General features: G+C 35.7%; 1 protein-coding gene across 2 annotated transcripts; it reads right to left on the bottom strand.

Moving 5' to 3' along the window:
• Positions 1-57,188: 57,188 nt before the first annotated feature.
• Positions 57,189-209,244, bottom strand: LOC149551400 (pyrimidine d). Of its 2 annotated transcripts, none has more exons than XM_089786916.1 (11): positions 208,751-209,244; positions 208,570-208,652; positions 182,974-183,297; positions 164,503-164,761; positions 151,227-151,307; positions 150,976-151,083; positions 150,842-150,871; positions 116,101-116,238; positions 115,782-115,819; positions 115,572-115,671; positions 57,189-57,815 (listed from the first exon to the last, which is right to left on the bottom strand). In XM_089786916.1, exons 1-11 carry the CDS (start codon positions 208,865-208,867, stop codon positions 57,741-57,743), a joined length of 1,353 nt encoding a protein of 450 aa, XP_089643042.1. In that variant the 5' UTR covers positions 208,868-209,244; the 3' UTR covers positions 57,189-57,740. The 2 variants fall into 2 exon arrangements, with proteins under 2 accessions (XP_089643042.1, XP_089643041.1); XM_089786915.1 differs by having other exon boundaries at positions 151,227-151,319; positions 208,751-209,014.
• Positions 209,245-288,358: the final 79,114 nt, after the last annotated feature.

Here is a 288,358-nt window from a genome sequence, read left to right as displayed (position 1 = left end):
GGGTACTAATGAAGATCCTAGAATGGTAAGGATTAGAAAGGAATACAATGCACAAGAAAGGGAAGATATGCTCAAATTACTTGCAAAATATAAGGATGTCATTGCGTGGAGCTATGAAGAGCTAAAAACATATGATCCTGAGATTATTACGAATGACATTCTATTGAAACTTGATGCAAAGCCTTTCTCACAAAGACAAAGGCCTATTAATCCTATCAATAAACCATTGATAATGAAGGAAGTTAAGAAGTTGCTTGATGCCAAGATCATCTTCCCCATTCACCATTCTACATGGGTGGCTAACTTGGTTCCTGTATGAAAAAAGATTATAGAGATTCATCTTTGCATAGATTTTCGTAATTTAAACCTTGCATCTCAAAAGGAAAATTACCCTTTGCCCTCACTAGATGAAGTTCTACAAATTGTTAATGTTTTAAAGATGATGTCTTGCTTGGATGGATATTTAGGATATAATCAAATAATGATTGATGAAGAGGATATGCTAAAGAAAACCTTCACGACTAAATGGGGAACTTTTTCTTATAGAAGAATGCCTTTTGGGTTGATTAATGCAAGGGCTACATTTTAATGAGCCATGGATGAAGATTTTAAAGGATTGATAAACAAGTGTATATTCATCTACATGGATGATTTATTTGTCTTTTCAAAGGATCAAAGCACTCACATTGCTAATCTAAGACAAGAATTCAATAGATGCCATAAATATGACATATCCCTCAATCCCAAGAAATGTTCATTTGGGGTTACTAAAGGGAAGCTCCTAGGTCATATCATCTTTGAAGCTAGAATCTCCATTGATCCTAATAGAGTTGAAGCCATTCTACAATTATCGCCTCCTTACAATCAAAAAGAATTGAAGTCTTTCTTTGGGAAGATAAATTTTGTGTAAAAATTCATAAGCAGGTTCGTAGAGATAGTTTGTCCTCTTAATGATTTTCTCAAAAAGGGAGCTAAAACATAATGCGTTCTAGAGGTCAAGAAATCATTTGAGGATATCAAAGTGGCCATTTCCATGGCCCTAGTACTGGTGAGTCTAGACTATGGACTATCTTTCAAAATATACTCTTTTGCTTTACATCATTCATGTGCTAGGATTCTTATGCAAAAGAAAGAAAAAGAAGATGAAAGACCCATTGCCTTTATGAGCTACCCTCTAAAAAATGCCAAGTTAAACTATTCTAACCTCAAAAAATAGTTTTTTTCTTTAATCAAAGTGATAAAGAAGTTTCATCATTACATACTGAGGAGCAAGGTATATGTGATTGTGCCTAATCCAGTAGTCAAGAAATTGTTGATGCAAAATGAACTTGGTGAAAGACGAGGGAAATGAATGGAAATCCTTCAAGAATTTGATTTAGAGATTCAACCCATAAAGTTAGTAAGAGGCCAATGATTATAAAAAATGATTATAGATAACCAAATAGAAGATGAAACCAAATTTTGATTTGATGGAAAAATAGACGTGGAAGATCAGAAAAAGATTATAGTATCTCAAGTTGATATTGATGAGGGTGTAATAATAGATGTTTGGTACTAGGATATTGTTTACTATCTTTTACAAAATTAGTATCCCAATTGGATGAATAGTTCATAGCATAGGGGACTCAAAATGAAGTGTGGATCGTACATGTTGTATGATAGAAAGTTATATAAAAGGAACTATGAAGGGATTTACCTAAAATGCTTGGGATGTGAGGAAGTAAAAGAAGTTTTGGAATAATTTCATGATAAATATGGTACAGGGCATAGTTCGACAAAAGCAACTGCTCATATGATTTTAAGATTAGGTTATTTTTGGCCCACCATATTCAAAGATACTTTTGAACATGTGCATACTTTTCATATTTGTTAGACTAGTGCTAAAAGAGAAAGGCATCCTGTAATGCCATTACAACCAGTGTTCGAGATATGTCCCTTCACAAAGTGGAGGCTAGATTTTATTGGTCTAGTGAACCCACCATCATCAACTGGACACACTTTTATTCTCACAGCTACTGATTACTATACATGCTAGATAGAAGTAGAGCTGTTTAGAAATTGTATGACTAAGATGATTATGTATTTCTTGGAAGAACACATTGTTACTAGATTTGGGATGCCATTCTCCCTAGTGTGCGATAACGGATTATCTTTTGCATCAATATTCCTAACTCAATGGGCTTTGAAGAATAAGGTTATTATCAAGTTCTCTTCAAATTATTATCCACAAGGAAATGGTGTAGCTAAATCTATGAATAAGAACCTGATCATGGTAATAAGATGTTTGTTGAAGGAGAATCCTAAAGATTGGCATACACAACTCAAATATGCTCTATGGACAGACCAAGTTAGGGTCAAGAATTCTTTGGAGACATATCCATACCTACTTTTCTATGGACAAAAGACAATATTATAACATAACCTTAGGATTCCTATTTTGAAATTCATGAGTGGTTATGCTAAAGATGCTGATAGAGTACAAATCAAGTTGATGAATCTTTTAGAGATGGATGAAAAAGGGACAACTACTTTGGAGCATATAACAAAACATCAAGTTATTGTCAAGAGGTGGTTTGGAAAGAGGGTCACAATAAAGTCTTTCATAATATCCAACCTTGTTCTACTCTAGGACAAGGCAAAAGAAAATTTGGGCAACCACACTAAGTTTCAATTCTTATGGATTGGTCCTTATCAAATCGTGAAAATTCTAGGAGAAAACACTTTTAGGATGAGTTCCTTAAAGGGGGAATTGGTTGCATTGCTAGTCAATGGAAATTTTTTGAAGCATTACTTTGAAGCCTAAGAGATAGATGCAAAAAAAAAGAGTTTTATTTTTGCAAGTGTGTTTCTTTTTGGTTGTGTGTTTTCTTTTAGTTGTATATTTGTTTTCAAAGTTGCATCAATTTAGGGGGTAGTTGCACTCAATATTTTATCTTGACATATCTTATTAACCATTCTTTTGGTTCCAATTTTTTGGAAGAGGCATTTCTTTGTCAAAACATTTTTTATGATTTTGTTTCTTATACCAACTGAGGAATGGATGTTGCTTGCCGTAATAGGGGACTTTTAGTCTTGAATTTAGTATTGCAAATCAACAAGTTCTCAACACTTTGTAAATTTAAAGATTGATTATCTTAGGTTTTTTTGAACCAAGGTTGAAGATAACAAGGGATAGTCTAAATCTCACTGGTTTGAAGAGAAGGATCTTCTCGAAGGAATTTCTAAGATCATTGTTTGGTGTGAGAGTTTCTAAAAGTTTTTAAAAGAGGAACACAAGGGATATTCACAAAAGATCAAACCTGAGAAATGAAACCAATGTCTTGGCCACACAGTCTAAGCATGGTCAGGATATAGAAAGAAAATAAAAAAGAAAGGAAAGTGTTAAGAATGAAGAATTCTACAAAGTTATAGAATGGTAATCCAATTATAGAGATATGCACTCTAAAAAGCTATCCAATATTAAAACCATTACTTCATTGAAGAATAAAATGGTGAAATTATGATCTATGTGAAGCAAGTATTCAAAAGGTTACCTAGGGCTTCAAAGAAAAATGTGATAACCTGCCAAGAGCCCTTAGAACTGATTCTCTCATCTGGTCAGACAAAGGATTGATAAAAAACTTTCATGAAGATTCCTGACAAATGGATCAGATGGGGTGGAATATTATTTTCAAGTTGTTGGAAATTTTTGATAGACTACATTCTGAGATGTCAAAGGGAATGAATACATTAAACACACACTAAACTTGGAGATTCAAGATTTTGAGATTTTGATTGTAAAGTGACTTGAAATATGCTTGGAGTATTCAAGATTTAGTTGGTTTTTGACACATGTCAAAGGAATGTTTGCTAATGAAGAAATGCCTTTGTCATTTCTTCCTTTCTGTTGGGGCTATTAATTGTGGTTTCACAATGCACACACCCCATTTTTCCTAGAAATGGGGACCCCCCTAGCTTTATTTTTGGTTTTTTGGGTCCCTAGTCCAGGGTTCAAGTCCTTTTTAGGGTTTTATCTAGTATTTTTGAGCAAGACTAGGTCCCAACTTGAAAACCCAAACTTTGAAAATTAGAATTTTGGAATGAGAAGTTATTTATCACAAAGAAAAAAGGTGCACTAGTGCACCTCCCTAGGTGCACTATTGTTTCAAATCACTTAGAAAGCGCTCTCTCTATAGGTAAGTGCACAATAGTGTAGCTATGCACCTCCTATAGTTGTGCTAGGTCCTAGGTCTATATAACTCGAGGACCCACCTCCCCTCCATACTTTGTTTTACTCTCCTCCAGCTCTTTGTATCATAGCATTGCACCTCTCGAGGTGCACAACTCTGCCTCCCACCTACATACAAACATACAAAACAAATTTAAAAATGGATAGTTGCACAACTGTGCACCTTTTTTTTTGCTTTGCAAAACTAAAAAACCTATAACACTTTAAAAACAAAAGAAAAACTCTAAATTAAGTTGTGCAGTTCCACATCTAATTAGGTGTGCTACTGTGCACCCTTAAAGATAAAACTCCTTTTTTGTGCTAAGTGTGTCATAGGGTGTCCATCAGTGCACCCCATGTGGTGCATTTCTATGCACCCTATGTTTGAAAATTTAACAAAGTAAAAGCTGCACTAGGCACACCTACCAAGTGCACTAGGTGTGCGCTTTTTTGCAAAAAAGGAGGTAAAATTAGGGTTTCAAGGTGTTTTCAAGAAATTAGGGTTTTTGTCATTTTTTCATGTCTATATTAGGGTTGGATTTAATTGATTTTTCTTCAACTCAGGACTAAAAGATGTTGTTTTTGTGTAGATTCAATGACTTCTTCATCATCCTCCCTTGTAGAAAAGATGGTCCCAAAGCCCATAATATTCAAGTTTCAAGGTTTTCCAACCAAGTCACACTTTCAAGATGACTATTCAAAGATCTAGTACACTGAGCTTGGTCACACAGACTTGGGTACATTCTTGGCATTGTGCAATAAACCAACATAAAGGTCTCTAATGATATCTGCTTTGATCCAATCAGGACTCATCAGTGCAATGTCACACCTAGTATTAGTGAAATCCTCAAAGCTGATTATGACACTCGTAGAAAACTATGTTCTTGAAGAAAGGGTAGTCAAGAGCATAACTAGAGAGATCGTCCTAGATCTTTGACCTAATAACATAGAGAAGGTGTTCCATCTTTGAGGGTAGATCAATTCATCAAATTAACCTAAAACCAAGTAGAAGGATGGTATAGGTAACATGTAGAGGAAGCATATGAGATCATCCAATCCTCATACCTCATTGAGAAGACTCTTTTAGGGCATAAAGTGAGCAAAGTGGACATGACAAGAGGATACATGAAAGAAGATATTGGATATTCTATCATACTCTTGAGTAGAGTCATGGGTTTGCGAGCATCAGGACACCTAAACATTTGGATGGCACATTTTATTAAGATGATCAAAATAGTAGAGGTGCCACTTGATTGGGCTTCCATTCTTAGTGAGAACTTGGGTGAGTAGCTGGTGGCAGTTAAGAATAACTAAAAGTTTTACATGACATCATATTTAGTGTACTTATTAGCTACAAGGGCTACAAATTATCTAGGGCTCTACAAAAGGGGTAGCATGTAGGATGCAAACACATGGCCATACATAGTATATCCTCAACTAGTTAAGAAAATACTTCAAGAGCATAGTAGGGAATACATGATCCTAAATGATGCTTTTATATTCACAATAATCTGATTCATCAAGGGAGATTATGTGAAGAGGCCTATCACATACACTACTAAACATTCACGTATCTGAGGGTAGTAGGTACAATGATCAATCCAAAGAAACTCCCTAGATACCCAAGTGATTGACTAATACTTTTCAAGATTTCTCAACAACTCTTGTCTACATACGATAGCGTATGAAGGTAGGACAAAGTAACATGGCTATGGCCTATTACTATAGGACCATTCAGTGTAGATCAAAGATAGGATATTCCATCTTTTGAGTCTAACTGGGATCAATACCCTTTGGATGAATATAATTCTCCTTGGCCTTTTTTTGATAATATTGGAAGAGTATAGAACTTGGTTGGTAAGACATTTCAACATGAGGATGCAATTTAGGACCATTAGATAAATATGGTGGATGACTATGATATCAAAATAAGGGATTATTCTAGGATGACTCTTTATCTAGCAACCAATGCTTTGAAGATAAAGGTTCCTTTGAAGATACTACAACATGATACTAAGGATGTCCTTGATCCATTATTCAATAGGGACAAGATTGGTGAATGACCTATCATGAATGCTGAGGTTGACAAGGAAGAAAACATAGATATTAATTATAGGGCAAGACATGTCATCAAATTGGCAAAGGATTGGATCAAAAGACCTTTCAAACTCAATCCAATTCCTCAAGTAGTAGTATTTCACACTCAAGCATGCCCAAAAAAAGGTCAAGGAGCTAAGGTCATAGTACCTACATTCACAAATCAGTCCCCCGTGAGGCTAGAAATAGTACACCAACTTGACAAACAAGTTGGGTATTATAGGGCTCATAAAGGTAAAGGTGAGATAAGAGGAAGATAACTTCTTCTCAATGAGCTGAGCTAGAAAAGGGAGCAACTCAAGCACCTCTATAGATAGGAGGATAAAAGTACAAGGGTTAGAGAATGTGGAAGCCACACAAGCCCAAGACAATCTCCAAGTGCCACTAGCTGAACAAGGCCAAGGAGAAGTAGATACAAAAGTACAAGAGGTGTCTTCACCTCAACAAGAAGTACAAGCCTCCCCATCTACTCCTAAGAGATGAAAGATTAAGACTCCAGTCAAGAGGAGAAAAAAGGTCATTAAGAGAGTTATTCCCTTCCCATCAGTTCTAGAAGTTATCCCAGAAGGAGAGGAAGAACAAGATGATGAGGATGAAGAGGATAACCTTCCTTTGAATTGGAGGACTCACCCCATGAGAGCCATGAAATTGGAATAGAGAAGAAGCTCTACAATCACATCACCATCCATTATTGAGCAATCTATTTAGTCAACAACCTTTGAGGATGAAATGCAACAATGGATAGATGAGTAGGATGTTGAGGGGACTGATGTCTTTAAGATGTTAGATTTTGATTTTATGCCAATTGGCACTAAATTAAAATCAGTGATACTCCAACTAACCAACCTCAACATGAGGATTGGAGTCAATTACCACCAGAGCCATAAGGACCCAAGGTAGCTCCACCATATCCCATGCAAGTTACATTTTGTGTAGATAAAAGATCGGCCACTCCTCTCCCTCCATATAATGAAGAAGGAAAAATCCAAGTATAATAGGAGGAAGAGTCACAACAAGTACACCAATGAAGTGTCAAAAGAAGGACAAATAAGTAAGTATTTTAAAAAAATTTCCCAAGACACAGAGGTGGGAACTGTGGACTCCATAGATATAGAGACTCCTGGTATGGATCTCTCACAAAAGGAGAAGACTCTAGAGAGAAGTGATAAGGGGAAGAGTATAGTCGAGAAAACTCCATCATCCTCAAAAGGTAAATCCCTGATAAAGCATATGCCAAGATGGCTAAGAAAAGAGATGATAAGAAATAATAAATAATAATTCATCACTAAGGAAGAGGATAGGATGGAACTAATTGAAGTTCTAAGGAAACTTGAGTCACCACCAAAGGATGCACAAGCATTAGCCTTCATCATGAGTGATTAGAAAAAGGACTTATTTGCTCATGTGGGTATCCCTTCTCCACATATAGGTGCTGAAGAATTAACTCCAAGGGATTGTCAAATCAAGGAGGTCATGCTTGGGAAACCTACATTGGATGCAACTAAGTTGATGGTCATAACTAGAATCAAAGAACTATTCAGGAGCTTAGAACAGGATGGGGCAGAATTGATAACACTTCAGAGATAGAATGAGATCCTAGAGGGATATTTAAGCAAAGTTGTTGGTCCCTTAAATCTAGGAAATCCTAAGGAAACCTTAAACACAACACTGGAGAGAAGGGATAAGGGTGCAATATAGTTAAATCCCTTTTTTGAGAGCTTTTTAGTAGTGGACAGAGAATTTTGAGGAAAAAGGTGTATAGATTATACAAGGAAACTTGAAGTTGTTACACATTATGCAGGATAATGTGAATAGGTTAGTCATCATTTTGAATCAAGATTTTGGTCTAATGGATGAAGCGCATACTTGGGGAAAAGATTTGCAAGCACTTCAGTCAATTAAAGGGCAAAGGTATCATATGTTGATGGATGTGTATATAGCTAAGGAGTTAGATAAAATTGATGATTAGATAGAGAAAATTGTGGATGGCAATAAAGTAATGGAAACATTACATGTGAAGATTCACGAGCTCAAGGATCAAACCCAAAAGCACATTTTGGAGGCTGAGAGACATTATAGTGATGTGTGTTTAGACATTTTTGAGGATTATGCAAGAGATAAATTAATAAAGGTAGAGGTAGTAGTTGATAAATTTTAGAAAAATTTTGAGGAAGCTGCTAATGATGATGAAATCAAGCAAGCATTTAGAATGGAAGAATCCCTATTAGAGTTGAATGTAAAACTTAGAGATTTTATAGAGACTCATATCGAGGTGGGTAACAACAGTCACAAAGTGAAAGAAAAATATGAAGCCTTATATTTTCCAGATGTAGCTCAAGTCACTGAGATCATCAAGAAATTCAAGGGCAAATACCTAGACATAGCTTTGGTATAAAGGTGAACAAAACCTAGAAGCCATAATTTCAATTTTGACACTTAGTAAAATTTTGCATTTTTTGGAACTTGCTTCAGAGGTACACAAGTTCATAGGTGTGTTAGATGTGCAGTGCACTTTTTTAGAGGTTTTCTAGAAGTTTTGAAAATTTAGAGGTGTGCCAACAATTAACTACTAGCTCTAAAATTAGAGCTTTCCATGCATCAAAAACACATTCTAATAGTAGTTTAACTCCCACAAACACTTAGTAAAGATGGATTTTCTATTTTTAGCACTTCCAGACACTCCTACGTCAACTAATGGATTTCTCTTTCTTATTTTCTCATACTTTCTTTATTTTAAGACATGTAAAGGCTCATGCATCCAATTAATGATATAAATATGGATGGAGTCCTACTAAGAACTAGTTGGAGAGTCAGTTTGTACATAAATAGATTTATTTTATTAGTTTAGAAGCATATGATTGCATAAAGATATCTTTCGCTCTCAACACAAATTGAGGAGAAGATTTCTTATAAATTTGGGAATGTAACATGTATTCAAGGCTGCCATTATTTTGTTAGAGTTTTAAGTTACTCTACAACACCCCCAGGATCAAATGAAAGACCAAGATAACTTCCACAGGAGAATGGCAAGACAATTGCATGAAGATGAAAGAATGCTATTATTGATAATGGACATGATTGACATCCAATGGATTGATTTTAAATGTACATCATAGGTGTCCTTATATAGAAGAGGCGATAAGAAACAATGATAAGGAGAAGATAAGCTATCACCCACACAAGGTGGAATCACATGTCCATGAAAGGTGGATCAGCCTCCATTATGTAATAAAGTATGTGTGATGATGAGAATGATAATGTGATAAGTGCACTAAAGGTGAAATGAGATAACAACTATGACCACCTAGAGTGAAATTCTCCTACACCATGTGTTTAATTGAGGTGCAAACTCCTAAGTGTCTCAATCAAAATTACTATGTAATGCATTATCCTAAGTAAGCTTAATTATGTGTAATTAGTGAATATTTAATTACAACAACACTCCCCCTTAAGTGAAACTTAGGGTAATGAACTTAAACTCACAATGCAAGATGGGTCCTAACTACTAAGCCATTTTAGGTATGTACAATATACAATGCAATACATGAAATGAAATCTCTCATAAAGTGGAGAAAGAGAGAAAAAATCATGGGAAAAATCCTCCCAAAAAAAGGGAGATGAAAAAAAGATGCATGGATGGACGAAGTACTCAAGAGCTCCAAAAAATTGCATACATCATGTATATCCAAAGAATGACCTCCCCATAGGAAGGAAATAAGGAGACACAATATCCCCCCCACAATGAAGAAGCTCCAATGTAGATGAAGAGTACCTGAAAGAAAAATATAATCCAATGCCTATAAGAAACATGTCTCCCCTTAGGAAGAGATAAATACATCAAAAGATGAAGAAGCCACTCCATGTAAAAAGTGAGAAAGGAGGAATAAGTCTCCATGTATGCATCTTTGAAGACTGAATAGATGTCTCCAAGCTTGAAGATTCTGTCACACCATCAAGCTAACCTATGAGATGTCAACAATCAAGAGAACATGAAGAGTTGGGAAATTCAATCTCTAATGAAGGTGAAGAAGTATCTCAAAGAGAAACCTCCTCAGATGTATTAACCAAATCTGCATTATGAGACTCATCTGAAAGAGCATCCAGGAATTAATCCCACACTACAAGATCTGAAGCACAAACATCATCCTGCTAAATAGTAGAACTCATATATGAAGAAGCAGGAGGTGGAGGAGTAGGAAGTTCAACACTTGTCTCAAGAAAAAAATGATTCAAGTGTCCAATGTTCTATTCACATGAACTATTCACCCTTGATAAAGGGTTAGGCACATCATGAATATCATCATCATTATCAACAAAATGTGCAAAAGAATACAAGCATGATGTATGATCAAGAACTCCCATAGCTATGACATCTCTAATCTCTATGTCCCTAATATAGACATAATTCTGAGTGAACTCAATAATTTTACCTTGTGCCCCATGAGTAATTTGGTAAATGAAAAGGAGATTAGTGGTCAAGGATGGTACACAAAGAACATCATTAAATGTACCCTTTCCCATAGGAATAAAACATTTCCCACAAACCTTCATGTATGTATTATTATCAATCAATATAGATGGAGAAGTACAAGGCTCAATAAAAGAAAACATATCCATAGAAGATGCCATATGATGTGATGCACATAAATCAAGAAGCCATTTACCTTGGTTAGGATGTGTGGAAGCAATGAGTGCTTGTCCTTTTCCTTTGGATGATGTAGATGTAGTAGCTACGTAATATTAAGAAGAAGGAGAAGACACTAATGAGGGCAACTAGATATTTTTCTTTTGAATAATGTGAGTAAGCTCATCAATCTTCTTATGGAAATATTTATGCTCAGCATGTCTTAGCTTTTTACAATAAGCTCATTTATCTCTCTTTCTTCTAGATGTTTCCTCTCTTGAAGAGACTTAGATTCAATATTGTGTTGTGAAGGAGAGTCATCACCTTTGTCATGTTGCTTAGGATCCTTGCATTGTTTTTTTTCCTTTCCTTCGGGAGCCTTTGGAGAGGAGTCATTTGCAACCAATGCTTTATGCTTTGAAGGCTTCAATTGACCCATGTGTGCTAACTTTTCTTGTTCCCTTGTGAGTTGAGCAACAGATTCATTAAGAGAAGGCATTTTGTATGCACTAACAAGAGCATCCATAGTAGCATAGAATGTGGAAACAAAGATTGAATATTTAAGACCTAGCTTGGAAAGAATAGATGATATCAACTACTCATCATCTTTAGTAATGCCACAATTAGAAAGCTCCAATCTAATGGAATTTAACTTAGAGAAAAACTCATGAATATAGTCAAAATCACAAAAAATTAGACCTATAAGCTCATTCTCTTATTTGAATTTTCTTATTCTATAAGGTTTACCAAAGATTCCTTCCAATGTAGTCCAAGCATCATAAGGATGTGTGTAGGATGCAATATGATATAAAAAATCATCGGAGATGGTAGATCTAAGAGAGCCAAGTGCTTTATCCCTTCTATCAAACCATTTCCTTCTTTTTGCAACACCTATAGCTGGTTCTAGATCATGTCCAAGAATCATTCTAAGTAATCCAATACTCATCAACTGATTAGAAACTGCTTGTTTCCATTCATGATAGTTATATGGAGTGAGTAATGGAACTTTTGAAAAATCCATAATGAAATCAAATGATGACTGAAATCAATTGATAACTCCTTCAAATTACTGACTCAATTAAGAAAATTGAAATCCAAGTATCTACTAAGTGCAAATATAGCCAAAAAAGACCTATTTCTAAAAGTGATATGCCCACTCCAAATCACTAAAATCTGATTACAAATCTAGAAAGTAGAGGAAAATTCATCCACTTTAAAAAAAATTGCACTTGAAAATATTACCGAATGTGCCCAAATAGAGGCTTGAAAGTTACAAAAAATGGGATTTGCAATTTTTAGAAAAATTGAGAGATAGAGATCCAAAATCACCTACACCACTATGTAGATTGTGAAATTCTACCCAAAACAAAAAAAAATTGTTCAAAAAAAGGAGTCTATATGAGGGAAATATCGATGTTTGAAAATCGCCTCTAAAATTATTTTTTCTGAATCGCCGTCATTGCACCTTCAAAAATCAAATGGCTCTAGATTTGGCCTCAGATGTCCAATTTGGATGAAACAAAATTTGATTTAAGGGTTTTTGGACCTCCTCTATATGATGCTAACCTCTAATTTGCACTAGCAAGCTCCAATTTTCACCTATAATAGAAGGTCACAAAATACAACTCCTGAAATCTCCTCCAAATTGCCAATGTTGCACCAATAATAATTCAAGCCAAGATTGCACTTCTTGAGAATAAGTCTTCATACCATGAGAGCTTTGATACCATGTTAGAGTTTAGGTGACTCTACAACACCCCTATGATCAAATGAAAGACCAATATAACTTCCACAAGAGATTGGAAAGACAATTGCATGAAGATGCAAGAATTCTATTATTGATAATGGACTTGATTTACATCCAATGGATTGATTTTAAATGCACATCATAGGCCTCCTTATATAGGAGAGATGATAATAGACAATGATAAGGAGAAGATAAGCTATCACCCACACAAGGTGGAATCACATGTCCATGAAAGATGGATCATCCTCCATTATGCAATGAAGTATGTGTGATGATGAGGATGATAATGTGATAAGTGCACTAAAGGTGGAATGAGATAACAACTATGACCACCTAGAATGGAATTCTCCTACACCATGTGTTTAATTGAGGTGCAAACTCCTAAGTGTATCAATCACAAATTACTATGTAATGCATTATCCTAAGTAAGCCTAAGTAAGTGTAATTAGTGAATATTTAATTACACCAACAATTTTGATTCAATAATATATGCTATTGGTGTTTGCATTTGGAGTGTATTGATTCTTGCCTAAGTGTGTTATATTTTGTGAATGTATGTTCATGGAATGTAATTGAGCCAATAGTTTTATTGCATTGTTCTAGTTGTGTGATCTTTTAATTTTGGTGTTTGCTATGGGTCTACAAATTTTGTTGATGTACTTAGTTTGAGAAGAGATCATCATATTTTTCCTCCATAGCTTTTTCTCTCACATGAGTGTACTTTCTTTGGCCTTGCAATTTGATGAAAAATGAAACATCTTATAGTTATTGAATTCCCATTGACAATTGCATCACTAGAATTAAGGAAGTGTTGATCCTATTTTCATTAGTTACCTACCAATCTTTTCGAAAGCTTAACTCACAAACACATTGTTTCCGTAGTTTATGCTTGTTATGATTTAATTTTCATGTTATTTGCTTAAATTTCTTGTTTCTCTATCTTCGTTATTTGCTTTAGTAACCCCTTGGTTAAATTAGGAACTCATATAGTTGCATTGTTAGAGTGCATCCATCATAAAAACAAAAAAATACAAAAATATATTTCTTTTTGTGTGTTTATTCTTTTGAAATAGAAATTAGATTCTACATCTTATCTGAATATTTTTTACAACTATCAAATGCCTCTTCATGAACATTCACATTTATCTTTAACTGAGTAGATTCTAGTAGGTCACAAGATCACCCAAAACCTTGGAGTTGATCCCAGATTAGCTTTTCAAGAGAGGAGTTCAAAAGGATTCCTGTTGTTAAGCATTGTGCAAAATGAAAACTCAACACTCACTAAGTGGTCCTCTTTGAGTGAGTGAATCCATAATAAATCATAATATATTGATCTTCAAAACCCCATCATCTAATTCATTAAGTAGAATAGATTTGATTACACTCATAGGTAATATAAAATAATTTATTTCTATTACATAAAACACACTCTCTTCTACCTTCCTTCCATAGGGAAGTAACTAATTATTTATAAGAGAATCTCAACTAATAACTAATCACACCAAAAAAATATGTGGATTTATATTATTGCATCATAGGAAGACAGAGCATAAGCATCCATAAAGTAAGGAACAAGAATCACTTGAAGAACAAATTTAGCATCCAATATACTTCCTAGATTTTCTCATAATTAAGAACATCCCTCATGACTTGATTTTCTTGGCTATCGTTGTCTTTATCAATGGACTTCTTCCATGACCACTTATTTAGCCACATGACTGATTCTTCACATTTAACCACTTGGATTCCCACCTAGTGATTTTTCCTTAAAGATATGATCTACATCATAATTATCAACAAGAACAACACATGTCCAATATTTATCATATACCTATTTACCACAAGATTAAATATTCATCAGAACATGATCATAAATTACCACATATAAGTATCTTGCACAATATTATATAAGTATTAAGTTCAACCATGAAAGTTTTAAGTCTTTTTAGGGGCATGGGGGTGGGGGTGTGGGGTGTGGGGGGGCAGTGAATTGAAATTCCCTAAAACTTAATATACTTATCATTCGTGAGAAAATAAAAAATTGAAACATAATCCTCATCAGCACAAGTGTACATCAGACTCTTATCATGGAATCCCAAATGGGAAAACCACAAAGAGGGTTAACTTGTAAAATTGTGTATACTCACTACATGACTCATTATTGGATGGCTCACTATTCAATACATAAAGGCTTATTTTTGAAAGGATTACTACTCAAAGAATGAAAAGTGAAAATATCAACAAGTACAATTGCATTTTATGTATGTACAAAAAATTTCTTTGAAGTTAAAAATACCATCTAAACAAACTTCAATTGTTTTATTGGAACTCACATCTATTTCTACTACATATCATTGTATGTCCTTTACACAATCTCTTTTCTATATTCACATATCATCTATTCTCCTTTTATATTACAAGAATTCTTATAGAATACACATATATGAGGATCAGTTATATATTATGTCATCTAGTCACACTACACTAAGTATTCAACTAAGGATATATATCACACATTTCACCTAGAAAACACCACATGTTTTAGTTCTACAATTCAACCTAAACATAAATCATTAAAATACCTCCCTGAGATTACACATTTCATTTTTTCCTTAACCATATTCCAAAATCATAGAACCAAAACTATTCACAAGAAGAGATGCAACCTATAGATGATATATTTTATTCTAGAGAAACAGAGCAATTATCAAATTGTGTCACCAAACCAAACAATCAATCCAATCCAAGCACCATAATTCACAAAATTTTGAATATAGAATCATTATATATAAAACAAATACCCTTCAAAATATTATTGTTTGATTAGTTCATGTGAAGATATGCAAAAGAATTAATGTTAACTTTAGTATTGAATATCCAAGAATCGTAGCTAAATAGGCCATCAAAAGTCTATTTCCATTAATGACAACTAGTATGACATAGTAAAAATATTCTCCTTCATTAATGAAAACTTTCCAACAACAACATGCATAATATCTAGTCTAATAGAAATCATGTACAATAATCCCCCGTCATTGATCGATATTCTCTCTCACCTGCATTAGGAGATTCAATATCTTTATTCAACTTACAACCATAACCTATAGGAGTATATAATAGTTTAAAATTATCAATTGCAACCTGTTTAAACATTTATTTAACACAATCTAAGTGTGAAATAAAGATACCTTCACTTTTTAGTTAGACTTCCAAACCAAGAAAAAAATAATTTCCATGATCATACACATTTCAAACTTTTCTTGACTCCTGCTATAAAAATTCTTGCAAATATTAACATTTACTCCAAATGTTATATAATCCATATAAATTAAACTAATATATATTTGTTTCAACCTTAAAATAGATATTACTATTAGAAGTACCTTTTTGAAATCCTTTCTTCAACAAATACCTACCAAACCTTGCATACCAAGCTTTAGTAGCCTTCTTCAATGCATACAACGACTTCTTTAACTTATACCATATTTATTTCACTTGATAGCTTCAATCCTTTCAACCACTTTATTAATACTTCTTTTAGCTCTCATTTTAGGAATGTAAATTTCACATCAATTTGATAAACCTTAAACTTCTTGTATGTTGGAAAGGCTAGAAACTCCCTGAATATCTTCATTTTTACCATAGTACCATTTGTTTCTTTAGAATAAATTCCATACACCTAGGTATAACCTTTACATAAAAGTCTTGTCTTATTCCTTACTATGTGTCTGTATTCATTTAATTTGTTTTGGAATAGCCATTTAGTTCCAATTAAATTATTATCAACTAGTCTAGAGACCAACTCCAACGTCTGATTCTTCTCAATTTTATCTAGTTCTTCTTCCATATCTTTCATAAAAATTTAATCAATGAAAGATTATCTCACAATAATTGGTCTTGTTTTATAAGATTTAGTATAATTAACCTATTATTTAGCAACTTCTCGTGATGACATCTCTATTATTATCTCCAACAATCTTTTTGTCATAGGATTTTTATGCACATACCTAGGAGTTTTATTATCATTTGTCAAAAACAATTCTATATCATTATACAATTCATTTTCTTTGGTCTTATTTTCTTCTTCTTTTCTAGATGACTTATCTATTTCATATCTAGCCTATACCTTTATAATCCTTAGAATATATTCATCAAACTTCACATTTCTTATTTCAAAAAGCCTTCTCATTCTCTTTTTGTAACTCTACAAGATTTGATTCTAGTAAAGTAGCCTAAGAATATGCCTTTATCTGGTCAAACTTTCTAATATTTTCACTATCTCTTCTGATATAGCACTTGATCCAACTACTCTAAGGCCTTGTTTGGTTGCAAGAGTTGTCAAATGCAACATTCATCTATGCTGGAATAAGATCTCTTCTAGTATTTGTGCATTCTTAAAATAAGTTTTGGAATATCATTTGGACATATTTGGTATTGGTCTTAGAATGGTCTTGACATTCGGGTGTTAACACACTTAACCAATTCCACCATATATGCTGAGTAAATTATGTATGCCGAGTCAAATCCTTAACAGGTGTCGAGTGATTTAGGAATATTCATGTGCCAGATAACAAAAAGTGTAATAGGTTCCAAGAAATCTAGAAATGTAACATATGCCGAGCAATACAGGAACATTTATGTGCTAAGCATCAGTACTATAGTATGTGCCAAGTAACACAGAATCAACATATGAGTTTGTACTCTCACAAAATTAGATGTAAACTAATTTTGGAGCCAACATAGAGAGATTTTGAAAAGAAAAAAAGATAAGGATGAATCATTTATATTCCCTATGTGATTTGCATGTAGCCAATCAGAAAAATGGAGAAGGCATGCAACCAATAAGGAAAAATGCAAGGAATGAGCAAGAATTTGAGATTCAATATGGATCATAGATCCATACCTAACCCTAACTCTTCACATTATTTAAAAGGAGGTCAAAAACCCATTGCATATGTGGATAAGAATAGTATATGGGGAGATTATAGAAAAAATTTAGTGTGAAGGAGAAAAGACTTAGTGAAAGGAGTAGCAATTACATATCTAGTTGATCAAAACAGAACAAGGGACACATATAGAGATTAGATCAAGCAAGGATCAGAATTGAAAGAGAAGATCTAGTGCCTAAACCCAACAATTGAAGATTGCACTCTATCTGGTCAAATGTTCTAATACTCTCTTACCATTGTATTGGGTAATGAAAATCCTATGTTGGTAGGTTAGCTTAATAGCTAGGTGGGAAAACCTTTGGAGAAGGTGATGAAAATCCTATGTATTAGGTGGGTTTAACAACCTATTGTAAATCCTTTAACAGGGTGACACTTCATGTAAAGTGTTTATAAATCCTCTAACCAAGTCACTATTGATACAATGTAAAGCCTTTAATAGGGCAGGCCTTTCATGGGGCAGATCATCAGAAGTGGTTGAACATATTGCTGCAATAATTCTTTTGTGGGTGTCATCCCCACCCCAGTTTTACTTTCTTATTCTTGGAGGGTTTCTTGGTTACCAAATCTCTTGTGTCATGTGTTGATGCATGTTTTCATTTCATGTTTTCTTATATGTTCACATGCATGTACTTTACTTTTAGTTATTTGTTAATCATGGTTTAAAAGGATAAAAACTAGGTACTTCTAATTCACTCCCCCCTCTTAGAAGTACTCTTCCCATTTGAACATTCCAACAATTGGTATTAGAGCTTTGATTCTCACAAGGAAAAGCATAACATCTTGGAGAAAAAGGTCAAAAGATGGAAGTCTTGAAACTTGGGAAGATTATTGACAATCAAGTGATTGATGTGCATCTCGCTCTACACAAGGTAGAGGAAGCCAGAGAGGAACTAAGAAAATCCCTGAAAAGAAGAAAGGAGATAGCCATAGCTGAGAATGACATACACTAAAAGGAGGTTGACACCACACAAGTGTTTGCCAATAGAGATTCTAAGGAATTTGATGCAACAATAGCAGAATTGATGGAGAAAAATAGAGCTCAAGCAGAAGAGATAAGATCTCTTAAAATGGAACAAGAATCACAAGCCATAATGCTATGTGAAATAACTGAACAAAAGAAGAGATCAATTGAGGATAGAGCCATGCTTGAGGATGATGAAAGAAACCTTGCAAATAGACTAGAGGACAAGACAATTGAATTTGAAAAGATCTCAAACATGTAGCTAGATGCCTTAAGCCAAATGATGAATGTTCATCATGAGCTAAACATGAAGGACATTGAGATCTCCACCTTGAAGATGCAGAATTAATTGAAGAGAGAAAAGGATATAGTAGAAAGCTACAACAAACCCAATGAGGTTATCAAGTACTTTTAACAATTACTAAAATCACCAAGGGCTAGCAATGATACTTCAGGACTTGGTTACACCAGCACTGAACAAGGAGAATCATCCAAGACTGTAGCAGAAAGGACCAACAAAGGTAAGAACACTAAACCCACTTATGAATTCTGTAATAAAAAGGGGCACACTGCTAATGTTTGTAGGAGTAAAAAGACCAATCAGCATGACACATCCAAAAACAAAGGTTATTGCCACAAGTGTAACATGCAAGGACACTCAACACAAGGTTACAGAACCAAAACCATGAGGACACCAAGATTTGAAGGTCATTGCTACAATTGCAAAAAATATGGACATAGAGATTTTGAGTGCAGATCAAAGCCTATGTGGATACCCAATTACCCTACAAGGAGAAACAACTATGCACACCACTACAATTGGGATTATAATACCAGGCAAAGTTGTCACTACTGTTAGGAATATGGTCATGTTCCTCAGAACTACATAAGAACACACTTCAAGGGAAATTACAATAGGTGTTAAGCCAAACCACATGTTTTAGTTGCTTGAAGATAGGACATGTCAGTAGGAATTGCCCAACAAAGGCCAAGGCACCCAAGTCAGAAGTCAACAAGGGTAAAGAAAAATTTGAAGTAGAACACATCAGGATAGAAATGAAAAAGACATGGCAAAGAAGAGATGGATCAAGTACATCCAATGGAGAGATCACTTCACCCAAGAGATCAAGTGATCACACTTCTTCCAACTAAGTAAAGAAAAATGTATGGGACTGATATACTAAGTCAAATCATACAATAGTTCCAAAAGAACAATGAAGTGTTGTCAAGAAGAAATCTGCATGAGAAAATATGTCAAGTTAAAAATTGGAAATTTTGTAGAAGATGCCGAGCTACCCTTGGATGTCGAGTCAAACTCCAGTATATGCTAAGCTGGAAAGTCTAGTTAATGTCGAATGAGATATGTTAGTGGAAGCCGAGTAAATGAATTACAATGGGAGCCGAGTTATACTAAAATCTTTAAGTGCCAAGTGTACAACTATACTCACTATGCAATAAATGCTAGATTTTGAGCCTAATAAAGTTGAAAATAACTCATTTTCAAGCCATTCGAACACAAAGCAAAACAAAAAGAGTGAAGAGATGATCAAACATCGATTTAGCAATGATTTACACTAATCTTAATAGCAATTCAACACAAACTCTTTGATTTAAAGGTATTTCATCAAGTTTCGAGTTACGTAGTATTTGAAAGTTTATTTAGTATTAAACCCTAGTTTGGTCAAGATGGCATCTGGGTCTAAAACCACAAAGGGAAAGGATGATCATGAGATTCAACTTGTTAGCAATGAAGTTAAACAACCCAAATTTAGGCCAATACCCAAAGTTGCCTATAAAAATGACCCAATTGGTGCTTTGTCAATCATTCCAGACAAAGTAGTAATGGTCCAAGATGTCAGAAAATGTTATAATTATAAGATTGGAGCTATAGGTGACCTAGAAATTTTCAATGCCTTTGATAAGTTGTGTGACAAGGCTATATTGAAGCATGAGTTTCAAATTGTCGAGAAGAAGGGTTTAACTAAAGCCCTAGTTTTCCCCATTGTATTTAAGACTGAATGGATTCGTATAGTGTTGAGCCAAATTCATGATGGATCATTTTGGTTAGAAACAGGGCCAGTAAAGATTACAAAGAAAATAGTTCATAGGGTTACTGGATTCCCAACCCTAGATCGGACTAAGACCCTAAGAAGTGAAAAAAAGGAGGCCATAGAGAAAAACACTGGTGCCAAATGGAACAACAGGGGAATGACCATTGATACCATCACTGAACCCCTACTTGATTTTTCTGTCAGAGTTATATCTCATAAATTCTATCAATCAAGTAGATTGAACAAGATGCCATGTATAGCAGTAAATGTTGCATACAAACTTGTGAAGAAGGACCACACATATGATCTAGCAGAGCTCATGCTACAACAAATCAATGAAAATTTGGGAGCCATAAGGAAATCTAAAGGAGCTCAATGTAAATTTGGATCAGTGTTGGTTTGTATATTTTTCTATGCCATGAAAGAATTTCCTTCAGTTGGAAAGGTAAGATGGGATCCTAACAAGACAATTGTCACACAAGTCAATGAGTTTATTGAGCAAATGGGAGACAATTTTGATGCTCAGATGACAAGCTACTTTGAGGACTTCAAGAAGTCCATGAAACAAAGGATGAGGATACTAGTATCACTAGTTGAGCAACATGTAAATAACATTTGTTTCTTGGTTGACATAGATTACACCTACATCCAAGCCATGATACCTAGAGTAAGATGGCTTAGGCCACTTGGATATAAGCTTGATGTAGACCAATTTTTAGCTGCAATCACTGCTTTACTTGTAGAAGAGACTGACAAGGATGCTCCTCATTTTGGCACTTATGATATTGTCAAATCCAGGGTGGTAACCGATTTGAAGACAACCTCTATAGTGAAGAAAAAAGATAAAATGGTAAGAAAAATAAAGAAGACATTTGGGGCAAGCATTAAAGGTAAAGCAGATGAAGAAGAAGTAGAAGGTGACTAGTGAGGAAGAAGGTGAGCAAGGGCAAGAGCCAGAAAAGTTGACATAGGGCCTAGGAGAGGACAATCAAGAAGGTGTTGAGGAAGAAGAAGCTGAAGAAGCACCCACTAAAGCCAAAGCCCCCAAAAGAAAAGCCAGAACTCAACTTGCATCCTAGCCCAAGGAAAAAAAAGGGACAAAGCCCATTGAAGTCAAAGCAAAGAAGCCTACTACAAGGGCTACCACCAGGGCTGCAACTCTAAAGGCAAAAGATGAAGCCAAAGAGAAGAAGAAAGCCACAAAGTAGACTGGTGAAGAACCAAGGAAGAGAAGGAAATATGTTGCCCAGCCAAACTTAGAAAAAGAAAGAACAAAGTCAGATGATATCAGCTAGTTTAAAGTGGTAAGTCATCCCACTAAGTTTGCCATTGACAAGTTATGTGTAAATATTAGAAAAGCAAACTTGAATGGTTTAAAGACTATAGACTTTAATAAGATCAATAAAGAAGAGCAAAATAAAATAGAGGAATCAATGTATGCAATGATGGCCAAATACAAACACACATCTCTAGAGTTAGATAGTACAACGCCCAAGGAGCTCTACAAGATAGTTGCAGATAAGTGGCATTTTTGTTTGCAAATGGAAAAGGAGATAAGAGAATCAACCCTAGCTAGAATACTGCCAAACCTGACTAAAGGTCAAATAGCTAAGGAAAATAAAAGGCATAATAGAAAATTTTCTCCTAAGTATAGAGCATTTTGCATCCTTCAAAATAAGATACAGGATGTTATAAATAAATCCACAAAATTGTGGAAGTCAATATACAAGTCAATTGATGATGTATTTGATGAGGAATATAAGGTAGAGGCTAGCTCAAAGAGAAAAGAAGCAAAAGAGACAATAGAGAAAGTGGAGGAGAAGAAAAGTGAAGAGGAGAAGAAAGATGAAGAGGAGAAGAAAGGTGAGGAAGGAAGAGTAGAAGAGGAAGTAAATAAGAAGGAAGAAGAAGATAATACAACTAAAGGAGAGGAAAAGGCATTAGATGAATAGGAAGAAAAAAGTGTGCAAGACACACAAATGCTACCTCCTAGCCCTCCTCATGCCACTATCACACCTACAGAGATCATAAAAATAAAGGATATTATTGACACTTCATGTCAAAACATCAATCCTTTAACTGTAGAGGATCTCTCAAAGATCCTTCACCAATCCACTCTACAGGCATAGTTGTGCACAAGCCCTGTATTGGTGAGTGTAGATGAATTAAAAAGAGTAGTAGTAGTACCTCAAAGAGAAAAGGTGAAGCCAAAGGAAAAACCTTTTACATACACTGCTTCTAAACTCCTACTACTTCCACCACCATCTCCATCAAAAGAAGTAAGTGATACACTTCAGATGTCGAGTGCAACAATAGGGGAAGATACAAGAAAACAAGAGAAGTCAATAGGTTCACCTCCAACAATTGTTAGTGATAAAGGGAAATCAAAAGAAAAGAAGGAGGAAACAAGAGATGAGGAGCAAGCTGTAATACAAACATTGGTTGAATTACCAAAAATTGGTACTCCCACTCAGACTCTTCAGAAGCTGAGCACTGATATGATATCAGTACAAGTTCAAACACCAGGCTCGAGCTCTAGAAAGGTAGCTAGGATACTTCACTATGGAGATCCTGAACTTGATGAAGAGATCATCATTCCTTCCTATGAATCCAGTACCCTCACCATAGAAAAGATAAATGAAATACAAGGTGCATTGGATAGGAGAAAGAGACAAGAAGTATTGAGAAGATAATACAAGTATAGGCAAGCATTGAATGAGATAAAGGACATCTTCATGGATGCCTTCAGCTTGTAGTCACTAGATGAAACAAGGCCTATAATAGAACAACTATTAGATATAGTTGATCAGGTGACTAATGAAGACCATGATACAAATGTAAAATTAATGGAATTGTCAGAAAGAAAATTCTAGGGCAAAGCATCAAATATCAAATGATATAGCATTAGCACAAGTTGAATTGGCTAAGAAACTAGAAAGAGTGAAAATTGTACTTGGGAACACTTTCTCATTGTACACCAAACTGTGTGATTTTTCCAACTTCACACAAGAGACTAGCCAAAGAATAATGAGCTTGGAAAGAAATCTCAAGATTTCTAGCATGCAACTTCCAACAAATCCAGCTCAAAGTGAGAAGCATTTTGCACAAATGCTTCACACACAAAGGGAATTAGTTGTATTAATAGTAGAGGAGGAAAACATAAAGGCAAAATTGATGCAAATCTAGTCCTCCATAACCCCACACTTAGAGGTCCTCCACAAGGAGCAAGCATATGCAGAAACAGTCCTAAAGAAAGATCCAAATCTTTCTACCCTAGATGGACTTGTACACCTTGCTGTAGAGTCTTCCATCCAACACAAGTCACTGGACATTGCATTGGAAAATTGGGATGTAGCTCTGAAGATACTCCTAGAGGTAAATAGTACATTTTTGGCTAAGTATGGTATTACTCCTTAGAACCTTTTGACATCAGTGTCAAAAAGGGGAAGATATATACATTCAGGAGAGATATGTATATATGGGGAGATATATGAAGATACATGGAGAATACCAAATTTTGATAATTTTGATTACATTATTTCATTCATTTTGAGAATAAAGTGGAAAGTCTGTAGGTAGCCAAAAAGGGACAAGAAATAAGATAAAGTGAGGGGGAGATGCAAAATTTTGACAAGCATGTGGAAAATAGATCTGAAATAGGGAATTCATATAGATCAAATATAGTATACAGGCATAGGGAATAGGAACATGACAAAGAATAGAGAGAATCAGGCACATCAGCATAGAATTTCAAGTTTCAAGAATAGACTACACATAATGAACTTAGAGGGAGTCATAAGGTATATTGTTGCTCACAAAATTTTGAACAATTTTTTGAAATTTTGCATGTATGTTGAGCAAGAGTAAAGATTGTACTCAATCAGATTAGTTCATTAATGCATAGTTAAGTGTTTTTGACACTCATGTCAAAGGGGGAGATTATTGGTCTTAGAATGGTCTTGACATTCGAGTGTCAACACACTTAACCAATTCCACCATATATGCCGAGTACACTATGTATGTTGAGTGAGTTATAGTAGCTATTGAGTTAGAATCTGAACAGGTGCTGAGTGATTTAGAAATATTCATGTTTCGAAAAACACAGAGTGTAATAGGTGTCGAGCAATCCAAAAATGTAACATGTGCCAAGCAATATAGGAACATTTATGTGCCGAGTAACATAGAATCAACATATGAGTTTGTACTCTCACAAACTCATATGTAAACCATTTTTGGAGCTGATATAGAGAGATTTCAAAAAGGAAAAAGGATAAGGATGGATCATTTATATTCCCTATGTGATATGCATGCAGCCAATCAGAAAAATGGAGAAGGCATGCAACCAATAAGGAAAAATGCAAGGAATGAGCAGGAATTTGAGATTCAATATGGATCATAAATCCATACCTAACCCTAAGTCTTCACATTCTTTAAAAGGAGGTCAAAAACCCATTGCATATGTGGATGAGAACAATGTATGGGGAGATTATAGCAAAATTTTAGTGTGAAGAAGAAAAGACTTAGTGAAAGGAGTAGCAATTACATATCTAGTTGGTCAGAACATAACAGGGGACATATACAGAGATCAAATCAAGCAAGGATTAGAACTGAAAGAGCAGATCTAGTGCATGAACTCAACAATTGAAGATTGCACTCTATTAGGTCAAATTTTCTAATACTCTCTTACCATTGAATTGGGTAATGAAAATCCTATGTTGGTAGGTTAGCTTAACAACTAGGTGGAAAAACCTTTGGAGAAGGTCATGAAAATCCTATGTATTAGGTGGGTTTTAACAACCTATTGTAAATCCTTTAACAGGATGACACTTCATGTAAAGTGTTTATAAATCCTCTAACCAAGTCATTATTGATATAATGTAAATCCTTTAATAGGGCAGGCCTTTCACAGGGCAGACTGTCAGAAGTGGTTGAACATATTGCTGCAGTAATTCTTTTGTGGGTGTCATCCCCACCCCAGTTTTACCTTCTTATTCTAGGAGGGTTTGTTGGTTACTAAATGTCTTGTGTCATGTGTTGATGCATGCTTTCATTTCATGTTTTCTTATATGTTTACATGCATGTACTTTACTTTTAGTTATGTGTTAATCATGGTTTAAAAGGAGAAAAACTAGGTACTTCTGATTCACCCCCCCCCCCCCCCATCAAAAGTACTCTTCCAATTTGAACATTCCAACATTTGGTTGACTTTGAAGAGGAGTTGAAATATGCATATTCTATGTTTGGTTACAACAATTGAAATAGGAATTGGAATAAGTTTTGTTTTAAAATTTTAATAATTAAATATATATTTTAGTTTGGTAATATTTTAAATAAACAAGATTTTTAATTTATAAAAATATTTTTTTATTAATTTTTAAAAAAAGATATTATTATTAATTAGCCTATATTTTGTTTTTTAAATTTACTTTATAAGCGAGATATACCACAACCTTATCGAAATTCAAAGGACATATTATATTATATGTTATAAATTTAATTCTAAATTAAATCAAATTATTTTAATGAGTATAAGATCAAAATTAAAATCATTTTATTTTTAAATATATTAAAGAAATTAAAAAATACAACTAAGTCGAGATCATTTTTTCGATATTTAAATGATCTTTCAACATAGTTTTAATTATAAGACTAAACACAAGATTTATTTGTAAAGATAATTTTATGAAAGTTTATAAAAGATATCAAATATGATATTAGTCTTTTTTGTCATTAAAAAAAAAACATATTAAATGTTAAATAATGTTTACCTAGTTTATATCTTATGATGAATGGAGAAAATAGTCCAAAAATGCATTTGAGTGGCAAAATACAATCAAATGGAAAAGTCACGGACTCGACAACCCATCAAATTAGGTTTATTAAAAACTAGAATAAGAATAAGTTATTCTTATTCCATCTTTTTAAAGGAAATCTAATATGCTCATTTTGGGGTCAAATTAGGATAGGTGAATTCTAATTCTAATTTTGTGTTTTTCAAACAAACGTCAAATTGGTGAATGCAAGTATTTAGGTTTTCCTATTCCCACCCAATTCTTGCAACCAAATGGATACTTCACAAAAATGATCCTTCCATACCACAACTCATAGGATTTTTTAATGAAGTTTCTTTTGATTTGAACTCTATTAAGTATGTATATTATTTTACGTAATACTTTCTATTAGATTTCTAGTAGATTTTCTTCTTTTATTATTGTTCTATTAGCTTCTTGAATTCTTATGTTCTTCCTTTCAACAACAACATTCAACTATGATGTTCTAGGAGAAAATAAGTGCCCCCATATTCTACGATTCTCACTAAAAGTGATAAGTTATTTAGATGTAAATTATCCTCCTCTTTTAAATCTTAAGCATTCAATTCTTCTCTTTATCTCATTCTCAACCATAGCCTTTAATATCTTAAACTTTCCTAGATCTTAGATATCTTCTTTAAGAAATTAATACAAGTCACTCTAAAATAATCATCAATTAAAAGAATAAACTACCTATAACTTTTTTAAATTCTTGTTCTCGTTGGACCACAAAGATTAGTGTGCACCAAATTTAATACACTAGTAGAAAACTATTTCTTGACTATAAAATTCCTTTTTTTTTTTCCAACTTGAGATTCTTTGAAAATATTATTAAAGGATTTATAAGCTTTGAAAGATTTCTAAAAAATTGAATTGAATCTATCCTCACCATATTATCAAAAATTAATGTGAAACATTCTTTGGTTACATAGCCAACTCTCATTGATATGATATATCAAACAATATTTACTAGAAGTCTTCAACTAATAAACAATTTCATCTATCTTCTTTTCTATTGAAATCATAGTTTCAACTATTTTCTTGATCTCATAGCCATCACCTTGACAAATAATTATATCAATAAGTAGGCAGTGTTTTCCACAAGTTAAATTGTGATATTGCTATCAGGATTTAACTATGTAGTTTTTGAGTCAAACTCATTGACCCATGTATCATGAGTAGTAATTCAAATATGAATCCATCTCTTATGAGAATAAATGGAACACTTAACACTCATTGGATTTAGGCAATGCTCATAAAGGTGAAGCACCGAGACTTCTTAGGAGGTGACCCATCCTAGTACTACTCTAGCTCTATTTTCCTTTCAAAAATATTGAGTGTCACATTCTCTTGTATATCAAGAGTGTTGATGGCATGATTTCAATATCAAATAATATTCTCCTTGGATTCATTCAAATATTCTTTTACATATTCTACTCTTAAAACTTTTGATTCTCTCTTGAACACTTTCAAATGTTCAAATGCAAGCTCATCAATAAGATAGAACCAAACTAAAACCACGAGATGTTTAAAAGTGAAAACATTAACATTAACCATTTACAAACCTCCTACTCTTGAGGCTACATGTTCTTTACAAGAATCCTATAATTTTATTCTCTCATCATTTATTTTGCTTCAATTATGAGTAGTTTTCTCCATAAAGTAAAGTATTTAGCTTCAATATCCTTGCTAGTCTCTATAGCATAGAACTCAAAACATACCCTTCTTTTTCTCAAGGATAAAACTAGATTTTGATGTATCTAGGTACAGAAAAATTTAATTGTTACTTTGATACCAAACTCATCAAGTATTTCAACCTATAAATTTGAATATGTATTCTTTGTAATTAATCAATCATTACTACTTTGGGCCCGAATTATGATGATGGGCCGTCGCAATTATGAAAATAACCCATCACCTAACTGACATCAGTCAAAATGACTCTTTTCAGACGGGCGTCAAAACTTTTCTGTTGCAAGTTGCGACAACAATGGTAACTATCACAATTGTGACACCTACAAGTGTTGTAAATTGGGCTAACATTCCGTTAGACTATTCATTTTCACCGTAAGCATTGCAATAGAAATTTGTCGAAGAAACCATCACAATTGTGATGTATGTGTAACATAAGTGATATGGGTCCCACAACAATTTGTTAGAAACCTTCATCATAATTGGGAAGGGCATGTGGTAGGAATGTTGTGTGATCAACAACCATCCATCACAATTGTGACATCATCTGTATTAATAAAAAAAATGGTAGCAAACATTGAATAGCCATGATGCAATCATAGGTTGATATTGAGCTTCACTTGGTTTGAAGAATAGTTTAATATTCTCTACTAATCAGGGCTAGCCATGTGAAGGTGGAAGCTCATTTGACCATACCCACACAACCACCCCCCCCCCCCCCCCCCCCTCCTGCAACATCTAAATTCCCCCGTTAACATCTAAAATCTTTAAGAAATGATCAATGTTTCAAGTACAAAAAAAGGTTCCCAACTTGCAAAAGTGACCTTACTTTGCCATCTTCTGGTGCATGCCATTTTTTTGTCACATCCAATTCTACCATTCTGAATCGAGAATGTACGTGCAACTGCATTCTTTATGCATGGACAATAGGTGGAGCTGAAAAAATACAACACGATTACATTTATTTAGTAGGTCTATTAAGTTTTCAAAATTATAGACCAACATCATGAATAATGTTCATTATGGTCTATAACTTAAAATACCTAATTAAAGACCTCTAACGAAAATGCAAACATGTTACATTTTTCAGCTCTACTTGATGTCATATGCATATAAATTAACAATGTATATTGAACTATGGTGTCCTTTTGCATTTCTTGAAACCAAAAGATTCACACAATTAGTTGTCATACAATCATAGGTTATTGTTGAGCTTCACTTGGTTTCAAGAATAGTTTAATATTATCTACTAATTAGGACCAACCACATGAAGGTGGAAGCTCATTCCCCCCTCACCCCCAACCCCCCTTCCCCCTACCCCCCCACCCCCACATCTAAATTCCCTATTAACATCTAACATCTTTAAGAAATGATCAATCTTTAAAGTGCCTAGAATGTCCTCATCGCCTCTTGCTACTCTCAGGGGAAGTCCATCTTCATTTATCATAGGAAATTCATCACACATGTACATCCAAGAAAGTCCTCATCACCTCATGCATAGAATGAATCCAATATTAGAAAATGCCCCCTAAGAAATAATCCACAATCCACAAGATCTCTATAGTGATGCCTAAATTAACTTCAATACCTAACTAATCAACAAGTAGACCAATTTAACTAGGTTATGGCTCAGGCATGTGCTATTCCCATTTATCATATGGTTGCAATGTTGGAGGAAACATTTTTTCAAAAGTGACAACAATTTTTGTATCATTGGCCTGATTTTAATGAAGTAACAAAGTGTTTTTTAGGGTGGAAAGGACTATTTTTCCTGAACTTCTAGCTAATGAGAGGATAAGAAGTTAGCTAAATGTACCTGTTGAAATGATAAATCAAGCTATAGAGGGTATGAATATGGAACAACACAAGGCTAGAGAGAATGTAAGCTATCTTAGGGTGACAGAGAAACACAAATTTGAGGCACTTCAAAAACAAAAAGTAGTAGCAACATCTGCTCAACAACAAGCCTTGACTTTCATGGGTAGTGGGATTCACCTGAATAATTCCATGGATGCACCTCAGTTGAGTTTAAAGGAAGTGATTGTAATATATGCACAAGAACATGACATCCAATTTTTCCCTATAGTGGGATGCACACATGATGATCTTCAGGTTTATGGCTTTGGAACTATCAGTTTCTATCTAGATTCTATGAACCAACAAGTGCTTGCATAATCTAGAGATAGATGGGTGATTTCATCATTGGAGCAACTACTTGAGATGACTATAATCAAACTAGAGGAAATCATTGATAAATCAAACATATAATGAAGAGGTAACTTGAAAACTCGAATGCTGAAATGAAAGCTATCAAGGATCAAACACCTATGCCAAAGTTACAACACGATGTGAAGTTGATTTTAGATATAAAAAGGAAAAAAGAAAACACGACATAAATCATTCCTAATTTTATGTTCACAACTCAAATTATCTTCCATGGCCTAAGCTAAAACCCTCATTTCTGCATCAAAAATTAAGCAATAAAATACAATTATGTCCCCAATGCACTACAACATTTGGGTTCAAATGTGATGCCAATTTGTGATGACAGTGTAATTTGTGGTGATTTTTTTTTTTTTGCAGTTGTCCTTGATAACATTGCAATACTGACATTGGCATTGTAATTGTGACACCCTCGCAAGGATTAAAAAAAGAAACACAATAATCATTTTCCATTTGTTTTGATTTTGGAGAGAACTACACGCAAGGTAGAGAGCTATGAAAATTGTCATGGCGCCCTTCTGATCAGTGCATTTGGTTGTTGTGCCCTCATGATCTTTGCATTTCATTTTCATGCCCTTGCTCTACGATTTCATTGTCATGTCAAGCCCTTACTTTTTGATTTTATTGTTGTGTCACGCCCTAGCTTTGTGATTTTATTCAAGGGTGAGACGGGATACATATGTAGAAAAAAATATTTTTCTTGTAAAAATGTATGTCTTTATATTTCCTTCTACACATGTATCTCTTTATATATTCAGAGAGATCTTTTTCAAGGTGTTTATTACATATATGATCCAGCTACATAAATATTCTAGAATCCAAATAATAAAACAATAAAACTCACTCAACTCATCCTAAGTGACTTACCTCAAGATCTTGCACAAAAATAATGCAGACCATGAAAAATAGGCCGAGTTCGCAAGAAATTTTACAAAAACATATCATAGCAGATATTTTTAGAAAGAAACAAGCCATAACTAGTTAAATGGGTCTACTTGCTGATTATTTGGGTTGATATGTATGTATATTTAACTGGGTTATGGCATCTGCAAGGGAATGAGCCTCGTGATTATGCATATGTGTTTGGTGCATTTTTTTCCTATGATATATATCTTTGAATTTCATTGTTGTTCCCTTGCTCTATAGTTTGGTTCCCATGCCCTTGTGATCTTTGTGTTTCATTTTTGTGCCCTTGCTCTGTAATTTTGGTGTTGTGCCTTGCTCTGTGATTTTTCTGCCATGCCATGCCCTTGCTCTATGATTTTGTTATCGTGTTGTGCCCTTGCTCTCCAATTTTTTTGCCATGCCCTAGCTCTGCAATTTTCTTCAAGGGTATGTAAATGTTTGTTTCTTTTCCTTCTAAATAGGTATCTCTTTATATCTCCCTTTGAACATGTATATCTAGAGATCTTTTTTAAGGTGCTTATTAGATACAAAATAGAAAAATTGATCCAACTGCATCCATATTCTAGAATCCAAATAATAAAATAATAAAACTTACTCAACCCATGCTAAGTGACTTACCTCAAGATACTCCACAAAAATAATGTAGACTAGGAAAAATGGGCAGAGTTCACAAGAAATTTTACAAAAACATATCATAGCAGATATTTTTAGAAAGAAACTAGCTATAACCAGTTAAATGGATCTAGTTACTAATTTTTTGGGTTGATTACAAATTCATGTAGAGCTATCATCAGATTAGGTGCAATAAAATGAACAATTAGTTGTTCCCAACTAGCAGGATCAAATACAGTTTTCCAAGGTGCTAAAATTGCATATGCAAGGAATTGAAGAATAACTTTAGCAAAGAGTTGAGTGTAAGGAGTTGAAAAAGCAAGTTTTGCTTTTGTACAACTTCCATAATCACAAGGCTCATTCCCTTGTAGAAGCCTCTAGCACAATGACATTACCTCTAACCCATGCAAAGGATGTTGAAGTGGTTCCCAACCTTGAAACACTCTTATAAGCATTTGATATTTGGATTGTAAATTCTCAAAGACACTTGCAAGTGATTCCAATGTCGTAGTACCTACCGCAACACTTTCTTGGATTCTATCTAGTGGCTCCCATAATATCCTCTATGTTGTCTACTTATTGTTTTTGTCATGCAGTCTCTTTCTAAAGCCACTCCTTCTCCTTCTCTTTCCAAAACGGCTCCTTCTCCTTTGCTCTCGTGCCTTAAATTTTGTTTATCAAACTTCTAAACATATGCCTCTACCTTATCTAAAATCAACTTCACATTGTGTTGTAACTCTAGCATAGGTGTTTGATCATCAATAGCTTTCATTTCAGCATTCAAGTTTTCAAGATTGGTCAACACCCTCACTTGCAGACCTCTCATGTCAAGAACTTTCTGTATTGTTTCAACAACACGTTCTTGCTTATGAGATAATAGTTCTTCAAGTGCATTCCCTTGCAAAACATTAATTTTGTTGAACAATTGTAAACTTTTAGAAAGTGCATTGTTGTTTTCATGTATGATGTATATATAATAATGAATAATAATAATATTTTTGTCTATGTCAAAATAATAACTAACATTACCATTGGATCATATAATAATGAAGTAATCAACCCAATTAATTAGTAACTACACCAATTTAATTGTTGTTTCCATTGTCATAGTATCTTCAAATGTATTTTCTTGTAGAATGTTACTTTTGTTGAACAATTGTAAACTCTTAGAAAGTGCATTGGTACTTTCATGTATGTATGTATGTATATATGTATGTATATAGAGAGGTCTTGTGGATTGTGGATTGTGGATTATAAACAAAAAAAGAAAAGCAAACATGACATTAATCATTCCCCAATTGTTTTGATTGATTGTGGAGAGCTACGCGCGAAAGAGGGTGGAAAGCTCCAAACAAGGGTGGAGAACTCAAAACGTTGGTGAATATTAGTGGAGATCTAGGATTTTGTTGCAGTTCCCTTGTGATCTCTATGCCCTTTCTCTACAATTTTCTTCGAGGGGAGAAAAGGTACCTATGCAAATGTTATTTTCTTTTCCTTCTAAACATGTATCTCTTGTTCATATATAATAGCTTTGGTCAGATTCAAGGATAAATGATTATGATGATTGCATGCATATGTGCATGTATTTATGTAAATCAGTTCAAAATGTGAATTGCTTTACATGCATACATACACTTGCATAGTACTTGTGCTAAATTAAATTAATCATTCATGTCTTCAATTCACACAAGAATTTATCCTTGCATTCAATCAAATTTATTCATACCAAATTAAGTATGCAAAAATTTGTACTGATAGATTATATTATCTCTTGGTGATTGAGTAAAGATCTCGTGCATAATATCGTCTAGGTAATGATCGGATGCATTCACATTAAGTCATAATAGGATCAAATAGATTTTCTATTTATGTTACTTCATACTTGTTTTATTGAATGTTTTCTTTAACATACTCAGTAATACTAAAAATATACAGTTACAACTAGTACTCTTGTTTATTTTATTTAAACATGTACATTTAAGACTATTATTTTTATTAAAATTAGATTGTATATTTGTTATCATTAAAACATAAATATAGATCTTTGATAGTTATCTTTTTAATTTCAAGTTCTTCATATTTAACATGAAGAGTTTCCACTAATGGACAGTGGAATAGCCACAATGAGGAGACACATAGCTCATGGCTTTTTCCACCAAATTATATTTTTATTCTCTTTTTGTCCATGAAAAATATTATAGGTGAATGTTCTTCTGATTTTCCATATATTTAATAATTTATCGCTTGTCGTTTGAGGTAATTTTCTATTATGAGATAGAGACATCAATCATAAGGATGGGCATGCCAATTTTGATCACCCCACTTTCAAAGCTGATTCCCTTATCAGATTAATGAAACTACTTGTAATTGACACCCTGATTTTCTGCAACTTGCACGATCAACCATTCACACAACCATCTTCCTCCTACCCCACCATCTAATCTTTTGTAAGTATCTCTCCTCTAAAGACCCAATACATGGAGCCATTATCATCATGAGTAGACTCACTCTCCTCAGACAAATTCAATCAAAACTATTCATACCAAACTAAGTATACAAAAATATATACATACAAATTATATTATCTCTTGGTGATTGAATAAAGATCAAATACAGTTTTCCAAGGTGATAAAATTGCATATGCAAATGTATGTATGTATGTACCCAATACATGGAGCCATTATCATGAGTAGACTCACTCTCCTCAGACAAATTCAATTGAAACTATTCATACCAAACTAAGTATGCAAAAATATGTACATACAAATTATATTATCTCTTGGTGATTGAATAAAGATCAAATATAGTTTTACAAGGTGATAAAATTGCATATGCAGATGTATGTATATATGTATCTCTACATCTCATTTTCATGCCTTTTTTATCATTTTTTGGATAAAATATAAAGGGATACATGTTTAGAAGGAAAAAAAAATAAAATTTACATAGGTACCTCTTCTCCCCTTGAAGAAAATCGCAGAGCAAGCACAACTAAATTTGGGCTCGAACACCACAAATTACACCACCATCACAAATTGCCATCATAATTTGACCCCAAATGTTGTAGTGAGCTAAAAAGGGCACAAAGATCACAAGGGAACAACATGACATTGAAATCTTAGAGCAAGGGAAAGGATATTACAAGGACACGACAATAAAATTTAGAGATCACAAGGGCACGAATATGAAATTCTAGATCTCCAATGATATCCACCAAGGGCATGACAACAAAATGTAGAGATAGCAAGGGCATGACAAAAAAATGCAACTACACAAGGGCACGACTATGAATTCTCCACCAATGTTCAGAGCTCTCCACCCTCTTTCACACACAACTCTCCACAATCAAAACAAATGGTGAATGATTTATGTCACATTTTTTTTTTTTAAATATCTAAAATCAACTTTATATTGTTATTATAACTCTGCCATAGGTGTCTAATCCTTGATAGCTTTCATTTCAACATTTCAGCATTCAAGTTTTCAAGTTTCCTCTTCATTATATAGTACTTTCCACCCTAAAAACTACTTTGTTACTTCATTAAAATCGGGACTTGAACAAAGCCAATGATAAAAAAAAGCACATATTCCAAAATCTAAATAATAAAACAATAAAACTCACTCAAACTATGCTAAGTGACGTGCCTCAAGATCCTGCACAAGAATAATGCAGACTAGGAAAAATGGGCAGAGTTCACAAGAAATTTTAGAAAAACATATCATAGCAAATACTTTTAGAAAGAAACAAGTCATAACCTAGTTAAATTGGTCTAGTTGCTAATTAGCTAGGTTGATTACAAATTCCTATAGAATTGTCATCAGATTAGGTACAATAAAATGAACAATCACTTATTCCCAGCTAGCAAGTTCAAATATAATTTTCCAAGGTGATAAAATTGCATATGTAGATGTATGTATGTATGTATATATGTATTTGTATATGTATGTATGTATGTATATATGTATGTGTATATGTATGTATGTATGTATATGTATGTATATGTATATATGTATGTATATATAGAGAGAGAGATCTTGTGGATTGTGGAGATTAGTGGAGATCTGGGATTGTGGGAGGTCGAAAGAGTTGTGGATTATGGAAAATTCAGAGTTTTATGAAGACGAGAGGAGTTGTGGGAGGTTTGGAGAGTTGATATGTTTGATTGAGAAGTTTCACATAACTACATTTGACCCAGTTAACTAGTTATGGGGAAGACTGGCTCCCATCCCTACCCACTTTGAATTCTACACATTCTCCAAGTATGTTTGTGTGAAAATGATATTGGTAGAGACTTTATCTTGAATCACCTTCGATATTTTGGCAACTTCTAGCTCTAGCATATTTTTTGAGAGGGTCACAGGGCTACTGACTTCCTAGCAAATGTAGGGATTGATTGAAATGATGAGTGGAGATTGCATTCCACAGAGTTTGCTAGATATTTTTTTAGAAGATACATTAGCATTTGTCAATAAAGGCATTGGTTAAATTCTAAAAAATCCCCCTTGTATATGGTCAATGGTGTTCTCGTGATTTTTTGGTATTGTTGTTATCGTCCTTAGATTTGAATAATCTTTCTCTCAGATCTTCTACAGTATTCTGTTACTGCTCGAACTAACAAGAGATTGTCACAGTTTTTCTATTTATTTGGGCCTCTATTTTTTTAAATCTCAAATTAAATGGCATTCTTGGGAATTTAGTGTAGGTGCACGTAGGTTGCAATGGTGGAGGAGGTGCCAGAAGCTCAAGTGGCCAAGATCTTCAAGCAAGCCAATGAGAAGGAGAAGAATATGATCATTATGCTGCTAGGAGTAGATTAGTGGTTTGATGGTCATGTTCATGATGATAGGGTGGTCTTTGACTTATTCCAGCCTGTAATACACATTTTGGGCCATCCTATTTTTGCATATGGTGTGGCTAGGAGGATGATTCTTGAAAATCTCTATTTGGAGGTGATGAATTCTCTGGATCTAACAGATACAAACTTGGTTGGAGGGGGTATTCTAAGTGTTTTCTTTCTTGAAGTTGAGGGAAAGAAGAAAAAGATGAAGAAAGCTTGGTCACTTTCCAAATCTAGGGTTGCAAAAGAATATGATTTGAGTAAGCTTGAAACATTTTTCCAAGAAAATGGTGTTCTTTTCCTTGCTGAAGTCTCTGCTAGGTTGAATTCAGTTGGCAATGGGATTGGATACATAGTTCATTAATTCAGCAGGTTTGGTCTATTGGGATGATATGTAATGGAGTGTTAGCTCTTTAATATTATGTATTTTTTTTCTTAAGTAATTAAATGCTTTCTTTCTTATGATATTACTGTACAAGTGATTAATGTGGAAAGAAATGGTGGCATTCGGATTTAAAAACTATGGCTTCAAACTAGATTCTACAAGTTCACATACATTCTTAAGTAGACATTTGTGAGCACTAGGTGTGTGAAGGATCCATGCAAAACTATGTAGAAGCAAAAAAGGTCATAATGAACATTTTTGATGACATGTATGCCAAGAGAACATACAAGTTTCTCAAGGTGACTTGGCATTACTAAATTTTCATCTTTGCCAACACCACTGCTCTTCCTCCATATCCTGCACAAATAAAAAATGTTGCCTCCAACATTGCAACATGCCTGAGCCATAACCTAGTTAAATTGGTCTAGTTGCTGATTAGTTGGGTTGATAACAAATCCATGTAGAACTATAATTAGACTAGGTATAGTAAAATGAACTATTAGTTGTTCCTAGCTAGTAGGATCAAATACAGTTTTCCAAGCTGATAAAATTGCATACGCAGATGCATCACTTGAATGTCAAGCATGAAGTGCATTCCCCAATTTATAATGAATGGTTGGATATAAAGGCTCTATACACTATCCCAACAATGGAAGCCAAGGATGTAACCATGCATGTATTGGCAGAGTTAATGTCATTGTTAATGGGCATTATATTTCCCCTACATCAACACATTATATATACATATTGCCCATCAACTTTGCATTATTTTTGTGCAAGATCTTGAGCTAAGTCACTTAGCACAGGTTGAGTGAGTTTTATTGTTTAATTATTTGGATTTTGGAATATGTATGCAGTTGGATCAATTTTTTTGTTGTGCTAAGATATAATAAGCACCTTTAAAAAGATTTCTTTGTATACATATGTATGTATGTATGTATGTATATCATGTGGAGATCTGGGATTTCATTGTTATGCTCTTGTGATCGCTGCATTTCATTGTTGTGCCCTTCTGATCTCTACATCTCATTCATTTTATTGTACCTAATATGATGACAATTCTATAGGAATTTGTTGTCATGCCCTTGTGATCTCTGCATCCCAAGTATTTGCTATTGTTCTTAATTTGGCATCACTATATGATCTAGAATATTATGAAGTACTGAAGTTGGTAGTAACTTCTCCCATGTCTCCAGAAAGTGTAGCATAGGCTCAAGGTCCCTTGGCTCCCAAGAATTCATAACAGCTATTCTCACTACTAGAATGGCTTGTTTCTTTCTAAAAATATCTACTATGACATGTTTTTGTAAAATTTCTTGTGAACTCTACCCAATTTTCCTGGTGTACATTATTTTTGTGGAGCATCTTGAGGTAAGTCATCACTTAGCATCTTTAAAAAAATCTCTCTATATATACATGCATACATGTATGTATGTATATATGTATGTATGCATGCATGTATATGTATGTATGTATGTATTTATGTATGTACAATGTGGAGATCTAGAATTTTTTTGTCCTGCCCTCATTATTGTTGCATTTAGTTGTTGTGCCCTTGTGATATTTGTATATGTATGTATGTATGTATGTTGCATGTACACACACACACACACACACACACACACACACACACACACACACACATACATATGTACATATATATATGTATGTATGTATGTATGTATGTATGTATGTATATGTGTGTGTGTGTGTGTGTGTGTGTGTGTGTGTGTGTGTGTGTGTGTGTGTAAACAGAGAGATCTCAGCACAACAAGAAAATAATAAAAATTGCTTAACAGGTAGCATGGCCACATATGTGATGGCAACGCCTATTAGTAAGTAGATTCCTCTTTTTCTCTCTCTCATTTTTCATGTGTTTATTTCACTTGAACTATTATTTCTTAGGGGGCATTTTCTAATATTGGATTCATTTTATGCAGGAGGCAATGAGGACATTCCTGGATGCACCCATGTGATGAATTACTTGTAAGCAATGAAGATGTTCAAATACATGGACACTAGGTGGAGCAATGAAGATGTTCAAATGCATGCATTTTTGTTTGAGGTCTTTAATTAGGTATTAAATAAATGTAATTGTGGTGTGTTTTATTAATTTTTTTTGTTGTCCATGCATTCTTGATTCAGAGTGGCAGAATCTTATTTTGGATGCGATGGAAAAATGACATGCACCAAAAGATTAGAAAATGATGTCACTTTTGCAAGTGTGAAACCTTTTTTTGTACTTTAAACATTGATCCTTTCTTAAAGATTTTAGATGTTAACAAGGAATGTTGCGAGGTGGGGCCAAATGAGCTTCCACCTTCATGTGGTTGGGCCTGATTAGTAGAGAATATTAAACTATTCTTGAAACCAAGTGAAGCTCAATATTAACCTATTTTACAATCGTAATAGAAAAAAATTGGAATGTGTGACATTGGAGAGTGTGCTTTCCTAAAAAATCTATTTCTAAAATTCAACTTTGGTTATGAATATTACTAGGACACTACAATTCTCTTACCCCTATAATTGGTTTTCCTCTATCCCATCTCTCTCAAAAGATAAAAATAACAAGAAAACCAGTTATAGGGGTAAGAGCATTGCAGTGTCTTGATAATGTTCATAACCAAAGTTGAATTTTAGAAATAGATTTGTTAGGAAAGTGCACTCTCCAATATCACAAACTGATGATTTATTTCCCCCTATGGATTCAATTTACGATAGCTTGGGGCATTGTAATTGAGATGGGAGACTTTGTCGTCACAACTTCTGACGACAAAAGTCCACCGCCTATCCGACAGGAGCCAATTTATGTCGGAGTCACTTGGGTGATAGGTTCCCATCACCATTGCAACATCCTAACATCGCAAATTGGATCCAAATGCGGTAGTGATAGTGAATTGAAATGCAATTTATTTGGATTTCACTTAGCACTATGTTGATAAATTCAAGAAATTCTATGACCATGCAAATTACCTTACATTGATTGCAAAGCTTAGGCCCCAACAACAATCAAAAGGTAAATTATTGTCAAAGAATGTCCTAAAAAAAGGCAAGAGTACATATTTAGAATGAACATAGATATTGGAAACAATGAAGAAACATATAATCCTCTTATACATAATTAGAATTATGTCAGAGATGAACTCAAAAAATTGTGCAATATAAGAGGTGCTCAACCAGATTTTCTAGCCATCTTGGGTGATTTGGCGAGAGGCTTCTACAAGGGAACAAGCCTTGTAAGTTAACATTTAATATCTTAAAATAGTTAAGTGCTACCTAACTATGTCCAAGGTGTCTACACACTAGAGACATACTCCACCTACCAAGCTGCCTACATACCCGTATCCACGGGATCAAGACCCTTGAACTACTCACTCTAACGAATATGTAATCCTAGTTTATAATTGAATTGATGTATTTGTATTCCTATAACCACTAGTGAGCTTTACTCACCTAATACAACTCTTCGCCATCATACACCCTCTTGGGTGAATTAGGTAGTTTTCTATAATTACAATATTAAAATACCTTGGTGCAACCTTTGTGTTGTAGTTTATAGTTAATGTAAGGTTAACCTATATACATCCTAACTCACTCCTTATATAGTTCAAGTGAAATAAACACATGAAAAATGAGAGAGAAAAAGAGGAATCTACGTACCACTAGGTGTTTCCATTGCATTTGTGGCCATGCTATCTATTGAGTGCATTTTATTGCTTTTTTGTTATGCCAAGATCTCTCTATTTATATATGTAAATACATACATACATACATACATACATACATACATACATACATACATACATACGTACATACATACATATATATATATATATATATATATATATATATATATATATATATACACACACACATATCATATGTATATATATGTATATACATACATACATATACATAGATCACAAGGGCACAACAATGAGATGTAGAGATCACAAGGGCACGACAACAAAATGCGGCAATCACAAGGGGACATACATACATTCATATATATACATACATAAAATACATATATACCTCAAGATAAATATAAGTTGATAAGTGACTTACCTCAAGATCCTCCACAAAATAATGCAGACCAAGAAAAATGGGCAGAGTTTGCAAGAAATTTTACAAAAACATATCGTAGTAGATGTTTTTAGAAAGAAACAAGCCATAACCCAATTAAATGGGTCTATTTGTTGATTATCTGGGTTGATAAATAGGCATATTTAACTGGGTTATGGCTTCTACAAGGGAATGAGCCTTGTGATTATGGCATTTACATAGAACCAGAAATTTGCTTCTTCAACTCCATACACTCAACTCTTCACTAAAGTTATTCTTCTAACAGTGAGAATAGCTGCTACAAATTCTTGGGAGCCAAGGGACCTTGAACCTATGCTACATTTTCTGGAGACATGGGAGAAGTTACTATTGGCTTTAGTACTTCATAACATTTTGGATCATAGTGGTGCCCAAATTAAGAGCAACAGTAAATACTTGGGATGCAGAGATCACAAGGGAACGACAAAAAAATCCTAGATCTCCACATGATACATGCATACATGCATACATACATACATACATATATACATACACAACCATACATACATACATATACATACATACATGCATACATACATATACATACATACATACATACATACATATACATGTATGTATGTATGTATGTATGTATGTATGTATGTATACAAAGAGATCTTTTTTAAGGTGCTTATTACATATTAGCTACACAACAAAAAAATTGATCCAACTACATACATATTCCAAATCCAAATAATTAAACAATAAAACTCACTCAACCAGTCATAAGTGACTAATCTTGATGCAGGAGCATCCAGAGGTATAAGGGCAATCCTGTGTCACCCAAAAAAATGTACTTAGACTTAGTTTCTGTTTCATGTGTTTTCATTTTTGGACACCCATTTGGGTCAAATAAAGGTTCCAACTCTCACAGTTCAACTATCAGTGTGCTAGAAAATCTCAAAAAAATAGGAGCATGCAATTGGGCCATCATTTTGGTAACCTAGAAGGTGTGAATTGGCTAGATGAATGTAATTGTGATTTAGAGCATTCCAGAAAAAGAATCAGGTCAAAAGGCCCCACGGTTTGAAAGTTATTGCAGTTTTTTGAGTTTTGGAGACCTCCTAAGAATGCTTCAAAGTCAGGTTAGGGGTATTAAATGACCTTGAAAAGGGCTGAAAAATGGGGGACGAGAAAAGCTTGTCCATAGGGCTATAGAGAGCTTCGAGAGCTTTTCAAAAATGTAAATGATTCGTCAATCGGAGCTACGGTTCAAAAGTTATGCCTCCCGAAAGTTCGGTTACCGTTTCTGGATTGTTCTAGATTTGTGTCGACTTCTAACGCAGCTTCTGGAACCTTCTATTTGGTCGGTGGATGCCTACTAGCACTTTCTAGAATGTACTCCTAGTCCTTAACCCTTCGGGGTCTATTTAAGGAGATTTTTGACATTGTAAAAGACAGTTCGGAGTGGAGTTTGAGAGGAGGTACTGAAAGGAGAAATTATCTCCAGATTTATGCTATTGTAAGCCCTTAGGGCATGTTTTGAAGTTTATTTTCTCTGTACTATTTGTACTAGCTTATTTTCTCAGTTAATATAATTTCCCCTTTTCTGTTGTGTCCATTCTGTTCTGGGGTTGTGTCCCCATCAAATCTCAAGATCCTTCACAAAAATAATGTTGATTGTTCCTTTTATTGTACCTAATATAATGAAAATTCTATAGGAATTTGTAATCAACCCAGGTAATCAATGACTAGACCCATTTAACTGGGTTATGGCTTGTATATATACATATATTTAACTAGGTTATGGCTTCTACAAGGCAATGAGCCTCATGATTATGGCATTAACACAGAAGAAAAACTTGCTTCTTCAACTCCCTACACTCAACTCTTAACTAAAGCTATTCTTCTAGCAATGAGAATAGCTACTACAAATTCTTGGGAGCCAAGGGACCTTGAACCTATGCTATGTTTTTTGGAGACATGGGAGAAGTTACTACCGGCTCTAGTACTTCATAACATTTTGGATCATATAGTGATGCCCAAATTAACAATCACAGTAGATACTTGGGATGCAAAGATCACAAGGGCATGAAAATAAATTCCTATAGAACTATCATCATGTTAGGTACAATAAAATGAATGAGATGCAGAGATCAGAAGGGCATGACAACGAAATGTAGTGATCACAAAGGCACGTCAATGAAATCCTAGATCTCCACATGATAGATACATACATACATAAATACATTCATAAATACATACATACATACATACATAGATATATACATACATAGATACATACATACATACTACTGGCTTCACTACTTCATTACATTCTAGATCATATAGTGATGCCCAAATTAACTATGACATTAGATATTTGGGATCCTTGTAGGGAGAGTGTGCGAATACATGCGTGGTTACATCCTTGGCTTCCATTTTTTGGCTAGCATATGGAGCCTTTATATCCAACCATTTATTATAAATTGGGGAATGTGCTCCATGCCTAGCATTCAAGTGATGCATCTGCATATGTAATTTTATCACCTTAGAAAATTGTATTTGATCTTGCTAGCTAGGAACAATTGATTGTTTGTTTTATTGTACCTAATCTAATGACAATTCTATAGGAATTTGTAATCAACCCAACTAATCAACAACTAGACCAAATTAATAGAAGCAATAGATACTTGGGATCCTCATAGGGAGATCATACCAATACAATTCAAAAATTGCAGAATTTAAATCATGTTATGTATCTGCAATTATTTTAAATCTTTAATAAGATAGGCATAAAATGCTAAGCCTGCTAGATCCAGACATTCCAATTGAATTTACTGGCAAACATAGAACAGCTAATAACATAGTCCACTAAGTTTCCCAACATGTTCCTACATTGTTAATACCTTGTCTTAGCTAATTTTCTTGAATCTAATTGAAGTCAAATTGGAATTTCAAAAAGTTGTATTTCTTGAGCACATAGAAAACATAGTTATGATTGAGAAGCGCAAACAAGTAAACATATTTCAAACCCCATTGGAAAAGAAAGAAATCATTAAATACAGATACTCTTTAAAAAGATGAACAAATTTTCCCTTAACAAAATTAGGTATATTCTAGGATTTCTATATAATATTTCAGCCAGATTTTCTTGTTAGAAATCATGGCATTTGGAAAAAAAAAATAGTTTTGAAAAAAAAAATTGTATTAGCCAAAACCAAATAAAAATTAACTCAATTAGATATATTCTAGGATTTTTATAAAAAAGAAACATGTCTTATCACCTACCTGATTAGTTTGGAATTTTGTTCTCACCAAAACTCATAAAATGTAAGAACAATTGTGCCAAAAAGAATGTAAAAAGATGATTATCGTGCACAATTATTATTTTTAGCTCTTTTGGCTCAATCTCCAACTAGTTAGTATGTGTTTTGAAAAATTATTGTTGGATTGTGAGTCAGGAAAAAGAGAAATATCAAACTTGAAAAAGATGTACATAAATGCAATTAATTTTTAAACTTCAATTTTATAAACTTACACAGAGAACCATAGAATTATAAAAAACTATTGTGGTTTGTACTATTTTAAAATTATAGTTATAAGTGATAAAGTTATATACATTTGATTCAGAGAGAGCAAATAATGAAAATGAAGTATTTCTAAAGGTGTAAGCTCAATTGCCCCCCCCCCCAACAACATGTGGATGACACTATTAAGTAGAGAATAGTTACATACATACATGGCTAAGTGCTACCTAACTGTGTCCAAGGTGTCTACACACTGGAGGCATACTCTGCCTACCAGCCTGCCTACATACCTATATCCACGAGATCAAGACCCTTGAACTACTAACTCTAATGAATATGTAGTTTTGGTTTCTAATTTTTTTGATGCAGTTGTATTCCTATAACCACTGGTGAGCTTTACTCACCTAATACAACTCTTCACAATCATACACCCACTCGAGCAAATCAAATGGTTTTCTATAATTAAAATACTATAATACCTTGATTCAACCTTGTTTTTGTAGTTTACAATTAATGTAAGTTTAACCTATATACATCCTAAATCACTCCTTATATAGTTATGTTTAAAAGCTTGTGACAATACCCGTAGCCATGCTACCTGTTGAGTGAGTTTTATTGTTTTTTCATTGTGCCAAGATCTCTCTGTTTATATACATACATACATATACATATATGTATATGTGTATATATGTCTATACATACCTACATACATACATATATAGAAATCACAAGGGCACAACAACAAAATGCAACGATCACAAGGGCACGACAATGAAATCCTAGATCTCCATTGATCCCCACAATCCACAAGATCTCCCTCTATATATACATACATAAATACATACATACATACATTTGCATATGCAATTATCACCTTGGAAAACTGTATTTGATCCTGCTAGCCAACTGATTGTTCGTTTTATTGTACCTAATCTGATGATAGTTCTATAAGAATCTGTAATCAACCCAACTAATCAACAAATAGACCAATTTTTTAAACTAGTTTATGGCTTGTTTCTTTCTTAAAATATTTGCTATGATATGTTTTTCTAAAATTTCTTGCCCATTTTTCCTAGTCTGTATTATTTTTGTGTAGGATCTTCAGCTAAGTCATTTAGCACGCATTGAGTGAGTTTTATTATTTTATTATTTGGACTCTAGAATATGGGCTTTTTTTTATAATTGGCTTTTTTCAAGTCCTGATTGTAATGAAGTAAAAAAGTGGTTTTCAAGGTGGAAAGGGCTATATAATGAAGAGAAAACTTGAATGTTGAAATGCCGAAATGAAAGCTATCAAGGATCAAACACCTATGGCAGAGTTGCAACACAATGTGAAGTTGATTTTAGATATAAACAAAAAGTTGACATAAATCATTCCCCATTTGTTTTGATTATGGAGAGTTGTGTGTGAAAGAGGGTGAAGAGCTCCGAACATGGTGGAGATTTCATTGTCATGCCCTTGCATCATTACATTTCGTTGCCGTGCCCTTATGATCTCTACATTTCATTGGCGTGCCCTTGGTGGAGATCGTTGGAGATCTAGGATTTCTCTTCCATGCCCTTGTGATCTTTGCATTTTTTTGTTGTTCCCTTGTAATCTTTGTGCCCTTGCGATCTATGTGCCCTTTGCAGCACCAACATTTGTGGTCAAATTGCAACAACAATGTAATTTGTGTTGTTCGAGACCAAATGTAGTAGTGCTTGCTCTACAATTTTCTTCAAGGAGAGAACATGAACCTATTTGAATATTCTTTTCTTTTCCTTCTAAACATGTATCTCTTTATATTTCCCTTAGCAGGTGATTAGAGAAGCTTCTCTTTATGTATATGTATGTATATATACACATATATAAACATATACATATGTATATATATCTATATACATACATACAAACATGCATATACATAGATCACAAAGGCATGACAATGAGATGCAGAGATACATACATACATACATTTGCACATGCAATTTTATCACCTTGGAAAATTGTATTTGATCTTTACTCAATCACCAAGAGATAATATAATTTGTAAGTACAGATTTTTGCATACACAGTTTGGTATGAATAGTTTTGATTGAATTCATTTGAGGAGAGTAAATCTACTCATGGTGATAATGGCCCCATGTATTGGGTCTTTAGAGGAGAGAGACTTACAAAAGATTAAATAATGTTTATGGATATGGGATGATTCATTTGTGTGAATGGCTGATCAAGCAAGTTGCAAAAAGTCAAGGTGTCAGTTGCAAGTAGTTTCATTGATTAGATAAGGGAATTAGCTTTGAAAGCAGGATGATCAAAATTGGCATGTCCATCCTTATGATAGATATCTCTATCTCATAATAGAAAATTGCCTCAAACAACAATTAAAAATTATTAATTATATGGGAAATCAGAAGAACATTCACATGTAATATTTTTGAAGGACAAAAATATAATAAAAATATATTTTGGTGGAAAAAGCCATCAGCTATGTGGCTCCACATTGTGGCCATTCCACTATCCAGTTGTGGAAACTCTTCATGTTAAATATGAAGATCTTGAAATTTAAAAAGATAAGTATCAGGGATCTATATTTGTGTTTTAGTGATAGCAAATATACAGTCTAATTTTAAGAAAAATAATAGTCTTAAATGTAGATGATTAAATAAAATAAACAAGAGTACAAGCTGTAGCTGTATTACTGATTATGTTGAACAAAATGTTCAATAAAACAAGTATGAAGTAACATAAATGGATCATCTGCTTGATCCTATTATGACTTAATGTGAATGCATCTAATCATTACCTAGACGACATTATGCACGAGATCTATACTCGATTACCAAGAGATAATATATTTTGTAAGTACAAATTTTTGCATACTTAGTTTGGTATGAATAAATTTGATTAAATGCAAGGATAATTGCTTGTGTGAATCCAAGACATGAATGATAAATTTAATTTTGCACAAGTACTATGGAATTGTTTATGTATGCATGTAAAAAAGTTCACATAGTGAACTAATTTACATAAATACATGCACATATGCATACAATCATCATAATCAATTATCCTTGAATCTGACCAAAGCTATTATATGAACAAGAGATACATGTTTAGAAAGAAAATAAAATAACAGTTGTACATAGGTACCTCTACTCCCCTTGAAGAAAATCGTAGAGCAAGGACACAAAGATCACAAGTGAACGACAACAAAATCCTAGATCTCCATTGATCTTCACCAATGTTCGAAGCTCTCCATCATCGCTTAGAGCTTTCCACCCTCTTTTGCGCGTAGCTCTCCACAATCAATTAAAACAAATGGGGAATGATTAATGTCATGTTTTCTTTTCATTTTTGTTTATAATCCATAATCCAAAATCCACAAGATCTCTCTACATACATACATATATACATGAAAAGAATAATGTACTTTCTAAGAGTTTAGAATTGTTCAACAAAACTAATGTTTTACAAGAAAATGCATCTGAAGAAATGTTAGCTCAGAAGCAAGAAAATGGTGCTGAAATAGTACAAAAAGTGCTTGACATGAGAGGTCTGCAAGTGAGGGTGTTGACCAATCTTGAAAACTTGAATGCTGAAATGAAAGCTATCAATGATCAAACACCTATGGCAGAGCTACAACACATTGTGAAGTTGATTTTAGATAAGGTAGAGGAAGATAGTCAGAAGTTTGATAATCAAAATTTAAGGTAGGAGAGCAAAGGAGAAGGAGCGGCTTAAGAAAGAACTTGCACGATAGAAACAATAGCTAGACAACATAGAGGATATTATGGGAGCTATTGGATAGAATCCAGGAAAGTGTTGTGGTAGGTACTATGACATTGGAATCACTTGCAAGTGTCTTTGAGAATTTACGGTCCAAATACCAAATGCTTATAAGAGTGTTTCAAGTATTGGCACAGTCTCCCTGCGATGATCCCAAGTATCAAATTCTTATAAGAGTGTTTCAAGGTTGGGAACCACTTAAACACCCTTTGCAAGGTTTAGCGAAAATGTCATTGTGGCAGAGGCTTTTGCAAGGGAATGAGCCTCGTGATTATGGCTAGTTCCTTTCTAAAAATATCTGTTATGATATGTTTTTGTAAAATTTCTTGTGAACTCTGCCCATTTTTCTTGGTCTGTATTATTTTTGTGGAGGATCTTGAGGCAAGTCACTTAGCATGGGTTGAGTGAGTTTTTTTTTTTTTTTTGGATTCTTGAATATGTATGCAGCTAGATCAATTTTTATGTTGTGTAGCTAATATGTAATAAGCACCTTCAAAAAGATCTCTAGATATACATTTTCAAAAGGAGATATAATGAGATACCTATTCAGAAGGAAAAGAGACCAACATTTAGATACCCTTGAAGAAAATCACAAAGCTAGGGCATGGAAACAAAATCACAAAGCAAGAGTAAAACATGACAACAAAATCGCAGAGAAAGGGCACAACATGGCAACAAAATCACAGAGCAAGGGAACGACACTGAAATCCCAGATCAAGGGCATGACAACGGAACATAGAGATCACAAGGGCATGGCAACCAAATCATAGAGCAAGGGCACAACTATGAAATGTAGAGATATATCATAGGAAAGAAATGTACCAAACACATATGCATAATCATGAGGCTCGTTCCCTTGCAGATGCCATAACCCAGTTAAATATATGTATATATCAACCCAACTAATCAACAACTAGACCCATTTAACTGGTTATGGCTTGTTTGTTTCTGAACATATCTTCAATGATATGTTTTTGTAAAATTTCTTGTGAACTTGGCCCATTTTTTGTAGTATGCATTATTTTTGTGCAGGATCGCGAGGTAAGTCACTTAGCACGGGTTGAGTGAGTTTTATTGTTTTATTGTTTGGATTCTAGGATATGTATGTAGCTAGATCATATATGTAATAAGCACGTTGAAAATGATCTCTTTGGATATATATAGAAATACATGTTTAGAAGGAAATATAAAGACATACATGTTTACAAGGAAAAGAAAAAAACATTTATATACGTACCCCTTCTCACCCTTAAAGAAAATTATAGAGCTAGGGCACGTAGATCGCAAGGGCATAGCATAGTAATGAAATCGCAAAGGAAGGGCATGACATGAAAATTAAATTGCAAAGCAAGGGCACAAAATGACAATGAAATCCCAGAGCAAGGGCATGACAATGAAATGTAGAGATCATGAAGGCACAACAACCAAATGCAATGATCACAAGGGCACCATGACAACGTTCATAGCTCTCCTCCTCTTTTGCGTGTAGCTCTCTCCAAAATCAAATCAAATGGAAAATGATTGTCATGTTTCTTTTTTCTTTTTCTTTTTATGCTCACGAGGGCATCACAATTACGATGCCAATGTCGATATTGCGACTGCGTTAGGATAATTGCAAAAAAAACATGAAAATGACCACAAATTACACCGTCGTTGCAAATTGCTATCGCAATTTGACCCCAAATGTTGTAGTGAATAAAATAACTAGGGCCCCATACCATCATGGATGAATCAAAAAGATGTATCACTTTTTCATAGATTATCACCTAGATCCCATTTACACGAATACAATGAAGAAAGATCCACCCCTTTCATATGCTTTTTGAAATGATAGAAGATAAGTAACAAATGTAAAATATAATAATGCTTTGGTTTCAAACAGGGAGCTCATCTTCATTTTCAAAAGGAGATTTCTCAAATACTCCATTTTTGTGATAAAAAATCCATCAATTGGTACTAATCAAAATTTCGCTCTTAAAAGAAGGCCTCTCCATAATGCTACTTTGTAATTGCATCGATGGATAATCATGTGCCAAGATAATTTTCCTTTTACCGAGCTATTAATTTTGAATAAGTTACCCTATTCAATCAACTTTAATGTTAGACACATTCTCTTCGTGCACAAAGTTTCCTCTTCATTACTTTCAAAGGGTATCCCAGTGAGAATATACAAGTTTTCTTGAATGATCTTCATAGTCAATATACAATGTTTATTTTGTATTAATCTCATCTAAATAATCACATCCTTGTTTTGAAATCTCATTGATTGAAATACCTTTATCCTCTAGTTCTATGCTCTTCAATATTGGCTCCTTCTCTTTAGTGTCCTCTTTTAGGATACCCTATGACTCCACCTTTAACTCTTTTTTATTATTAATTTCTTTATCCTTACAGATTTTTTTTTTCTATTTTTACCATTCTCGTATATTTCTTGGAATTTCACAAATAAAATAGTTAATTTTTAAGATTTATAATTTCTTAGTGCATTCTTCATACCATTTTGCAGCTAAAGATGAAGCAATGGGAACATTGTATTTCTCTTTATGTGCACCCTCAACATCATGATTTAGTTTTGTGAAGTCTTGTGAATCAAACTTCACTTCCATTTGTTCTTCATTTTTTTGGGGGGTGCTATTAGCCTTGTCAACATTAAATCCTTCACTTCTTCCCATGAGCTTACCTTTAATATCTTTATAAATGCATCCACATGATTTGCAAATTTGGACCCTATAGGTTGGCAAGATCTTAGCTCTTATACCACTGTGATAGCCCCTTCTACAAATTGAAATTAGATTTGAATATTTTTTGTAATTTGAACTTTAGATTTCCTTAACAAGAATAATAGTGAAATTAGGTACATCAAAAAGTTCACTATAACAATCACATTTTAGAAAGTTGGGGGAGTCATGCCTTCAATCCCCTAAACCAAACATCTCAAAAAATACCTTCTTTTTTTTGTTGCTAAATACGCCAAATAATAGTCATAAAGTCTTTTGTAAATTAAATCCAAAGAACTTTTAAATAAAGTTCAAACACTAAGGAATTCAACTGTAAACTCCAAAGTAATGTTTGTAATAGAAATACATAAGAAATATCATTCCTTCAATAGGATAAGAACAACATAATACGTTGCTAATAAAAAACACACAAATTTGAAACCAAATCTTCAACCATGCACTCCAAACTCCCACAAACACTTACTAAAAAAATACAACTATAGAGCTTTAATGCAAATAGCTTCCATGGATGAGATTTCTTTTGGAGACCCTCTTGAACACTTCCTTTGAGCCTCAAATTTCTATGGTTTATTCATCCCAAAGATTTGACATCACTGGTTTACCAATCTTGAAGGCAATGACATTAGCTTGTTCGTGATAATGAGATAGAATGAATCTAATGCAAGCCAAAAATCCAAATATATGACAACATATTGAAACACCAATTTAAGTGACCAAAAGATGCTTTCATGGAAATTTTATAACTTCTTTCATCATTCGTTCACCACCTTCTAACATTCTTGTTCCAAATTGCTACTCGTCCAACTTTGTCTTCTACCTACAACAACCAAAAATCATGTTCACCAAACCCACACCAACTATTGGCATCTATATTATTTCAAACAATATATTTTTTTCGTTAATTCTTACTCGATTTGAATAACAAATTTTCTAGTCTATATATAGGTCATTACTTACTATTTCTAGAAAGTTGGATTTACAAAAAATAACAATTGCTATTTTTGGAAAAGAGACATAGCATTCCCATATATTCGATATTCACAATTATTAAATCAAATAAATCTACAAGGTTTTTATTGTTAAAATCCTTAATGACCCTTCTCTTCCACATGGTCTATAGTCTCTAAGGTCATAATATTGTCTTTTGAACTTGTACTATAGATTGTAGCAAGAACACTCTTAAGTACCTAAAAAGTATGATAATCAATTTTTTTTAAAAAACTAAAAACTTGATTTTAACAAATCTATTATTGCACTCAACCATGCATATATCAAGTAGAAATAATGTACTAAGTATAACACCTCAAGCAATCATCATAACACCTCTAGCTATTTTGCATCCTATAGAAAACTTGTACACCTTTCATCGGTCAATTACAAACAAGTTTTGTGCTAGCACATGGTTATATAAAAAATCACTAATTACGTAAGCTCCCATGAAAAAATTAATACTTACCCTACCACAACTACTAGTTTTTAGATGAGAATCAAAACTCAAGTACACCTTACCTCCATAAACTTTTTCATATTGTGAAAACCAATTTTATTAGAAGACATGTAAAAACTGATTTGATCAATTAACCATGCATTGCCACTTGCGCAAATTGCCAAAGCTACAAAGAATGCATCACTATCTTTCCTTTCAAATTCAAAATCACAACGAACCCTTTTCTTTCTCTTCTCTACACTTCTCATAAGTAACCAAATTTGTCATGATTCCAACATATTCCTTTAGACTTTCAAGGGACTTAGATATTTCCTCGGACTTTATATTTTGACTTGTTGCTTTTTAATTTTCTTGCATGTATCTTTATACATACCATGAACATTTAAAACCCTCTTAGTATCAATGGAAAATTTTCTTCTCAAATTGGGTGACAAAGTTTGATATCTCCTTTCCTAATCCATTTTTGTACACACTAAATTTAATTGTACCACCAACCTATCTAGATGTATTCAATTGGTGTACAACAACTTTTGTAGAAACAACTTGTTCAAACATTTAGCTTGATAAATTTCACCTAATTTTTACCATAATTCATTTACTATAGTTTCTTTGTAGAAGTTAATTAAAACAAAATCTACGAGACACAATATCATTAAACCTTTTCTTTTTGGTCCACAATGTCACATTGAGCAATTTTGGTTGCATTTAAAAGTATTTGAACTTTTCATTAATGCCATTCCATAGTAGATCATCCATTTTCATTTTCATTTTCATAACGGAAAGTTTGAACCTCAAATTCCCTAATATGCACGCCATCTATATTTTCTCCAATAAGATCACAAAGTACTCTTCTACAGGAGCTTCATTTGAAATTTTATTGGCTAAAAAAAAACCACCCATCCAACAATCAAAATAAAGATGATCAATTTTTTAAATTTGTAACAAAGAAAAGGTAGTAAAATCAATTTCCTACATTGATCTTGAGGTAAAAAAAAACACTTTAAAATTTAATGTAAAACATTGTAAAAGAATATTGAAAACACAAAAATACAAATATTAAAACATAGAATGCCACTATTACATGGGGAAAGCCCTTTTGAGAGGAATCGCAAGACCAAAACATACATTCAATGTAATTCAAATTTCTAGATGGATTACAACACTTGTAGAACAAGCTTTTATCAAGATATCACCAATATTATGATATTGCAATAATTTCAACATTTTTTGTTTTCTAATAGGAAAATAGGTTTTCAAGGTCCCCTGAAACCTCGTACATAAAGATTTAAAGATAAAACATTAAGCCCAAAAGGTAAAATAGAGCAAAAAAGAAAAGAGCCAAAGACCAAACAAAAGCCATCTACAAAGGACAACACATCGCCCACTAACCACTAACCACAAACATACAACATATTGACAAAAACCAGAGATGTAAGGACAACATTCAACATTTTTGTTACTTACAAACTCATAAAATATACTTAACACTTAATTTATAAGCAATAAGCAATCTAGAAATCATCAATAATTTTACAAATTAAATGTTAATCCACCTAATAGTATGATAGTCAACTAAGAGCCCAATTGCAAAAACAAGTTAAGAAAATTCATGTTCCAGCTAAAAATAGTACAAATATATTTTCTAACAATTTTCATAATCTATCATAATATTTCATTCAACTTGATACCCACTTAGTAACTCCCACTAATTAAAAATAGCATAATATGACAAACAATAATCTTTATCATAATGTTGGTCAAGATTCCAAAGTAACTCCTCTCATATGAAGTGGCCATAGATTGTTACATGTTATAAGCACATTGTCAACAATAAAATAAAATATTATTTTATTTTACATTTTTTTGTTAAAAACTAAGCCAAAATAGGAATTTTGTATGGTTGAGACACCTTAATTCACACAAAGGGCTAATGTAGAAGCTAATGCTTGGGAATATTCCAACCAAAATTTCTTAAGAAATATTTGTGCCCCAAAATATATCCATTACATAGAGAATATTCTCTGCAATGTGTCTAAAATGGAAAAAATTATAATGGCTTTAGACAAAGTGCTTCAATTTTAATCAAAGAATAGTTTCTTGTGATGGAGTTGAATTTGACAAAGAATGATCTAAAGAATCAAGTACCTCATAAGTTGGCATATACATCTCAAATGCAAACATTTATAAATGTAGCCTTCAAAGTTTGATTCATACATTAAGAAAGATGATTAGTAAGTTTTCAAATTTGCTCCATTTGGTCAAAGAGATATGCAATAGAAAGCCACAAACGAATCCCTCAAAATTAATCTTCTCTCTTAACTCATTTGATTATGTAGAGTATATTCAATATGAAAAGGAAACAAGCCTATAGAAACCTTCCCAATTTAATACCACATAAGGTTTGGCTACAAAAGCCACCCAAAACCAAGAGACTAAAGGCGAACATAAATAAATCAAAAGATCAATGAACACAATATACTTACTCAATGCATGTACAAATGAAAAACATTATGCAAATTAATGTATGTAAAAATGAGAATAGATTATAGTAAGGAAACTCAATGCATGTACACATTACAACATTAGGTGGTTATATATACAACACGCCACCAAGAGACCTCAGTGTACAATCAATCTAGGATAATGGAGATGCAGCAACATGTGTGTACATCTGCCCCAAATAGGAAGTGCAAGTCAATGTAAAACCTATGCAAGTAAATACCTACCTAAACAAGCTTATTATATACTAACTTGAAATATGCAATGAGACATAAATTAAATGAGAAACAAAGGGGAAAAAATGCACAACAAAGTAAAGAAGAAGAATGTAGAAAGATAAATACGAGCAACATCTTAATCACAAGAGAAGAAAATGTAAAATTGAAGTTCGAGAATTGGTCGTAGCCTAACAAGTTACAAAGGAAACATATTAAATCTTGTAAGTTCTTGAAGACGTTTACAGCTAACACTTACAAGATAGGGTTCTTGAAAGGAGCAGATATTCACTCATCTTTAATATTATTGATATGTATCCTTATATGAGAAATAGTATATGTTCATATTCATTCATGGAGAATTGGATAAAACGGTTGATTATAATGTAATAAATGAGATGATAGTCATAGACTTGCAAGTAATCAAGAGAACCAAATAGAAGGATTACAGTGTATTTGTTGAAATGGAAGGAGAATCTAGTGCTGCTAAGCTTGAAATGTTTGCCCAAGATTCTACCGAGTGGTCATGAACAAAAACCCACGGTTCATTTCACTCAGTGTGTTGATCCACATACATTTGGGTCAACAAGCAATCCTACATCATTAAAAATATAAAATAAAATGTGGCTGATAAGATTTTGGATGTTGAAAGCATGAGTCACAAAATCTTTATTTACCTATTTTCATGTACTTGTGAAATATGGCTTGATAAAGATTGACTCGTAATTGTGCAACTGAATCCAAACAAAACATCATATACGAACTACATTGCAAAAACACCACACAAATTAGTCACGAAAGTCAGAAGATCTTGATATCTTTCATAGCCCAAAAAACACCTAGTTACAAATGCAATCAACTACTCACAAAATATGGGTTGATAAAGATTGACTCATAACTAATGCTACTGAATTCCAATAAAACATCATATAACATGATACAGGCAAAGATACAACCTAAATAAACCACTAAAGTTAAATGTTTGTTTTAAGACTAAGTTTGATAGCAACAAAGATCACCTAGTCACAAATCTAATCAACATTTGGCAAAATTATAGGTCAGACAATAGCCTTGAAGAATACTTGTAGACTTGTATAGCATGCATGTAACGGCCTATTGAATCAAACAAATAACACAGAATGACACCTAGCAATATCTTTTATGTAATAATATCTCTTAATTTAAGCTTTTTGTGTGTCATTATGGACGACATATTTTCTTCGTTGTGTCATATGCTTATTGGCATATCAAACACTTGGCATGGATAGAAGCTACAGCAATATTGATTGAGTTCAGAATGCACGTCTATCCTGTTTCAACAACCCATTAAGAAGCCCAAAATATTCACCAGATGATAATCAGAGTTGATGATTCAAAACTCTAGTCCAATCATCCACGTGGCATTTAGGCTATCAAGGTGAAGTCAAATATCTGCAAGGGCAAAGCTCATGTGCAGAAACATGAGCATGCCATTTTTGAAGGAAATTTATACCCTGAAAGAGTCAAATTTGAAAGATTCAAGCAAGAAAGCAAGATAACAAGGGACAAGTGCGAGGGCAAAAAATGAAGACCATCTTAAGACAGAGAGACAGCCAAAGAACGAGATCAACCAAAAATATCCTCCACCTAGGGCCACAACTAGTTCGACTCTAGCACATTGTAAGCCTTATCCAGGCAGATTTTGCGATCAAATGCAAGTAATGCTGTTTTCCATCCAGCATGACACTTGTTGGTGAGTGTCAAGTTGCTAGATTTAGGAAGTAGTTTAGTTCATCATCTATTCCATCAATCTGCTAAGAAATTTTTATTTTTTCCAACAGAATTCAAGGACATTATATTACAAATTTTTAAAAATAAATTATATTTAATGAGTCAGCTCATTAAATCAAAAAAAAGTGTTACCACTTTATGTATTGTAAGTCCCTGAGAATATCAAGGTGCCGGTATGAACAAGACTTACATGCATCCTGTCTGCAGGCACCTTTCAGCGTATACAATTCCCAAGTTTGGCTTATCAAACTCTGTCAAAGATCTCAAAAGAAGTAATGACAGAAAACCTAATACTTGCACATGGCAAAATTTGATTGCTTCAATAATAAAGCTGTTGCTTCAGCAACATATGAACAATATCCTCAACAAGATTTCCTGTTTTCCCATACATTTACAACTGATAGAAGAATATTAATTTCTTAGAAATCACCTCAACCAGCTCCTTACAATCGCTGAAACTCAGTTGTGTAAGTAACATCAATATTAAATGTTGTAGTCCATAATTCGATGTGGTTGTAATAAACAACTGCATGCTGCCATTAGAACATCAACAAACAATATGCAGATGAAACATGTCATGCAGATAATTTTTGCTAGCATGCCTCAATGTTTACAACTTTACATGGCTATCTGAAATCAGCACCAACAGCTTCTTGAACAGATTTGAACCCATCCCTTTCTAGGCATGCTGCCAACTCACTCTGTCCAAAATAGCAATAAAGATGTCAGACTCCATCCATTCGAAGAATGCTTATAACAATAAGATTATTTAACTCTTAACCACTCTGGAAAAAAATGTTTGAGGGTAATTTTCAATAAGCAAGAAATGGAGTTGAATAATAAGACTAGTCCTATTTCTAAAAATGTCAAAGATATTCCAGATGACAGATATAAAACTTAACACTTCGATTTAAGATTGCCTTCACAAATGTAATTTTAGCTCAAAACTGAAAATCTTCAATTTAGGTTGATGTCACAGAAGAACTGGAAAATGCATGAGTGGATACCTAAACTCTAAGTGTAATTTGACTGAACCAGAACAAAAGTATAATATATCAGAGTTGTGCATTGCCTGAATGGATAGAAGGATTGATGATGCCTCTACAACCTAAAATATCTAGATTTTAAAATGGACATATAAGAGGCTACAAGCACTTATGTATGACATTAACCACTAAATTTTATCTTTCATAGAAATCCATGATTTGGATTAAAATTATATTCGTGCAATTAAAGTCATCATAAGCTCACAATCTTAAAAAACATTTACACCTCACCTTGAAAGCGTAATGCCTTATATATATTTTATAGAGAGCCTCGATATTTGATCTAATGGACTCCTAGCTAGTGTCCTAGAAAAAATATTCTAACATAGCAAGCTTGAGAATTAGAAATAAAATATATTTAGCTTGATTTTTGAGTCATTTTTATTCATTACAAAGTATTTCTATTTGGAGTAAATTTGAGAAACATATAGACTGAGACTACTGGTGGTCTTGGAAGAAGTAGTATTATCCAGTTGTCACAGGGCAACAAGATGGTTTGTAACACTGGCCTGAGCATCTACTGGACACATCCCCAGCAGTTTATAATTATCTTACTAATTGAAACATTCTGTAAAATATATATCTACCAAATACAATTACTAAATTGTAACTGCAGCAGGAAATATTAAGGGCAACAAAATAAAAGTTTGCAGGGGTGAAGGTGGAAGGGAGGATTATTGATCCTGGTGGGCAGTTTTTGACAGGGGTTGCTGCTGCATTTTGAGCATGGGGAAACTGACCTCTGACTATTGCAGATCCTGAATTGTGGGGCATCAAGGAGGAGAAACTGAAAGGTGGAGTTTTACAAGATACTGATAACAATTTAGTGTTAAAAGCTCTCAAAGACCTGAGAACCTGCAGACACTCCCTTCATGTGGCCTGCTTCTATCACCTTTATCCTCCTCTTCAATTCTGAGGGAAGCAGACTCTGTGACAGTCGTGGTCATAATCACTCTCTCGTTTTGAAAGTCCCCTCGCTCTTAAATAGCAATCCTGCAGTCCTATGTTGAAGCTGTGCATAAGAAAGCAAAAGAGTTACCAGCATGTGAGCGAATATTGCTGTTGGGTTGACTTTTGGTGGCTCAAAATGTAATCCTGTGCTGCCAGAACAGAGATATTTGCATGAAAGAGACGGTGGAGATACTCAGTGCTCACAAACACAAGGGTATTGTTTTGTCAAAAAACAGATAAGGCACTTTCAGCAGATGGAACACCATGCTGCTGTGTCTCACTGATTGGCTGAGTCTGAATCTTATCAGAACACAGGACAAGAGAATTGGTACGAATGTGAGTGCTGTTGAATTCTGGAGGATTGCTGGGTTAGGGCACCTACCTTTGGATTTTGCAGTCATCATGGCAACAGGAGGTTTACCCACCAATAGGGATAGTAGATTTTCCAGGTATGAAGGTCAATCCATATGACAACCCATGATTACCTGCAAAGAACATTTCTGTCATCAAGGGTAGATTCATTATGTTCTACGGCTTGTGATAGCCTGTCTTGAACACTTTCTGGTAATCAGAATTTGTATTTTGTGGATTATGAAAATAGATTTTTGTAGTATTTCCCTACATTTCTTCAAGGCAGTTTGTCAAACAATTCATGTGCCGTATGCATGCTTCTACATGTATATTTTTCTACCTCGGTTGTAGTAACTACCACACCTGATGAAACTCATCTATGTGAGTCATGCCATTATGGCTGAGTTAACATTTTACACAGCATATTGATATATACAGGTTTAACCTATTACTGATAGGCTAAAAGTTGGATTTAAACTACCCTTGCACTTGAATACTGTCATTCTGAGGCATCGTAGCATAAGAGTTGCTTCAATTGTTTTCCATAGGATGATATCATAATACACATAGAGCTCTGAAGGATCTAATTTTTATGCAATATTTATAATGGTTACATCTGTGTAATATTAAGAGGGAGCTGGTTGCTTGGTGGGAAACATAATATTGCTTTCAAGTTTTGATAAAGTTTCTATCAGAGATCATCTCGTCTACCTCAAGGCCATGGGTTAACAACATTTGTAGAGTTGATGAAAACATTATAACAAAATATTTATTGTGCTATAGGGGTGAACTACTGACATTTTCTAAGGTGGTATCAAGGTGGATATGATGCATATAATTTGTCCTTGGGGCAATGGCTGTCTCTGGAGTCCTAAATTGTTAATTAACTATAGTTCAACCTTTTATAAAATGATGACAGTACAATGTGATTATGGTATGTAGAACCATTGAACCATGCTGTCATATTACATCACCTATTCCAACATGGTTTGGTGGTCATATCTATAGAGGTGTTGTTACCATATGGATAGCTGTACACAACTGCAAACTGGGCAGACTCTGATATACAGCAGTCATCAAATAAATAAGTATGGTTGTACTACGGATAATAACTGTTCGCTTGGTTTATGCATCTAATTGGTGGTACCCATGTCTGGTGAAGAACTATTATTATTGTAGAGGATGAACATAATTATGCCTCTATTTATCATGTTACCACTTAAGTATAGGACTTATTTGCATAATTGTTGATTCCAATACGGGACTTTTGGTGAGGATAAGTGAGATCATTAAATGGCTATCGTAATTGTGCTTGGCAATGATGTTAGGGATCGTTGGGAGGAATGAACTATGAATACAGTCAAGATTTCAATTATGATGGTTAAAGAATTTTAGTGTGATACCATGGACAATATATTTGACTATTTTAAGACCATTCAGTTGGATAGGGATATGCTAGATTATTGAATCACAGCTAAATGACTGAAAAGATTCCTGTTGGGGTAGTATTTCAGTAAACCTATCCTTGTCCATTATGTCTTGACTAAGAGGGAACTGTAGTATATATCAATAACTATTAGTTAAGGTGTTGATTATATGAAGTGTTAAGAATGCAAGCTGCATAATTTTGCTGTATGACAGATTCAATCGCCAAAGATAATAGTGATTTAGTCCCCATCAAATGCTCTACAAGGCTATGATGCGATACAAACATTTATTGCCTTTGATGTAGTGAATATTCAAATCATATGCTATCCTATATTTACCTGAGATATGACAAGGACATAAGTAAATGTCAGTACCTTGAGCATAAATATGTATGCTACTTGGTAGATAATGCCAACTTACAAATTGTAATATTCTATGGAATTATCTTTTGTAAATGACTTTGATTTATGATTGATGGTGCTATGAGTGAGGAGTGAATGGATTGTATTGTTTTGATGAAAGGGAAAACGCATAAGAAAATTTTGAGGGCAACTGATTTAAATTAGGAGATGTGGATTTGGACATGGATTCGGACATTAGAATAGTAACTGATTTGTTACTGAAGGAGCCCTAAAAACTTATGTGTACATTGACTCAGCAGCAATATCTGATTTCCAGGATCGCTACCTTAACCTTGAGGATCTCTAAATGGTTATGGACATTTCTGTTGGGGTGTACATAACTGATGAATATAAAGGTTTGTTAAAACTTATTAGGCAGGATAATTCTGATCAAATGAACACGAGAATTTGGATGTGTCCTTAATATTATTATATTGTTGATCATTACTCTATGTTAGAAAATAGACAAAGGTAATTGATACTTGATACTTCACTGAGTTTGGGGAACCTTTCCAGATTTTGAGAAAATCTAATTAAGAGACTGTTTTTTGAGAACTACATGTGACTTTGATTTTGTTTGGAAGCTGATTTTATGAAGGATACTCATGCGACCCATTCTGTATAGGGTTTTTTAAAGAATAGCTCAATGTTTGTAGTTGCTCCTAAACCTTATCAATCATCCCTCTTCTGTAAGCATCAAGCTTATCTAATCTTAAGGTATGTTGTGCTTGGATTTCCAAAATCTGCTCCAATTTTGGATAAAGTTTTAGACATTGGCACTATAGTCTATCTCTGATGTGAGTGTCCAAAAATGTAGGGTTTGTAACAACCCACAATCTATTCAAAGATGGCTTAAACTCATGGTTGCCAGAAGATTGGTACTGGTACCAATATGTCTAAATTTGAAAAATAGGAGATGAAGGTACTTGGAGACACCATTGTTTTAATATAATTTAATAATTTATAAATTACATTAACACCAGATGTATAAACTACATTAAAACTAAAAACTATCTAGACATTGAACTTTCAAAACAGGAGCACTGGTAATGTTTAATGTTAACTTAAATCATACAAATGTCAAAGAGTTCATACTACATAATTCATATTAAATATTGAAATTTAGAAATGTTGATTCATTTTTTCTTGTCCTATGGAAACTTATCAAAATTTAAGTTTTTTAATGAAAAGTTCAGGAAAAGTTGAAGAGACATATCCAACAAGTTTCTCGTTATGGAAAAATGCAACCCAGGGTGTTAAAGACGTGTCATCATGTTACCTAGCTTAAAACTGCAGTCTTACTAGGCATTTCCATAAAGAACCTTGATAGCCACAATAGCAGAGCTCTGCCTTCCTTTCTTGAGTTACTTTGCTCTGGAATTCTAAGCAAGTGATTAAAGTTGGTCTTGCTGTATGAGTTTTTAAGTCTTTATGTATATCTGACCAGATAGAAGCCAGTTCATGTGGGTTCAATGTGTTATTTTGGTAAGCGCAGAAATTGCAGGGTCCTAAGAACTCCAAAAAAAGACACATTAGCAGAAAACATAATTTGTGGTGTGGGGGTGGGGATGGAATTAAAATCCTAGGCTGGTTTTCTTCTTTTGAAATATGCCAAAACAAATCTCCAAAAAAATCACTGTCAATGCCAAAGTTCTGACCGTAGAAAAAAATTGCTGCTCTCACCCCACCATTGGACATACAATTTTGAACCCCAAAAAAGAAATTCTCCTCTGATTTACAGTAAAACCCTAGGTAAGTTTCTTGGTCAGATTGCAAATATATGATGAAAAATAAATTTCCATTTTTCACTGCAGAGAAATTCACTCAGAAACCCTAACCGCTCTGATGCCATGAAATTGTTAAGCACTTAATGAACGGAGAAAAGAGAATAAATATTCCATTAACAATTAACTCTTTAATAGAGTTTACAAATGTTAATAATAGCCTGAACAGAAAAGCAAAGTTGTCTAAATAATTACATCTAAATAAAGACCTAAATTAGAAATCTAAATTAGGAAGCCCAAATGACCATTAACTAGAACTAGATACATATAAAAAAATATTAAAAACATGAAAATATTCTATTATGCAAATCCTTTGTATGTTGCCCCAAGGTGGCAAGTCAAATCAGGAGCAGTGAGCTTCATTGGCCATGATCATAAAACTATTGTTGTAATATCGTTATTCATATAGTGTGAATTGGATCTCACCGTAGTTTTCCCCTCCTTGGGTTTTGCATGTAAAAATTTGGTGTCCATGTTTATAATATGCATTGCTTTATCTTTCTTTGTTTCTAATCTGTTCAAGGCTAATTAACGTGGAATTCTGATTGAAAAAGTATTGAAGTATATGTACACGACTAATTCACCCCCCAGTCTTGGAGTGTGTTCAACAATTGGTATCAGCACAAAGTTCCTCTAGGAGAAGCTTACCTGCTTGAGGATGGTCTGGGATGGTGCAAGGAGGTTACAAGGTACCTAAGTTTGATTACACAAACTATAACTTTTGGAAGATGTGGATGGAATCATATTTGAACTCTCTAACATATAGAATATGGGACTCTATTGTGAAAGGATACACTGTTGTTTATAGTCTTAACTCTTAAGAGAGGTGGAGGATTTACATCAAATGAGTTTGAAAGATTTTGTGAAGAACATGGTATTAGGAGATATCTATCTGCTCCTAGGAGTCGGCAACAAAAGACAATTGCTAAAAGAAAGAATAAAACTATTCAGGGGATGACTAGGACAATGTTGAAAGAAGCTAAACTGCCTGATATATATTGAGAAGGAGTTGTGCATATTACTGTTTATATTCTTAACATGGTATAAGTGAGGGTTAATCATTCTAAGACGCCTTATGAGCTATGGTATGGAAGACCTGCAACTGTAAAATATTCAGAATTGTACAAAGAAAATACTACATCAAGAGAATGAAGATCTTGGAAAACCTGAATCAAGATTTGATGAAATTTTTCTTGAATATTCTACAAGAAGCAAAGCACGCATATGTTAGAACAAGAGACCCAAAATGATTGTGGAAAGTACAAGTGTCAAAGTGAATGAAGAATGGAATTAAGTTTCCTCAAAGCCTAAGGTTTGTAATATACGAGATGCCCACTACATTATAGAAAAGAAGGAAGATATTTACAAGGAAGAATCAAATGCAAGCAGAAAGGAATTAGGAAAAGCACCTAAGACACCAACAAAGTATGTTCAGAAAAGCCATTTAGAAGACAGATCACTGAAGATCAGGATCCAGAAATTCAGCCTGGAGAGGATTTATCAAGGCAAGTGATTAGGCAAATATGTCTTTTATCTAAGGTGGTACCAAACACCTTTGCAGAAGCTACCAAAGATGTTGGATGGCTCAAAACTATGGAAGAAGAACTCAATCAGATCGAAGAGAATCCAGCCTGAAAATTAGTGCTTGGCTCAGTAGACAAGAATATTATGGGAACAAAATTAGTGCTTCGGAAAATGGAGAAGTAACAAGAAACAAAGCTAGATTCATTTGTGTAATATATTTTTGGATTCAATTGTGTATGTTTATTTAGCATCAACACTTCAGATCACATTCTGTGATCCATCATCATAATTTTATTCTTGTATTCTCTCCTCTTGATGATGGATCATGGAGTGTGATCCAAAATGTTGATGCTTAAAAAACTTACAAAATCGAATCCAGAAATCTATTACACATTTCAAATGGATTGTGGAAATCTGATAATGTTGCTACGTTGATTTGTAAAGGCTAATCACAAGTTGAAAGTATAGATTTTGAGAAAACCATTGCTCCGGTAGCTAGGACGGAAGCTATTAGGACGTTTCTTGCATTTGATGCTTATATAGAATGGATGTCAAGTCACCCTTTTTGAATGAAGATCTAAAGAGAAGTTTACATTGAGCAAATGGATCGTTTTCAACTAACTTGCTGGTTCGGATTTGGGTTCCAGATTTGGGTTTGGAATTCATTCAATTTTTTGGGGGGTTGGGTTTGTTAATTCTGGACTAGAAACAAAAAAGCAAACATCTCCATGTATCCTGGGAAAAACCCTCTGCAATGAGGGAAACAACCCAGGCCCAAAAATGAATCCTTTGTTAATTTGAAAATTTCCTTACAAAAGTCAGAGCTACAGCTCCATAAATTCATGAACAAAACACTCCTTTGTAACACCTCTGATCAAGACCTGAAAAGTCAAAGATGCAGAATACATAAGAGAATACAGTATGAAAACTTCCTGGTGATTGAACACAACAGTGATAAGAGAACTGCTTGCTAAGAGCATATATTCAACAGATATATGAACCCGTGTATAAAGGGGGAAGAAATATTATTGTGCCGTTTTTTTACAAAAAGGCTCACAAAAGAACAGATAATGACAACCATCAATCCATAGCCGTGAGATAATACAAAAGGAGAAAGTAACTGCTACCAATCTCGTCATAACCAGAAGAAAAAATGGTAACGAGATGCAAGCATTGATGGGAGAGTAAAGGCACACGTTGATAACCGTTTCTATCGAATTTCCTTTATGCAATGACTCCCTTTACAATATGAAACGAAAGGAGAAGGTAATAGTTGCCGGCAGCTATGCGGGACCCAGGATAAAATATTATATAAAATATGAGACACCTGTAACTCCGAAAATGTGTTAAAACAAATTTTCATTTATAAATCGTAATTTCCAGAATTTCAGATAAAGCTAAAATATTTAACACTCCCTCTTAGCTGATATGAAATTTAGAAACTAGATGAGTATGCATTCTCATGCTTAACACAATAAAATAAAATAAAATAAAAAATATTCATAACTAATAATCATGGAATTGTTCAACATGAAAAATTTGTAAGACTCACAATTAAGCCTTTACTCACGGACTCTCTCAACATGATATTCACTATTGCATAGTGAAAGAGTTGTCATAGCTGATCTTACAATATTTATTAGTTCACACATCAAAAATGGTAATAGATAAATTTTACAAAACTAGACTTTGTTTCATTTAAGTCTCAAGATTTACCATACCTACCTTATCTCTAAAATAATGAAATTCACCTTAGAAAGAGGCTTGGTGAGAATATCAGCAGTCTGATCATCAGTGTTGATATACTTCAGCTCCACAACCTTTCGAAGTACCATGTCTCTTAAATAATGATACTTGATTTCTATATGCTTTGACTTGTCATGTATGATTGGATTTGTATAAATCTTTATGCAGCTTTGGTTATCACAGAAAATTGTAGTAGATTCAAAGGATTTTCCAAATAATCCACTTAGAAGTTTTCGAAGCCAAACAACTTCTCGCGCTGTTGAGCAGGCTGCCAGATATTCAGCTTCAATAGTACTTTGAGCTACACATTTTTGCTTCGTACTACACCAAGCAATCATGGTTGAACCAAGGCTGAAACAAAAACCTGAGGTACTTTTTCTATCCACAATACAACCAGCCCAATCAGAATCTGCGAAACCATGAAGTTGTAAATCATTAGAACAAGAGAAGCTCAATCCATATTGTAATGTCCCTTTGACATATCTCAAAATGTGTTTAGCTGCAATGAAATGATATTTTCTTGGCTCACTCATAAACTGACTCAAAGTATTAACAGCAGAGCAAATATAAGGCCTTGTATTGACGAGATACATGAGAGAACCAATAAATTGCCTATAAGGGGTACAATTAATTAATTCTGAGTCAGCTGAAACTACTTGAAGTTTCTTCAAATTAGATTCCATAGGAGTCACATTTGGCTTGCAATCAAGCATACCAAATCTCTTAAGGATGTCTAGAGCATATTTATCTTGACTGATAATGATCTCATGTCATGTCCCCTTCTCAATTTTAGTTTTGGGTGACAGAATTAATCTATCTCCACATCCGGATAAATTAATATTGACTTCAAGCAGGATGCTATCCAGTCACAAAAAAAAAAGGGAATTTAAATTAATATATTTTAGGACTTTATTAAATGTGCAGAGTTAAGTCACTTTAATGTTTTAAAGTTATTTACTTTATAAATGGCTTTAAGTGACTACAGGACGAAAAGGACTTTTAATCCCACATTCTTCGCACGTGGTACTTTTCCCTCATTCCGAGGTTATAAATGCAGGAGTTTGCATTGGAATTGACACACAAGAAGATTGACATTAAATACTTTGTTAAAACTGTTGGTTGCTTGAATGTGATTGGACTAGGACTTAGAGGATGAAAACCCTCTAGTTTGGAAATTTCAAAGAGTTGGACGATACCCCAAGCTCTTTCAGATCTGTAGATGGGTGAAATTGGGCTTCAATCAACAAAATAAGTGAGTTGTAGTATTATGAACGATATAGTTAAGGAGTAGAATCCATTCGCAGGTATAAGGAAAAGGAAAAAAAGAAAAGGCAGAATACATAGTCGGCTCCAAAGGCTGCTAGATTCTCCAGTACAGGAAATTAGCGGGTCGATTTCAGACAGGTATTATACTTCCCAGGCATTGCAGTTACAACACACAGTAGGCATTCGCGTGAAGAAAGTTGGAGTTTAGGGCGTCGAGCAAAAAGGTAGTGCTTCCGTTTGGGGTTGAACATTTTTTCTGCACTTTGTATTTTTTTTTCCGTAGCAAGGAGGTCATTCTTATTGTGGGTTTGAGAAGAGGCTCCCGCGAGCAAAACCAAGGCACGATTGCATAATACATGTGTTCGTCAACAACGACAGTAGTATCCTTGGGTTTGCCGGACTGGGGTTTCTATTTACGCATCTGTTGTATAAGAGAGTCGAGTTGGTTTTGGATCGACTCTGCTTAAAGTTATTTTAACGCCAGTATCTGAAGTCAAACACGCAGCTCTTTGGATGAGTTGCCACAGTTGAAAACGTGAAAGAGACCATTGTGGGTGGGTCATGATTCTGTAGAAGATAGGAAGGTGAATAACAGAGTTTTTACGTCATCAATGGCATTTTGATTCGGTCAGCTCCATACAGCAAAATTACTACTCGCAGCCCAAATGATGAGAGGTCTGTAATGCCCTATTCCTTATGTCTATTCAATGCATTGTTTATAAACGGGATTAATATTTCTCTATTCATTTCTATTCATCAAAAATATATTTGGATCCACAATCATATTGCATAGCTTGAGAAGTACTATTGTAATCTTGTGGAAAATCTTGGAAGGCTCTGATATTAAATTTAATAGTGCAGAACTGAAACTTCACTAGTTGCTCATTCTATGGATTGTACCTTCTAACTATCTTCATATTGAGATTGTATTGCATTGATGATAATCATCTCATATCAGCGCCAATTTTAACAGTAACAAAATTTTAAACTCCTATCCTTCCATGGGAAGAGCAATGGATAAAGATTGGACAACTGTTTGACAAAATGCTTACCTCTGTTATCTCATAACTGGAATGGAATTTTAAATACATTAAAAGTAGTAAACATCGGGAATTGCTACAGGAATTGGTGAACTGTTTGATTGTATTTCATCACAAAATTTTACACAGCATTTGCCAGATTTCAGGGTCGGAACATCTCGGAACTCATCTGAATTGCTGTAGGTAATAGCTCAGAATATTACATCTCATTAGATCATTGCCAAATTTCTAGACCAAGGAGGTAGTGCATTAAACCCAGATCTTTAATCTCAAATTCAGAAGTTAAATCATTTTTGCATTTGACAATCATTTCATCATCTCCTGTAATAAAGAGATCTCGACATAAAGAACAAGGATCAACATAAGAGCTTTATACCTTTTGAGATAAATGTTTGGATCAGCTTCATTTTTTGTGAAACACAAACTCAAGAGATAGTCATCAATGTGCTCATACCAGGCTCGAGGTGTTTTCTTAAGGCCATACAATGCCTTATTTAATTTGCATACATGAGATTCTTTGTTACGAATAGTGAAACCATCAGGCTGCTCTACATAAACCTCTTGATTAATAACACCATTATTTAGTTTGCATACATGAGATTCTTTGTTACGAATAGTGAAACCATCAGGCTGCTCTACATAAACCTCTTCATTAATAACACCATTGAGAAAGGTTGTTTTGACATCCATATGATGAAGCTTCCACTTTTTACTTCCAGCAATAGCAATAATGGTTCTAATGGAGGTGTACCTTGCTATGGGAGCAAAAATTTCATCATAATCTATACCTTCTTTTTGACTAAAACCTCTGGCTACAAATCTAGATTCGAATTTGCCCACACTCCCATCAACAGCATGATTTGTCTTGAATAACCACCTAGAGGAGATGACAGATTTATCTTTAGGACGAGGAACAATCTCCCCATACTTTATTTTTTAGAATAGACTCATATTCTTCTAGCATGGCATCCTTCCAAACCAGCTGACTTATTGCTGATTCAAAACAAGAAGGTTCAGCGTCAATGAGATTACATATTAAAGCAGAATAATTATCAAATGTTTGAGGTCTTTTACTTTCCCGAAAAGTTCCCTTAGGAGCTGAAAATTTTTCAGCTTCTTGCATAATGCTTCTTTCCCACAAAGGTCTCTTCTTCTCATTCATGTGAACACTAGGACCAGTTTTAGATATGTCTTGAATCTTAGGAGAAGGGGGAGAAACCTCCCTCTCAGAGGTGGTGGAAGAAGGAGCAGCAAGAGGTGGATTTTGAGTAATCAAAGGAACATCCAAATCAACATCAAGAGAGGAAACAATAGATTTGCAACAATCAAAATTTTCTTCAAAAGAAACATCTCTACTTAGCGCAATTGATTTTTGCCCCATAATGTATATTCTATAAGCTTTTGAAGATTTGCTATAACCAACAAAGATTCCCTTCTTACTTTAAGGATCTAATTTAGATCTTTTATCTTTGGGAATATGAACATAAACTGAAGAACCAAAAGCTTTCAAATGACTTACGTCAAGTTTTGAGCCGGAGAATCCTTCTTCCGAAGTCATATTATTAAGAACATGATGCGGACTTCTATTTTGAACATAGACTGTTGTCCTACAGACCTTTGCCCGAAGAAAAATCTACAAATTTTGATCATGAATCATAGCTTTAGCAGCCTCAACGATAGTCCTATTTTTTCTTTCAGCAACCCCATTCTGCTGAGGATTGTAAGGGACACAAAACTCCCTCTTGATTCCTACTTCAACACAAAAGGATTGAAAAGAGCCTAAAATAAATTCACCTCCATTATCTAAGTGTCTTAATTTTCTTTTCTAAAAGATTTTCGGCTAAGGCTTTAAATTCCTTAAATTTGGATAGGACTTCAGCAGACTATTTGGATTTAAGGAAGTAAATCCATGTCTTGCGAGAACAATCATCAATAAAGGTGACATAGTACCAAAAACCACTTAAGGAAGCTGATGACATTGGTCCACATAGATCTGAATGAATCAGCTCTAACACATGCTTAGTCCTACTTTCACTTGAATGAAAAGGACTTTTTGAAAATTTTCCCAAGGAGCATCCTTTGCAAACACCATCATGAGAGGGGCTGAGAAGAGGAAGACCTACAACAAACTTCCCTAAAGATGAAAGTGATTTAAAGTTGAGAGTACCAAATCTCTTATGTCATAACAAATTATTATTAGAAACAACATGATTGCTGAGGGCTTATAGAGACTTCCATGACGTTCTCCAATAATATGAGCAGAATTGAAATCAGAATCTTTCTTCCACGCAACCACACTTCCATTAGAAAAAACAATATTGAAACCTTTATCTTCTAAGGCTGAAATGGAAATTAAATTCCTCTTGACACCAGGAACAAATAAAACATCACTAAGAGGAAGAGGAATACTAGATTTTAATTTTAAGGTGTTGCCTACCCCTTTAATAGAGTAAGATGCATCATCACCAGTGATCACTTGAAGAAGAGAATCTGATTCAATCAGATTCGAAATATGTTTGCTTGAACCCAGAGATGTGACGAGAAGTACCACTATCTATCAACCAAGTATTGCGATCAGCTTGTGACTAGACAAAGCTGATATAAGTACAAGACCTTCTGAAAGATCACAAGAATCCTTTAAAGGAGAAGAGTCTTTTGAATTAGACACAGCCACATTGTGAAGATTTAGTTTCACAATGCAATGCTCAACAAAATGACCGAGTTTTTCACACCTAAAGCATTTAATCTTGGAGAAGTCTTTTTTTCTTTTAAGATCACAAGATGAGGAAAGATTTTTATCTTCAAACCTTTTGAAAAACTTCTTTCTTCCTCTTTTCCTTTAAGTGTGAGAAGTAAGTACTTGATCTTCCACGTTGTGAGGTTTATGAGAACTCCCTCTAGCCTCCAGCCAAAATTCCTCTTGAATACAATCAGTCCTCAACTTTTCAAAGGTTGGAAAAATCACTTCTGCTGTTGATGCCTTGGATGAATGATTCCCAAGAATAAGGAAGACCATTCACAGCAAGCATAACCAATTCTTTGTTGTTGACAATCTCTCCAATGGTATTTAACTGATCATTTAACTTAGAAATCTTCAAGAAGAAAGAGACAATGGAGTCACTTGTACACATCTTAATGTGAAGAAGCTGCATATGAAGTGCCAGAGTTCTGCTAGTATTATTTATCTCATACACATTATGCAAGGACTCAAACATCTCCTTGGCAGATTTTAGCTTGGAGATGGTAGGCACTAAATGATCCTTCATGGAGTCAATGATTATCCTCTTGGCTAGAATTTTATTCTTCTTCCAAGATGCTTTTTTGGTAGGATCAGAAGGTTCTTGAACTTCAGATTCAACGAATGAAAGGAGATCGTTTTCTTCAAGTACTAATAAGATTCTGGATTTCCAAGAAATGAAATTGGATGCTCCTTCCAGTCGATCTTCAACCTTCAAACTAGGCACCATGATGGAAATAAAAAGCAAGATAAAAACCTAGTCCAGCCTTAAGTATAATAAACCAAGCTCTGATACCATGTTAATTCTAGACTAGAAACAAAAAGGCAAACATCTCCATGTATCCTGGGAAAAACCCTCTGCAATGAGGGAAACAACCCAGCCCCAAAAATGAATCCTTTATTAATTTGAAAATTTCCTTACAAAAGTTAGAGCTACAGCTCCATAAATTCATGAAGAAAACACTCCTTTGTAACACCTCTGGTCAAGACTTGGAAAGTTGAAGATGTAGAATACATAAGAGAATACAGTATCAAAACTTCCTGGTGATTGAACACAACAGTGATAAGAGAACCGCTTGCTGAGAACATATATTCAACAGATATATGAACCCGTGTATAAAGGGGGAAGAAATAATATTGTGCCATTCTTTTACAAGAAGGCTCACAAAAGAACAGATAATGACAACGATCAATCCATAGCCGTGAGATAATACAAAAGGAGAAAGTAACCGGTACCAATCCTGTCATAACCAAAAAAAAGAATGGTAACGAGATACAAGCATTGATGGGAGAGTAAAGGCACACGTTGATAACCATTTCTATTGAATTTCCTTTATGCAATGACTCCCTATACAATATGAAACAGAACGAGAAGGTAATAGTTGCTGGCAGCTGTGCAGGACCCAGGATAAAATATGAGAACCTGTAACTCCAAAAATGCATCAAAACAAATTTTCATTTATAAATCATAATTTCCAGAATTTCAGATAAAGCTAAAATATTTAACAGGGTTCAAATTTGTTTTGGGTTCATCTGTACAAGAATATATATATACACACACAAGCATGCACACATATAATATATATGCATATGAATATGCATATATATATATATATATATATATATATATATATATACACACACACACACACACACAAATATGCAGCAGCAAATAAATTCATACACCACTATGCTAATTTTAAAGCAACATAGCAAAATACACCACCATATCAATGTTTCAGCTCGAAAACAATAATGTCAAGATTAATAATCAGCCATCACGATCAAATATCATCAAAAGTCATCAAGTGAATCATCATCATTCAGCTGTTGCAAATTAGAATCACAATAAGTAATGCTATAGGTTTGTTTAAGGCCAATGTTGTGATTGTGCCATATTGTAAGCTTCACACATTAGTTCTCATACTTGATGATACAAAGACAACAGCTTTGGATCAGACTAGATGAAGCAAGCACGGTTTGGATCCAAATTTAACCACAATAAAGATCTCTCTAAATTTTGTTCAATCCATAGTTTTCTATTCATGTTAGCCTATATGCACAACATACATTCCATAATAGATGTGTGACACTTTCATACATCCTGATTCTTCTCAAGTACCATTTAATTCAAATTAAATATGATTAGTAATTTGAGTCCAACCATATGCTTGAGTCTACTTTTGGCATTACAAATTTTAAAAAGTAAATAAAAAGGTGTTCTCTAACCAAATTCTCTGAAATTTTGTCCGGCTTTCCATGTTTGAATACAAAGTCACTCAAAAGTCATCTAAAACCTGCCAGGATCCCTTGAGAGAAATCCCAACAAAATTCAATCTCTGTGGCAGACTTTTGACAGAATCTGACAAGGACCAGATGTTGTCAGGAAAATGGGTAGCTAGACAATTGGTCTACCTGAGGGAGTTACACAAATGCAACGGTTCACCTTGCACCCCCTCGGACACTATATCTATGCATTCTTCCTTATGATGAGGACATGGTTGTACAGAATACATGTGTATGGTAACCAATCAATGAATATAATACTATTGTGTTCTCTTTACATTCTATGTCAAATACTTTACTTCCTGTATGCAACTAATCTTTGTTACCCCATGAGGGTAAACACTTGGCGTCGTTGCCTATTTTGAATCTAGGAAGAGTGCTGCAAACAATGGCATACAAAGAATAGAATAAATTTGAATACCTATCTTGGAGATGGTGAGAATGAACGACAACGGAGTGACCGAGCTGTATGAAGGGGAGCATGAACTAACAACAAATTTTCACATTTTGTTCCCGGCAAATGTTGAAAATTTTGTACAAAGAGAAGCCGTAAGTGAGCAGGTTCCCGAGGACACCGTTTGGGATGTGCTGAACATGAATCCCGCTGCAAACTAATTGTTGCATCAGTTCCCTTGACTATTGGTACAAACATTCTTGTCGCAGGTGAGGCAAAGCGAGGAAGCGGAGAGAGAGCAGCACAAGCAACAAACTCTCAGGAACTTTCTGGAACATAACCGTCAAGAATCGGAGGATTGCAATGAAACCCGACAGAGGTCTAACCCATGAGCCCTAGGTCGTGGGAATGTAAATGGAGTGTGAGTGAAAAGAGCATTGAAACTTTGTAAGGTCGCATAGACGACCCATGAAGATGTACGGAGACTATATATAAATAAAAGTGTTCTTGTTATTTATAATGTGTTTTTAAGAATTGATGCCAAATCAATTGAACAAGAATAGAAATAGAAGAGAACAAAATAATGATGATGGCCATGTTGCCCATCAAGCTTTGATCCTCGGACAAGTCGAGTGAAGGCAAAGGCTCAAGCAACTCGTTGGTGGGTACCATAATGGGTGACCACAGTGCCATAGGAGGTGCATTGAACGAAGAGCACGGTTTGCCTAACCATCTGTGACAAAGATGTACGGAGGATTTACTAGAGGAGACACAACAAAGGTTGAATCTGATTAAGCAAATGGGGGAAGAATTTCTAAATTGGCGTACACCACGGGTAAGAATCCAAACAAAAAATAAGGACCCAGCACGGCTCAAGGTGTCGAACAAGCACAAGCGTAGGGTGACCACTTTGTCCCTCACACACCATGTGAACGAGTACAGTTTGATAATTGAACAACCCTCTTTTTAGAACCTATTGCACAGCACTGTAATGCGCCAACGCAATCAGCAGCACCACCGATAGTGCAATCGGTGGCACAATCAGCAATCATGGCTGGGAACAAACAAAAATTGCCCAAGTTTACGGGCAAAGCAAAACAAGATCTGGTACAGCACTACTGTACTAGTGAAACAATTTAGACCGCTAATGGCGTCACTGATCAAGACGAGTGGATCAAATAGTTTCCTGCCACATTAAGGTAAGGGGACGATGTAGATAAAACTGGTTTGATAACATGGGCAGCACTGAAAAAAGAGTTCCAAACGGAATTCAAACTACTAAGAGATGACAATGAGATCCTTGCCGAGATCTACAACACAAAACAAGAGAAGAAATAAGTCTGTCAGAGCTACGGGCGACAAATAAAGGAATTACTGGGGAAAATGGAATCTACCCAACCTGATCAACTAAAGAAGAGGTGATTTGTTGAAGGACTAAAAACTTCCTTCTAGAAGAAGATGAAGATCATACCACTGACATCGTACGATAATGTATATAACCATGCAATGGACCTAGAAAGCGAATGTAAGACTTCCAAGAAAATTAAGTCCTCAAACGATGAGTCCTCGAAGGAAAGTAATGAGGAATCAAGTAAGAAAGTACATGCCTTACAAAAAGACCTCCAAAGGATGATGAAGGAACTTGAGGGAACGAAAGGAGGATCAAACAAAACTAAGGACAATGAGGTGTGTTGTACGGACTACAAGGAAGCCAGACACACGAAAGGGCCTTGTCTAAAGAAATCCTTTTGTGACATAGGACCAACCTTCCACATCTAGAGTAGGTAGTCAACAAAATAATAAAAATATTGCATCATCTGGCAGCTATTGAAATAACCGACAGGGAGGTAGAGGAAATAACAATAACAACAAGCATAACAACAACAAGCACCCTCAAGTCCAGTATGATGCAAACGAAAGGCCAATGATACAGTGTAGAAATTGCAACCAGTGGGGACACTTTTCCGGGGTTTACTAGGAGGAAAATGCACAGAAATTGTGTAAATGGTGCGGACTAGGGGACCACGAGGAGGTCAATTGCCCTAAGCCTAGTTGCAACCATATTGATGTGGAAACAAGAGACATAGAGGAAGACATCTTGGCAATTACATGAGCCCAAGCAAAGAAGGCCACGTATCCTAACCCTCATATGGAGATACAAAGGGTGCTCGAGGTGAAGGCAGAGATTGAGAAGGAAGTACAGGCCCAAAGGGACCTAGAGGATTCCTTTGGTTCTTCTACTTGAGCCACAACAAAACAAAATATCCTAAGGAAGATGATGCAATTGGAGATACCAGTGAAAGTCCAAGACCTATTGGAAACAATGCCACATTTAAAGGCAGCCTTGTTCAACAACCCAACTATCCGAACAAGTACATTGGGGCGGACGGAGGTCCCTGGCGGTTCCACAACGGATCCAATGATACTTATCGTCAATAGTAGACAAAACCCGGCAGTAGTGGAGATGGGCATCTTGGGCACCATATTGACGAACACAATTGTTGACGGTGGGTTAGGGGTAAATGTCCTATCCAAAGAGACTTGCAAGACTTTGGGCAAGCCGACACTCTGGCCGCCAATCTTTAACTTATTGGGGGCTGACCAACATGCCATCAAACCCCTCGGAATGTTAATGGTGCAGCAAGTAACAATCGGGGACACAACCCTTAACATTGGACTTCGTTGTAATCCCTCTCAAGTGGAAGGGATATGATGCCATCCTCAGGAGAGGGTGGTTGGTGATGACTAAGGCAAAACATAACAGGAAGAAAAATATCTTTTCATTCGAGAGGGGGGGGAAGAAAGCTTGTGATGGATCTCAAAATGCGATTAGTTGGAGAGGAAATGTCATCTTCCTTAGATTCAAAATTTGACAACGAAGGAGACAAAGGGAAAAGGAGTATGGAGCCCAATGACGAAGGAGTATTAAAGTTGGGGGATGATACATATTCTATGGATGGCCTATTCCATTGGCAAATGAGTGATTACGAACTATTCCCTCTGTCATGTAATGTGCTCGAGATTGAGGAAGATCCGAACGAGTTCCCTTGGGAATTCAATGAATACGAGTAAGGTGAGGCACGAGTTGAGAGTCATGCCCATAAGTTCTACAAGGATGAACTGATACGATACAAAGAGGCGAAGCTAAAGGAGATAAATCTTAGGGACAAGGAGAACCTGAAAATCATCCTAATGGGGGATGACTAGAATCCGATATTAAAGATGGCGGCATTCAAAAAAATTAGGGAGTACTTCACTTGGACTTACATGGATTTGAAGGGTGTACCTCCAGAGTTATGCGTACACCAAATTCCTCCTGTTCCCGAAGCCCAACCTGTGTGGAAAAGGCCATACAAGATGAACAAGAATTATGTTGCAAGGGTAGAAGCCAAAATTGAATGGATGTTGGAGGTGGCTATTATCTTTCAGGTGGAGACTAATGAGCGGGTGTCACCGATTTTGATCTCCTTAATAAAGTGAACCAGATTCACATTTGTGTGGATTTTTTATGTCTTAATGCAATAACTATTAAGGACCTGTTCCCCATTTCGTTCACTAACAATTTCCTAGAGGAAGTAGCAGGCCATGAGATTTATTTGTTTATGGACGGATTTTTTAGATATAACCAAATATCCATTACGGAGGAAGACAAATTGAAAACGAACTTCATAGTGGAGGATGGTGTATATGAATACAATAGGATGCCCTTTGGCCTCTATAATGCGCCAGCTACCTTTCAGCACATCATTCTACACATCTTCGACAAGATGTCCATGGGAAACTTTTAAGCATTCTTGGACAACTAGTCCATATTTAGTGGGGAGGATAAGCATATCGCTGCTTTAGGAGAATGCATGGAACGTTATCAAGGAGCTTGTTTGGCACTTAAACCGAAGAAGTGTCAGTTTATTGTACCACAAGGGAAGTTGCTTAGGCACATAGTATGCTAGGCAGCACTAAAAACAGATCCCAGTAAAGTGCGGGTGATAGTAGAGATGGATGTGACTGGCATCAACTCTTTCCTCGGCCACATCGGATACTATTGCTGATTCATCAAAAACTTCGCACAAATTTCATTTTTGTTGGATAGGCTCACAAGGAAGGCGGAGCCATATGTTTGGGAGAAGGAACAAGGGGAGGCCTTCAAGGAATTGAAATCAAGGTTGTTGGGTACTCCTATTCTAGCATTCCCTCATTGGGAAAGAATTTAATGTGCACATGTACACCTCAAATTATGCCATCGGGACCACCTTGGCTTGGGAAGAAGCGCACGGACTGGATCACCCAATATATTTCGCAAGTAGGTTGTTGTCAACTGTTGAGAAGAATTAGAACACCACAGAATGGGAGGCCCTTGGAATGGTTTATTTTGTCCAAAAATTCAGGCATTACTTATTGGCAACACCATTCACTTTTTATGTGGACCATCAAGCCCTCATGTACCTAGTCAATAAACCCATTATTTAGGGAAGAGTGAGTTGATGTCTTCTCTTACTCCAAGAGTTCACATTCAAAATCATCGTACAACCAAGACATAGTCATGTGATAGCCGACTAACTATCATGTATTAAGTCTAGCGAGCCACCTGTTGGAGTAAATGACGACTTCCCAAACGCACATCTGTTTCATATTGTCATTATCCCAAAGCAATATACAAGTATAGGGGAGCATCTATCCACAACCCAGTTTCCCTAGGACATGCCTCCAAGGGAATGAAGTTGGTCCTCAAAAGTAGGAATTTTCAACTAATAAATGGACTACTATATAAAATGGGTCTAGACCAAGTACTTAGGCGATGCATGATGGAAGTGGACGTGCCAAGTGTGCTTAGGGAAGCCCACAAAGGACTAGTAGGACATAGAGGTCTTGATACGACAACAAGGAAAGTTCTATTACCAAGCTTATGGTGGCCAACTTTGTACAATGATGCGAGAGAATGGGTCATCGAATACAATACTTGCCAACGAGCAAGAAAACCTCTTAAGCAGGACTTTATGCCACTCAATCCTTCCCATGCCCAAGAGCTATTTGAAAGATGGAGGTTGGATTTGTCGAACCTCTGTAGGCTAGTCGTGCCCAACAATGTAGGTATATCGTAGTGGCCACTGAGTACTTAACAAAATGGGTTGAAGCATGCGCACTACCAGATAACTCACCACTAAGCACCGCAAAATTCATTTACGAACAAATGACAAGAAGGTATGGCATCCCCATTCAGTTGACGAGCAATAAAGGTGGTCATTTTGTCAATCATATCGTTAAACTCCTAATGACAAAATTCAAAATCTTCCATACGCTGTCGAGTCTATACTATCATCCAGCGAATGGCCAGGAGGCAACTAATAAAATTTTGGTGGGAGTTATTTATAAGTCTTGTGGAGTTGCAGGTGAAGAGTGGGAAGAGAAATTGCCTTCGGTGTTGTGGGCCAGCTGCACCTCCTATAAGGTGACCACAATGCAGACGCCTTTCTAGCTCATGTACTTACAAGAAGCAGTGGTATCTGCAAAATTCATGGTTCCTAGCCTACAGAGCTATTGGTAACAAATTTGGCGACATGGAGAGTCTATGGGAGAGACTTTGTGCCCTAAACAAGTTGGATGAGAAAAGGGCAATGGCACAGTGGGCAACGGATGTAGCGCAACAAGGGAGGAAACTTTGGCACAACAAACACCTCCAATAGATGAAGTTTACACTGAGTCAGTTGGTAACTTGGTATTGAATTTTAATGGGGGTGAAATTAAGCCTGGCAAATTTAAAATGAAATGGCTAGAACGCTATAAAGTTCGAGAAGTTGCGGCTAATGGGGCCGTAAAGTTATGGACACTCAATGGGAGAGATATCCCTGACGTAGATAATGGCTCAAAGTTGAAAGTCTACCATCAAAGGAAAGGAAGCCAGGATCGCTCAAAAATGCATGGGTAATTTAGTTTTATGATATATATTCAAATATATATATAATTAAAAAAAATGGAAAACATGAAACTAAAAAGTCCGCGAGCATGTGGCCCGCGGGAATAAGCTTCTGCAGACATATGTTCCCACGGACATCAAAGGAAAGCCACTGCAGAAAAGATATTTGCTACGGAAAAAACAACCCAACAGATCAAATGATGTACGCGAACGACAATTACTCTTCCAAGGACAACACCAAGCCAAATCGCGGTCACCACCTTTGTCGAAAATCAAAACCCCATAGAAAAATAAAGCCCGCGAGCCTTTCCACGGACAAGGACGTTGACCACGTGAGGAAAAACATGTTCCACAAAAGAGATTAAAACCCACAGAACACACATCCTACCATGGCAACGACGAAGGAAAAGACATAGTTTCCGTAGACAAAACCTAGAGATCCTTACAAAATACAAGTGCAAGGAGAACATTGGCATTTGGCGCAAGAAAATATCACATTCTCTAGCGAACAAGAACACCAAGAGACATAAGGTTGGTTCCTTGTGGCAAGTTGTGAAACTGCAAACCTAATAACGCGGTGGGCATGAGTCCAAATTTGGCCGAGAGGAAGCATAGAAAAGTCGCTGAGGGTAGCTCTCGTAGAGACAATGTTTGCACCCTACAGAAAAAAGCTCCGCAAACAAGTATCAGGTGCCCACAGAAAGGAACTAGGGCCACGGAATACAACAGTAAGACCATGCATGATAAAGAAAAGTTGCGGAAAAGACAAAGGTCCGATGGCAGAAAAGACAAAGGTTCGATGGAAGGACAATAACTTCCTTTGGAAAGAGAACACAGAAATGAAAACTAAAGAGTTTTGCGCGGCCATGACACAAAGTCATAATTAAAAGAACACCGACCTTCACGAAGAAGGGAAGAGTATAGACCCAAAGGCATCCAAGCAATGAAAGAGAGAAGGCATTGCATCCACATGTGTCCAGGAACTTTGGCATAAACAATCCAGCCCTCACTATTTTCCCCATAAAGACATAACAAGAAACGACTAAGTATGCATTCAATAGGCAAGAGGAGGTGCTAGAAAGATCAACTAGAAGCTGACAATTTGAGCATGGACAAGAACGTGACAATTTTATCTTCAGGAGTTCGAGTTGCAAGCCGAATGCAAGAGGCAACCTCCAACAGCGAGAAGAAAGCAACCTCCTCAAAAAGAAGACATTATGCATCTCATAGTACAATTTGAGGTACTTAATGAGCTTGAATGTCGGCGATGGTGGCAAGAGACACCTAATACAGACATGGTGAAGAAGATATTGCAACGAGCACATGTGCTTTTGGCAATTCAGATGTCAATGTTCTTTATTCATCTTTTTGAAAATATTCTTAGAGTGATGATTGAAGCATACGACAACCATACCAAGAGCAACTCATTTCAATATAGGAAGCATCCTATCACTATCTCTTTCAAAGCCACAGATTTCATGAGGGTTTTTGGTAGCCTAGGATGAGGACACAAAGTAGAAATTAAAAAACATAAGCTCTCACAAGAACATAAAGCGCATTATCAAACCGGTTGCTCGAGAACTCACCCCCACCCAGTTTATCGGATGCAAGTTTATCAAAGAAGGGTCGTGGTACTGTATCCTCAATGTACTGAAGAGTCGACTGACGAGAGCAAGTCAGGCTTTAGACATTGCTCTGCCGCAAATAGTTTTTATGAATGGTATCATGAATGAATTTATTTATGACTGGGCATCCCTATTGGAGGGTAGAACATACAAGTTTATGGCATTGCAACATCGTACTTTCTATATGCCACACCACATCATCAGGTTGTTCTTGGAAGCTGCACTTCACCAGATTTTTGCCGACGTGTTGGAGGTACCGCCAAGGGCAATGTTGGCACCAAGGGTGCCTCCGATATTTTACTAAACATTTGGATACCAACGGAATGATGATTGGTCAAAAGAGGGTGAGACAAGAGTTAGATACCCATGGCGACACAGACAGCAAATGGGAGGATACCAAGAAGAGTAGTGAGAGTACTTCACAAGGGGACAACACTCTGGTGGAGGAGGAGGACGATGAAACGGAGGCAGTGTCAGTGCCTTGACCATTTTTCATAGCTCCGATGTTACCTGCTTCAGCACACTTAGTGCCTACCACTACTTCGCTTTCCATTTTACCATTTGGCTAGACGAGAGCACCAATGGATATGACGCCACCATCAGTGACGACTACAAGGGTTTCCTTAGTTCTCGAGATTGAAGTAGTGGTGACGACACAAATAGTTCCTACAAAGATAGGAGAGATAGAGATGGGGATGAAAATTACAAAAGTGACATCCTTGGTGGAAGTCCTTGAGAAGAAGTCACTTGTTACCTCAGGAAGGTGTTACGAAAGGAGCAAACATATATGCATCCGGAGGGTGAGGCTATGGACATTCCAGAGATAGAAGGGAGTACATCACTGGAATCCTAGGCCAGGTTGGAGGTGATTCGTATGGAGGTCGTGGCAACAATTGATTCCACTAAACCGGTGCGTATGGCACAGCCAGAGGCAGTGGACGTCCGGGTGATGCACCGTGCCAGCATGTTTTTATGGCAATAGTTCCGACTTAACCCTGTAGAAGTGCGGCCTTCTATTCAGTCCCCAAGAAAGGAAGATCTCTTAGCTAAGACGCCAGCGATTGCAACACCACAGGATGTGGGGATTCCATAGTCCGAAGATGCGACAGGTGATGAAGAGGTTGCACCAAATGTGGACATAGAGGTGATAGGAGGAATGGAGGTAGATATTGAGCAAGCAGAGAAAGACAAGCTAGGCTACAGTTTGAATACTGAGTGAATGATGACATACATTAAGACTCTAGAGGATGTGTTGGAGAAGGGTCAGGTAATTGGTCTGAATGCAATGACCGGAATGATGTAGTTACAGCTTGTCCTAGCCTAGAAGCGGACGAGATGCTCCAAACACTTCTGATTTTGTTTCGAGGCACAAGGGTGGCCGGCAATTAAGACATCGAAAATGATGACAAACTGGGCCACGAAACTAGAGTTGGGACCAGGAAGCAGCACAATGAGAGGCTTGCCTGCTAGATAGTAGAGATGTATAAAGGTGCCTACTATGCTCAGCAATGCACCAAGGCCGATAGAGTGGCGGCTAAGAGGTCCAGGGAGGTAGAGGCAAAGTCTTGAGAGGAGTTAGCCATCAGTTTGGTAAGCAATAGGCAGATTGGGCAGAAAAACGAGCAATGCTCTTACAAGATAAGGAAAGGGCGGAAAAGGAGTTAGAGGAGGCCAATGCCAAAGCCGAAGTGATGGTGAGTAGGCGGCCTACGCATAGAAGGAAGCACAAGCTATGGAGGCGACACTTTTGCTGAAGGAAGTTGTCGATATCAATTGGAGGGCACTAAAAAATTCACGCATTCGCACCCAAGTCTATGAGCTGCGGAGGATACTAGACACTTCACGGACGCACCCTCCTCCCTCTTAGTCTATGTTTTCTTTTTGGTGTGCTTTGTAGTCTCCAATTCTGTAAGTCGTTAGGAGACAACCTTTTCTTTTGGGGAGATGATGTTGACGGAAAAATGGGTAGTTCGACAGTTGGTCTTCTCGAGAGATTTACACAAATGTGACGGTTCGCCTTGCACCCCCTCGAACACTATATGTATGTATTCTTCCTTTTGATTGGGACATGGTTGTATGGAATACATTTGTGTATGGTAACCAATCAATGAGTATAATGCTATTGTGTTCTCTTGACATTTTGTGTTAAATACTTTACTTCATGTAAGCAACTAATCTTTGCTACCCCATGAGGGTAAACATTTGGCGTCATTGCCTATTCTGAATCTGGGAAGAGTGCCGCAAACAATGGCATACAAAGAATGGAATAAATAGGAATACCTATCTTGGAATGACATTTTCCATTTTTCTAATTAATACATGCTTATCTTGCTATTTTGATGCATGATTTAACTTTATGTTACACACGTGTTTATATAGATAACATGAAAAGTGCATTTTTTCTTTAAAAAAGATGAAAATTCTCATTTTCTTACTTTTGGTTTTTTCCAAATTCCGAATTTGAATTTGCATTTTGAAGTAACTTGCTTGTTGACATGTTTGAGTCTAACACGAAAGGTACATGTTTCTTTTGTGCTTGTTTTCGTTGTTTGTTTGTTTGCTTTCTTGTTTTTCCTCATTTGGAAGAAATTACAAGTTCTTTCCCAAAAACATGATCATGTTTCGCTTGACTCCACCTTTCACTATTTCATGCAAGTGCAACATTTTATTCCAAATCTGCTATTACATACCAAAGCACATTGCATTCATTCCTTTCATATGCAATTACTTTCCAAGAGCAATTACATGTAATCTCACCCTCCATCCACATTTACATGCAATCTCATCCTTCATTCCCATTTACATGCATTTCCATCTTCTGAACCTAAATGCATGTTCATTTTACATGTAATTCACTTTACGTGTAATGAGATCTTGAGAGCCCATTTTTGTCTAAAGGTCACACTTGTAAAGTCAAAAGTTATCATTTGCATGCATTCCCATGTACCTAGCCTTCATTCCTCAAGGCATCTTTATAAGAATTCATCCTTTTCCCATACATATTTACATGCCATCCATCTTCCTATGTCCCATTTTAGCCCTCCACATGTACTTTCCATATCACATTTAATTCATTGCATATGTTCCATGAGTATCTAATCAATACTCCAAATATACTATTTCTCAAAGATCCATTTTGCCAATATTCTCATGGACTCAGAATCCATATCTTCCAATGATGGATTCAATACCATCGAAACTTTCATGTTGCAGCAAGTCAAGATATCTCAGAATTTCTATAAAGAATGAAGACATCCAATTTAGAAGGCGTGCTTCGAATCAAAGAAGTGGTAATTCATTTGGTCTCCATTTTCCTAATGGTTGTTTGAGAACCTGAGTTTGTGTGGGAATGTGCCAAACACTTTGCTTCAAAAAAAAAAAAAAGTTAAAGATGTTGATGGAAAGTTATTTCGAGTTTACATCCGGACATCGTCAAGAAGGTTTTCAAAGTGTCAGAGATTCTCAAACGTGCCAATCTACAAAGGAGAATTCACGACAACTTGAGCAAAAAAAGCTTGATCTCATCAAGTTTTCAAATGACAACGGGCAATTCATCAAAGAGAATCAAAGGCTATCAAAAGACACAACACCATGGTTGTCAAGGCGAATGCAGTGGCACAAAATACAAGAATCCCCGATCCCATGATCATCATCAAGCACAAGGCCTTTGTCAACAATCCATAGGATTGATTCATTTAGAATCAATAGCCTCAACTCTTTCTTCTTCTTCTTCTTTCATGTTTGTAGTTGGAGAGGATGTATTGCAAGAAATAGTGTAATTACATGTGATACGATTTACATGTGTAATGACATGTAATCCACTAATTTCTCTAGTTAGTTAGACCGGGTCAAAGTTGGTTGAGTTGCTCCCACTTTTTCCTTCATTTTTTTCTCAACTCATTTGCTTGTATAAAGGAGTGGCCCCTCATTGTAAAAATCATCTTTGTTGTATGCAAGAAAGCCCTACCACACTTGTGCAAGCATAATTTTGATTGTGTAATACAAATTTGGAAGAAAAGTGAATAAAAGAAGCAATTGAATTCAAAGCTTTGACTGAAAGCAATTGTGATAGAGCAAATTAGAAGCTTTGATTGTAATTTGTGCCTATTGTCTTTGATTCATGTTAGTATTGTGTATTCAATAATAGAGCATAGTGAGTTAAGAAGCAATCGGAGCCGAAGCTTTGACTGGAAGAGATAGTGGTGATATATAGACTAGAAGCTTTGACTGTAACTTGTATTATCATCTCAAATTCACGAAAAATAGTTGGAATTCCCTACTTCTAGAAGTCTCTACGCCCCAACGGTAGAGGTTATTCTTATAGAATAGATTAAAATAGGACTCAGACCCAAACTGGTCTGCTTTCAATCAGCCTTTGAATTGGTGTGAGTTTATCGGTAGCATCGTTTCTAGCTATTAGATAGAAGTGTAATTAGAGATTTCATCTTGCCCATTACTCGCTTTGCGCAAAGTGGATTCCTCCCTGAAAGCTAAGAGGAAAGAATATTGGTAACACCCCTCATAAATCTCTCAACTTCTTACTTATCTTGAGTTGATCCAAGGAACGGCGAGAAGGGAGAGCCTTCCCTTTAACATAGGAGAGACTTTGTCTCACACGTTGTGGCTGGTCTACCTATTTTGCGACTAAATTTTCACAAAACTATTGGTTGCAAAATATCCACCCAACAAAAGGTATAAGAAAGATGACAATTTCAATTTGAGGGATTACATTGATGTTGATTGGGCTGAATGCATGGATGACAAAAGAAGTACCAGTGGTGAAGCATTTTTCTTAGGAGACAGAGGTCTCTTAGTTAAACAAAAAACAAGATAAAGTATCTTTATCAACAACAGAGGCAGGACACGTTGCAGTAGGATCTTGTTGCACTTGGGTGTTGTGGATGAAGCAAACTCTAAGAGATATCAAGGTGGTGTATGATGAGCCCATTCCTATTATGTGTGATAATACAACAGCAATTAACATTTCAAAGAATCCAGTACTACATTTGAGAACCAAACACATTTTTATTTGGTATCATGTATTACGAGAGAAGGTTGCAGAGAAAGAGGTTAGATTAAAGTACATGCCCACAAAGGATCAGATTGCAGACATTTTTACAAGGCAATGCCAGAGGATACTTTAAATTATCTCAAGTAAAAGTTAGGGCCTATTTCCCCTCTAAATTAGATGCATAAAATGGTACTTTTTTCTAAACGGAGAAATTCAAAGATTATCTTTTGTCTCCTAGATTGTTGTTGTGACTACTCTGAGGGGGAGCAAGAAGTTTGTTGGTTGCAGGAAAGCAATGCAACAATTTGAAAAGGGGGAGAGAAAGTTCAGAAATTGTTTTGTGCCCTTTGTCCTTGATGTCAAAGGGGGAGAGAATACACATGAGGAGAAGTATACATGGGAGAGATATACCCTAAGGGGGAGAAGTAGTACATGAGAGAATTGTGTCTAAGGGGTAAATTCACACTTAGAGTGTTGATCATAGTTATGGTGTTGTCATCAATGACAAAGGAGAGATCGTTGGAACTAAGAGTTAGTGCTGTTATTGATGTCAACTTGATGTGAGGAGATTGATGGAATCATGCATCAGATGTTCTGATGTCCTCTGGTGTTGCTCTTGAGTGCGTGGTTGCTGTCTCTGAAATGTTACAGTATCAAGAGACGGAATATGCAGAAAAGAGTATTTGATGTCTGTATGGGAGAATGTTCTCCATTCCTCCGCATTTGGTAATGAGAGCTTGCGGTTCTAGATATAATGTTTATGTTTTGTCCAGAGTGAGTCCTCAACTTGTAGTTGATGCGGTTGTTAGTTGTTTGCTGAGAGTCCAGTTGTCTACTAGGATTGGTCTAGAAAATGCCTTGCAGTGATGTTTCTAGTTTTGCAGTTTGAAAGATGTTATCAAAATGCTTGTGCGGTGTCTCAATTCAATTTTTAGTTGGCAGTTTGCTTTGCAAGAAGAGTTACGATGTTTTGTTTTTCATTGTGTGGTTTTCTGTTGGTCTCTAGCTGACTCGGCTTTCCTAATTGGATCATACTCTTTTTGGTCCTGACTTGCATTGAAAGTTGAGTTCAGATGTTGTTTTAGGTCTTACTGTGGTGCATGAAGATCCACATAGAATTACACTCAGTTGAATTATGTTGTTGAGTTGAATGGTTATGCACTACATTGTTTTTCTACATGTTACGTTTGATGTTGACTTTGAAGGATATGTTGTTGCATGTGAAGTTGAACCATTTGGAGCTACTTAGAAAGATTGTTATGATGTATTTCCGTCTTCTTTATCTCCTGGAGTGGACCAAATTCACCACAACTGTATTTGGTGGCTGACTAATGGAATTATGTTTGTTCTGTTTTGGGCAACCTAATTAAGGTTTTTGTTGATGAAGATAAATATTGAAGACCATTTTGGCATGTTGATCTGATCGATTGTGTAGATCAACTGTGGAAGACATATGGAATGAGTTGTGCGAATATGTGTTGAAGAGAAGTGCAAAGATCAATTCAAATGATGAGCTTTCATGATTGTATCATTCAATATATCAGTATTGACGTAGAGCGGATGTGTATGTGGTGTTTTCCATGAAGTTGGTTACTTAAGACAATGACTCAAGGACAGCTTCTTGCTTGGAGACTTATTGGAGGCAGTGCACTAAAGGCGCATTCATCTTGACCCACAATATTCATGGATCTTGTCAGAAGACAGTAACTCCTTGACAGATTTGTATCTTGCATTGAGGCGGTGCATCTTAAACTGCAAGTACCTTGTATCTTGTGGTAAGTTTGTGCCCCTCAGCCTGCAAGTCAAGTCATGAGCAGTGAGCTTCCTTGGCCATGAGCATAAAACTATAATTGTAAAATTGTTTTTCATTTAGTGCAAGTTGGATCTCATCATGGTTTTCCCTCCTTGGGTTTTACACATAAAAATCAAGTGTTCATGTATATGATGTTCATTGCTTTATCTTTATTTGTTGTTAATCTGGTTAAAGTTAAATAATGTGGAATTGTAATTGAATTTTTTTTTAAGTATATGTCCATGACTGATTCTCCCCCTCCCCCAACCTTGGGGTGTGTTCAACAGCACAACATAGCCAAGACTTTCTTTCCTTATAAACTCTTGCAAAGTTTCCCTCTCAAGCATGCATCTTTTCATTCTTTAGCTTATCTTTTATTTCCTGCTATATATTATAATCTTATGTTTTATAACTGTAAATGCCGTCTGCAACATTGCAAAGTCAATGGATTGCAAGTTGTTCTTCAGTTGAGCAAAATTGGAAAACATACTCCTCCATTCACTTGATTAAGGACAAACAATCTGGTGAACGAAAAACTAAGATTTGATCTTTGTGCACTCCAACTTGTGTATCTTGTGATATAAAACACCTGATTACAATGGGGGGGTGACAAAGACCTCGACGCTATAGATGCACAGCTTAGCAATGATAAGGCAGCTTATGCACATGACATGGCTAGTAGCAATGGCACCACATTTGATTGTATTTTAAATGAAATTGAACCAGACATTGATTTCAATGTTTTTGATGAAGAATAATATGAAGATTATTAGATATTGATTGTAATTTCATTGTGTATTGACATTTGACAAATTGTTTAATGCTGAATTTATACATATTTTCATTTTTACAAATTATGTGGTATTTAAATATTTTGTTTATTGGCAATCATGAGTATCACTGTTTTCATATTTTATGATTTTAAAAGTATTAGTATATTTATTAATTTACATGCACATGCACACACAGTTGAATCTGTACCCATACCCAAGAAAAAAATTGTTCTACTGCTGCACCCAGACTGCATACTGTCTCCATACCAGGACCAACAACTTTAGTTTATTATAATGCTTCACTGCACAAATAAGAATCTATGTTTCTACATCACATACATGATACACATTGCACACAAAGTAATCTTAGTAATAATTCCTCTCTTCTCTCCCCTTCAGTTTGATATCTATTGTAGGTAGCAGTTAGCACTAAATAATACAAGTTATTTGTAATTTAATGGTCATCTAACAATCAAAAGGTATAAGATTTATTTGGAAGACATTTTATCTGTTGGGAATTCTATTAACATAACCATCCATCAAAATGACTACTGCATTCATCTAAATATATGGAACTCAGTTTCAGTTGAAAACACACACCTAAGGGTACTACGTTTACAACCCCCTGAAAATAAAACAATGGAGTCTCAAGCTTGGAAAACATGGACATGCCACTGAAATCTGTGTTAATTTTACATTTGAAAGCAAATTACAATGTAAAATCTATTTCGAAACTTTTTGTCTCGTAGCATTTGTGAACGCAGAGTAACGAGACTCGCCACAAGGGTGAGTCTCCTGAGTCAGTGAGTCAGGCATGGCTTGCCGGGTCAAAATGACTCATGACTTGGGCTCAGCAGGTCAGGGAGGGTGATTCATGTGACTCGCGGGTCACCACTGGCTTGACCCGGCCATGGCAGTCAAAATCCAAGTAAGTCAAAACAAAAAAAATGCTTGTTGTTTTAATATTTTATTTGGTTCTTTTTTATCCTTAAGACCCTAAAAGGGCTTTCATAACACTATTGTGAGAGAGAGTGTGTGTGTGTGTGTGTGTGAGACAGAGAGAGAGAGAGCCATTGTTTTGCAACCAGCTGAAAGGAAGAGGAGAAAAGCTTGCATTTGTGACATTGGAGCAACTATATGCTTGCATTTAGATCATCAAGGAGTTTATAGGAGCTCTTTTCAACACTTCTCAACTCATTTCGAAGATGTAGGAGATAAATTTTTGGATATTGATGATTTTTTTCTCTATGCTTATGGATTTTTTGGATGAATTTTTTTTGTATGTATATGGGTTTTGTTTTACTTTAGATCTTCATAAAATACAATGCTTAAATGGTAATATTTGGTCTAAAATGTTTTATTGCAGCAACCTTGACATATTTCCTTATAATGGCTCCTCTAGCTAAAAAACCCAAGCTCTCTAAAGGTAATAAAAAAGATGAGTGCTAGAAGTACACCATAGACTTTCCGGGTAGAGGTAGAACTCAAAAAAAATGCCTATTTTGGGCATTTTGTAAGGTCATTAATAGTGCGGGGATAAATAGATTGAAATACCATATCATTGGCATACGTGGTCATGATGTTGAGCCTTGTAAAGTTGCAATTCCTGAGGCTCACTATTTAGGAATTAAGACAAAAATAACTAGCAGAGCTAGCTCAGATTGGTTCCACTTCCCTTCCACGCTCATCTGGAACTGCTTTTGTATCTAGTTTTACACCCCTAGGTTCAATAGGTTGTGTTGGAGAAGGTTCTTCCCTTCCCACCTATCGTCCTAGTGCTTCTACTAGTGGTACTTTTTCTACATCTATTCCTTGCATTGCTAATGGTGCCACCCCTGCTAGTAGTATTGGTATTACCTTTCGTCCTAGAGTCAGAAAATCTAGGTTGGACAATTTTTTTGTACCACGTTCCACTCTTGGTTAACGACCCTCACTTGAGAGCTTGGTGCGGAATAGGGAGATCCATGAAGCTAGAAGAAGAGCAATTTGCAAGTTTTGGTATTTCTGCAACATTCCATTTACAGCAACCAGGTACTTCAACTTCATTTATATTTGATTGTTTTACATTTTAAGTTTTAAATTCAATTTTTAAAATAAAATTTTAACTTGATGTTGAAATATGCTAATTAAAATGATTTTATAAATGTAACAGGACTCCTTATTGGCAAGGGATGATTGATGCGGTTTCCATTTGTGATGCGGGGTTTAAAGCCCCCACGTAAAGATGAGTTGAGTGGTCCCCTCTTACTAGAAATGGTTGAGGAAATGAAACCTGAGTTCGAGGACCATAGAAAGATGTAAAGCCAAAGGGGGTGTACCATTATGATGGATGGATGAACAGATAAGAGAAATAAGACTCTCTTAAATTTTCTTGTTTCTAGTGGAGGTAATTCATCATCCTCTACTTCTCGATGTCTAAAATTTAATGTATTATTGAATAACTAAAATTTTGTTTTATTGACTATTCAATGATAATTATTCTGTTTTATTTTCACTTTCAACATCCACCATGTTTTTGAAGTCTATAGATGCTTCCTCACATGTTAAAAAATGCAAAATTCTTATGTGAGACTATTGAGGAGGTTATAAGGAAGGTGGGGAAAGAGAATGTTGTCCAGGTGGTGACTAATAATGCAGCTAATTATATTGCTGCAAGTAAAATTTTAACTTTCAAGTTTCTAAATTTTTTATTTTAGTTTTTGATTAAATTTTAAAAATTAAAAGTTTTTTAACACGTCTAAATTTTTAATTGTTTACTAACTCATTTAAAATTGCTGGAGGAAACCTTTTGATGGAGAGACACCCAAGAATAATTTGGACTCCATGTGTGGCTCATTGCCTCGACTTCATGTTAGAGGACACTGGCAAGATTCAATGGGTGAAATCATGTGTTGTTGAGGCCAAAAATCTTTGCAAGTTCATCTATAATCATGCATTGGTCCTCAACATTATGAGGGAATACACGGAGGGAAAGGAGTTGGCTCGTCCCGGTATCACAAGATTTGCCTCTAATTTTATCACACTAAAATCCTTGCTAAATTCAAGGTTACCTTTGAGGTGCATGTTTGTTGGTCCACAATGGACTTCCTCCTCCCTTGCCACCACCGCTGTAGGGAGAGATGCAACAAAATGCATTTATGATGAAGAGGGTTTTTGGGATCCATGTAAGCAGATTGTGGAGGTAATTTAAATTTTAAAAGCTTAAGTCTTAAAATCTTATAAATTGATTTATCTCATACATATTTTTGTTTTATTTTCATTGTGCAACTTTGCAAAGTTTCATCATTCACTAAATTGTTTCTTTGTTTAATTGTTTTGTAGATCACTGAGCCCCTTGTATCCCTCCTACGAGTTGCTGATGGAGAGAAGCCCGCTATGAGCTACATATATGAGGGCATGGATAGGGCCAAGGAGGCTATTAGAGCCAAATATGTAAGAGTTGAGGACAAGTATGGCCATATTTGGGACATAATTCATAGGAGATAACATAATCAGCTTCATAGACCCATCCACACAGCAGTCTATTACATCAATCTAGCATACCGTTTCCGTGAAGATTTCAAAGTAGATAAGGAGGTTCTTAGTGGCCTATACACTATGATATCAAAGATGGCCACTAATGCCACAGATATATTGCTTGAGATGGATGCCTATAATAATGCAACAGGGCCCATTTTTCAAGTCAAATTTGCAAAGGTCGTACAAAATTGTAGACAGGTAAAAATTGCAACTTAAGCCTTATACAATCTAGTTTCTAAATTTCTAGCTTTAAAGTTAAATTTAGAAATGAGACTAATATTTTTCTCTTTTCGTTTTTTCAAAATTCAAAAAGATGGTGGCAAATGTTTGGGCCTTCAACCAAAAACCTTTAGCAAATTGCCATCCGCATAATGAGCCAGCCAAGTAGCGCTTCTGGATGTGAGCGCAACTGGAGCGTTTTCAAGCACATCCACTCAAAGAGGTGTAACAGGTTGTCTGTGGAGAAAATGAATAAGCTAGTCTTTCTGCATTACAACCTGCGCATTAGGACCAGAGAGATTTCGGATAGTGACACCTCTCTGATTACTCTAGAGGAGGTTGATCTAGAGTCTGAGTGGATCACTAAGGCTACTGATCATGTCTTTGATGATGACAACCTAGAGTGGGTTGACGAGGCGGACAGAGACGTTGAGGTAGTAGCTATGGCAGCAAAGGACCAGAGAGCTACAGTTGTTCCTAGTGGCACCTCATGCACTGCCAAAGACTACAGTTGATCCTAGAGGCACCTCACAAGCTAATGCTATGGCTAATCAGTCATCCAGGACCTACCTTAGATGCCTTACTAAGATGCATTTTATAGATTATACTGAGGATGAGGTTGAGGTTGGGGATGAGGATGAGGATAAGGACTAAGAGCCATAGTTATAGTCTTGTTTTAACTTTTTGTTTAACTTTACATATGATTGGAAAATTTAATGATGACTCTTGATGTGTTGGATTTCATGGATTTGATATACATTTTGATGGGTTCCATGGATTTATCATTTTATATAGCTATGTTTTCTATTTCCTTCAGCTAGTATTTAGTATTTAGCAATTTACCTTTGTACTTATGTAATCGATGTATGTTTAACTTTTAAGTATGTGCATTGTGATCAAATTACCTTCTATTTCATGATGTTATTGTGTCTTTAAGCTTTATTCAATAATTGTGCATGGAATGTTCTTTAAATCCTATAAAATCTCAAAATTGAGGGTTTTTTCACTTTGTCGAGTCACTGTTAAGTCCGAGCCGGTTCACGAGTCAAGTTACCCTTGCCGAGTCCAAGCCAGGTCTGAGTCTCGTTTCTTTGTGTGAAAGCAGTTATCTACTAATGTCAAATGTTCATCCTGTAAGCACCTGAAACTTCTCATTTTGCTTCATCCCCAGTTGAGTATGCCAAGGACTTACCAATCTCTATTATATTAGCATGTTTTAATAGTCACGTCAAGAACATTTTAGTCATTTTCTCTGTAGTCCTCACCTTTACACCATCGTTATCAACATCAATGAATTCTTTTTGGCTTCTTTGGGTGCATCTAGTATCTAGCCATCATCAGTCTTATTTCATTTTGTCATGTCCCTTTTACTTTTCCTTTTCATTTTCTTTTGGAGATAGGTAAAAGTAACATTTTGCTAGACAGAACCATTTGTGACACAACCATTTCAAGGTTTTATTCCATGTTTTCTTCATAAGCTTTGAGGACAAAGCTTTTGTTGGTGGATATTTTGTCACCAGAATTTCAAATGCGCGTTTGACTCCATAAACCCAAAAGGAGATGCGACATAACACCCACAACAAATAGATGGGGCAAAATACTCTAGCTCGTCTCTAAATTTTAGAGATATAGCTCCCTCATGCAAGATATGCAAGGAATGAGAACCCAAATGCTTTTAGCCAGAAATGAAGGTGCGCGATCCCACATGTAAAATAAATAAACTAAACTACTAATAGAGTGAAAGATTGATATAAACAAAGTTACGAGACTCGGACCCAGCTCTGACTCGGCAAGGGCAATTCAACTCGTGACCTAGCTCAGACTTGGTCAGGACTCGGCAGTGACTCGGCAAGTTAGGGTATATTAATAGAAATACCTTAGAGAACTATCAAATATTTGATGACTTGGTGGGTCAAGGTCACGGGTCATTTTGACCTGACAGGGGTAACTCGACTCACCAAACCTGGTGACTCATGTGACTTGCGGCGAGTCTCGTTACTATAGCTATAAATGAAGCACGGTTCATTTATATAGAATGGAACCAACACATGAACAGGGGAGAATAATCTTGTAGCACGCATAACTGTTATTCGAAGATAACACATTACAGAGAATTGAACAATATCTGTAAGTAATCCATAAAATACATAGAAACAGAGGCCGGAGAGTGACAACACAAAATTACTATTATATTTTCATATGCAAAACCAAAAGATCACAGTGTTTCCAATGCAAATATCAAAATAAAAAAGTGTCTTTCTTTACAGGATTTCTTAGTTTCTATCTTCCCACCCTCTTTCATTTACAAAATTCACACACACATATATATAACACCATGTGGCGGTTACAAAAAGAAAATGTAGGCATTCCATTGCTAAGAAAGGTAATGATCAGATCCCATCTGGAGCTGCTTCCACGTCTTCTTTGTTTCCTACTTCCTTGCCTTCTAGGTTTACATGGACCAAATTGAGGAGGTCCATCATGAAGTCCAAGGTTCTATCATCATCTACATCTTCCAAAATGAAACAAAACTTTGCATGATCTCTTTCTCGTTCCAGCTCATAAATGTCACTCTTAACAACAGGCGGTAGTGGTCTTTACTATGGTAAAATAATGAATGTGTTACTAAACAAAGATTATGAATGATCTATATATACAAGATTTAAGAGAATGTTTCTACAACGAACAGGAGAGAGGAAATAAAAACATTCTTGTAGAGTGAAAAGGAAAGTTTCCATAACGAATAGGAGTTTATGGAAACATTACAAAAAAAGTGACCATTAGAAAAAGATGGAAGAGGTAGTAAATAGAAACTATCTAATATCATAATACCCTCCCTTAATGGTCAACCTATCTTCAAAAAACAGAAATTTGCATGTCCTAAAAAAGCGTAAAAGGCAACCTCGGGTTGATTAGAGAGGTTTGCATGTTCTGCAATCTTCGTCTGTGGTAGGATGAGTCTCGGTACCCAGAACAAATGCCTCAAGGCGACGATACTCGAAGAACGTCATCATTCTCTGCTTTCAAGTGTTGAAGTTCTATCCATTGAATTCATGACTGCCTTACAAGAGAAGTTTGGTGAGAGATGCCATGGCACTCTTTTGATGCAAAACATGTGAATATCTTAAAAGGCACGAACTTCAAGGTAGATTGATAGAAGACCTAGAAAAAATGGAAGGATAACCAAAAGAGAGCTCGAAAAACCCCACAAAGAATCTATAATTAGATTTGAATCCGTTGGCTAAAAAATTGAGGCACAAAAAAACGATGCACCAAGGAAGAACAGAGACCAACCCTAGTCATTTTTTAAAAAACCAAAAAATGGCAGATTTGACTATAAAAAATGGTGGAAAACAAACTTGCTGGACAAAAGTCAAAGACAAAGGATTTAAAACACCCTAGATAGCACCCTTTGCAAAAGATGTATAGGAAAAGACAGCTCAAAAATGCCCAAAACGAAGGCCACAAAATTGCAGAAAAAAATTGGACACTGAATCCTAGTTGGGTTTGGAGGAAAAAGAAAAGATGCAATTTTTGAACACACTTGAGCAAATATTTCAAAAATTTTGAACTAATAATTTCAAAAAAGAAATTACAATTTTTTGAAAAGGCTAGGAATTTGCTCTAATGCCATATTATGGTAAAATAATGAATGTGTTATTAAACAAAGATCGTGAATGATCTATATATACAAGATACAAGAGAATGTTTCTATAACGAATAGGAGATAGGAAATAGAAACATTCTTGTAGAGTGAAAAAGAAAGTTTCCATGACGAATAGGAGTTTATAAAAACATTACAAAAAGAGTGACCATTAGAAAAAGAAGGAAGAGAGAGTAAATAGAAACTATCTAATATCATAATAGTCCTCAAGTCCCAAGCAACGCTATATAGGCTGGAAAGAATATCATATTGCTCCTCTATCTCGGTCTCCCAAAAATCTGCTTGAAGCATAGGCTGAGGGTCATCGCGATTTTAGTCTTTTGGCAATGGAATTCTCATCTTGGCACGAGAGAGCTTCTGAATTAATAGAATTTGCAAGAAGATTGTTGAAGAATAAGGTGGTCAAAGATTACATTTATAACAAACCCAATTAACTCACTAATGCAGTTAACGCACGAAAAATTAAGTTATCATACTACGCCACCTTATGAAGAGACTTAATTTTACTCTTTTTGAAAAATACACTTGCTTTAAAAGATTGCCTCAATTAATGCAAAGCAAAGACATAATGTCCTTTCCTTGGGGAGCTTGTTGACAACATGCGCTTACTTGCCAAGGTTTCAAACTATGGATTGAAGGTTACAGACTTAGGTTAATGAGCAACTCAGCGACATTGTTGCTGGGTCATGGAGATGCAGAAGACTTAAAGCGAGGTCGCGACTGGTAAAGTTATTGCAAGTACCAACCAAGCGACTCGTAGGTTAGAGAAAGGAGTAGTCGAGCGATTCTAATGGGCGAGAAAGAAAGTTTTGAAATTAAGGGGTGTGAGAAACACAACCAACACTACCTCTAAATGGGGATGAGGATTGAAAGGACGAAGAGAACCCAAGAAGGGAGTAAACTAATGCCTTATCCATTGGGAAAAGAGTCAAAGTGGAGAAAGGCGGTTGAAGGAGAGAGGTAACGATGCACACAAAAATAGACGTAAGGAAAACCAAGCAAACACAATTAAACAATATTTACAAAGAAGAGGAAAGGAGCGACCTTCAAATGAACCTGTTCACTGGTTGTGAGAAGAATGACCCTTTCCTCCATAGGGCCCTGTGGACATGCAAATTTTTCTCACTAGGAGCTAGCTTGACGTCTTCTGCTTCGACCCACTTAAACCAATCCTTACGAAGCGCTCTTGAATGATGACCCCCATCTTCCTAAATAAGGAGACAACTTATAGGCACGTTGAACTAGATAACCTCTAAAAGGGCGACAATTTCCTCGACTAGGGTCAGAGATTGAACTACGACAAGTACGATCGAAATATCCAGGCAAATTGCAAGAGGTCTACTTCCTTGTACCTCAATCGACCTTTATACGCTAGAGGTGTGTGCTGTTTTCATCAATCATGGGATCAAATCACTCATGTGGGTGCTTATCAACTTTATCATTCTCCAAATAAGGGTACTCCTAGAAGAGACTCCAATCATAGTCATCTTGAAGTCGTTTTCGCGAGTCTTACTTTGGAACAAGGCATGCAAGAAAGGGGAAAGGACAGGCAACAAGACTTCTTTTATACACACATGAGACTTCATCCGGGGGCTTGGATTTTTGAGATTCAATAGAAAAGCCTTAGTCTTAAACATTCTAGAAGTGATATGGATTGGGAATCTTTGGAAGGTTGCAATTTGAGTTTCTTGGCTTCAATTATGCTTTCCCTCGGAGCATTCTAGCAAGGCTAAAGCACCTTATCATGAGTACAACTAACTTCTTCAAGGATTTGGGAGGCATCTTGGTAGAAACTCATTTAGGGTTGAATAGGGATTTTTCTGAAAAGGATCACCAATCGAAGAACAAAAATGTGGGGCAAATGGGCATCATACAAGACTGAAAGAAACTTCAGTAATGTAATCCCCAGCAAAGTCACCAAAAAATCTGTTGGTGGATATTTTGTTGCTAGAATTTCAAATGTGTGTTTGACTCTATAAACCCAAAAAGAGATGCAACATAATTCCCACAATAGACAGATAGGGCAGAATACTCTAGCCCATCTCTAAATTTTAGAGGTTCAACTCCCTCACACAAGATATACAAGGAATAAGAATCCAAATGCTTTTGAGAAGAAAGCAAAGGTGCATCATCACATGTAAAAAAACTAAACTAAACTACTAATAGAGTGAAAGATTGATATAAATGAAGCACAGTTCGTTTATATAAAACGGAACTAATGCATGAATGTTAGTACCCAAGGTGGTCTCAGTTTTAAAACTTCCAGTTTCAGAGGTTGAACCTCTTTGAACCACTTCGAACTGAAGTTTGAAGTAGTTCAAAGTAGTTTGACGGTTCAAAGCAGTTCAAAATAGTTCGATAGTCCAAATTGTTTATTCCACAGGTTCAGTTCGACAAGTTCAGAATCTTGTCATTTAAGCTCAGGTTCTGCCAATTCAACAGTTTCGAGGAAGCGCCAAAGTACAGGTCAAGATGGAGATCAGTTCAGTGGTTCAAAAATGCAAAGTGGTTCAGAAATTTTAATATGTAGTTGTGGAAACAAGTTTCAGGTTCAATGTCTTCTAGTTCAATGATCCAATGAATTGACGGAGGAAGTTCAGCTCAAATACCATCTGCTCCCTGTGATGAAGCAGGCTTTAAGACACCATATGGATGTACCAATATTGCAAATTCTATATGTGAAGGTTGAACTGTGGAGATTATAGGACCAATTGCAACAATAGTTGAGAATGTGATGTTGGTATATGCTGCAATATTGGGATTGTTGGCGGTTGATTTGGCTTACCTAAGACCGATGCCTCCTTGCTCTTCTATGTTGGGAACAATTAACCATTTGAATCTTTTGGAATCACTCAAACATTGGAAAAACACACGGCGCCAACAGAGATCTGCATGTCATCAATAGTGGCAGAATGGTAGAACAGAAGCTCGGCGGCAGCGAGGGATGTGTTCATCAATTGAAGGATATCCAAACCCCGACCCAGAGCATTCCAAGGAATTTTGGTAGGATTGGTTACAAGAACATTACGATGTAGTGCTTTATAGCAATAAACTTTCTACATGTGTGATGAAGGTATAACCTCAAGCTCACTTTATGGATTCATGGCACAATGGCAAGATTTTGTTGGGGCACATAATCTAAGAGTCAGAGGCATCTATTTTAATAATTCACGATGTGAAGGGTGTTCATTTTAGGGAAACTCTATTGTATATGTGATTGTGGCAAGTTGTAACCGCTATGTATGTTTTCGGGTCTGTCATGTTTTAACTCTCAAAGACGTGAAATGGAATCCAAGCTTCAAATCTAGCATAAGAATTCATGCAGAAGCCGTGTACAGGGGGCAGTAAACTAAACACTTAGCAAATATTCTGAATAGAATCCATACCATTTTCCATTCAGAATGTATGGATTCAATCTAGCTTGCGACATCCAAACTGAAAGACAGCATATTATGTTTGCCATCATCACACACCATCAAGCATGCACAAAGGTATTAGAAGCCGCAGGTGTCCCCCCCCTTCACAGCATAAGATCATTTTCGATGGAGGTTAATACAGGTTATGTGGCTCGGGTTTTCATCAAATTTGGTGAAGTGTAACCTTGGTGTTACTTTCAATTTGTAATACTTTTTTTCTTCTCCACAAACGTATGTGCGGACATGAAAGACATGTTTGGAACAAATGATAAGTGCTTGAAGAGGTATTAGAATGAGACAATGCCGAGAACTAGTAAGCATTTCAGGATGGAAGCCCGCGTGTCCCGTGGCAGTGTGAAAGAGTCATCAAAATGAAGGTCAGTATATTATGTTCACCATAATCATATGCCCGAAAATATCCTTCAAATCAATATGAAGTTTGGTGCCCTCATATCTAAACAGTCTTTTCTCCTCATGGAAATATATTCAAAAGGAGCAAGGGATTGACTGCAAAGAAGTTGATTAAAATATCATGATGACAGTGATTCGTCGCACCAAATCTGAACCTGTCCATAAGGGGAGCTAACCTAAAAGGTCATGTTGCAAATTTTATAGAAACTGAAGAGCTGCAAAGGAATTAGACAAGAGCAAATTTCTCATTGGTATGCTTTTTACTGCAGAGTGGGTACATGATAAAGGTCACTACATTAAATCTCAAGTTACAGCAGCGTCAGGGGCTGTTCCATTAATACAAATGCAAGAAGGATTGAAACGGAAGTTGGAAAGTAGGATCACAGTCTGAAGTCATTATAAGAAACCGGTGAAAGGGAGTATAGACATATGGCAACAAACGGTGGATATATTATCAATTCAAATAAGCCAAATGTCACTTTATTTCGAAAAAAGGACCAGTTAACCCAAAGAGCAAATAATCTAGAGGGAATAATTTGATAAGTCACCAACTATATGTGCCACCTGTCAAGAATCATTTGTGTCCTTGGTATACCTTAATTCTAATATTTCTGAAGGAAATGATTCGAGTGATAAGAAGAAAGGGGATTTTCAAGAATCAGTTATCATAACTGAGCAGTCACCGACAAGGGGAAAAGATAAAAATGTCTCAGCAAATGTGTCCAGGGTTCCACTTCTTTCGGTGCTGGAGACTTTGATGCTGCAGAACAGAAGAGTTGAGCCAGGGGGTTACACTTCTTCCAGTGCTAGAGACCTTGATGCTGCAGAATAGAAGAGTTGAGCCGAGGGGTTACATAGATTTTTCTCTCTAAGACTGTAGACTTTGTGCTACAGCCAAGAGGAAAATCTTCCAGATTGTTTCTAGCATTAGTCCATTTTCTTGAGCAGGTCATGAGAAGCAGAGACAGGGTTTTCTTTCTTTTCTTTCTAAACTGTGTGTCAAGAGAGTTGTATTTTGCTTAAAATGCAAAGAAAACCTCAAGATTTTATTAATGGTGATTGTAATAGTGATGCATTTTATGCTTTCAGAGGAGGGAGACTTGAGAGTTAATTGTTTGTCAAAACTTTGAGTTTGAGCAATCTACTTTCCACTAATTGTGATCTTTGTGTCACTTTGGTTTTCTCTGAAATATGCTGTTATATCTCCATATCTTCATTTCTGCACTTTCTCAAGAAAATGGATAATGTGTTTCTTGATTTCGTCTTTTGTAGCATGTCAAGGTGAATGGACTTTGTGTCATTTACCATTTAATTTATTGTAGTTGTTTAGTTTTTCTCGCATCTACGCTGTACTTACGAGTAGATATTTAGTATCCTTTTATGCTTTCTGGTTAAAAGCATTCACAAACAATTCATTGAATATTTCATATGGGGAGCTGTAACGGATAAAATTCAGAGGAAGGTTATCAATCCCAGTGATAACCTATCCAACTGTTGGTGCTAGTTTGTCCTTTCATTTGGGCATTCGAGGTCAAAATTGCATACATTTTCTCGAAGGACAATCTGTTCACTAACAATGAACAAGGAAAAGTAATCTTGTAGCACGCATAACTGTTATTCAAAGATAACACGTCGCATAGAATTGAACAATATCTGCAAGTAATCCATAGAATACATAGAAATAGAGGCCCAAAGAGTAACAATGCAAAATCACTATTATATCCATATGCGAAACAAAAAGATCACAATCTTTCCATTGTAGATATCAAATAAAAAAGTGTCTATCTTTACAAAATTTCTTTTTTTCTATCTTCTCCTCTTTCATTTACAAAATTCCCATATATATAGCATCAGGCGACAATTAAAAGAAGAAATTGTAAGCATTTTGTTGCCAAGAAAGGTAATAACCAAATTCAATCTAGAGTTGCTTCCATGTCTTCTTTGTTTCTTGATTCCCTAACTTCTTCTGGGTTTACATGGAGCAAATTGAGGAGGTCCATCATGAAGTCCAAGGCTCTATCATCCTCTACATCTTCCAAAATAAAACCAAACTCTGCATGATCTCTTTCTCATTCCAGCTCATAAATGTTACTCTAGTAACAGGCAATGGTGGTCCTCAAGTCCCAAGCAATGTTGTATAGGCTAGAAAGAATATCATATTGCTCCTCTATCTAGGTTTCCCAAAGATTTGGCTGAAGCATAGCTAGGGGTCATCATGATTATAGTCCTCTAGCAGTGGAATTCTCATCTTAGCACAAGAGAGCTTCTAAATTAATGGAGTTTGCAAGGTAATTGTTCAAGAATAAGATGGTCCAAGATTACATGTATGACAAACTCAATTAACTCATTAATGCACAAGAAATTTAGTTTTTGTACTACGCCATCTAATGAAAAGACTTAATTTTCTATTTTCGAAAAACATGCTTTCTTTAAAAGATTGCCTTCTGATCGCCTCATTTAATGTAAAGAAAAGCCATAATGTCCTTTCCTTGGGGAGCTTGCCTACAGTAGGCGCTTACTTGTTGAGGCTTCAAAGCATGGATCTAAGGTTACCAACTTAAAATAATGAGCGACTGGGCGACATAGTTGTTGGGTCGCAAAGATGCAAAAGACTCAAAGCAAGGTTGCGGCTTGTAAAGTTACCGCAAGTGTCAACCAGACAACGTTGCAAGCTAGACAAAGAAGCGGTCAGTCGACTTTGACAAGCAAGAAGGGAAGTTTTGAATTTTAGAGGTGTGAGAAACACGACTAACACTTTTATGACAAAAGACAACATGTAGTAATGAAGAATCATATATAGGGACACATTTATGTTACATCTCCCTTGTTTGTATACCATATCATCTCTCTTCTCCCTACACACATCTACTATATTATCGAGCATTACAAGTAAAGTATGGCTCCTAAAATTGGTATTGTTTGCATGCAACTTGGGTGCTTGGGTTCTTTATGGGTTCTTTGTGGGTCCTTTTGTGAATGTCCCATAGCAAACCCAAGCATCCAGGAAGTACTTGATGGTCGAGCCCAAGAAAAATATGTACATGCATATGAAATATAATATGCATTACTCACAAATTCTCATCAAATGTTTATGAATATACCAAGTGAACCTCTACCTAAGTAACTCTGTTCATACCTAAAGACCCCGAATCGAATTTTGGTAAGCACCAGGTGTGGGTTCATTTGTGGGTACTTCTTGTGTACTACGGATACTTTATATGCCTTTTCAAATATATTTCAACTATCAATTGGCATTTAATATTTATCTTTGGCAATTGGCATTGATCAATGATCAAGTATCATAGTCTGAAATTATTTAGTTCTACAATTTTGTATATTTCTCTAATTTTTGTGTATACACCAAAGTAACGAGAATCGGAATCAGATCGGAATTGGCAAGGCTAAATCGAATCTCGAATTGACCATGAATCGGAATCGAATCAGCCACGAATCGACAAATTTTAAAAACCCTTGAAATTTTGTAACTTATTTCATAAACCCTTTATCGCTGATTCAATTCACCGATTCACAAAAAAATCGTTTGGCTTGAATAGAATTGCCAAATCGCTTGAATCACATGAATTGCCGCGATTCTCGTTACTATGGTACACACACACACACAAAAACACACGTACCCAAACCCCTAAAAAAGTTCTCATGTACCCACGTATCGGGTTCACAAACCCGCACCCATCCCTGAATGCGAACTAGTAACTTAGATATGTGCATTAATCCTTTCAATTATTAGGAGCAAAATATGAAGTACCCAAGACTATGTATGATGCTTATGATGAAGGAAATATGAACGTTAAATTTCAATTGTAATTGTAATTTTTATTGTATACTGACATTTTGAGATGAGTATTTTGTTTTTGCAAGTTATAAATTGATATACAAGGTATTTTATTGGCAATTATGGATTTGAGTATTACTCCTCTTTTTGTATTTATAAATTTGATGTTTGAATATGTACATATAAATTTATAATAATGTGTCTCTGTAAATATGTGTGTGTGTCTCTATATATATATGGACGAACCCATTTGCATGCCCAAGGAATTTCTTTTACCAAAAGTCATTTGTTTGGGGATGTCATTATTGCCAATGCTAGAACTTCAACAGCAGCAGCAATTGCTATGATGGCACTGGTTGGGCCATTATAACAAAGAAAAGGACTCCTACAATAAATGAGGTATGACACTACATAGATACAAAAAAAAGCAGTGAGTTGAGGAAATTGAAACCTTAGCAAAGCATAAAACCATAAGTAGATAAATTCTTTTAAAAAAATTGATTGGTAAAGGCTGAAGCCAAGATTAACTATTATTAAGTGTTGTGATAAATTATTATTATTTATTAAGTTTGAGTAGACTCAAACCCATGAACTCCCAAATAAGAGGCTCACAATTTACCGTTGTGATGTAGGCTCTTGCCTCAAAGTAGATAATTTTCAAAATATCCTATTAATTTCTTTAATGAAAGTTGGTAAATGCTACATGTTATTTATAAAATATCTAGAATTATTTATAGAGCTTGTATAATGGTTTTCCTCTATAATATAAACCTATAATTCTATTTCTCTTCTTTAAAGTGGAGAAACTATAAACAATGCAAGGTACAAACTTGCAACTGGGCCTTAAACAACTCCCTTTTTTAAGTTACCACATGGCCCAATGAATAATTTAAATACCCATTTGCTCTGCACAATGTCAACTTTGTAATCAAGCACTTATTGTGAATGAAATGTACTCATATGCCCATATCTAGTACCGTTGTAGTTAGTTAAAAAGTGTTGAGATAAGAAAAGTTTAATAATGTCCAACAAGAGACCACAAAGAGGGTCTACGGGACAGCCAAGTACAACAAAAGAAAATAGCTAGCAGAAGCACCAAACAGTGTCTAGGGAAAAGCCAAATAAAAAAGAACAGAAGGTGAGACCAGTAGCTAGCCACCCGCTAGCTGTTCCCCACCGCAGAGGAAAAATCCAAAACCAAAGGATAAGCCCCAGGATTAGTGGAAGCCTTGTGTCGTCTCTAAGAACCACTCGAAGTGGAGAGCTATTGACGCATGTAGCTTTTGTGACATCTCACAGACGTAGTGTGACTAGAGAAGGGGGCAGACTATGTCCTTTCTTGGTACCCCAAGCCGGAGAGGTCAGCAAAAAGCAAGTGATGAGCTGATCCGTGGCATGTCTCGTAGGAGACTGAATCTATAAAGTGTGGTCCTGAAAATTATGGTCTCGTGTAGATAAAGGGAAAGACACATCTGATTGGTGCACTCAAAGAACGATGAAAGAGACTAGCATCCTCTAAAAAGACAATAAAACCCAAAGATCCTAGAATCACCGCGATTCTATCGATTTCACGAGTCGAGTCACATTGAGCAATTTTTGCTAACTCAGAAATTGAATTGTCAATTTCTAGGCATAAATTGCCATGAAACACCAATTTAGGCAATTTCATCAAAAACCACCAAAAATCGCTAGGAATCATTCAAAAAATCGGCCGCATGACAGCCATATTGGTCAACTCAAAAACATTAAAAAAAAAGAGTTTTTTTAATGATTTTTTTTCACCTTTTTTTTCTTATAACCCTAAAAGGCTTTCTAACTGTTTAGTATGAGAAGAAGAGAGAAAAAGTGAGAGAGAGGAAGAGAAAAGAGAAACAACAGGTTTGCAACCAGCGAGAAAGAAGAGCATCAAGGAGAGCACAAATCAATTTGGGGAGGCCATTAGTTTGCATTGGGAGCATTAAGGAGTCAATAGCAACACTCCTCAACTCATTTGCAAAAAGTACGTGTTGATTTTGTTTTTGTATGTTAGTGTATCCTTCATTTTTTTTTTTTTTAAATTTAATTCTCATTTGTAAATCTTGAATGTTCTTAACTAAATTGCAAAGTGCAATATTGCAAACCTTACAATGTTTTTATAACAAATGTGCAAACATGTATTTACAATTTTCTCAAAAACAATGTAGGATTTGCTATTTTTTTATTATTTTAAGTTTTAAATTGAATTTTCTTATTGCAGCAGCCTTAACTTTCATTTTCCACAATGTCTAAAAAAGATGAGGCTTATAAACATACCGAAGATTTTCCTAGGAGAAGAAAACATCAAACAACATGAATGTTTTATAAAGACATAAATTCTGGTGGCATCTATAGATTCAAATAGCATATTGCAGTCATACCTGGATACAGTGTTACTGTGTGCACTAAACAAATTGTAAAGGCAAAATGTTTTTGTTATGTGGCATTAGAGGTATATGAACAAGAGAAGTTAAATAAGAAAAGGCAACTTGAACAGTTAAGTGCTATTGGCTCTCATGCTCCGGCATCTGCAGATTGTGTTGGAGAGGGTTCTTACAGGCGTCCCTTTCATCCTAGTGTCAGTGCTAGTGCTAATCGTTCTTATACTGAGACTGAGCCTATTACATTTGGACCTAGAGTGCGGAAGTCCGGATTGGATAGTTAGTGTCGAATACTACTCCTGGCTCACAACCTTTGCTTGAGAGCATAGGTTTGAACAAGGAGATTCATGATACTGCCAGAAACCAATTTTGCAAATTTTGGTACTTGTGTAACATTCCATTTATTGCAGCTAGGTAATTAATTCTTCTTTACTTGTTTTCTTTAAGTTTAAAGTTAAATTTTAATTATCTCTAATTGTGTAATCATAGATTCATATTACATAATGATTTGTCATCTAAATTTCTAATCATAATCCATTTGTGACAAGTCTCCTTATTGGCAACACATGATAGATGCCATAACTATTTGTGGTTTAGAGTATTAAGCCCCTACTAAGGCTGAGCTGAGTGGCTACCTTTGAGATGAAATAGTAGAGGATATGACACTTGATCTAGAGGACCTCCGAAAGGAATGGTCCATAAAGGGTTGCATCATCATGACTAATGGTTGGACGGATAGAGGAATAGAACACTCCTCAATTTTCTTGTTTCTTTTGGAGGTGATTGATCATTCTACTTTCATACATGCATTGTTGTAATGGGCACCTTGGAAATGCCCAAAAACTGAATCAACTGCTGAAATAGATTTTTTATGCGAACTAAAGATTGAACCAATGCTGAAATTATATTAATCCTCAAAATGATGAAATCAAGTACAAAGCAATGTATTCCAAAGGCCAAACCCCAAGGGAATGACGTCTAGAATGTTATAAGAGAGGATGAACGTCCTCTATTGCCAAAAAAGATATGTGATTCACACATCCAAGCTTTTATCAAATGTCGTTCACAAAAATCGCATGTTCAACAATGAGACTCTCACCCCTATTTATCCTTTTCCTTCACCCTTCTAGAAGGAACTAAAACATTAATTAATTGCAAGTGCTAGAAGCTTCCCCTTCCAATAATTAATGCACTCTCTAGAAACTCCTCCCTTGCAATACAATAATTAATTGTGCTTCTAGAAAATTAAATTACTAGAGGCTTCCACCTTTCCAATAATTAATACACATTCTAGAAGCTTCTCCCTTGTAATACAATAATTAATTTAATTAATTAAATATAGTCACCTTTTAATTTTTATTTTTAATTTATTTAATGACTTTATAAGAAATTAATTTAATTTCCTCTTATGCTCCACTTAGACTTTGGAGAACGTGAAGGCTAAAAGATGGGGTTATTACAGTCTGCCCTCCTTGAAATTACTTGTCCTCAAGCAATCTCAATCCTGTTTGTTGTAGCACCTACTCACTCTCCCAAGTACCATCTTCCTCTAGCAAATATCTCCACTTAAATAAATATTCTTTAATCAACCTGCTTCGTAGAGTCCTTTCCCTAATATCCAGAATAGCCTTAGGAATTAATACGAGCTTCCCCTTCTCATCTAATGGTGGTAACTCTGCTGAAGGCACAACTCTCTGTCCAATGGCTTTCTTAAGCCTTGACACGTGAAACACATTATGCACCCGACTACCCTCTAGAAGCTCAATCTCGTAAGCAACCTCGCCCACCTTGTGAATCACTCTATAGGGGCCATAACCTAGGCTTCAACTTCTCTGCTCTGCTTTTCTTGAGTGATGACTGTCTGTATGGTTGTAGCCTCAGGTAAACCATATCCCCAACCTCAAAATTGTGCTCTATCCGGTGCTGGTCAGCATACAATTTCTGCTGATTTTGGCCTTGTATATTCTCGAGCACCCTCAAAATATCCTATCCTGCAAAAAGTGTTTTTCTTTGGGCACTCTACTATCCTTCAAAACCAGATCCATGAAACTAGGTGTTTCGTAACCGTACAATGCCATGAATGGAGTCATCTTGATGGATATATGATAAGTGGTGTTATAACAGTACTCTCTCGTATGTAGCCATTTAACCCAAGCCCTCTATTGTGTAGTCACATAGTTCCTCAAATATCCTTCCACCCATTTATTCACAATCTCTGTCTGCCCATCTATCTGTGGATGATAACTAGTGCTAGGTGTAAGATCTGTACCACACAACCTAAACAATTCTTGCCAAAAAGTACTCATGAATTTACTGTCCCAATCACTGACAATGAAACTAGGTAGCCCATGTAACTTGAATATCTCTCTAAAGAAAAAAGCGGCCACCTGTGCTACTGTGTAAGTGGACGGAATAGAAAAGAAGTGAGCAAACTTCATCAGTCGGTCAACTATCACATAGATGCAATCTTTCCCTTGTACTCGTGGTAACTCGGTGATGAAATCCATAGAAATACTTTCTCATTTCCTATCCAGAATGGGCAAAGGTTGTAACAACCCTGCAGGATATGTGTGTTCTCCCTTATTCTGCTGACAAATTACACACTCCCTGACATGTATCTGAACATCATCCTTGAGCCCTTTGCATGTGAATCGCTCATGGATCTGCCTGTAGGTCTTAAAAACCCCTGGATGTCCACTTGTAGGTGCATTGTGAAATGCCTTTAGTATTACTTCCCTAAACTGTAATGAAGGAATCAAATATATCCTACCCTGGAACTTAATCAATATGTCCATCACCACGTTACGACCATCATGTATGGTGCCTACAATTACTCCAAAAGCCCAAGTGTCCCTCGCATACTCTTCTGTGATCCTATTTCTCCAATCTCCTGTAATCTTAGCTAGATCACAAATATGAGGTCTCCTAGATAAAGCATTTGCCACCACATTCTTCTTACCTTTGACAAACTCAATGTCAAAGTCATAGGCCTATAACTTCATAATCCACTTCTGTTGTGTATCATTCAGATCACGCTGGCACATGAAGTATTTGATACTATTGTGATCAGTTTTGATAACAAACTTTCCCCCAACTAGGTAGGGCCGAAACTTAGCCAATGCATGCATAATAGCCAGCATATCTCGATCATAAATGGAATAGCTCCTCTCAACTCCACGAAGCTTCCTACTCTCAAAAACAATGGGATGCTTCTCCTGCATCAAGACTGCCCCAATCCCATCTCCTGACACATCACAATAAAGCTCAAATGGCTTTGTGAAATCTAGTAGAGCTAGTACTGAACATGATGACATCACCTTCTTGAAATGATTGAAGCTTCTCTGAGCTGCCTCTACCCATGTGAAGGCCCCTATCCTGGTAAGGTCTGTCAAGGGTGCAGCGATCTGTGAAAATCTTTTAACAAATCTCCTGTAAAATCCACAAAGACCAAGGAATCCCTTAAGCTGTGTAAGATTTGTAGGAGTAGGTCAATCAACAATAGCCCTAATCTTTTTAGGATCTACCCGAACTCCATCTACGCTGATGATATGCCCAAGGTATAGTAGCTCAGTCATCCCAAACTCGCACTTAGATTCCTTGGCATACAGTGACTCTTTCTCCAAAGTGGACAGCACCATCTCAAGATGTTGTAAATGCTCCTCCCAAGTCTTACTAAAGACTAAAATGTCATAAAAAAAAATCAAGACAAATCTCCTAAGCTAGTCCCTGAATACCTGATTCATGCAACTCTGGAATGTAGTAGGGGCATTGGTTAGCCCAAATGGCATAACCAAAAACTCGAAGTGGCCATAGTGACACCGAAAAGTTGTCTTCTCAATGTCCTCCTCCCACATCCTGATCTGATGATACCATGACCATAGATCAATCTTTGTAAAAAAGCATGCACCATGTAACTCATCAATCAGCTCATCTATTCATGGGATGGGATATCTGTTCTTAATGGTCTTCTTGTTTAATGCCCTGTAATCGATGCACATGCACATCGTCTCATCCTTCTTCTTTACCAACACTACTGCTGAAGCAATGGGGTTCTTACTAGGCCTGATATGCCCTATTTCCAACAACTCCTTAATTTCCTTCTCTATCTCATCCTTATGTTTCTTAGGATGACGATAGGGAGTAATCATGACTGGTTTGGCTCCCTCCTCGAGCTCAATAACATGCTCTATCCCCCTGTCAAGAGGAACCCCATGTGGAATCTCGCCAGATACCTTAGTGTGCCTATCAAGTATCTCCTGGATATCTAGTGGATGACTCTTCACCTATGGCACTTGTGAAGTTGGCATAGTAAAACATTTTGCTGCCCACTCTATGTTATTATGCCAAAAAAGTCTGCATTCTCCTAAGGGAAACTACCCTGCAACTCCCATCTGAAAGTCCTCTAAGTACAACAATTCTTCCCTCATGTTGAAACTTCATCTCCAATTTTGCTAGGTTAAGTGTGAACTCTACTAGCGAGGCCATCCATACCATGCCGAGGATGACATCATAGTCTCCCATGTCTACCACATAGAACTCATCTTCCAACTCATAGCCATCTTCAAACCTGATGTGAAGATTAGATATCTTCCGAGCGCATAATAGTTTGTCACCATTAGCTACCATAACTCTAAATCCAGCGTGCTCCTCAGTTTGTAGACCTCTCTTGGCTACCAATTGTGCATCTATAAAATTATGTGTAGCCCCAGTGTCAATGAGTGAGATCACTTTCTGCCCTTGGATAGTACCTCTAACCTTAAATGTGATTGCCTTCTGATACGACATTGGTAAGATTAAGTGGGTCAAATCATTCGTTCTAATTAATTTAAAATTGTTGCAGGTAAACTTTTGATGGAGAGGCACCCCACAATATTTTGATCTCCTTGTTGACCTCATATTAGAGGACATTGGTAAGCTTGAGTGGATCAAATCATGCGTAGAGAGGGCCAAAAATATATGCAAGTTTATCTACAATCATGCATTCATCCTCAGCACAATGAGGGAATATACGGGAGAGGAGTTAGCTCATCCTAGCAACACAAGGTTTGCCTCAAATTTCTGATGAAATATTGTCATAAAGTATTTCACAAGCATAGACAAGATTGTTAGCATATCCATCATCAATATCAAATATATTTCTTAGGAGTTAAGACAACATTAAAATATATCGTGCTACATAGAAACAATCAATATGTACACCAATGTTGAAGGCCCATATATGTTTCACAGTTGAATAAAAGATAAGTATGCAAGTAGTTCATAAGGAAGTAAAGAAAGATATTTGTGTAGAGAAATGTAAAGGATTTAGAGCATATTTTGTAAAACATTTATTGAAGACACAATTACATATATGCATATACATTTATAAAAGAGGCAATGATTATGTGATCAAAGTGAAACCTAAAGACAGTGTTCCTTCATATACCCAAGTCAAAGATTAACAATATTAACTTGCTAAGGGCCCAGTAATTTGAAAAGAATATATCTATATGATGATATTAAGAACGTTGAGAAAGTTACCAACAAAGAAGATGATATTAAATATCAGTGACATTAACTAATAAGTGGTAAGACATTGACCATCCCTGTATGGGCAGCAAGAATAGTAAGACTTGATGAAGAAAATCTGTCAGGAAATAAACACGATAATCATATCTACACTCAAAATAAAGGTTGAGTATATCAGACATGAAAGACTGAAACTTCACATGGTCATTCAACGTGACTAGTATACAGCCCCATACATTCAAGAAAAGCTGTCATTTTCTGAAGTCAAAAAAAGGGGTGAATATTTTATTCATAGATATCCAAATCGGTATACATAGACGCTGATATAAATAAATGGCAACAACGGAATAGGCAATGGAAAAAGTGACATCCGGAGTTTTTGAAGAATGATTCCATAAGGCGGCGAACTCTAACTTTAGCGGAGACTTCAATGGAATAGTAAGAAGCGATACCAAATCAGAGATGGTGACTATCACCAGCGATATTGACCTTCATAAAAGTCAGGGTTGGAACATGATATGTCTGAAAGAAATCATCGTGAGTAAAGGAGCCCACGATAATGTCTATCAATGATTAATATTAAGCCCAAGCGATACATATATGCTCAACGACTATCACAGGTAAATGTGACTACAGAAGGCATGAGTAATCACATAGATATTAAGCAGTGACTGATAACATGACGATGATATCCAGACTGAAGAGAAATAGTGTGTAGCGCACGGAGGCCCAATTGATTAAAGGTAGTTCAAGACAACTCCATATTGATAACATGGAAAGCACAGCAATTACGAATTAGAAGCCATGGTATGCAGACGGCAAAATGACTTAACAGTCCAGTTTAAGATGACATTACAGTCAAGGTCAATGATGATTGTTTCTGGACACATATTCGTACATGTCAGCATGTATAACATGAGTCAGCAAAAACAGATGGATAAGAGTATTGGACGCCAAAAATTTTGAAGGCCCGATGATATAATCCACATCCAATATCATGATTATCAGAGACAGATTAAGAATGAAATGAAGATAGCCAATATTAAAACAAACGAGTGGAGGCCACGATGGATTATCATATAGGTTGAGAAGCATTTGTATATCTTTGAAATAATTTGAGAAAACTGTGATTGGTTGAAATATAATTGGATGCTATCAAAGAAAATTCATACTTCGAAGACTTAACAAAGATGCCAAGATAATCGATTTGGTTATAAATTCCTTTTCTGAAGTAAGAAGATTATAGAACACCGAAAGACTATAGTCAGTGATTTATTAAAAGGTTTAAAGTTAAGAAATGTTTTGATACCTCTTCCTAAGAGATGTGAATTTTGAAGGGCCTTGCCTTATGAGAAGGTATACGCAACACATAAATAGATAATTAGAAAATGAAGTTTAATGCAGTGATGTGAAGATTAGAGAAGTCAGTGCTGAGAAAGTTAGAAGAGTGTATATGAAGAAAGGGGCCGAACAGTGAAGAAAACAGATAGTTGTGAATGGAAGTTTAAAAAGAAGAATAATTATTTATGGAAGAGTAAGCAGCAGATAAGAATAAGAGTGAAATGGAATGCAGAGGAAAAGATAAGTGTGAAGTATGTGAAGTCTGTGATTAGAGTAAAAGAATATCTAAAGTAAGTAAAAGGAGAAAGACAAGAAGTATAAAAGAAATTCATTTGTGGCAAAATTGGAATAAGATTTACTTATGACAGAATTAGAAAAAGAGAATTGAGAAGAAGAAGCAAGATATAGAAGTGCTTAAATAGAGTGTCCTAGAAAAGAAAGACGTGTGATATATATCAGAACTTTTATTGTGGAGAGCAAGTGATTCGAGACTCAATAAATAGCAGATTGAGAAAGGAGAGGCATTCAGATTTGAAGTGAAAAATAAGGTCCATCATGACTTGAGTAAGCAACAGTGCAAGGTGGAAAAAGAGTGTGTTGGTGATCACGAAGACAACCGACAGAGTTGGAGCTTCCTATAGGTCGGAGCTTGCGAAGTCTGGGAGTTGGAGCTTCCAATGAGTCAATGCTCATAAACATTGAGGTCGTAGCCTCTAGTAGGTTTTAGCCTACAAATCAATTGTAATAGAACACTTTATATAAGAAAGCAATTATTTTCTGTGGTTTTTTCCCGCATTGGGTTTTTACGTAAATCTTGTGTTATAGTGTTCATGTGCAAAATTGTTCATTTCAGCATTTGAAGTAAATTGTTTGGATAAAAGTTTAAATTGTTTTTTCATTTTGTTTACAAATAGACATATGTGTCATGGATCTTCATCTTACAATACTTTATGATTTGATGTCATTGGTTTTATGGATCTTCATCTTACATACATTTATGATTTGACAACATTTATAATTCTATATATTCACGACTCATTATGATCCTATGATTTCTATTTACTTCAGCTACAATTTACATTTTATGTATGTAATGGATTCATCGTTTATGTTCCTTGTTTATGTATGTTAGCTTCTATTTGATGATGTTATAGTGTGTTTCAGTTATATTTAATAAAGGGTGCATGAAAAAAGTTTAAAGTCATTAAAATCTCTAAATTTCAAGAGGTTTTTCACTTTGCTGATTTGTAGCCAATTCATGAATCAAGTCGGCCTTGCCGTTTCCGAGTTTTGGTTCTTTGGTAAAAGAACCCTCAAATCTCATAATAAATGGGGAAACAAAAAAATGAAGTGTGTCTCAGTCTCATCCTCCCCCACATGACAAAGTCGGCAGACCCGGTCCTCATTGCCAATCAGGTGATCCACTTGGATACGGATCTGATGAGAACCCACTCTGAAGGAGCCTAAGGCAATGCAGAGTGCATAATTTCAACACCAAGAAAGATTATGAAGTATAAACCCAGTTCAGATCAATATAGGTAGAAGTTAACACCACAGAGATTATCAATTTCAGCAAAAAGTCAGTCAGGTTATCAAAGACAATTTACATTGACAAGTTGCACATGATTTCAAATTCTGGCACCTAGTTATAATGGGCAGTCACACCCATAACAACAGATTATGCCCAAAACATGTTGGCACTTCTGGCCCAAGATATATTGGCACTTCTGAACTGCTTGCTAACAAGCACTGCCGACAGAATAAACACTCCATCTTCCAATGGTGAATCTTCTCCCTTCTATCATCGAGAAGTGTCAATATATGAATAGCCTAATGCCGTGAAGATCCAAGAGAAAAAGATTCCCATCCCTTTTCAGTGACTCGTTTGAATATCTTTTATATGAATTAAATATGTTGATCATATATTGTTCTGTTCATGTGTGAATATTGTTGTTATTTGTGTTCTATGTTATCTTTTTAATTCCATTCCAATCATATTATGTTAGGCTCCAATTACTTATCCCTCAAACAAAACTTTAAAATTTTGTTAAAATTAATCTGATAATGACATAAATAACTGAAGCTATTTAAATACATTTTGTTTAGGTACTTTTATGGTTTTACCTTTATCTGTGGAATGAGAGCTGGCCCTTCGTAAGCAAAAGCTGTGTAAAGCTGCACAAGAGTTGCCCCTGCTCGAATCTTCCTATATGCATCTTCACCACTGTACAAGAAAGGACATATCTCCATATTAGCCTGCTACTGCCTAGCACTAAATGATGTGAGTAGAAAGGAAGATGTTTCTAGGACAGCAAAAAATAAAACATTTTATACCTGCTAATACCTCCACAGCCAATAAGAGTGATTCTTCCCTGAATTTTAGAACGATAGTGGTGTTAAAAAGCAGAACTCTAAAGTATTAAAATAGTAAGAACAAATAAAAAAACAAACAAAAAACCAAATATATAGAGGCCAACAATTATAATTACGTAAACCCATTAAAACTCATGGGAGGACAGGAAATAAAATATTTTTGTACATTCGGTAAATCCTTTAAAGCATAAGGATGCATGAAACTAAGAATACGCACATGATGTTCACTTAGTTATTTTTTGAAATACCACAATTTTGGAGCTCAATTTAAAATGCTTACTCGTGTAAGTTGATACATTTCTTTCAGGACTTCAGTAGACAACTTGAAAAGAGGTTTTCCGCTCAACCCACCCATTTCATCAGCATGTGGTAACCCTATGATAGAATCTGGCCTTGAAATAGTTGTGTTAGATATAATCTGCAAGATGTCATTCAATATACAATGGTAAGCTGTCATAAACGGAGAAATTGCAACACAATCTTGACACTTACAATATGAGTGGAAGTGTTTCAATTGAAAAATGTACACAATGCGAGTAAAATAACTTCTTCAAAACCTCTGCATACGCACATTAACATTAACTAGAACACTATTTCCATGCCTCATAGTTTCCAAGCAAACAATTCAGTTAAAATGCAAAGCAAAAATTCAACAATTTCAATTTGTTTTCAAAAAGGGTAAAATGTCATTCATGTCTCTTGATATACAAAGAACTCAACTAGTTTGAGTCCCTGAGAATGAGAAAGTAAATAGAAAAACCATACACCCATAATGGTACATGTGGGCTTGCTGAAGGAAACTTGACAGTAATTATTATGATAATAGTTAAATGAGTTTTAATTAGAATGGACTCCGCTTCCTATTAAGTACAACGGCAAAGTAGATAAAGAAGCCATACATCCATAAGGGTGCTAGAAGTCTTGGAGAAGGACTATGATAGTAATCGGTGTTTACCGCCTACACTAGATAAGTTTAATGCATGCTACGATATGAAAGTTATAACAAAGATAGTAAATGCAAGACAATATCAGAGAACCACCATGTATTCCATCAATATCAATCACAATTTAGATCAACAAGTTCGTCAGCCAGAATGATAGATGATAATAATATTGATGCCCTCTTCCATCTGAGGGAGTAGATATAATCTCCGAGGGGCTGCGACGTGAATCATCACAACCACAACTTCCTACCCCTCAGTCACACTAACAACCAACAACGTGATTAACATTAACAACATTTAGACAACACATTATTTTGCCGACAACATCATCCCCCAAAAAAGAAAGTTGTCTCCTAATGACATACGAGCACACAGGAATGACATGAACACCCACAACCCACACTACATTGTACAAAAGAGAAATAAAAATCAACATGGGGGAGGCTAAGAGTGTGTCCCTGATATCATAGCGGTGGATGAAGGTGGTGAAGTGGGTGATAAGCGAGTCTGCAACGCACGCACTTGTTGTGTTCTGAGTTGTAAGCTCCAGTTTGTAGCCATCTTCCTCTCCATTGTCCTCTTCACCATCATCATTGCCTCTAACAACTTCTTCTCCTTTGCGTCAAGCTCAACCATACAACATGCCACACATGACTCCAACATCCCCTTATCTATCCTGGTCTCCTCCAAATGAGCCGACAAAGTCTCCCTCTCAACCTACATGGCTACCCTCTCCGATTGCATAGCCACCCTCTCTATGGCCCATGCCTCTCTTTCTAGAGCTCGGTCTCCCTTCAATGTCCCACACTCCGTGGCTAACGCCATCCTTGTTGTCTTCCATGTAGCCGAGACATGCTTTGAACGTCGCAAAGAGAAATAGCCTTCACTAAAGGTCTGCTCCATCTCCCTGAGCAATTCACCCATCCGAGTCTCTCCTAGCTTCTTCTTAAGCACCATATCCTCCAACATGTCAAGTGACTCTATCACAAGCCACCCCCTAGACTCATAACACATTCTGAACTCAAAGCATTCTACCCTCACTAACGCCAAGAGCCTCTCCAACTCATGTATTACTTCCTCCTAGGTTTGTGACTAAGTTGAGGCTCTCATCCTCGCTCCTGCAACCAACTACTGCAAGTACTATTCAAAGCCGCTCTCTCTAGACCCTCTCCTACTAGACTCTTGTACAAGACCCTACTCCACCCTCTTTGCCACAGGCATCTCCTAAGTGGGCTCTATGGTTGTGGTTAACTTCAATAGTGTGTCGAGCTCGCGAGGGGGCTCAAAGTCGATTTGTTCTAACTCCATGGGCATAGGTGACATAGATCTCATTGGTGAGCTCTCATCATCAAGATCAACTGTCTCCTGTTGACCTGGTGGGTGGTGACTACCCTTCATTGGACTCATCAATGCCATATTATATTGACTTAACCAGGAGTTTGTGTGTGCTTCCTCTAGCATCTTACCACGCCCTACGGTCTCCACCTCACTACATGACTCTCTCCTTCAGCTTCGCCTATTTCTGCTCAACACCGGGTAACTCTATCTACTGTCACTAACCTCAAGCGACGATGTAGGTACCAGCAACTCTACTAAAGGTGGTGATGCCAATGAAACGCACTTGACAAGGGGTGCAAACACTAACTCCATGGAAGGTGTTGAAACTTGAAACTACTTATGTCACTAAGGGCATTGTTGGTATGAGTAGCATGCTCATTACGGTGTGGATCTGGCCAAAGGCCAGAATTGCTATAGAATTTGCCAATCCTACTAACATCGTTGGAGTCAAGTGTGCATATGATAAGAAGGGTCCTATGAATAGGACCTATGCAAGTATTGAAGCGACCACGACAATTGTTGGTTCAACGGGATTGTCGTCCACCACTTGGCTATCTCCCTTGTTTGAGGTACCAAAACTCTCAAACAACTCATGGCATCCACTATCCACATTCTCTGACTCCAGCCTGGAGACAACTTGCCTACACCTCTTCTGCCCTACAATGACTTCTTATCCCATTGGTGTGTCTAAATGCCTACAAGACATGATTAGCAGCACACCAGGTACCAAAAGGCTAGATCCCACCTCCAGTCTATTGGCCGAAATTTGTTTGCGCATGGCATCCAAAAATAGACCAATGGTGCAGTGTGGCACATTGAATGTCTTATATAGTAGGGTCATAAACTCATAAATTCACAATGCTAGCAATGTAGCCCAATCAAATATTGTACTATTCATCAAGCCATTAATCAACACTATTTGAGGAAGAGTGATATCTGAAGCACGACTTGACCCTGCCAGTCTTCTCTTTAATATATCCATAATACAATGCCATGGATCTTCTCGGATGAACTTCTTCATTCCTCTACCCTTTGACACCTTTGCCATGGAATCCATCTCTGGAGCTGTGAGGTCTCTACATGCATACCAGCTTAATCCAAAATTCTTTTGCCTCATGCGTCATCTTCCTCGCCTTCACATCAATTTTCTTATCCTTATGCCCTAGTATGCCAAACACACAGGTAAACTTTGATGCAATGAATTTAACTTTCAAATCCCACCCGAGGTATGGTACTATGCTTGTTCTGTAATGTCTATTAAAAATCTCGATCATGGCTCTAAGTGTGCCTTTGTAGTCCTTAATATACAACATAGGCATGTGTATTGCTTAATGCACCTGCAAAACCCTTAAGCTTTTCTTTTTCAAATCATTGTCGAGTGTGTCTTGTCACCACTTCCTACATACCAACCTATTCAAACCCTTGAATGCCACAAGTTGTGGTGTAACTAAGTCCTTCATAGGAGTTGACACCATTGTTACCTGAGACCTTATCTCTTGCTTTGGAAGTTGCATCTATTCTCCATTCAACTTTGACTCCTAATGGTAGTACTTGTGCATTTTTATCCATGCTACTACTAGAACCACTAGTCTGTGTCTGCAACTTCGCCTTGCATTTTCTCTTGCTTATTGAATACATTATAACCGTCTCTGCTTTGTTGTTTTGCGCAAATGAAAAAAATAGGTTAGGGCTTGTAGTTGTATGCCCCACTTGGCAGCATATGGTTGATGTATTATTTTCCTCTTCTCTAAGCTAACCAAGTTTGCTAACACTCTTGGGTGAATGTCGTGTGGTCTAGTTGGTTTCTTTTTATGGCAGCCGATGGCCTTTTACTTTATGCCTATTTTTCTCTTCTCATCTATACCTCCAGATGGATGCAGCTAAAAGCTTGTTTTGTTGTTGTCAATCACAATCTCTCGTGTGGGGTGACTTTTGCCTTTCTCTATGCCCTTCCCACCATTATGTTTCACTATCAAGTTTTTTGGTTGTCGTTGAGCCCTGTTGTTTGTTCCCTTCCGCATGTTATGGACACCATCTTGACCTTTTATGATATTTGTTAGCGTTTTCAACTCCATTATCGAGCTTACAACGTCTGATGTCCAATCTTTTCTCTTGCCCACGCCACCTTGTTTCTTTCCTCATTGTGTTTAGTGGTCTATCTTGACATTATCCTTCCATGATGACTAGCACTTTACTCTGTTTAGACCCATCTGGTATTGCTTTCTTTATCTTTGGCAACTTTTCTCTTCATAAGATATACCTAGATGACCCTACCATACGGCTTCATTGGCTTCTCTCAATTTGCCCAACAGCATTTAAATTCCCTATGCAATGTTTTTCTATTGTGTAAACTGTACGATGTATTCTTGTTTGACTGACGATGGACTCTCTATTTACTATATGATGCTCAACTCTCTTATTGCCCTTGTCGTACAATGTTTAGTTTTTCATTGCCTTGAAGGTCCCATTGGCAAGTCCGTATGGTAGCCCAGTTGTACAGAGGGAATCCCATATGGTATGGAAATCTCTTCTTTTTTTGTTTTTGTTTAAATTTCCTAGTGGACTCCTTCCGTCTCGGATCGCCCTACATGCTCATTTCGCTTTTCATGGTAGGCCTTTAACTTCAACATGTTTACGGCTTTTGTTGCACCTTTTGTCATCTCCCGTTTGTTCAGTGTCAATGATTTGATCCCCTCATTGTCACCAACTTCCCTAACTTGGTATGGACCTAGCCACTTTACCTTAAACAATAAACTTTCTCGACTCGGTCTCATTTTGGCCATTGTATTTCAATACTAGTTGTCCTGGGGTGAACTGAACTCGTTTAAGGTGTTTCTCAAGCCATGCCTTGCATCTTTGTTATGCTACCTCTGTAGCCCATTGTGTCATAAATCTTCATTCATCCAACTTATTCAAGCGGTGCAATCTCTCTTGTGGGCTTTCCATATCCCCTAATCTCATTTCAATGGCTATTTGTAGGCTAGGAACCATGAACTTTGCTAGGACAACAGCTTCCTATCTGAATATCAACTGAAATCGAGTTTGTCTCATTGTTACTTTGTATGTCGTGTGGTATGCCCAGAGTGCTAATGATAACTTCTCCCAGTCGGCTTGCTCTACCCCACACAATTTGTATATTACTAATACCAAAATCTTGTTTGTAGCCTCAGCATGATCATTGGCTTAGGGGTAATATGGACTTGACAGTAAATGGAGGATCTTGAATTCTGCCGTGAGTAGACAAATGACATGGCTTACGAAATGACCTCCTTTGTTACTGGTCAATTGGATGGGAATGCCATACGAACTGATGAGCTACTCATAGATAAACTTTGCCATACTCACAATCGAGTTCTCTAGCAAAGCCAGTGCTTCCACCCACTTCATTAGTGTTACATCCCGATTTTTCACCCAATTTAAAATGTTCATATAGCCGTTGAGGTTCACATGAAGTCAGTTGACAGTTAAAATTTGTTATAATCCTCTGAAATGGTAAGATGGTTAGTCATTATAATTTCATATGAAGATAACATGCTAGTTAACTGTTGTGATGATATTTTAAAGCTATTTCAGATAGTTGATTACTTATCATGAATTTAAGGAATTGAAAAGGCGGTTAGCCGTTATGATCATTTATGATTAATAACTTGTTATGGTAATATGATTTAACTGTGGAGAAATTCCTTGTAGAGAGCACGTCGAAGGGGTGGAAACATTGTCAAAAAAGAATTGGGCGTAGGGGCATCACCATCACTAGGCAAACGGGTACGAATCTTGAATCACCATGGTTGAGGACCTACCAACTGCATAATAGGATACACACATTAAACATGCATGAGCTATTGGATAATCTTTAAAAAAAATTAACTTAATCAAAATATGTACCTTCAATGATTTATATTGTGGCATTCTCATCACTTCAATTAATACGTATATATGTATGTACGCATAGGTATAAAAGTATGATGCCATCATAGTATTAATTTATACAAGCTCATATCTATTAAAATATGTATACCTAAATATGTGTTTACCTTGAGAAGATATGAAGATAAAATAATCTTCCAAGTAATACACATATTTGGATATGCATACCTTAGTAGGTATGACCTTGAACAAATGATAATAATATAATGTTACCACTCGAAATAATACATACATACATACATACATACATACATACATATATATATATATATATATATATATATGCGCAAATATATATAAAGGTATAATTTAATAATTATCCTTTTTGAGTTAGTAACCTTCGAATTCTTCCTCATAATTATTTATCTTTATAAGAGGTGAAAATGTACCCTTGGCAAGTTTATCAGTGATTCAAGAAGATGATTCTTCTTCTCTTATAACCAATCATAGAGTCACGGCTTCTTGGAAGCCTTTATGATTTTGAATGCCTCTTTTATTTATGCAAAATCAGAACCAAAGACATATATTTGCTGCACGTTTTACCCTAAGCTCTGCGTTTTGGATTGCTCACATGAAGAGGAGTCGGTTGCATAGAGTCTAGCCAAGCTCACATTTTCGAGACCACGTTATGTGGTCAGCCTTTCCAATCATAAATTGTTATATGTAATTGCATTCAAATTTACAGCAGTAAGAAATGTGTCCATGAATTCCACACATAAATATAGCATTACAATATCAATTAGATATTCGATGAATCCATTCTTCCCATATCGAGTCAAGATCAAATGTACATGACATGTTCAAACGTCTTTGCTTATTGATGCATTTCAAAACCAAACTATATTCCTTGCAAGTCCATTAAGATTAGTTATCGGATCAAAAAGACTATGTTATGACATACTGAAATTATATAATATTTTTTACACCAGCTAAGGTTCAGCAAAAGAGTTGGATTACTCTAGGATTTGAATACCTAGGACTCTTCCAGTTGTATGGCCAAGAAAGAGGGTGAAGAGGTGAGAGAAAATCTGTAAGAACATGAAACCAAAATCAGAAAAGATTCAATGAATTTATAACTATTAAAAGAATCATTAAATAGCTCATGCATGTCCACTTAATTTATCTTGTTGTCAAAGTCGAGTGGTGGGATTAAGTACCAAGATACTCAGTGGCTAACAAGGTCTTCCATGTCTATTCCGGGTAGGGAGGGCCTTTCTAGTTAAAGAAAGTGTGGGGATAAATTTAAGGTTTGTGGTTGGGTGGTTAAGCCCCTAACAATGTTTCCCCTCTCCACAAGATATCGGGACGTGCATCAGACAAAGATAAGTTAAGCATTCAAACATTTATTGATAGCAGGTATTTTACTTTTATGATGTTTATTCAGGTAGAAAATAAGATGGATTAAGTTATATCATCGTTTCCAGTTATTCCTTTAAATGAAAACAACTCTTATCGTCAATGTAGTTGGCAACTAGTTACATTGGTTGATCTTCCAACTAGAAATGGAATATAACTATATGCAGGAGATAGGTTTATCTAATGGATTGATATTTCAATCTTCTATTTATTTCAATAATGAATATGAGCGTATTTTCCTAACTGAATGTTATTGCCCTATTTGATAAGTGGTATGTGATGCCCTAAATGATCCAATGCTAATTGATGCCCTAATTGATACAGTGGTATGTGATGCCCTAAATTATCCAATGGTAATTGATGCCCTAATTGATACAGTGGTATGTGATGCTCTAAATTATCCAATGGTAATTGATGCCCTAATTGATACAATGGTGTTTGATGCCCTAGATGATATATTGGTATTTGTCATTACGATAAAGTAGTATAGTTATTTGTTTCTTAATAGGTATTTTATGGACTAACCTAGTTTTGCAGAAGCATCCCTAGTTGCCCTAAATGATCCAATGCTAATTGATGCCCTAATTGATACAGTGGTATGTGATGCCCTAAATGATCCAATGCTAATTGATGCCCTAATTGATACAATGGTATGCGATGCCCTAAATTATCCAATGGTAATTGATGCCCTAATTGATACAGTGGTGTTTGATGCCCTAGATGATATATTGGTATTTGTCATTACGATAAAGTAGTATAGTTATTTGTTTCTTAAGAGGTACTTTATGGACTAACCTAGTTTTGCAGAAGCATCCCTAGACGATTTTTGGTTTTGAATTCTACGATATGTAGATTTTAAATTCCTTGGTAAATTCATTGATGGTATCTTCTTGTTAGTTATGAGATTTCTACTAAGTGATTGTAACCATTAATCTCATTCACATGAACATAACTGATATAATTGTCTTCCTATGAATATGAAGTAATTACTGTATTTCTTTGACATGTTAATTTTTAGTTAAGACCCGGGAAAAGCAGTTGTTACAATTAGGTACTCTGTTGCTCAATTAAAATTTCTACTCAATACCAAATTTTGTCACTCAACCGACGACATCTCCCTTCGAAACTTTGAGGTTGACAAATATTCTTCAATGCTCTTATACCACTCTAACAATATGACAATGTGAAATAGATGTGCGTCTAGCTAGTCATCATTAACTCCTTTCGGCGGCTCTCTTGACTTGATCAGAGAAAGTTGATCTGTGATGACATGGCTCTTCCTAGGACGCGTGATGATAATGAAAGTGAACTCTTGTAGTAGCAGCAACCATCAGCTCACCCTCCCCTATATGATTGGTTTATTTACCAGATACATTAGTGCCTGGTAGTCCACATAGAACATGAAAGACGTCGCCAACAAGTAATCCTTGAACTTTTGTACGACATAAACCATTTCGAGGGCCTCCCGCCCCATTGTACTCTAGTTTTTTTTTGCCCTCGACGATAGTCTGCTAGCAAAGTAAATGGGGTGATGCAAGCTATGATCACCCACCTGTGCTGGAGTTGCACAACTTGCAAAGTTTGAGAAGTCTTCATACACATGGGAACTCTATTCTAGTTAGGATATGCCAAGATAGGTGTCGTGACCAAACTTGTCTTTAATTCTGCAAATGACGTAGCATGGTTCATCCCTCACACATAGGGTTCCCCTTTCCACATCAACTTGTCCAAACGGTATGATGCTTGGGCAAAGTTCTTTATGAATCACCTATAGTAGCCGATGTGCCCAAAAAATAACTTCACCCCCATGACATCTGTGGGGGCCTCCATCTTGACAATTACCCGAACCTTGTTTTAGTCAATCTTTAGTCTTGTTTTACAAACAATATAGCCTAAGAGCTTTCCCTGTGGAACCATAAACCGTCACTTTTTAGGGTTGAGTACTAATCTTGCTCGTCAATACCTCTCCATGTACTCCCAAACTACTACCAAGTTCGTGTCCTGCCCGTTTAAAATAGACCAATCATCAAGGAAAGCTTGCAAGTTCCCCACCGACATCTTGTCAAAGATGTAGAGGATTATTCTTTGAAACGTTGTCGGTGCATTGCATAGACCGAAAGGCATTCAATTGCGTGTATACACTGTTCTCCACCACAGAAGTCATTTTCAAATTATCCTCCTCTGCGATAGATATCTAGTTGTAACAAAAAAATTCATACATGAATGAGTAAATCTCATGACCCACAATCTCCTCGAGGATCATATCGATGAACAGGATGGGGAAGGGACCCTATATGGTGACGACATTTAGGCATTGAAAGTCTCGATGCAAATTCTGATTCGGTTGGCATCTTTCTTTAGTGATATCACTATAGGTGATACCCACTCACTTGTTTGCACCTTAAAGATAATTCCTACCTCAAGCATCCATTGGATTTCCTCGTTCACCTTCTTTGCATAGCTTTTGTTCATTTCGTACAGTCTTCTCCGTACAGGTACGAATCTAGGTACCAAGAGGATGTGGTGCACACACAACTCTAGTAGCACACCATTGAGGTCTTTGTAGGTCCATGCGAGATGTCCTTGTATTCCATAAAGATTTTAAATCTCGCAGCTTTTAGCACAGGATCCAAATCATCCCCTACTAGTATATTGCGTGGATTTTCCTCATCCCTGAAGTTGGTAATATGCAACGTTACCCAGGTGCACGCACCCGGGGTAAAACCTTGGCTCATTGGGTGCGCATACGTCTCGGGTGCGGGTATGTCGTATACCCGCACACCAACACCGCCGCTGGAGCGACGCCACACTGTTCAGCGCACTCGTGGGTGCGGGGGTATGCGCATGAGAGCGTGATGGGTGCTTGCAAGGGACGCACAAGGTGCGTCAAGGACCCATGTTGACAAGTCACATTTTTGTAAAAAAAAATATATTATCTTAGCCATAAAGGAGTCTAGTAGTTCTAGTAACAAGGACTTCAATTTAGGGGATGATTAGATAGCTCCCACCCTTACATTCTCATCATTGACATTTTGTAGATTGTACTCATTTGATATGGTCCTGATGCATTATTTCATTGTACTATGTATGATTTATATTTTTAATTTATCGTTATCATTATGTTTGAAACTTTGATGTTATTAATGTTACAACTTACTATGAGTATGTTACCAAGTTCGATGGTCATTAGTTATGAAGTTTCAAGTTTCAAGTTTGAACTTATGGTTTGTGAATTGCATTTCAATTTTCTAAATTCATTGTTCAACTATATTTGGTATGTTATATTGAAGTATCATTTCATAATTAGCATTTAAAGTCATAAATGTATACTATGTAACTTCCCCCCCTTCCCACACCCCCATCACCACACCCCCACCATGCCCCCGCCGTCCCCAAATTGAGGCCCTTTTTTTCCCACACCTGAAACTCGTCCCGACATCCCCCCACACCGATATAACACTGGTAATATGTAATGATGGTTCTTTCTACTTGATCGTTTTTCCTACATTAAATTGGTGCATTGGACTATCATTTATGCAGGCCTCCCCTCTCTTGTATTCCCTATACTTCGGTAGGAACACATCTTTTTCTGACACTTATTCCATTACCTCCACCCCCAACATGTAGCTATGACAAAGTTCATAGTCTTCCATCTACCAATGGAAGTCCATTCATCGAGCTTGTGTCATCCTTTGAACATTCCCCCAATTCTAGAAGGCCTTTATCATTAGGCTCCATGTGATTTCTTCCTTCATCCAATCGACCATGTTCTCTGTTAGACTCTGACTCTAAAGAGGATGCGATCTCTTCACTTAACATCTAGAAACAGATTCTAATAGCAAACTTTTGTGCGTCGCTTTCCATGAAGAGTATATTTTTCTTGCAATTATAATTAGTGTTCACCATCACTAACCATCCCCTACCCAAAATGGCATCATACCCTTTCTTCTTTAGCAAAATCACGACAAAGTCCAACTTGAATAGTTGCGTTCCCATTGTAACCTGTTGGGCCATCAATGTTACGAGAGGTCTAATTCCTTGCTGGTCAGCACCCAATACGTTGAAGGTGGGGGGCCACATTGTGGGTTTTCGGAGATTCTTCCATGTTTTCTCCGGAAGGACATTCACCCCAGACCCACCATCCACAATGGTGTCCGTCAGAATGGTTCCAAGGATACCCATTTCTACGACCGCAAGGTGTCATCCATTATTCACTTACAATAACATAGGGTCTAATTTCCAACCCGCTAGGAACATGCATCTGTTGTATGGTGTTGGTTTGTGAAACAATGCTAGGTTGTAGGGAGCACGTATTAGTGTTGACCTTAACTAAGGCATGGTCTTAAGGACTTCTTGAATTTTGACAAGTACCTCTGTTTCTAACATCTTCCGTAATATATTATTTTTCACTTATGTTCATCCAGAAGTGCTAGCCTTATGTGTATCTTTCCAAACTTTCATTGCTTTCTCGATCTCCTCTCTAGCCTCTTGTACCCTCTACTTCTTTGTACAAGGATTAGGGTATGTCATTTGTTTAGCTTGGTTCCAAGTGATGGTAAGCAATCTTTCTTCCTTGATGTTAAGAAGATTTACGTCAGGTTTCAGACAATTAGCATCCTCATGATCTCTAGGGCTGCACCATCGACACAAATTTTGTGATGTCACCCTTTTGGCAATCTTGGGCAAGGTGGCCCCATTGGATGCAACTTATGGATCCATTCATCTTATTCTATGACTCCATTTGCCATCAAATGGTTTCACAAATAAGACAGTGCCTTGTGGGATCTTTCTTCCCGTCAACATTAAACTTTGGTAGTTTATGCTTTTGCGACATGTTTTTGTTTTGTTGCCTCAAATGGGTTGTACTCCCAAGTTGGTTGGTTTGGATCCTGGCAAGTTGTTTTGACCACTGTGCGGTGTCCCTTCAACACTCCTCATTGCCCTAGTGTCCTCGACTTCCCTCATTTCTTTCACCTTCCTCAGGTTTCCCTTGCCTCACTTTGTGGTGTAAAAGTAAAACTCCCTAATTGGCTCCTTGTCTCCTCTATTAAGTCATCGTTGCCAACCTAGCGCTAACTATTGTATTGCAGGGGGTAGTCTTCCATGTTGTACAGTTCTCCTTTGGCTTCTTGACCTTCGGTGGTACCACCTTGGTTTCCCACTGTCAACCCTTCAGCAAGTGTCTTTGTAGACGTGTTTTCATAATAAAGTAATTAAGTAGCAGTTAGGAAAGGTTTGTACCAAAGGTCGTGTTGGTATTAGTAACCAATCCGAGCACTATATGTAGTACGCAGATAGAATAGACTGGCATAGTAACTCTGGACACCATTAGTATTGGGAATGTAAACACTTTGGTAAAATTAATAAAGATATATTTTGTCATTTGTGTGTATTGTTCCATGAATTGGCATGAATATTGTGATAATATTGTAAACTAGAATTGGTACATAAGTTTTGTACTTGGTAGTAATCTCTGCCATATTGACAATAACATTTCTATCGTCATTGCCTAGATCGAACCTATGTTCTAGAATCTAGATAGACGTGGTAGGAAAATGGAAGCATAAGGGGCCGAACTCTTGACCAATAAGTAGTGATAAAGAGGCAGTAATAGTGGCAAGGACCAGGGAGGATTGTTAAAGACAAGATCTCGTTCAGGGTTGGGACGTAGTGGTAATACGTATAGTGGGAAATGGAGCAGAGGGTTTTCTCTACTGGTATGGTATGAACCGAACTCACAGTGAACGAAGTAGTGCACAATCTCCTAGGATCCTTCAAGGTTACTGACAGGAAGACAACAAATAATAAGGGAGGAACTAGGAATCGCCAATAACAAGACTATTGAGTACATGATGAATACATCAGATAAACAAAAACTTTCAAGGTTCAATGATGACAAGTCAGAAGAACCGACATGCCACTGTCGGACATGCGTGACAATATGGGAAGCTAGTGGTCAAAATGATGAGCATTACTGGCTAAAGGCATTCCCTACCACCTTGAGGGGTATGGCAATTGACTAGTATGCAAAGCTTGTTGGGGCTGAAAAAACGTCATTAAAAAGACTGAAGAATGCCTTTGACAAGAAGTTTAGACTGCTACGAGATGATGAGGTAGTGGCAGAAATTTATCACACAGGACAAAGAAAAAATGAGACAATACGGACATAACATTGTAGGTTGAGGGAATCGATGAGTAAACTAGAAAACCAACCAGCCGATGGGCTAATGAAAAGATGGTTTATAGAGGGATTGTCTTCCTCTATTAGAAAAAAAAACTAAGGGCAGTACCGCCTTTCTCTTATCAGGCATATAAAAGAGGAATGGATATTGAAAGCCAAAAGAAGACAGCATGTGACAAAAGGATGTTAAGTGATACAAGTGGCAGCAATATTGATAGAGAGTACCCAACCATCCAGATGCTCCATAAGGATATATTGTGAATGGTGAGGCAAACTGAAACCAAAACAGCCAATGAATCATGGTGTACAAATTGTTAAAGGGAAAGACACAAAGAAAGTAAGTGTTCTGAAAATTCATTTTGTAAGATCTGTTAGGTGAAGGGGCACCCTCTCAACGAGTATCTGTATAATTTGAAGGGAAGGAATATGCAAATACTCCTGACAGCAGAATAAGCCGCCACGCCCACTACATCAACTACAAATACAATTTCCAATGCATCTCCAAGGGGTTATCCGAATAACAGAAGGGGAGGCGGAAATGACAACAACAATACACCATGAAGATGCATCCAATACAATGTGACAAGACGACCAATAATATAATGCCGAAAGTGTAACAAATGGGGGCATTTTCCTCACAAATGCCAGAACCAAAACCACCAAGGTAGTGGACATAGGTTATGCCGATGGTGTGGACTTGGAGACCGTGAGGAGGACAACCGTCCTAAAGGAAACTCTGTGAACATGTTGGAGGTAAATACTATTGCTAGACTACACGAGGAAAAAGCTCTCTACATGGATCTCCGAAGGGAGAAAGAAACGTTAAAGGAATGACAGAGAAGAACACATTACAAGAAGCTTCCTTGTACGATCCCAACCAAAAGCCAATATAATAAAACAAATGTTGCAAGCCACTATACCAGTAAGGGCAGCCAACTTGTTGGATGCATTACCTCAATTTAAGGTAGCAATTTCTAGGATGGAAGAAAGCAGTCATAGCAAAGGAGAAGACGAGCATGGAAATGAAGACGACAAAAGGAATAATATACCAAAAAAATCATTATACATAAATCCAATGTTGTTTTCTATGGGAATAGGGAGAACTCTTGCGATGGTAGAGACGGAAATTATGGGTCACAAACTAACTAATACCATCGTAGACAGCGGATTAGGAGTCAATGTACTTCTTGAAGAGACATGGAAGGCATTGGGGAAACCCACCTTATGGCCACCTACCTTCCATCTAGTAGGAAAAGACCAACATAGTATAAAGCCACTTTGGAATGCTCATGGCTCAAAAGGTAATCGTGGGAACGCAACACTTTTCTTGGATTTTGTAGAAATTTCCCTAGAAAAGAGAGGATATGACACATTACTAGGTAGGGAATAGTTGATAACAACGAAGGTCAACCATAACTAGAAAAAGAGCACCTTGTATACCATCGATCTACGGATTCAAATAGTGAGCAAGGAACTCGCATCTGACTCGGAATCTGAAGCAAAGTACCACGAAGATGGAGGGATAGAGCCAAACAAGGAAGGAATCTTGAGACTTGGAAATTGTTCAAGAGATAAAACAAGTTTGTTGGTGGATTATTTCATTAGCAAATAAGGGAGTACGAGATGTTCCAACCAAGCTGCCATATGTTAGAAGTGGCAAAACAAACTACAAGAATGACAAGGACAAACAAAAAACATACTCACCAAATAAAGAAAAAAATGGGGGAAGAAAAACAAAATAAACCAAAAACCAAGGAGGGACAAAAGGTACGGCATTTTAAAAGATCAAATAAAGTAAATACCTTAGTACGAGAGACAAAAGCAAGGGAAGGTTATTAGAAGCAGGCCAACCATTCAGACATGGAGAAAGAAGAGAGTATGAGGGAAACAACTCGAAGGCGGATAAGTAAAAAAAGTGCAAAAGGTTTCGTACAACCAACGACTAGATGGCACGAAATTACCGCACGATGTACATAGGCAAGAGATAAAGCGCACGTATGGCAAACCGTACAACGTACGAAAATAGGAAGGGGAAAAGTCATACAAAACAAAGAACAAATGTATGGCGAGGCACCATATGACCATACAAAAACAGGTTGGAGGAGAGGTGTTGTATGACGTACAGACACAATGCAAAGCATGGAGGAAACCATACGGCGTACAGAAATATAGGAGATCGTACGATGTATGCACGTACAAGAGGTCGTACAACATACGAATGGCAAGGAAGTCTGTACAAGTGGAAGAGAAGGTCGTATGGGTGGCAGGGCAAGGCGTACAGATGGCAAGGTAGGTCATATAGATGGTAGAGCAAACCATATAGATGGCATAAAAGGTCGTATAGATGGCAGAGCAAACCATATAGATGGCATAAAAGGTCGTACAGATGGCAGAGAATATCATACGGATGAAAAAGGCCATACACATGCTAGTAGAGAAGGTCGTACAAACACCAATAAGGGGCATACAAGTGGCAGAGGTGGTCAGGCACTAACAAGAAAGGTCGTATCAGAGTGGAGGATGACAATTCGAAGCAAAGAATACCTGCAGTACTCTAGGCTTATAGAACATATAAGGAAACCACAGGATGCACACCTTTTCAAATGATGTACAGACAAGAAGCAGTGGTACCTACTAAATTCATGATACCAAGCCTTAAAGTGGCAGTAGAAAACAGATGTGGTGAGGAAAAGTTTGAAGGAATGAATCAACAACCTCATCAAACAAGAAGAAACATGAATGGCAGCACAATGGGCTATTGAGGTGGTACAACATCGAAGGAAATTTTGGCACAACAAACATCTTCCAAAAATGAATTTTCAACCAAGGCAATTGGATCTGGAGTATAACAGTCGTAATGAAATCAAACCAAGGAAGTTCAAAGTGTTGTGGCTGGGACCATATCAAATCAAAGGCATCAATAGCAATAGGGCAATGAAGTTGAAAAAACTAGATGGCAAATCAATTAAAGAGCCAGTAAAAGGTTCGAAGTTGAAAATTTAGGCAAAAAGAAGAAATCAATATGTTTGAATACACTGACAAGATACCCTAGCAAGATGAAAAAATTGAAGAAGATCGAGGCATCACAGAAGAACGAATGATCAAGGAAAAGGCAGAAGGGCTGATAAGTGGAAGAGAACTCAACAAAGCATAAGTACGCACTAACCTAGAGTTGCATACCAAGGGAGAAGATCACATACTGAGGCAAAGAACATAGACGCATAGAGAACAGGGGCACATAGCAAACAGACAAAACAAAGAAGACAAGCGCGTGCAAAGGACTACCAAGAAAACAGATCAAGATTGTATAGACAAGGGTCGTATGTGTCAAGAAGCTCAAACCTCAGAGCCAAAGTATGTAGCACAAGGAAATTAAAGATCATACCAAGTGGACTCGTACAAAGTGGAGGTCATTTGTACACCATGAGGCTGTGTGGAAGGACCTTATATGAGGAAAGCCCATATGGAACCTTGTACGGAGGGTCAGGCAAAAGGAGGTTGTACAAATGAAGGTCGTACGACAAGACTTACAAACAAACCGATGGAAGGCTATACGCAGCCACGTAGCACCAACCAGGACAGTCACATGTTGGAAACAAGTACAATTCTTCCTTATTGAGTAGCAACAAGGAAAACCACACTCCAACCAGTGGGAGTTGCAATTAAGACACAAACACAAGCACACCACTAGGAGAAGCAAGTAGCGTGTTTCACCGCCTCAGCCTCTCCAATTTCAGCTCTAGGGACGTCCTCTCATCCATCTTCTTGAGTTGGATAAGTTGTGTGGAAAAGACTTCTTTTTTATTTTTTATTTCTGAGGGGGGATAATTTAGAGGGTATTTTCGTAATAGAGCAATTAAGTAGTCATTAGAAGAAGTTTGTACCAAAGGTCGCATCAATTGGTATTAGAAACCAACCCGAGCACTATATGTAGTATGTGGATGGAATAGACTAGCATGGTAATTCTGGACACCGTTGATATTGGTCATGTAAACTCTTTGGTACACTTATAAAGATATATATTGCCATTTGTGTGTATTGTTCCATGTATTGGTATGAATACTGTGATAATATTGTAAACTAGAATTGGTACATAAGTTTCGTACTTGGCAATAAACTCTACCATATTGACATCAACAATCTGGAACCTTCTCTTTCATTCCACTTGTTGTAGTGATAAAGCCCTCTGGATAGCATCACTCTTATCGATACACTCTTTTCTACTTCTATCTTTATTTAATAAGTTTGGCATGTATACTACTCATTCATGGAATTGAAACAACACATAACTTAAACAAGAACACTTTTATTCATTTATTGTTTGTATATAATATGTGTCACTATAAAGACATCATCATAACATTGTGTTCTCCTTTATTCATATTTCCCTCTTCAAGGTTCACTTCATATTTCCCTTACGACGAGATTTCTCTCTCTTCTTCCTCCTTCCGACACTCCTTAGGTAGTAGTACTCTTGAAGAACTTGTTCGTTGTCAATTCTCCAGAATTTCCTCCCGTCGGTTTTGAAGTGCCAGAAATGTCTACGCCGACAATTGTGGGAGACAGCACATTAAACGATCTACGGCCAAACTTACCTTGAGGGCACTCCACACGACACCTTATGGTATTCCTTCTCGTGCGGCTTCCCTTTGCACACATATCTCAATGGATGCTCCACCTCCCTATAGTGAAACCTGTAATAGCTTCGCCTCCCAACAAAGAATTTAGGTTTCCATCCAATTCTCTAGTTTTTGTGGGTATTCGTCCTCAGAAACTTCACTCCCCCAAGGAGGAATTGAATCCAATATCAATTTTCATAAACACCTGAACATATCCAAATGAATTGCAAAACTCTACATCTATAATCATTTGGTGAAGCTTCTATAATTTTCATCATGGTTACTTCTGCAATAAGTTGGATGGCTTTTTATTAAATAAAGTGACTTATAATAACATTTTGTTATTAGTCCCTGCCTATATATAGGCAGAGAACTAATGTTTTAAGTAGCCTATGCCTAATTAATATCTACAATAAAAAAACAATTAACTTCTAAAGTGTTGGACAGATCTATTTTAAATTAATTCCTTTTTTCTGATTGGCTAATCCTAATTTTGCCATGGGTTTTACTCTTTTTTCAATTGAAAAATAAGAATAATAAAATCTCTAGAAATTTCTCAAAACATTCATCTTTTTTGGAAGGCTTTGCTGGATTCTGGAACAAATTGGTGGAGGGAAAACGGGGGCAATTTGTATAGAGTTGCAACAGAACATTGTCGAAAGATTCCTGTTTTATAGTGTTAGAAGGCAATATTTCCAATTGCTTGCACTCAGAAAGTTTTCCGCACTTGAGCTTTGTAACGTTTTCAGAATAGCTGACTGCAGGGTAAGTTTATCACAGTAGCATAGGTCAAGATGTTGCAGGAGTATGCAAAGTTTTCAAGAGCCTGGCAACATCCTAAATTTCTGATTAATATATCAACTTGGATGTTGCAGGCTTTTCAAATTGCTGAAGCTGCTGGGTAATGAGGATAGTTTAATTCTTATCCTCGTGTACATAATTAGAAACCAACCACTTGCTCATCGTTCATCTATATCTCTATAAAAGAGTGACTTCCAATATCTGATTTCATTTTGTGGGCATTGAAAGTAGCGGCTAAAACATGTTTCCCACTTTGATATTTGATGAAATGGTAGTGTCTGAGAACAGATTTGGACATTGTAATTGCAGGTGGGGGATAACAATCTAATATTGCAACAGGGGATTGGCAGGTTTGGTTCTTGCCATTGCCCTTCAACACAGAGATATCCATGCCCATGTCTTCAAATGTCACACATATTTTAAATCTGATATAGCCACTGCAATAGGCATCGGTACCAATCAGGTTACCACTCCTGAAAGGATTATGCCTGGCTTGATCTCCATCATCTCCCTAGAAAACGCTTATTCAAATTTGATCATATTCAATTTGTTAAGAAATAGGAAGGAAGATCCACCTAGGGTTGTGAACATGCTACCCAAGGAATATATCAATGTTAGGTGGAAATATATGCAGGAAACCTTGACAAGTTTGCCTAATAATAACAGAATACAGTTTTTCCATAAGCTCATAGGTTGCCCTTCTAAGGTCCGTGTCTCTGGCTGATTGCTTAAGGCAAAAAATGCCTGATAACTTATTTTATCAGACAATTTTTTTTCCAACTGCAGGGCGATATGGAGGCCTATTTTCGATGTGGAAATGCCCTGGATAGAATTAAAGTTGTGTGGATGATAATCTCTAGCTTTTGTGTGCTTCCCAAGGAGATCATTCTTCTGGTCATTCCACAGAACTTTGAAACTCAACTGATAGATATGGAGCTTGACCTAGGTGAAAATCCTTCCTAGTCCTGTAACTAAATCATTCATTCATCTTTATAATCTATGAATCTTGATTCTATTTCATGATTTTGACGGGATCCTTTAAATTTAATGAACCAAAATATTTCAAGTTAGCAAAAAAAAGAACAATCATATAGAAGAACAGGGGACCACTCACACATAATCTAGAGTCTAGACAATTGTGATAAAGTGCTTGAAGCTATGGACATTCAACAAACCCAGACTGACATGTCCAAGAAGCTATGAGTTGCAACCTGTACATCTGAAACAACTCTTTGAGAGAAGTGAGTATGTCACATTAGTCATATTGTTAGTTCATTTGAAAATTTTCCGTTTTCCAGGCAGGAAAATCATGATGCTGCTTATCACTCACAGAAATATAGTATAGGAACAAATATTTTTGTAATGGAAAGTTCCGTGTGATTTTGCAACTATGGTAGTTGTCAAAGAGATAAGACAATGATATAGATACTTCGTCTATAAGATCTTGATATGAATTCTTAGACAAAAAGTGCATCTATTGTCTAGAACCTCTGCAAGGGTATAGACATTAATCTCAAACAGGAAACATATTTATGATGCTAAGTGTTGACATATATGTTGTAGGGGAAAGCTGTTTAATATGGAGTCCACGGGCTAGTGACTATTACATATATTCAACTTATTATTGTCATGGCATCAGGGAATGCCTAATTTTTTCATTTGTTATATAAGAAGTCATGTACATAAATTTTCTTATCAAAGTTCATAAATAGATGATAATTTGTTTGATTGCCACTGCTAATATAATGCCAGAAATGCTCTTTACATGTAAAATTTGGGCACACTTTCCACAAAAGCTTTCAAATCACCTTGCTGGTAGAAGGTTTGGATCACCAAATAGGATAGAGGCATGTTTGGTTTGCCTCCATCAAAACATTTTTTCATGTCAACCAAAAAGAACCTTAGTCCAACAACTATATAATAAGCAACGATTTTTCTTACCAATAACAAGATGAACATCAGGTGACAGGAAATACCCTCTTTTCTTCCCCTGTTTTCAAAATTTTACAGTTTCTCCCATGGTCGAAATGTGGGGAAAGCAGACAATATTTACAAGTACACAACCACTGGCATGAAACCAGAATAATTGGGCTGCCCAATTTTTCCAGCCGATTCATGGCAATTCATGACAAGAAATCGTCGATTCGATTCACTGATTCACAAAAAATTACCTAGTTTCTCCCATGGTCGAAATGTGGGGAAAGCAGACAATATTTACAAGTACACAACCACTGGCATGAAACCAGAATAATTGGGCTGCCCAATTTTTCCAGCCGATTCATGGCAATTCATGACAAGAAATCGTCGATTCGATTCACTGATTCACAAAAAATTACCTAGCTTGAATCGAACAGCCAAATCGTGTGAATCACATGAATTGTCGCGATTCTTGTTACTATGCTTTAAATTGATAGCTGTCTGACTAATACCTGCAGTGACTTATTATTATTACCTGTAAAATCAAAGAACATATAAGTATTACAACAGTCTGATACATTTCGGACGGAATTACCTCAGTCTGATTATAAGTTTGACAGTCTTTTACATGGTATCAGAGCCAAGTTCCTTTGTAAAGCCTAATTGCTTGAAGGAAGATCTTATGAGCACACATGGAGGATGAACACTTCTAACACTCACATTACCATCTGGCTACAACACTTATTTTATCAGGTATGAGCCTTATAATTGAAGTACTGGGAAATACACTGCGTGAACACATTACTCAATTGCAAAAGTCAAATAATACTCCGTAGTTATCAGTGATTCAGAGAGGTGAAAGGAATAAATTAAACAACTTGGGGGGTACTGCAGGAAATGGAGACACATACTGATGGAAGGGGGACAACTGAAACTCGGATACAATTCATAATAACACCCACTTCAGATTTCAGTAGGTGAATGGGAGGTTCTAATGGTTGCTGCCAAACCTTACAATGATGAAGGATTCTTCTTTGTTGCCCACAATATATTCATCGCAGTATGGAAAGAATAATTTGCAGTGAAATTTAGTATTAGGTTCGAGCATTGGCACCATGAAAAAATAATTGAGTCTTAGACTGCCGACCTGGTCTCGAGAAATGCCACTCATATTGAGCAAATGACTGCACTTATTTCAGTGTTCTGAATAGTCCCATAAACCATATCACAGAGATGACTGGGGAATTATTTTATGAAGTTTTGTGGACTGCTGAAATATATTTACACATTGATAAAAATTATCAAACATAATTTTTTTTGAATTATTAATATTTATGGGAACTTCTTACCTTCCATGATAATGAACACTGTGCTTGGACATGGACTCGCAATCCTGAGAAGAGATGGTGATTAAATAATTCATTTGTGATTCACAGTAGCCCTATTCTTAAAGACAATATTGTAGGATAGAAAAAATAAAAATAAAATCACAAAGGATTTCACAAGATTTTGCCAGACAAATTGGGAATTCATTAATGAAAGGAACCTACTCTGTGAAATTCGCAATTAAAGGGCAAACAAAAGAATTTCACCGCCTCTCCTTCAGTTGTAGCTACAGTTGAAAAAAAAAACATTTGTTTCTCAATAGAATTCTAGAGATAGGTGTATGTGGCGTAGTGGCAGCATTTCTTTGATTGGGCCAAAATCATTATATTAGTATTTGTGACTTGATGCATTCCAAATACAGGAAGTATTCCATGAATGCAACTAAAACTATTGGGTAAGTAAACGTGTGTAGATATAATGTCTGCCAAGATTCGCCATAGCCAATTCCTGTACAAGCATGGTAATGATTATTGGCAGCAGCCAAAGGAATAGAGATTCTAAAATATGTCAATCTTTGTTGGTGCACAAATATAGTATCAAGAATGATTTCAAGCAGTCAGGAAGTGCCATGTTTATTCTGGATATTATTCATTTACTCCTGGCAGAGATAACTTAAAATTATTCACTGGGAGCTTCTGTTATTTTGAGTTGTAAACTATAGATGCTCCTGATTCCAAACGTGTTTGGTGTTCAACCTCAAACCATCTGGGATAACTCTGCTAACAACAAGAGTTCATCATGTTGATGTTTGATGTACCGGGTCAACATTCATCCATCTTGGGAACAACGTCATTGAATACTCTGCATGTGTCTATCAGATTAGGCTGGAATGATGTGATCCAAAATGTTTCTGCAGATCAGGAGGCAGAGGTCCTATGACTTATCAGTTTAGGCAATAATGTTGAAATTAGATCGGCTACAGTTACACGGACTGAGAAAGGAATGTTTGGATAAAACATCATCTCGACAGTAGAAGATTATTAAATACAAATTGAGAAGGTACGATGCAAAATATATTTTTTTAATGAGCAAAGAATATGAGTTATGAAGCCAGTGATAGGTAGTGGGATTATCAGAAAATTGTTAATGTAACAATTAATCATAAATCAATGAAGGCAAGGAGAATATATGAAATGACTACAGCTTATTCATTAGTCATCACAACTGATACGTCTGTCTTGATGTTATATGATTTATCTAAGGAGACCATTACAATTTGAATCATCGATTAGACCATATGGAATTCTCCATGGGACTTGCACTTATCGTATTCATGGAGGAGTCCATTTTATGCCTCTTGCATTGGAATATGAAATGTTTTCTTTGGAAGACATGATTGGAAACTTCACACCATCTTTATTCTTGAAAGGAGCTACATTAGTAGTGATCACAGTTGGCAGGTGATACTCAGATGAAGGCATTAAAGTTTCCACTCATTTGGAAAGAAACGTATCTTTAAACATAGACAAATTATAGCGATAGGCATCTATAACATCTGAAAAAAACCTATTGTGAATTAAAGATAACACTCCCATGACAGAGGGAGGCATTTGCGTACGCCTTTGGAAGAAGAAACACAGTCAAGACCACAACAGATAAAAAAATAAAATAGAAAGGAAACTGAGAATACAGTCAGCCTAAAACAGCACATAAACAGTTAGCCTAAACCGCACATATAGCCGATATCCAACAGACATCTTATTACATACAGTGCCTGGAAAGGGTATAAAACAAATAAGAGCAATTCTGCAATCTGCATCCGATACAATCAGACATAAAATACATCACCAGCATGGAAGGAAGGATATTCTATTGGTAGAATAAGACTCATGCATCTCTGAGGTAAGTATATAATTTATTGTAATAATTAGAATCAATTTATTTAAATAATATCTATGTTCAGACTCATTATAAATCTAAGTTAAACAAAATGAGTAGGATACAATATGTGAAAGGCCTGTATAAATCCAGACAACAGGTCGTCTCGAGATAGGTAAGGGTTGGCATCCTTGAGCACCTTGAGGACATGTTCAAGGAAGGCTTAACGGCTTGGATCCACAAAAACCTTGAGGGAGACCATTGAGTTTGGTGTCAAAGCGACCTATTGTATCCCAGCATTCCCTCCTAAGCCAGAATTATAATCAGTATAGCATGGATTTCCTAGATCATACATAGCTTATACTTCATTCAATTATGTTATTATGTTAAATAGAATACAATTATAATTTATTTATTCATGTATATACAGACAACTCACAGAGGGGTGTCTAAACAGCTTGTTGCATCTTAGCATTCTCATAGACTGGCATAATAACCAAGATAGCATGATCTTTTCAATTCACATATAATTTATCACTAATTTATCTATATGGGTAGCCTAAGGAGAGAGAAGAAAGGCGTATTTAGGGAGAGGCTAGTGTAAGTCCAGTCAATCATTTGTTCCAAGAAAAGATAGGACCAGCATCCCTGAGCATCTTGTGAACACATCCAAGAAAGGCTTAAGGGCTTGAATCTATGGAGCCTTGAGGAAAATCATTGATTTTGGTGCCTAAGCAATATGTTTACATTTGAAGTGTTTTTCTCGACTAAGAACAATAATAAGAGCAAAACAAAACAAGCATTCCGCTAAGTAGGCCACCTCATGTGCATGCATAAACTCCACCACCGAGGCCAAGGGGGCCAAAGTTCTGCTCTTGGACTTGGTAATGGATCGGCTTGGAGTAAATTATCTTGACTCACATTTTCTTAAAACTTATACATACACATATGTACTAATGACCAAATGTGGTTGCAGGATTCTATTGAAGAAGTGAATTTTGTAAACCTTTTTCTTGACCCTAGTTCATTACCAATTGAAAGGTATTAATCAAGAATGCATGCACCATATGTCTACGTCATGTCTACTTTGTGTATTCATGCATTCATGTGTCTACTTCGTGTTTTCGTGCACTTACATGTTTACTTCGTGTATGTTCATGTTTTCATGCATACTCCACGAACCCCTTATGATTTCTTGCATTCAATTATATGCTCTACACGAATATTTATGATCTTGCTAGGACAAGCAAAAATTAAGAGGGGAGGACTGTAATGTCACTGTCAAAATATAAATTATATTATGGATAATTAATAAACAAGAATAAAATACCTAAAATATAAAAAAGATAAAACTATAATATAGTATTTTATTACGACAAATAAATATAATAATATATTTTATAAATAAATATTATATAACATTATATATATATATATATATATATATATATATATATATATATATATATATATATATATATATATATAATATTGACACAATGATTCAATAATTATAACTAATGATATTATGATAATTAGAATATATTTAAAATGTAGAAAATTTATATTAATTAAATACTATAATATAACTAGTATCATAGTTCCCAAAATCAGATCGGCTCGGACTCGGCAAGGCTGACTTGATTTGTGACTCGGCTACGAATCGGCAAAATGAAAAAACCCTTGAAATTTTGGGATTTTAACAATTTAAAACTTATTTCATGCACATTTTATTGAATATAACTTAAAGACGCGATAACATCATCAAATAGAAGCTAACATACATAAACAAGGAACATAAATGATAAATCCATCACATACATAAAATGTAAAATTGTAGCTGAAGTAAATAGGAAACATAGGATCATATGACATAGATATATAGAATTATAAATGCTGTCAAATCATAAATATATGTGAGATTCATAAAACCAATGACATCAAATCATAAATATATGTAAGATCCATGAAATGTGTGTAATTATAAGTGTAAAGTGTAACATCTTGCTAGGCCATTTCAGGATATCAAGTTTACATTACAAGAAAACAGGTTGTGGCTGCTACAATGCCAATCTGGCAAATGGACAGGTAAAAGTGTTGTCAAGATTGCCATTAACATGGTCAAGGAAGGACTTGTTGATAGTCATTCTGCTATCAAAATGGTTGAGCCTAGACACTTAGAACAGCTTCTACATCCTCGGGTTGATATGGAATTTGCAAATACTTTCTAGTTTCTATCTAAAATAGTTTGAAACATTAACTTTCGTTGAAATTGAGCATGAGACTATGTTTAATGATAGTCTCTCAAATCGGTTGTCTCTGTTCTCCTTACTCTCAAGTTCTATAACCCTCTCACATTGATTATGCTGCTGAATTGTACGTGCAAATTTGAGGATCCATCTTGCTACAAAGATCAAGTTATTGCCACTGGTCTACCTGCATCACCTGGAGCAGCAGTGGAACAAGTTGTGTTCAGTGTTGAAGATGCAGAAACTTGGCATAGACAAGGAAAACAAGTGATTCTGGTATATTTCATTCATAAAGATAACTCAATTAATCATCAAAAGGGACTGACAAACTGACTATAGTTCTGGAAGCTATGAATTAGTCAATGTATTTAGATTTGTTTTACTTTGCACTTTGAGATTGCATGTTGTACTCACACATTGACATGTATTAGTATAAATTTAAAATAACACAAAGTTTGTACAATAAATCCTTGTTTAAAAATATCCAACTACAACATTTATTAATGGTAATATATGTTTAAGAGAACTGAGTAGTCTAGCCGATTTATGGCAATTTATGATGAAACACTGAGTTAAGTGATTTTTGGCAAAAAAATCGACAAGTTGCCGATCCGAGTCAGCATAACTCACCCACCTTGATTCAGCTTGCCAAATTGCCTAAATCGTGGCGACTATGGGATCTCTAATCAATATTCATATATCAAAAGTTAGATATTAATTGGTTGTTTAATACCATATACATCATTAAAGGCAAACAATATTTTTTATAATCTATTAAAATAATAATATATTATCCTTTAAATATGATAGATCAAGATATAAGAAAACTAATTTTAAATAAATAGATCTATTATTCATAAAAAATAAATTAAATCAATAATATATATAATAACAAATCAAAAGCCACAAACCCTTGCCTCTAATGAAACCAATTTGAAATAATGGTATAAAAGTATCCTCTTTAGAATAAAAAGATATACGGAGAATATTTGAAATAAGTCTGCAAGAAGCTTAATAGAGAAATCTTTCACTAAAGTCCCAGCAGGGGACTTACATGCTGATGTCGCAAGTTAAGAATCAGGAAGGTGTTGTCAATTTGATGAGATTTTGAAGGAGTTGGATGCATTCATGGTTGCCTGTGGAGATTTTGGTAGATCCCAGTGGAAAACATATTTTTTGACAAAGATGATGATTATTTATGAATGCAACTTCCATGCACAGCTGGTAGTTACTGCCACCCAAACATTGGAATCTATGATTAAGTCTCCTTGTCCAACTGGCGCTGTAGCTATAGATGTTGCTAATGTTGTTTTTGATGGTACTGACTGTGTTAGGATTAGTGGTGAGAGTGTAGCTGGGGCGTAATCTGATTTGGCAGTGAAGAACATGGACTGCATATGTTTAGAAGTTAAATCCTCATTGGATTATGGTTCTAGAATCTACATTCAAAGCACTAATAAGATCCACTCCTCTAACTATGAGCCCTTTGGAAAACATTGCTTCATCTGCTGTGTGGACAGCACACAAAGCCAGGGAAACCCTTATTCTGGTTCTAACTCGTGGTAGCACAACTGCGAAATCGGTAGCAAAGTATAATAGGCCACCTGTACTTAACTCTTTCTGTTGTCGTTCCTCTCTTGACAAGAGACTCAATTGATTGGACATGCAGTGATGAAACTCCTGCTAGACAGAGTCTCATTTAAAGGGGATTGATACACCCTCTGGCAGAAGGGTCAGCAAAGGCAACTGATTCTGAATCTACCGAAGTGATTCTGGGTGCTGCTCTTAAGACTGCAGCTGATAAAGGCTTTTGTAAAAAGGGTGATGCAATTGTGGCTTTCATTGTATAGGATCTGCCTGTGTCATCAAGATCTGCAAAGTTAAAGAGAGTCGTCAGCTATTAACAACAATCAAGTTGAAGGGATGACTTGATGCTACACAAAATTGATGTGACAATCAATTGTCTGTTAACTGTGTTCTATATCATTACCATCAAAGCTATTTGACACATTCTTATCCATTGTTTGAAAGCTTCTAAAGGCAGTACTAACCACTGAACAGAGGTCTAAGAGCTAAAGCACTTGTGTTGGGGTGCTAACCTCAGACTTCTACAAATCCTTGACAATGGGATGCAGTGCAAGGTAGGAGAATTCCCAAAGGACATGTCCTAGCCCCTAGCAAATAACCACACAATGGAAACACAAACAACAATGCAAGATTTGAAGCCAAATCACAATAGTTTATTCATAGATATAACTAATTACATGCAATGTACCGAGCTGTAAGGCCTTCCCGGTTATGGCCAAATACAAAGTAAGTAATAGTTCTGCAATATCCCTCAAGATCCAATCCAAACACTAGCTAGTCCAGATCCACACTCTGTTAGAAACCACCAAGGAAGATCTCAACTTGTGCTTGCAAGCCCACCAAGCAATCTCCTTGTTTTCCAAGCCACAACTACTAGCTCTTCTCCAAATTCGCTCCTCTACCACCTCCTCTTCTCCAAAATGGATGAATAATGACTAAAGACTTCCCCACAACCCCTACTTATACCAATCTAAGCCACAAGTCGGCCCAGAACACAAATTAAATATAAATACATAAATTAAATGCCACAAGTCCGCCTCCAACAAAAATTATATGCCCAAAATCAATATCCGAGTAAAATTGCAATATCTCCTAGCTTCGATTGAATTAGAGCTCGCGCTTCAAACCATAGTTAGTACTCTAGGCCCTCTTCAATCCCTGAAATTAGCATCCTCTAACTCATTGTGGAAAATTAGTTACACGGCCTACAACAGGCACCAGAAAACATGTCTCCAAAAGCAAGGTAACCAGACCATGTCGAGCAACCAAAGACCATGCCAAGTTCCCAGTCAAAGCAACTATCAAGCCTCCTCCCATGAACTCCAAAGTAGTCACCAAGCAAACCCAAAATGCTCTTGCATCAGACTCCCCAGGTAAATAGAAAAGTGTGTCCCACACTTTGATGCCCAAAGAAAGATCAACAACCAACTTCATCTTTACTTCCACTCCAACAGAGACAAGAAAACCAATTTGCACATCATCCACACCTGTATCATTCTATCAAACACCAAAATCTCGACCATTCGATTAGCATGCTTACACCCAAAAACAAACTGAACATAATGCTTCAACAACAAACCTTCATCCACATCAGCAATTAGTGAATCCATACCAGTAACAACAAACCCCACATCAGTAGCAACAAACTCCACATCAGAAGCAACATGTAGATCTCCATCAACACATGCCAAACTCACAAAACCAAAAATCTCATTGCTCGCAACAAAATGCTCTGCAATACATAACTCACCACCAACAGCAACCAAATCATCCACGATCGAGCGCTCTACAATTTTCATGTCAAACTCAGCCAACCGATCACGAAAACCAACATTTGTCCCAGCATCAACAAGGATAGGAATATCTTCAACAACAACCTCCAACTGCTCTGCAAGTTCTGTATCAAGCTCCACAAACTGATCAACAAAACCAACCTCTTCCACCTCGACCTTGTCATGCCATCTTCTCTCACGAACAAGTCTTCTAACTGGCCAGACAATCTTCCAGATCAGTAGACTCCAACTCCACAAACATCTACGGAATGCCTTCCTCATCCTTTCTTTATCTCGATCATCCGAACTAGTTTCAAATCGAGCAACCACCTTCTTAGCTCAATCAACCAAACTGGCTTCAACCCGAGCAGACATCTCAAAAAACCTCCTCTCCAAAACATCACGAAGATTTGCAATCATCTCAAGGTCCAATCCTCTCTGAGCCATCTTCCAAGATATTCGCAAACCCTCTGCAACAAATCATTCCCACGCTCCTTGTCACAACCTCGAATTGTTTGCAAGTCAGATCGCAACCTAGCACCTCGCATGAACAATCAAGAACCATGTCACAAGTCCAGGACCATGGATCTGCAATCCATAAACTCTCTACGGTCATGTCTCAACAAGATCAGTCTTCCACCTTCGCATCCACCAATCCATCTGTAAGCCCTCTACAATTGCAAGTCGAAACCATGATCTGCCACCTTGCAACCAAGAGATCTAGGACTCTAGAGAGAACAATCAAATCAGATCTACTTCTCCACCCAAGTCCTGGTGCAAACTGCCTCAACTTCGGCGTTCTGTCTACACACTCAAGAACAACCTTCGCTCTAATTCCACCTGACGCAGTGCAAGGCAGGATAATCCCCAAAGGAGATGTCCTAGTCCCCGACAAATAACCACACAGCGGAAACACAAACAACAATGCAAGATTTGAAGCCAAATCACAATAGTTTATTCATAGATATAACTAATTACATGCAATGTGTCGGGCTATACGAACTTCCCAGTTACGGACAAATACAAAGCATGTAATAGTTCTATAAGATCCCTCAAGATTCAATCCAAAGACTAACTAGTCCAGATCCATACTCTGGTAGAAACCACTAAGGAAGATCTCAACTTGTGCTCGCAAGCCCACCAAGCAATCTCCTTGTTTTCTAAGCCACAGCTACTAGCTCTTCTCCAAATTCGCTCCTCTACCACCTCCTCTTCTCCGCGATGGATGAATAATGACTAAAGACTTCCCTATAACCCCTACTTATACCAATCTAAGCCACAAGTCGGCCCAAAACACAAATTCAATACAAATACATAAATTAAATGCCACAAGTCGACCTCCAACAGAAATTAAATGCCCAAAATCGATATCTGGGTAAAATCGCAATATCTCCTAGCTCCGATTGAATTAGAACTCGCGTTTCAAACCATAGTTAGTACTCTAGGCCCTCTTCAATCCCTGAAATTTGCATCCTCCAACTCATTGTGGAAAATTAGTTACACGGCCTGCAACAGGCACCAGAAAACATATCTCCAGAAGCAAGGTAACCAGAACATGCCGAGAAACCAAAGACCATGCCGAGTTCCTAGCCCACGCACCCTCCAAAGCAACTATCAAGCCTCCTCCCATGAACTCCAAAGTAGTCACCAAGCAAACCCAAGATGCTCCTGCATCACAATGCACAACTGTTGATGTCAGTTTTTGTATCACTACATAACATATTAATAATTGAATATTTCATATGGAGTATCAAACACACAATTCCTCTCTTAAAAAGTTAATGCCCATGGGATATAAGAATAACTCCAATGTTCCTTACACTTGTGGATACTCGCTCAGTTTTATCGATGTGATTTGCTGGTAATCACGTAGGCGGCCTTACGCTATTCATTCGAGGATGACTTGAGTTTTTGGTGAGATGGTGATGATTTTATACGAGTGCCAAGTGATGTTGATGGTGGCAGTGATTGTGGAGGGTGTAGCACTAGATAATGTTGATTGCGCGAGGAGGCAATAATGCCTCTAATGACTTCTACCTTACTAACTTGCTTAGAGTGAAATCCGACTACTCAACTACTTGCTATTCTACTCCTACTCCTATGAATGGAAAGATTAGCAATGGATGGGGATCGAATTTGATGAAAGCTAACCAATGGCTCCACCTCCATAGATGCAATGATACAAAGGAAAAGAGAACTAGTTTACCACACAAGGCTCCCTAACCAACGGCTAAGATGCTAGTGGCCTAGTTGTAGATCCCTATCAAACATTCACTAACATCGCCATACAATTAGCCATCTACTTCTACTCTAACAACATGAAATGAAATCCTACTTTAATTTGAGAGATGAGAAGAACCATGCAATACACCAAAATGATCATGTATATTCACCATGCAAGCCACAGCAATGAATAGAGAACAATTTTGATAGTATCTTCGCAACAATTCTCCAACATAAGCCCTTCACAAATGAGAGCAAAATGGCCTTATATAGAGGCCAAAATTACAACCGACGGTAGAGATCAAAAGCAAAATCAACGATTCCAGATCTTCTCATGATCCTTCTCATATTCTTTTGCAAATCCAATAAAGGCGTTGAGAGAGGAAAGGGTGCCCAAATGTTTCTTCTTAATAGCAACCTTTCCTAACTCATCCAATCTTGATCCAAGTCTTGTCTCATTGTTATCCTCTTCTCTGATGTCTTCAAAATCAAGTGCTGCTCCGATGTCGCTCATCATGGTTGTATGGAAGTGTCGACACCTAGGCTGGGATGTACAATTGCCTTCTATATATCTTCTTTGCCAAAGGGGATTGTCCTTCCTTTAGTCTGTCATTTACCTGCATCATGTTTACTGTACCGACATTGGCACTGGTTATTCGCCTCATTTTCGAGAAGACAGTTGTTTTGGGCATCATATCCTCTTTGTCTTTCTTAGTGTTTGTTCCCTTAGGATTCTTGCTTGCATTAACATCTACCATCTCATCAACCTATGGTAGGATAGTGAAGTGGTGGATGATAAATGTCAGAACCAAGGGTGACAATGTCTAAATAAGAACGAAAGAGAGAAATCCGCTTAAGGACCCCTTTCAACTCTAAATGATTTAAAGTTACCTCTACCAATAGCCGGATCTTTCTTTTGGAATTTAGGATCAAACACTGAGAATTGCAAATCTTAAGGCTCTAGCTAAAAAAAATTAGAATTTTGTCCACTTGAAATTGCCCATGCATGTGCCAAAAAATCAAACTTTCACTTGTTTTCTTCACCAACAAAATCATCCAATCTCTAGGAGAAAAATCACAGCCCCCCTTGAAAATCAGAATTTTATCTTCCACAAATTTTGGCTCCCACAAAATTCGACTCCCTCAAAATTTGGCTCACAAAATTCGCCAAGTAAGAAGAGTGCAGATCTGCCCTCAATCATGGAAGATCGACAAACATAGAGATCCCTACCATGAAGAAATTTGCCAACAATAATGCCAATCTGCCCTAGCTGGAAAAATCACCCAAAGAAGATGCCAATCTGCCTTAGGAAAATCGCTCAAGGAAGAGAAAATCTGCTCCAAGTCAAAAAATTGCCTAAGCACCAAAGAGGAGTGAGGAATGAGAAAATGAGAGGAAATAGTTTCCTCTTATATCCAACTTGCTCATCCTCCCTAGCTGGCCGACTGGGACCTTGGGAGCAAAATTAAATTAATTAGAACACAAGACATGGCACCCAATTAAACACTTAGCCCAAAATTAATTTTGTCAGGATGAAATTTACTATTTTTAAATTGTCAATTAGAGCAAAATTACAAAAAAAAAGTAAATAATGCCTTGAAGATGCTAAATATTCCCATTTAATGATGATTTAGCAATTAATGTCATTAAAATCGGATTTTGGCTAGCCAAAAGCCATTTTTCAATCTTAAATTACCAATTTCATTAAAGGCTTAAAATTTTTCAAAACAATTTTAATCTATTAAAGCCAATTTTTGGCAATTCAATTCAAATCGATTTTGCTAAGCAATTTTAGTTTTTTGACAAAAATAAAATCACCTCTAGAGCCTAAAATCGATTTTGCAATTTGAGTTCATCTTCACAAAAGAAATTTTATTTTATTTTTATCACCAAAGAAATTCAAGATTTTCCAAAAACCTAAATCTAACAAAATTTCACCTTTTGAAAATTATCTAAATTTACACAATTATATCCAAATTTTCAAAAGAAATCGTCTAAGTACAAAATTTACAATTTTATCCTGCCAAGTGTTGCTTTTTAAGATTTTGTCCAGCCTAAGGATTAAATTGGTTGTTCTGGAAAATCAAGTTGAAAGCGAGTGAAAAATAAGTCTAACCCTCTCCCCACTGGCCCTAAAGGTGTCCAAGGCTTAAAGTTTTCAAAAAATCAAATCAAAATTTTTTGGACAACTCAAAAAATTTGCCAAGGCAATTAAAAAAAGGGGTTCCCCAAAGTTTTGGGGTGATGGTGTGAGAACCTCACAACAACAACATCATCCATAGTAACTGAAACATTTAGGTGATTGAGATGGCGTCTTCAATGGTTTGCTAGAGCTGAAAGGCTTTTCTTACAGTTGTATAGTTGGAATTTTTGTAAATGACTATACAAATATAATGATGTACTTCACACTTTTCATATATCAGTAAATTTTTCAGGCTTATGCCTTTTACCTCAAAAAAAGAAAAAAAAAAATGTTTAAACAATGGATCCATGCTTAACTAATAGTATTCCGCTATTCAAAGCTCCGCTCCACTACCATTTTATGGATTTACAAGGTGCTTATGGCTTCTATATTTTCCAAATGCTCTCACTTTAGTGCCAGGATAATAAAATAATCATGTCATTTTTAAGCACAGAAACAGCAATTCTTATTTGAACAATGCCAAATGCAGCTGATATTTATCCATTATGTATCCAAAATAGGTCAGCTATGTTCTAGCATCTACGCACTCCAACATTGCTATATTGAACATGAATATAAGCACCATTCCCATTTATCACGTTCCCTTATTTTCTGGTTTTGCCGTGAATTCCTTTAATTCAAAAATTCCAAATTTTCATCTATATATAAAATCCAACTCTCGTGTAAAACATATAGCAAAGCGAAGTATTAAAGCTATACCAGGCCATCTAATCTGAGAGTGAGTGCAACCTGTAAACACAAATAGAGAATAGAATTAGAACCTACTAAATTGCTTTTATCATAAACATAACTATCAACAATAAGGCTGGGACTTAGTCAAAATATTAGCTTACCGCAGCAATATCTGCAAGGTCTTGCTTGGACAAATCAGGAGCAATTTTTACAAGCAAAGGGGGTGGTCCCTCCTCTCCCCACTGCATTTCATCACGTGCAGAAAGCACCTTCATGTACAAAGATTTTATCATAATGCATGTCAAGAAACACACTAGTTCAAGGTTTAAAAGAAAACAACAAATAGAACATGGACAGAAAGGCCAAACTCCCAAACTTGCTGCCATAAAACACCATCATAAACTATTCCAACCTTCTTTACTAAGTCCTTTAGTTGTTTCCTGCCCTGAAGCTTCCGTAGTCCAGGAGTGTTTGGAGATGAAACATTAATCACCTGAAAACACTTCTGAAGTCAAACGAATGCCACAAGCAAATCAAAGCCAGATAGAAAACTTGTTTACTTCATCAACATCAATCAGAAGCTTAGTCTTTCCCCTCAAATTTTCTTTTACACATTGACAAGAAATAGAGAGGAGAAGAGATTATATTCAAATCCTTGCATAACCAAAGCACGTCAAACAGGCCCAAAAAGTAATCTTGTTACAATCAAGTACTAATGTAAAACAGACACTATGTTATAAAAATTAACCAAACACAGATCACAAACAAAATGTAAAGAAAACAAGGTCAGTAAACCCAAAGCAGCTAAATTCTGGACTGAAGCATATATCTCCCTTGGAAATTTCTTGGCGAACCCTAAAATAAAATATTTTTCAATTGCTTCAGAAAAGTGGGGAAATGCTGGGAACCCACAAAAAATGCAGAGTTTAATTTTCTTGTCTTCTAAAAAAAAGAATCTGATGTTCTTTTTGAAGTTGTCGTAAATGCATAGATGATAGAGAGAACGGAAGTAAGGAAGAGTGTCCAGGAATTTTGAAATATTGATTTTTCTTGTCAAAGTTGAATTTTTCCTCTAATATCAATGAACACCCTCCATATGGAGAAATATGGGATTAACACAAAACTAAGTTACCAGATTCATTCCTGCAACCCTCAAAATCTGGTTTGATTCTGTGCAAAGTCTGGCCCTTATCAAATTCTGCTCAAATTTGGCTGCAAAGCCCCCAATTCAGCCCGAAGTATGTCATATGGTCCCAGGCTGACTTTGGACTTATTTACAACTAATTTGCTGCCCACACTGACTTTAAGCTTAAAACAAGTTTTTTTGAGTTTTTTGTAGTGTTTTCTTTTAGCCTAATTTGGTCTATTCGACCCTCCAACCTTAAAACAGACCACTTAAATAGCCAAAAAGGAGTATTTTCGATATGTTGCTTTACTATTAGCATTGTGGTGTATGAACTTATTTGCTGCATATATTTATATATATTAAAAAAACATATTTTTTTAAATGGAAGAACCCAAAACAAATTCAAACCCACCCCAAAAAATATTTAAACAAATCTTGAACCCAAATCTCGAATCCAAACTGGGAACTTAGACAACAAAAAAGGGACTCCAAGTAGATACATGTTCAAAACTTCAAACAGTGAAACATGCATGAGTCAATGGCTGTTGCACATGAGAATGGAGTAGTCTTTGTAGGGTTAGAAGTTGTAACTGAGATGAAAAGTCTCTTTTTGTACCATAGTTCCTGCTTGTTTTGTTGGATTTTGGTGTTTCGTCACAGTCTGGAAGCTTTGACTATAGTCCTTTTTCAAGCTTCTTTAGGTTGGGTTTGTCACATCTAACTGTTTCTACCATTGGCATCTGTACTCCTTGGCCGCCTATGCAGCCATGTCAGTTCAGGCAGCAACCATTATTCAAAAGCAATTAGATTTTTCAGTGCTAATATGAAGGGCAAGGGACCAATAACTCTCAATTTACATGTTAAAAGAACTCCCACGAAAGAAAGTTACTCCTATAAACAAAGAAGGAAAGGAAGTATAAAAGTTTCACTAAACAATATTACATTGACATCTTAAAAACAACAACTGAATATATTTCTAGGTGGAAGTTGAGGAATGGACTGGAGTGAAGGTTCCGTAGAGAGTAATTTGCGAGATATTCACCGAGGAAACTGGCAATATATCCCTAAGATATTGCACTTTTACCGTGATAACTTATTGTTTTCTCACGAGCAGTGACTGTCAAAACAGGACACCATGCAAGGTATCTCATTTCAATTTTTTTTTATTCTAGAGCACTTGGAAGAGAGGAGAAGGATTGTGGAGGAGAGAAATAGTGTTTGGTAGCCTTGTAGATTGATTCCAAGTGGGTTTGAAGTGGATTCAAAGCTCTTTTCAAGCAGATCCGGATTCCCAAGTAAGTTTTCTAAATAATTTTTCTTTTGAGTTATAAATTGTTTTGTTTTGCTTTAGTTGCATGTAACTTTATTGAATCTCTAGAATACCATTTGCAATGTTCTCTAACACGTTTTAGAGTGGAATGACTAAGATCTAACATGTTTTTGCAATTTTTCCAAAAAAACTCGTAGTTCTCTCAATAATTTCATAACCTAACACATTTTTTCTTTTTCTTTTTTCTTTCAAGTTTCAACTTGTATTAAAACTTATTTAAGGTTTTAATCTAATTTAGTTTGTTCCTAAATATGTTTATTAAATTTCTAAATTTGTGGCTTCAATTTGTATTTTGTATGTGTAGGTTGATTTTACATTAAATGGCAAATATACTATGTTCCCCCGAGTTTTCGGGACAGGGACGGCAGGGGACAGTGGGACGGGTTTCTGGGACAACAAATTTTTTTGGCGATTTTGGGGACAAGGTGGGACCACTATATATATAGGGAAATTTTAAAATATACACTGAAAATTGCAAATATACATGTCTTTCATATGAAACTAAGCACAAAGCATGTCATTTAAACATTATAGAACCTTGACATACACCATTTGAATGCCATCTTTGAAATAATAACCAATTTCAGTACTTAATTGTCAATATGCATATCAATATGTGAACAAAAAAAAATTAAAAATAAGTTTAGCAGTGAACAATATCATTAAAATCTGGAAATTTAAATATGCCCAAAGGCTAGAGGGCAGTCAAAAAATTTCATCATCGTGTTCAAGTTCAACATAGAAAACAAAATATAGAAAAATGAAGTAGACTGCTGCTCAAGCTCTTGGAAGCAAAAAAATCACCTCTTCTTGCAAAATGAAAACCTTAGCCAGCTGTAACACACTCCAACTTCACAGGCAAAACCAAACAAATCACAAAACAACCACAATGTGGTCTCTTTTAGGGCATTTGGAAAGGCAGAGCCCACTGGATGACCAAGTTAGGACAAACAAAATAAAGCTTTTTGTTTAAAAAAAAATTTGAGCTTCACAAAAACAAGGATGGTTGGACGTCCCCGGTACAGTTAGGGGACTTCTAGATGTCCCCTTTCCGTAAGGACGGCAAGCCGTCCCCCTTTTCTTTCCTAGAAGTCCCCAAGTTTCAGAAACGCCCCTTAGTGATTTGCAAATTTTGGGGATGGCTGGGGGACGTCCCCTACCTGTCCCCCCATCCCCAGGACGTCCTCGTCTCGAAAACATGGATTCTTTGGCCAGGGATGCGTCCTTGAGGTACATAACAAATATATATTCTTCTACAACTAGCTCAGCTGCAGCATCTGCCAGTCGCCCTATAGGTGCATGTCCATCTAGATTTGTAGGCACGCACACTAAGGGGGCACGAGACGAGGTATGGAAATATGGCTTTGAAAGAACCAAGTATAATAGCATAAAATGCCAACAAAAAATCAAGAGGCATATGTCGTTTGAAGTACCACCTTGCTAGCATGAAAAAATGTGACACAAAGATTTGTGATACGACAATGGAGGAAATAAAAAGAGAGACACTTGCCTTTCTTAGTGCACAAGAAGAGAAAAAGTTGAGAAGAAAAAGGGCCAAATTGGCCATGAGGTCAGTCATTTTTGAACGCAAGGTATGTTTTTATTAAGAATCATTTATTATTTTCTAATCACCATTATTAGTTTGGACTTAGGATTGTGTTGAACCAATGATCATAATGAAATAAAGTGGGTTGTGACCAAGTATCCACTCAACCTTGATGAAGAAGCAGCAGTTGAGGGTGTAGTGGGCTCTCTTCGTGGCCCACAAATCCATACACCTACCATCCACTCATATTCGACTTCCATTGGTTCTAGTAGGCCACAAAAATCTTCTCTTGATGTCTTTTTTGTGCATAGAAGCACAACCATCCCTAGAGGGTACTGGATGGTATAGTGATGTGCATCGGCAAGTTGACATTCAATGTGTCGATTTTTGGTTTATTAACATCCCTTTCAATGTTGCAACAGTCCATATTTTCTGAATTTCGTCACTAGTTGTACGGTAGCGAGAAAGGGCTACAAGGCACTTACTCCTATAGACTTGAGTGGGAGGTTAGTCTACTTGTTTCAAATTTGAATACTTTTACAATTTTACAATTTACTTATTTTTGTTTAATGTAATTTTTTTTAATCAAAGATGTGTACTTAATGTCATTTTTTATTTTGTGCTTGTAGATTGCTCAAAGACATTTCTAGTGCTAAAGATGTGGTTGAAGAACAAAAATTACAATGGAAACTGATGCAGGAGCATCCTGGGTTGCACTGCTATCCTGCATGTTTTTAGTTTTTATTCTGTTGCTGAAACTAGGTTCTGCTGAAACTGCATTTTCTAGTTTCTAGGTCCTGTTGCAGACCATGTAACTAATGAATGAAGGGCTGCGCACTTTATGGATTCAAGAGGGCCTAGAGTACTATCTATGTTCCAAAGTGCAAGTCCTAATTCCTTATAGTTTGGGAGATATGGCAATTCTCCCGGAATATCGATTTATGGCAGTTATGCACGACAGTTTTCTGTGCTCAACTTTCGGAATGGATGCACACTTTTCCTTAATGAATCAAACCTTACGCACTGAAGAGGTTGTAGAGGACCTGAATATCTACCCACAATTCGAAGCATGAGTTCTAACTCAATCGGAGCTAGGAGATATCGCGATTTTTCTCGGACTTCGACTTCAGGACAGTTAATTGCTGATGCAGGCCAACTTGTGTATTTAATTTTGGTCTATTTTCATTTAATATTTGCTGAGAGCCGAATTGTGGCTTCTCCATGTTCTAGAATGATCTGTAAGCCGTTTTGGCAAGTATAAATAGAGTGTTTAGGCTTAGAACTAGGTAGATTAGGGAGTTGGAGAAAGGATTGCAGAGCAAAACTGGAAACTACGAGAATGTATTTTTATTTGGTCGTCACCCAGAAGGCCTTACAGCTGGGCATGTATAAAAATATTTTGATGAATCAATAAAAGTATTTCACTCTTCTTCCTCCTTTGGTTGCTGTTCTTTGTGCTTGCTTCCGTTGTGTTAACATTTGCAGAGTGGTTCAAAGAGCTGGGTGTGCTATTGGCCCTAGTTTTCCCCATCCTTCCTTGCATCAGGTGGTATCAGAGCACTTGAGGTTCATCCTTGTGAAGATTGGATCGTGCAGAACCCTAATTTGGATTTGGTTGTAGGGTGGCAGATCTGCAAATTTGACCTATAATTTGCAGAGGGTTACGATCTTGCACGAATCTGATTTGTAAAGATGGTTCATAGTAGAAGAAATGTCGATGATGCTATATTGGATCAGTTAAGACAAATTGCAACCAAATTAGATGTTGTGGAGACAGCACAGAGGAGAGGAGCACACCTTGATGATGTAAGTGATGATGAAGCAGCAACACCAAACCATAATCCAAAACTTGAGGAAGATCAAGATGAGGAAAGATTGTTGCGAGTGTTGTCTAGGGCAAACTCAAAGCTTTTTGTAGAAGTTGTTCCTTATGATGGTAAATTCAATACCAATGTTGTGTTGGATTGGATCTCAGATATAGAGAAGTTCTTTCAGTATGAAAACACTCTTGATAATAGAAAGGTGAAGATTGCAGTCACTACGCTGAAAGGTCATGCTTCACTGTGGTGGGAGCATTTGCAAACTGATAGACAAAGAAGAGAAAAGGAGAAGATCATAACTTGGCCAAAGATGGTGAACAAGGTAAAGAACAAATTCTTTCCTGCTAATTACCAAGTTCGCTTGTTGAGAAAGATGCAAAATTTGAAACAAAAGGACATGACTATGAAAGAGTATACCAAGAAATTTTATAGATTGGACATCAGATCTGGACATGTGGATGATGATGTTGAGAAAATTGCAAGGTACATAAATGGATTGAGATCTGGAACTCAAGATGAAATAAGTTTTGTGAAGTTAGAAAGTGTTGAAGAAGCATATCAATATGCCTTGAAAGCTAAGGAGATCTTAGCAAAGAAGCATGAACAAAGACAAAGAGGTAGAGGTGGTAGATTCCAAAGAGGCAGAGGTAGATCTTATGGTGAAGGTGGCACATCTGAAAATTTTGTACAAGATAAAAGCAAATCAGAATGGAAGAATGATGACAAAGACAAGACTAAGTGGAAAGGTGGTAGCTCATACCAAGGAGGTATTGGATCTTACCAAGGAAGAGGTAATTCTTATCCTAGAGGTGGTTTTCGTGGTAATTGTTTCAGATGTGGTAAAGAAGGGCATAGATCTTTTGAATGTAGATCTTCTGAAAGTGGGCAGAATAATAGAAATGTTCTGATTCAAGAAGACATTGAGAGTTCACCAAGTGGACCTGAGGTTGGAGAAAATTTGATGGTGAGAAGAACCTTATGTAATAAGGGAAGAGATGAGGAACCTGTCCTTAGAAGAAGTCTTTTCAAGACCAGATGTAAGATGAATCGAAAAATGCTGCAAGGTGATTATTGATAGTGGAAGTTCAACAAATTTGGCATCAAAAGAGCTGGTTACAAAGTTGCAGTTGCAAAGGATGAAACATCCCAAACCTTATCATGTTTCATGGATCAAAGATGAGCATAAGATATTGGTAAGTGAGCAATGCCTTGTGAAGTTCAAAATTGGACATTATTTTGATAAAGTCTTGTGTGATATTATGCCCATGGATTGTTGTCATATTTTTTTGAGTAGACCTTGGCAATATGATAGATATGCTGTGCATGATGGAAGATTGAATCAATATACTCTTTTGAAAAATGGGAAGAAACGAACTTTGCTGCCTTTGATTGAAAGTCCAGATGAGGTCAGTTGTACTGCAATAAAAGTTTGCATCGTTAATGGAAAGCTATTTGAAAAGGAAGTAAAGAAGAATTAAATTTGTTTTGCCATAGTTCCTAGAAGACCGAGTGTTGGTAGTAATGACCAAGCAGCAAAAATTGGTAATGACAAAATAACATCAGAAATTGCAAGATTGCTGAATGAGTATAAAGATATTGTTGCTGATGACATTCCTGATGGTTTACCTCCAATAAGAAGCATAAGTCATTGTATGGATATGATTCCTGGAGCTAGTTTGCCAAACAAACCACCATATAGATTGACATCTATAGAGAATGAAGAACTTAATAGACAAGCGCATGAGTTGTTGCAAAAAGGTTTGATCAGAGAAAGTTTGAGTCCATGTGTTGTACCTGTTGTATTAGCACCTAAAAAGAATAGAGAATGGAGAATGTGTACTGATTCGAGAGCTATTTATAAGATCATAGTGAAATATAGGTTTCCTATGCCGAGGATGAATGCCATAATAGATTGTTTGAGTGGAGCAAAGTATTTTACCAAAATTGATTTGAAGGGTGGCTATCATCAGATCAGAATCAAAGAAGGTGATGAATGGAAGATTGCTTTCAAGACAAAAGATGGTTTATATGAATGGTTAGTTATGCCTTTTGGTTTGACTAATGCACCTAGTACTTTCATGAGATTGATGAATGAAGTTCTGAAAAGATTCTTGAGTAAGTTTGTAATTGTTTATTTGGATAATATTATGATATTCAGTAAGACTAAGAAAGAACATCTTGAGCATATTAGACAAGTATTGCAGAGGTTGAAAGAGGAAAAGTTGCTAATTAATCTAAAAAAGTGTTATTTTATGCAAGAGGAGATTGTGTATTTGGGATTTGTGATTTCAGCTGATGGGTTGAAGATGGATCCAGGGAAGGTTAAAGTAATTTTCGAGTGGCCTACACCTAAAAATGTGGGTGAGGTAAGATCATTTCATGGTTTGGCTAATTTTTACAGAAAGTTTATAATGAATTTCAGTGTTGTTTGTAATGCTATGACTGAGACAATGAGGGGAGATAAAAAGGAATTCAAGTGGACGCATGGAGCTGATAAAAGTTTTGAGACTTTGAAACAAAAGGTTGTTGAATTACCTGTATTGGCTTTGTCTAATTTCAACAAAGTATTTCAAGTTGAATGTGATGCAAGTGGTAATGCAATACGAGCTGTATTAAGTCAAGAAGGTAAGCATGTTGCTTTCTTTAGTGAGAAGTTGAATGATGCTAGAAGGAAGTATTCTATGTATGATCAAGAATTTTATGCTATTGTTCAAGCTTTGAAGAAGTGGAGACATGATTCCTAAGGAGTTTGTACAGTATATTGATCATAAAACTTTACAATACTTGTGAAGTCAACATAAATTGAATCAGAGACATATGAAGTGGGTTGAGTACTTGCAGAATTTTACATTTTTCATTAAACATAAGATTGGAGTTACTAACAGAGTTGTCGATGCATTGAGTAGAAGAAGTTCTTTGAAGTTCTTGGTTTTAATGAAATGAAAGAGTTGTATGATGTTGATCTTGATTTTCCTGAGGCGTAGAGAGAGTGCAGAGCACCAAATCTAACAAATCACATCAGTAAGTATGATGAGTATTTCATTCAAAAAGGTATGTTGTTCAAAGGTACTCAGTTGTGTATTCCTAGAAGTTCTATGAAGTTGAATCTAATTAAGGAAAAGCATAGTGGTGGATTGGCTGCACATTTTGGAATTGATAAGACATTGAGTTTGCTGAAAGAGAAGTATTATTAGCCACAAATGTATAAGAATGTTCAGAAATTTGTAAAGAGTTGTGGAGTTTGTCAAAGTTGCAAAAGGAGTGAGTCAAAATACTGGTTTGTATACACCTATTACTATTTCTGATAAACCTTGGAATGACATTAGTATGGATTTTGTTCCTAGATTGCCTAAGATAGTGAAGGGGTATGATTCTATATTTGTTGTGGTGGACAGATTTTCTAAGATGGCTAATTTCATACCATGTAAGAAGACATCAGATGATAAGCATGTTGCTGAATTTTTCTTTAAAGAGATTGTGAGATTGCATGGATTACCAAGAAGTATTATTTCTAACAGAGACAGTAAGTTTGTTGGTTATTTTTGGAAGACTTTATGGAAGAAGATGGGTGTTGAGTTGAAGTTTAGTTCCACATTCCATCCACAAACAAATGGACAGACAGAGGTGATGAATAGAAGCTTGAGTAACTTGCTGAGATGTTTAGTTGGGAATAAGCCAAGTAATTGGGAGATGGTATTGGCACAAGTTGAATTTGCATATAATAATTCTATGAATAGGAGCACAGGAAAGACACTTTTTGAGATTGTTACTGGAATAAAGTCTAGAGAAGTATCAGATTTGAGAGATATTGCTAGTGAAGAAAAGAGAAGCGCTGCAGGAGAAGAATTTACTAATTTCATGGAGTCTTTACATAAGGAAGTGAAGTTGAGGTTAGAACAGAGTAATCAAAAGTATAAGGAGAATGCTGATCGATTTAGGAGACATCATGATTTTCAAGTTGGTAATGAGGTAATGGTTCATTTGAAGATAGGAAGATTTCCAGTTGGAACATATAGTAAGCTGAAGATGAAGAAGTTTGGACCTTGTAAGATCTTGAAAAAATTTGAAAATGGAAATGCTTATGAAGTTGAGTTACCTGATGACATGGATATCTCCTATATTCAATGTTTCTGATCTATATAAGTATAATGAGTCAGATGATGAAGTTGTTGTACCTGATGATTGTCCTAAGAAGCAAATTGAAGAAGTTGAACAGGTATTGGATTAGAGAATTGGTAAGAGCGCAAGAGGAAAAGATTATTATGAATATTTGGTGAAGTGGAAGAACAGACCTATGGAAGATGCTTCATGGATTCTTCAATCTAAATTGGATTCAGCTCAGGTTGTGAAATCTCAATGATTCAAGAGAATCATTTCTTCCAACCCTGATTGTCTGATGCAGGAGCATCCTAGGTTGCACTGCTATTCTACATGTTTTCAGTTTTTATTCTGTTGCTGAAACTAGGTTTTGTTGAAACTACGTTTTTTGGTTTCTAGGTTCCTGTTGCAGACCGTGTAACTAATTTTCCTTAATGAATGAAGGGTTGCGCACTTCAAGGATTCAAGAGGGCCTAGAGTACTATCTATGTTCCAGAGCGCAAGTCCTAACTCCTTTAGTTTGGGCGATATGGCAATTCTCCCGGAACATCGATTTTTGGCAGTTCTGCGCGACAGTTTTCTGTGCTCAACTTTCGGAATGGATGCGCACTTTTCCTTAATGAATCAAACCTTGCGCACTTAAGGGGTTGTAGAGGACCTAGATATCTACCCACAATTCAAAACGCGAGTTCTAACTCAATTGAAGCTAGGAGATATCGCGATTCTTCTCGAACATCAATTTCAGGACAGTTAATTGCTGATGTAGGCTGACTAGTGTATTTAATTTTGGTTTATTTTCATTTAATATTTGCTGAGAGCCGACTTGTGGCTTCTCCATGTTCTAGAATGATCTATAAGCCGTTTTGGCAAGTATAAATAGAGTGTTTAGGCTTAGAACTAGGCAAATTAGGGAGTTGGAAAAAGGATTGCAGAGCAGAACTAGAAACTGCGAATTTGTTGTTGGATCTTTGAATGTGAATGTATTTGTATTTGGCTGTAACCTAGAAGGCCTTACAACTGGGCATGTATGAAGATATTTTGATGAATCGATAAAAGTATTTCACTCTTCTTCCTCCTTCGATTATTGTTCTTTGTGCTTGCTTCCGTTGTGTTAACTTTTGCAGGGTGGTTCGAAGAGCTGGGTGTGCCATTGGCCCTAGTTTTCCCCGTCCATCCTTGCGTCAGAAATAGTATGATTGCAACATACTTTCAAATGAATAGATGGATGGAAGAAACCATACCATCATTAATTTTTTTCGTTTTTTGCAAGGATCAAGTAGTCTTTCTTAAATCCTTGGATGCCTCGAACAAGGTCAAGATGGCTAAAACTTTGGCTCTAACGCTAGAGAATGTTGTGATGGAGGTTGCATCTGAAAATGTGGTGCAAATAATAATCAACAATGCAGCAACATATGTGGCAACGGCTAGGATACTTTAAAAAAATCATAGCACACTCTTTTGGTCTCCTTGTACAATGCATGTTATTGACCTTCTTTTGGAAGATATAGAGAAATTGGATTGGGTGAGACTTGTTGTAGAGGATGCAAGGAAGATAACAAAATCTATCTACAATCACCCTTGGATCCTTCAATTGATAACAAACTTCCCATGGGAAGGAGTTGATTAGACCCGCACTCACAACATCTAAAAAGATTTTCTTAATGTTGCAAAAGTGTTATTGTTTCTATGAATCCTTTGAGGCAAAAGTTTGTGAGTCCACCATGGCTAGAGTAAAGTTATTTAAAGAAGCCCGATGGACAGAGTGTTGCACGCATTGTCTTTGATAATCACTTTTAATCTAGCTACATAAACTATGGAGATAACTCAGGAACTTCAAAATTTGATTATTTTATATTTTGTATTCAATAATCAAGTCTTTCATTATTATTTTATAGCCCTACTCTCAGATTAATGATAATTGTTTTCTACGTTTCACTTGTAGGTGGCAAAGCCCTTGGTTAAAGTTCTTTGCTTGGTAGAAGGGGATTAAACCCCAATAAGGTCCCTTTAAGAGGCCATGGATAGGGCCAAAGAGGCTATAAGAGATCAATACATGGGGAACAACCTAAATTTTGAGCCCATATGGGCAATTATTGATATGAGGTGGAGCAATCAGCTCCACCAACCCATTCATGGAGCAGGGTATTTCCTCAACGCTCGTTTTCGCATCTCCATCCTATGGGGATCCCAATGCAAAGGTCATGGAGGGCTTCAGTGAATGCATGCAAAGGACGATACCTAACATCGAGGTGAGAGACCTCATTGTGGTCGAGATGAAATTGTAACAAAATGCAACACGCAAGCTATCCTCTTTAGACATGCAAAAGAGAGACAGAAACACTCAAACCCCGAGTACAATATTTAGAATTTGGAGTATTTCACATGCATGATAAGCAGATTAATATTAAGCTACAAAAATTTTTTCTCACCTTGCTTTCTAACTCTTTAACATTTATATTGTAGAGGCTTGGGGAATTTGGGGTAGAAATGTCCCAAATCTACAAAAACTTGCCCTTTGCATCTTATGTCAGCCATGTACCTCATCCAATTGTGCGTGTAATTGGAGCATATTTGAAGTCATTCACACAAAGAAGAGGAACAAGTTGGCACAGAAATGCCTAAATGACCTTGTCTTTGTGCAATATAACCTAAATTTGCATATAAGAACAGTACAGTCATCACCAATAGAGCAACTTGATTTGGATGACATCGATACTTATGGTGATTGGGCAGCACAGGAGCAGCCTCGAACGTTCACAGAGGATGACATATATGATTTGGAGAGGAAGGCTTCGGAGGAGGGTTTTGCACCAAGACTAGATGACATTCAAGAGGAGGGCAATGAGAGTGAGGACACTGATAGTGAGGATAGTGAAAGTAAGGATTTAGATCATGAGGAGTCATTGCCAGCACTAGCACCATCTACATCACAGAGGATTGCTAGGCCTAAGGCTGCTAGACCCCATCATTCTCCCATAGTTGTTACTAGAGCTACTAGGAAAGGGAAGAGAACTACGTAAACTAGTTTCATATTGTACTTGACATTTGTATTTGCTTATCTTTTTACAAAGACAAATTTCAATTTGTAGTTTTCTTTAGAGTTTAGAGTCTCAAACTACATTGCAATTCCACATGAGGATGCGATTTTGTTACTTATTGCATTTATATATATCTAGATAAGCTTGTTTGGTTTTTTTACTCATTCATTGACTCATTAGGTGCATCTATTTTTTGAATTTTGCAAAAAAATGCATTTTTAATTGAATTTAAGCCATTTTTAAAGTTCCCAGAAGTCATTGATCTATCTCCAATATTTGCCAAGAAAACTTTTTTTTGTCTCACTGATAAGTGGAAGAGAACAAGATATTGAACTATGGTGCCAACCATCGAAGTGATGCTCCATGGAAGGTTCGGAATAGTCATTATACTCTACCACCTTATGTTTCATGGAGGAAGGATTCAAGTATATCAATTAAATATTAATATGTCACATGTCTTTTGGGTCTGAGTTAGGCTACATAGCATGACATGCTTCACAACTTACTCTATAATGGCTGAATGGCTGCTTCCTACTTATATCCTGTCCAGCTAAAAAAAAACTGACCCATTTCAAGTGATATTTTCTCTAAACATCAAGGTTATCCAAATCAACAAGAGTTGTTAGTTAACACCTTGAAAACTAAAGCAACAGAAATAGTAATATATACACAAGAGTACATGCATAAAATATCAACTATACTCAACCAAGCAGGCGAAAGATTAATATACCAGATAGTCGGCAAATTGAGACAAGGTGTGAACTCCTTGAACATAATCCGCAGCAGCATCTTCACTCAATTTGTTCTTGCCAATGTTTACACCAAGTATTCCAGGACCTGCTTTTCCTCCAGGTTTCTGTTGTTCAGTTGATTGTGGCATCGTTGTGTTTGACGTCTCAGCAAGCTTCCGTTTTCCATGCTGTGCACCCAGACGTTTTGCAACAACTACTATACCTTCGCTATTGAATCCATATCGATTAATAATGGCCCTGTCAAGCAATATCAATTAGTCCATGGACATCAAAACTAGATGACAATTATTGACACAATGAGAGACAGAAATGCATGCAAAAAAACTTCCTATTAAAAACGAAAAAAACACAATGGCTGCTAAAGTCTGATTTGGTAGCTTTGCTTGTTATGACTCGTGAGATTACTAACCTTATAGTTATACAGGCCAAGATAAACTAGTCTATAGCATACAAAATGTAAGAGTTCAGTCGCTTATAGCTATAATCATTCTTAGGAAGAAGCTACTTGAAAAGAAGTGTTTTCTTCCCTTCCAATGTGAGGAAGCAAAACAAAGCACTTTAAGGGGGGCCTAATGGTTAAAGGATGTGAAGACAACAAAGGAAGCATTGTTTTGAATCTGGTGCAGGCTCAGTGTATCCACCCAACATGAATAATCTATAAAGTAAAATTGCAGAAATAATCACCTTGTCCTTTCCCACAAGCAGAGGGTCTTGTACGGTAATTTGGTGTCTTTAACTTTTACTAGGTCATACTTCAAAAATTTGCTTTTTAATGCTAATCTTCCCTAAATGCATGTAATGTCCCTGCCAGATGAAAACCCGATATGTTGGCTATACCCCGGAGGATGTTCCTCCATCATGTAAAGGAAAATCTGCCTGGGATTAGCCAACATACTGGATTTTCATCCAGCAGGGACATTACAGTGGAAGGGTAAATCCTCTTTGAAGTTATTCTTCCACCATGCTAAAAACAATAGCATTATTCATACACTCTGAATATTTACTCAAAAGAATACACTCTAAATGTTCAATCATACACCCCATTAGGGAGTAAACATTATTCCACTGTGTGGACCATAGGGCAAAGACATTTTTGTCATGGCAAAATCATACCAGTTAAAGTAATGATGAAGTTGCAAAGCATCTTAGCTGTCGTAGAGAGATATAAAAGGTAATGAGGGAGTTACAATACATAACCAACATTGTACGGAGTTGCAAAGGATAATGGAGGAGCTACAAAGAGCCTTAGGTATCATAAGGAATTAGAGTTGTGTCATAATGTGAAATTGGAAGTCTTGGAAGACCAGTCCTAGGTAAAGTGCATTGCCTGTACCCACCTTGGGTTTATCATGCATGAGTTATCGTTCATGCCTGCTGAGGAAAGCCTTTTTTCCCATGTACTCTTTGCCAACAATTTTAATAAAAGCAAAGACTGGTTTCACTGTTTTCTCAGAAGTTTCAATTTAGTTTCAACTACACAGTATAATTCAAGAATATTTCTGATTTCAGTCGCAAAACAAAAATAAAGCAAATAAAAAATCATTTTGAATTTCTCACTTTCTGCCATTGCTCTTCATTTATAATCAGTTGTCAAATTTGTGTTCCTAGCAAAATTGCCTCAGAACTCTTGAATTTGAACTAGTACTACATTGTTATATAAGCTTCTCTTCATCGTAATTACCCTGAGGACATCTTCTCGCATTAGTAACTCATAAAGTGTCTCCCTACTCATCATCCTTAAACCAATTCAGAGTTCTTTACCTTTTTCTTTGCTACGAGTTTCATGTTTCTTCATGTTTGAAGGCAGCTTTGTAATATCAGATAACAACTTTGCATTTGAGGCTATAGCATGAATTACCTAGTAGTTTTAAAAGATTTTGAATTTAATCAGTTGAAAGTGGCAGCACGGACTATTCCAATATTAACATGTTCAAATCTTCTACGCTATAACTTTCATGACCTTCAACCTATTAGATCACAAATCCTATTGTTTCAGAGCCAAGTTCTAGCAATTCGTGACTCAATACTCAATGTCATGAGTTTCAGATAACTTAAAATTTCGAATAATTATTTATTGAAGAATATTTGTCGATCCATATTGTCATTATTAATATTTAATAATTAAATTAATGAATGGAATTCGACAATTGATTTGCTTGCTTAAAACTGAAAGTTTTTCCTAAAGCTTTTCTTAAAATACAGGATTTATAGCTGTTACGAACTGAGAATAATCATGAATGGCTTATTTTACTGGAGAATACTTTTTGAAAAGAAAGTGGTGTTGTCTACTTAGTGGTAGTTTCAAAAAAAAAGGTATGCATTAAAAATTAAAAAGTAAATACCTTCATGCTAGGGATACAAATATTTGATTTAATGAGAGACATAGGGCATTCATGCATCTATTCATTTTTTACTTATCACTGGAAGAAGGGTATGCATTGTGCAGGCATCAGTGGGGAGCCACATAGAAGTGAAAAGGATTTTAGCATTCAAAGAAAAAAAAAGACATACAAGGAGAAGGGGTAATTATCTTTTCGCAGGAGGGGAAATTCATTGTACCCAAGTAGACAAGATAGTGTAGGTGAAATAATATCCATGACCACTGCTATAGCTGAGGAATGAATAAAGAGTGTAATTGATGTCTTTGCCAGTGAACCATGCACGCACCACAATTATAAGATTGAATAGCAGCCTGAATCACACTCTGTTCAAGGGAGTTCTTTTCCTAATTTCTTGTGCAAAAAGAGGTAAGTGATTTGATTGTTTTTCTTGGAATATGAATCATGGTTTCTGAACCTTCTAAAAACTAGGGCTCACAATAGGATTTGTATTCCTTTCAATGTAAAATTTTGCATTGTTGTATTCCCGGCATTAGCTAAGAATTGAAGTAAAATTGTAATGTTGACTGGTATGAGTCTTCATGATACTTAGCTCAAATGTGACCACACTCCCATTATCCAAAAACGCAATCTGTCAGACCCTAGTGTTTTCTTTATATATCCACTCTCTGTCAGACTTTTAAAGATCATAAGCTAATAACATAGATTTGGAAGTGAATGAAGTTGTGTGTGCTTGGTCAGTCTGAATTTAGTTTTCAGCAAGGTAAATTTTGCCCAAGCCTGTGTGCTTGCTTGTAAACCAGTTTGCAACCCAGCCTGTAATTTGGCATTCCTGCTGCTTAGACATATAGAGGTTTATATAACAGCAGATTATATTACTGTTGCATAAACAGACGTACTGCTAATGATTCTGTAGTGTCGAGTTATGGTAATCTGTCTGGACTTAAATTTAGATCTAAAGTTAATCTTGGTTTTCCATTGTAGATTTCATAATCCAAAAGCATAAAGATGATCCTCTCCTAAAACATAATCCATCGGATCCTAGTGTTTTCTTTATATATCCACTCTGTCATACTTTTAAAGATCATAAGCTAAGAACATAGTTTTGAGAATGAATCAAGTTGTGTGTCCTTGGTCAGTCTGAATTTAGTTTTGAGCAAGGTAAATTCCACTCTAACCTATAAGCTTTCTTGTAAATCAGTTTGCAACACAGCCCGCGATTCGACATTCCCATTGCATAGACATATAGAGGTTTATTTACAACAGATTATATTACTGTTGCACAGACAAACGTACTGCTAATGGTTCTGTAGTGTTGAGCTATGGTAATCTTTCCGTCATTGTAATTTAGATCTGAAGTTAATCTTAGTTTTCCATTGTAGATTTTGTAATCCAGAAGCACAATGATGTTCTTCATCCTTGGTTGTGGGCCCTCTTTCTTGGCTTTTGGGTCTTCTCCTAGTTCTTTGGCTCTTTATCCCCCACTTATGGTTGACCCTATCTTTCGGATTCCAAGCAATCCTTCTTGTCTCTTCTTTGGCCCTCCTTTGTCTTCTTGTTCTCTCGTGCCCTGAACGCCCAACCAAGTTCTGAGGATTGGATGAAACTAACATTTGTTGCCACATGGTCTTGAGAAGTTAACACAATTACAAGGAAATCCGAAGTGTCAATCAACTCTCGCGCCTAGATATTCTCCTCATTAGGAAGTCTTATGGCTCCCTTGGTCGCTAAGTGAATCCCAAAGAGACCCATATTGATCGCTACCTTCACACTTCCTCTCACCACCCCCTTAATCAGAAGTTGGGTAATCTCAAAACCCTTTCCATAAGGGCTTATAGCATTTGTGATGAGAATAACCTTAACCAAGAGTTGGCCCATCTTTGGATACTGTTCATTTAGAATGGGTACACCAACAAGCAAATCTCTAGGGCTTTCAAGCAATCCAAGAGTCATCTTTTCTCTCTCTTGATCCCACTCATTCTTGGGTCCTTCCTAGTCCTTCCATTCCATTCATTGAAGGAATCTCACACAAACTCGCCAAGATACTTATTAGAAAAGGCCTTCGATATCCATTCAAAACTTTCTCTACGTTAAAAAACTGCATCTCACCTCTCAAAGACCATAGGGACATCCTTTAGAATAGGGAGCTTATAAGATTGTCTACTCCTATGACATTCCTTACATAGGAGAGATTGGTCTCTCATTTTGCACTAGAATTTGAGAACATAGTGCAGATATTAAACAAGAGAGGTCTCTCAAGTCAGCTCTTGCGGAGCGCTCCATATCCACCAAGCACCATATTTGTTTGGAGAGCACCCAAGTGCTTTGCAAAGAAGAAAACTTTTTCAAATGTAAGCTCAAGGAGGCTATTGAATTTTTTAACCATCACTTAAACCTTAACCAAGATCATCAATGCCTCTTGGTATCCTTCATTTAACCAAGCTCAGATAGGCTCTCGTCCCCTCCCTCCTTTCTCTTTCCCCCATAGCCCCTTTTGTTTCTCTCCCTTCTTTGTTCTTGGCTTGTTTTTCTTGCTCCCATTTGTTGGTGCTCTTATGGCTCTTTTTTTAGGTTTCAATTTTTTGTTCCTAGATTGGTGTCTATCTTCCCCTTCTCTTTTCTAGCTTGAGTTCTTTTTGGCTTTCGTGTCGATTGTTAAGTTCGAGGCTTCTCTTGGTTGGTTTGAACCTCTAGTGGGGTGCTCATTGAGTTTGTCCTTTGCCTCTTCCATATCCGTATGATATTTTCATATTCTTGCTCTCTTAAGTATTTGCATTTTTAGATTTCTTTATTTGTATTTTTATTGTTGCTTTGAGTATTTATATTGTTTAGTATTTGTATTAGGTATTTTCCTTTATACTTTTTAGTTTTTATTTTCTCAAATAGGTTTTTCTCTCTATCTTGTTTTTTTTTCATATATACACGTAGATATTTGATCGCACACATTTATATTTTATTTTTGTTATTTTTTTCCTTTTTAATTTCTTCTTGCTTGTGTACTTTTTGATATTATTGTTTGGGGTGATTGAGTTGTCATTTTTGTTTTCTTATTTTTTTTAACTTTATTTCTATTTTTATTTTTATTTTTTCTTATTATTATGTCTGTATATATAAGCGCGCACTCTTACAAATTTTATGGTATTTTTATTTTTGCTATTATTTTTATCTTTCTTTTTTTCCTTGTTTTTCCTCGATTGTGTTCTTTCCGTTGCTTTGTTTGAGGTGCTTGAGTTTTCATTTCTTGTTTTATTTTTTATCGTTTATTATTATTGGTAGTGGTCGTAGTTTATTTTATGTGTAAATATATATCTGTGTTTTTCTTTTATTCTTTTGATCAGTTTTGTTGTTATTATTTCTTCTTTGGCTTTGCTAATTTGGGGTCCCTCATTTCTTTGTTTTTGGTAGTAGCTTTTTAATAAATTATGTGAGTTCCCTTTGTTGTTTTTTAGTGCTGCTCCTCTCTTCATTTTTTTTTTCTCTAGGATGGTGTCTTTTCTATAATCTAGTGACCTCCTTCCTCCCCATTATCTTCCCCTTTTCCTCTATGTTTGGCTGGTCTGTAACAGTAAATCTCCTTCATATTTGATAAATTGTCGAAATCTCTTAGCATTGAAGGATGATACTGTCATACAAGGCCTGAGATTAGGGCTATACAAAACAAATCGCAACACTAAAATGAGGGCCAACTCAAAATAAAATTGCTTAAGACTGACTGTATCATGACCAAAGGGCCAATTGGGGCAAAATAAGCAAAAATAAAATAAAATATGTTATTAATATATATACTCAAATGAATTCATTACATTTCTGGCCGACCATATTTGCAGTGCATATTAATAGCATTTTTGAGCCAGCAATGCTTGATGTCTAAGGAAAGAGACGTGTATAAATATATGTTCATTGCCAAAGTTACGCAATCAGTAGACAGTGATTAAATATTTAAAGGAGCAAGAATTAGTTCAAAATGAGACACATCATTTCTGAAGGATGGCAACCTTGGTAGGGGTTATAACTCTTTGTCCTCTCTTGAAGAATATATGGGGCAGACCAACGTTTGGAGAAAATGGCAGGGATGGAGATCAGACCTGAGATAAGGAACCTACATTAAGAGAACAGAAGTCTTGTGATCTAACGAGCACTGTGAAAGGCAATGTGATGATGATGTTTAATATATAATGTCTTATGTCTTTCGATCTAGTTAATAAGGAGAATCGCTAATCTATATAAATTTAATTATTGACTTAAATTATTTATTCTCCCATAATAATCATGTATGGGTTACTCAGGAAACGCAATTGGGAGAGCAGTGATGGGTTCCCCCTCTAAGTAGGCAGCTGGATGGAGAAGAAACTTCACTTCTGGGCCAAGGCGTGTTATTATTAGAATATTGTGATGTTTCTTTAATGGTCATCTTAGTTAGTGTTTAGTTTATTAGGTTGTTTCTATTTCCTTCATTAGTTCACGATTGTTTCTTTTAGAAACATTGTCTTTGTAAATCTATATAAGGAGCTTTCATCTCCTTTGTTCAATACAACTACTACCACATCAATTTACCATAACATGGAATCAGAGCAAGTTGATGGGATTTCGTAAAATTTGGCAAATTTTTTACGTAAATTCGAGCCTCTTTTGATTTGGATTTTTTTCCAGATATTTGCTTTTTGATTTTTACAAATAAAAATTGTTGGAGGTATTTTATGAAACTTTTGTGGATCATCTTTGAGGATTTTTGTTGGAAACCACAAGACTGGTTAAGGGTTTTGATATCGCCATTTCTTGGTTGCAGCAAAAGTCTCTGATTTTCTAGGGTTGCATGTACTTGCATGTGCTGGTTTACCATGTGAAGTCTCATGTTTTGCCGCCCTTAAAAAAAATCGGATGGGTTTTCATAATTTTTTCCCTTAAACAATTTTTGATGGGTTTTCTTAATTCTTTCCTTATAAAATTATCTGTTGAGTTTTCATTAAAATTAATCTCAAATACAAAAAAAAAATTGATTCTGTAATTTGGAAAGTTGCATGAGATTCCTTTGTGGGTTTATGCTTTTGTCCTCAAAAATTATCTGGTGGGTTTTACCGTATTTCTTATAAAAAACGAAGCTTTGTATTGTCTAGTTTTGTTTGATTTTTCACCTCAAATATCATGTTGGATTTTGATCGATTTTTCACCTGAAAAATCGTGCTCAGTCTTTCTAATTTTTCTTCTAAAAAATCATTCTTTTACAGTATGTTTTGGTGCATCATGCTCATCTACGAAGTTTGAAGGGTTTGCCGACTATTCCTCAACATCGTGCTAGTTATTCTCAGTGTTCATCTCTATCTCCAGGGAAGAGCAGATTCATTATCCAATATCAAGTTAGATGTTTTGTGATGATTTCTGATAAGATGTTTTGCTGATCCTACAAGGATTTGTGGCAAACTCATCACAATGACAGAGTCAATGGTTGGCTCATGCCTCATTTTCCAAAGCATTTTGAAGAAGGGAACACCCTTCTCTGTTCTTTTATGGACGAATTTTGGCTTCTTGGTCATTAACATTTTGCAGATCTAGGGAGGGTCTTAGCAACAACAAAATGTTTTTTAGAATTTGTGACCAAAAGATAAATGTTAGACAATGACCATTAAGGGAGGGTATTAGAATATTGTAATGTAACTTTAATGGTCATCTTAGTTAGTTTTTAGTCTATTTGGTAGTTTCTATTTCCTTCATTAGTTCACGATTGTTTCTTTTAGAAACATCATCTTTGTAAATCTATATAAGGAGCTTTCATCTCCTTTGTTTAATACAACTACAACATCGATTTACCATAACAATTATATCACGCCCTTGGGAATAGTTGTGGCAAATGTTTTGTGTGCACTATCATGTGTTCCTTGCCAACCCCTATGATGGTTGTTGATAGTTAAACTAAATAATAGAAGCAATCATGTAAGAGTTAGTAAGGAGACACAATTGGGCGAGCAAATATGAGCTCCCCATCTAAGTAGGCCACCCAATGTTGGATAAAGAGCCAATGTTGGATGGAGAGGAAACTCTTTCCACCTATGAGCCAAGGGGTTTTATATCATGCCCCTGGGCTTAGTTGTGGCAAATTTGCCAAGCATCCTATCTTGCATTCCTCATCAATCCCTACTATAGTTGATTATTGGAAATGAAGTTATAGATTTAAGTATGTGATACTAATTGCTTATTTAATTTAGAAAGTTAAACAAATATTGTATGGTTTAATTATAGTATATTCTAATCAAGTATACCCCAATTCGGGGACCTTACAAATGAAATATTAGGAGGTTGGTAACTCGTAAAGCTTGTTACCCATTTGTTTCAACTTCAGACGCTTAGGATATGCCTACCAACTCGCTACATGTTTATTAATAAAATAATGTCTCCTATGTTAAGATTATTTTCATATTTAATGGTCACTTCTAGATATTGTATATATCTAGTGTAATAGATTATTTCTATTATGTATGTTTCTTTTTAGAAATGTCTCTTTATTCAATTATTTTACCAACATTGTATCAGAGTCTAGATCATATTTTTCGAAAAAAATTATAATTTCTGTATGAAATTATTAGTACTATTTTTTGAAAAAGATTTGGCATTCAAAAGTTTTTGTTCTACAAATCGTACAACTTCCCCTTGCGATTAGGATTCCTTTAAAGAATTCTCAACATTTGTTCTCTCATCATGGCTATTTTTTCTAGTCCTTGGAGTTGTTTCACCTATTGTGTTTTTTTATCAGTTAGTTTCACCTGTTGTGTAATTGTGCAAGCTAACAATGATGAAAACCCTAGATCATTTTTGCTTCAAACTTCACTTTTGTGTGTTTCTTCACATTTTAGCACCAATTTCGTGTGTTTTAGTCGAGAACATAGGACAACATATGTCTCACATTGGGTGACATCTCTTTTTGGTATTTCAGAAGTGTTGTTTGTCTTACTTCCTCCTGCAACCTTCTACATCTCACGCACACAACTCATTTCTCATAGGGATGAGATATTTCATGGGTAGGTCTCTCTATTTGTGCCCTTTATTATCCATCACAACCTCCTCTGTGGCCTCCGCAACTAATTTCGGCCTTCTTTTGTTTGTCGCTCAATCTCTATGATATCTTGCAACACCCGTTTTCTATATCATACTTGTGGTATCAGCTTCAGTTTAGTTAATCATGTTTTAGGATATTCTCTTTCATATTCTTGTCTTACTCATGTAGACACTCACCATATCATTAGTTCAATGCTCATATTGATATCTTCATAAGAGAATTTTCAGTGTTTAATAACTAAGAGTAAGATAAGTATTCAAAATTTGGAATTCCTCAACTAACATGTTCTAGATCATAACTTGATCACATAATTTAAATCACTTATACATACCATCTAGTATATGGTACTCGTTAGATCATCCTTGTAAACTTACAAGTCACCTAAAAAAGGGTAATAGATCCATGTTTTCCATTTACATAACCTCGTCCTTAATGCCCATCTTATCATAATAACATTCCATCAGAATAACCATCCCATGATAGAACATATACTTCATCTCTAAACAATATAAACAGCTCAGTATGTCTTGTTATTTCATTACCATATAAAGTCAACATCGCATGTGTATTATACATGTATAGCAATGTGTCGAAGGGTAAAAACATGATATACTATGAAAGATCATCATACATCTAATCAAGATCATAGAGGTTATGTTTAACATGGTACCACACTATATGTATCCCCATCTTCTAGCATTTGGACTACATGCCCACACATAATTCCTAAGACAGGTGCAGTTTGATGCTTGTATGTTTTGTCTACCATATTTTGAATGTGGCTTAGACTCTGAGTTCACAACACTCTTACATTTCCATAGAACTCTACGTTTCATGCTGAAAAGTGTATATATATAATTTTTTTAGCTCAACCCATCCTTGGGTCATGGATTTGATCATAAGCATCAGAAATAAATTTACATAGGGTTCTTATCGAGTAGCTCATCTAAGCATGCTCATCATTCGCCTGCAAATATTTGGAAGTTTATCTTTTCCATTACTGTGACCTAGGATTTCATGCCCATCTTATCAGTGTAATGTTTGAAGGAAAAACTTAAGCCAAACAAAAGTTACATCTATAAATAGGCATTGATAGTTTCAGTTATGCAAGTGTGCTTACTCCCTACTGAAGCACAAAATGGCGTTCTTGTCATTTAATCAATATCAAAAAGGATTATCATTGTTAAAAATACATGTTCACAATTTTTTTTTTTAATTTTTCCTTCAGTTCGCATACAAAATAGATAACAAAATATTACTACCATTTCATATGAACAGGAATATAATTGCATAAAGTATATTGCTAGAAACATGTAACTGAAAAGAAATATCTAGCCATCATCATGGTTTAGATAACATCGTATCAAGGTTATAGCAGCTGGTTTGTATTTTGCAAGTCTCAGCATTTGGACCTAGTTTAATCTTCTCATTCTCTACTGAGAATGGCCCTCCCTCCTGGGATAAGGCACATACACCATTATAGTCCTGCCACCCAAGCATACTGGTGTTTAGAATGTCCACTTAGTAATAGGCAGGCATGCCTGATTAACTGGCACTACCGACAGCTTGTGATCAACTTAGGCAAGTATGCCTCTAAACAACCTTGGCCAAGGATTTAGATGGGCAAATGAACAACCCTAATCACCACTGCTCGACTTGCCAATCATGTCATTTTCTTTAGTTCGGATTCATCTTTATGATTTTGCAGTTTATACATCTGTCCATTTCATATGGACCATACCATCATCTCAACCCTTCCCGGCCATATTGGATGATTTCCCAGTGTGATTTTTTTCCAGCTTGATTATAAAATATTCAATTTTATAAAATAAATCTTTTTCAACATTACATTATCTTTGGGTCCAAGTTTTCAGCGTTGAACCCAACACTCTGATACCATATGTAATGACCACTTTTCTCGGGTCTTAACTAACAACTATCATATCAAAGATAAACAGTTATTACTTCATATTCATAGGAAGACAGTTATATCAGTTATGTTCATGTGAATGAGATTAATAGTTACAATTTCTTAAACAGAAAACTCATAACTAACAATTGAAAATACCATCTATGAATTTACCCAAGAATTTAAAATCTACATACCGTGGAGTTCGAAATAGAAATCAATCTAGGGATGCTTCTACAAAACCCAGGATAGTCCACAAATACCACTTAGGATCAAATGATGATTACGATCAAATACTACTAATATCAATTAGGGCATCAAATACCATTGGATTATTTAGAGCATCACATACCACTGTATCAATTAAGGCATCAATTACCATTGGATCATCTAAGGCTTCAAATACCACTATATCATTTAGGGCATCAAATACTACTATATCATTTAGGGCATCAATTACCATTGTATCTTTTAGGGCGTCAATACAATTGTATCATTTAAGGCATCAGATACCACTGTATCATGTAGGGTGTTAGATACCACTATATCATTTAGGGCATCAAATACCATTGTATCTTTCATTTTCTTTCTATTGCTAGTTGTGGCAATAACATAAGATTAGAAGATATACTATAATCAATATTCTTATAAATAAAAAACTGAAATAACAATCCATCAAATAAACCTATCTCTTGCAAATAAATATATTCCATATTTAGCTAGAAGATCAACCAATCTAACTAATTAGCAATTTCATTGATGAGAAAGATTGCTTCCATTAAAGGAAATAACTGAATTCAATGATATAAATTAATCCATCATATCTTCTTACTTGAATAAACATCATAATAGTAAATTACTTGTTATCAATAAATGTTTGAATACTTAACTTCTCTTTGTTTGATGCACGTCCTCACATCTTGTGGAGAGGGGAAATATTGTCAGGGGCTTAACCTCCCAACCATGGACCTCAAACTTATCCCCACACTTTCTCTAACTAGAAAGACACTCACTACTTGGAATAGACATGGAACACCTTGTCAACCACTTAGCATTCTAGTATTTAATCACACCACTCGACTTTACAACAGAGAATGAATTGGACATGCATGAGCTTTTAAATGATTCCTTTTAAAATATTAAATAACTGTTATGTCAGAATTGATTTTGTTTCTTGTTATTGCAGGTTTCTATCTCTCGCCCTTTCACCATTTTCCTTAGCCATAAAGTCGAGTGAGTCCCAGGTGTTTAAATCTCAGAGTTTAGCCAACTCATTTTGCTAATTCCTCAGCTGATGTAATAATATTTCATGTTTCAATACATCACAGCTTATATGACTCGGGAAAACTTAAGGCTTGCAAAAGAATATCATTCGATTTTGTCATACAGCAGTAAGATAAAGATGCAAAAACATATCATAATCAATGGTTCTTGACTCAACTTGGGAAGTTCTAACTCACTAAGCAACTATCTAGTGACATTAAACATAGATGATGTATGGCATTTTATGGAAAGAATCATTGCTGCTGTAAATATACGCACAGTAGTAATTGATTAAAAAAAGAATATTATATGTCATTCGGATATGGTATGCCGACCACATAACCTGATTAGCTTGTGAAATAGATGAGCTTTTGCTGGACGCTATCAACCAGTCCCTTCTTGTAAGATATTCTGAACACAAACTCAAAGTGATTATCAATCACAACTTCCAACAGAGGAAAAGAGAAGAAAATAACGTGGCAAGAAATTCAGAGATCAAATTGTGAGGGAGGAGAATTCAATTCATGATATCCTATGGCTTCTCATGGCTTCATAAAATAAAGATATTCGAAGTAGCAAGCCGTAACTCATGAACGGTTTTAAAGATTTGTCTTCTTGATTCTTTGATATCGAATGCCAAATGTGCATTTTGGCCTCTTATAAAGAAAATAAATAAATTTGGAATGAATTTCAAATTTATGAATCAAAGAATATTATAATCATATTTATTTACTTGCACGTAAATATATTTTATTAAGATGGTACATAGTAAATGTTTATCCAAGGTCGCACCTTTTCAATATGTATAACTAAATACATTTGATCTTCTTGTACATGCATTTAAATGTACATATTAAATAGATAAAATGTAATGGCCCCTTTTTGGAACATTAGAAATATTAAAGGACACATCTATATGATATTAAAATTGACTATGAAAGCGTGAACTTTTATTATAAAAGGTTAATATAATATTCAAAGTGAGCTAAAGAGGACAAGAAAAGATAAGACGAAAAGCCAGAGGGAAGTTGAAGAGTCACGGGGAATAAGACGAAAGCTAGAGGGGAGTTGAAGAGTCTCAGTTTGTGTATTAAAAAGGGAAAGAGGCTCATTCCTGGGCATGCTATATTCAGATTTCAATTCTCTCTTGTGAGAGTATTCAGAAAGCTTCAGCTTTCAGCCATTGTGAGGATGTAGCCCCTTGTACCGGCAGACAGTGGACACAAACCCAATGTCCGTGGAGGCATCAATTCAGGTGTTTCATATGTGCTTACAGGTTCTTTTCTTAAATTTTTCCAACCTGACTGTAAAGTTGTATTTAAGATTGGATTTTGGAAGCTGGTTATTGTATTGTTGTTGTATAATGCAATAACGTTGTTTTAAGGAGTTTTTATTTGAGTTTTACTGGTTTTATACTGTGGTTGTAATGCATCTTCATATGCTTAAATCTTGAGGATTATTTTGAAAGATTGAGTTAATATCTATTGGTGTTTTCAACTAGCTTTTTATTGTGTCTGCATATGTTTAATTCTGAATACATTTTAAAGGGAAAAAAATGAGTAAATATCCGGTTTGGGTTTTTGGGACATTAGAAATATTTAAGGACACATCCATATGATATTAAAATTGACCATGAAAGCGTGGACTTTTATTATAAAAGGTCAATTTAATATTCAAAGTGGGCTAAAGAAGACAAGAAAAGATAAGACGAAAAGCCAAAGGGAAGTTAGAAGAGTCACGGGGAATAAGACAAAAGCCAGAGGGGAGTGGAAGAGTCTCTATTTGTGTATTAAAAAGGGAAAGAGGCTCATTCCTGGGCAGGCTTGATTTTATTATTTAGATTTCAGTTTTCTCTGGCGAGAGTATTCAGAAAGTTTCAGCTTTCAGCCAGTGTGAGGACGTAGCCCCTTGTACCGGCAAACAGTGGACGCAAACCCATTGTCCATGGAGGCATCAATTCAGGTGATTCATATGTGCTTACAGAAATTAAAGTATTAAGAGGTCAACATCAAATGTTTCATCAAAAACATTTTTTGTGAAAGGTTATAAGACAGCGTAACCTACCAACTTGGGTGTTTCGGTGAGTGACAGAGGTATCGATCTATTGAGTAGAGCAGCCTAGTGAATTTGACAAAGGCGTAAAATTAATAGTGGCAATCTATGATTAATGCATAGATTGGTGCTTCAGTAAGCCTATGAGTGCATTCGTGTTCTTCATCTAGTTGATTGTTCTGTGTGCCTATGGACGGTGTCCAATATGGAGGGGAAAATAAGGATAGATTATCGCCATAAATCAACCTCCCGGCAAATGGCTTAAAATGATATGGCCAAAGCTTTTGAACTCATTTGTTAAATTTTTGTGTTTCTTACTCTACCATATCATGATATTGGCTACATAACTTTTCCTCCATGTGCAAAATTGTATGCTAGATATATCATCCTACATAGATTCCATTGCTCCTATCAGATTCAGATTGATAGTAATTTTCATGTTAGGAAGAATTCCAGGGAAGTGTAAAGCTTCGTGGTTAGGGAAAAAGTCTCCAACACCTTTCCCATACATGGTGTACTTGGGAGAGATAGATGGCAAGAGTTCCTGCAAGGATTGTTATCAACTATTTATATTATGTAATCATAATGTCATTGTATTCAACCTAGCCATTTAAATTTTTAATGCGAAGGAATATGTTTTCATATGTTTTGCCCAATTTTGTATTATGTACTCAGATTTTATGTCAAAAAAAAATTTTCATATCTCTATTTTTTTCTATTTTTGTGTAAGTTGTTTATGATTTTAAGGCACCAATAGAATGATAGACAATCCACATGCAAATCTCATAATGACATTAAGTCAGAACAAACTTTTTGATAAAACAACTGGTAAAGGTGCAGCAGTCAACCACAATACATATCACACTACTTTTGAACACTTTTACAGTTTCATAGTAGGCAACTTTATTATTCTAGGACTGCACTGTAACTTAAAAAAGGGGTTTACTCAATCAAGTGACAGAAAACTATCCATGCACTTAAACCTCATTCTGAGATTCCTTTGGTGATTGTATACCCACTTCCTACTTCAGATGAACACAAAAATGAAAAGTCTCATTTTATAATACTGTTCATGAAGTTGTAAGACCTACTCTCATTCCCATTACTACAATTGTTTATCAAATGATTTAATGTTTTTAAATGGAATTGAAAGATATTTAATCTCATCTTCCACAACTGAAGTCTTCAATAACTTTTTCCTAACAATCTCACATCAAACTAAATCTGCTCACCCTATGTGAGTACGTGTCAGCCACAAGCTATTTATCCATTTCAATAACATCTGCAAGGCCAAAGAAACCTATGGGACCCCTTAAAATAGCACACACTCCAGAAAGAAAAACTCCTCCTTAAGTTCACTCCTCCCACTTCCAAATAAAACCACGCATAAAAGACCAAAGCTTTTTATTAGATAAGAGGAACCAACAACTATTATCATAACACAGTTCAGGGACTTGAAAGATTCAGAAGATATTAAGTGTTCCACTCCATGATCTTCTATCAACACTGTAATATTTCAAGTCTAATTCATTGCTTATAAATGAATATAGAAGTCTTTAAAGTTGGAAAGGATGATATGGAATTTATTTAATTAAACATATGTTGGGACCCAAGCATCACTCGTCTGTGATCGCTTGGGCTTTCAAGATGTTCCCTTCATGCATGTGCTGTAACAATTTGCAATCAGCAAGCCTCCTTCATATTTAAAGGTTTTTCTTGTCTGCAGAGTTAAGATTTTAAGGGTGACCAAATGTGGATTATATATAGATACATGTTAAACTATAATGTTTCATATTTGTGTAATTTGCATTTTAAATTTAATTTAAGTACTCATATTCTGTTCATTGCTCAAATCAGGATTCCTTGTAATGACTTCAGGAAATATATGTATATTCCAAATTATTTCCTTTCTTTTTGAGTAAAGTTTATGACAATAGTCTGGCCATTGCACAAGGAAAGTATTTAGTGCAATTTCATGCAGCAATGAAAACTGCAGTAGAACATAGTCTACCCTACATATAGGCAGGAAGTATATGGACACTCCAAATTATTTCCTTCACTAAATGTAATGCTTATGAGTGAGCTTATTGTGGCCGGTTCCCCAATAAAGTATTCCGTGCAATTTTATGCAGCAATCAAAAGGGCAGTAAAACAGTGTCTACCACATAGGCAGACAATTATTCACTACACTTAGTAGTAGAACTTTGTCTCTGGTGGCTGTAATGATGAAAAAATTCTGGCATCATATACTTCAGTTATTATTAACAGAATCCATTTGCTTTAAAGTATTTCTTCTGAGATATGATTTCACCTTAATGTGGCCAATATCACATGTACAGTAAGTAGTTCATGCAATTGCATGCAACAATCAAAATCACATAAAATGGTGTCAAAATCGTAGTCTAATTATTTGCTATAGTCGGAACTTAGTTTCCTGCTAGTGGACATAATGATGAAAATTTCCTGCTATCAAATAAACATTTTCTTCTGCTTTTAAGTATTCCTTGCAATATTTTTTAACCTTGACATAGTCATCCCACATAAGCACACATTTTTTTCCAGTTGCATGCAGCTATTGTAAGTGCATCGAAATGGAGTAATATATGTAGGCAGATAATTCTTGCTGCTATCAGTAGTAGACCTTGCCAGTAGTGGACCTTAAATGACAAACTTCTGGAATTATATGTATCAGAGATAGTTTCTTTTGTTCAAGTAATGCTTATAAGATTGATTAACCTTAACATCGTCATCTCAAGAAAGTGTACAGCATTTTGTACAATTTCATCCCACAACTAAAGAAGCTTTAATCTAGAGTCAATCCCCTAACTACTCACAATTGATAATACAACTACCTAACAATGACAATATAGACCCAAACAAGGTCAGTTTTTACAGATTTTAACAATAGTTGGTGAAGTTTGCTAAGTGCAACCTTAAGAAAATTGAAGGCAGTAATAAGTACCAAATTATTTAGAACCACAGAGGAGATGCATATCGACAGAAGGCTGAACAACCACAAAATCCCTTTTACCAAATACTAAATATTAAAGTCACATTGAAAAAACACTCAATGGGACTTGATGCAATGAAAGAATCAAGAGTAAAACACCTGCTCAAAAACTTAAGAGATAATTGAGAATATTTATTAGAAAGGCATTTAAAGCTTCACAGGAAAAAAAAGAATATTTTACTTTCCCCAATAAACTTTCTCAACGAACACACATAAATCACTTCTGAGCACCATTCCAATATGCCATGCACAGACAATTTAAAGGTATTTGTATTTTTAAGCATGTTATATACTATGATGCATAATCATGCAATTCAATCCAGGGAACATCTCAACAAGCGGAAGAAGCATACCAATGTAGCATGTATCGGTAAGTTGCCAAAGGCTTGACATTGTTTGATTTCACTTATGGTCGAATTTGGGGCTTACTTGGACACTCATCAAGAGCATTGTGACTTCTTGGGTATACAATGGAGTCACAGACACTGCTGATTGACAAATATTTCCAGAATGAGTTCCAAATGTAACCAAGTAGAACACTTTGAAAAGGTTGTGTGTAGGTTATGTTGAATGTTTAACTCTGGTTGGTACATTTCTTAAATAGAAAACAGAAAATATTTTAACTTGTCCTAAGAAAATAACAAGCCAATAGCATCTTAAAGGCTAGTATCTGGGAGACACTCATTCTTAAGAGGCCAAATCAAAGGACCATTTTGAAAGGAGGAATATATGCAACTTATTTCACATCCCTTATTTAATTTAAGAAAACTTGATTGACACACAAACAAGCATTGTCATACAGAACAGCAAAGCAGCATACATGCTTACCCCTGCTCTGGCAATCTGAATACACGAGGCTTTGGATTTCCTTCTTGAGGTATTGGTGTCACTGAGCCAACTTCCATAAACCCAAAGCCCATTCCTAGTAAACCTTCCACAGCCTCCGCACTTTTGTCGAAACCTGCTGCAAGTCCTATTGGATTTGAAAACTTTCTTCCCCACACTTCAATTTCCAAGATAGCTGGATCTGGTCTCTTTTCCCTTGGAACCAAACCACGGGCTGCTGCCCATATTGCAAACCGGTGAGCATCCTCTGGATCCAATAAGCTGAATAGAGGATTGATAAACTTTGTTCCTGTGAATAACCATCCACTACAAAATCCAAAAGGATATGTCAAAAAAGGAAACTTTAATCATTATCATATACCATAACAGATTTATTGAGAAATACAAAATAATTAAGCAGAAACTCCAAAACTTTTATCATCCAATGTTTTAGTACATGAATAGTGTGATAATGTATAAGAGCCTCTATCCCTTTTTGTAACCATTATCACAAAGCTAGTTTTGTTAGTTTGTTAAAAAAATATTTGTTCCACGAGTATTTGTCATGGTTTATTTATTCCAGTAATTATCAAAGGGAGTTGTTAAAGATAAGATAAATGAGCATACAAACTTTCCTACACTATAGATGTAATTCTTATAAATTAGACTTTAGTGATTGGATTATTAAACAAATGAACTGAAGTACAGTACTATCTCTGTGTAAAACTTGCAGCCTGAATTCCAATATGGTATCAAAGCAATACTTGTTTGTCATCAATCTCATCCTTAACTAAGAAGTAAAGCATCTTGCGAAGAGCACAGTGTGCGTTTTCCATATCTAGTGGTGTAGAGCATTGTTTTATATGTTTTATTATCAATGCAACTCAACTACCAGCTTGAGATCTCATGGCAGCTCGTTAGACAAAGTAAAACGCAGAGGTGAAAGAGAGGAGATTAAGATTCCGGAAGCAATCGAGGATGCACTGAGTCAGCATTCCTCCTCACATTCTCGGTGAATTGCAGGGCTTCCCCTATGACCAAGGTTGTAGAAATGGATTAATCCCTTAGGAGAGACCATTGAAGGAGTCACTTTCTTCCCTGCATCTCTTGAAATGAAATATTCCAAATAGGAAATAGTGTAGATTTTCAAAACATCTACTATTTGCAATCTAAACTAATTTCCAATTAATTATATGAAATGAGTGAACACTAATTCCAGGTTATTTGCCCTTGGAAGAAAATTAGATATAATCATTCATGAAACCAGTCTAACAATATATATATATATATATATATGTACAAATACATATACATATATATATATGACTTACTTATGCCAAAATATTCAACATAACTAGGAGTCTGGGACTACTACACATATTCCTGATTTGTATTAACCATTCAACTCAGAATGCATCAGAAATTCTGAACCAAAAATGTATGCCCCTTGCCTTTGAAGACTATCGAACCTAGAGGTTTCCTAGTCTATCCACTTCTAGCTGCACTCCAATGATATTGCATTATTGCAAAGCCAGCACCTTCTATTCTAAGGGTGATTTGTTTCCCTACTCTTGGTTGCTCATGTATGCTTATCCCAGCCTAGCACTGGCATCTGCTAGCTTGATGTTTGCAGAGGCAACTACTAAACATTTAAAACATGACAATTGACAGTATTTGCATCCTGCAAATGACTCCCTCCAGGTTGACATCTGCAAATAAAGTGCATTTGTTTAATACCTTCTCTACAAGCATACACATATGTACAGATCCATCCAACTACCACAAAGTTGGCCAAGGACATAATTGCCAAAAAGGAGACAGGGTCCACAAAGGAAACCAATGCAATTATTTAATGATTTATTTTTTATATTGAAATCGTTTACAAATTTTGTGCTCATTCAAGCAACAATATGAGATTTACAAGCTTATTCAAGCTCCTCTCAAACAACCACGCTAGAAACAACAATTGGAAGACCAAGAGTCACAACTTAGAATTCCACAAAGATGTCCCTCTTGGGATTTGAACCAAGGTCTCCACAATGAGAACTTATCGCTTCAACCAACTAAGCTAAACCCCTTGGACATTTGATGATTTTATTTATTAATAAGTTATTTCATGTTTTATTTATTTGTTTATTTAATGAAAAATAAAATAAACAACCTGGCCGACATTAATTTTAATTGGGGTTGTTACAATTTACCCGTCCCAAATGCTACTTTTCCCCAAGCAAAATTAGATTTGAATCCATGCCTTCCTAGATACCTCACGTATATTTTGTTAAAAATTTAGCCCAGAAATCAATGATTTTAAACAACAATTAGAAAAGGGCCAAAACTGAAACAATAACACCAGAAATATCCTGGGAAAACCCTTCTAGAATGAAGGAAAAAACTCAACCACACAACAAAAATATCATTTTATTGATCATAAAAGTTCAAGTGTACAATATCCTTCGCTTGATGCGATATATATAATAATAGGAGAGACTCTTCACATTATAACCGAAGGTCTCTTGAGATTCCCATATCACCTATAATTAGTTACAACTCTTTGGATATTCATGCCTCAACGCATGCGAATGACACATGTGATTTTAAGTTAATATTCCAATAAATGGCATTTTCAGCTGACAGAGACTAAATTGAAGGCATCTGTTATTTTCGTATGTATGAAATGCCACATTCTTGTTGGTGCCATTAATCACCCAATGGCAGTTACGCATGTAAGGAATAAATCAGTAATATTGACTTTCAAATGAAGCTACTAAACTTAACACTCCATCTTAGCAAATATAAAATCAATTAACAAGTCATGGATTCCATCTACATGACAATCCAAGCATGTTGAATGACACGTCATTATGCTTATTATTTAAAATTAACCATAAGTGTCATTTTCAGCTGAAGGTGACAATAACGGTAATAACATCCATATTTTCGCAGCTACAATCTTCAACATATTTGTTAAGAGTTATAATGTAATATTTGGCCTATAATGGTCATTTAAGTCATTTACTTAGCTTTCAGTAGGTTTATATTTTTTAAGTCAGTTAGGTTTTCAGTAGCTTTATATTTTGTAAGTCAGTCAGTCAGTATTTAGTAACTTTCTTTTCTATTTTTAGTTCTTAAACATTCCATCATGAAAAGATCTTCCTATAATTGCTTATATAAGGAATATTCCTCCCCTCGTTCAATACAACAATCAACTATCATTTCATGGTGCATTTTTTCAATAAAAATTTGTGGTCCTTTTACCTAGAAATTTCAAGGAAATTTCTTCATTGCCTGATACTTCAAAACAGAATTCATGGGATTTTTTGGCAAATTCTTTGCTTAATAAAATTCATGGTCTTACCTAAAAATTCTTTTCATGAAGTCATTGAATGATTTTTTATGAAAATCATAGGTATTTTTTTGGATGTGTACTGCCCACCAGGGTTGCTGAGTACCATATGACAGTTTTTCACAATTTTTTCATCAAAAAAATTGTGGGTTTTGTTTTTGGTACAACATAAGCGTTTATTTGTTCATGCAAAGGGATTTCCCAGTGCTGCAATACCATGCAACAAATGTTATCTCGACTAGCAGAAAGTTTTGCACAATTTTAACACTAAAATCGTGATTTTCCTTGTCATAGGCATTTTCTGTATTTTGATACATAATGAGGCTTTTTGATTATTTTTTCACAAAAGCATGGTGCTGCTTTGCAGCAGCTTTTTTTCTATGGTTTCTTGCCATGGTTTTTTGGTTGCACTAGGAATTCTATGGGGAAAGGCATTCATGCAAAAGTACTAGAGTAACACCAGCACTGGGGTACGTCGGTACACCGAGACAAGTTTTTGGGACAGGAGACAAAGGACTTCAATTTCAGGACAGCAGCAGGATGGTGGGGGGACGGCGGCGAGGGGGCAGGGGGGTGTTGTATACTATACATATGGAACTTGAAATACTAGTTATGAAATGATGTTTCGGGATACCATACCAAATTGAAATGCTTGAACATAGCAAAATTGCAACACGAACCAGAACCATTAAACATCCAACATAGTAAAATATCCAATAGTAACATTCAAAAATCAAAATTCAATTAAAATTCAAGTACCCTTCCTGGAGGCAGCATCTTTGTGGAATGGCGGAGCTGGGGGTACTTGGATACTCAAGCACCCAATGCACAAACATCTCAGGGATGGGTACTTCAAGGTTTTATGGGGGGTGGAAGCAGCGACTCCCTGGGTTTCACTGGTTTTTGCACAATAATTTTACAAAATTGTGGGTATTGTTGTTTTGGGTATCAGTATCTTGATTAGATTGTACTTGATAAATCTACTCATCTCATAGCTACAGGTAAAAACCAGGACAAGTTTGAATGGCAAAATGGGGAAACTGTTATACTTCTTATTTATCACCAATGAGATTTTTCAAAAAGTGCCATCTGACAAGATGGCTACAAAGATCTAAAGTCACCTAAAGGACATATATGAATCAAACAAAGGCAGATCTTTCTTTAAAATATGTTGTTCTCAATTTTGATGAATGACAAGATGTTTTTGCAGGGCCATTTAATGAAGATCAAAGATTTCCACAATCAGTTGGAGGTCGTTGGTCGCAAGATGGAAGAAAAGAATATGGCGGTTATCACACTAACAATCTTACCACACTCCTATAGCATCACTGAAATTCTCAATATCACATCTACTAGTGTCGATTTGAAGTTTGAAGATTTGTGCAACAAGCTCTTACAGCAAGTTACGAGGAAATAGCAGTTTGGAAGCAGCAGTAACACAGCCAGCCATGGAACAGGCATTTATTGCCAAGAACAAAGGCAAGTCCACCCGGCAGAAGGGACAAAGCAAATATGATGATTCTTCAAAGAATCTAAAATCTATCACGTGTCACTATTATGGTGAACTTGGTTGTGTACAGAAGTTCTATGGAAAGCAATTGGCGGATCAAAAATACATCCGGTGAGCATCTCATTAGTACGCATTTGTTGCCAAGCATTCAGAAGAGGAGTTTGTTTTCTACTTGTTCATGGCCAAAAGACCAACAAATTCTTTGCATAGTAGTTAGTATAATGACCATTAAGGTAGAGTATTTAAATAATATTGTAATATTTAGCTTATAATGGTCATTTTGTGATGTCAAGTTAGTTTTCAGTAACTTTCTATAATGTAAGTTACTAAATTGCAATTTATTAACTTTATTTTTTTTGTCTTTGGTTCTCAATCATTTTCGTTATGGAAAGATCTTCATGTAATTGCTTATATAAGGAGTACACATCCCTTTGTTTAATACAATGATCAAATTATCATTTCAATATCCTAATCAGAACGAACTTATTTATATTGTATTTATCCCTTTCCCAAACACCTATGAACTGATTGCAACGAATCTCTGCAAGCAAAGCATGGATGTTTCCTCGCAACTTGTTTTTAAACATTTCCACTTGATTTGGCTTAAAGGGTAGCATGCTCTTCTGAAAATATTTAATTAATACCATGGGAAATGTTTGCTTGGAACTCCATATATCTTTAGGCATTGAATCTTCAAAATTCAAAGGCCTTTTCATGGCTTCTTGCAATGAGCTTTGATAGATTGCACTTACTATACATTTAAGGGGTTCAGCTAGGCCCTCCACAAAGAAAACTCTAAACCTTTTCCCTAACACATTGGAAATCATTACCGCAAGCCTTTGAAATATGCTACATAATCTTCCAGTTTACCCTCTCACTTCAGCTGTGCTAACTCCCTAAAATGAGTTGCAAATCCTTCCTTTTGAACCTTTCTATTAATCTCTAGCTGAATTCCTCCAAGTCGGTGACAGAATCATGCCCTTGGGTTATCATACCATGGTACGTCCATTCATGAGCCACTAGTTCAAGATCCAAGGTGGCAAATTGATAGTCTCTTCTTCAAACATTGAATTCAAGTGAAAATATGTGCCTAATTTTTGCAACCAAGCACTTGCTAAGGAATTCCCAACACCATCAAAAGTAGTAATGATTTTTCCCAAACAATGTTGAATGTTTTTCCTCTATACCTTCTCCTCCTATGCCTAGTTGTTTTCTTCATCTCACACAAATCCCTGAAGATGAAATCTCTACATACGGAAGAGCTTAAGGCAAAATTTTGTCATGTTTTAATTTGAATCAAGTTATTCTTCCTCAATACATATTTTTGCTTCTTTTTCCTGAAATTTGGCAATGAAAGTTCTTGTGTTTGTTAGGGCTTTCTAATCACTAACTGAAACTTTCTCACCGCCAAAGCTAATCCCTTTGGCTCTGTTTTGTATAGGCCTTTCCAGCACTTAGTTGTTGGTTCATCCCTTTAAAAGTTGAACTATCTCTATCATGGCATCCCTCACACTAGTATGGATCTCCTAATCTCCCTGATAAATTCTAGGGGATCTACCTCTTCCTTGTCAGCTATGGCATTATTTTCTCTTTGCTGGTACCTATGATCCAAGTCACTCATTGACCCACAAGCTAGTAGAATGCCAATCTTCAATAGCATCGAAATATTCCAAATAGGCAATAGTGTCATAGGTGAACAGGAAAGAAACATATAACCAATGCAAAATAATATTCATTTATCAAATGCTTTTCGTACACAACAATGATATTTCATACAATGATAACGATGCCAAAATACATAAGAGTTCACGACATTTATAATGTCTGAAACGGTGTCAATGAAACGACACAATCGTGTCTGCACCGGTAACTGTCTCACTACCCCTTTTGCCGGACAACATCATTCCCCCCAAAAAAGAAAAGTCGTCTTCTGGCAACTCAAAAACTAACAAAATTAAGAGACAACATACAACCATACAAACATAGAAACAATGTAGACTAGGGAGGAGGTTGCGTCCCTGAAGTGCTCTGCTATCGGCGCAACTCATAAACTTGATCAGTGTTGATGCTTTCATACAATGATAATGATGCCAAAATACATAAGAGTTCACGACATTTATAATATCTGAAACGGTGCCAATGAAATGACACAACCGTGTCCGCACCGGTAACTGTCTAACTACCCCTTTTGCCGGACAACATCAGATACCTCCATTCCTAAAACTAGCCTTATATATATACACAAATATATAGACACACACACACACACGTATATGACTACTTATAACAATATAACTAATATAACAAGGAGTCTTACAGATATCCTAATTTATATTGATCATTCACTCATAACTCATTAGAAATTTGGAACCAAAAAATATAGATACCCCTTGACTTGAAGATTATCACACTCAAAGGTTTGAACCCGTATCATGCTGCCTAGAATTGACTCTTTCCACTAGCCACCGTCTTTAGACCAATAGGCACAATATCGGGACCTTAAAGGGGCACCAATCCTCTTTCCAAATACACTCCTATGACATGCCATGATTGCAAATCCGACACTCTCTATCCTAATGGGTGAGTTGTTTCTCTACTCTTGGCCATTCATGTACATACCCTGACCTAGTATTGGCATGTGATAGGACAGAAACTACGGAGACAACTAAATATTCAACGCACAACAGTCAATTGGGTTTGCATCTTGCCAATGGCTTCCTCCAAGTTGGCATCTAAAAAGGAAGTGCTATCATTTAATGCATTAGGGTATCAAATCTTCCATACTCTTCCCTACAATAACATAAGCATATATATACAAATCCATCCAACCACCACAAAGTCGGCCTATGGCATAAACACCAAAAAGGAAATGATGCAATTATTCAATCATTTAATTTATTAGTAATTTATTTAATGTTTTATTTAAGAATTTGAGAAATTTAAAAAAATGACCTAGTCAAACCGATAGTCTAACTAGGGTCACTACATGAAATTGTTGAAGATGATAGCTACGATAGAGATTTTTATCTCTAGTCTTATGAAATGGAAATATGTTTGTTATGATCGTTATGGTCACCTTCAGCTGAAACAGACATTTGTGGTATTATTTAAGTTAATTTTATATTAAAAGACATGTGTCATGTGTCATAAGAAGAGACATGCATATGGAACTATGAACTGTTGAATATTTGGAAATATGCAGGGTTATCTATTTGGAATTTGAAGAGACCTTTGTGTGTAATATGAAGAGTCTCAATTGAATCTATTTATATGATTTCTTGGTGTATTGTAATGCAATCAAGTGAAACCCTTGTACTCAAACATTTTTTCATCAATAAAAGAGAGATTTTGCTTGTGTGGTTGGGTTTTTTGTTTCAAGTGGAAGGGGTATCCCAAGATAATTTCTTGTATCTTTTGTACCTATTTTATTTTTCATTATTGCTGTTTATCTTTATTTCTGGGCAAAAACTTAATACGGTATCACAGCCAGGTCAAATAACAACATTAAAGAAGTCTTTTTAGTTCTTCAGTCCATACAGAGGCTGGGTGCAAGCAAAACAAATTAATATTCCAGTTTTGAAAAGGATTTGTGTCCATTTAGTTGCTTTTGTCTTGCAACCAAAGCTGATTTTTTGGTGGGTGAGAATCTAGGAGTAGTAGGGCTGAAGCTGCTCTGAAGCGTGGTCAATGTGGATTGTGCTGAAATCCCATCAGATGATATTGAATACTCAAGATTGTTGCAGAGCAGACTTTGGATATTTGATGGGATGGAGCGACTTTGTGTGTATCATCACAGTTGGATGTCATCAGTTCTCCTTACTGTAAATGTAATGATGTTGTCAGTTCTATGATAATCGTTACTTCCTCATATGTGCAGGTGAAATCTCTTCCTTGGAGACTTATCTTTTCTTCTTCTTTTGTCGTGATATGAGTGTCTTCACTTAGACTGGCCTCTTTGAGTCTTAAGTTATTCATCGAGTCTTTTATAATTATGGCTGGTATTTCTTTTGTAAATTACTAATGGATGAGCATTGATTCATTATTTTATTCTTCTAAGCTCCTGGATGTAGTCATCTATTACTTTTGTGAAATTATCCTATTTGGCATTCAACCGTTCTTGACTTGTCTTCCTTCTTACTTCCACTGAGTCTTGCTTATGTGGCAATATTTATTCAGTTTCTTTGCCAGCGAATATAACGGCAGGTCTCTTTATCTCCGTCAAGTCATGATGTCTCTTGGCAGCAAACACTCGGAAATGTATTATGTTATTTTTCATATCTCATGCAAAGTGTGTTTGTTCTTCTTGGTGTAGAGATATCTTTGCATCAATTTTTCGTTATCGAGTTTCCAAATATTAGCAGGACTTCTTTCTTCAATTATTTTTGGTCAGGCAGATTTGTTTCAGCAACATGTAATGTTATTCTTCGGTGATTGAACTTTTTTCCAATGTAACCCTAGTACTGGGGTACATCAAGACGAGGGGATGCTGGGACGGGGAGAAAATGGGCCTCATTTTCGGGACGACAGGGGGACGGCCAGGGGATGATGGCAAGGGGAGGACGGGGCAGGGAGGGGTGTTGTATAGTATGCATATAGAACTTGAAATGCTTGTTATGAAATCATGTTTCAGCAGAACATACCAAATTAAAATACTTGAACATACCAAAATTGCAACATGAACTAAAACAATTGAACACTCAACATGGTAACATATTACATAACCAATAATAACATTCAAAAAAAAAATTTCAAATAGAAATCCAAGTACCCATTCCAGCAGAAGCATGGTTGCAGAATGGCGGAGGTGGGGGTACTTGGGTGCACAAGCACCCAATGCGGGGACATCTCAGGGATGGGTACTTTGAAGTTTGGGAGGTGGGTGCGAGTCCTCGTGTTACTCTTTTTCAGTTCTGCTTCTTTAAAATATTGCACAGTTTTGTTTAAGTCATTGCCTGAAGTTACCGAGTTTTTCAGGTCTTGTTATTCTTAGAGTATTGATCTTATTCTGAGATAGTTTTTATCATGTGCGAGTTGTATCTCTGTGAAAGAATATGTTCAAGCAGCAGAATACCTTGAAGTCTCTGTGTTAGCTAGTTTAAGGCTTTGATCAGTCTGATTGAAAGTCCTTCACTTTTGGCTAAGTTTGTGAAAGGAACCAATCTTTGTTGTCACTACAATGTTTACTCATTCTGCAGTAGACAAAGCGGTTTGTGTGGTTTTGTAGGAATTGTTTTTATCAGAAAAGCTTCTCCATATTGTAAGGCTATGGTAAGCAGCTTTTCTTTCTATGATAAATCGAATCCATTCAAAGCTCAGGGAATTCAAACTGGAGACCCTGGAATTCATGCAAATTACATCTAATGTTTCTGAAAATTCCGATGATTCAATGGAACGCTTTCTAAAATGAAGACTCTGAGTTGGTGCCTCTCAAATCTAGGAGTGGAACTCCTCTCGAGGCTTTTGAATCCCTGTACGAAAAGGCACTGGTCAGGAAATTTTAATCACTGCCTTAGTTGGAGCAGAAAGGCCTGCCCTGTCCGGACAACAGGTGTGAAGATTCCAGACTGCTCATTTTTAGCAGCAAGGGTGCCATGGAATAGTATATGATGAAAAGTTTCCAGAGGTTGATTTGGAGATGTTCAGCAGGCTAAGTATCTACCTTCATGTTGAGCCTGTATATTTTATTTTTATAGAAATCATTTGTTTTGAGTTACTTAAAAAGTTTTTTTTTTCTTTCTTTCTTTCTGATAGGAAACTTTTCAAATTGAGTAGAATTATTCTTGCTGAAATCTTTTTTGTGATTTTTTCTCAGTAATCATCGGGTATCGGGTATAGCCTTCTATGCATGATAAGGACACATTATACATATTTTTCAGCATCATTTCTATAGTGTTGGCAAGGTTTTTATGCTCTGCAAATTTTTTTGTTCATATTTCAGACATGAACAAGAAGATATTATTTGTATTTTTTAAAGATTGTAGTAAAGATATTTCTGTCAACATTTATAAAGGATTCAATTCTTGACACGAAATTACAGATGACAATGGAGAATATTGTATGAATTACTATTGCTACTATTGGTTGTTTTCTAAATTTTTTGACTAGTGACAGTGAAAATTACAGATGTTGGAATCAGGGAATATCTGAATCTGTTTGATTTACAAGAGTGCAAAAGGTGAAGGTTTACCTCAGATCTGTTAAGGGATGTTATAGTAGATGAAAACTCTCAACAGATTGTTCATGATATGGTTGATTAATGTTTAAACTGTGAAAGAGAAGTGACCTTGGTCCAGATTTGTGTGAGTGTTTGAAATAGTTGGAGGTGCAAGCAGACACAGAAGTTGCTAACTTGATTTTGTAGATCAATGCATTTCTAATCATGCCTTGGTGTTACAGAAATTAACCACAGCATTGGAAGCCTGTGGTGTTCATTCAGAAGATATACAGAGGTGTTGTGAATAAGCCAACAGGTGGTTTGTGAGGAAGATTAGGTGATGAGGAAATAAGCATTATTATTCTATTTTTATGATGTTATTATCATTTTTTTTAATGTCATGAGCATTGCATTGGCTGTAGAGGCACAAGACAAAATCTCTTATGTGTGTATATTTGTGTGCATGTTAAGATTAGACCACAAAAACAAAATCTCTTAGGTGTGTATGTTTGTGTGCATGTTGAGATTAGACAACAAAGAGATAAGTATTTATGATTATATCTCTTGAATATTGATTATAAATAGTAATTGCTTTTAGCATTGATAGTTATGAGTTATTAATATCTCTCATGGTTGCAAGGTGCAACCAAGAAGCAATGAGATGAATTTATCATGATGATACATATTTCAAGGGAGACTACTTGGATTCAGAGGGAGGTTACATCAAATATCATATTGTGGAGAACAAGATGTCCCTGCTGAGAGAGAGTCTCCATTAACAAATAATCTCAGTTGTTAATCCATTCTTCTCTGAGAGAAGTCCGAGGTGAAAGCGCTCGTTCCACCCTCTACAAGTAGGTATGGTGGACCACCCTTTGCGAGTAGGCATGGTGGAAATGCATTTTTCCATTAGAGAAGTTTGAGTTAAAAGCCCTCATTCCACCCTCTACAAGTAGGTATGGTGGACCAGCCTCTGCGAGTAGGCATGGTGGAAATGCATTCTTCTCTAGGAGAAGTCAGAGGTGAAACCCCTCGTTCCACCCTCTACAAGTTGGTATGGTGGATCACCCTCTGCGATTAGGCATGGTGAAATTCATGTGTATGACTCCGTGACTCTAATTTTATGTGCTTGTGGAGTGACTATGGTGAATTATGTTATGCTGAGATAACATGTGTTATGGTCGATCACCCTCTGCGAATAGGCATGGTGAAAGTCACGTGTGTGACTTCATGACTCTAATTTTATGTGCTTATGAAGAACTATGGTGAATTATATTATGTTGAGAAAACATGTGTTATGTGAGGAGAATATATCATTGACATCTTTGGTTGCAGCTACGTGTGCCTGCCTCATTAAAGATGTCTCTCTTGCTAAGAGTGAGTGTTGAAGACAGTAATAGCAATAGAGATCTTTATCTCTGGTCTTATGAAATGGAAATATGTTTGTTATGACCGTTATGGTCACCTTCGTCTGAAAGAGACATTTGTGGTATTACTTAAGTTATTTTTATATAAAAGACATGTGTCATACATCATGCAAAGAGACAAGCGTATGGAAATATAAAGTGTTGAATATTTGGAAATATGAAAGGTTGTGTATTTGGATTTGAAGAGACCTTCGTGTGTGATATGAAGAGTCTCAATTGAATCTATTTATATGATTTCTTAGTGTATTGTAATGCAATCAAGTGACAGCCTTGTACTCAACATTTTTTCATCAATAAAGGCAATATTTTGTTGGCGTGATTGGATTTTTCCCTTCAAGTGGAAGGGTTTTCCCAATATGATTTCATGTATCTTTTGTACCTATTTTGTTTTTCATTATCGTTGTTCATCTTTATTTTTCAGTAGAAACTTTACAAAAATCACCACATGCTTGTATTGAGTCTTTTCAAATTGCCAAATGCTTTTGAGCCCACCTTGCCCACTTATTGATTCATTAATATTATCAACCATCAATATGTAGCAAAATCACTCCTTTAGGCAAGATACAGTTAAGTCATCTTTGGTTTGTTCTAGGTCTACTTTCAAGTACAATGGCAATTCAACGACAACCAATGCATACAAATGATCACTTATATAATGATTAGATAATTGAGCATGTTTGTGTAGTTAAATATTCTTGATTATACTTTACTTAAGCTTACCTAGGATAATGCATTACATAGTAGCTTGCATTGTAGACACCTAGGAGTTTCCATCTTGTTTTAGCACATGGTGTAAGAGAAATTCCAATTGAGTAGGTGGTGACAGTTGTTATCACATTCCAATTTAAGTGTGAGATCCACCTTTAGTGCTCTTATCACATTGTTGCACGTGCTTCATTATGCAGTCGAGGATGATCCACCTTTGGTGGACATGAGATTCCACCTAATCTAAATGATAGATTATCACGTGCTTATCTCCTAGTTATCATGCCTTGGCTATATATTCAAGCACATCTACATTGTATCCATTGGATGTTATGTATTGTGCATCATTATTTAATCCAGTCACAATTAATTGATCATATCATATTTGTCTCTCTTGTGCTATTCATTGTGCTTCTAGATCTTGGCATATTTTTTGATTGCCTTAGGTAAATTCTTACAGAGCACAACAATATAGGCTTTGACAAAAGCATCTCATAGAGTCCATCCTAGTGTGTATTGATGCATTGCCAAGAAGTCATCTCATCGCATTTGACATACAAAATCAAAATTTGTCAATTGCTTATAGAGCTCCTATATAGTGAACACCAACACAAGTTAAAGAGTTATGCAAAGGCTCAATTACCCATTTTAGATTAGACAATTGATGAAGCGGAGCTCACAGTCATGTCCTGTAAACAAATATTAAAAATAAGTGTTCACCAACTACAAAAAAGATCACCGTAAATTTTGATTTCAAGAGAGTGCAAAATCATTTTACATGTATCTTTAGTTGCCTTCATTATTTGTATTTAATTGGAATATCTATATTTAAAATATACATTTATTGCAGCCAATTTAGTCTATTAATATGTGTGTAAATTTCTAAAATTGTCAATCTTATCAAGGTGCATTACCCATGGAGAACAAAAACTTAAACATTGTTCTAATTGAAAGGGAAGAATTATTAATTCTCTTACCAAAAACAAAGAAAAACAATGAATTCACCATTTAGAAATTCGAAGATAAAGACTTTCACACTTGGGAAGTCAAGGAATTGATCCTCATTAAAAAGGATTTGTGGGATGTTGTGCAAAACTACATCAAAACCATCTAATGCTAGCGAGATCTCAAAGTCAACAACAAAAGATCGTAGGGCAATGGCTATGAGTGGTCTTGGAATTTTAGATGCACATCTCCATCACATTGATTTCTCAAAGACATTGAGGTATGTGTGGGATGATCTCAATGTTATTTGGATTAGAAGGATCAAGTGCGAAGATGGTCCTAATGTTAAAAAAAAATTGGGCTCGAAATAATGAAAGATGATAATGTTGTTCAACACTGTAATAAGTTTCATTCATTTTTTTTAATGCTATTTTTTTACAAATATTTTGTTCATACAAGCACCAAGATGAGACAAATATCAGCATCTCCTTCAAAAAACCACGCTAGAAACCAGCTATGGAAAACAAAGAATCACAACTTAGAAATCCACTTATTTAGAAACCAACTCCACATTAGAAGCCAATTGTAGAAGACCAAGAATCACAACTTAGAATTTCATTTTAGATGTCCCATTGGGAGTTAAACTTGAGATTCCACATTGAGAAGTCAGTGCTTTAACCAATTAAACTAATGTAACCCTAGTACTGGGTTACATAAGGATGGTGAGGCAGTGGGACAAGTTTCCGATATTAGGAGACAATGGCCTTGATTTCATGGCGGCGAGGGGACAGCTAGGGGATGGCTAGCGAGGGGAGGGTGGAGCAGGGAGGGGTGTTGTATACTATACATACAGAACTTGAAATGCTAGTTATGAAATAATGTTTCAGTATAACATACCAAACTGAAATACTTGAACATAGAAAAATTGTAACACAAGCTAGAACCATTGAACGTTCAAAATAGTAACATAATATTGTTAAAACTAGAGCCTAGAAATCAATGAAGATAACCAGCAATAAGAAAGATCCAAAAGTGAAACAGAAAACACCATAATTATCTTGGGAAAACCCTTCTAGAATGAAGGAAAAAACCCAGCCACACAAAAAATATCATTTTATTGATAATAAGAACTCAAGTGTACAATGCCTATCGCGTGATGCACTATTAATGACTTAAGGTCTCTCCACAGTCCAACCTAAGGTCTCTCCAAATTCCCAAAACAAGACTCTTTATTACAATTATAATAACAACTCTTTGAATTTCCATGCCTTAATGCATGTTGAATGACACTTGTCATTACATTTAATATTACAATTCAAACATAAGTGTCCTTTTTAGCTGAACGTAACAATAATGGTAATAATGTTCATATTTCTAGGGATAAAGATCTCTATCGCAGCTACCATCTTCAACAAATACATGCCCAATAGTAACATTTAAAAATCAAAGTTTAAATAGAAATTCAAGTACTCATCCCAACAGTGTTGTGGTTGTGGAATGGCAGAGGTGGGGCTACTTGCGTACTTCAAGTACCTGATGTGGGGATGTCTCGAGAACGGGTACTTTGAGGTTTGGAGAGGGGTATTAGTCCCCGAGTTTCATTGAATTAAACTTAACCCCTTTGACGTGTTTCATCATGAACCAACTAGCATGATGATGTTGATGATGATGACGACGATGATGACGATGATAAGGGTGATGTTGATGCTAATGTTGATGCCGATGCTGATGATGGTGGTGGTGGTGATTGTGTTGGGGATGGTGGTGGTGGTGGTGGTGGTAGTGGTGACAACAACGAGGATGATGATGATGATGATGACAACGACGACGACGACAATGACGATGACGATGACGGTGGTGGTGGTGGTGGTGGTGGTGGTGATGGTGATCTCTACCTTGATTAATGACAACCAAAAAAATAATTCAACTATAGAGGAAATTGAAATGGTAGTAGTGACTACTGTGTCTGCATCTTATTGTATGCTTATTTATTTCCTCTGCACTAGACTCCTAATGGGATTGTGTGATACTTTCAATTATTAATGTATTCTTTTGTACATATGATATCATTGTTGGTGTTAATAGTTGTTTATTCAAATGGTTTGGTAGTGATCATATACGCACGATGTGTATGCCAATAGATGTCATGATGTTGTATATGCATTCATATCTTTATGATGATGTTTTGATATGAGACAATATGCTCTTAAATTTATATGACATGTTGTAAAATCTTTTGGCTTTACATGCATTATGTTTCATGGGATCAATGATATTGCTACAGTTAGAGATTGATGATATTGTGATTAAATGATGTAAAGGATATACTTATATTAAATATTCTGTTACATCCCAATTTTTGACCTAGTTTGAAATATAGCCGTTGAGGTTCGCATGAAGTCAGTTGACAGTTTAATTTGATGTAATCTGGCGAAATGGTAAGTTAGTTGGTCGTTATGATTTCAAGAGTAGATGACATGTTAGTTGATCGTTAATCGCCAATTTATGAAATTAGGATGGAAGGTTAACTGTTATGATTATTTATGATTATATAATTTATAATTTAAATTACGGAGAAAATTCTTGCAGGGAGCATGCCAAAGGGGTGGAAGCATTGTCAGAAAAGAATTAAGCAGGACGTCACCATCACTGGGCAGACAGATAAGAGGACGTAGTGACTTGGAACAGAATACATTTATGGAATCACATGAGTTATTTTAATAGATAGTTTAATTAAAATAATTGAGCTATTTAATAAATAATTTAATTAAAATAATTAAATCATTTAAAAAACGTATCTTAAAAGGATTTTAAAATCATCTTTTGTCATAGTATTTTTAATAATTGTTTATAAATGTTCATTTAAATATAACCATGATTTGGCAACATTATCATTTAATAATTTAATAGTTGTACTTTATAATAATGTTCGGATTATAATAATTGTATTATTATAATCTTTGAATTTTAATTTTCCAATTCTTTCCAACTTCTTATTCTTTTCTTTTTAGTCAATTTAATATTTGGAATCCGAATGGTCATCTTGATTTTCGTAGGGATTTTCTTGTAATTGATGGAAGCCATAGAGTAGGGCTCTTATTATTTATTTAATAAGTGATGTTGCTTATTAGTTTTTAATAATTAAAAATAACTTTTTTAAACCTTGTATCTTCTTTTCTTTCTTTCTTGCCTTAGCCGAATTGATTAAAAATTTAAATGGTTTCTTTGTAACTGTTTGGTAGCCGAAAGGTCAGGCTAAAGTTTATTATATGAACCCTTAATCATATTGGCATTCATCTTTGCCTTGGGCATACTCTTTTTCCTGTACACTTTATCGTTTTCCTACCTCTTGACATTCCGAAGCCATTGTTAACTGAATTTGTTAGAGACTGAATTCGGCTTGATAGTAACTCTGCCCTGAAACAAAACGGTATTGCTTCCACAGACACTGAGCCAGCATATACGTTTGATATCAGTGCAGATTCATCTCAAGAAAACTGGATTTATAGAGAGTCACGTAAGATGATTTGGCTTTAGTAATCATTTCATGATTTCCTTTGTTTAAGACTGCATCCTTGAGCCGGCAGGTTATTTTGAAGAAGTAAAACCCGAATTAGAATGTAAAACTACTGCACTTTAATACCAGAATGTCGTTTTTCATTATACTGAAGTATGTATGCCTCCTGACTTAAACATTGAAACATGTCTTATTTCTATTCTGCCGATTGCTCTTCATTTATCATCATTGCTATATAAGTATATGTTTGTTTGTAGAAGAAATATTGGTATCTTTTGTATAATCTAATAGTGCTGTGGCAGAGAATATATATTGTGAGCATTTAAGATGGATTGTGAGTGCATTGATGGAAGTTGGATATATTATGAGTTCATCTGCTGTATCTGTGTATTGTATATAAACTCTCTGATCATATACGACTATTGTGTATTGAGAATTTGTTTTCAAGGATATAGACTTTGAAAATTTGTTGAAGATATAAGTGTAGGAGACAAGTAAGAATGTTGCCGTATTTAGAATGGCCATTCGTGTTTTCTTTCTAATGCGGCTGTTGAATCAAGAATGTTCAATGTGTTTATTTTTATTAATATAATTGCAGACTGAATCGGGGTGGTCAGTAATAGATTTCTAGTTCTTGGAAACTGCCTTAAATCATAGATGTTTCTTATTTCATAAGGGAGCATTAAACATGTATAAAAGATATGGAAATGCAATGATAACTGTGAGTAACTAATTCAGTTCAGAATGTATTACAATCATTCATACCCTGCAAGAGTGAAATTATTATTATGAAACAAGCATTTGAGAATCACCGGCTTGGAGACCTGAAGAGGGTAAGGAGGTGTGAGGAGAGAATCATCAATAATATGAACCAGTAATATCAGTTATATTATATCATTTAATATGAATTAATAATAGCTCATGCATATTCCTGTTATGGTGATCTCCTGCTGCCAAGTCATATAGCATGTTATATATCATGATGCCCAGTCGATGGAATGATGTTCCTTGTCAATTTCGGGTGGGGAGGGTCTTTCTCGTTAGAGATCGTGTAGGGATATATTGTGGTCCGAGGTTGGGTGGTTAAGCCCCTGACAATGTTTCACCTCTCTCAAGATGTTGGATATGCGTCAAACAAAGATAAGCCATGCATTAAATTGTATATCGGATACAGGTATTATCATTTTTGTTTATGAAAAGGTAAGATTAAATTGAAGTATTTCATTGTTATCATCATTTTACTTTCGTATAAAAGAATACTGAATATAAGTATTTATCTAATCTTGAGAAATTCTCACAAATAAACAATCGGAAGGAAAAGAAATCCAAAACCCTAATTGATTGTGTGAAAGCTGAAACCTTAATTGATATAGTGGTATTGGAGGCCCTAGTTGAATCTGTCGTCGCGGAAGCCCTAAGTGGTAAAGCGGTATCAGAAGCCCTAAATGAACCAATGGTAATTGATGCCCTAATTGATAAGATGATATGTGATGCCCTAATTTAAATTATAGAGGTATTTAGTTGTAATCATCAAATGATTTTTGAGTTAGCAGTTGATTTGAGAAATTGTTATGGTGTATTTGTGGACTAACCCAGGTCGTTGCAGAAGCATCTCAGATGTTTTTTTTTTAGTCTCAGTTTTTCTAAGGTATGAGATTTCAATTTTTGAAGTAATTTCATTTAGTTGTATTTCAAATATTTAGTAAGAAATTTTGTTTAACGAATTTTAACGGTAAATCTTCTTCACCTGAACATGAATGATGTAACTGCCTTCCTATGATATCGAAGTTATAACTATATTCTATGCTTATGTTAGATGTTAATTTAGACCCTAGAAAACCAGATGTTACATATTCAATGTATGTGTTTCCTAGGAAATATGATGATGTTTACTTTTATATTGAGTTTTTGATGCTCATTTATTGTTATGCTTACATTATTGTCATATGGATCTTGTTTGATGTGTTTGTACATAAAGAAACAAAGTCATAGTTGCTCATTCATAAGGTCCACATTATGTCTCAATTCCCTTTGTTGCTTGATATTATTTATGCATATATGTTTTGGCTATTCTACTAACCTGGATAGGTACCAGGAATCAACTTAACCTAAAATAGCAGGTCTAAGTGTGCCCAAAATATAACCCGATGGTGGTTAAATATGGAGGTGATCATGTGGCTGACTTGTATTCAACCAAAATAGTTGTCTCAGCTTTTGGACGTCAATTTTCCTCAATGTGCTTATACAGTCGTTGGTTGCATTTAGGCAACATTTAGCTATGTTCGTTGTGCATGATTGGATGTATATTATGTCTCTATGTTGTAACATAACCATTTACCATGGTCTTTTATCTAGGTCACTTAGTTTAGCCAGTTTATGAGTTTGGTGTAATTGTTGTCGCCAACTAGTTTTTAAGTGAATTTATTATATTATGGTTTTTATATTTAAATTGGAGGGCTCTTGTGTTTATTTGATTGTTGATGAATTATTGTTATTGGAGTTCTATATTTTTATGTTTAACTTAAGTGATATTAAGCATGGAATAAAAGTGACTTCAGACTTCATTTTTCATAACTTGCTTTTATGAGAATTTGGGATTTCTTCAAAACATACATAACAAATTCAAATTTGCTAAGGAGGGCAAGATTTTTGAAAAAGATTTTTGTGGGTGTGCTTAATTGAATTTCTTGGTTGGCGCTTGCTTTCTCCTCTAAATTTTATCTTGTTTTGTGGCGTGTGCAACCTTCTCCAAACATTTGAAGGCTTTTCTTGGCTTTTGAAAGGTATGTTTGCTTATTCTCTTCAATTGTTAGTTTGTCAATATTTATTTGCTTGCAAACGTTCTTAGAGGTTGAAATATGATTTCTATGGATGCATTCGAAAGATTTGTGGAAGAAGGTTGGAATTTGGCATTTATTTCAAATACATTATTGGTAAATGAAGGTTTTCCACGTTAATAGGGCTGAAGCCTTCATTTTGATGTTTTGGGACTATGTAAATTTGTTTTTGGAATGTGTATGATGCAAGCTTAGATGGGTTTTCACCATTTCTTCATATTTGAAATTTATTTTTTCTATCCAAGTCCAAGTTTATGCATTTGTAGGACCTTGGATGAATTTTTCATTGTGAAATTGTATTATTGTGGTTATGTGAGGGTGTTGGCAAGCCTATGGTTGTTTTGCATTTGTTTCTCACACTTCAATGAAGTCATGTATGTACATGAGAATGCTTGTAAATGTGAATTGGCCCTTGTATATATTGTTGGAAATATAAGAGGAGTAACTAAGAGGGGAGGGGTGAATCAATTACCACAAAAAAAAAAACCAAGATCCCTTTAGATGTCACTACAATTCAAAACCAATACTCTATTGAAACTGAAATGTTGTTGTAACTCGATTAGCATGAGAACACTCAGTTAACCCTAAGAATTATTGTCACTCAACAAACACTGAAATAATCACTTCTTAAGATGTTTAGCGTGTTTAACCTTAATTAACTTAGTTGCAGGATCGTAAAGCAAATAACATGAACACAAGAGACACCAAGATTTAACGTAGAAACCCAATTTGAGAAAACCACCAATTACAACTAGTTACTGTTTTTCACTCTTCTGAAGTGAGCCCTGTTAGGAGCCAACCCTATTAAACGTTACAAACACACTATTAGGTGTGACCCTGTTAAAGGATTTAGATCACCCTGTTAGGAGTGGCCTTGTTAGAGGTCTTTATGACACTTCAATCTAGAAATGCCACCTTGTTAGAGGATTTGGCAAATAGTTGTTAAGCTAACTCTATTAGGAGATTCGATTCACTACTACAATTGTTGGAGAGTAACAATGATATGACCTAATTGCTGATGCAATTGTCTTTGCTGATTTCAGATCTCTGTCCAAGCTTGAATACTTGATCCTCCTTGATCAAAATGTTCTTTGCAGCTTGGTCAACTCGAATACTCTGATATCCTTCCAATTCGCTTCCTTGATTTATCTTTTCAATCCCATGCTTCTTCCACAATTCAATCCTCAACTTGACCTTCTATTTATATGGTTTACCTTGTCAAGTCGGCTTGAATACACTTTCAAACAAATGAAATTCATCCCATGAGCCGGCTAGAACTAACCAACAAAACTGTCAGATCAAATATACTGATGTAGGAAAATCCTTTGTTAGCCGACCCAACTCAGTCAACACTAACTCAGAAACGACTTTCCTTCAGATTTCCTTTGGTAACCGAGTCAGCTCGGTTAATATTCATTCCATGCCAACTTTTCTTTGGTAACCGAGTGAACTTGGTTAACACTGGTTCCATGCAAACTTTCCTTAGGCAACCGAGTGAGCTCGGTAGACACTCACTCTGAATTTGGTTAACATTGAAATGCTCATCATACATTGGAGCTTCCTTTGACTCCCAAGTGAGCTCGGCACACACTGATTGCTCAGAATATACTTGACATTTGTGTAACATCAAAGACAACATACAATTAAATGATTGTATCCAACATATACATGAGAAAACAAATGGATTTACCACCAAATGGTTGAGATCGATATAATAGTGTCGAGGGGCTATCCAGCAAACGAACATGTGAGTGTAGATGCATTCCTCATGGTATTGTCATGTGTGTGTACATGTTGAGTGGATGTGGAGCCAATTGTGGGAGTGAATCCCAATGGGGGGAACAGGGCACAAAGGGGCCACCAGGGTAACCCATTTCGGGATCCTTAATCAAGTGATAGCATAAATAAAATTAACAGGGTGAAATACTTAATCAAGATAAATATGGATATATGTGCCTAGGTGTACCGGCCACAGTGAACTAGGTTGTACCAACCACTGAGATTCCTCGTGCGTGCCTTGTGGGCTCCCATTAGCCAAGTACATAGTGGAGAAGTGCCAAGTGTATGGTACATCAAGTACCTCGTCCCCATGAGAAGATTTCTTGGTGCCACATAGGCCAAATGGACATGCAATGACACTCCCATCCTTGGGCTATACACCCCCTTGGATTTCCTTCTAAGTCAATGAACATTTGTTGATGAGCCTGTGAAACTTGCATATTGGTGATGGCCTTGGCCCTTGAGCATGCTTGTGATACACCCAGATGTGTGTGAATATGATATCTTGGATTCAGTGTAATCATACTCTTATGGGTTGTTAGTGTGTACATACTCGGTATGTGAACCTTGCTTGTGTGTATGAGCTACATGATTATCTCCTTGAGCACAGTGGGAGAGGACCTAAGGATTCCTTGTGGTCGGGGTGGCATGACCAATCGTTGTGGGGGACTAGTGTACAAGTTTTGAGCAGTACCAAAGAGTCCTTGCAACCTTCCCAAACTTGTTACTCATGACTTGTATCCTTGTAATTGTTTCCATGTAGTGTATCCTTATGTTGTACTCTAACGATATGTACTTGTTGTTTTGGACATTGAATTGTAATGTTTACTTGGATAGCATAGGTTATGTGATTGCAGAGTAGTAGTTAATATTACACCCGAAGGTGTCTTCAAATTCCAAATACAAGACTCTCCATGTATTGGGCATTGACAGTTTGAGCTTTTGGTGCAACAGAAAATGATTGCAACAGTAACTCCATCCATGCCAAGAATAACTTGTAGAAAATTTACTACTGTCAACAGAATAGCTATTCACAAGAGGTGTCTTGAAATCTTCTAACCCAACAGAAGTGGCCATATAAATGTATCAGTAGATCCATAAAAGCAGCCCTGCACCATTTTGATTGATAGAAAGATCTCAAGCAAAATATCCTCACTTGCTGCACTTGCAACATTACACGATCTAATGACTGAGTGCCATGCCAGCTTCAGCTACCCCCACTGTAGTTGTTCTAGTATCCATTAATATTTCTCTGGGTTTTGTTTCCACTAGAGATTGCTCCTTTACTACTTTGATTGTTTTGGGCTTGACCAATATTGTGGTTGTCACAAACAGCTCACTATGGCTAAATAGTAGCTGTGCGGTCTACTTCTTCAAGCAACTCAGAGACCCATGGAGGACATGGCTAGGCAGCAAAACACACCATTCAAAATGTTGTAATTTGACCCACTTAGAGTCGAGGGAAGTTGCAACTACTAGAACTGTTAAGGGAAAGCTCCAAGACACAGTGGCTTTGGAGTTGCAAAATATGAAAAAGATTCGTCAAAAGGCACCATGCTACAAACAATTTCATGTACCAATCCAACTGTTACTATTGCACTCTCGACTATATAACTCTCCATTTTATAAGGGCAGTACCGTCTTACAATTGAATATACAACAAACTAAACTGCGATCTATTCTTTCTTCACTCCTTCCCAACAATCCCAATGCTGAGTGTATTCCAAGATTAATCTACAAACAAAAAAACTTGTCAAATATTTTTTTCATGAAATGGCTGGCGCCTTTCGAGTTTTGTAAGAATCAACTGTTCCTTCATCATGGAATTAATTCAGTTTTTCAAATCCACATTGCCGTATTAACCTGATGGCTAAATATACAGGAAAATCCTTTTTCAGTTTTCCTCGTGGGTGTTTTCTGTGCAACCACCCCCCCACCGCCTTTTTTTTCCACAAAGAAATCAATAGCCGCTTCACTCACTAGATTACAGCTACTAGTAACATTTGTTTGTATAAACTATGAGAACTTGGAAAGAATTATGAGCCCTTCCAAAACAAGATTATTGTTTTAAATCTTGTTTGTCTCTTCCAGATATTATTTTTTCAAATTCAAGTTTCATTAAGCAAATATATTGTCTTTCCAGCCCAAAGTCTGATAAAGTTCAAAAATAAAAGTCAAATTATTTCTGCCTCCCAGCTGAAAAATATTTGCCATTATCTAACTTTTTTTGCCTCCAGCTTGGTGCTTTTTAAATTTTACATGTAAAAACCACAAGTTGCTAGAAATTTGATCTTTTGAGGATTTAAAAGGACCGTCACATTTTCCTCAGCATGGCCAAAGATTACACAGTAGGCATGCCCCGCACAAGCTTTTTTTCCTAATGTGTAAACACACTCACTTCTAATTTCTAAATAAAGATGTCTGGATTTGTCTGAGTGAATGAACCACATATCCCTGATCCTTGCACCCAAAATGAATAAAATACAGGTTTTAGGAGGTAACATAGCCAGGAAAACTGTGTAGTAGAAGACATAAATAGCCTCTGTTCTATGATTACAAGGTTGAGTCAAACCAATGGCAATCCAAGATTCAAAGGCAGCATCAAGAAACAGGCATGTAGCAAATAGAATGGCACAAATATTTAATCCCCAAGAATTACTATTATGAAAACAGCCCACCCTTAAGAGTTTAAGCGAAGCTATAAATTATATCCAACCAAGTGAATTTTCTGACCTGGGTGCAGTCATGCTACCAATATCCAAACTAAAATATGTACAAACTTTAAATTAGATTGATTTTATATATGTTTTATAAACCATGGCTCAATCACAAAGCCCACAAACCAGAGAGATGCAAGTTTTGAATAATATTCATGGTAAAGAAAAAGAGTTTGGGGAAGGAAATTTGCAATTTGTGGCCCCACTTTTCTAAATCTATTTTACACAATCTTTCTCAAAATAATAAAAAACATCCGTGTTCTTTAAAAATTGTGGATTGCAGAAGCTACAAATTCTCTACTGTATATATTGCAATGTCAAAAAATCATCTTCCTCCTACAAAGCGATCTCGTCACGCCTAGAATAGATTCATAATCTACATTTGAGAAAACATTTTCTAAATCGCAATTTTACTCCTACGAGCTTTGTTATTCAAACAACATGGCTTAAGAAAGCATAAAGGCTCTGCTGTATATTTTTTAAACTGAAAAATCTCATTGTTCCTACAAGAGTCTCTGTTACACCCAGCACGCATGCTAGCTAGGTTGTGACCCAAAAATAACATTTGAAAATGAAGACGAAATTAAAATTGAATAACAGACCACTTCCTATTCATTTGCAGGCCGAAAAGGAAAAAGGAAAAAGGAAAGCAACCGATTCCCTACCAAAATGTAGCTTCATCGGCAGTGCTAACATAGGCGCCCCCACCAATACCTAACCCCAGTAGCGCTCCTGTCAACAATCGTCCCTGTCATTTCCACAAACATACCAAACTCAAAACCCGCATATTCAAATAAACCAAAAACAGACTACGGAAGAAAAACGCAACTACAAATCATTGTGTACCCATGTTAAGCGGTATTTTGGAGGCAAAACGCGTTTAACCGTTTCCTGAGCAGAAGATGCTTTAGTTGAGTACGCATTGCGCCATAACAAGGCTGTGCTGCGTATTCTCCAAGCCATTTATAGCTGCGCAGAACCTTCAAAACCCACCCTGCCTTATTTTTCGTTGTATCTGGATTATCAGAGGAATTATTGCTTTCAATTTGAACAGAACGATGATCACTGCCTTTGGCCACCATGGTGTTTCGTACCCATTGCCTTTATTTTGTGCTTCTGCATTCCTCCGCCATGGTTTTGGGTTTAAGTGCGCTGGTATATTTTATAAAAACAACAAAATTATTCATGTTTAGAATTAATTTTAACAAAGGATGAATGCATGAATGCTTTTAATTTGAGTTTAAATTCGTCGAGTGACCAACAATTTTTACATTCAAGTTACTTAGAGTAGTATATTTTCTCACACTTGGGATGGGTGTTTATTTCTCCTGGTAGGCTTTGAATCACGAACTGATCTTCTTCTTCTTTTTATTTTCATGTTAGATAAAATTGTAATAACTAATTTTATTTAATTATATTATTATTTTCATAGATATAAATATAAGAGAGCTATAAATTTTTTTAACATTAGTTATATATATATATATATATATAAGTGAATATAAAGTAGTGTTTTGTATGAAAGAAGTATAATTTTGTTGGTAAATGGTGAGTGGTGGAATGAATATAATGATTTTTATTTTTTTTTCATGTTAGATAAAATTGTAATAATTAATTTTATTTAATTATATTATTATTTTCATGCATATAAATATAAGAGAGCTATAAGTTTTTCTAACATTAGCTATGTATATATATATATAGAAAGTAGTGGTTTGTATGAAAGAAGTATAATTTTGTTGGGAAATGGTAAGTGGTGGAATTAATCTTATTAGTAGTTATTATTATATTCATTAGGTCATTATGTGCTACTTTTAGGTGTCATCACTTACTATTTGGAGGTGTCATCACTTTAATATTATAGATGTCTAAATTTAATAATTATTGTTAGTCAAAGATAACTTTGGTTGGAAACCTTTTAGTCAACTCTCTTCCTAATAACTATTTTGCAATTATTATTTTTTCTATATCCTTCTTTGTGAATGTCCTTAGCATGGACTTTATGAGTTCAAAGGCAATGAGATCAATATGAAAATTTAGTGTCCAAATTTCAAATATGCCACCTTTTCTTTTTTATACATTAAAGGTATGAATTATATTTTGTGGTCTTCTTTTAGAAATTAAAGTATTAAATAGTTGTTTTCAGTTGGAAAAGGTTGAGGAGAGCTTTCTTGAGTTATATCTCTCCTCATAATTAGATCATGCAATATACAACGATTTGAAGAAAGTAACAAATTTACATATATCACTCTTCATAAATATTCGTAAACTCATATTTCATGTTCCTTCTTATAGGAAGATGAATGTGAGAAATCTACCTTTAAGGTGATATGTTTTCCATGGACTTGGCCACTTGACCAAACAATGCTTGAATAGGAAGAAGCCCTTCAATACAAAACTAGTTGTGTGAATACCTTTGAAATAATGGCTTTAGAGAGTGAAAATGTATCTGCAGGGTAGAAGGGATGGTTGTTTCTTGGAGAATCATTTATTGTGATTTTTTAAAGAGATCATTAGTCCATTATAGAATTGTTTCAAAATGGCATGAGCGAAAAAATAGGGATCAAGTGTAACCATGCTAAATGGACTTTCTATATAAAAGCATAATCTGAACAACTCCTAAGTACTAAAACGAAGAAACGGAGAACCATTTCCCTTTAGACTTTCCTTGTGAGAAAATTGTTTCATCATGAGAGAACCTTTAATCTAATTGGTGCAACATTAAAAATTTGTCTATGATGACACATCCACTTATTGATTCCCTTAAGGTTGGTCCCATAGAATATGGATCAATTATAGGCTCATAAAAAATGGAAACATTTTTGGGGGTTCAAAAGTCTTTCTTGATCTAATTGGAATTTATCTTTTCTAGTCCAAACACCAAACAAAAAATATTTCAAATTCCAGATCATGAAAGCTTGTAGATGTTAGGAAAGTTGAGGTAAAAACAATATTTCAATTGTTTCTCAAAGGCTACTTTAAATAGAAAGGAAAGAGAAACCCTTAATCAACTTAATGAGTGCCTTCCTAAGAATGTTAACGGCTTGGATTTTCTTGACCAGAGGCATTTGTTTAACAAGTAAGTGTATTGCAATGGTCCCTAATATTAGCTTTTTGAAAGATATATATATATATATATATATATATATATATATATATATATATATATATATATATATATATATATATATATATATATATATATATATATATATATATATATATATATATATATATATATATATATATATATATATATATATATATATATATATATATATATATATATAAACATATCCTTGTATATTTCCTCACTATCCTAGAAAAACATCAAGTCGGATTGGTTTTAAGATACCTTGAATTTCTTTGAGGATTTATGTTCTAGAGAGTCCTTAGATACTTAGAATCAAACTCATTTTTTTCCTAACTAGATTTCTTCCAATGAATCCTTCCTTGAGAAATTCAAAGGACTTTGTATTCATGCCAACAAACTCAGTAACTCAATTTGCAAAAATAAACCTTAGAATGATATTTTGTATTTACGTAGTTCATTGTCTATGATGACTTTATTCAATACAAGTTTTATTGTCATATGTAAAATTTGTATGATGAACACAACCATGTTCTCATTAATGCAATAATTGAGTTCCATATGTGATGTAGTCCAAAGGCAACGAATCCCCATAAGAGATGTCAAATCTTTGCAGGAAGAATGCAACAATGGAAATACATAGCAAACTTGGAATAAAGCTCGTAATATGGAAGAAAAAAAATTTAATTATCGTCAAGTTGGCCTACCAAGAGCAACTTCATTATATCACTATGCAATTGTGATCAAACTCATCAAACTTATAGACGTCACTATATAATCATCAACTATAGCTCTGAGATTCATTCTCTACAAGCAGACCTTAAATATTATCATCTTATTCCTAATGGAAATCTATCATTATTCCAACGCATCTCATTCTATCCTTCCTAGCTACTTAGCACTCCTCAAATGATGTGCTTCTACCCTACTTATATATAAGATCACCAACCAAAAGTTGGCTTATCTTATCAACAATCTCCAAGATAAAGGAAAAATATTACAACATATATGTTAGGACCCAAATCATAAGACAAACCCCCATATGAATACATCATGCCTTGTGAAAATACAAGAGGGTCAATGAAACATGTTAGAAAATAGAAAAATGCACCAAGGTTGCAGTCTAAATCTCACTAATTTGGCTATTAGAATAGGAAAGCTAGAATAGGAGTGGACCAATCTTAATATAAATTCATCTGGAAAAATCAGACCAGATTTGAACATGGACATGAGAGGTCCACTGTGCCTAGATCATGCCATAAGGACCCCATAAGGAAATCATTCAATTGGATCAATCAAAAGCTAAAACAACAAGAAGTTACCTTGATGAATAATAAACAAAAGAATCAAAAGAAAATATATTGAAATGATGCAAGATTGGCAAAAATCTAAGGATGTTCCTACATCATACACCCCAAGTGAATAGAAGATGATCCGTAATGTTGATCTCTAAGACTAAGTTGCATATTAGTGTCTAGCACTTAGTCATTCCCAAGGTAGCATTGGACGGTCATCACTGCAACCGACTCATCCAGAAAAGGTCAAGCTACAAAGGACTTGTCTATATTTTATCATAGGTCGAGCAAGTCAGAGGTTGTCGAGCACCTCAATAGAGACTAAGTCAGCATACATGTTGAGTAACACAGAAGAGACTGAGCATTTGGAAAGTCAATTAATGTCGAGTGTATAGAAGTTGAGTGACAAAATGAATGTTAGTTATGATCAAGCGTCAGAACATTCAAGTGTGCAGTAAATTAGATTTGACATATGAGTTTGTAATTGTACAAAGACTTATGGAAATCATTTTAGCCAACTTCTACATGACATTTAAAGATTGCAAAGACATTTAAGGAGGAGATTGCACATTTTTCTAGAAGGCATTAATCCCAAGAAAAGAAGACTAACCAATCAAAACTAGAAGGGTAAAATGAAAAAAGGATGAAATATGGATCGTTGATCCTAATCTACAACTTTCTATGATTATCTATTTAAGAAGGATTCTAAACCTAGATCATAATGAGACAGAGAGATGATGGTGAGTGGAAGTAAAGTGAAGGAGCGAAAAAGATAAGTACAGAGTGAAGGAAGGCTAAGTTTGAAAGGAAATCAGACAGAGCAATCTAGCAGTGAAGGATAGAACAGAGATATCAAATAAGGAGATAAATTGAGCTATTGTAGAGAGGAGATACATAATTAGCTTTTAGAGAAAACTAAAAGATCAGATACTGAATCAGTTTTAACAGATTGAATTAGGGCAAATCTCTTAACACAGTGGTTAAAATAGACCTATTTAAATCTCTTGACAGAGTCCTTACTTTATTGTAAGTGTAAAATCCTTTAATAGGGTAAGACCTAACAGCCTTAAACACTCTTAGCAGGGCAAACCCCTCATAGGGTAGATCATTAGACATGATCAAACTGTATCCCTAACAGGCAAACTTTGTTGTTACAGTAGTAAAGATTTGTGGGTTTCATCCCCACCCCAATTTTACCTTCAATTTGAAGTGTTTCTGGGTTACCAAAATCACTGTGTTATTTGTTGATAATTTACATGGATGTTATGCTTAGATAGATTTCACTTTAGCATTACAAGTTTATGGTTATATGGTATGAGATCTAAAATATGGGATGGATGAAGCATGAATACAGTTAATTGTCTTATCAATGAAAAGTTGTATAGATCCTGATTCACACCCCCTCCCTCAGTATCTTGTTTCCCATTATGATTTTCAGCACATTAATCAAATTTGTAAACATCTAATAAGGTTCATAATGTAGATTCTATGAGCATCCTTCACCTACTTGTCTTCCTTGTATAATGAACTAGTATTATTCTAATTTTGCCCACTACTTTTGTTATTACTATTAATGCAAGTGTTCAATAAATCCTCTATATAATAACCTCCTATGTCAATTATTCCACCACTACTAATGCTACAACCATCCTTGTTCTATTGAATTTATTGATCACTTTATCTTTTCCTTTGTCATTGTTATAATTGTCAATCAATACCTACCTTTTATCTTGTTGTTTAACTACACCTCAATCAATACCTACCTTATATTTTGTTGTTTAATTACAGACATGTGTTTTAGATCCATTATTTTCTAATACAATATAGTTTTATCACCTAAGGTGAAACTATTCATCATACTTAAGTTTTTATCTTTTATTCATCCTTCAAAGGAAGTAAGGTAAATCTACTACCATTTATTATGATAGAAACAACATTCCTTCAGTAATCATGATTAGCTCCAACATCATATTGCTAAGGTCTACGCAACAAAACATGGTGTGTACTCATATCAACCACATCACATAAGATCTTATTATGATATGATCAAATGTTAAAATTAACCCAACACTATTATGTTAACTCAACCATATGATCATCATTAGATCAACTTATTCCATAAGGACAAGGATGCTTGAATCTTCTTAGTTTGAACTTCTATAACATTTATTCAAAACAAGGTTGTCTATACTTCCTATTGGAAAATACAATTGGAACAATTATTATGTTGTCATTGATGTCAAAACTTACTAGTGAGACATTTTCCAATGGTGTAGAGTGTCATATCAGTTGATTGAGAAAGAGGATTTGAAAAGAGAGATAATTAGATGAACTAGTGAAGTTGTTGAGTAAAGAGGAGTAAGTATGTTGGAACTAAAATGGGCACTTGATCAGTTGGTATTTGACAAGATAATGTGTTGGTTGATTACCATATGAAGTGAAGAAGATATTTGAGTTGAAGTATAGAAGAGATATTGAGTAAAACACCAAGCTTGACCGAGTGGTAGTTTCACTAGGTCAATGAAGAAGTTGAAGTAGAAGATTAAGGAACTTAAAGAGTTAGCTAAGCAAACAATATTAGTCGAGTGATAGTTATGGTCGAGCAAGATGAAGAAGAAAAATGAAGTATTGACCGAGCATAGAGAAGACTGAGAGAGCTAGTGTAAGCCAAGTGAGACAAAATAGTAGAGACCAAGCTATTCAGATTAACCTGAGATAGAAATAATAGTTACATGCAAATATAACCAATACCAGAAAATAGTAGATCACATAAAAGAGAACACAAGACACCAAGATTTAATGTGGTTCACCCAATCCCTGGCCTACGTCCACCAATAACAAGTCCAATATTATTATTATCCAATGGTTACAACTTGATTACAATTTGTAATCCCTTACAGCTCAATACTGTCGCAAGAAGCTACAATATCACCATTCATTATGAAATCCCTAACCCTAAGCCTTTTTATACAAGCTTTTACCACTTACAAAATTAGGGCTAGAATAATAGAAAAATAATAGCCAAAACCTTTTACAATATAAGGGAAGTTTTGGCTTTGGGGGCACTACCCCCGAAAACCCCCGTGGGGGTGTTGTCACTTGACCCCGCCCTATATTGCAACAAGGAGCACACCTAGGGCACTACCCTAGGACCCCGTAGGAGCACTACCCCTAAACCCCCGTAGAAATAATATGGAGAGAAAAACCATGCCGAATAAACCTCCAAGTCTAATTAGGCTCCACATCGCAATAATTTCTCACTTGGAGACTGATCAGACTCCACAACAATAACCTCCCACTTGGAGACTGATCGTAGCACTGCTAAACCTGTAGCTTCCATTGGAATATATCAAACCACCCTGGACTCTACTACTCTTTTATTTTGTTCAGTCAAGAAGACCAACCAAAGCTAAAGAGCAATTTAGCTTCTTCCTTGTCACTACCTTTGTAAACATATCCACTAGATTGTCATTTGTATGTATCTTCTCCAGCTTTAACTATCCACCTCCAAAACTGGCCAAATGAAATGGTACTGCAACTGTATGTGTTTTGTCTTTGAACACAAAGCTAAATTCTTTGCAAGATGAATGGCACTCTAGCTATTTGTGAACAAATAATTATCCTTCTAACAGTGTCCAAATTCTTCCAGGAAGAACTGAAGCCATGTCATCTCTATGGTTGCCTCTGTAGTGGATAAAGCATTAACCTTCTGTAACCTAAAAACCTAACTCCCGATTGCCCCACTAATAGTAAATACATAACCTGTAATACTTCGTCTAGTATCAATATCCCTTGCCAAATATGAGTCAGCATATCCCTGTAAATCAGTAGTAGAGCCCCCAAAGTGTAAACACTTACTGGTATACCTCTCAAATATCTGAGAATCTATTTAATTGCATTCCAATGCTCAATTCTTAGATGACTCATATACCTACTAACAACTCCCACTACATGTGCAATATCTAGCCTAGTACATACCATAGCATACATCAAGCTTCCTATAGCTGAAGCATAAGGTACCTTAGACATCTTATCCTCCTCTTCTTGTGTCTTTGGACACATCTCTTTAGTCAACTTCAAATGACTAGGTAAATGTGTGTTGATAACTTTAGCATTCTCCATAGAGAAACGTTGCAACACCTTTGTAATATAATTAGCCTATGATAATGTCAATTTCTTGTTCTTCCTATCTCTACAAATCTTCATACCAAGGATTTCTTTTGTTGCCCCCAAATCCTTCATAGCAAATGCATGTGCTAATTGACATTTCAACCCCTTAATATGATCCATGTTAGACCCAACTACAAGCATATCATTAACATATAAACATAAAATAATGTAGCTATCATCATCCAACCTCTTAAAATAAACATAATGATCTAAATGATAGCTGCTATATCCATGCTCATGCATAAAATTGTCAAATTTCAGATACCATTGCCAAAGTGTTTGCTTCAAGCCATATAAACTTTTCTTCAATCTACACACTAAGTTCTCCTTGACTTTGATCTCAAATCCTTGTGGCTGAGCCATATATATATCTTTATCCAAATCCCCATGAAGGAAGGTTGTTTTAGCACCAAGCTACTCCAAATGCAAAATTTCAATAGCCATAATCCTTAAAACAATGCAAATAGAAGTCATTTTAACAATAGGAGAGAATATCTCATCAAAATTGATGCCTTTTTTCTGTGCAAATCTTTTTACAACTAACTTGGATTTAAATCTTTTCTAATCTTCATCCTCTTCTTTCAACCTGTAAACCTACTTATTTTGTAAAGCCTTTTTACCTATAGGCAACTTGCATAAATCCCATGTCTTATTTTTCAGCAAAGAGTCCATTTCTTCTTTTATTGCAGACTCCCACTGTATCTTTGTATCCATTTGCACAACTTCATCATAACATTTAGGTTCACCAACATCAATAAGTAAAATACAATACAAGGAAGGAGAAAATCTTTCTGGAGGTCTCCTCATCCTTGTTGATCGTCTAACATTCAGTAGGGTGTGTGGTATTTGTGGTGGTGGTTGTTGCGCATCATGAGGAATTGATGGAACATTAGCTTTTGGAGTATCATCCAGCACTACATAATCATTTTTCTTTCTTCTTATGTTGTTGCAACAAATCTTTGTACAATACTTTCTCATTGAATATGACATCCTTGCTTCTTACAATTTAACAATTTTCAATATCTCAAAGCTTATAAGCAAATTCATTAATGCCATATCCAACAAATACACATTTCTTTGACTTAGCTTTCAGCTTGGTTCTATTTTCAAAATCTATATAAGCAAATGCTTCACAACCAAAGGTTTTGAGAAAAGAATAACTCACCTTCTTACCAGTCCTTGCTTCCTTTAGAATAACACAACCCAAAGGAGTAGAGGGACCTCTATTAGTCAAATATACAATAGTATTAACAGCCTCTACCCACATGTTTAAGGGTAACTCAGCATGCAACCTCATGCTTCTTGTAGGCTCCATTATAGTCCTATTTGTGTGTTCAACACTCCATTTTCTTGTGGAGTTCTTGGAACAATTTTCTATCTATGAATACCATTAGCAGAGCAATAATCTTTAAATTTATGACTGCAATACTCACCACCATTATTAGATCTGAGACATTTTAATTTATTTCCAATCTCATTTTCAACCAAGCATTTCCATTTCTTAAAAGTTTGAAATACATCAGATTTTTGTCTAAGGAAATAAACCCATACTTTTCTAGTTGCATCATCAATAAATGTAACATAATAATGAGATCCACCAAAGGAAGATACCTAAGTTGGTCCCCATACATCTGTAAGCACAAGCTCTAATTTCTCACTTTTATTTTCCTTCCCAGTCTTCACAAAACTCACTCTTCTTTTTTTTTCCATACACACAACTTTCACAGAAATCCATATTAACACATTTTAGACTTGGTAAAACTTTCTTTGAATGAAGTAATTTCACATCTTTCTCACTCATGTGCCCAAGTCTATTGTGCCACAACACTGTATCAAAATCTATAGTAGCTATTTGTTCTCCCTAGTCAACTACAACAACTGTTTCTAAACATTCATTTTTCTCTGAAACAATCAAAGTAAAAGGAAAAATATAACCTGTACAAAGATATAAGGTGCCTACTTTCACACCTTTTGCTACTACAAGGGAAACTTTTGGAACCTTCTAATTTTTATCATTGAAAGTAACTACACAACCCTCATCACCAAGTTGCCTTGTTGAAATTAAATTCCTACTCAGCCTTGGAACATGTCTTACCTCATGTAGTAGCCAATGATTCCTATTATGCAACTTAATCTTAACTTTTCCCTTTCTAACAATCTGACAAGATTTATTATCCCCCAAATAAACAAGCCCAAATCCCCTTGGACATAATCAATGAAATAATCTCTATGAGGTGTAGCATGAAATGAAGCACCAAAATCTAAACTCCATGAATCATTGACACTTTCTAAAGATAGAATCAAAGCATCCTCTTCAAATTTGTTACTTATCACATTTGCCTCCTTTTTCCATTCTAGTTTATCTCCTTCATTGTTCTTTCAAGTCCAGAAATCTTTCTTCTTATGCCCTAATTTCCCACAATACTAGCAATCTCTCGATCCTCTAGATTGAGACCTCTTCGCTTTTTACTTTCCTCTTGATTTCTCACGATTTTTGGAATTATTTCCTCTCTTAGTCATTTTGCCTTTGCTTTGTGCACTCAAAGTACTTCTTGATGTAGATCCACCTGAGATTTTCCTATGAGTTTCCTCACTCAAAATAACATTGATCACATCATCATATTTTAGGGTAATAGATCTACAAACATAATTACTCTTATCCATTACCAAGCCATTCTGGCTTTTGGGCAAAGAACACAAAATCAAGAGAGCCCTAGTTTCTTCATCAAAATTGATACCCACAAAAGATAACTAACTAGTAATAGAATTAAACTCTTATAAATGATCCACAACATATCCACCTTCTATTATTTTCATATTAAATAAATGCTTCATTAGAAATACCTTGTTTGAAGTAGAGGGCTTTTCATATAGTCTCACTAGAGTTTGCATCAACTCTTTTGTTGTCTTTGCTGTTGTAATATTAAATGCCACCGATGGTGCCAAACATAATCAAATGCTTCCAAGTGCCTTTCTGTCCAAAAGATCCTAGTCGTCATTTGTCATGGATCCTTGATTCTTGGTTTTTCCTTCCAATGACTTTCATAAATCCTTCTAATAAAGATAGTTCTCTATTTGCATTTTCCATAACTAAAAGTTCTGCCCATTAAACTTGTCAACTCTCAGCTTAAACTCGTCTGCCATCGCTCCCACTCGACTATTAGACTCTCACTCAACCGTGAGACCTTCCTGCAAATGATCATTGAAAGAAAAAAATGATGACAGTTTGGCTAAAAATATTGAAGACCGTTTGACTTTAATAGCACTTGTTAGGATTAACCTCATACATAAATAACAATTACATGCAAATATAACCAATATCAAAAAATAGTAGATCACATAAAATAGAACACAAGACACCGAGATTTAACGTGGTTCACCCAATCCCTGAGCTACGTCCACCAACAACAAGTCCAACATTATTATTATCCAGTGATTACAACCTAATTACAATCTGTAATCCCTTATAGCTCAATACTATAACAAGAAGCTACAATATCACAATTCATTATGAAATCCCCAACCCTAAGCCTTTTTATACAAGCTTTTGTTGCTTACAAAATTAAGGCTAGAATAATAGAAAAATAGTGGCTGACGCCTTTTACAATATAAGGGCATTTTTGGGTTTGGGGGCGCTACCCTTGAAAACCCCCGTGAGGGTGTTGCCCCTTGACCCCATCCTATACTATGATAGGGAGTGCACCTAGGGTGCTACCCTAGGACCTCGCAGGGGTGCTACCCCTTAACCCTATCTTGGGGGCACTACCCCCAAACCCTCATAGAAATAATATGGGGAGAAAAACCATGCCAACTAAACCTCTGAGTTTGATTAGGCTCCACATACCAACACAAGCTACCTAGTGTTGACCGAGAAGAACACAATGATGACCAAGTGTTACCAAAATAATAGTTTGTGAAAAAATCAAGTTTTGAAGCCAACATAGTTGAATTTTGGATTGGTCAAAATGAGTGAAAGATGTGGATTAATGAGGTACCATATTTAATGCATATATTGAGTTTGTTAAGTGGTCTAAAGCAAAGATTTAAAGAGAAGTTTCTAGAGTTTTCAAGAAAGGAGTAGAAGGAAAAAATATGGATAGATTCAATAATTTTGATCAAACCCTAAGATCTGCAGTGATGTTTAAGTGGAAAAAGATCAAAGCTACCTATTTAAGAAGGGACATGATATGTTTATAGTTGGTTGGTTCATTGTTGATTAGTGATTTTGTGAAGGATAGTGAAGAACAAAATAGCAAAGAAAAAGTGAGAAGATTGGTGAGTGTGATTGCTTGAAGGGATGCCAAGCATATCAAAGATAGAGAATATAATGAAGCCCAAATAATGAACTAGAAAATGAGTCAAATGGAGATCTGAACAAGCAAAGTGATTTGTACTTGAACATATCAAACCTAGCTCTTACTTTCTAACCATTGTGGCAATAAAATCCTTTTATCAAGGTTGACTTAACAATCACTTGCAAAATTATTTAATCAAGGTGACATTCTAATGGAATGTTTTAAAAACCTCTAACCAGACCACTCCTAACAAGGTGATTAAATCCTTTAAATGGTCACACCTAATAGTGTGTTATGTAGCCTTTAATAAGGTTGGCTCTTAATCGAGCTCATTCAAGAAGAGAGAAAAGTGGTAGCATGTTACTTGATATTTTTTCCCAAATTGGATTTCCACGTTAAATCCCGGCCTCATATATGTTTCAATGTTATTTTAATGATGTATGTTATTTACTATTATTTATTTATGTTAGTCGGCATATACAAAACAAATAACTAAGTGATGAATGAATAAGTTAAGCTACCAAGGAGTTGCTATATTGGCTGAGTGGTTTAATGAGTTTGAATAAGTTGTTTGAAGTTGTTAAAAGTTGAATTAGTACATCTAGACCTAAGGATAATCGATTCACACCCCCTTCCCTCCCCCCGCCTCAATGATTTTAATTATTCTAACAATTGTTATCATAAATTTGGTGCTTGTAAGGAAAATTTGAAGGGACTTAAGCTAAAGATCAAGATGTACAAAAGAGAGGTACCCAAGTTGAACAAAGATAACTTCCCAGCATGGCAATGCTTGATGAAATTGCATCTATATAGAGTTGGAGATTCTGCACTATACTACCTACAAAATTAATACATTGAAGTTCCTAGACCCATGTTAGTTGAGAAAATAAAGGAGAAGTAGGAGCACAATCAAATGATGATAGATTTGAAATGTTTCCTAAGTTATGCTAAATTTGATGATGTAAAGGAGTGCACTAATGAAAAGAAAATGTGGGATAAGTTGGCTCAAATCCATAGAGGAGACAAAAATGTGTTGAGAATCAAAGTAGAAAGTTTGAGAGGCAAGTTTGATGACATGAGAATAAAAGAATGAGAAATTGTTGCACAATATTGTGGATAAATCAAGGAGGTTGTGAATGCAATTAGAGGAACTAGAACAGACATCTCTAATGAAATGATAAGGAAGGTATTGAGTACTTTACATCCTATCTATGCAATTAGAGTATCTGCATTTCAAGAACTAAAATGCACACATGGTAATGATCTGACCTTCGATAGTCTAATTAGTAGACTCACTGCATTTGAATTATCAAAATTTTAAAAATATACACCTTCTAGTGTTGAATTTAATTGTCTCAACTAACCCTTAATGGATCCAAAAGAAAGAAAAAAGAATAATCCAATGGATAGTGACAATGAATTAGATGATGACCTTGATGGGTTAGAAGTATTATTGGTAAGAAGGCTACCAACAGGAAAAGACAAATATAAAGGCAAATTTCCTATAATCTATTTTACTTGTAACAAAGTCATTCATATTGTTGCAAGATGTATAGACATAGATGAAAAGGAAGAAAGGAAAGACAACAAATACCGAAGGAGAGACAACTAAGATCAAGAATTAGAGTTGATCAATTTGTAGAAAAGAATTAAGAGGAATGCAAGAAAGAAATTGAAGATTACATAAACTTTGTCTACATCTATGAAGGAGAACCATGTAAATTACTAAAACCATAGAAGGAGGTTGTCAAACATCAATAGCCAATAATTATCGAGCATTAATAGCCAAGCATTGTCAAGGTTCAACAGACAAGTTCTATCAAGCATCAACATGTTGTCAAACATCAGGATGTAAGAGTTGAGTCATGGAGAGAAGAAGTCAAATGTTAGAGAGAGGAAACTAAACACTAGACAAACAATGTTGAGTTGTAGCCATAGATACTTGAAGAAGAAGAACAAGCTAAAGCAAGTGAAATACATCAAGAAGAAAGGAGATCTAAATCTATCTTAGTAAAATATGTAAGGAGGAACCATACACTCGATTAAATATTTGGAGATAAAGATTCAGGTTTCACAATAAGCAGTAAGTTGAAGATTGATACATGTTTACTATGTGAGTTTGAACCTAAATTAGTTAAAGATGTTTTGGAAAATGAAGATTGGGTTAAAGAAATGAATGAGGAAATTGAACAAATAGAGAAGAACAAGAAATGGACATTGGTACCAAGACCAAAGAATAAGAATGTGATTGGAACAAAGTGGGTATTCAAAAACAAGCTGAATGAGAAAGGTGGAGTCACAAGGAACAAGACATGACTATTTCGCAAGGGATATGCACAAGCGGAAGGAATAGACTATGGGGAGAAATTTGCCCCAATTGCAAGGTTGGAAGGAATAAGAACATTGCTTGCATACACTACTTACAAAGGTTTTAAGGAATATCATATAGATTTATGAATGGAATCTTGGAAGAAGAAATCTATGTTGAACAATCCAAAGGATTTGTTGATCCTAGCAAGAAGAGAATGCTATGAAAATTATACAGAGCATTATATGGTTTTAAACAAGCCCCTAGAGCATGGTATGAAAGGTTACATACATATTTCGTAAAAATTGGTTGAAAAGTGGATCTGAGAACAAGATATTCTTAGCTAAAATATTTATTGATGATATCATATTTGGAGGACATGATGTGTTGTGAAAATAATTTGTTAATGAGATGGAGAAAGAGCTTGAGATGTTAATATTTTAAGAGATCAAATTATTTGTTGGTGTACAAGTTTATTAGCTGAAGAGAGGTATTTACATTACACAATCAAAGTGTATGAAGGAGATATTGAAGACCTTTGGTATGGAAGACCCAAGACTAATTGGAACACGTATGGTGATTGGACATAAAATTTCAAAGAATGATGATTCTGTTGAAGTGAATTAGACACTATACAAGTCAATGATTAGAAAATAGTAATATGTTGTACATAGAAGACCTGACAGTGCATTAGTAGTTTGTATTATTGCAAGATTTTCTCTAATCCTAGAGAGAATCACAAGATGTATGTGAAAAGGATATTAAGATATCTAAAAGTAACAGAAGACTATGCTTTATGGTATAAGAAGAGTGACAAGTTTAAGTTGAAAGTTTACATGGATACAAATTGGGCTGGAAACATTGATGACAAAAATAGTACAAGTTTGCTCATAACAAAGATTGCTCATAAGTTATTCTCTAGAAATTCTTCTGAGACTGCGCAACAAGCTAAAGTTCCAAGTGTACAGATGACATCGTTGACAAACTCGCAGATGGCGTCAAGCGTTCTATCAATCTGCTTCCGCAGAGAAGGATTGGGAGAAGGCTTTTGGATAGTTTCTCTGAATTATAGCTTTTCAAACCAATAACAAATTTTAATATAAAATGCATTTAGTTTGAGTAAGTACATTATTTATTTTAAAATATTATTTATAAAAGAAGAATATTTTTTTCCCTTTTGCTATCATAAATATTTTTTAATAAAGTTTCTTTCCAAAACCATTTTTTTATTTTAAGAGATATATTATTAAAAATTCTTTCAAAATTTTATAAATACATATTGTATATGATTAAGAAGTTTTCATAATCATATTCTCTTGTCAATTTAATTTTTTTTTACTTTTCAATTTTTATTAATATTTCTTAAACAATTGAGTTTTAATGATTTCTCACATTGATCTTGTCCACAATTTGTTTAGCCTTTCACATCTCCTATATTGATGCCTACCAAAGTTTTTTGATCTTATTTGTCAAGTTCACATTCTTAAAATCTTATAATGCACTTTAATAAATTTGAATTTGGAGAGAAAATGATAGAAATTTTATCATTTTTTTTTGTGAATTTAGGTATTTATATTTTTTTCATTTTAATTTGATCAAGCATCAAGGTAAGTACCTCAAGTCTATTTCTTTTAGAACACGTATTTATGTTCCATCAATAATTTGGCTTCCATGTGAGCTAGATATAACATTGTTTCATTGTAGGATTTCATATTTTAAGTATATTTGTTCAATTATATATGGGGGCCCACATATATGCCCAGATAAATATACAAGCTATTGTGATTTTATTAATTTATAAAGTCTATTTTTCTTCTTCTCTAAAATTCATATGCTCAAGACTCCAATGCATACAATCACTTAAGTACTCATGTTTACCCTTAATGGAGTTTTCTACCTGATATCCATATACTGTTTATTTCTCATTGATCTTCCTTGGATCTCTACATTTACCTCCATTTTGTTTGGATTATGAGTTATCTTACACATTTGCCTTCAACTTTATTGTGATATTTTGATGTGCACATAGTTGCAGTTTTATGCTTTTATAGCATCTCTTTATGCTCATAGTAGCATTTCATGGTTTAATACCATTCTTTTATTATATATACTTGTGTAAGTTGTATCAGGAGCCAATTTATCAAGGTTAACTATGGTGGACCCGATAATTTTAAACTGACTCATAGTTGCCTTATTTGGCCCGTGGAGTATCCCTCCAACCTATAATTGGTGTGACTTACTTCGATGGAGTTTCCCTCCATTTGTCCTACTTTGTTCCTCAATGCGAGGATGATATTTTTATGGGGATTTCCCATTCCAACTCCTTGTCTCCTTGGTGTATGCTCCTAGTTTTGATTTATTCATGGTATGACTTCTTACACCTTGCTAATTTTTTAGTGTATAGGTGACGAGGCTACCATATCTTGGAGCACTCCAATGTTGTAGACTCTATTTGAGAAAGTTGTTTTGACCCATGTCGTGGCAATGATGTTACTTGTCCATGATGGATTTCTTATTTGAAGGCAATATGTTGTTACTCCTCATAAACCCTTCCTTTGGTCCTCATTGGCAATAATACTTGGAAAAATTGTAACTTGAATTATTTGGTGCTTGAGGCACATGTTCTAATTCTTTATTATTGTCTCTCTTATATTTCTTTGATAAATATACAATGTGATAATGTTCTGCATACTTTATTGCTTAGATCATGAGTCATGTAAGTTATGGTGCTACAACATTAACTTGCAGTGAGATGATTCATTAAGTGGACTATCTATATCCACGTGATTGATGTAATGTTGATGCAAGTACCATTAGTTGGCCTTGTCTGTGGTCATTAGTACATTAGTATAATATACCTTTCATGAGAATACTAATGAAACTTTTTGATAATATTTTGAGCATATACTTCATCTTGATATTAGGTTATCTCCATTGTTTTGTGGTAACATGTTTTATTTTCCTCATTGTTTCTCTATGAGAGTTTTATTATCCTTATTGAAAAGGATTTCTAATTTGAATATAAGATGAAATACTTCTTGTGGATAGTTGTCTCGTTTCTTGTCTCTATGTTTTTCAGGTAATCTATCTAAGCACATACAAGACAATATTATTTGGTTTACATTTCATGACCTATCCACTTCTCTCTTGGATCTACGAAGATCTACCTACACTCACAGAGACCTTTTGCATAATTGAAGACATTCTCAAAGATCAAGTTGCTGCTATTTACAATTTCATTGTAAAAATATGGGTTTAATACCCTTCGATGTAATTTCCCCAAGTAAAGATTAAAGGGGGATGTTAGAAGTTGTAATCTTTCCTTGGTATGTTTATAAACCAAGGTTAGACCTCCTTTCTCTATTGTTATAATATATTAGGATATAAGCCAAGGTATCCTAATATATTTCTTTTTTGTCCTCTTTCCACTACATCTTATTTTGTCATCTAGTGGAATAATTGAGGACAAATATTTATTGTAATTTGTAATTTAGATCATTCATCCTTAAGAGGAATCTCACACTTGGCCTCACACACTTATGAATGGTGGCATTCATAGACATGGGAGTTAAATTCTAACTCCTCTCTCTCACCTCTATTTAAGAGATGACCCTCCTCTCTCATTTCTAATGAGGTTTCTTCCTCTTCTCAATTATTGTATGAGCAATTGCTCTCTCTCTCTCTCTCTCTCTCTCTCTCTCTCTCTCTCTCTCTCTCTCTCTCCCCTCTCTCTCCCCTTAAGCTTTTCATGCCTCATTCATAATGTCACAAAGGGTTTTCTTTGCTTTCCCCTTTTCAAATATCTTGTCTCATGGTGTTGGAGCTTGAAGCTTTCTCTCTCCTATCTTATGGTAATATCTTTTCATGCATTAACTCGCTTAGATTCTTTCCTGGTTTTGCTTATTTACATATTTCTTTTTCCATTTCTAACAAAGTTGATGCACTTTCTTTCTAAGAAAGAGATTGATTTCATGGACAAGTAAGAAGCAAAATTGTATTTCTCAATCCAAAGCAAAGGTTGAGTATGTTATTGCAACAGTTAATTGTCTAAACATTGTGTGGATCAAGCAATTGTTGAAAGGTATCAAGGAAGAGATTTTTGAACCTGTTATGATATATTGTGACAACACAAGTGCTATAAACATATCTAAGAATCATGTGATGTGCATAAAGACCAAGCAAATTGCAATCAAGTATCATTACTTGAGAGAGTTAGTACAAGACAAAGAAGTGAGACTGGAGTATTGAACTCAAAGGAGAAGATAGTTGATATATGGACTAAGGCATTACCTAAGGATGCATTTGAGTATGTAATAGGTAAGTTAGGGTTCATTCCCATATTTGAAGAAAAATAAGAAGAGATGTAGCATTGCATCAATTGTTATGATCAGAATATTTTACTAATTGATGCAGGAGGTCATACTTTAGGAGGTCCCTAAAGCTCTGAAAAATAGACAAAAGTATAAGTAGATAATGCTACAAGTCAACTTTGACAGAGGAGAGATAATTTCAAAGATCAGCCAGAAAGTGACAAGAAGATGATGGATACGGTGGATGATGTCTTTGGCATTGTTGTCAAAGAGGGATAAATGTTATAAAGTTATCATTCAATATTTAAAGAGGGAGAGGTGTATGACGATTACCATACAAGTTACATATAAAGAGGGAGATATTGTATTAACATCCAATTACAAGAAGTGATGTCAAAGAGGGAATCATTACAAGTACTATTAGAATTGGTGTCAAATCTATGAATCATATAGGGAGAAGTGTAATGGAAGCAATTAATGAACATGTTGTAGGTTGCATAGATGAGAATCAGAATGAGACTAAGGATATTAATGAAAATCTATATCAAATCACAGAGGGAGTTGATAGTGAAGATCATGAGAAAAGTCTTTTACATTTTCATGGTAACTTGAGGTGTTTCCAAACTTCACGCATCTTTGGAAAGCGGGAATACGATAGATGTTGATCTAACAAGATATGACGATTAAGTAATCTACATCATTTGGAAACCAAAAAGGGGCCCATAAGGACATGTGTTAACTGCTCGTATTCCTTCTTTGACTAAACTTCATGCATTCTCAAAAAATAGAGATACACCATAAATTAATTAACTAAGATCTGACGACAAAGGAAAATCATTGCAGATGCCTTATAACCCTTTGCAACCTTGCAACGTGAACCCAATCGTTACTGCTAATCGATGTGAAGCGCATTGACGGTGAAGTAGACTACATCATGCTTTCCCAACCCAATTGACAGTTAAGACCTAAACTAGAGTGACAAGGCAATAAAAGGCAGTCACATGATCACAACTTGAAATATTCATAAGAACATAACATGCAATATGAAAAATTTAAGAATTAGGGATATAAAAGAAAGTACCCAGAGATTTTAACATATCCCTTTTACATTTGCATGGAAAATATTAATAAGTCAAAGAACATAGACATGGCCATCACCTTGTATCTTTAATGAAATTTGGCAATACTAGAAAAAATAGTGGGGCAAAAATGGTAAACAATTCTGGTGACTCAGAGGGAACAATTGCCTGCTAAGTACGAACTAGATGCCTTAAGCAATCCATTGGGCTATAGAGTCACAAAAAAAATGGGCTCTAGTCTACAAATAATCAGAAAAAAACTACAAACTCTTCAACAAACAAGACTTCAAAACTTTTTTATTTCATAGAGAAACAACTTGTGCTCGTGCATTTCTTGAAAAGAAAAAAACACCTAATATACTATGTATAAAAATTTACATAGATAGAAGGTCAAACAAAGCCATTTAATGGTTTGTTGAAGTAGTTGCCCCTTCTTACAAGTTGATTTCTTTTCCTATGCACATGGGCAACTAAAAATAGCAACAAGTATGACAAACATGTTGTTGCACGAAATACTTCCTTCTTGATGCTGAAAACAATGAAGCTCTCCAGCATTAGGACATTGACAACTTGAGAAAACAAGCTTGCTCTTCCTTGTGGCCTTCTCCCCCATAATTTTGAATGAGCATGACTAGGGGCAACTTACATTGTTACATAGCTAGATGCCTTATGGGGCATCCTCTTGATGGTGGAAGGTCTAAGCAATCAACTTTGACTATGTTGATGTGCTCTGCAATGGTAGCATCCAACTGATTTGGAAGTAGCTTCTTTTCTTGTGAAGAAACAATTTCCACCTCTTGCTCATGATGCTCATGAGCCAACTCCTTGGGAGCTATTGGTATGGTATCAACCCTTAAGAAATATTCTATTATGATGCTGGAAAAATCATTCTCTAGCTCATAACCTACATTTATCTTTTCTTCTTCCTCCTGCTCATGTGTGTCTTTATGCTGCAATTGATAGGTCTTTCTCTTCTTCTCCTTGCAATAGGTCTAATATTTTTCCCCACTTGAAGCTTGATCAACTATCTTTGATTCCTCTAGGGCATGAACCACCTCATCCTTTTCTATCTCCTTCCTCAACATTGGTAGTTGTTCAACATTAAGTCGAGGAAACATAGGCTCTTGATCATTGTAGCAAGGAATGGAAATCTAGGGAGACTCAATCCTTCTAAAGTTGGCACACTTTCATTTGGATGGCTCCTCTTTAGATGGATTTGGAAATGTTTCTTATGAGTGGGCCTTTGGCTTTGATATTATGTCTTGCAAGATAGGATGACTATGCAAGAAATGAGAAAATTTCCTCCTTGGAGGTTCTTGTGCTTCAGCTACTTGCAACTAGGCAAGCTTGAGCCTTGTCTCCTACTGATCTACAACCCACCTTTTGTCAAGATCCTCCTTAAATTGGGCTACTCTTACCTCCCACTCCTAAGAATGGAAGAGAGCCAAATAATCTGGTTCTTATTATCGAGGAGAGGCCTGCCAAGAATAATCTCGTTCGCACCACTCCTGTTGTATCTCCATTTGATACATTTGAGGTTTCTCAACCCCATATCCCCCAACATCCATCATAACCTGTAACCTTAGAGCCAAGGCCATAATTTCATCCTTTGAAGGTGTTGGGACTAGTGGAGCAGGGGTGGGAGGAGAATATTCATATTGGATATGCTGGCCATAACTAGGTTGTGGCTGATATTGATATTGATAAAAAGAGGGCTAAGATATAGCACTTTCATGATATGGGGGAGAATAATATGGATTTCGATGAAATGAGTCCATGGTTAGAGCTTCATAAAAGATGCAATTTTATAAAAAATAAATTGAAAATCATAAAAGATCAAGAATGATCTTTACATACTAGCATTGTTTCGTCTTGAAACCAGTAGATGCATAGAGTCGCCATGGTGTTGAATAAATGCCTCCAAGGCTGATGGCACTAATAAAAACACCCAATTTGTCAGTGAATGGATTTCAACTAGCTAGTGTACTTATGAATCTAAATCTATCCCATCGAGCATGCCAAAAACTATTGACATAGAAGTTTGCACCCTTGCTTAAGGTATGACGCTCAAGTAACCTTGTGTAACACAAAAACAATCTCCAAGTTGTGGGACTTTAATTATGAGGTTGTGTCTCTAAAAAAAGGTTGGCTTCCTTACAACCAAGATGCACCTAGCTACTGCTTGAGAGGAAAAGGGAGAAGGAGATGCATGAAATCAAACTATCTAATCTAATCTAGAGGAGGGTGATGCACCTAATTGAAATGGCTATAAATCTTATTGGGGATGCACAAAACATTGATGAAATACCCAACTACACAAGTCTTGATTCTATTCTACTTTCAAAGAATCACATGTAGGTTTAGAACTGATCAAGTGCTAAACAAAAAGACATCTTCATAATACATCAATCATCAACGGTCTAAACACAATATACAAACATTAAAAACTAGAAAGAAACATTCAAAACAAGGCAAGATATATGCACAAATAATGAATGGCAAGAAGAGGTAAAGAAGAGAGCTATTTCATTAATGGAAGATGAGGTATACAATTGTAGAGCATGAAGCTACTGCAATTAAACATGACAGAATAGGGATGAACCCCTAAAACATATTTAAAAACTACCTTTTTATAGAGTGCAGGCATAACTCTGATATTACATTGAGTTCAAACTCCAACTAGGTGGAGTTGGATTGCATGTCTGAATGTTGAAAATCTAATCTTTGCATGTAAATCAAGCCCTAAAGAGACATAAATGATGGTCATAACTACCCTAATTGAGTAGATGGATAAACAAGGTGATAGAAGGAGGAAAACTTCATTTACCAGGCATAGGGAAAACCAAAGAGTGGTTGCAAGTGATCAAGGACATGTTCACCAATAAAGAGTTGCTTCTAATAGTGTTTCTGATTCACCAAGTCAACAATATCATCATTCAACATAACTTAATCGTCAAACTCGCCATGTAGCCCTATAACCTTTAAGCATCTTGCCACCCTGCCCAGGCTTCTATCTTTATGTTAGCCTATTTATTTCCTCTATTCATAGCTTCACAACCTATTTCCTTCATTAATTTTTTGGCCACGTGAAATTGAAACCGCTTCATCTTAAGCCTTTATCCCTGCTTTGTAGCTTGAAAACACTTTAGCCCTTTGACTGTTGTGACCCTACAAACATCATGAAACTAGCCCTTTCACACCATCATTGTGATGATGCAATTTTATCTATTTTATCTTTGTTTCCCCTTTGTGGTTGTTGAACATCAATCATGTTTTAACCCTGTGATGTAGTGAACACAGTTAGGCTGACCATCATCACCAGTTCACAACTTCATGACCTGAAACTTGACTGTAACTCAAACACCTACAATAGTGCAAAGACCACAAAAATTTAACTGTTTGATACCCTTCACAACTTCCCAACCATTAATCTTAATCGTAGATCATACCCTATGAAGTTGCAAAAATAACCCTTCTAACATTGATCACTCCATCGTGATTGCCTGTTGCTCCTTTCCACCAACCGCTATGCAATAGGCTTTTGCCGCTTTGCCACCTTAACTCCAGGTTAGTTGTAACTCCATGTAACACTATGACAAACACCTAACTTGATTATTTCCTTATTATTTTTGTTTCACAACATTGACCTTGGGTCAACTTCGATCATCCACAATGATGCAAACAAGAGGCTCACATGTGCTTGGTCCCAACATGACTCATGTCGCATACTTGTATTCCTGCTTTAGTTAAACTTCATGCATCTTTGGAAAGAGGGAATATGCTAGATGTTGGTTTAACAAGAGCTGACGGTCAAGGAATCTACATTGTTTGGAAACTAGAAAGGGGCCCACGGGGATAGGTGTTAACTGCTTGTATTCTTGATTTGACTAAACTTCTTGAATTTTCATAAAGTAGGGATATGTCAGACATTGATTAGTTGAGATTTGACAGTAGAGGAAAATCACTATAGATGCCTTATAACTCTTTGCAACCTCATAACATGAACTCGGTCGTTAGTGCTAACTACTGTGAAGTCGCACTGACAGTGAACTAGAATGTGTCGCACTTTCCCAACCCAATTGAGGGTTAAGACCTAAACTGGAGCGACAAGGTGATGAAAGGAAGTTGTATGATCACAACTTGAAATATTCATAAGAACTGAAAAATTTAACACTTAGGGATATAAAATAAAGGAACCAAAGATTTTTACTTATCCCTTTTACGTTTGCATGGAAAATATAAATAAGTCAAAGGACATAGACATGGCCATCACCCTAGATCTTTAATGAAATTTGACAATATTGGAAAAAATTGGGGGGGCAAAAATGACTAATATTTATGGCTACTCAAAGGGGATGCTTGCCTACTAAGTATGGACTAGTGGCCTTAAGCAGTCGATTGCGTTGTGGAGTCTCAAAAAAATGGGCCTTACTCTACAAAAAAAAAAAAAAAAAACTACAACCTCTACAACCAAAAAGACTTCAAAACTTTTATATTTCATAGAGAAATAACTTGTGCTTGGGCTAAAAGCATAAAATACCTAATCTACTATATACAAAAATTTACAGAGATAGAAGGTCAAACAAACCCATTAATTGGTTTGTTGAAGTAGTTTCCCCTTCTTACAAGTTGATTTCTTTTCCCATGCATGTGGGCAACTAAAAATAGCAACAAGTATGACAAACACGGTGTTGCATGGAATACCTCCTTCTCAATGCTGAAAACAATGAAGCTCTCCAGCATTGGGACATTGTCAACTTGAGCAAAAAATGCTTTCTCATCCTTGTGGCCTTCTCCCTCATACTCTGGAATAAGCATGACTAGGGTGAACTTACATTGCTATAGAGCTAGATACCTTATGGGCATCATTTTGATGGTACTGGGTCTAGGTAGTCAACCTTGACCATGTTGATGTGCTCTGCAATGGTAGCATCCAACTAGTTTGGAAGTGGCTCCTCTTCTTGTGAAGAAACAATCTCCACCTCTTGCTCATGATGCTTATGAGCCACCTCCTTGGGAGCTACTGGTATGGTGTCAAGCCTTGAGTAAAATTTTGTTATGATGCTAGAATAACCATCCTCCAGATCATAACCTATATTTATCTTTTCTTCTTCCTTCCGCTCATGTTTGTATGCATGCTACAATAGATGGTCTTGCTCTTCTTCTCCTTGTAGCAAATATGATCTTTCTTCCCCACTTGAAGCTTGATCAACTATCTTTGGTTCCTCCAGGGAAGGAATCACCTCATCCTCTTCTATCTCCTTCCTCTCTATTGGTAGATGTTCAACATTAAGTCAAGGAAGCATAGGCTCTTGATCATTGCACCAAGGAATGGAGATTTGGGGAGGCTCATTCCTTCTGAAGTTGGCAAAATTGCATTTGGGTAGCTCCTCTTTAGATGGATTTGGCAATGTTTCTTCTTAGTGGGCCTTTGGCTCTAATATATTGTCTTGCATGATAGGAGGACTACTCTGCAAGAAGTGAGAAAATTTTCTCCTTGGAGGCTCTTGTGCTATAGCTACTTGCAACTGGGCAAGCTTGAGCCTTGTCACCTCCTAATCTACAACCCACCTTTTGTCAAGGTCCTCCTTAAACTAGGCTACTCTCACCTCCCACTCCTGAGAATAGAAGAGAGCTAGATAATCTGGTTCTTTTTGTCAAGGAGAGGCGTGACAAGAATAATCTCATTCACACTTTCCTTTGTGTACCTCCATTTATTGCATTTGGGGCTTCTTAACCCCATATTCCTTGACATTCATCATAACCTGTAACCTTAGAGCCAAGGTCATCAATTCATCCTCTGAATGTGTCAAGACTGGTGGAGTAGGGGTGGGAGGAGAATATGCATATTAGATATGTTGGCCATAACTGGGTTTTGGTTGAGACTGATATTGATAAAAAGAGGGTTGAGATATAACACTTTCATGATATGGGGGAGAATAATATGGATTTCCATGAAATGAGTCCATGATTATAGCTTCGTAAAAGCTACATTTTTATAGAAAAATTGAAAATCATAAAAGATCAAGAATGATCTTTACATGTCAGCATTGTTTCTTCTTGAAACTAGTAGATGCATAGAGTCGCTATGGTGTTGAATAAATGCCTCCAAGGCTGATGGAACTGAGAAAAATAACCAATTTCTCAGTGAATAGATTTCAACTGGTTAACTAGTGGATTTATGAATTTGAATCTATCTCACTATGCATGCCAAAAACTGTTGACATAGAAGTCTGCACCCTTTCTTGAGGTATGAACCTCAAGTGACCTCTTGAAACATGGAAACAATCTCCAAGCTGTGGGACTTGAACTATGAGATTGAGTCTCCAGAAAAGGTTGACTTCCTTACAATCAAGATGCACCTAACTACTGCTTGAGAGGAAAAAGGAGAAGGAGATGCATGAAATCAAACTACCTAATCTAATCTAGAGGGGGGTGATGCACCTAATTGAAATGGTTACAACTCTTCTTAGGGATGCATAACACGTTGATGAAACACACAAATACACAAGTTTTGACTCTATTCTACTTTCAAAGAATCACATGTAGGTTCAAAATTGATCAAGTGCTAAATATAAAGACATCTTCACAATACATCAATCATCAACAATTTGAAAACAACATACAAACCTTAAAAACTAGAAAGAAACATTCAAACCAAGGAAAGATATATGCACAAATAATGAATGGAAAGAAGAAGTATCAAAGGGAGTTATTTCATTAAAGGAAGGCAAGGTATATAGTCGCAAAGCATGAAGCTACTGCAAGTAAACATGACAGAATAGGGAAGAACCCATAAAATATATTTACAACTACCTTTTATAGAGTTGAGGCATAATTTTGATATTACATTGAGTTCAAACTCCAACTAGGTGGAGTTGGATTGTAGAGGAGAGCAATAACTAAGAATTAGAAGAAAATTCAATTAGATGCACGTCTTCGTGCTAAAAATCTAATCTTTGTGTGCAAATTAAACCTTGAAGAGATAGAAACGACCATAACTGCCCTAATTGAGTAGATGGATAAACAAGGGGACAAAAGGAGGAAAACTATATTTACTAGGCATAGGGATCACCAAAGAGTGGTTGCAAGTGATCAAGGACCTATTCACCATTAAAGAGTTGTTTCTAATAGCGTTCTTGATACGCCATGTCAACAATGTCATCATTCAACAAAACTCAACCTTCAAACTCGCCATGTGGCCCTATAACCTTTAAGCATCCTGTTACCCTACCCAACCTTCTATATTAATGTTGACCTGCTAACTACCTTTGTTCGTGACTACTTCATCTTAAGCCTTTATCATTGCTTTGCAACTTGAAAAGACTTTAGTCCTCTAACTGTGGTGACCCTGCGAACATCTTGAAATTGGCCCTCTCACACCATCGCCATGGTTTGGATGTAACAATATTTTAACTATGTGATAATGCAAAGTCATCTATTTTATCTTTGTCACCCCTTCATGACCACCAAACATCAAACACGTTTCAACCTTGCAATGTCATAAACACAGTTAGGTTGATCATCATCACCAGTTTGCAGCTTTGCGACTTGAAACTTGGTTGCAACTAAGACGCCTGTGACAGTGTGAAGACCATACAAATTTGACTCTTTGATACCCTTCACAACTTCATAGCCATCTATCTTAACCATGGATTAGACCTTGCAAATTTGTGAAAATAACCCTTCTAACATTTATCGCTCCACTGTGACTTCTTATTATTCCTTTCCACTAACTACTACAATTCTGCAACAATAGGCTTTTGCCACGTTAACTCCAAGTTAATATTAACTCCATGTGACACTGTGACAAACACCTAACCTAATTATTTCCTTATTATTGATGTAATACAACATTAACCCTGGGTCAAATTTGATCATCCACAACAATGTGAACAAGAGGCTCACATGTGCTTGGTCCCACCATGACACGCTTCACATGCTCATATTTCCACTTTAGTTAAACTTTGTGAATCTTTGGAAAGCAGGAATATGCTAGACATTGATCTAACAAGATCTAATGGTTATGGAATCTACATCATTTAGAAACTAGAAAGAGGCCTACTAGGATAGGTGTCAATTGCTCATATTCTTGCTTTGACTAAACTTTGTGCATTTTCATAAAGTGGAGATACACCAGATGTTGATTATATGAGATCTAACAGTAGAGGAAAATCATTGCAGATGCCTTATAACCCTTCACAACCTCGCAACATGAACCCAATCGTTAGTGATAACCACTACGAAGCTACGTTGATGGTGAACTAGACTGCATCATGCTTTCACAACCCAATTGACCCTTAATTCCTAAACTGGAGTGACAAGGTGATTAAAGGTAGTCGCATGATCATACCTTGAAATATTCATAAGAACATAACATGCAATATGAAAAATTTAATACTTAGGGACATAAAAGAAAGGAACCAAATATTTTCACATATCCCTTTTATGTTTGCATGGAAAATATAAATAAGTCAAAGGATGTAGACATGACCATCACCCTGGATCTTTAATGAAATTTGGCAATACTAGAAAAAATAGGAGTGGGGGACAAAAATGGCTAACATTTTTGGTGACTTAGAGGGGATGCTTGCCTGCTAAGTATGGACCAGTGACCTTACGTAATCCATTGGGTTGTAGAGTCACAAAAACAAATGGGCCCTACTCTGCAAATAATTAGAACCTCTACAACCAACAAGACTTCAAAAATTTGTTATTTCACAGAGAAAAACTTGTGCTCGTGTACTTCTTGAAAAGTAGAAAAAACCTAATCTACAATGTACAAAAATTTACAGAGATAGAAGGTCAAACAAACCCATCAACTAGTTTGTTGAAGTAGTTGCCCCTTCTTTCAAGTTGATTTCTTTTCCCATGCATGTGGGTAACTGAAAAATAGAAGCAAGCATCACAAACATTCTGCTGCATGGAATACCTCCTTCAGAATGCTAAAAATAATGTAGCTCTCTAGCATTGGGATGTTGTCAACTTGAGAAAAACATGCTTGCTCTTCCTTGTGGCCTTCTCCCTCATACTCTAGAATGAGTACGACCAAGGGTAACTTACATTGCTACAGAGCTAGATGCCTTATGGGCATCCTCTTGATGGTGTTGGGTCTAGGAACTCAACCTTGGTTGTGTTGATGTGCTCTGCAATGGTAGCATCCAACTGGTTTGGAAGTTGCTCCTCTTCTTGTGGAGAAACAATCTCCACCTCTTGCTCATGATGCTCATGAGCCAACTCCTTAGGAGCTACTGGTATGGTGTCAACCCTTAAGAAATATTCTATTATGATGTTGGAAAAATCATCTTCCAGATCATAACCTACATTTATCTTTCCTTCTTCCTCCTTCTCATATTTGTCTTCATGCTACAACCGATGGTCTTTCTCTTCTTCTCCTACAATAGGTCTGATCTTTCTTCCCCACTTGAAGCTTGATCAACTATCTTTGGTTTCTCTAGGGTAGGAACCAGGTCATCCTCTTCTATCTTCTTCCTCTCCATTGGTAGTTGTTCAACAATAATTCAAGGAAGCACAGGCTCTTGATCATTGCAACAAGGAATGGAAATCTAGGGAGGCTCACTCCTTCTAAAGCTGGCAAACTTGCGTTTGGGTGGCTCCTCTTCAGATGGATTTGGAAATGTTTCTTCTGAGTGGGCCTCTAGCTCTAATATGTTGTCTTGCAAGATAGGAGGGTTGCTCTAGAATAAGTGAGCAAATTTCCTCCTTGGAGGCTCTTATGCTTCAGCTGCTTGCATTTGGGAGAGGTTGAGCCTCATCTCCTGCTAATCAACAACCCACCTTCTATCAAGGTCCTCCTTAAACTGGGCTACACTCACCTCCCACTCCTGAGAATAGACGAGAGGTAGACAATCTAGTTCTTTTTGTTGAGGAGACGCCTGACGAGAATAATCTCATTTATACTGCTTGGTTGGACCTCCATTTACTACATTTGGGACTTCTTAACCCCATATCACTTGGATTCCATCCTCTGAAGGTGTCAGGACTAGTAGAGCAAGGGTGGGAAGAGAATATGCATATTGGATATGATGCCCATAACTGGGTTGTGACTGAGATTGATATTGATAAAAAGAGGGTCGAGATATAGAACTTTCATGATATGGGGGAGAATAATATGGATTTCCATGAAATGGGTCCATTGTTATAGCTTCATAAAAGTTGCAATTTCATAGAAAATTTGAAAATCATAAAATATCAATAATGATCTTTACATACCAGCACTGTTTCATCTTGAAACCAATAGATGCATAGAGTCACGATGGTGTTGAATAAATTTGTTCAAGGCTGATGGCACTGAGAAAAACACCCAATTTCTTAGTGAATGGATTTCAACTGGCTAACCAACAGATTTATGAATTTGAATCTATCCCACTTGGCATGCCAAAAATTGTTGATACAGAAGTCTACACCCTTGCTTGAGGTATGACCCTCAAGTGACCTCTTGTAACATGGAAACAATCTCCAAGATGTGGGACTTGAACCATGAGATTGAGTCTCTAAAGAAGGCCAACTTCTTTACAATCAAGATGTACCTAACTACTACTTGAGAAAGAAAATGGAGAAGGACATGCATGAAATCAAACTACCTAATCTAATCTAGAGGGGGGTGATGCACCTAATTGACATGGTTACAATTTTGCTAAGGGATGCATAACACATCGATGAAATACCCAAATACACAAGTCTTGACTCTATTCTACTTTCAAAGAATCAAATGCAAGTTTAGAACTAATCAAGTGATGAACAAAAAGACATCTTCACAATACATCAATCATCAATAGTTTGAACACAACATACAAACCTTGAAAACTAGAAAGAAACATTCAAAAAAAGGAAATATATATGCACAAATAATTAGTGGGAAGAAGAGGTAGAGAAGAGAGCTATTTCATTAATGGAAGGCAAGGTATACAGTTGCAAAGCATGAAGCTACTTCAAGTAAACATGATAGAACATGGAAGAACCTATAAAACATATTTTTAACTACCTTTTATAGAGTTGAGGCATAACTCTGATATTACATTGAGTTCAAACTCCAAATAGGTGGAGTTGGATTATAGAGGAGAGCAATAATTGAGAATCAGAAGAAAATCTGATCATATGTATGTCTCCATGCTGAAAATCTGTTCTTTGCATGCAAATCTAGCCCTAAAGAGATAGAAATGATGACCATAACTGCCTTGATTGAGCAGATGGATAAACAAGGCAGAAAAAGGAGGAAAATTGCATTTTCTAGGCACATGGAACACCAAAGAGTGGTTGCAAATGATCAAGGACACGTTTGTCATTAAAAAGATTCTTATGAGAGTGTTCCTAATATGCCAAGTTAGCAATGTAATAATTCAACAGAACTCAACCGTCAAACTTGCCATGTGGCCCTATAACCTTTAAGTATCCTGCCACCCTGCCCAACCTTCTATCTTTATGTTGACCTGCTGACTACCTCTATTCACAGCTTCATGATCTATTTCCCTCATTAATTGTTTGGCCACGTGAAATCATGACTGCTTCATCTTAAGCCTTTATTTTTGCTTCATAGCTCAAAAATACTTTAGCCCTTTGATTGTTGCGACCCTGTGAACATCATGAAACTGGCCCTCTCAGACCATTGCCACAGTTTGGACCTAACAATCTTTTCACTGTGCGATGATGCAAAGTCATCTATTTTATCTTTGTCACCCCTTTGTGACCACCAAACATCAAGCATGTTTTAACCTTGTAATGTCACAAATATGGTTAGGCTGACCATCATCACCAGTTCATAGCTTTGTGACTTGAAACTTGACTGCAACTTAGACACTTTTGATTGTGTGAAGACCACAAAAATTTGACTGTTTTGATACCGTTCACAACCATCTATCTTAACTGCAGATCAAACCCTATGAAGTTACAAAAACAACCCTTCTAACATTGATCGCTCCATCGTGACTGCCTATTGTTCCTTTCCACTAACCACTAGGACTTTGTGACAATAGGCTTTCACCACTTCGACACCTTAACTCCAGGTCTCTATGTGACATTGTGACAAACACCTAACCTGATTATTTCCTTATTATCATTGTTTCACAATATTAACCCTAGGTGAACTTTGATCATCTGTGATAATGCAAACAAGAGGCTCACATGCACTTGGTCCCACCATGACATGCATCACATGCTTGTATTCCCACTTTAGCTAAACTTTGTGCATCTTTGGAAAGTGGGAATACACTAGACATTAATCTGAGAAAATCTGATAGTCAAGGAATCTACATCTTTTGGAAACTAGAAAGGGGCATATAGGGATAGGTGTCAACTGCTCATATTCTCACTTTGACTAAACTTCATGCATTTTCAAAAAGTGGGTATACGCTAGACATTGATTAGCTAAGATCTGACGGCAAAGGAAAATCATTTCAAATGCTTTATAACCCTTTGCAACCTCACAACATGAACTCGATCGTTAGTGCTAACTACCACAAAGCCATGCTAATGGTGAACTAGACTGCATCACGCTTTCACAACCTAATTGACAGTTAAGACATAAACTGGAGTGACAAGGCGATGAAAGGTAGTCGCATGATTGCAACTTGAAATATTCATAAGAACATAACATGTAATATGAAAAATTTAAGACTTAGGGATATAAAAGAAAGGAACCAAATATTTTCACGCATCCCTTTTACATTTGCATGGAAAATATAAATAATTCAAAGGACGTAGACATGTCCATCACCCTAGATCTTTGATGAAATTTGACAATACTGGAAAAAATAGGGGGATGGGGCAAAAATGGCTAACATGAGATTGTTGGAAACTATAATTGGAAAAATTTTTATGTTGTCATTGTTGTCAAATGTTACTAGTGAGAACATTTTCTAACACTATAGAGTTCCATATTAGTTGATTGATGAAGAGGATTTAAAAATAGAGATAACTAGATGAACCGCTAAAGTTGTTGAGTAAAGAGGAAAATGTATGTTGGAACTATAATGGGCACATGATCAGTTGGTATTTGACAAGATAATATGTTGTTTGATTACCATATGAAGTGTATAAGGCAATTGAGTTGAAGTATATAATATTTGCTAATTCAAACACCAAGCTTGATTGAGTGACAAATTTACTAGGTCAGTGAAGAAGATGAAACAAAAGATTATGGAACTTAAGAGTTAGCCAAGAAAACAGTATTAGCGGAGTGATAATTATGGTCGAGCAAGATGAAGAAGAAAAATGAAGAATTGATTGGGCATAATAAAAATTGAGCGAGCCACTATAAGCGAAGAAAGACTGAGCTACCTAGTGTTGATTGTGCAAAAGAATATAATGATGACCAGGTGTCAACAAAATAATAGAATGTAAAAGAATTGAGTTTTGAGGCCGACATAGTTGAATTTTTGGATTGGTCAAAATGTGTGAAAGATGAGGATTGTTGAGCTGGTGTATTTAATGCATGAATTGAGATTGTGAAGCGATCTAAGGTAAGGATTTAAAGAGAAGTTTCAAGAAAGGAGTAGAAGGAAAAAATGATGGACATATTCAATGAATTTGATCAAACCCTAAGATCTACAATGATGTTTAAGCAACAAAAGATAAAAAGCTACCTATTTAAGGAGGTAAATGAGATGTTTATAGTTGGTTGGTTAATTGTTGATTGATGATTTTGTGAAGGACAATGAAGAACAAAATACTAGAGGAAAAGTGAGAAGATTGGTTTCCAAGTAGATTAGAGATGTAAAGTATAATGAAGTCCAATCAACAAACCAACAAATGAGCCAAATGGAGATCGAAACAAACAAAGTGAGTTGTATCTTAACAAATCAAACCTAATTGTTACTTTCTAACCATTGTGGTAGTAAAATCCTTTATTCAAGGTTGACCTAGTAGTCATTTGTAAAATCATTTAATCACGGTGACATTCAAATGGGATGATCTAAAGACCTTTAACTAGAGAAATCCTAATAGGGTGATTAAATCCTTTAACATAGTCACACCTAACAATGTATTTTGTAACCTTTAATAGGGTTGGCTCTTAACTGAGATCACTTTAGAAGAGTGAAAAGTGGTAGCATGTTACTCGGTGGTTTTTCCCAAATTGGGTTTCCACATTAAATCCTAGTGTTATATATATGTGAATTTTATTTTCATGATGCATTTTATTTACTATTATTTCTATTAGTCAACATATACTAAACAAAGAGCTAAGTGATGAATGAATAAGTTAAGTTATCGATGAGTCGTTATATTGGATGAGTGGTTTTATGAGTTTGAATAAGTTTTTTGAAGTTGTTAAAAGTTGAATTGGTACATCTAGACCTAATGATACCTTATTCACCCACCTCTCATTTATTCTAATTATTCTAACACTTCCATCATTAATTATCACTTTACAACAATTGCCACCAAAATTGCAAATAGTTTAGAACAACTGCCTCCTCTGCTAAGGCTTCAATTCCTTCTTGTTCAACATAACTTTTGTAAACATCAAATATTATCTCATCTTAGGTCCAACTTATCTTACAATTAGTTCATCCTTCTCATCTCACTCCTCATGTGCCACTAGGTTTTGTTTTCCCTTGGAACCAACTAAACATTGGAAAACCCTATTACCGAAACTCTCACATTTGGAACAAGATCCTTTAAAATAATTATTGTTAGTTCTACTTGTTCCATAAGTCTTCTCGTGAGGTTCTTCTCTAATTACCAAATTTTTCTTACCTTTATTTATCATTTAATCCCTAACCCTAAGAATAATTTTCTTTCTCTTTAACTTATCTTCTTCCTTCAAGACATATTGATAAGCATCTTCAATTTAATCAATACTTAGCATACTTGAGTCATCCTAAATGATAAGTCTTAGACCATTAATGTATCTAACCACCTTCTCCTTGGATGAATCTTAACATCCAAATCTAATTATCATCTTATAGAACTCCTTAGTGTACTCTCTAGTTGAAAATATCTTTATATCCAATTTTATAACATCTTAAACAACTCAAGTTTATAATCCTCTAGTATGAACTTAGCCTTAAGTCTTGAAATCATAGCTCCACATCTAGTTATCTTTGGCTAACCATTATCTTCTCTATAGTTTTGAAACTCTTTCCACCAGAAGGAAGTGTGACCCTTCAACTTAGTCAATGCTAACCTAACTCTTATTGGATCCTTAACATCTTCAAGATAAAAGTAATAATCCAGTTCATTTATCCAATCTATTTGTTCCCCCTGATGTATAGAACCATAAAAACATGCAATTTCTATTATATGTATATTACCCATATGATCCATAGCTCTCAATATTCTTCTCTTCTCAAAAGGAATATCCACACTAGACATTGTCTTGAGATCTTTAGTAACTTCCTCATATTCATCTCTTATTTCAGGGTTTTTTCCCAACCCTAACTACAACATTTCAGATCTTAGTCTTTATCTCATTTCTAAAATCCTCCATCATTTGATTTAGTATTATAGGATTCATTCTTCTAGGAGACATGTTCACCAAGATGTTAGTCTTCAATTCCATAGGTTTGGTTATCTAATCACAAGTGTTGATTTACCAAACCAATCCAACAATCTACCTCTAATTATTAGGTTTGATAAATAACTAGGAAAATTATCAACTTCGCTAACTATCTAAGAATTCTTATACAACCACCACAATTATAAGTCAGATTTGACATTTTACCACCCCATAACTAGGTCCATAAGTTTGGTCCCAATATTCCAATAGCCCAATATGTACCTTTCCACCTTGCACTAACCTTCAATATATACAATCATAATTTCTCTTTTGTCACTCCATGACAACAAGACATTCAAGTTAAGACATAAAATTCCGAGTGCTTGTATGATTCACAATCAGCAATCTAGACCAACTCTAATCCCAAATGTTGTAGTACAAGAATAGAGAATCCCCAAAGGAGATGTCAAATTTTTACAACAAGAATACATTAGTGGAAATACACAAAAAAACATAGAATAAAGCACAAAACGGCTTGCCAAGATCAACTTCATTACATCATTATGCAACTATGATTAAAAGCATCATGATTACAAACATCATTATCTAATCATCAACTATAGCTCCAAGATTCATTCTCTACAAGCAATCCCTAAATGCTACCATCTTATTCCTAATGGAAATCTATCAATTTTTTCACACAACTTGTGTTATCCTTCCTAGCCTCTTAGCACTCCTCTAATGTTGCACCCCTAACCTACTTAAATACAAGATATGTAGCCTTGAGTCATATTATCTAGTCAATATTATCCAAGATAAATGAAAAGTATTGTAGCATATAGGCTAGGGCCCAAATCATAAAAGTAACCCGAATATGAATACTTTGTGCCTTGCAAATACACAAGAGGATCAATAAAATTTGTTATAACATAGAACAATGTGCATATCAAGTTGCAAATATCTAGTGCAAGTTGAATCTCACCAACCTGGTCATTTGAACATGAGAGCTAGAATAGGACTGACCAATCTTAAGATAACTTCAGTAGGAAACATTAGATTTTGATGTGAATCTAGACATAGGAACTCCATAATGTCCAAATTATGTCGTAAGTAATGCACAAGCTAAAATAATAGGAAATCATCCCAAATGAGCCAATTTAATTGATCACAAGCTAAAATAATAGGAAATCATCCCAGTGAATAGTGAAATAACTAAACAAAAAGGAAATATTTTTGGGTCATGCAAGACTGCCAATGACCCAAGGATGCTTCTTCATTAATATGTGAGTGATCTATATACAATCTCTAAGTCACCCATAAAAGTGAGGTTTTTTCCTATATTACACACTAAATCTAAGGCCTTTAGTTATTTGATGAGATCTCACAAATAACTAGGTGTTTAGGGAGAAAATGACATAAACAAATTCAACAATGTAAACTAGATGAGATGAATTCATTAATTAAACAATTTCACCCTAATCCATTCAATAGAAGAGAAAAAGGGGCTTCCAAACATAGCTCTCAATATAACTCAAGTTATATTAGGAAGACCCAAATAGGATGAAAGGATCCCAATACTAAACCCAAATTATACCAAGGAAGTATGCAAGCAAGTCCTCTTTCATGCAATGTTCATTAATTTAAAATGTGCAATGTGAATGTAAATCAAATGACAATAATGAAATATATTTTGGAGCTATAAATATGCAACCAATCCAACTAAAGTATAAAATAATATCTATGATATTATATGAAGAGGAGAGAGAAATTTGACCTTGGAATGTGTAGGGGAATTTGTCTTACTTCTCTAAAAATTGTAGATCTGAAATAGCAATTAAAAATCTGATTGTAGATTCTAAATTAGAATAGACAATCCTAAAATTCTTTAATCTCCAAATATAGGTAATTTGGTTAACATCTATTGATAGGTTTACTGGATAATGGACATATTCTTGGAGCACAAAAACAAAGTCAACCTATTTTTTGTCTAGAAGCTCTTGAATAATAGGTTCTAAATCTAAACCACAATTCTAATAACTTGCTCTTGCACACAAGAAAAATGAGTTTTTTTGTTAGGTGAGAGTTGGTCTTGGTCAACCCCTAAATTAGGGAATCAACCTTAAAATTAAAATTTTAATATTGATAAAGGAAATTCTAATAAGTAGTAGAATTGAATCTAATAATGAGGAATACAAACTTAATATAACAATTAGGAATACAATTACCTTTATAGATGGAATTGAATTTAGTATGTGATCAAGTATGTTAATGCAATAGACTTTACTCAACACAAAGGAACCAAAAGGAAACTAAGTAAGTCAAAACTTCATTAATAGGATTTCTTGTGATATGTCTTGATGAGGAATGGAAGAATCATGAATGGGTTGATAGAAGATCTCCTCCTTCAAAGCCAAACACTACTACCACCTTGAAGGAAAAAGCTTGATGCAAGAAGGTAATGCTAGATCTTGATGAATGCCTGAAAATGATTTTAATGCCTCATGCACATGAGCTTATTCTTGATCACATGTGTGTCTCAATGAAAATTAAAAGTCCAAGCCTCCTTATATACTAGTTTTTAGGATAAAAAATAAAGTAGGTCATCTGGAGGACAAAGTAAAATAGTTTAAATACTTGAGACATATCAATCAAAATCCCTCTATGAATAGGTCAACATGTTTTATCTAAACCTAAGGGCATCACAAGAAAAATTAATCCTAAGGTCTCGGGGAAAGTTTAGAACAAATTAAGGAATAATGAAGCATCAAAAGATATGGCCAAAAAGGTGATAAAAGTGCACCTAAAGTGTAGTGCCTCTCCCATTTGACTTTTGTAAGTCGTCCTGATGGATGCAACCTTGCTGATCTTTTGTTGTGATGGGATCATGACTGTGACCTTGAGTGGTCTACACCATTGAGGTGTTTGGATTTATGTTTCTATATCAGTTGCTTTGATTATGCTTTTGACTGATCTTTGAGATTATGATGTGATTTTTGGTTCACTGAGGTTTGTGCTAGTGGTTACCAGGATCGATGTGGTATCATGAGGTTGTTCCGTGATTACCCTGAGATGTGTGCAGAGATTGCACTGTGTACTTTTTACCATGCTACACTGGACTAGGTTCCTGTAGCAGTGGTTAGTCATGTTTATGACTGTTTTTGCTTATGTGTTTTAAATGCCTTTTTAATGCAGAGTAATCAATCATTATTAAATGCTTAAGTAATTAGAATGGATTGTTCATGTTGATTTATTTGGTTATGTGCTGCAGGCATTTACCTTGTTATATTTTTGATTAGAGAGATATTTGTTACTCATGTGATGTTTTACATTTGAGATGACCTGAGGATCGAATGTTACTCTTTGATTCCAGTATCATAGATAATAGACTACTATGCTGTTCAGTTAATCATATTGCATGATGATGCCATTTTGAGATGACAGTGTGTTTTATGATGTTATCTGGTTATTTGGTATTTGGACATACCTCTGATTTTGTTATGTGATGGATTTAATGCTATGGTTATTTACTTCATTCCTGCATTTCTATGCCTTTTGCGAATGTGAGTGATGTAAATAGATTATTTTAATATAATTAAATAAATGGTTAAATTAGGTGAATTAATACATTTATTGCTTCGGCTATGTTATTATATGCAATTGCACTTGATCGTGTTGTTTAGTGTGCAGGATTTATATCCCTGGCAGTGGCACATGGAGTTAGTGATTCAGCCGTTCATATTTTACCAATGTCACCCTTGTATGGTCGACGTATCCTTAATTAAATGTTTAATTTAAACCTTTCAGTGATTATTAAATCTGAACTCATTTGCATTATGTGATTAGACCAGTAAGCGTGTCTGTGCATTTAGAGGTTCGCATTGTCGCAAAAAGTTATTAAGGAGGTTTATGTGTTTTTGGATTTTCGGGCTTTTTAAATTGATTTATTTTAATTTTTGGCAGCTTTGCCATAGATGAATTCCTATTTATAGGAATAGCCTGTTTTCGTTTGGGTCAATTTGGGGTTTAAATGGATTGGCTGGTTAAATGCCCAAATCGATTATTCACCCAAAAAGTGAATAAATATCCAAAAAGGAATTTAATTCCTCACTTCTCACTTTCAAATTGGAAAGTTGGAGAGTAAAACCCAAAATCCTCTTCATGAGGATTTACTGTTTTGTTTGTTGTGGGAGCTACGGGTGTGGGATCGTCGCGAGGTTGGGCTCGTTGGATCCAGCTCGGAAAAACCTTGGATTGCCGTAATTTCCAGCTACTTCTGCGGGATATTTATTTTATGGTTCAGATTCCCGTTTTGCCCTTTTGGCTGTGAGGTAGGGCTTTCCCGTTTTATTGGTTCTGCTCCGTTTCTGCTTCTATTTTTGGTAGCCGTTTGTTTGGAGGCTGAGAACTAGTATTCCCCTCCGTTTCTGTATGCTAGTTCTACCCGGTTGGGCGGGTATGAACGTTTCTCTATTTTTTGAGATGAGGGTTTGGGATTCTACGCCGTTATGCCGGCCGTTTTTGCATACAGTGTCTGATTTCATTTATTTTTGGATTTTTGGGGTTTTTGAACCCAAAGGCCAAATGGGTTTTAATTTTGAAGTTTTCCAAATTTTTGGGGTTTTTACCTCATTTTGCGTGCTACCTTGTTTTCTCGAGTTTTCTTGGCACAATGTGGGCCGTGGACCTTGATGATCCGTTTGGATATCAGTCAGACCACTTTAGCACTTTTATGTTGCATTGGGATGCGTGTCACATCCGTACTCCTGACGTTGTGTTCGGTTGAGTGATTTTATATTTGTTGTATTTTTGTTGGACCTTTGCTTTTGTTTCGTGAACGCTAGGATTCGTGTAGAATCCATACTCTCGGATTGAGGCCGATTGAGTGAGTTCATGATGTTTGGTCTTGTTACATCATTGGGATTCGTGTAGAATCCATACTCTCGGATTGAGGCCGGTTGAGTGATTTTATGATGTACGATTTTATTGGCTTTGGGATTCGTGTAGAATCCGTCCTTCCCGTGTTGCTTTCGGTTGGGTGTTTTCTTTGCATTGTGTTCTCATTCCTGTCCTTGTGTTATGATCTTCGTGATGGTGGTGCGCCACACACGAGTACGTACGCGTACATTTGTTGGGTGACTTGCGAGGCCCGATCTTCCGTGGATTTGCTGGAAGTTATGATCATTGGGGTTGGGATGGGAGTATGCATGCCCACGGGCACTTGTCGTAGGATGAGCATGGGTAGGGTAGGGTAGCATATGGAGGGGGCTTCTATCTCGTAGCCTGGTGACCTTAGTCCCATAGGGTTGGCAGAGGAAGTTTTAAATAAGTGATAATTAAAGAAAATGTGTGATTGTTAATAAAACTTAAGATAATAAAATGTGTGTGCGGGGCCCTCCGTTGAGGAGTTGAAACGCACGATCCGAGCTTGGGCTTGTCGATGCCAAGCGACTCTCCATGATGTCAGCCCCTACATAGTAGCCTATTGAGTGTCTGACCAGGACCTGTATTCCTTGCATTGTCTTAGGTTCTTGGTTGCAGCCATCATACTGTCTGGCGTGAGTGTTAGCCTTGGATGTTGTGCTTTATGTGTGTTTGTGGTTGGATCATTATCTCCATCAGCACAGCGGGTGTGGACCTACGGGTGCCACGTGGTTGGGAGGCGTAGCTACCTTCACCACTGCTAGGGATCGATATACAGAGATGATCTTTTGTCCTAGTGCGACCATTGTTGGATGTCTTCACTTGGTACTTCGGGTTCCGGAGTATGCTTTCTTGTGATTTATGCTTTCATTGGGATGCTTGTATATCATGTTTAGATGATGTTATTTTATTTGGCGCATTCCCTTATTATGATGTTTAGCATATGATTAGATGCTGTGAATTATTGTATTAGCATATCTGTTGCTTATTGCTGTTTAGCATGTGATAGGTGATGTTATCTACTGTAGGATTATCTTATGCTTTACTACTAGCATGTTAGATTTCCTTATGCTTATATTGTTGCATGTTTTTAGTAGTGACGTCCTTATTACGACAGTACCGACGATCTGGTCGGTGGCTTGGGATGTTACGCGCGGGGGATGGCTAGGACCCACGATGGTCTTATGATGCTATTGACGGTTGGGAGGAACCGCGTACTTAGTTTGGTTTTTTTGTTCCTGAGATGTATTTATGTACATTGCGATGTTGCTTTTGTTCTCTGCGATGTTTATATTCAGTGTGTTCTATGCTGTTGTAGTTTAGATGGTTGATGTTCTCCATTTTGTGTTGTTCTTGAACTCGACTGTTCATTCCTCGAGCCTTTGTGGATCCGGTACTCCCTGGTGTGGAGGTTCTTTGCTCTATTTTGGTCCTTTTTTCTTTTGGGAGTGTTTTCGTGTTTCTATGGGCGACATTTGTTCAGCATGGTGCGACACTTTAAAAAGTATCGCACGCCCATGCAAACTATGTCGTACGATACTGTAAAGTATCGCACGCCTTCTTGAGAAATGTCGTACGACACTGGAAGAGTGTCGCACGCCTTCTTGAGAAATGTCGTACGATGCTCAAAAGTGTCACATGCCTTCTTGAGAAATGTCGTACGACACTGGAAGAGTGTCGCACGCCTTAAGGAGAAGTATCGCCCTCCCATAGTAAAAAGTGTCGCACGGTTTTTGTGAAAAACCTGCGCGTGCCATCAGCGGGCACTTTTCTTCATGATCCGATCTTTTTGAGAGTGGTTGTGGATACCCTTTTGGGCGTTCTTCAACCCTATGCTGTTGCATTTTGAATTCTGTCGGTTTCTCTTGAAATCGAGTTTTCGTGTTTCTGTTTTAGTCTCTTGGGGTTTAAAATATATTTAATTCCTTATACTTAAGATATATTTTAATATATGCGACAAATCGTTTGAGATAGGTTTCAAACCTCTCAGAGATAAGTTATGGATTCTAGGAAATTTCAGGGCTTCAGAAATCCAGACTTAGCCAATTTTCAGGGCTTCAGGATTTCTGACTTAGTCAAATTTTGGGATTCTGCATATTACCCTAGCTTAGTGTTTTGTTGATGAGTGGTTGTTTCTTGTGCCCTCATCATGTGTGTTGTCCTTGTTGGCTTTGGTTGTGTGTGTCAGTTTGGTAGTGGCGTTTGGAGATTCGTTGGTTGTCGGGATTGTGTTGAAGTCTTCCGTTGCGATCTTTGTGATCCCTGTATGATGTTGTCTTGTGCATTCATACTTGTAAAAAAAAAAATATCTTGGCTTGATTTGAATCCTTGATTCTAAGGATCTCCGGACGAGGCATTACATAAAGGGTCATGCATAGAAATGAGAGATGACCTAGAAATTGTTAGCATGGATGTTGATGGTATTCCTTTGGGGGAGTATCGTAAGCATTGGAGAGAATGTTTATGATTGACATGTTGCATTCATGATTTTGTTTGTCATTGATGTCAACATAACATTGTTTATGTGAAGATTGATAGAGTATCACATAGACAATGAGGTTGTACAGACTATGTATTGATGATTAGGTTAAGCATAGTTGAGGATGTATTCTACACTATATCCTAATGAAGTGGATAAGTGTGTGAACAAAGAGTAGAAGACATGTGGAAGTTATTCAATATTCACAAACAAGAGTAAGAAGACAAAGTACCTGATAAGTGATTTCTGGTGATTGATTTGTATCTCTTAACTAAGGTAGAATTATGATGAGTATAAAACTTGATGATGATGTTAGTGAGTGCACAAGGTCAGAGGTCACAAGTGTGAGAAGTTGTAAAGACTGTGAGCTAACAATGATTTGTAATTGCGAAAAGATGTAAAGTTTTGTAATATCTTAATTAGGTCCTATTATAATTAATTAGGAAAGCCTCAAGGCTAACTGAAAGAATTATTTTGAGGATATGGTATAAAGAAAGGCTATTTTCCTTGTGGTCATATGTGTGATTGATGTATGAAGTGCGAACTGTGCAAGTAATATGCAAAGTTGGTAAATGTGTGTAAGCAATCGAAGGGATTATTTGGATGTGAGATTGGTTATCTGGTATTGAGATCAGAAGAGGATAAGTCTATTCAAGAGGATAGAGGAGCTAAATTTATTCCATTTCTATTATTTTGCAAGGAATAATACAAAGACCAATTGGACAATAAGTTCGGTGGTCTTGCCCTTGAAGTTGTTTGGACAGTGGGTCCATCTGCCTTCTATAACTCCTAACAAGGTTGGAATATCCTAACAAGGATTCAAAGTCTCCTAAAATGGACTGATATGTATTGAATGTATTTCATTGGCTCCTAACAGAGTCCATCCTCTTATAAGGAACATTTTTATTAGTACATCATTTTGTGGGTACCATCCCCATTGGGGTTTTCCCTCTGATCAAGGATTTCCCTAGTTAACATATATGGTATTATTGTGTATGCATATCTTCTTATGGTTTTTGATTATATTGTTCACATTCTTAAGGATTAATAAGGTTGATAAGTGTTTTAATAGTTGGATAACTAATTCACTCCCTCCCCCTCTCAGTTATCTTGGTGGACTTTGCTTTCTAACATAAATGAGCAAGGTTGGAAGAAGAAAAAGGGACCAAAATTATATTATATAGGGCTAAGAGGTCTCAAAATGAAGTGCTTCAATTTTAAGACAGTACATTTATCCCCCACTTTAGCAGGAGCTTGAGACAAGTCATACTCTTGATAAAGGAAGAATAAGAGAGATGAAGGCATAGATCACAAAGAGATAGAACATCACCAAGCTCAAGGACATAAGTCGCCAAACTTAGGACCCTAACTCCATTCCCTTGCATAAGAGCATTAGAATAAAACAAAAATAAACAAAAGAAAACAAATATCAAAATGACAAAATAAAAAAAGACTTAAAAACTCCAAATCGACTAGTGAAAGGGACCTTAATAAAAAATGTGTTGCCCATAAAGTTTATGTTTGGAAGGATATTATAAAAGTATAAAAGGTCACATATGAAAAAAAATAGCATCGCAAAAGATGAAATCCCTCATGATTCTATCCTACTAGCATGAGAGAGATAGACATAATTATCTTGCCCAATGAGTCTTGCGTGACTCACTATGAATCACACAGAGAAAAATAATAAATGTAGGATTGAATGGTCTAGTAAGTTTGTGCACCTAGTAGTCAATCTTGTCCACCTGGTTGCATATTTTGCATGCGTGTGTGCGTGTGTGTGTGTTTACACCCATGTATCATTTTTTTTTTATCACAATGGAGTGTAAATATGTTATGTGAACTCTGTGGATTGTTATCTATAGAGATAAGGTTTTTTGTAAATGACTTTTACTAGGATGGAAAGGGCCACTCTTACCCATTAGGGAGTGGCATACTACAATGTAAAAATAAAAGTGCATGAAAAGTAAACCATGGTACAAGGGGGGAGTATGTATGCCCCATCCTTATGATGACTATGTAGAAATATATGTCATAAGGAAGAAAATCAAGGATAAGTACTTCTAGCAAAAATGAGATATCCTTAAACAACAATGTATGACACAAACTTAGCAAAGATCATTACTTTTTTATGCTAAGAAAATAGAGAATTGTGAAAGGATGTGTCACTAATGAGAAGAGGCCATTGAAAGCAAGAGATATTATTAGCAAGAAACCTACCATAATATCTCTTCAAAAAATCAATTCTACCTTCAAGATCTCTTCAACTTTGCAATAGATCAATTATCTCTTAGAAAATCAAATTCTACTTTGCAATAAATATTTAATATACAATAGATAAGCTTTATAGAATTTATTTTTTAAATATCTTATATACGATATAGTATGTATATTTATTTGCATCTAAATTAAATAAATATGTTTATATATTAGATAGAGATATGCATCACATACACATGCGAGCGCACATGTGCACACACACACACAACAAATTATCTATGATGCATATCTCTATCTAAAATATAAACATATTTATTTAATTAACATACAAATAAATATACGTACTATATAGTATATAAGATATTGAAAAATCAATTCTATAAAACTTATATATATATATATATATATATATATATATATATATATATATATATATATATATATATATATATATATATATATATATATATATATATATATATATATATATATATATATATATATATATATAATATTTATTGCAAAGTAAAATTGTTTTTTTAGAGATAATTGATTTATTGTAAAGTAGAAGAGATCTTGAAGGTAGAGTTGATTTTTTGAAGAGATATTTTTGTAGGTTTCTTGCTAATAAGATCTCTTTCTTTCAAGGGCCTCTTCTCATAGTGACACATCCTTTCATAATTCTCTATTTTCTTAGCATAAAAGAAACAATGCTCTTTGCTAAGTTTGTGTCATAGATTGTTGTCTAAGGATATCTCCTTTTTACTAGAAGTATTTATCCTTTCTTTTCTTCCTTATGACATCTATGGCTACATAGTCATCATATAGAGGGGGCATACATACTCCTTGTACCATAGTTATGTATATGTGTGTATGTATATACACACACACATATGTATATGTGTGTGTATGTATAACATACATACGCATGCACGCACGCGCGCACACACACACACACACACACACACGCACACACACACACACACACACACAACTTTTGTTTTGCTTCTTGCATCAATTATCCTTTCTTTCTTTTTTTGTTTGATTTTTCTTCTTAATTTTAATTTATTATTTTTGTTTCTCCATTATTGATTTTAATATTTATCTTTGGGTCTTTTTATTGCTTTACGTCATGCTTGTGGTCTTCTTTGTCATTTGTTAGTTAACTTGGCTTTTTTGTTTCCTTTTTTCTCTATTTTTTTCACGACTTAGTAGTTTGTTTCTTTTCCATTTCTTGGTTTTATTATTTTTATTTTTTTATTTTCCATGGCCCTTTGTTACTTGTTTATTGCACCTTGTTCTCTTTTCTCCTATTTATCTTTGGAGTGAGTCCAGAGTCACAAATAAATTTTTGCTATATATCTCTTGTTATTTGTCCCAATGATGGATCACAAAGTGTGATCCAAAATGTTGATGTAAAAAATACATACATTATCAAATCCAAAAACTTGTGATAACAATTGTGATGGATTGTTGAAATTTGATATCTTTGAAGAAACCTACCTTCAAGATGATTATTTGAACAAAGATGAAGGATGACAAACTTTAAAACACATAGTAGGAGAAAATATCTATAATGGACATAGTTTTCCAAGTAAATAAGAGGTAATGATCAAAGACATACACCTCTTGTATATAAGAGAGATTCCTAATCAAGACAATGATTCCTTATAGGAAAATAAAGTCACTGTAGAATTTGAGAAATACAAATTCATAGAACCTTGATGAACCTATGGATGTAAGAACATGTCACATAGAGGTAAAGAAAAGAAAGGAATAGTGTTTGGCTCTAGCAGTATGCAATATTGTATTATCAGACTAAAATAATGAGTAAAAATATAGAATGGATCAATCCTTATAAAAGAAGATCAAAAACCTAAAAGTGAAAGCTTGAGAGGTAAAAGAATTTAATAATTAATATAATAATCAAATGTGTCTAATGCAAGTGCATGAAAGTGAAATATTAAGAAGTAGTCAAGTTAATTTAATTAATACAATTAAATTAATACTTTACTCTAACACCCCCTTAAGATGAGCAACCATGCAACTAAAAATTATTAAAGAAAAATAGAAAAAACTATAATGCTGAAAGCAACCTTTGGTCCTGGAAACACAGCCTAATGAGGTACCCATTCACAACCAAATATTTATGAAACATAGAAATAGAGAAAACCACATGGTACAAACCCTACTCCAAAAAGAGATAGAAAGAATGTTGAATGCTGAAAAAATAAGGAAGGTGGGCCTCACTGAGACCCCCTAAGGACAACTTCCTTCATCCCAAGCATAGAAAAATTATGAAGATATTGTGAGGATGCAAAAGGTTTAGTGAAGATGTCTGCAACCTTCTCTGCAATGGAAATATACCCCAAGCTAAGAGAGCCATCTTGAATGAAATGCCCGATAAAGTGCATATGGAGCTCAATGTACTTGGTCCTCTGATGCTTAACTAGGTTGCAAAAAATTTGAATAGCACTTTGATTGTCACAACAAAGTATAGTGGGACTATTTGAAGTGAAATCAAATTCTGTTATCAACTACCAAAGCCATAAAACCTCCCGACTAGCTCATATTGCCACTTGATGCTCTACCTCTATAGTAATAATGCATAAGCTATCTACTTCATGAAAGATCTTGTTATAGGACTAGAACCAAGATAGGAGACAAATAAAAAAGTGGACTTTCATTCATTAGTATCACTAGTTCAATCTGAGTCTATGTAGTAACCAATAATGTGTGGAACCCTTAATGTGTAGTGAATTCCATCAAATATAGTGTCTTATATGTACCTCAAGATACATTTGGAAACTTTCCAATGAATCTCATGAGGATCATGTGAGAATCTAGAGGCAAGTCCAACCACAAAGGAAAGATCAGGATGAGTGTGTGTTAGGTACTAAAAACTAACCACAAGTTGTCTGTATAATGTTGAATCTACTATAGGAGTAAGTGGTGATAAAAAAATACTTGACTAAAATATTGTGGGTGTAGGCTTGCAATCAAGCTTGTTGAATCTTTGAAGCATACTTCTATTAGAGTATAGAAATCCCAACTGAAGACTAAATAACTTGTAGGCCAAAAAATAGGCAAAAGACTAAGATCTTGTTGGAAATTTGATTGAAAAGATCATTGATGAAGAAGATTGATTGAAAGAGGGAGATTGTTGTTAACATAATATTTTTAATCATTGTTTTGTCATTGATGTCAAACTTGCTATTTGTAGGAATGACAATTGCTTATAAGATCCAAGTACTATCACTTAGTTGATTGATGAAGAGGATTTAATCAACAAGATGTAACAAGAGCACCTAAAGGAAAGGTTGAGTTATGGTTTTGTAATAAACTACAAGGATCAACTAAGATAATGGTTAAGTGATGTATTAATAACATACTTGAAGATACAAAGGTTGGCCACACTTAGAAACACTAGAAGCATAATTTGGAATAAGGTTGATTGTAAAGCTTAAACTAAGTTCATTAGTGGGTGACGAGCAAGCTAGTTTAAGCTAAGCAAATTTTCAATTGGAGCCAAGAAAAAGCAAAATCTAGTGTGTGCCAAGTGAACTTTAGGTGCTGAGTGAAGTTCAAGTGCCAAGTGATATAGAAGGAGCCGAGTGTTAGAAAATCTTAGTAGGTGCTGAGTAAAATTCAAGTGCTAAGTATCAGTAAAACATAGTTGAGGCCAGTATGTGCCGAGCATCATAATTTCAATAGTGTCGAGCTGCTGCATTATTGAAAATGACAAAGATTTGTCGAATCTGAGCTGACAAAATTGTTACCTTGAATTTTGTAAACTAGTTGGAGGATAAGGATGATGAATTGGTGGCACATAATTTTATATAAACCATTTTTTAGCGAATTCAAGAGGATTCTTCATGATGCTTCTAAAAGAAACAAAATATGGGTTAGATTCAATGAATCCTACCTAATCCATATGAATTGAAATTGAAGAAGGGAAGAATCGAGAAGGAAAATAAATTCTAGATTTCTATTTAAGGAGTCATAGACCAAGAAGTAAGAGTTTCTGGTGTGCCAAATTGTGAAGTGGTTGAAGGGTGTCAAAGAGAAGGCATCTAGGAGAAGGAAGAATAGAGCACAAAGACTCTGCTTCAACAAGTGGTCAAAAAGAGAGGATTACACTGGTATATTGAGTATGGAGACTCAAGGAGACTGAAAGCCAGGCAATGTCATGAGCTAAGAAGTGATCTAAAATCTGCAAACTAAGTTGTATGCTATAATTAGGTCAAAACCCTTTATTGTTACTCTCTAGCAATTGTATTAGTTAGGGTAAAAGAAAATCCTATGGACTTAGGTTGGTCTAACAACCATTTGTAAATCTTTTAATAGGGTGGCATTGCAAGTGAATGTTCTAAAGTCCTTTAACTAGGCCCACTTCTAATAGGGTGGCTAAATCCTTTAACTAGGTCACATTTAACAGTGTATTGTAGCCTTTCATAGGGTAGACCTTTCATAGGGCATCACTTTAGAAGAGTGAGAATTAAGTAGCATGTTATTGGTGGTTTTTCCCAAATTTGGTTTCCATGTAAATCACTATTTTATGTGTTGATCTTTTTATGTGTTATGCTTGCATGTTGATTTACAATAACTTACTGAATAGGAAGGTTAAACCTTGGATGAATGAATAAGTTTGATGGGTACACTTTAATTGATGAAAAAGTTTGAATAAGACATTTGGACCCTGAATAATTGATTCACCCCCCCTAGTTATTCTAAAGCATTTCTAACAATTGGTATCAGAGCCATTTGCTGATTTAGTTTCAAGGTACTAGAAGCAGGAAGATCAAGATGTCCAAGAGAGTAGTTCCCAAGCTCAAAAAAGACAACTTCGTTGCATGGAAAAGTCTGATGAAATTGTACCTTGGATCAATAGGTGATTATGCAAAAACTTCAATTGGAACAGAACATGTAGACCCAACTGGACCCCTCTCTACAGATGATTTGAACAAAAGGAAGGAGCACAATCAAACAATGTTGGAGATTGCCTCTGCACTTAGTTATGCTAAATTTGATGACATCAAAGGTTGTGATACTACATTCAAGATGTGGAAAGCCTTGCCAGATATCTATGGAGGAGATCAGAATGTCTAGAGAGCAAAGAGAGAAAGCCTTAGAGGAAAGTTTGATGACATGAAAATGGAGGAAGGTGAAAATGCTGCTCAATATGCTGCTAGAATGAAAGAAGTAGTAAGTGCAATAAGAAGTCTGGATGGTCAATTGGAAGAAGAGACTGTCAATAGTAAATACTTAAGGACCATGCTCCCCATCTATTCTATTAGAGTTTCAACCATTCAAGAGCTAAGGTGTGTACAAGGAAACACACTAACCTTTGAAGGAATTGTAGGAAGACTTAATACATTTGAATTGTCCAACTTTGACAACTACAGACCTGAGAACCTTGAATCTACTTTCAAGGCCAAGTTGATATTGAAAGACATTGAGGAGGTGACATCAAGAAAGAAGAGTAGAAAAGGAAAACATGCATCCAGTGATAGCAACACATATGAGGAAGATGTGGAATAGTTAGAAGCACTACTGGCTAGAAGATTCCATAGAGGCAAAGGTAAATTCAAAGGTAAGCTATCTATCATTTGTTTTAATTGCAATAAAGTAGGTGATATTGCTACAAGGTGTACACAGAAGAAGAACTATAAAGAAGGAAATAAGTACAAGAACAAAAGAGAAGATGATAGCAAAGATTGCAAGGACAAAGACAAAAGATGCTACATTGTTGAAGAAGATTCTGATGAGAATGATGATGAAGTAGTATATGTAGCTATGAAGGATGAATCAGATGAAGATGAAGCTACATCACTAGTAACCTATGTAAACAAGAATGACAAGTGGATCATAGATAGTGGTTGCTCACATCACATGACAAGAGACAAAAGTAAGTTTATTACCTTTACTCAATATGATGGAAATAGTGTTAGATTTGGTAATGATGCTCCATGTCAAATCAAAGTAAAATGCTTAATTAAACTTATAAAGAAAAATTCATGTGATAATGCATACTATGTTGAAAGACTGAACTACAATTTTTTGAGTGTATCACAGTTAGGGAATGTAGGTTGCAAAGTAGAATTTGGAAACAAAACTACCAAAATCTATGACACTAATGGAAATCTGATAGGAAAAGGTGAACAAACTAGGAGTAACCTATTTTATCTAGATATAGAAGATGTAACTTGTCTTGTTGTTAGACTTGATGATTTGTGGTTATGGCATAAAAGGTTGTTCATGTTAACTTTGACAATCTGAATAACATCAGCAAAAAGAAAAAATTCAGAGGTTTGCCTAAATTGAAGAAGCCTAAAAATACAATGTGCAAACAATGTCAACTAGGGAAGATGACTAAGTCAAGTTCCAAAAGAAAAACATACAATTCCAAAGAAGTACTAGAGTTAGTCCATACTGACTTATGTGGTCCAATAGAAGTGCAAAGTTACCTAGGAGATAGATACATAATGCTATTTGTAGATGACTATTCCAGGATGATGATTGCTATGTTCTTAAAGCAAAAATCTGATGCGTTTCAAATGTTCAAGTGGTATTTGGCTAGAGTTGAGAAGGAAACATGTAAGAGTTTGAAATGCCTAAGATCAGAGAGAGGAGGAGAGTTTACATCAAAGGAATTTGAGATATTCTACAATGACAAAGGTATCAAAAGGAAAACATCAACACCAAGAACTCCACCTCAAAATGATATTGCTTAAAGAAGGAATAGGTCAATAATAGACTGTGCTAGAAAATGATGATGGAGAAAAATGTTTCTCTAAAGTACTGGAGAGAAGCTGTAAGTACTGTTGTTTACACCCTAAATAGAGTCCAAGTCAAGAAAGGTACAAATGCAACACCTTTAGAATTGTGGTATGGTCACTCACCTAATGTAAAACATTTTAAAGTCTTTGGTTGTAAATGTAATATTCTTAAAGATACTAGAAATGACAAATTTGATGCAAAAAGTGATGAAGGCATATTCTTTGGATACTCCACTAGAAGCAAAGCATATAAGTGTTTGAATACTAACACTAACAAAATTGTGGAGAGTGAAAATGTAAATTTTGATGAACATGCAAAAGTCCAAGTTGATGAGTCCAAGCAATCAAAAGATTACAAATCTTTTGTATACTTCTATGAAGGAATGATTGTTGAAGATAATACTGCTGATCAAGTTGGAAATCAACAACAAATCTTGGTATCATTCAAGTCACAACTAGTGAATGCGGAGCTGCATTTAGAAGTCGAGTTGTAGAATGAAGAAAATGCACATTTTGGTTATGAAAATAGTATACATGAAAGAGATGATAAAGTACCAGATGGAGAAGAATAGAATGACTCTAAAGATGAAGGATCAAACATGGAAAGAAGAACATAACCAAGATTAGCCAAGTATGTGAGAAGATATCACCCTGTAGATCAAATCGTTGGTGACAAGGATACAAGACCAATGACAAGGAATAGACTAAGAAATGAATCATGCCTACTGAGAAAGGTTGAGCCCAAAATAGTGAAAGATGCACTACAAGATGATGACTAGTATAAAGCTATGGAAGAAGAGATAGACTAGACTGAGAAGGACAAAACCTGGACCGTAGTTCCTAGACCAACTGATAAGAATGTAATTGGTACCAAATGGGTGTTTAGGAACAAGCTTGACAGGAATGGTGAGATAACAAGAAATAAAGCCAAATTAGTTTGCAAAGGCTATGCACAAGAAGAAGGACTAGGTTATGGAGAAACATTTGCCCCTGTTGCAAGAATGGAAGGAATAAGAACACTACTTGCATATGCTACTTATAAAGGTTTCAAAGTCTACCAAATGAATGTGAAGTCTGCTTTTTTGAATGGTATACTGGAAGAGGAAGTCTACATAGAACAACTAGAGGCATTTGTTGATGACAACAACAAGGATATGGTTTGCAAATTGCATAAGGCACTTTATGGTTTGAAGCAAGCACCTAAAGCATGGTCTGAGAGACTGCACAAATATCTTGTGAAGATAGGATTTGAGAGAATAGATGAAAAAAACAACTTGTATATCAAGATAGGAAAAGGTAAAGACATTTTGATATCTGAAATCTTTGTTGATGATATAATATTTGGAGGAAAAGATGTCCTATGCAAAGATTTTGCTGATAAAATGAAACATGAGTTTGGAATGTCAATGTTTGGAGAAATCAAATTCTTTGTTGGATTACAAGTACATCAATTGAAGCATGGCATATTTGTGACCCAATCAAAATAAATCAAGGAGATACTCAAGACATTTGGATTAGAAGATTCAAAACTAGTTAGCACACCAATGGTGACAGGACATAAGTTATCAAAAAATGATGAGTCAGCTGAAGTGAATCAAACAATGTATAGATCAATGACCAGACATTGCATTAGCTGTTGGAATAGTGGCAATATTTTTTGTAAATCCAAGAGAAAATCATCTGATGGTAGTAAAGAGAATATTGAGGTACCTAAAAGGAACTTATGACTTTGGTTTATACTACAAGAGAAGTGAAAAGTTTGAACTAAGAGCCTACACTAATGCAGATTGGGGAGGTAATATTGATGACAGAAAAAGGACCAGTGGAGGAGCACTTTTCTTGGGAAGAAGATTGATTACATGGACCAGCAAAAAGTAAAGTTGTACCTCATAGTTCATTGTAGAAGCTGACTATGTTGCAGCTGCTATAAATTGCACTAATATTGTATGGATCAAAAATCTATTGCAAAGTGTGAAGGAAGAGGTGAATGAGCCTATGATACTTTATTGTGATAATACAAGTGCTATCAACATATCAAAGAACTTGTAAACCAAGCACATTGCAATCAAGTATCACTATGTAAGAGAATTGGTGGAAGACAAACAAGTGAAGATGGAATATGTTATCTCAAAGGAACAAATTGTTGACATCTTCACAAAAGCACTACCTAAAGATGCTTTTGAGTATCTTAGAGGTAAGTTAGGAGTAATACTACTTAAGTAACAACAAGATTTTCCTGTGTCAAATGAATTGATTGTTGAAATATTACACATTGATGCAAAGGATATTTAATATAGGATTCATGTCTAAAGTAATTAAGGTGATGAAGTTCCAAAATAGTCACAAGCAAGGTGACAGAGGGAGAAATTGAAAGAACTTGCAAATACTACACTTGCATGATAAGATGTTGAAATAATATGTCATTGGCATTGTTGTCAAAGAGGGAGAAATATCAAAAACTAATCAACAATTGAGGGAGAAGATGAAGAAGCTAATCAGAAAATATGGATAGAGAGAGAAATAACAGAAGATAAGCAATGCATATAGAGAGAGAAAATGTAAGAAAGGATACAACAGCTAAGAGGGAGAAATAGAAGTAAAGCAATCAGGAGAGTAGATCAAGTGAAGGAGATGAGATAACTGATGGTAGCACAATTTCCTTTTGGCATTTGACTTACTGTTCTAACCTAGTTAGCACTTTGATAACATGGTTGAATAATTTGATCTAATGGTTGATCAATTTGGTTTGCCATCAATGCCAAAGAGGGAGATTGTTGGAAATCTAATTGAAAAGATCATTGATGAAGAAGATTGATTGAAAGGGGGAGATTTTTGTTAAACAAATGTTTTCAATCATTTTTTTGTCATTGATGTCAAACCTGCTATTTTTAGGAATGATAATTTCTTATAAGATCCAAGTGCTATCACTTAGTTGATTGATGAAGAGAATTTAATCAACAAGATGTAACAAGAGCACCTAAGGGAAAGGTTGAGTTATGGTTTTGTAATGAAGTACAACGATTAGCTAAGACAATAGTTAAATTATGTATTGATAACATACTTGAAGACACAAAGGTTGGCCACACTTAGAAACACTAGAATCATAAGTTGGAACAAGGTTGAATGCAAAGCTTAAACTAAGTTCATCAATGGGTGCCGAGCAAACTAGTTTAAGCTGAGCAAATTTTCAGTTGGAGTCAAGCAAAAGCAAAATCTAGTGTGTGCTGAGTGAACTTTAGGTGCTGAGTGAAGTTCAAGTGCTGAGTGATATAGAAAGAGCCAAGTGTCAGAAAATCTTAGTAGGTGCTGAGTAAACTTCAGGAGTTGAGCATCAGTAAAACATAGTTGATGTCGAGTAACATAGTATGTGTCGAGCATCAGAATTTCAACAGTGCCGAGCTGCTGCATTATTGGAAATGACAAAGATTCACCAAATATAAGTCAACAAAGTTGTTACCTTGAATTTTGTGAGCTAGTTGGAGGATAAGGATAATGAACCAGTGGCACAGAATTTTATGTAAATAATTTTTGAGCGAATTCAAGAGGATTCTTCATGATGTTTTTAGAAGAAACAAAATATGGGTTAGATTCAATGAATCCTACCTAGTCCATACAAATTGAAATTAAAGGAGAAAAGAATTAAGTAGGAAAAGAAATTCCAAATTTCTATTTAAGGAGTCATAGATGCAGAAGCAAGAGTTGCTGGTGTGCCAAATTGTGAAGTGGTTGAAGGGTGTCAAAGAGAAGGCATCTAGGAGAAGGAAGAATAGAGCACATAGACTCTGCTTTGACAAGTGGTTAGAAAGAGAGGATTGCACTGGTACATTGAGTATGGAGACTCAAGAAGACTAAGCTTGAAAGGAGGGCAAGTTGTCAGAGTTGCATAGACTAAAAACTAGGCAATGTCATGAGCTAAGAAGTGATCTGAAATCTGCAAACTAAGTTGTATGTTGTAATCAACTCAAAACCCCTTATTGCTACTCTCTAGCAATTGTATCAGTTAGGGTAAAAGAAAATCCTATGGATTTAGGTTGGTCTAACAACTATTTGTAAATCCTTTAACAGGGTGGCATTCCAAGTGAATGTTCTAAAGTCTTTTAACTAGGCCCACTTCTAAAAGGGTGGCTAAATCCTTTAACCAAGTCACATTTAATAGTGTGTTGTAGCCTTTAATAAAGCAGGCCTTTCACAGGGCATCACTTTAGACGAGTAAGAATTGAGTAGCATTCCCAAATTGGGTTTCTATGTGAATCACTGTGTTATGTGTCGATCTTTTTATGTGTTATGCTTACATGTTGATTTATAGTAACTTGCTAAATAGAAAGGTTAAAGCTTGGATGAATGAATAAGTTTGATGGGTACACTTTACTTGATGAAAATTTTTGAATAGGACATTTGGACCTTGAATAATTGATTCACCCTCCCTCGCAGTTATTCTAAAGCATTTCTAACAAATCTGTCATCTCAAAACTACTCCATCAAAGCTCATTGAACACTCTATATTACAGAGGATGAGCTACCTATAATAATGAGATCCTCAACTTATATCACAAGTACCAAAATATCAGCCCCATGATGTTGAATGTACATTGCAGGACCAAAATGCCAACATGCAAAGTGTGAGGAAAGAAAAAAAGAGAGTACATCTTCTCATACTAAGCCTAAGGGGCTTGTTTAAGACCATATAATGACCTCCTAAGTCTATAAACGATAGAAGAATCATACACAGAACCTTGAGGTTTTGCCATATAGATCTCCTCATGAAGACCCCCATGCAAGAAGACACACTTCACATTCATCTAATATAGTTTCCATCCCTAAGATACTGCAAGAGAGAGTACAAGGCAAATAGAACTCATCTTGGAAATAGGAGGAAAGGCATTGGAGTAATGAATACACTCCACTCCACCTATGAAAACCCCTTTGCATCAAGATGTTCCTTATACCTATCAATACAACCATCTACAAAAAAACTTGGCACAATACACCCACTTGTACTAAACCAAATTTCTTCCTTTCAAAAGATGATAAAGATCCAAAGTGTGATTTTTCATCAAATAAGAGTACTCCTCATCCATAGCCCTATCCCACTTAGGGTGTCATATTTGTTGAGATAATGGGTGTTGCACACATTGCATAATATTGTTATATTGTATTATTTTATTTTATTATAATGTTACACCTAGATGGACATGCAATATGGAAAGATTCCCATGGGATATACTTGATGAGTTGTATTGTAACATTGTGATAACATTTCATATAATTAGTTAATATTGGGGAAAAAAATTAAATGCCCAATATTAAATGTGGGGTTAGTGGGTTAGGTAGCACATGGTTTATGTAATACCACTTGTTGATTTTGTGGGACTTGCTACTATATAAACAACCACAAGGGTAGTTGTTGTAGTAAGTGAGAAGAAGAAGACAAAATGAAAGAGTTGAGCAGGACAAGGCTTGACAGGTTAGCCAAGGGAGCATTTGTGAAGGTTGGAAGCATGGCACGAGATGTGTGGATTCATGATTGTTCACATGGATTGCTCGATGGTGGCTATGGCTTTGAAGGCTTCCATGGTTGTATTACAATGGTGATTTTGTTAAATAATACATGGTGATGGATGCTTTTGGAGGCTGGGTTTTTCCCTCAATGAGGGTTTTCCAAGGTATATCTTGTATCACATTTTTGTGGGTATGTTGTCTATTCTCTTGCATGTAGATTTTAATTGCATATTTATTTCAGATCTATTATGGGTTATGTGGAAATGATTATATTCTTTATTACAACTTTCTTTACAAGTGGTATCAAAGCGATGGTTTTATTATTATAACCCTAGATTGAATCCATGGGAATGCATGAGAGAATTAAAGAAAGGACAAGATATATGATATATTTATTGCAAATCTAAGGGTTTTGGGTTTGTTGTTATGATGGAATGTTAAAAGATTTGGGCATGTGAATTTTTTTGGACAAACAAATTTTTTGGATGTTTCATTTAAATGAGAGTTTTAGGGGGTAGCTTGCAGAAATGAGCTCCTAGGTAAAAACAGACAAAAAAGTTTTTTAGTTTCAGCCCATAATGGCCGTAAAATTTAATCCTGTTGGCATTTTTGTCACAAAAAAAAAAATCCGCATTAAAAATGGTAAAAAGATGATCTTAGTAAAATGGCCATAACTTTCTTTCAAGATATTAGATTTTAGATTTCTTATAGGTGTTGAAAAGCTAATTCAGAGCACTACAGGTTGGTGTAAGTTTGGTTCTGTGATTTTGATATTTTATTAGGTTTTAAGAGTCCAAAATTTAGATGTTATTTATTTTGAGCACAGATTAGGGCATAACTTGGGCATACGAAGTTAGATTTTGGACTTCAAGTAGTCAACGAAAAACTCTTGGAGAGCTCTACACATTGGTTCAGATTTGGTGTAGGTTTGGTATGATTTATCTAGTGATATATTGATATGAACAGTTTATGGAATATATTGACTATGGTAGCATTATGAGTTTATGACATTGTATATGTTTAGAGATTTAAGATTTGATGTCATTGTATACTCAATTCATATTTTAGATTGGTCTCATGATGATATGGTTATCAATATTTAGTTTGGATATGTATGATGACTTCTGGGTCTACAAGTTGTGCAATGTTGTAAGTGGTCTATACTTATAGGTTGCATTTATGGCTTGGTTATGGGTTGTCTTTGCCCATTGATCTTTCATTATTGATGCATATTCAGATTGGTGGCTTGGATTTGGGTTGTCTATGCCCTAAGTCACATGATTTGCTAATTTTTCTTCATGCAGAAGGGATACCATGTTACCAGGTACAATCATGGTGGAGGACTGTCATTAACTATTTTATGCTGACAGGTTGGACACTTTGAGAGTCAGATGCTTGGTTCATGGATGTGATCACGGTGCCATAAATTTTGGCATGACATGATTGGATATACAGATTTGGAAGATTTTCATGTAGGAGATGGATTTTATAATGCCATGGGTGACTTGGTACCATGGTTGAGTGGGAGTTTTTGGCATTGATATATTTATTGAGTGTTTGTAGATGTTGGAGGTTTGTCTTAGATCTTATTGCTATAGAAGTGCCTTTGACATTTGGATGGTGCACTTGTTATCTTCATGGTGTGTAAAGATGGTTAGATCTTGATGACTCATAGGGTTCTTGGTTATCTTCATGGTGTGTGGAGATGGTTGTCATGGTATGTGGAGATGGTTTTTTCTTCATGGTGTGTGGAAATGGTTGCATCTTGAGGACTCACAACATTCTTGGTAAAGGTGTGGTTTATGCTTTCATTTGGAATGTTATCCTTGGTGTGAGGATGGTTTTCTTTTTATGTCATGGTATACTCTTGATACATATTTAGAGTTGTGACATGTTATGGTATGTTCTTGTGGAGCATGTTATCTCTTTGGTTGAGATGGTTAGATCATGTCGTATTGTTTATGTTCCTGAGGCCATGGTTGGAACTTTGACATTGATCTTGGTTTAGTTTCTTGGTATTGAGTATATTGATCATAAGCTAGATACTTCATGATATTTTTATGTTGCATTTGGAGTTGGCATGGATTGATTGGTTATAGGTGCTCATGGATACTTAGAGATGGTGGTGATGTTGATTTCTCTTGAATTAGAGAAGTATTTGTTGGGACAGCTGATGGTTTCAGCAGGAAGTCCGAGGGGCAATCACCTGATATGGACTTAAGAGGAGATTGTTCTTATATGAGTCTTAATTGGAGACTTGGATATCTTGATGAGCATTCTCCTTCCCCAATCTTGGTCTACTTAGTAGTTTGCTACTTGAGAGGTATAGCCCATAATTTTTTCTCAAGTGCATTATATTAATGCTTTTCTTTCATGAATATTGATCTTGAGCTATGGTACATGAGTTAGTTTTGGAGGGTTCATTTGAGAGATTGGTTAGCATTGGTTATCTCCATTTGCATATGTTGTCATGTTGGTTGAGTTTGGGAGTTGGTTTTATGTTGGGCATATTCCTTGGATTAGGAATAGTTTATGAGTTTGATCTTCTTGTGAGAGGCTTACATCCATGATGAGTTATATGGTATAATTTAGGTGTTGTTGTGGCTTCTTAGCTAGGGTTTTATGAAGAAGATCATACTTGCATAGTTTACATCTAGAGGTGTGTGTAGAAGGACATGATATAGGTTATTATTTGCATGGTTTCTCCTTAGTCTTAGTTATCTTCCTGGATGTTCAGTTTCACTTAAATTGGATTTGAGATTGGTTAGGGATTGTGATCAGTGGTTTGTGCTCATGTATGTCATGTGAGAGATGAGACAATTATTCCTTTATCTCTTTCCTCTATCGGTTGTGGAGAACTTGGGAGAATGTTGGAGACTTGATATGAGAGTTGTTCTTGTAGGTTATCAGTTTATGTATTGTGGATCTCCTCAATACTACATGGATTCACTTCTTTGAGATGTTGTGAGTGGATTGGTTATAGATTTGACATTATCTTTTGTAGTGGGAGCTTCTTGGTATATATGTGGTAGGTGTTTCTCTTGAGGCTTGTGATTGTAGGTTGTAGATTGGATATGTTGATGATGTGAGATTCACTTGGTATACCTTTGGAGGTATGGATAGTTGGATGGGTTTGGCACTTGTTGTGGGTGCTATTTCAGCTATGAATATTTTGACAACTATGGATAGATGTGATTACCTTTGAATCAGGTTTTTGTGCTTGGAATTTTAGTTGGTATAGGATTTTATGATCTTTTAATACGACAGGTTGGGTGGTTTTCTCTTTGGATGACTTCTATGTATGTCTAGTGGTAGTGGCATAATAGGAGGTGAGATCATTCATGTTTGAGATGTTGGATACTTTTATTTTGTTGTAGGTACTAGGATGGAGCACATGGTTTACTTTGATCCATGATGGTGGATGTGCTGGGAGGGATTGTTCCCTTGTTGATTTATGTGACTACAAATTGACTCTATGCAATGTATATAACAAATGGGAGATTGTTGAGATAATGGGTGTTGCACACATTGCATAATATTGTTATATTGTATTATTTTATTTTATTATGTAATGTTACACCTAGATGGACATGCAACATAGAAAGATTCCCATGAGATATACTTGATGAGTTGTATTGTAACATTGTGATAATATTTCACATAATTATTTAATATTAGGGAAAAGAAATTAAATGCCCAATATTAAATATGGAGTCAGTGGGTTAGGTAACACATGGTTTATGTAATACCACTTGGTGGTTTTGAGGGACTTGCTACTATATAAGCAACCACAAGGGTAGTTGTTGTAGTAAGTGAGAAGAAGAAGACAAAAAGAAAGAGTCGAGCGAGACAAGGCTTGATAGGTTAGCCAAGGGATCATTTGTGAAGGTTGGAAGCATGGCATGGGATGTGTGGATTCATGCTTATTCACATGGATTATTCGATGGTGGCTATGGCTTTGAAGGCTTCCATGGTTGTATTGCAATGGTGATTTTGCTGAATAATACATGGTGATGGATGCTTTTGGAGGCTAGTTTTTTCCCTCAATGAGGGTTTCCTAGGGTATATCTTGTGTCATATTTTTGTGTGTATGTTGTCTATTCTCTTGCATGTGGATTTTAAGTACATATTTATTTTAGATCTATTATGAGTTATGTGGAAATGGTTATATTCTTTGTTGCAAGTTTCCTTACAATATTGCCACTAAACAATTATGAAGATCATCTTAAATGGCATGGCTCAAAATACCAGTACCAAATGTATGAGCATGAGTGGGATGAGAATAAGAAGGATCTCCTACCAAAAGTTTAGCTACATCAGTAGTATCATGAGCCCACTTAGGCACACACTGAATATCTAGTGGAGATTGGGAAGGTGGATCATCATCTGAATCATCCTCAGAGGATATAGAATCCTAAAGAGGAGAAGAGGAAGTACTAGGCAGTAAGAGAGAAGTTAGTGATGGAGGCTCTATCTAAGGATAATGCTCATCAAATTGGACATCTTGTTGAAACAAGACCTCTCTAGAATTAGTATCAAATGACCTATATGCCTACACATCCTCAATATCCAAAGAATATGAGTGGTTAATATTTCCTCTCTATGACTTTCGTCTGAGCATCTGGAATAAATTCCAAAGCATTAGTATCACAAGCTCTGAAAGTAGAAACATTAGGCTTAACATGATTCCAAGCCTCCTCAGGAGTTAAACATTACAATTCCTTGTAAGGCATCTAATTCTATATACAGGTGGGACAATTGATAGCCTTAGCCCAAAATGAAGAAATCAAAGCTTGAGACTGTATCATACAATTGGTCATATCTTGTAATGTTCTATTCTTTTTCTCAATACCCCATTATGTTGGGGGATATAAGGAACTGAAATATAATTATGTAAACTATGCTCACTGTAATATATTTGAAAGCCTAATTCACATACTCCCCCCCCTTTTTAGTGCATATTTGCATGATAGAAAGACTAGACTACTTCTCCAAAAATGTCTTAAATATTTTAAATGAATCAAAGACATGGGATTTGTACTTCAAGAAGTATACCCTTGTGTACTTATGAATGTGAGAATGTAATGAGTAACTTGACCATGGAATGACTTAGTTTATGTTGGCCTTTTTGAATGTTCTTCTTTGTGCATAAAGATTGAGCATAGTTGAGAATTTCATCTAGGGTTCTTGTAATGCTAAGCAATAGATGTAAATTTTCAAACCAACAAGAATACAATAATATATAAAGGGAAATACTAGAACACAAGTGGGGATATGAAAATCTGCACAACAGTAGTAAAAGCATCATGTAATATTATCATGTTATTAATTTAAAAAATCTTAATTCATAAATGGTTTAATTAATAACATAAATGTATATTATTAGATTAAATATTAATTATCAATTTTATTTTTAAAATATTAATTTGATTTCTATTTAAGTCCAATATTAATATGGTCAAGCACAAAAGGTAGAGGTAATCATAGCAGCAGGGAAGGCAGTTTGCCACCTTGTTGACTCAGCATCAAAGAAAGCTAGTGGCTGCCAAATATTGACTGTGAGATTATCAATCTATCTACTCCTCGGCCGGGCACTATCTCCCCCCCCTACTATCCCATTGACCTATCTCGGTGATGACTACCAATACCAATGACCACTAAAGGTTTTTTTAGTGTTACTTTCTAGATATAAGATGTGTATGTGGAAACATTGGTGATGGTTGATGCCTGATCTTTGAGTTTCTTAGAGTTTCATTTTGGTTATGATAGAACTAAAAGAAACACAAAATATTGACCAATAAATAATGTGCAAGAGGATTCCAATGTAAAATAACATAGACTTTATCAAGGCGACTTACCAATACTATAGTTTATAAATGTCATGGTAAAAGACAAGGAAGATTTTGGTTTGAGTTGTAAACCTTCAAGAGCTTTTATAGTAGAGATTCAAAGTCAGCTAGAAAACATTTCAAAACCATTGACATTGTCCTCTTCAATTTGAAAATGTGAAAAATTCCAAGTATTTTAGGGCTCACGATTTTTTTATACTCTTCAACTAAGTTAAGTTTTTTTCAAAGTCTTATGCATCAATAGTGTCATGAGCCCACTTAGGCACACACTGAATATCTCATGGAGTAGGGGAAGGTGGATTGTCATATAAATAAACCTCAAAGGATATAAGGAAGTACTAGGTAGTTAGGGAAGAAAAGGTGACAGATTCTCCACCTAAGGATAATGCTCATCAAACTAGACATATCACTAAAACAAGATCTCTCTGCAATCAGGATCAAATACCCTATACGCCTGCACATGATCACAATTTCCCAAAAATATGAATGGTTAACTCTTCCTCTCCATGGATTTCCTTTGAGCATCTAGAATATATTTCCAATCCTTAGTACTACAAACTCTGAAAGTAGAAACATTGAGCTTGAGATGATTCAAGCCTCCTCAAGAGTTAATCATCACAATACCTTGTAAGGTATTTGACTCTGAGTATAGTTGGCATAATTGATAGCCTTAGCCCAAAATGAAGAACTCATAACTTGAAACAAAATCATACAATTGGTCATCATGTAATCTTCTATTCTTTTTCTCAACAACCCCATTCTAGTGAGAGATATAAGGAACTTAAATCTAATGATGCAAACCATGCTCACTGCAAAATATCTGAAATTCTAATTCACATATTGCCCCCCATTGTCAGTGCATATCCACTTGAAAAAAAGATCAGATTGTTTCTCCATAAATGTTTGAAAGATTCAAAATGAATCAAAGACATTAGACTTGTACTTCAAGAAATATACCCATGTGTATTTGGAGAAATCATCCATGAAGGTGATCACATAACAAACACTAGAAAAACAAGGAGTGACAAATGACATAAGATTATTGTATATCAACTACAATGGTGTCTTAGCATGTGAGGCTCTACCTATCAAAAAAGGATATCTATGATCTATTAGAAAAACTACATAGTTGAATCCTAATAGCAATATCACAATTTAACTTGTTGTAGAAATTATCTCCTAATTATCAATCTCTATGATGTTTTCCATGAGAACAACCTTGATAAACACCATCATTACAAGAAATCTGAGGTATCCCAATCACTAGCTCATGTGTACTCATCTGTTGTAGATATTGATAGTTTATATGGCCAAAATGCTCATGCCAAAGCTTTCTCATTATGTCTGCATGAGAAATAAGAGAAATACTTATATAATTAGAGGTCTCAAATCAATCAAAATGTATAAGTGATTATCTAAATTAACACTCCTTGTAGCAACAAAAAAGTCAGGATCATGAAGGCCTTAAATAACAACATCATGTAAAGATAACTCAATTGTTTTACCCAATCCAAAATGACAAATGTGATAGACATATAAGAAGTTCATAGAAATGGAGGGAACCAAAAGAACATCCTGTAGAGAGCCACCATCTAATGAAATAATGCCAGAACATGTAACTAAAAGTTGTGTTGAGTCACCAATTGTAATTTGTAACATAGTACTCTAAGAAAGTGAAGTAACCAAATTAGGTTAGTGTGACATATGGTGTAAAGCACTAGAATCAATGATCCAAGTAGCAAGAGAAGACAAAGGTTGTGCAAAAAGAGCATGGCCTTTTCCTTGAGGGACAAGGTGGTGGCTTTAGAGAAGAAACACTATCTTTTTGCTTGGCCTCCTCTAGAGCCTCAAGATGTTTCCAACACCTAGAAATTGGATTCCCTTCCTTGCCAAAAAAACTGCAAGGATCACTTGTAAACTTCTTAGTCTTAGAGAAAGACTCAACAAACTTAGAAGGTTTACCCTTTAGATTGGATTTCTGTGTATTTGATCTAAGAGGTTTCTTGGAGGAATTCTCACTACCATCTAAATATAAATTTTGCTTCAATTTATTCTTCTATTTGCCTATAGATTCCTTAGCTATCAATGCCTAGTTCTTTGATCCGGTTAGAAAGTCCAACTATGTAAGCTTTGTCTTCTCTCTAGTCAACTGAGCAAAAAAAATTCTCAAATGTGGGGATAATGAATCTAGGACCTAAAGTATCTATAGTGGAATGGAAGGTAGATGAGAAAATCTAAATTTTTCCTCAAATCTTTGATAATATCAAATAAATACACTCTTTATCAGTCTTAACCTCTCCACAACCATGTAGCAAAGATATGTGTTGTTTAAACTTCATCAGACAATCCTCAATGGAGGGATAAGAATTAGGTACAAGTGATGTGAGATTTGCCTCAACCTTTAGTTCTCTAAACTCATTGATGGTACCAAATACATCCTTGAACTTGGGTTACATCTCTTGAGGAGTATTACAGCCATCAAGATGAAACTGTAAGCTATTTGAAACATGCAAAGAAATCAAACCCATGACCTCATCCATCTTATTCATGTGTTACATAAACGTAAAGGGCCTTTATAAAACTGGTTTCACTTCATCTAAACAAGACCACAAAAATTTTGAATGGAGAAGCCATGTCTATTAGATAACTAAGAGGGGGTGGGGGGTCAATCAATTATGTCTAGTTATCCTATAGGCCTTTCAAACACTTTAGTATGAATTCAACTTCATAAACTTCAAAAGAAATAACTCAGTGATCTCATTCTACTTCACAATTCAAACTTGTAGTCAATTTATTTCAAATTATTATTTCACTATTTCTATTATTATTGAATATCAGAAATATAACTTAGCTTTTATCTAGCTTTTACCAAGTTGCAATATTAAGTTAAGACCATGAAAATCAACTTGCAACATAAAATCAATCACATATTTGAAACCATAATTTAACATGGAAACCTTGTAAAGGGAAAAAATGCTTGAGACTGGCAACCCAAATAATTTCACTCTTCTAAAGTAAGCTCTACTAGGAGCCAACCTTGTTAAAGGTTTATATGCACATTCTTGGTGTGACCTAGTTAGAGGGTTTTATCATAAAGATAATCTAGACCTTATCACTTCTTGATCTTGGTTAAAGAGTGGCCTGCTCTAAAAGACTTACAAACATAACTAATCGATGTTACCATATATGATTTCATAAACTTGTTAGGTCCACTCGATTAAGAGATTTTTTTGCTACAATGGTAAGAGAGTAGTAGTCAAATGATCTATTAGGTTTCAGGACTACCTTGCTTATACAGATCTATATTTTTCTATGTCTTCTTCCTTCTTTGAACTCCTTATGATCTTTGTTTGGCTAATTCACTTCTTCACATTTTCACTTTTCTCTAACTCTTCTTGATCTTCCTTTTATTCTTCTTGACCCACATTTCTCCTTTCCTTCTCTTTTCTTTGAAAAAATAACCAACTTAGCTATAAAAATTAACATTCAACCAACAACCAAAACCTTGCTTCAACACCTCCTTAAATAGTAAACTCTATGCTTCCAAATTCTTCCAAGTTTTTTTTGCTTAACCACATCTGTAGATCTCAAATTCAATGTATTTAGTAACTTATAAAATGTAAACTTTATTGAACTTTTTTCTCGTTCTTATCTTGTTTCAATCTCCATCATTAGATCTTTATTGTATTTCTCCAGCCGTAGATCTTGTAACAAACTTTGACTTTCACCTTCAAACTTCAAATATTCTTTATTTTCATCATAATTCAGACTAAAATCTCATATTTCTTAACTTGTTCTTCGAGATCATACTCAACAAAAATTATATTTCACTTGAACAATGCATCACTTGGTTAACATATGAATTACTCAGTTAACACTGAACTTTAACTTCTCTTTACCAAATGCTTGGTGACAACTGTAGTCATTCGACGAACATTGTCTTCCTTCCTTCACCTTGTTACTCAGTATAGCTTGTATATCTCAATGAATACATAGACTTTAGATCATTTCATTACAAAGTTACATGATTGTAAAACAATTAAACCAACATTACATTATCACTTTCCAACTCATTCAAGTACCCATTGAATACCTTACTTATCAACTCTGTCATCATCATACTTTCTTCAAATCCTCTTCATCAATATAATCTTCTTCATCAATCAAATGATATGACACTCTATTGAAAAAACATAATGTCTAGCCAACTAAGACTTTGACATCAATGACAACATAACAACTAATATGATTCATTCACTAACATTCATAGTATTATCAGTTACATCATTAGTTGAGGCTAATAGTATCATGATGGCTGTCCATGTATGATAGTTATGTAGGTTTAGAGCATTTAGACAAGAATAGGTCTCAACCATTTTTTAATAGGTTTTTTTTTTGAATTACTTTTGATTTTTTAATGAAAATGACAAAAACAAGAAAGAAAAACTCCCTCCATTATGCGAATAATTGAACCCCAAAAGCTACATAGAAAGATAAAACAAGAAAAGAGATTTTTTAAAGATTGAATCATGTATACCTTTGAATTTTTCTAATGAAAAGAAATAGAATTTAGAGAGTTCTTGAGAAGAGCTTTTCGACGCTTTTTCTAGATAGAAAATCAAAGCAAATCTAAGAAAATTATGCCCCTTGAATGCAAAAAAGATCATCTCGATTTGAAAAATTAAATAGGAACCATTATAGAAAAAAATCCAAAATAAACCTCATGAGAGAATTGGGCTCATAATCAACTTTTTTTTGATATCTTGTTTTCCCAAAAATGACCTAGTTTTCTCAAGTTATGCCTACTTTACTGAAAGTACCCCTTTTGACAAAAAAGGGTCTGGAAAAGCCCATAGGGACTATAAGTCAAGCCCCCCGGGCATTGATATGAACATAGGGGGTGGATTGGGGGTTGTCAGCTTATGATCAGTGTGAAAGAACCATGTGTGGGTGGAGGTGGCGCTGGAATTGTTAGGTGAAGATGATGTGGTTGAGGTGGGGTTGTGGTCGCTTGGTGGCTACGTAGTGGTCACTCCCTCCAAAGAGTGAAATCCACTTTATAAAGGGTTGAAACTTTTAATAACCTAGCATGGTTACAAAAATATGTCATTTAAAAAAAATAAAAAAATTCCTCAATTTGCATGGAGAAGGTCATATGACTTGGTAGGATTTTGTTTCCTTCCTATGTCAACAACATCCAAATGAGACATATTTTATATCACAATAGGGGTTTTTGGATGTTGTGAGCTCAACATCAAGGTCCACTTTTTCTCCCAGTGTACCAAAGATTAGTGACCCCTTATTGCAATAAAAAAAATTCAAAAAATCTCATATATGATCCACTTAAACCCTCATTTTTTTGATTTCTTCAAAACCAAACAAGTTGTAGCAGATCCTGCTCTGGTACCATGTAGAATTTGAGAAACATGCATGCAAGAACCTGCTACAAAGTGTTGATACCAAATTCAAGTTATCTATTAGTGTCAAACACTTAGTCATTCACAAGACAGGGTTGGTCAATCATCACTAAGACCGAGCCATTCAATATAAGTTGAGCTATGTATTGAAGACTTATATATATTTCAAGTTATTTGTCAAGTAGTAGTTATTGTTGAGCAAACTAGAGGCTGACAAGTTCTCCAGTGATTGATGATCTTTTTAGGGATAGTAGTGTAAGCCAAGTGTTACAAAGGCCAAGCAATTTAGTATATGTTGAACATAGTTAAGACCAAGAGTCAACATGATGAAATAGTTTATGCCGAGTGTCAATATGATATAAGTGTTGGGCCAGAAAATTTTACATATTTATTTGGAATGACACAAAATCCTATGTAAACCATTTTTATTGAGCTGGAAGAATGTTTTACAGATCAAGGAGATAATCAAGGAGTTGATTATGCATCCAACAAAGGATCATTAATCCCTATGTAAGGAAATTTACCAATAAGAAAATTGAAAGGAATAAGTGGCAAAAGGATTAAATCTATATTATTGATTGGGATCTAGAAGGTTCACCCAAACAATTATTTAAGGAGGGCTTATAACCTAGTTCATGTGTGTGCATGTGTATGGAGAAGATGTTATTAAGAGTTTGGTTACATGTAAAGTTTTGGAGGTGAATCAGGAAGAAACATTGTAACTAAAAACTGAAGGATCAAGTACTTAACATTCTAACAAGTGTTTCAAGGTTCAAATCTCTTAATAGAGTAGCTTTAAAAAGATTTTGTAAATCTCCTAATAGAGTACTCACTTAGCTATAATGTAAAATATTTTAATCAATGTAGTAATTAACAGGTCTTTTACCTTTTAACAGGGAAGACACCTCACAGGATAGATCATTAGAAGTGATCAAATATTGTAGCCTTAAAAAGCACACTTTATTGCTGCATTAGTGAAGATTTTGTGGGTGTCATCCCCACTGCAATTTTACCTTCACCTTGGAGTGTTTGTACATTACCAAATCTATGTGTTATGTGTTTATGAGTTTCATTCATGCAATTAGAAGTTAGATATGATATTATGTAGTAAAGAATGATTATATTGATGTGAGGTTATTGTTTAAATGAGGGTTTATGTGTAGATATAAAATATGTTTCATGTTTGAAGTGTGAAAAGTTTTATAGATCCTAATCCACCTCTCGCCCTTAGTATCTCACTTTCCCTATTATATTTCCAACAATTGGTATCAAAGTAGTGTGTTCTTGGTAGACTTCTAACCACTTTGGAGATAAAGATCTTGAAGATGGAAGCCTACAAACTGGGAAAGATCATTGAGAACTAGAAGATTGATGTTTAACTTGCACCTCAAAAAGTCAAAACTACAAATGAGACATTGATGGAATCCTTGAAGAGAAGGAAAGAGATGGAAATTCAACAAAATGAAACCCAATGCAAAGAAGATATTGTTGAAGAACTATTTGATGAGGGCAATTACAGTGGATTTGATGCAGTAATAACATTATAAATGAAGAAGTTAGAACATTGAAAAGAGAACACGAGATACTAGTAGTAAGATTATGTGAAGTGACTGAACAAAATAAAAGGTTGAGGAAGACAAAGAAAAGGCTGAAGAATACAAAGCAATGGTAGATGAAGATAACAGATAGACAACTACAAGACTTGATGAAAGGATCAATGAAGTATAGAAGCTAACACTCAATCAATTTGCAATGATCAATCAGTTACTAAGTGTGAATCATGATGTTGCAAGAAAGGAACAAGAGATTGCAAATTTGAAATCTAAGAATGATAGATTGGTGAATGAGTTGAAAGTTGAAAAAGAATTTGTTGAAAGGTTGAACAAACCTAAAGAGGTCATGGGATTTCTTAATGAATAGATGAATGCACCAAGGAGACCTCATGACACTTCTGGAACAGGCTATGTCAAATTCCTATCAAGTGTCAAGCAAGGAGAATCATCAAGGAAAGGAGAGAAAAGTAATGTGACTGCAAAACCAAAGATCAAGAAGCCTACATGCTATAACTATGGAAAACTAGGCCATACAATAATTTCTTGTAGGAGAAAAATTGGTAAGTCAAATCCTAAACCAAAATTCAATGATTATTGTTTCACTTGCAACAAACAAGGTCATCAAGCACATGAGTGTAGATCAAAGATCAATAAGATAAAAACCACTTCTAGGTTTGAAGATATTGTTATACATGTCAGAAGTATGGTCATAAGGCACAATATTACAAATCTAAAGCAAAGAACAATTGGACACCTAAAGGTGGAGGAAAAGAACATAAGCAAGGCAATATCATAAATTGGGATTATAATAATTGGGGTAAATTGTAAATATTTTGGAAAATACGGACACGATGCAACAAATTGTGATGGAATACATCTCAGAGGAATATTTAGAAACTAGAGAAATTTTAGACCAATATGTTTCAATTCTCAAAAGGTCAGTCACCTAAGCAAGGACTATATAAACCAAGCATCAACACCCAATGTTGAGGAGAACAATGGAAAGACAAAGGTCAATAAATAGGAAGTGAGAACCCAAATGAATCAAACCTAGAAGAAGAAAACTGATGGAGGCGGTAGTGCTAATGGTGAAGTTGTGATCACATAATCCAATGGATTAGGTGATTCCTCCACCTCAAATTGAAATGATAAAATATGTATGGAACTGTTGGTGTTTGAAAATGTTACCCATTTCCAATTACCCCGATGAGAACAAAACATATCTAGGGGCAGCTAACTCCCATTTTCAACATGCCCATTCAGACACTAGGCCAACTATAAGGCTATACTCCTTCTGCACTTCAGGCTCTGCAAAACCTAGGTAGGTGAACCTATAGATTCGTTATATGGTACCAGTTGTCAAAGCATACACTGAATCTATTTAGTGCAGATAAAAACCCCTAATTCTTCTATGCTTAACTAGGAGATCACAAGCATGAAATAACTAAGGACATGACTCATGAAACTGGAAAGCTAAGTGCGGGTTAACATTGAATAGCTTTCAACATTAAAAGGGAAAGTGATTTAATTATGTTGATGACAACAAGACCCAAGTATGAGCAACATAACTTAATGATCCTTTCTCTGACCAGTGCCTTATCCATTGGACAATTACATGAATTATAACCATACATCTTTTGAAAATCTATGACATAATTCCTACATCAAGATCCTTGATCTATCCTTCACTTTGTGAATAGACATCTGCTACAGAATGAATCTCATACTCAGAACATCCTATCATGAAATCTGCAAACCCTATGATAAACACCAAGCAATTACATGGTTCTTTGTTCCATCTACAAGACATTTTAACCACATACATTCCAAAATGAAATGAAACCTAATTCATGCTCTTTGATCACAAATTAGAAGAAATAATAGATCCATAATTAGGAGACAAGATTCAGACTAAACTTAAACCTTTTCTGTGCTTTATTTGTTTTCTTTGAAACCAAATACATGAAAGATATATAGAAATGACTCATGAAATCATCTAACGGGCAAGAACTATTTGCATGAAACATAAATGCTGCTCAATACAAAAGAGAAATGCTGGGTGTGTGGCTTTCAAAGCCTAAGCAGAGCTCTAGGAACTGAAAAATGAAAAACCAACCAACAACCTTTTTTAGAGAAAGAGAGGGAATAAGTAAGGAGAGGGCAATTCTCGGATCTGGTCTGAACAAATTGACAACTGTCCACTAGGAAAACCCTTTCAACAGGTTAAAACCTCTTTCTGATCTTCTCCCCTAACTAGTAAATCAAATCTTTATGATTACACCTCTCAAAGGCTTCAAAAATATGAGATATCTGATTCCCGTTGTAACTGATTTCTGCTCCTAAAGTGAAAACACGGTAAAAATTGAAAAAAATAGTTACAAGGTAATTTCTAAAAGCATGAACCTTTTAGAGTCTGTTTTCTCCATATCCAAACCTCACCAAGTATTGAGATCTTCTCTATAACCACCTTTGATGACTCATGATCAGATCTGCTCACTGTACTGAGAAAACCCCAAAAACTATAAAACTGCTTATAACTTGAACCATTGTAATGCTGTACAAAATCTAACCCCGTATTTGGAAAATTCAAGCTCTCCCAGTTCCAACGGTATATTGGAGTGCCTATTTTGGATTAAAATAGCCCCAGATATGGCCGTTTGAAAATCAGGCCTTTGTTCATGGCTTTGCACATGTTTTGCCAAAAATTAAACTTTACATATAGTTCAAACTATATTAAAGTTCAGACTTTATTTAAAATGTTATTCACGTGAGTTTTGAGGAAAAAATAATAAAATATTAAAATTTGGAAGCTCACAAATTCCCCACCACTTTCTATCCAGGTCAAACCATTGTTTGACTGACGCCATGTGTCACTTGCTGATTGGCCTGCCTGATTTGCACCATCTGCCACGTGTCATCTTCTCACTAACTTGCTATGTTAATCGTCGTGCATCTTCCGCTTGGCGAGTAAGCGAGGACCGCTAGATGCACCATGTGTCACAATTTCCTCTCATCTAGAGCATCTCATCGTTTGCCGAATTTTTGAAATTTTTCGGTGACTCGCTAAGTCGCTAGTCGAAATTTCTCAGATTTTCTGGCTAGCGACATAGCGACTAGCTGGATTCTTTGCTTTTTTTGATGACCTCATGTTTGCTGATGTCATTGGTCTTTAATTGCGTGTTTGTTTAAAATTACTTTCTCTCCATGATATCCATGGGCCCCACGCGCATGGGCGCTTGTCTCTTCAAAAGAGTGCTTGTCTTAGACATTACACTTACCATGTGAAAATATATTTAAATGTCAAAGAAGCAATCCACACAGCAGATGTGGGATATAACAGTTTGACATACTCTTTCCCGCACCTTGCTCATGGCACGGATTGGCTTTTCCTTAGCGTACTTTGTTTGGCATTTTCCTTATGTTATTGGCATTCACTGGCGCCTTCCCTTCCTTCCTTGTCGCTGGTGCTTTGATTTTTATGGACTATCGTTGCCTTCATGTGCGGTATCCTCCTCTTTAATACCTTCCAACTCTGCCCCAAAAGCTTATCGAACTCACAAGGAGTCATGCGTGGGCTGTTGGAAATGCTTGCGTGGGATTCTACTTGCATAGGCAACTTCCTCTGCTGAATGCGTGGGTTGCTCATGATCTGTGGTGGCGTCTTTCCTATTTTTACATGCTGTAGCTTACCTCCTAATGTGATCCTCCATTATAGGTTGTGCTGTTCTTTCCTTGTGTGCTACCTCTGTCTTCCCCAAAAATGTGGATCATCCCCTCTAAACACTAGCAAATTTTTTGGTCTTTTGGCGTAGGTTTTTTGTCTCTTTCTTTAAAAACTAGCAAATGATCCCTTTTTATATGCGTGAGACTCATGCCTATTACTTGGACACTGCATCGTTTTTCCTACACTCTGACTCCTAGCTGGAAAGTGTGGATTCTTTGAAAGGCGTGAGCTACTCTTTATTTGCTGTTGTTGATTCCCTCTGTATTGGCGTGATCTTTCAAACATTGTGGATTTTACTTTTTTTTTGCGTGTATATCCATTGGATGAATGACCACAGTCTAACAAGCCTTCATGAAGGAGCATTGTGAATTAAATCTTAAAGACAACATTTATATAGATATTGTACCCATGAATATGACCTGCCATCTACACAAGGTTACGTTGAAGATACAAAATGTGCCTGTGCAAGAGAATATTCTTTACCACAAACCCAAACACCTATTTAAGACCCCTGGGTTTCTCCCCAATCTAAAATTTCTTCCAAGACCTCAACATATTTAGGAGGCAAGGGTATTCCAATAGAACGCATGACTTTCTGATGCAATGGCTACTTGCAACGAGCCCACTTAAATCTATCAAAGTTCTCTACCACACCCTATGCCCTTTTTTTATCATGGTTTCCATGACTTTGGCTCTTATCTCCATTCTGAGAAAGATCATCATGAATATGATGTTTCTCACTCTTGGTCATAATTGCCTTATCTATTCCTCGATCAGAAACATCCACTGCCTACAAAGGGATTGATGTAGTTGTAGTGGACCTAAAGTGATGGGGACACAACCCAACAACAGAATAGACACAATAGAAAGGGGGAATTATATTAACTGATAAAATATGCTAGTACAAATAGTGCAGAGAAAATAAACTTCAAAACATGCCCTACGGGCTTACAATAGCATAAATCTGGAGAATATTTCTCCTTTTAGCACCTCCTCTCAAGCTCCAATCCTAACTGCCTTTTACAATGCCAAAAATCTCCTTAAATAGACCCCGGAAGGTTAAGGACTAGGAGTACATTCTAGAAAGTGCTAGTAGGCATCCACCGACAAAATAGAAGGTTCCAGAAGCCGCGTTAGAAGTCGGTGCAAATCTAGAAGAATCCAGAAACGGTAGCCGAACTTTCGGGAGGCATAACTTTTGAACCGTAGCTCCGATTGACGAACCGTTTACATTTTCGGAAAGCTCTCGAAGCGCTCTATAGCCCTATGGACCAGCTTTACTCATCCCCCATTTTTTGACCCTTTTTGAGGTCCTTTAATGCCCCAAACCTGACTTTGAAGCATTCTTAGGAGGTCTCCAAAACTCGAAAAACTGCAATAACTTTCAAACTGTGGGGCCTTTTGACCTGATTCTTTTTTTGGAATGCTCTAAATCTCAATTACATTCATATGGCCAAGTTGCACCTTCTAGGTCACCAAAATGATGGTCAAATTGCATGCTCCTATTTTTTTGGGATTTTCAAATGCACTGATAGTTGAACTATGAGAGTTGGAACCTTTATTTGAGCCAAATGGGTATCCAAAAATGTAAAGACATAAAACAGAAACTAAGTCTAAGTACATTTTTTTGGGTGACACAGGATTGCCCTTATACCTCTGGATGCTCCTGCATCATAAAGGAGCTATTACAAAGAGCCTTGTAACCGTCATATGAAAGCTCATATCGAAGTTGCAGCTCTTGTTGTCATTGACCACTCTGGATACTCATTTAAAAACATATTTTACATCCACGCTTTTTTTAATGAAATAAGCTTATGTAGAAATGAAGAAGACTGCTAGGCATGCAAGGCGATTTTTTCGTCTTCAACATAAAACAGAAGCATTGGAATTAAAATCACGCACTAACTGATCGTTAAAAACTCATTTCACCATTAATCTATAAACTGTCACTTTTGCATCAGGAGGTCCGTTGACTGCCTTTAAAAACTGACTCGAACAACTGACCAGGCCTTGAGATTGAATGCACTAATTCTTTGTTTCTTATTCTTGCACCCTGTCAGATCTCATCTCATGACGAATTCCCAGTCGAAAAATATTTATTGTCAAAGTTGCCTTCTTAGATTTACCTGTAAGAAAACATGTCAAAAAGCAATAAACTGGGCTCAGATTTGGCTTGGAAAACTGGACAAATGAGCACATGGGGAAATGAAACTCAGGGCGCTAGTTCTCTGTCACGAGGACATTGTGAATCTATGATTTGGGCTCATGATGAAAAACTCGACACAAATGGCGAACATTCAAAGTAGGCTACTCAGAATTTTACAAACTGGACATGCTGACAGAAAGCATTTTTTGCGAATGGAATTGACCTGGAAAAGTGTGCAGACGGATTCGTCATGACTTACAAACTGACATACTTGGAGTATTTTCAAAGAACAACACACTGGTACAATCCATTCAATCTTACTAATCACGAGTTAGGAGTTATGATGTCACGAATAGGGGTTCCAATCAATCTGCAAATGCTGACACTGGTAAAAAGTTAGAAATTCCATTTGAAATCTCATTTGAAAACTGATCAAACAGATTCGTCAAGAGCTAAAACTTGAAACATGACAAGTCTTTGATGTCTACAATGCAACGCAAAAGGAAATTCAACATTTGGATCAACTAGTCAAAAGTTATTACTCATCAAACAGGGGTTCCCAGAATTATGTGCAAAGTGCAAAAGCGTGAAAACAATAACTAACCAACTTCGAGGGATTCAAAACCTAATCAGACGAACTCAAAATGATTCAAAATATGAAACTTAGGTTCTTGGGTATGGACACTAGATAATCTCAAAATGGCAAGTCATGAAACATTTCTAGGTGCAAGATATTCAATGGCAAACACAGCCTCCTGTCGCTGTTCGACACTAGGGCAGAATTGCAAATTTGACAAATGCTTGAAACAGGACTTCGCTAGATGACTCAGAAACTCAATTTAACTTCACAAAATGCTTAGGCATGCTGAATGAAAGGTGCTAGAAGCATTAAGAACCTTAGGGGTCTCAAATGGACAGCCGGGTACATAGGCATTAAAAGTGTTTGTAGGGCTCAATTTTCTCAATATTTTCAAAATGTGACTGAAAATGGACCATGCAATTTTCAATCCCAACAAGAACTATGCTATAAATTGATAAATCATGCATTAGTTCCTAATACTATATGCAAGTAAGTCCAAATCAACATGATAGTAGATGTACAAGGACAAATTTAAGGTTTGAAAAGAGAGATGACTTTTGGTGCCAAGTTGAAAATTTGGTAAAGACTGAGTGCTAGTATTAGAGTCTAGTCAAGACCAAGTTGCAATATGTTCCAAGCTATAGACTGATGTGTTGATTTTAATGTCAATATGATATGGATTATGATATTGATTGAGCAAAGTTAAGGGAAGTTTGTTTGTAAAGTTTTAATGAGTTGGCTGAGACAACTATTATGCACCTAATAAACATAAGAAGCATTTATAGAGACCTAATTTGATCATTTGAACCTATATAGAGGATTAAAAATCTCATTTTACTCATAAGGTTTTCAAGAATTTATAGAGAAAATTGTGAAGGCGATTGCAGAGAAAATTTGTGCAAAGTTGCTAAAGATCTAGTTCGTGTCATTGGCTTCACAAGTAAGTTGTGCACAATTGTATTTAGATCGAGTTGTGAAGTTTTTTTTAGTTTAAACCCTAATCTAAAGAAATGGAATGAACCATTTCTATAAGAGAGAAGAAGGATATATTGAAGGGTTGTAATGCTTAGATTATTTAAAATGAAGGTTACCCTTGACCAAAATTTAAGACATACCCAAATATTGCATTAACCGAAGATTCTTCTGGAGCACTGTCAACAATTCCACCAAGGGTTATTATGATTCACCATGTCAGATTGTCTTACATATATAAAATCAGAGAGATTGAAAACTTTTATCTGAGGAGCATGTGTGACAATTTGTGCAAGAATGGTAGACTTGAAGATGAACACAAGGTACTAGCCGAGAAATGGTTTACTTTTGCCCTAAATTTCATAAAGATTTTTAAATTAGAATGGATCAAGATTGTGTTAAGTTGTATTCATGACATGAAAATTTGTTTGTAGAATGAACTAGTGAAGATCACAAAGACCATCATTCATCATGTCATGAGTTACCCTATTCTGGATAGGGTAAAGATCGTTCACTATCAAGGAAGGGATGTGAGAAAAAATAATACTTAGGTGAAATGGAATGATAGAGGTATGTCACTCACTAACATTAAGGATCTAGAGTTTGAGTTTGTTGTTAGGATCATAGCATGCAAGTTCTACCAGTCAAGCCAAATTAACAATATGTCATGTGTTGATCTGGATATGGGTTACAAACTTATTAAGAAAGATCATAGTTATAATTTGGCTAAGCTACAACTTACTCAATTGGCAGAGAACTTAGGAGTCATAAGGAAGGCAAAGAATAGATCATGTATTTTTTGTCCTCTCATTGTTTATATATTCTTTTATGTACAAAATTCATTCCTTACAATAGGAGATGTGGTATGATATAAGAAGAAACTTGTTACCAAGCATATCAATGAGTTTATCAATCAAATAGATGATAATTTTGAGACAGTTATGTTGATCTCATTTTGGTTTTGAAAGGCAGTGATGAAACACTTAGTCATTATCTAGTAGAATTACAATGCAAGTTGAGTGCATAGTACATGCCAAGTGATCAAAGTGAGCCAAGCAATCAGTGCGAGCCAAGTGATCAAAGCATGTTGAGCATAAGTTTCCAAATAATACATGTCAAGTAATATGATTAGTTAATGCCAAGCACTAGTATGTGCCAAGTAGATAGTATGTGTTGAGTCACTCAAGTGCTAAGTAGTCTATACATGCCGAGTGATTTGGGTGCCAAGTAACAGTTAGTGTCAAGTTCTATAGAAGCTGAGTTACAACATTCAAAGCACAGTGAAGATAGATAATCAAAGTCTTTAGACACTGAGTGAACAATTTTTGGCATAGTTGTTTGTAATGGAACAAACTTCTACTAAACTATTTTTGGCTAAATTAATCATGAATTTACAATTATGAGAGATCAATTAACAATCTTAAACCCTCTTAACCATATAGGAAATGTAAATTGAAACCACAATAATATACTCATACACAATAACACCAGATATGTTAACTAGGGAAACCATTGATCAGATGGAAAACCCCAGTCGGGATGGTTTCCACAAGATGATGTACTAATACAAATATTCCTTGTTAGAGGATAGACCTTGTTAGGAGTTTGTTACAATATTTAGTGCATATGAGTCTTTGTTAGGAGACTTTGAATCCTTTTTAGGAAATTCCAACCCTATTAGGAGTTGTGGAAGATAGCTAGACCTACTACCCAAATAGCTTCAAGGGCAAGACCAATGGACACAATATCCAAATGATCTCTATATTATTCCTTGTAGAATAACAAGACTAAAATGTACCTCCTTCCTCTATCTTTGCCCTATCAACCAGATCTTATCTCCTTTAGATCTTGTAACCAGATCTTGAATCTTGCATCCAATAATCCCTTAGATCGCTTACATGCATTCAGTAAGCACTCTACTCCTTTTTGCACTTCACACTTCTTACAACAATAGATAAATACATCACATAGTTAGAATATATGGTCCATTAATATAACTAAGAGGTGGGGGGGAATCAGTTATCCAACTAATATCACAATTAACAGTCATAAACAATGTTAACCATATGAGTAATGTAAACTAAAACCACAAGAAGATACTCATACACAATAACACCAGATATGTTAACTAGGGAAACCCTTGATTAGAGGGAAAACTCTGGTGGGGATGGTACCCACAAGATGATGTACTAATATAAATATTCCTTGTTAGAGGATAGACCCTGTTAGGAGTCTATTACAACATTAAGTACATATGAGTCCATGTTAAGAGACTTTGAATCCTTGTTAGGGGATTCCAATTCTATTAGGA

This window comes from Cupressus sempervirens, chromosome 6 (assembly GCF_028749045.1).
Source record: "Cupressus sempervirens isolate cs-2001-9-10 chromosome 6, ASM2874904v1, whole genome shotgun sequence".
Lineage (NCBI taxonomy): Eukaryota > Viridiplantae > Streptophyta > Pinopsida > Cupressales > Cupressaceae > Cupressus > Cupressus sempervirens.
Note: the sequence above shows the minus strand (reverse complement) of the source record. Positions and strands in the feature narration are given on the sequence as shown.

What these genes read in the sequence shown, in the direction of transcription:
- LOC149551400 (XM_089786915.1), bottom strand. Translation starts at nt 208,867, where the DNA reads ATGGCTTGGAGAATACGCAGCACAGCCTTGTTATGGCGCAATGCGTAC. An exon ending in CAAAATACCGCTTAACATGG is followed by an intron (nt 208,653 to 208,750) that starts GTACACAATGAT and finishes TGGAAATGACAG; the next exon opens with GGACGATTGTTGACAGGAGC. An exon ending in AAATGTATCAACTTACACGA is followed by an intron (nt 115,820 to 116,100) that starts GTAAGCATTTTA and finishes TCTAAAATTCAG; the next exon opens with GGAAGAATCACTCTTATTGG.